The sequence below is a fragment of the Poecilia reticulata genome, chromosome 4 (assembly GCF_904066995.2).
Source record: "Poecilia reticulata chromosome 4, P_reticulata-male-v2, whole genome shotgun sequence".
Classification (NCBI taxonomy): domain Eukaryota; kingdom Metazoa; phylum Chordata; class Actinopteri; order Cyprinodontiformes; family Poeciliidae; genus Poecilia; species Poecilia reticulata.
In genome coordinates, this window is record NC_088833.1 from 7,678,252 (window position 1) to 7,913,199 (window position 234,948).

General features: G+C 37.5%; 12 protein-coding genes across 18 annotated transcripts; 8 read left to right on the forward strand and 4 right to left on the reverse strand.

Moving 5' to 3' along the window:
• The first annotated feature begins 2,601 nt into the window (after nucleotides 1-2,601).
• Nucleotides 2,602-29,934, forward strand: LOC103463360 (complement factor H-like). The gene is made up of 31 exons (XM_081605827.1): nucleotides 2,602-2,813; nucleotides 2,927-3,109; nucleotides 3,213-3,318; nucleotides 3,403-3,479; nucleotides 4,579-4,761; nucleotides 5,612-5,794; nucleotides 5,923-6,117; nucleotides 6,235-6,414; nucleotides 7,130-7,297; nucleotides 8,988-9,155; nucleotides 9,412-9,582; nucleotides 9,673-9,858; nucleotides 11,310-11,480; nucleotides 11,656-11,841; nucleotides 12,270-12,479; nucleotides 13,066-13,251; nucleotides 14,410-14,599; nucleotides 15,352-15,371; nucleotides 16,819-16,929; nucleotides 18,309-18,491; nucleotides 18,596-18,790; nucleotides 18,908-19,087; nucleotides 19,786-19,953; nucleotides 21,645-21,812; nucleotides 22,069-22,239; nucleotides 22,330-22,515; nucleotides 26,387-26,557; nucleotides 26,733-26,918; nucleotides 27,347-27,556; nucleotides 28,147-28,332; nucleotides 29,495-29,934. The coding sequence occupies exons 1-31, from the start codon at nucleotides 2,744-2,746 to the stop codon at nucleotides 29,686-29,688; spliced, it is 5,142 nt and encodes a 1,713-aa protein (XP_081461953.1). The 5' UTR covers nucleotides 2,602-2,743; the 3' UTR covers nucleotides 29,689-29,934.
• A 1,917-nt stretch (nucleotides 29,935-31,851) lies between these two features.
• On the forward strand, nucleotides 31,852-36,097 carry LOC145551411 (complement factor H-related protein 1-like). The gene is made up of 5 exons (XM_081606138.1): nucleotides 31,852-32,012; nucleotides 33,022-33,210; nucleotides 33,415-33,600; nucleotides 34,173-34,358; nucleotides 35,552-36,097. The coding sequence occupies exons 1-5, from the start codon at nucleotides 31,940-31,942 to the stop codon at nucleotides 35,743-35,745; spliced, it is 828 nt and encodes a 275-aa protein (XP_081462264.1). The 5' UTR covers nucleotides 31,852-31,939; the 3' UTR covers nucleotides 35,746-36,097.
• A 3,270-nt stretch (nucleotides 36,098-39,367) lies between these two features.
• On the reverse strand, nucleotides 39,368-48,188 carry r3hdm4 (R3H domain containing 4). The gene is made up of 8 exons (XM_008406660.3): nucleotides 47,992-48,188; nucleotides 45,965-46,119; nucleotides 45,593-45,714; nucleotides 44,637-44,754; nucleotides 44,475-44,560; nucleotides 43,369-43,454; nucleotides 42,501-42,556; nucleotides 39,368-42,403 (listed from the first exon to the last, which is right to left on the reverse strand). The coding sequence occupies exons 1-8, from the start codon at nucleotides 48,027-48,029 to the stop codon at nucleotides 42,300-42,302; spliced, it is 765 nt and encodes a 254-aa protein (XP_008404882.1). The 5' UTR covers nucleotides 48,030-48,188; the 3' UTR covers nucleotides 39,368-42,299.
• Nucleotides 48,189-49,207: 1,019 nt separating this feature from the next.
• Nucleotides 49,208-85,232, reverse strand: abca7 (ATP-binding cassette, sub-family A (ABC1), member 7). Of its 2 annotated transcripts, XM_008406657.2 has the most exons (50): nucleotides 84,944-85,232; nucleotides 83,350-83,448; nucleotides 82,369-82,462; nucleotides 81,295-81,436; nucleotides 80,517-80,641; nucleotides 79,559-79,686; nucleotides 78,677-78,874; nucleotides 77,355-77,447; nucleotides 76,999-77,236; nucleotides 75,692-75,831; nucleotides 75,485-75,601; nucleotides 75,180-75,377; nucleotides 74,807-75,012; nucleotides 73,670-73,846; nucleotides 73,212-73,434; nucleotides 72,915-73,136; nucleotides 72,337-72,541; nucleotides 72,014-72,127; nucleotides 70,847-71,018; nucleotides 70,554-70,685; nucleotides 69,072-69,211; nucleotides 68,817-68,954; nucleotides 67,568-67,812; nucleotides 67,437-67,494; nucleotides 65,857-66,059; nucleotides 64,267-64,399; nucleotides 64,136-64,159; nucleotides 62,988-63,133; nucleotides 62,507-62,631; nucleotides 62,313-62,423; nucleotides 60,519-60,711; nucleotides 60,285-60,379; nucleotides 59,959-59,991; nucleotides 59,420-59,525; nucleotides 58,676-58,750; nucleotides 58,414-58,583; nucleotides 57,571-57,748; nucleotides 56,831-56,946; nucleotides 56,556-56,700; nucleotides 56,242-56,365; nucleotides 55,491-55,620; nucleotides 55,220-55,346; nucleotides 54,834-54,896; nucleotides 53,563-53,669; nucleotides 53,341-53,482; nucleotides 53,061-53,195; nucleotides 52,874-52,977; nucleotides 52,456-52,548; nucleotides 51,308-51,557; nucleotides 49,208-51,010 (listed from the first exon to the last, which is right to left on the reverse strand). In XM_008406657.2, the coding sequence occupies exons 2-50, from the start codon at nucleotides 83,413-83,415 to the stop codon at nucleotides 50,522-50,524; spliced, it is 7,188 nt and encodes a 2,395-aa protein (XP_008404879.2). In that variant the 5' UTR covers nucleotides 83,416-83,448; nucleotides 84,944-85,232; the 3' UTR covers nucleotides 49,208-50,521. The 2 variants fall into 2 exon arrangements, with proteins under 2 accessions (XP_008404879.2, XP_008404880.2); XM_008406658.2 differs by lacking the exon at nucleotides 64,136-64,159.
• A 1,309-nt stretch (nucleotides 85,233-86,541) lies between these two features.
• LOC103463357 (amyloid-beta A4 precursor protein-binding family A member 3) lies at nucleotides 86,542-97,276 on the reverse strand. 2 transcript variants are annotated; one of them, XM_008406656.3, is made up of 11 exons: nucleotides 97,002-97,276; nucleotides 94,873-95,879; nucleotides 94,489-94,519; nucleotides 94,246-94,391; nucleotides 94,043-94,129; nucleotides 92,708-92,881; nucleotides 91,334-91,513; nucleotides 89,989-90,201; nucleotides 87,854-87,973; nucleotides 87,609-87,749; nucleotides 86,542-87,507 (listed from the first exon to the last, which is right to left on the reverse strand). In XM_008406656.3, exons 2-11 carry the CDS (start codon nucleotides 95,797-95,799, stop codon nucleotides 87,436-87,438), a joined length of 2,091 nt encoding a protein of 696 aa, XP_008404878.1. In that variant the 5' UTR covers nucleotides 95,800-95,879; nucleotides 97,002-97,276; the 3' UTR covers nucleotides 86,542-87,435. The 2 variants fall into 2 exon arrangements, with proteins under 2 accessions (XP_008404878.1, XP_017160015.1); XM_017304526.2 differs by having other exon boundaries at nucleotides 94,873-95,894.
• A 310-nt stretch (nucleotides 97,277-97,586) lies between these two features.
• Nucleotides 97,587-102,444, reverse strand: pex11g (peroxisomal biogenesis factor 11 gamma). Of its 3 annotated transcripts, none has more exons than XM_017304530.2 (5): nucleotides 102,346-102,444; nucleotides 100,695-100,892; nucleotides 100,436-100,614; nucleotides 99,118-99,192; nucleotides 97,587-98,889 (listed from the first exon to the last, which is right to left on the reverse strand). In XM_017304530.2, the coding sequence occupies exons 1-5, from the start codon at nucleotides 102,364-102,366 to the stop codon at nucleotides 98,637-98,639; spliced, it is 726 nt and encodes a 241-aa protein (XP_017160019.1). In that variant the 5' UTR covers nucleotides 102,367-102,444; the 3' UTR covers nucleotides 97,587-98,636. The 3 variants fall into 3 exon arrangements, with proteins under 3 accessions (XP_017160019.1, XP_008404875.1, XP_008404876.1); XM_008406653.3 differs by lacking the exon at nucleotides 102,346-102,444 and adding an exon at nucleotides 101,499-101,715; XM_008406654.3 differs by lacking the exon at nucleotides 102,346-102,444 and adding an exon at nucleotides 101,499-101,714 and having other exon boundaries at nucleotides 97,587-98,886.
• A 21-nt stretch (nucleotides 102,445-102,465) lies between these two features.
• On the forward strand, nucleotides 102,466-106,245 carry LOC103463355 (mediator of RNA polymerase II transcription subunit 26). Its single transcript, XM_008406652.3, has 3 exons — nucleotides 102,466-102,780; nucleotides 104,322-104,396; nucleotides 104,471-106,245. The coding sequence occupies exons 1-3, from the start codon at nucleotides 102,709-102,711 to the stop codon at nucleotides 105,836-105,838; spliced, it is 1,515 nt and encodes a 504-aa protein (XP_008404874.1). The 5' UTR covers nucleotides 102,466-102,708; the 3' UTR covers nucleotides 105,839-106,245.
• Nucleotides 106,246-108,071: 1,826 nt separating this feature from the next.
• On the forward strand, nucleotides 108,072-121,135 carry slc35e1 (solute carrier family 35 member E1). The gene is made up of 6 exons (XM_008406647.3): nucleotides 108,072-108,499; nucleotides 111,426-111,496; nucleotides 115,271-115,408; nucleotides 116,122-116,247; nucleotides 116,338-116,583; nucleotides 117,492-121,135. Exons 1-6 carry the CDS (start codon nucleotides 108,172-108,174, stop codon nucleotides 117,714-117,716), a joined length of 1,134 nt encoding a protein of 377 aa, XP_008404869.1. The 5' UTR covers nucleotides 108,072-108,171; the 3' UTR covers nucleotides 117,717-121,135.
• A 7,419-nt stretch (nucleotides 121,136-128,554) lies between these two features.
• arid3a (AT-rich interactive domain 3A) lies at nucleotides 128,555-198,678 on the forward strand. Of its 2 annotated transcripts, none has more exons than XM_008406648.3 (9): nucleotides 128,555-128,884; nucleotides 151,148-151,778; nucleotides 152,777-153,059; nucleotides 183,619-183,691; nucleotides 186,168-186,351; nucleotides 187,512-187,759; nucleotides 189,210-189,500; nucleotides 191,092-191,181; nucleotides 192,484-198,678. In XM_008406648.3, exons 2-9 carry the CDS (start codon nucleotides 151,453-151,455, stop codon nucleotides 192,630-192,632), a joined length of 1,644 nt encoding a protein of 547 aa, XP_008404870.1. In that variant the 5' UTR covers nucleotides 128,555-128,884; nucleotides 151,148-151,452; the 3' UTR covers nucleotides 192,633-198,678. The 2 variants fall into 2 exon arrangements, with proteins under 2 accessions (XP_008404870.1, XP_008404873.1); XM_008406651.3 differs by having other exon boundaries at nucleotides 128,556-128,884; nucleotides 189,213-189,500.
• Nucleotides 198,679-200,020: 1,342 nt separating this feature from the next.
• On the forward strand, nucleotides 200,021-211,065 carry ctdspl3 (CTD (carboxy-terminal domain, RNA polymerase II, polypeptide A) small phosphatase like 3). 2 transcript variants are annotated; one of them, XM_008406645.3, is made up of 12 exons: nucleotides 200,021-200,290; nucleotides 203,400-203,544; nucleotides 203,618-203,758; nucleotides 204,748-204,862; nucleotides 205,028-205,139; nucleotides 206,325-206,411; nucleotides 207,345-207,407; nucleotides 207,486-207,565; nucleotides 207,663-207,789; nucleotides 208,703-208,798; nucleotides 210,606-210,652; nucleotides 210,730-211,065. In XM_008406645.3, exons 1-12 carry the CDS (start codon nucleotides 200,171-200,173, stop codon nucleotides 210,806-210,808), a joined length of 1,212 nt encoding a protein of 403 aa, XP_008404867.1. In that variant the 5' UTR covers nucleotides 200,021-200,170; the 3' UTR covers nucleotides 210,809-211,065. The 2 variants fall into 2 exon arrangements, with proteins under 2 accessions (XP_008404867.1, XP_081462265.1); XM_081606139.1 differs by having other exon boundaries at nucleotides 200,022-200,290; nucleotides 210,606-211,065.
• A 102-nt stretch (nucleotides 211,066-211,167) lies between these two features.
• Nucleotides 211,168-223,620, forward strand: LOC103463350 (uncharacterized). Its single transcript, XM_008406644.3, has 5 exons — nucleotides 211,168-213,009; nucleotides 217,752-218,088; nucleotides 218,958-219,518; nucleotides 221,583-221,796; nucleotides 222,944-223,620. Exons 2-5 carry the CDS (start codon nucleotides 217,812-217,814, stop codon nucleotides 223,197-223,199), a joined length of 1,308 nt encoding a protein of 435 aa, XP_008404866.1. The 5' UTR covers nucleotides 211,168-213,009; nucleotides 217,752-217,811; the 3' UTR covers nucleotides 223,200-223,620.
• A 1,493-nt stretch (nucleotides 223,621-225,113) lies between these two features.
• ndufs7 (NADH:ubiquinone oxidoreductase core subunit S7) lies at nucleotides 225,114-231,909 on the forward strand. Its single transcript, XM_008406643.3, has 8 exons — nucleotides 225,114-225,202; nucleotides 226,602-226,638; nucleotides 227,016-227,090; nucleotides 227,171-227,291; nucleotides 227,597-227,776; nucleotides 229,412-229,458; nucleotides 230,348-230,436; nucleotides 231,487-231,909. Exons 1-8 carry the CDS (start codon nucleotides 225,187-225,189, stop codon nucleotides 231,582-231,584), a joined length of 663 nt encoding a protein of 220 aa, XP_008404865.2. The 5' UTR covers nucleotides 225,114-225,186; the 3' UTR covers nucleotides 231,585-231,909.
• Nucleotides 231,910-234,948: the final 3,039 nt, after the last annotated feature.

Genomic DNA, 234,948 nt, shown 5'->3' on the forward strand with positions numbered 1-234,948 from the left:
AAAGCGATTTCTTTCACAAATCTTGTAAAAAAAAAAAAAAGCACTTTTGTGTTCCTCCATATTGCAATAATTTCACCTTTTTAACAAACCTCCAGTAACAGTTTAAACAGTGGAAGTATTCAAATTCTCTGAGTGAAAATTAATCTCACTCTTGAACCATTTTCTACTATCAGTTATGGTGATAACTATTATAGATTTTTAAAGCATTTCACAAATGCATTCACAAAACCAATCGGCACATGTAATGATCTTTTTAATGACTGTGTCCCAGAAATTATCTTTGTGATTAAGAAAAAGGAAAAATAAAGAAAGTCAATACATTTATTGATCTAAATGCACAGCAGTGATACAGATATCAGTACAAAACAGAATAATATATATAGATTTGTTTTTGATTCTGTGATGTGGTGTAATATTTGTAAACCTCTTCAGAGTGTCACTGTTCATCCAATAAAACCGGAGGTGAGTCTTTATGGATCAGCCATAGTTTCCAAAATGAGTTCGTAGTTTTTGGTGATGACGTAAAACAGTGAAAAACTATGTTTCTTTAACAGATTAAACAAGACATGGACTTCCAGCACTTTACAGACATACTCTATTCAGACATATTCTATTAATTGCTTGTACACATTTGAAGTTAAAATGTACACATAACTACAAATAGAAAAGAAAGTAAGAAAAGAAGGTTTGTAGTGTTCTACCTCGGATCCGTCGTCTCTGGACACCAATAAAACTGATGAAAAGTGTTTTGCTCTCGTCTCTAATCAGCTTATGGTATCACTTCTCTTTGGGAACTGAATTTGGACTTCAGCAGGTGTAGTTTTCGCTCTTCCACCTCTGACAGCCGAGAATGTCCCTCTCAGACCTCTACTGGGACTGAACTCTGAATGTCTTTAGAACCTAAATGTAATTTTAAAAGTGTACATGATGAGCAAGAGCAAAGCTTACAATAAACAAATCAATACAACTAAATCTGTGGGTTAATTAGTCCTAAAAATGATACATCACCTTTGGCACAATGTCTACTCTGGTCTGTCAGTCCATCCTCTGCTGCCTTTCTGAACCAAACTCTCATCATACTCTTTTCATCTGAGTACGATGAGAGTTTGGTTCAGAAAACCTGCACAGAGTTTGTCACAACTCAACATAAAGTAGTCAAAAAAAATGTACTTCAATTAACAAAGCCTGGATTACGTAAGACTGGCTGGAGGCAGAAATGTAACTTAAGGTGACCAGCATGCATGAACATATTCTGACCAAGAAAAGAACAGGAGCACAATTATTTCTAAAGCTTAAACAAGTCAAGTTATTTTAGATGAATGTAATGTAATGATGAAGCCTTTTGTTCTCGTCTTGTTCAGATTGTAGTAGGTGTGGTTTTGTGTGCATCTGGCAACAAATTAGAACAAATGCAACTTTAGCAAGAAAAGTAAAAGGGAGTCGACTCAGCCGGTTTCAAACTCATGACTAATCTGCTCACAACGTGACGCATTTAACATTTTGTAAATATTTTCATGCTGAAATGTAAAACATTTGCTTGATACAACGCAGCCTTTGCAGACCATTGTTAGGCAAGCATGACCCCACATTCCACTTTTTCTTTCTGAATTGTCAGCAGTAACTGAGGAAAGGCCGTTAAAGGCCGTTTGCAAAACACACATCTACTTCCAGTCCACTGTCAAGGAAAACCACTAATTAACTTAACTAATTAACAAAATATGTTGCGAATAAAAGACGAGACCAAACTATGTTGTAGGCAAACGGATGACGGAGGAAAACACTTTCTCTTTATAAGTTAGTTCGGGTTTTTTTCTCAGAAATGATTTCCTGGCTTGCAGAACTCCTTAGAATTTCATGCAATGAGTTTTTTGTTGCAATTCTGAGCCAGGTGTGTTTTAGAAATTTGTTTTTGTGTGAGTAGTTTTTTAAACAAAGTGTTTGTTTAGTTCAAAGAAGTTGTACAAACGGCATCAAGTATTGAGAAAGACAGGTAAATTCTGCATTGCTCAACATGAACATTCAGTTTTATTTGTTTTTAAACTCAGGTCACAGTCAGTCTTATGTTTGTTTGCAAACCCTTTTCTATGGCAGTTCTTAATTTCTCTAAAACACAACTCAGGTGCATTTGAATTTATATTTTAAACTCTGATTATATTGCTTTTTAATATATGAGAAAACTTACTTTCATCTAAATTAAATCTGATTTACTTTGAATGAAATCTATTGAGCTGGTTTGGGAAATGCAGTGAGTTTTGTTTGCTTTATTGATTCCTGCAAATGATTGCCAGAAAAGTAGAAAACAATACAAACAAAACTTTACAGGAATACATGGGTTTCTTTTTTTTTTTACCTCAGATTTATTGATGAAAAAATGACCAAACCGTGGGGTGCAGTTATGTACAATAGGATTTAAATACTGTTTATTTGATGTCCCATTTGCTTAATTATTCCCAGGTTTTTAATCCAAACCTACTTTTGAAAACATATAGATTCTTTTTTTTTGTTTGTTTTTCCGTTTGTGTATTGAGGAGCTGGTGCATGATTTAAGGGGCTGTTTTTGGTCACTTCCCTCTTTTCCCCTATCTGTGATTTAGGGAGAGGAGGCTGAACCCACTTGTGCAATCATTGAGCAATCTTCTTTCCTCTCTCTCTCTCTCTTGTGAAATCCACGGCTCCTTCTCTGTATAACAGTGTAGCCGTCTGTGGTGCCTCGCTGTTTGGTGGTTCAGAGCAGAAGGTTAAAATGCACATGATAACGAGAAGCTGCGTCCTACTGCTGTGGTCGCAGTTATTGACTTCTGTAACATGCCAAGGTAAGTCCTAGTACTTCTGCTCGTATTTTTCAATTTTAAAGTATTTTGCATTTATTGTTTGATGATTTGTTATTGATATAAACCCACTGACATTGTTTGTTGCCGTCACACAGACTGTACACGTGAACAGTTTCTTAACAGCCGTCACTTTGATTCAAATTTTGACATAAGTGGTTTGGATGCCACTTACAGCGGAGGAAAACAAGTGAGAGTTCCCTGCAGTGTTGGCTACACTGGCTTTTTCAAGCTGATCTGTACTGAGGGGAACTGGGAGCCTTCTGGCAGAAAATGTGAACGTAAGTTTAAAACGTTTTTCATTCATTCTGCCACTTTTACCTGACTTTTTTCTCCCGCTACAGAATATTTACCCATGTTTTGTTCTTGTCCCAATATTTTAAGCGAAATCCTGCGGACATCCCGGAGATGCACAATTTGCAGATTTCCGACTTGTGGTCGGAGATGATTATGTGTTTGGATCTCAGATTGTTTACGAGTGCAACCCAGGGTATGATAAGATAAAATAAGGTCCTTTCTCTTTGTGAGTTTTGTTGTGAGTATTCTTACAACTCTCATTAAAAACTTTTTACAGTTATCACATGGTCAGTCGGTCAAGCCGCAGGCGCTGCTTGGCAGATGGCTGGGATGGGACCATCGCAGTGTGTGAAGGTATGAGTTGAATATGAAGTTAATTTTTGGTCAATATAAATAAGGCACCACTTTCATTTAGAAGCAAAGCCTGTAGCAAAGCAGTTTGTGAGTCTTTTCAATTGCCTCTAAGGTTGCAAACTGCTTGTCAAAGAAGAAACACCCTGAATAAATTTATGACGTGAGGAAGTGATCAGTAGCTGCTTCTCCACTGAACATATAATTGCGCAATTTGACATTTCGAGAATAAATAAAATTTAGTTTAATGGAATTTTTCTTTTTTGAAAAAAAAAGTCTTTTTCATTAAAAAAATGTTGGCATTAGAATGAGGAGGTTTTTTTTGGCTATATCAAAATTGGTTTATTTCACAAAACTGCAATGGAAGTACCTTTTTGTCGCATCTCACAAGTTACATTTTCAACAACAGGATATTACCACTGGTACAAACCATGAAGAAGAAGACGACAGGAAGTAGTTGAGGATCTGAGCGCAGCATGTTTTTCTATGGCTTTACTGAACAAACTTATTCAAGTGACTTTAATTTCATTCCTTTGCGCACATTTCTAATGGAAACATAGCTACTGATCAGAACTAAACAAAATGAGGCAGCATTTAAAACCTTTAAATCAGAATGGAATACATTATTGTTTACTTTGTCACACTGTAAAAACACAAAGTCTTACCAACGACTTTTATGTTTTTAGTGCACTGTCAGATTATTTCACTTATAACAAAACATTTGTCCTATATGTGAAATAACCTGCCAGTGGAACTAGTACTTTTTCATCAATGTTATGGAATTACTGGCTTAAACCAAGCTCCAATGTATCGTAATAAAAGGTTGCGTGTAAGTTAGTTTTGTCTTATTTTGAGTATTTAGTAAGATTTTGTGTTTTTGCAGTGTAGAGCCTCACAAAGAAATGGTTTGCCTGATCTCTGATACAATTGATGCATGAATTATAAAATTGCATCATAACATTTTTGTATTTTTATGTAATGCCATTCAAATCAATGTTGGTATTTATATAGCTTTTCTTTTGATTTTATGTATTTATTTACTTTTTTATCGCTATGTGTATAAAGCTTTCCTTGTCTTGTGTTTCAATTTTTGTCATTCCAGCCACGAAATGTCCAGTCGTTCATGCAGACAATAATGTACAGATTTTAGGGGATGCGGAAGAAGCCACTACTGGAAATGTTGTTCGGTTTAGCTGCAAGTCACGTGCTGAAGTCTTGTATGGGTCACAAGAGATTTATTGCAAGGATGATGGAGAGTGGAGTGGCCCGGCTCCGAAATGCAAAGGTATAGCAAGATGTCGAAACTAAAAATCACCAACAATTTTAAAAGCTGTCTTTTGAATATAGCATTATTCAAGATATGTTTTAACTTAGCAGCATAAGTTTAAAACAGATAAAAGCAAAATTCAAGACTCTAATAATGTATGTTAATACTTTGAACTATATTTGATACAATTTACTAAAGGAAGGGAGTATTTTTTCAGGCAAAACGTGCAATTTTATAGTACAATCAACAAACTATGTTACGTTTAGTTGTTATAAAAATGTTATACAAACAAAATTTAAAAGAAATGTAATTTTACAATTTGACGCCTGGAACTTGGCCTCTGCCTCTTTAAGAACCTTCTACTCTTTCTGACATTTCGCCTTCAGCATGTCATCAAAACAATCTTATCCTTTATGGCTTTTATGGCCATTCTTAGGAGCGTTGGACTGAGAAGTAATTCATAATTTGAGCTCAGCAGATTCACAATCCTACTGGGTGTTTGCCAATTGCTGCTGCCGCTAGTCTGGAGGAGCTGAGTAGGGAAGAAGTGAGGGACAGGTGGTCTGTTAGGTGGAAGCTGGAGAGTAAACGTTGAGGCACTCTGGAATGGCTGCCATGGCAGATTCAAGGATTTTTAAAAATGCATTAAAAGAATAAAAGCAACACTTCATGTATGTTTTGTTGACTGAATAACAACATAATACAATAAAACACTCAAAAGAGTTGATTTTATATAGCACCTCCCTACATGCCTCCTTAATATGTTTTAACAACAAGCCAATCAAATCTCAAACTGATTGAAAGGCATAATTATCAGTCTTTCCATTAGAATTGCACTTCTGTTAATGCTTGTGCTTTATATCAACAGCAATAAGATGCTCCGTCCCTCAGATTGAACATGGCCGTGTGGTTGGTACCGCTCAGGAGTACCAAGAAAATGAAATCTTAGATTTTAGATGTGATCCAAGATATAAACGGGCTGATGAGAGAACTCCAAGATGCACAAAATTTGCAGGAAAAGCCGACTGGAGTCCCACACCTGCATGTAAACGTGAGTGTGATCTCAGTAACAACAACAAATGATTTGATTGCAATGAAAAGTAACGTCTGAGGTACACATATGAAGTGTGTCTCCTTCTAACAAACTGACAAATAATGATAAATGTCCAATGATTCCAGCAATTAAATGTGAACTGACTCTGGCATCAATCCCTGGGACGACCTACGACCCTCCATACAAAAACATGTTTTCACCTGAAGAAACGGTGAGAGTCACATGTGGGGAGAAACACTGGATTCTGGACATGCAAACAACGGTGGCTGATGTTACTTGTGGAATCCGTGGAGACTGGAATACGAATCCGATATGCCAAGGTATTAAAACACAGAAGCCATCAATTTATTTAGTTAAAAAAGTCTTTGTGTTGTTTCATTAGTCCTATGTATGATTTCAACTGTTTGAATAAAAAATGTATTTTTCTCCCACTCCAGAGGTTACATGCCCACGATACATACAAGAATCATATTTGTATCGTTCTGTTAATGCTTGGGGCAGAAATAAAATAGGGGACAGAGTATGGTATGACTGTGCCTACAACTACGATGCTGTAAATTCAGACAATATGGCGACGTGCACCAGAGAGGGATGGACACCGAAACCACTTTGTCGTGGTACTGTTCACTTTAAATGCTCTTTTGTTGTTTTACTATAAAACTATGTTTGCATTTCATTTCCCTGGCCACTTTGCACGAAAGACTTCATAATCTTGAAAACAAAATCTTTGTAAATTATCCTCTTTACTTTAAAAAATAAGGCGGTAAAGAGAGGAGTCCCTCTGTGGATTATTTTGTGACAGCTGCAGTGAAGCAGTTATCTGAAGGTGGAGTCAAATTTCAAGAAACAAACAACCTGAACAGAAAGCAATTTGGCAAAACACTTCATTTATTAATTAAAAAATAGATTCTTGTACTAAAATGTGAACAATAAAACACTAACATTGATGGTTGTCCATTTAAACTCAATTTCTTGGCCAAGTAGAAACAAAAAATGTCATTTTTATGAATATTATGATTTGTAATAAAAAAAATATAGATACTGAATATTTTTCAGGACTCACTATTGGATAAACGCGTGATGTTTCTATATACCCAAAATGATTTTGCTAAATCTTTTGATGAAATAAATGTTCAAGGGAGCAACACAAAAATCTCAAACAGCAAAAAAGCAGAAAAATAAACATATCAATTAATAACTACAACAGTGTCAAGTGCTCCTCTAGTAAAATTTATCTTAACATTTTGTTGCATTTAGATTCTTCCTTATTATCTTTTTGTTAGCAAATATCATGCAGCTAAACTCCATGTTTAATGTTATTTTCTTCATCAGGGAGACAGTGTGAAAACCCTAACATTGAAAACTCCAGAATTACCAGAGGTAGAAAAAGCACTTACTACAACGGTGACCGACTCACATACCAATGTGTGGGAGGGAATCAGGAATCTGTTACTATCACCTGTGAACGAGGAGCCTGGGTAGGGATAAAACCATGTGCAGGTAAGAACATTTGTGAGTAATTTAATTGTGTTTTAAGAATTATTGTGAGAACCTTGTCATGGGTTGAAAGGCACTCAGGATTGACCCTTTGCAACTACAAAGCGCCATGTTGGACATCGGAAGTGACAATCGGGAGTATTGAACAAAGCACTTAAGTTGTTTTCCCAAAATGAATAAACTGGAAAGTTGCTTTTGCCAGTTTATTCATGGTTTCTGCTTGTTCAAGTGGAGCTAATTTGTCTGTGAATGTAACACACCTGGTTGGGGCTCATAGACGGCGGTTTTACAGAAGCTAGAAACAACTAGCTTACAAACCAACCAACTGACCCGTTCCTCCTCTCTCCTGACTTGTGGATCAAATTACCTACTTTGCCTGAATTCACACCACAGGATTTATGTCACTATGTCAAACACCCTTAAACCAGAGCAGCCTTAAAAATGTACAAAACACAGGCAGAGCTATAGGAGGGACTGGGGGGGCGACAGCCCTCCAGTCCTGGGCCTGGGGGGGACACCGGATGGGAGGCATAATATGACTTCAGAGATCCAAGTCTGTATCACATCTGATGAGAGCTGGAGAAGCTGGGCCCTCTCCTGTTGAGTATGGTGTATGTAGATTATAAAAAAAAAAGAAGAAAAAAAGTGTCCCCCTGTAGATCATATAGCAGGCTGCCCCAGTCACTGTTGACTCATGGTTGCTAAAAACTTTACAAGACCGACTCATTTTTGAGGCATAGTGGGTGTAAAATATTGAATTCAATGTTGTGCCACATGACTGGCTTTATTTTCATTAACTTTATGACATACAAATTTACAAGTTGATATCGTCTCCAAGTGTATTCTGGGTAAAACACGTCACCAACCATCCGCAACATCATCATCAGTCAGATATTTAGGAACAGATTGTAAACTAGGTAGACTGGAGTATTTTTAAGAGAAATATGAGTGGCTTTTATTGGTATTTTATAAAATTATGTTTTTATGAGCTTTGTTATTTTGGGTACAAAGGGCCCGGTCACCCTGCATCTTTCCTCGTCATAAAATGAAATGACAAGTTTGGTTTTCACCATTGTGCAGCCGACCACACAATTTTTACTACAAGATCAACCGAATAAAAGCAACATAAGGCCGCCTCATGTACGATTTTTCACAGGCTTTACAGGAACGTATAAGTTGTTTTGACGTCCATGACGGAGCGGGCCGAGCTCGAAGAGAGTGACGTCACGTGCAAAGGGTCAATATCTAAAAGCATTTGAATTTGAAGAAAGTTTTAAAAAAACTTATTTTTATTTATTTACTTCAAACATAATAGCAGTGTAAAATAACACACATAAACAAGGAGTGGAAATTACACATTTTTTGTACCACAATAATCTTAACATGCTCGGAAAGGAGTAGGAAGAAGTAAGAAACATTAAAAATACTTTTTCATTACTCCAGCATTTATTAAACATCATTTTAATTTATGACATCAGAACAGTTCATTTAAATATCTGGTAACAGCTGCATAGATTTAATTCAAGTATCCATACATGATGATTTGGGGATATTTAAGATGTTAACAGCCAAATTAGCTTGACTTGAACAAGAAGTAATAAAATCAGGCCTCGAAGGTGGATACATATTAGTTGCATTTATCTTTTGACCCCTGCAACTAGAATATGGCTTCTGTTTTCTGAATCATTAACAGATGTGAGACTTTGCCAAAAACCTGAAATTACAAATGGATTTGCAGTTGAACCCAGTAAAGGCACAATTTACTACGCATGTAATGAAAATTTCAAACTTCCTACCAAAAGCTGGTGGGGTCATGCCAAATGTGAAGACGGTGCGTTTGGCCAACTTCATTCATGTATAGGTAATTCATCTCTATTTTCTCTTGGACATAATTTTACTCCTATGAATTTAACCAAATGCAATGCTTCCAATTAGCTAAACATCAGACTCTTTATAAATTATAAATTAGTCAGAGTTTTTGTATATGTAATGTTTTATTTTCAATGATTCTATAAAGTAAGTTAGCTGGAAACATGTTTTTTTTATTTTGTAGTACATTTAGTGTAACAATCTTGATGCATTATTGACATGCATGTTTGGTCAATGCTGTCTTAAAGCAAAGACATCGTGTGGAGAGGTTTCTGCAATTTCCAATGGAAAAGTAACCATTTCAAGGTCACGTGCTACGATTGAATGCAATGAAGGATACGTTGCAGAGATTGCTGAACTAACTTGTGACAATGGAAGATGGAATTATCATGACTTTACACCAAAAACAATCTGCCGTGGTGAGACATCCAGATCATTTTAAAATACTCACATGATTAAATTTTACAACGATTTTAATTAGAATTTTACATATTTTTTATGTCTTGCAGCAACTGCTGAACACTGTGGCCCACCACCCAAAGTTGAGAATGCAGTTGTCACCATTTCATACCAGAAGGAATACTTGCATGGCTCCTCTGTGACTTATCAGTGCCGTGACAAATATAGGATGGAGGAAGAAGGCTCCATTACATGCAACGCTGGGAAATGGGAAACGAGAAACATCACATGTGTCCGTATGTGCATATTTCATTCAAAATGTTCTTAAAACATTATTAATGGCATTGTTTTAGGCCTGTGAGTAACACACCGTTTAGCCAACTGATTTCCCATTTCTTCCTCATGTGTTAAGATTTCCTCCCTTTCTACGTCTGTTTAATACTTGTAATCAAACCATTTCATTCCATTTCGTGTCTGCATTATTTCTGCAGATAAAATCTGAGAAACATGAAACTTGCAGAAAATTTCACTAAGCCGTAGTTTATTAAAATTACACCAAAATATATGACAGATTATGATCTAATTGGACCAAATGAAGTCTGACTGGATTCCTGCCAGTAGATATTATTAATCATTAAACTTCTATTTTCATTAAACCAATTGTAAAATATACAAATTACTTTAATTTTGTGGTTTACCAATCATATAAAAAACATTTAAGTTGTAGGCATGAACTGAAGCACATCCCATATAAAACATGCCTCATCTGTTTGGATGGCACCATCCAGATATGGCAAACTACCAAAAGGTATGAAATGACAAAGAGGCTGAATTAATATAAAAAAAAATATATATATATATATATATATATTTAAAAGCCAATTTTAGAATAGTTCAGCTTATTTTGAAACCTAAAATGCAAACTTACCTGTTATCTGACTGAATGTTTTTTCATCTTGGCAAAAAAGGCTAAATTATGCCCTCCTTTATGTTACCCATTGTTCATAACATGTAGATTTATTCAACAGAGTATTACTGAAAAGTTTGTTTATTTCAGTATTGAAACTCAATTCACTTATTGAGACAAATTATGTTGTATTCAATTCAGGTGATTTTCCACTTACTCTGAATGGAAACATTACATCGGACAAGCATTTTAATACAGAAACGAGGGTATTTATAATACCTTCTTAAAGATTATTTTGAAAATGTATATTTAATCTGACAAACGAGCTTCATCAGAGAATTTGGCACTCGGACACCGGCGGAAGACGTGCGTGCTGAGAATCACAGCGGGCTTAAATGATCGGCTCGAACGAAGCTCAGGTAGGTCTTCCCCCGGGCCCAGTCACTGGTGGTGGAGCGGAGCTTGGAGAGAGGAGTCTTGAAGGGACCTGGAGGCGTCTGGGAGGCTGGTGGTGGAAACGGGGAGGAGGTGGGTTGAAGCACAACTGAAGAGGGTGGATCTGTGGTTGCTTCGTCTTTTGAAGGAGCTCTTGCCAGGTGATTGGATCGAGGTAGAAACGTGGTGCGTCCTGATTGGCTGGGGTGAAGGCGTGGTGATAAGTGATGCCGGAAGAGTCTTACAGGTTGAATTTCCGCTGAGGGCTTCATGATTTGCAATTAAAATCAGAGCTCTGTGTAAGCAAACCAAAATAAGGCTTTAAAAGTGATTTAGAGGAGTGGCCGTCCTTTGAAATAACCTCTATGATGCAAATTTTAACAAAACTGTCTTGATGTGTTTCAGCTTTATGTGAGAAGCTCAGTGACCAACGACTGATAGTGAGGGCAGACATGATTAAAGAAAGATACTTGGCAGGAGACGTGGTTCAGTATGCGTGCAGTGCACCTGGTGCCAATGAAGGAGGCAACGCAACATGTGAGAATGGCAAGTGGACAACATCCGAAGAATGTCCAAGTAAGAGGAAATGGAGCTAAAAACAGGAAAAATGGAATTTAGTTTTTTATTTTTACATGACTTCAAGAAATTTTGTAGGTTTCTACAAAATTGACAGATGCACTTTTTACTACTTATTTAATAACAGAATTGTTAGTTAAAAATTGTTTCCTCTGGTCTGCTCTGGTTTTCTCAGATGTTCCTTGTAAAGTTGAGCCATTGAGTGTCGGACTGAGACGTGTTGGAAGTGCATCCAAAACTCTAGTGAATCCTGGACAGAAATTACGTTTTTTGTGTGAAGATGAGTACGATATGGAGGGTTCTGATGAAGTTCAGTGTTTAGACACGGGGAAGTGGAATGGCCCGTTTCCAACCTGCTCTGGTGTGTTCACTTCCTATTTGGTTCAGCTTGCAAACACAGAACCAATCCACTTATACAATGCCTTTAACATCAATGAATTTTAAAAATAACTTTCACTTTGACTTTGTCTTATGTTTAAAATTAATCCTTAATGTCACTGCAAAAATATTTCAATTTGCATGCATTGTTGTAAAGCAACATTTACATTTGTGATGGTTAAAATCCTTGATTAACACTTCTATCACGTAGTTGACAATCTCACTCTTTATTGCCATTTTCATAAAAGTGATATGTAATGTAATTATGACTTTATGGGGTAATTGATTAATTTAAATTAACAAATTTATAATTACTGTTTTTAAAAAGAAGATTTTACTGTTAAAATTGGTGTTTGTTTCCCTGAGTTATGACATATTTTGCTTATTTTGTAAACTTCTGTTCTTTGGCAGAGAAATGCAGAATACCAAACCTACCAGAAAATGTTCGCATCACTTCATCTGTACAAGACAATGTTATAAGTAAAGGAGATACATTGTCATTTGCCTGTCGTCAACAAGGACACATCATGCAAGGGAGTTCAACAAGTCGTTGTGTGGGAAATGGAGAGTGGAGCACGCCCGTGCCTCAGTGTTCAGAAGCCCGGAACACTGACCACTCACGTAAATCACTTCTTGTCTTACTCTTTTCTTGAACATGTTTTTATCCTAACTATATTTATTTAAGGTGTCAGCATTTACACTCTGATACATTTAATTAAAATATATTTAACTAAGTGCCACTCTGGTTAACATGTTTAAAAACACTAGACAGCACCAGACAGGAAGGTGAATCACATGGTGTTTATTTCTGATTGTAAGTTCAATTTTGTGATCAACTGCTGGACATTAGTATGTTTAGCTAAGGGAAGCTACAATTTCAGCTTTTTAACAGCACAGACTTTTCTTTTTCAACAAAAATTCCCCACATGGAGCAAAATAAAAAAACATGAAATTTTCAAAGTCTTCAGTTAAAGCAACATTTAAGTATAAACAGTAATATAATGACATAAAAAGAAAACAGATTTTGACTCATTGTACTCTTTGTAGATGTAGAAAAGTCCCTGCAGTGTTCTAGATTAAATGTCATGGGCAGCAATTCATTGTTTATGTTAGGATGCAAATAACTAATAATATATTCCTTAAATAATATAAGCTTAATAAAGCACATTCTGAAACTAATTTTTTCTCATTGTTCACATTCTTTCAGCTGTTATGCATTGTTCAGCACCACCACCTCTTGAAAATGGAGACACCAAGTCAATAATCAGCTCAGATGCAGTTTTTCAAACTCGTGAAAAAGTTGAATATGTCTGTTATAATAAGTACATAATGCAGGGAGACCCATTTCAAACCTGCGACAAAGGCGTATGGAAAGGAAACATGAGATGCCTGAGTAAGTTAAATTTGAACATTTCACTTTGCACACTGTGATATTTCTGCTGTTCTAATTATGTACTTAGAAACCACTGCTGCTTATTAATCTTCCAGCTGCGATCAATAATAATAAAATGTACAAATTAAACCAGAAACCCTATTTTTAAAGAATGGTTTTTACATTGTTTAAAATGATTAAAAATAAATAAAAGGCAAACATTAAGTTATCTGTACATTCGGAGTATCTAGAAATAGTATACATGTTCAGAATTATGATCAAATGTATTGATAAGAAATAAATAACTACTTGAGAACAGTAAAAGGTAAAGAATAACAAAACTAAAAGCATTTTTGTGTCCAAAACAGAGATTATACAATCAGAAGTTCTCAATGAGAAAAAATATAATTCTACAACCTTAAAACATCTATTTTAATTTAGAAAAAAAATCCCAAAGGCTTTACTTCTCAACCCCTGAGAAATCTATAAATTATCATTTAAAACATTTTAAAGATGAAACCTTTCAGTTATTTTGCTTTAAAAGAAAAATGAAAACAATCACCCTTCTCAAAAGCTCAGGAACATTTTGAAGAAATATGTTTTATGCATTTTTTTTTAAATAAAAATTTATAATTTTAAAAAATATATTTATAAAATTATATTTTTATTGGTGTTTATTTTCTAATTTCCGTATTATCCTATTTTACACGTTAACTGGAGATTTGCACCAGCAACCCTGCTGACCCCACTAAGGGACAAGTGTGTAAAGAAAATGGATGGATGGATGGATCCTATTTTATACACTCCTTAAATTTCTGGAAATGTTGTTTATCTGATTGTACAAACAAATGATATAAACTTAAATGTTTTTACTAATAAAAACAAATGTTTTGTTAGTAAAAACGTTTAAAAAAAGAATTCAGCTTGTATGGTTTTAATAACGTGAAAAAGGTTGGAACATTTTGTAGTTATTGTGATTCATGATTAAATAGAAAAGAAGCTAAATGTAAAAAATAAGATGCAGAGGCTTATTTAGCCGTGACTTCAGCTTAGAAACAGAATATGCTCCCCACAACATTTGGTAAATATTTAAAAGCAAATGTACAAATATTGGCAAGTATGTATTTTATTAGTTCATGAAACAAAGTTAATTCTATTTTACCGTTTTTTGTTTTTCAGAACCCTGCACTGTGAACCAAGAAGTATTGCGTAGCCATGGTCTTCTGTTTAGACATGGTAGCGAAACAAAGTTGTATGCACCACATGAAGATCACATTACATTTGCTTGTGAAAGGGGTAAAAGTCATGTTGGCGCTGTGCCGTTGCGTGTTCAGTGTAATGATGGTCAGATGCCCCTGCCCACCTGCCAGTAAATGTTTTCAGGGAGCAAAATATAAACATTTAATCACAAAAATATGTAAACTACTATGGAACATCAAAATGCTCAAAATTAAACAAATAAATACTGCATTGTAAAACAAGAAACTACGTTAATAAATAATGGATAAAAATATGACAATGAAATTGTGAAATAACTGAAAGAATATTAAATTTTATGCTCATTGTGAATTTTTTTTTTTTTTAATAAAACATTCACTGTGATTTTTACCCCAATAGTATCTATTGCTGTTGTGTCAGTTTTCTTTATTTTCTGCAGCTTTATGGAGGACCAAAACTGACATAAGAAATAAAAGCATAAATATATATTTAGTTTTTCTTTGTCCTTACACTTGAGTTTCCGTCAAGAAATGTATATATTTTCTTGTTCATTTCCCCTACACATACGATTTTGTCAAGAAAAGTAGATATTTTGTTTTGTCTTTTCCTTATACAAGCCCTCCTTTTGTCATTGCCTCCTGCTTCGCCTATTTCTGTTTCGCCTTTTGCTGCTTCTCCGTGTGCATCTTTATGTTAATGAGGAGAGCTGCCTTCTCTCCTATTGGCCAGTAGAGCTTTGGAAACAACGTCACAGCTTTAGACGTTGTGGGGCGTTTACGTCTCGCGCAGTCGCTCGGTGCATGATTTATGCACAGACCAAAAGAAACTTTGTCCCGGTGGTTTTATTGTGTTACCGACTGCAGTGAAGTTAGTTTCGAGTTGGATATTCCGATGTCCACCTAGCAAGCGGCACTTAGCTCAAGGTTGATCCGATTTATGAACGATCATTTCGGCCAGCCGTTCTCCCTCCTCCCTCCTCAGCGCTCGGAGGTTCACTTAAGGACAGTCAACAAATTTCCAAACCAAATGTCAAACAAATGTTAATAAATGACCTGTCTTTTCACCAACTGATACAAAAAATGGTAAATCATGCTTTTACATGAGACGCAGTGCCCTCTATTAAAATGTCAAGTCATATTCAATATTTTAAATAATTTTAATATTAAATATGTTTTCTTCAGTAACTTCCATATTGTGTGCCACATTGACTAGAAATTAGTGTGTAATTGTTGTACTAAACTGTAAATATGAGACACATGCATGTTTATTCCATTTTAACTCAATTTTATTTTTGTTACCTTTTTTTTGGTTTAAATTTAGTATTTCTCTTCAATAGCGTCTAGGTCATGTGACCTATTGAGTCAAAATCAGTGTGAAAGTTTGGACTATTCAAGTTTTTACATGACTTTTATCAGCAAAACTTTTAATTTTTGTATATTGTAATACATCCATCAATCCAGTTTCTTACACCATTGTCCCTCAGTGGGGTCGGGAGGGTTGCCGGTGCCGATCTCCAGCTAACGTTCCGGGCGAGAGGCGGGGTTCACCCTGGACAGGTTGCCAGTCTGTCACAGGGCAACACAGAGACAGACAGGACACACAACCATGCACACACACTCACACCTAGGGAGAATTTGGAGAGGCCAATTAACCTGACAGTCATGTTTTTGTACTGTGTGAGGAAGCCGGAGTACCCGGAGAAAACCCACCATGCACAGGGAGAACATGCAAACTCCATGCAGAAAGACCCCAGGTCGAGAATTGAACCCAGAACCTTCTTGCTGCAAGGCAACAGCTCTACCAACTGCTATGCCACTGTGCAACCCTATCGTAATACATTTCTCAGCATTTGCTAGAGAGCTATATGTAAAATTTTGTTTGAGAGAACTACATAAAACAGTGTTCTTTAGACATTGATCATCATCTGACCACTAAACTGCTTTAGTTTCACAATATTGAGTCCGATGTTCCACTGTCCTTCATGAAAACAAGGTAAAGGTGCCAGGGGATTTTAAATAAACATTCGCAAGATAACCAAGCAAACAAAAATGTACATGATTGACTAAGTTCAGACAGAAATGTTGGCTTAATAATAAACAATCCAGTCTGACCTTCAAAAGTTGATAAGCAAAACAAAATCTCAAGATTCTTAGAAATAATCAGTAGCTTAAAGGCAAAGCCTATATTTAAACAGAGAAGATTCACATAACTGTTTTAAAAAAAGAAATTTAATTCTTGATAAATGTGTGAGGTTGTTAGACTAAATGAGTGGTGGGTTCATCGTGGCAGAAGAAAAAACAGTGACGTAAATGTGGGCTGTCCATGTCACCCTTTTGAGCTGCAGCTGAATTAAAAATGGGACAACCTAAGTAAACTTCTCCTCAGAAAACATCAAGTCAGCACAGGCAATGAAGCCTCTGTGGTTTATGTTCCTGGTTCTCCAGGTGTTTCTAAACGTGGAATTTTCCTGGTCCCAGAATGGTAAGAAACTGTTTTATATTAACGTTTTAAAGCCATTGTTATAGAAAACACACATAAAGCTTTAGTTCAGGCAACTTTATTTATATAGCACCTTTCAGACTCAATCTGCTAATTTATATAGAAGTTAGAAAAATGCATCAAACCGACTAAGATTAAAAAGGTAAAAATAAAGAAAACAATTAAGAGTCTTCTATTTTAAAAGAGGTCACAGTCTTAGTACTCCTACAGTGAACAGGAAGCTTATTCCAGATTTGTGGTGCATAAAAAGTCCAATAAAGAAACATTTTATGTAATCTTGAATGTTTTTTATTATTTGTATATTTCTGCATTTTAAATAGCAACTGATAAAATAATAAATATTATTCTTCTTATTGTTCTTTTCTCTTGCACCAACATATTTTAAGACATTGTTTTGCCCTTATTCTAGTAGTGTTTTATTTAACATTTTTGATCCCAACACACCGCTACATTAACTGCATTGAAAGATTAATGCATGTTGAGTGTTAGTCATTACACATTAATATTATTATTATTAACTATGACTTTTGTAGTTAATTTTATGCCAAAGGGGGACGTGGGGGAGTTGGACTTTAAACACAGTTTTGTAACTAGTATGCCTCAAAAACTATAAACTTTTTATAGACGCTAATGTGGAGAAAAAGTAGTTTATAGTTCATTGTTTTAAATTCAGCTTCATAATGTCAGATCTTTTTTAAATCAGCCAGCATAATCTAGATCAGAACCACAGCCAATGGAAACACTCTGCAATATAAATTCTATGTGAAAATTATTTACACATAATTTACTAAAGTAATTATGCAATATCCCCTAAATTTTTATGTATGCACACATTTTTCTCTGTCCTACTTACTGCCTGTTCACTTGTTTTTTAAAACCTGTTTGAAATAAACAAATACAAATACCACAGATACTTCTATTCCAAAAAAAATAAATAACACCAGTAAAATTAAGTACTGGTGCTATTTACTTGTTTACAAGTAGAAACAAAAAAAGTCATTTTTATGAATATTATGATTTGTAATAAAAAAAATATAGATACTGAATATTTTTCAGGACTCACTATTGGATAAACGCGTGATGTTTCTATATACCCAAAATGATTTTGCTAAATCTTTTGATGAAATAAATGTTCAAGGGAGCAACACAAAAATCTCAAACAACAAAAAAGCAGAAAAATAAACATATCAATTAATAACTACAACAGTGTCAAGTGCTCCTCTAGTAAAATTTATTTTAACACACCTCCTTAATATGTTTTAACAACAAGCCAATCAAATCTCAAACTGATTGAAAGGCATAATTATCAGTCTTTCCATTAGAATTGCACTTCTGTTAATGCTTGTGCTTTATATCAACAGCAATAAGATGTTCCGTCCCTCAGATTGAACATGGCCGTGTGGTTGGTACCGCTCAGGAGTACCAAGAAAATGAAATCTTAGATTTTAGATGTGATCCAAGTTATAAACGGGCTGATGAGAGAACTCCAAGATGCACAAAATTTGCAGGAAAAGCCGACTGGAGTCCCACACCTGCATGTAAACGTGAGTATGATCTCAGTAACAACAACAAATGATTTGATTGCAATAAGGAATAAAATCTTCTTCTAACAAACTAAAAAATAATGATATATGTCCAATGATTCCAGCAATTGAATGTGAACTGACTCTGGCATCAATCCCTGGGACGACCTATGACCCTCCATACAAAAACATGTTTTTACCTGAAGAAACGGTGAGAGTCACATGTGGGGAGAAACACTGGATTCTGGACACGCAAACAACGGTGGCTGATGTTACTTGTGGAATCCGTGGAGACTGGAATACGAATCCGATATGCCAAGGTATTAAAACACAGAAGCCATCAATTTATTTAGTTAAAAAAGTCTTTGTGATGTTTCATTAGTCCTATGTATGATTTCAACTGTTTGAATAAAAAATGTATTTTTCTCCCACTCCAGAGGTTACATGCCCACGATACATACAAGAATCATATTTGTATCGTTCTGTTAATGCTTGGGGCAGAAATAAAATAGGGGACAGAGTATGGTATGACTGTGCCTACAACTACGATGCTGTAAATTCAGACAATATGGCGACGTGCACCAGAGAGGGATGGACACCGAAACCACTTTGTCGTGGTACTGTTCACTTTAAATGCTCTTTTGTTGTTTTACTATAAAACTATGTTTGCATTTAATTTCCCTGGTCACTTTGCACGAAATACTTCATAATCTTGAAAACAAAATCTTTGTAAATTATCCTCTTTACTTTAAAAAATAAGGCGGTAAAGAGAGGAGTCCCTCTGTGGATTATTTTGTGACAGCTGCAGTGAAGCAGTTATCTGAAGGTGGAGTCAAATTTCAAGAAACAAACAACCTGAACAGAAAGCAATTTGGCAAAACACTTCATTTATTAATTAAAAAATAGATTCTTGTACTAAAATGTGAACAATAAAACACTAACATTAATGGTTGTCCATTTAAACTCAATTTCTTTGCCAAGTAGAAACAAAAAATGTCATTTTTATGATTATTATGATTTGTAATAAAAAAAATATAGATACTGAATATTTTTCAGGACTCACTATTGGATAAACGCGTGATGTTTCTATATACCCAAAATGATTTTGCTAAATCTTTTGATGAAATAAATGTTCAAGGGAGCAACACAAAAATCTCAAACAGCAAAAAAGCAGAAAAATAAACATAATAATTAATAACTACAACAGTGTCAAGTGCTCCTCTAGTAAAATTGCATTTAGATTCTTCCTTATTATCTTTTTGTTAGCAAATATCATGCAGCTAAACTCCATGTTTAATGTTATTTTCTTCATCAGGGAGACAGTGTGAAAACCCTAACATTGAAAACTCCAGAATTACCAGAGGTAGAAAAAGCACTTACTACAACGGTGACCGACTCACATACCAATGTGTGGGAGGGAATCAGGAATCTGTTACTATCACCTGTGAACGAGGAGCCTGGGTAGGGATAAAACCATGTGCAGGTAAGAACATCTTTGAGTAATTTAATTGTGTTTTAAGAATTATTGTGAGAACCTTGTCATGGGTTGAAAGGCACTCAGGATTGACCCTTTGCAACTACGAAGCGCCATGTTGGACATCGGAAGTGACAATCGGGAGTATTGAACAAAGCACTTAAGTTGTTTTCCCAAAATGAATAAACTGGAAAGTTGCTTTTGCCAGTTTATTCATGGTTTCTGCTTGTTCAAGTGGAGCTAATTTGTCTGTGAATGTAACACACATGGTGGGGGCTGATAGACGGCGGTGTTTACAGAAGCTAGAAACAACTAGCTTACAAACCAACCAACCGACGCGTTCCTCCCCTCTCCTGACTTGTGGATCAAATTACCTACTTTGCCTGAATTCACACCACAGGATTTATGTCACTATGTCAAACACCCTTAAACCAGAGCAGCCTTAAAAATGTACAAAACACAGGCAGAGCTATAGGAGGGACTGGGGGGGCGACAGCCCTCCAGTCCTGGGCCTGAGTGGGGGGGGGCACCGGATGGGAGGCATAATATGACTTCAGAGATCCAAGTCTGTATCCCATCTGATGAGAGCTGGAGAAGCTGGGCCCTCTCCTGTTGAGTATGGTGTATGTAGATTATAAAAAAAAGAAGAAAAAAAGTGTCCCCCTGTAGATCATATAGCAGGCTGCCCCAGTCACTGTTGACTCCTGGTTGCTAAAAACTTTACAAGACCGACTCATTTTTGAGGCATAGTGGGTGTAAAATATTGAATACAATGTTGTGCCACATGACTGGCTTTATTTTCATTAACTTTATGACATACAAATTTACAAGTTGATATCGTCTCCAAGTGTATTCTGGGTAAAACACGTCACCAACTATCCGCAACGTCATCATCACTCAGATATTTAGGAACAGATTGTAAACTAGGTAGACTGGAGTATTTTTAAGACAAATATGAGTGGCTTTTATTGGTATTTTATAAAATTATGTTTTCATGAGCTTTGTTATTTTGGGTACAAAGGGCCCGGTCACCCTGCATCTTTCCTCGTCATAAAATGAAATGACAAGTTTGGTTTTCACCATTGTGCAGCCGACCACACAATTTTTACTACAAGATCAACCGAATAAAAGCAACATAAGGCCGCCTCATGTACGTTTTTTCACAGGCTTTACAGGAACGTATAAGTTGTTTTGACGTCCATGACGGAGTGGGCTGAGCTCGAAGAGAGTGACGTCACGTGCAAAGGGTCAATATCTAAAAGCATTTGAATTTGAAGAAAGTTTTAAAAAAACTTATTTTTATTTATTTACTTCAAACATAATAGCAGTGTAAAATAACACACATAAACAAGGAGTGGAAATTACACATTTTTTGTACCACAATAATCTTAACATCGGAAAGGAGTAGGAAGAAGTAAGAAACATTAAAAATACTTTTTCATTACTCCAGCATTTATTAAACATCATTTTAGTTTATGACATCAGAACAGTTCATTTAAATATCTGGTAACAGCTGCATAGATTTAATTCAAGTATCCATACATGATGATTTGGGGATATTTAAGATGTTAACAGCCAAATTAGCTTGACTTGAACAAGAAGTAATAAAATCAGGCCTCGAAGGTGGATACATATTAGTTGCATTTATCTTTTGACCCCTGCAACTAGAATATGGCTTCTGTTTTCTGAATCATTAACAGATGGGAGACTTTGCCAGAAACCTGAAATTACAAATGGATTTGCAGTTGAACCCAGTAAAGGCACAATTTACTACGCATGTAATGAAAATTTCAAACTTCCTACCAAAAGCTGGTGGGGTCATGCCAAATGTGAAGACGGTGCGTTTGGCCAACTTCATTCATGTATAGGTAATTCATCTCTATTTTCTCTTGGACATAATTTTACTCCTATGAATTTAACGAAATGCAATGCTTCCAATTAGCTAAACATTAGACTTTTTATAAATTATAAATTAGTCAGAGTTTTTGTATATGTAATGTTTTATTTTCAATGATTCTATAAAGTAAATTAGCTGGAAACATGTTTTTTTTATTTTGTAGTACATTTAGTGTAACAATCTTGATGCATTATTGACATGCATGTGTTGTCAATGCTGTCTTAAAGCAAAGACATTGTGTGGAGAGGTTTCTGCAATTTCCAATGGAAAAGTGACCATTTCAAGGTCACGTGCTACGATTGAATGCAATGAAGGATACGTTGCAGAGATTGCTGAACTAACTTGTGACAATGGAAGATGGAATTATCATGACTTTACACCAAAAACAATCTGCCGTGGTGAGACATCCAGATCATTTTAAAATACTCACATGATTAAATTTTACAACGATTTTAAATAGAATTTTACATATTTTTTATGTCTTGCAGCAACTGCTGAACACTGTGGCCCACCACCCAAAGTTGAGAATGCAGTTGTCACCATTTCATACCAGAAGGAATACTTGCATGGCTCCTCTGTGACTTATCAGTGCCGTGACAAATATAGGATGGAGGAAGAAGGCTCCATTACATGCAACGCTGGGAAATGGGAAACGAGAAACATCACATGTGTCCGTATGTGCATATTTTATTCAAAATGTTCTCAAAACATTATTAATGGCATTGTTTTAGGCCTGTGAGTAACACACCGTTTAGCCAACTGATTTCCCATTTCTTCCTCATGTGTTAAGATTTCCTCCCTTTCTACGTCTGTTTAATACTTGTAATCAAACCATTTCATTCCATTTCGTGTCTGCATTATTTCTGCAGATAAAATCTGAGAAACATGAAACTTGCAGAAAATTTCACTAAGCCGTAGTTTATTAAAATTACACCAAAATATATGACAGATTATGATCTAATTGGACCAAATGAAGTCTGACTGGATTCCTGCCAGTAGATATTATTAATCATTAAACTTCTATTTTCATTAAACCAATTGTAAAATATACAAATTACTTTAATTTTGTGGTTTACCAATCATATGAAAAACATTTAAGTTGTAGGCATGAACTGAAGCACATCCCATATAAAACATGCCTCATCTGTTTGGATGGCACCATCCAGATGTGGCAAACTACCAAAAGGTATGAAATGACAAAGAGGCTGAATTAATATAAAAAAAAAAATATATATATATATATATATATATATATATATATATATATATATATATATATATATATATATATATATATATATATATAGAGGCTCAGATCTACCACACCAGACAAGACCCAAGGTGTAGGTTGTGCAAGGAGGCCCCTGAGACAGTCCAGCACATAATAGCAGGGTGCAAGATGCTGGCAGGGAAAGCGTACATGGAACGACATAACCAAGTGGCGGGCATAGTGTACAGGAACATCTGTGCAGAATATGGACTGGAAGCCCCGAGATCAAAGTGGGGAACACCCCCAAAAGTGGTGGAGAATGACCGAGCTAAGATCCTGTGGGACTTCCAGATCCAGACAGACAAGATGGTAATGGCGAACCAACCGGACATTGTGGTGGTGGATAAAGAACAGAGGAAAGCCGTTGTGGTGGATGTAGCAATACCAAGTGACTACAACATCAGGAAAAAGGAGCATGAGAAATTGGAGAAATACCAGGGCCTCAGGGAGGAACTGGAAAAGACCTGGAAGGTGAAGACCACAGTGGTGCCTGTGGTCATTGGGGCCCTCGGGGCAGTCACCCCCAAACTGGAGCAGTGGCTCAAACAGATCCCAGGAACAACATCAGACATCTCAGTCCAGAAATGTGCAGTTCTAGGCACAGCCAAGATACTGCACAGAACCCTCAAGCTCCCAGGCCTCTGGTAGAGGACCCGAGCTCAGAGGATGAAACAGACCACCCGCGGAGGGTGAGAAGGAAATTTTTATATATATATATATTTTTATTTTTTTTTTTTTTTTTTAAAGCCAATTTTAGAATAGTTCAGCTTATTTTGAAACCTAAAATGCAAACTTACCTATTATCTGACTGAATGTTTTTTCATCTTGGCAAAAAAGGCTAAATTATGCCCTCCTTTATGTTACCCCATTGTTCATAACATGCAGGTTTATTCAACAGAGTATTACTGAAAAGTTTGTTTATTTCAGTATTGAAACTCAATTCACTTATTGAGACAAATTATGTTGTATTCAATTCAGGTGATTTTCCACTTACACTGAATGGAAACATTACATGGACAAGCATTTTAATACAGAAACGAGGGTATTTCTAATACCTTCTTAAAGATTATTTTAAAAAGGTATATTTAATCTGACAAACGAGCTTCATCTGAATGCATATTCTAGTTCACTGAATATCACTGTATACGTTTCTTTCCCTCAAATAACATAAAAGAAGCAAATAAAAAAATACGAAGGTTTCATAAAAACTGTCCAGTAAGAACTGCAGTGTGAAAAATTAGTAAAAAGAAATGAGAAATTGGAGTAATGACATTTCAATCTGTAGAGACTCACACAGAGAGAGAAACAGCAGTTAGACCATTTTATTGGACAGAGAATTTGGCGCATGGACACCGGCGGAAGACGTGCGTGCTGAGAATGATCGGCTCGAACGAAGCTCAGGTAGGTCTTCCCCCGGGCCCAGTCACTGGTGGTGGAGCGGAGCTTGGAGAGAGGAGTCTTGAAGGGACCTGGAGGCGTCTGGGAGGCTGGTGGTGGAAACGGGGAGGAGGTGGGTTGAAGCACAACTGAAGCGGCTGGATCTGTGGTTGCTTCGTCTTTTGAAGGAGCTCTTGCCAGGTGATTGGATCGAGGTAGAGAGGTGGTGCGTCCTGATTGGCTGGGGTGAAGGCGTGGTGATATGTGATGCCGGAAGAGTCTTACAGGTTGAATTTCCGCTGAGGGCTTCATGATTTGCAATTAAAATCAGAGCTCTGTGTAAGCAAACCAAAATAAGGCTTTAAAAGTGATTTAGAGGAGTGTTTTTCAACCACTGTTCCGCGGCACACTAGTGTGCCGTGAGTGATCGTCAGGTATGCCGTGGAAATTATTAAATTTCACTACGGTACCGTATTTTTCGGACTAACAGCTGCTACTTTTTTCCTTAACTTTGAACCATGCGGATTGTAGCCCGCTGTGGCTTTTGTGTGGATTTTTCTTCAACCACCAGGGGGCTCTCTAGCAGGAAGTGAATCATTAGAAGTCAAAATTTTAAATCAAAGAAGAACGGCTAATTTTCATTTAGAACAAGCACATGCTAGCAGCAGGCACGACGGAGAAATGTTTTCAAACTCGTATCATGCAGCTTTTAAGTTGAGGGTTGTCGATCTGGCACTACAGGAGGGAAATAGAGCCGCTGCACTTAAGCTCGGTGTGAACGAAACCATGGTTCGGCTTTGGAGACGGAGGGCTGCGTCCAGCAGATTTATTAGGACGCCGCCCTCTGCTGGGTCCTAATGGAAAACCGAGAGCAGCTTCCAGTTTTTATTTTATTTTATTTTTTTAATTGAGGGTGCTAGTATGGTGCGCTCTATAGTCCGAAAAATACGGTAATTGGTTTTAAAAGATTTTTTGAAAATGAATTGTCTGCAAATAATGACATCTTCGAGTATCTGCTGTAGTAGTAGCAGCGGCGTAATCATGTTCTTACCACTAGATGGCAGTAGGTACGGAGCATTTTACATTAAAACAAGAGAATTAGTGATGCATGAATGTTACAGGTAGCGGTGAGAGCACTGAATCTAGAAAGACTGTGATGACAGTGATGGAAAAGACAGTGAAGCTCAGCAGTAGTTAGAAAGAACATGAGTCCATTTCCCACAACATGTCTGTGTGAAGTGAGCTTCTCAAGCCTGGTTACTATAAAAACTAAAACCAGAGACAGACTGGGAGCTGTTGAGGAAGAGCTTTGTCTTTCTTCAATTTCTGCCAGTAAATCAGCTGTTTTCATCCAAACATGCACAGGTTTCACACTAGCTGGGTAAAATATACAGATATTGACATTTTGTACATGCAACTCTTCATATTGTAACAGTGAATATGAAGTGAATTGTTTCCCAAATATTATTGCTTCTTTCAGAATAAGAATTATTTTCTGTATTCTGGCTATAATAATGCTTGTGGATTAGTTTGTAAAACACTTTGACGTTTTCTACAACTTCTTTAAATTTAACACCACAGTGTTGTGGCCGTTCAGGTGTATTTTTGAAGTGGACATGTTAAGTGCAATTTGAAATAAGAAATGTAAAATGTGATAAAAATACATTTTAGTGTTTATTTGATTCCTATTCAGACTTTGATAAGAATGACTATATATAGGCGGCCACAGAGTATCTTTATTTCCATTTTTAGTTGGTGGTGTGCCTCGGGATTTTTTCAATTAAAACAGTGTACCTTGACTCAAAAATGGTTGAAAAACACTGATTTAGAGGAGTGGCCGTCCTTTGAAATAACCTCTATGATGCAAATTTTAACAAAACTGTCTTGATGTGTTTCAGCTTTATGTGAGAAGCTCAGTGACCAACGACTGATAGTGAGGGCAGATATGATTAAAGAAAGATACTTGGCAGGAGACGTGGTTCAGTATGCGTGCAGTGCACCTGGTGCCAATGAAGGAGGCAACGCAACATGTGAGAATGGCAAGTGGACAACATCCGAAGAATGTCCAAGTAAGAGGAAATGGAGCTAAAAACAGGAAAAATGGAATTTAGTTTTTTATTTTTACATGACTTCAAGAAATTTTGTAGGTTTCTACAAAATTGACAGATGCACTTTTTACTACTTATTTAATAACAGAATTGTTAGTTAAAAATTGTTTCCTCTGGTCTGCTCTGGTTTTCTCAGATGTTCCTTGTAAAGTTGAGCCATTGAGTGTCGGACTGAGACGTGTTGGAAGTGGATCCAAAACTCTAGTGAATCCTGGACAGAAATTAAGTTTTTTGTGTGAAGATCAGTACGACATGGAGGGTTCTGATGAAGTTCAGTGTTTAGACACGGGGAAGTGGAATGGCCCGTTTCCAACCTGCTCTGGTGTGTTCACTTCCTATTTGGTTCAGCTTGCAAACACAGAACCAATCCACTTATACAATGCCTTTAACATCAATTAATTTTAAAAATAACTTTCACTTTGACTTTGTCTTATGTTTAAAATTAATCCTTAATGTCACTGCAAAAATATTTCAATTTGCATGCATTGTTGTAAAGCAACATTTACATTTGTGATGGTTAAAATCCTTGATTAACACTTCTATCACGTAGTTGACAATCTCACTCTTTATTGCCATTTTCATAAAAGTGATATGTAATGTAATTATGACTTTATGGGGTAATTGATTAATTTAAATTAACAAATTTATAATTACTGGTTTTAAAAAGAAGATTTTACTGTTAAAATTGGTGTTTGTTTCCCTGAGTTATGACATATTTTGCTTATTTTGTAAACTTCTGTACTTTGGCAGAGAAATGCAGAATACCAAACCTACCAGAAAATGTTCGCATCACTTCATCTGTACAAGACAATGTTATAAGTAAAGGAGATACATTGTCATTTGCCTGTCGTCAACCTGAGCTCATCATGCAAGGGAGTTCAAGAAGTAGGTGTTTGGGAAATGGAGAGTGGAGCACGCCCGTACCTCAGTGTTCAGAAGCCCGGAACACTGACCAATCACGTAAATCACTTCTTGTCTTACTCTTTTCTTGAACATTTTTTATCCTAACTATATTTATTTAAGGTGTCAGCATTTACACTCTGATACATTTAATTAAAATATATTTAACTAAGTGCCACTCTGGTTAACATGTTTGAAAACACTAGACAGCACCAGACAGGAAGGTGAATCACATGGTGTTTATTTCTGATTGTAAGTCCAATTTTGTGATCAACTGCTGGACATTAGTATGTTTGGCTAAGGAAAGCTACAATTTCAGCTTTTTAACAGCACAGACTTTTCTTTTTCAACAAAAATTCCCCACATGGAGCAAAATAAAAAAACATGAAAGTCTTTTTTCAAAGTCTTCAGTTAAAGCAACATTTAAGTATAAACAGTAATATAATGACATAAAAAGAAAACAGATTTTGACTCATTGTACTCTTTGTAGATGTAGAAAAGTCCCTGCAGTGTTCTAGATTAAATGTCATGGGCAGCAATTCATTGTATATGTTAGGATGCAAATAACTAAAAATATATTCCTTAAATAATATAAGCTTAACAAAGCACAATCTCAAACTAATTTTTTCTCACTGTTCACATTCTTTCAGCTGTTATGCATTGTTCAGCACCACCACCTCTTGAAAATGGAGACACCAAGTCAATAATCAGCTCAGATGCAGTTTTTCAAACTCGTGAAAAAGTTGAATATGTCTGTTATAATAAGTACACAATGCAGGGAGACCCATTTCAAACCTGCGACAAAGGCGTATGGAAAGGAAACATGAGATGCCTGAGTAAGTTAAATTTGAACATTTCACTTTGCACACTGTGATATTTCTGCTGTTCTAATTATGTACTTAGAAACCACTGCTGCTTATTCATCTTCCAGCTGCGATCAATAATAATAAAATGTACAAATTAAACCAGAAAACCTTTTTTTTAAGAATGGTTTTTACATTGTTTAAAATGATTAAAAATAAATAAAAGGCAAACATTCAGTTATCTGTACATTTGGAGTATCTAGAAATAGTATACATGTTCAGAATTATGATCAAATGTATTGATAAGAAATAAATAACTACTTGAGAACAGTAAAAGGTAAAGAATAACAAAACTAAAAGCATTTTTGTGTCCAAAACAGAGATTATACAATCAGAAGTTCTCAATGAGAAAAAATATAATTCTACAACCTTAAAACATCTATTTTAATTTAGAAAAAAAAATCCCAAAGGCTTTACTTCTCAACCCCTGAGAAATCTATAAATTATCATTTAAAACATTTTAAAGATGAAACCTTTCAGTTATTTTGCTTTAAAAGAAAAATGAAAACAATCACCCTTCTCAAAAGCTCAGGAACATTTTGAAGAAATATGTTTTATGCATTTTTTTTTAAATAAAAATTTATAATTTTAAAAAATATATTTATAAAATTATATTTTTATTGGTGTTTATTTTCTAATTTCCGTATTATCCTATTTTACCCTTTAACTGGAGATTTGCACCAGCAACCCTGCTGGCCCCACTAAGGGACAAGGGTGTAAAGAAAATGGATGGATGGATGGATCCTATTTTATACACTCCTTAAATTTCTAGAAATGTTGTTTATCTGATGGTACAAACAAATGACATAAACTTAAATGTTTGTTTTTACTAATAAAAACAAATGTTTTGTTAGTAAAAACTTATCAAAAAGAATTCAGCTTGTATGGTTTTAATAACGTGAAAAAGGTTGGAACATTTTGTAGTTATTGTGATTCATGATTGAACAGAAAAGAAGCAAAATGTAAAAAATAAGATGCAGAGGCTTATTTAGCTGTGACTTCAGCTTAGAAACAGAATATGCTCCCCACAACATTTGATAAATATTTAAAAGCAAATGTACAAATATTGGCAAGTATGTATTTTATTAGTTCATGAAACAAAGTTAATTCTATTTTACCGTTTTTTGTTTTTCAGAACCCTGCACTGTGAACGAAGAAGTATTGAGTAGCCATGGTCTTCAGTTTAGATATGGTGGCGAAACAAAGTTGTATGCCCCACATCGGGATTACATTACATTTGCTTGTGAAAGGGGTAAAAGACGTGTTGGCGCTGTGCCGTTGCGTGTTCAGTGTAATGATGGTCAGATGCCCCTGCCCACCTGCCAGTAAATGTTTTCAGGGAGCGAAATATAGACATGTAATCACAAAAATATGTAAACTACTATGGAACATCAAAATGCTCAAAATTAAACAAATAAATACTGCATTGTAAAACAAGAAACTACATTAATAAATAATGGATAAAAATATGACAATGAAATTGTGAAATAACTGAAAGAATATTACATTCTATGCTCATTGTGAAATTTTTTTTTTTTTAATAAAACATTCACTGTGATTTTTACCCCAATAGTATCTATTGCTGTTGTGTCAGTTTTCTTTATTTCCTGCAGCTTTATGGAGGACCAAAACTGACATAAGAAATAAAAGCATAAATATATATTTAGTTTTTCTTTGTCCTTACACATGAGTTTCCGTCAAGAAATGTATATATTTTCTTGTTCATTTCCCCTACACATACGTTTTTGTCAAGAAAAGTAGATATTTTGTTTTGTCTTTGCCTTATACAAGCCCTCCTTTTGTCATTGTCTCCTGCTTCGTCTATTTCTGTTTCGCCTTTTGCTGCTTCTCCGTGTGCATCTTTATGTTAATGAGGAGAGCTACCTTCTCTCCTATTGGCCAGTAGAGCTTTGGAAACAACGTCACAGCTTCGGACGTTGTGGGGCGTTTACGTCTCGCGCAGTCGCTCGGTGCATGATTTATGCACAGACCAAAAGAAACTTTGTCCCGGTGGTTTTATTGTGTTACCGACTGCAGTGAAGTTAGTTTCGAGTTGGATATTCCGATGTCCACCTAGCAAGCGGCACTTAGCTCAAGGTTGATCCGATTTATGAACGATCATTTCGGCCAGCCGTTCTCCCTCCTCCCTCCTCAGCGCTCGGAGGTTCACTTAAGGACAGTCAACAAATTTCCAAACCAAATGTCAAACAAATGTTAATAAATGACCTGTCTTTTCACCAACTGATACAAAAAATGGTAAATCATGCTTTTACATGAGACGCAGTGCCCTCTATTAAAATGTCAAGTCATATTCAATATTTTAAATAATTTTAATATTAAATATGTTTTCTTCAATAACTTCCATATTGTGTGCCACATTGACTAGAAATTAGTGTGTAATTGTACTAAACTGTAAATATGAGACACATGCATGTTTATTCCATTTTAACTCAATTTTATTTTTGTTACCTTTTTTTGGATTAAATTTAGTATTTCTCTTCAATAGCGTCTAGGTCATGTGACCTATTGAGTCAAAATCAGTGTGAAAGTTTGGACTATTCAAGTTTTTACATGACTTTTATCAGCAAAACGTTTTATTTTTTGTATATTGTAATACATCCATCAATCCAGTTTCTTACACCATTGTCCCTCAGTGGGGTCGGGAGGGTTGCCGGTGCCCATCTCCAGCTAACGTTCCGGGCGAGAGGCAGGGTTCACCCTGGACAGGTTGCCAGTCTGTCACAGGGCAACACAGAGACAGACAAGACACACAACCATACACACACACACTCACACCTAGGGAGAATTTGGAGAGGCCAATTAACCTGACAGTCATGTTTTTGTACTGTGTGAGGAAGCCGGAGTACCCAGAGAAAACCCACCATGCACAGGGAGAACATGCGAACTCCATGCAGAAAGACCCCAGGTCGAGAATCGAACCCAGAACCTTCTTGCTGCAAGGCAACAGCTCTACCAACTGCTATGCCACTGTGCAACCCTATCGTAATACATTTCTCAGCATTTGCTAGAGAGCTATGTAAAATTTTGTTTGAGAGAACAACATAAAACAGTGTTCTTTAGACATTGATCATCATCTGACCACTAAACTGCTTTAGTTTCACAATATTGAGTCCGATGTTCCACTGTCCTTCATGAAAACGAGGTAAAGGTGCCAGGGGATTTTAAATAAACATTCGCAAGATAACCAAGCAAACAAAAATGTACATGATTGACTAAGTTCAGACAGAAATGTTGGCTTAATAATAAACAATCCAGTCTGACCTTCAAAAGTTGATAAGCAAAACAAAATCTCAAGATTCTTAGAAATAATCAGTAGCTTAAAGGCAAAGCCTATATTTAAACAGAGAAGATTCACATAACTGTTTTTAAAAAAAGAAATTTAATTCTTGATAAATGTGTGAGGTTGTTAGACTAAATGAGTGGTGGGTTCATCTTGGCAGAAGAAAAAACAGTGACGTAAATGTGGGCTGTCCATGTCACCCTTTTGAGCTGCAGCTGAATTAAAAATGGGACAACCTAAGTAAACTTCTCCTCAGAAAACATCAAGTCAGCACAGGCAATGAAGCCTCTGTGGTTTATGTTCCTGGTTCTCCAGGTGTTTCTAAACGTGGAATTTTCCTGGTCCCAGAATGGTAAGAAACTGTTTTTTATTCACGTTTTAAAGCCATTGTTATAGAAATCACACAAAAAAGCATTAGTTCAGGCAAAGAGGTCACAGTCTTAGTACTCCTACAGTGAACAGGAAGCTTATTCCAGATTTGTGGTGCATAAAAAGTCCAATAAAGAAACATTTTATGTAATCTTGAATGTTTTTTATTATTTGTATATTTCTGCATTTTAAATAGCAACTGATAAAATAATAAATATTATTCTTCTTATTGTTCTTTTCTCTTGCACCAACATATTTTAAAACATTGTTTTGCCCTTATTCTAATAGTTTTATTTAACTTTTTTGATCCAAACCCACCGTTTTTAACTGCATTGAAAGATTAATGCATGTTGTGTGTTAGTCATTACACATTAATATTATTATTATTAATTATGACTTTTGTAGTTAATTTTATGCCAAAGGGGGACGTGGGGAAGTTGGACTTTAAACACAGTTTCGTAACTAGTATGCATCAAAAACCATAAACTTTTTATAGACGCTAATTGTTACATGTGGGGAAAAAGTAGTTTATAGTTCATTGTTTTAAATCCAGCTTCATAATGTCATATCTTTTTAAATCAGCCAGCATAATCTAGATCAGAACCACAGCCAATGGAAACACTCTGCAATATAAATTCTCAGTGAAAATGATCTACAAATAATTTACTAAAGTAATTATGCAATATCCCTTAAATTGTTATGTATGCAAACATTTTTTTCTGTCCTACTTTCTGCCTGTTCACTTGTTTTTTAAAACCTGTTTGAAATAAACAAATGCAAATACAAATACCATAGATACTTCTCTTCCAAAAAAAATAACACCAGTACAGTTAAGTACTTTGGTACAAAAGGGTATGTTAGCGTTTACGTAATGGAAATAGTCTTGGACGATAAGGCAGATCCACATTACCCTGATATTTGGGGTTCTTCTTTTAATCATTTAAATCTCTGACATGTTCTCTTATTTTATTAACTCCCTGTTTTACTTTCAGTGAACACTTGTGAAATTGGTGGACTGGATCCTAATCTGTATGTATCTGGACTAACACCAACTGGTGGAACGATGAAACCTGGACACAAGCTGCGTTTTCTCTGTGGTCCTGGTCATCAGCTGGACGGCTCACAGGAAATTCAATGTTTACCAACCGGCCAATGGAATGCTTCCTTCCCATCATGCCCTGGTACCTTCATCTGAAGTGATGTAAAAAAAGTATTTAATAATGTTTGATAATAATAGATGCTGCTCTCCATAGATTGATTTTTAACTCTAAATTACGGTAACAAATTTATAATTATTCATTTAAAAATTTTTTACTGTTAATATGGGTGTTTATAAATCTTTATAACCTCTTTTGCTGATTTTGTAAACTTCTGTACTTTGGCAGAGAAATGCAGAATACCAAACATACCAGAAAATGTTCGCATCACTTCATCTGTACAAGACAATGTTATAAGTAAAGGAGATACATTGTCATTTGCCTGTCGTCAACCTGAGCTCATCATGCAAGGGAGTTCAACAAGTCGTTGTTTGGGAAATGGAGAGTGGAGCACGCCCGTACCTCAGTGTTCAGGTAAATCACTTCTTGTCTTACTCTTTTCTTGGAACATTTTTTTATCCTAAATATATTTATTTAAGGTGTCAGCATTTACACTCTGATACATTTAATTAAAATATATTTAACTAAGTGCCACTCTGGTTAACATGTTTAAAAACACTAGACAGCACCAGATAGGAAGGTGGATCACATGGTGTTTATTTCTGTTCATAAGTTCAATTTTGTGATCAACTGTTGGATATTAGTATGTTTGGCAAAGGGAAGCTACAATTTCAGCTTTTTAATAAGTTTTTGACCAATAATTCCCAACATAGAGCAAAAAAAACATGAAATTTTCAAAGTCTCTGGTTAAAGCAACATTTAAGTATAAACAGTAATATAATGACATAAAAAGAAAACAGATTTTGACTCATTGTACTCTTTGTAGATGTAGAAAAGTCCCTGCAGTGTTCTAGATTAAATGTCATGGGCAGCAATTCATTGTTTATGTTAGGATGCAAATAACTAATAATATATTCCTTAAATAATATAAGCTTAATAAAGCACAATCTGAAACTAATTTTTTCTCATTGTTCACATTCTTTCAGCTGTTATGCATTGTTCAGCACCACCACCTCTTGAAAATGGAGACACCAAGTCAATAATCAGCTCAGATGCAGTTTTTCAAACTCGTGAAAAAGTTGAATATGTCTGTTATAATAAGTACATTATGCAGGGAGACCCATTTCAAACCTGTGACAAAGGCGTATGGAAAGGAAACATGAGATGCCTGAGTAAGTTAAATTTGAACATTTCACTTTGCACACTGTGATATTTCTGCTGTTCTAATTATGTACTTAGAAACCACTGCTGCTTATTCATCTTCCAGCTGCGATCAATAATAATAAAATGTACAAATTAAACCAGAAAACCTTTTTTTTAAGAATGGTTTTTACATTGTTTAAAATGATTAAAAATAAAAGGCAAATATCATTCAGTTATCTGTACATTCAGAGTATCTAGAAATAGTATACATGTTCAGAATTATGATCAAATGTATTGAGAAGAAATAAATAACTACTTGAGTACAGTAAAAGGTAAAGAATAACAAAACTAAAAGCATTTTTGTGTCCAAAACAGAGATTATACAATCAGAAGTTCTCAATGAGAAAAAATATAATTCTACAACCTTAAAACATCTATTTTAATTTAGAAAAAAAAATCCTAAAGGCTTTACTTCTCAACCCCTGAGAAATCTATAAATTATCATTTAAAACATTTTAAAGATGAAACCTTTCAGTTATTTTGCTTTACAAAAAAAATTTAAATAGAAAAATGAAAACAACTGTTTAGATTCCCATCACCGTTCTCAAAAGCTCAGGAACATTTTGAAGAAATATGTTTTATACTTTTTTAAAATAAAAATTTAATTTATAATTTTATAAAAATATATTTATAAAATGATATTTTATTGGTGTTTATTTTCTCATTTCCGTATTATCCTATTTTACACGTTAACTGGAGATAGACACCAGCAACCCTGCTGACCCCACTAAGGGACAAGGGTGTAAAGAAAATGGATGGATGGATGGATCCTGTTTTATACACTCCTTAAATTTCTGGAAATGTTGTTTATCTGATTGTACAAACAAATGATATAAACTTAAATGTTTGTTTTTACTAATAAAAACAAATGTTTTGTTGGTAAAAACTAAAAAAAAAGGAATTCAGCTTGTATGGTTTTAATAACGTGAAAAAGGTTGGAACATTTTGTAGTTATTGTGATTCATGATTGAACAGAAAAGAAGCAAAATGTAAAAAATAAGATGCAGAGGCTTATTTAGCTGTGACTTCAGCTTAGAAACAGAATATGCTCCCCACAACATTTGGTAAATATTTAAAAGCAAATGTACAAATATTGGCAAGTATGTACTTTATTAGTTCATGAAACAAAGTTAATTCTATTTTACCGTTTTTTGTTTTTCAGAACCCTGCACTGTGAACGAAGAAGTATTGAGTAGCCATGGTCTTCAGTTTAGATATTTTGACGAAACTAAGATCTATGTCCCACATGAAGATCACATTACATTTGCTTGTGAAAGGGGTAAAAGACATGTTGGCACTGTGCCGATGCGTGTTCAGTGTAATGATGGTCAGATGCCCCTGCCCACCTGCCAGTAAATGTTTTCAGGGAGCGAAATATAGACATGTAATCACAAAAATATGTAAACTACTATGGAACATCAAAATGCTCAAAATTAAACAAATAAATACTGCATTGTAAAACAAGAAACTACATTAATAAATAATGGATAAAAATATGACAATGAAATTGTGAAATAACTGAAAGAATATTACATTCTATGCTCATTATTGTGAAATATTATTCTTTTTTTAATATGTGCATATTTAAATAAAACATTCACTGTGATTTTTACCCCAATCGCATCTATTGCTGTTGTGTCAGTTTTCTTTATTTTCTGCAGCTTTATGGAGGACCAAAACTGACATAAGAAATAAAAGCATAAATATATATTTAGTTTTTCTTTGTCCTTACACATGAGTTTCCGTCAAGAAATGTATATATTTTCTTGTTCATTTCCCCTACACATACGTTTTTGTCAAGAAAAGTAGATATTTTGTTTTGTCTTTTCCTTATACAAGCCCTCCTTTTGTCATTGCCTCCTGCTTCGCCTATTTCTGTTTCGCCTTTTGCTGCTTCTCCGTGTGCATCTTTATGTTAATGAGGAGAGCTGCCTTCTCTCCTATTGGCCAGTAGAGCTTTGGAAACAACGTCACAGCTTTAGACGTTGTGGGGCGTTTACGTCTCGCGCAGTCGCTCGGTGCATGATTTATGCACAGACCAAAAGAAACTTTGTCCCGGTGGTTTTATTGTGTTACCGACTGCAGTGAAGTTAGTTTTGAGTTGGATATTGGATATTCCGATGTCCACCTAGCAAGCGGCGTTTACCAAACAATCCTATTTATTTTATAGAGGAACCTTTCAGGAGAACAACTTTATCTGTTGATCAGCGTTGGTGTTTGGGACCAGCACACCCATTGGTTTATCCATAAGCATCAGTTATCTTTTCTGGATAATGCTCTATGTGCAGCTAGCAACACAGCAGGGAGCTAGAAATAACAAGACGGTTACATTCGCACATTTTAAATAAGACAAAACTACCTTAGAAATAACTTGTCAACAATATACAAGTTACAGAATTTAGTTTTTATTTTACCCTGTTGGCCTTTATCTGACAGTGAGTCGATAGGAAACTGGGTTTCGACTTGTTAAAATGATAAAAACAATGTGTCCCTTTCACTACAATTCATAAGTATGCAGTTAAAGTGGAACATCACTACAGATTGTTTTATTTTCTGGTCAAATTATTTAGATCTGTGGTTGCAGCATCACAAAACGTGAAAAAAGTTCACATTTTGTAAATACATTTACAGGAAATTGTGTGGTGTGATTTATGTGGGTGGCTCAGGAGGCAGGACTTGTCTCAGTTGTGGACGTGGGAAAGACACTTGACCTGCCTCGCCAAATGTCTTTTTTGAGCATAAGAAATGCACAGTGTGCTAAATTTCAAGATTACACCATCGGTTGACCCTCAATCTGAACTCAGTTTGCAGAAGAGAAACTGAGCCTAAAAGTGAAAGAGCTGAGTTAGGGAAAACAGAAAGTCTGCAGGGAAAACACACACATCTGTTTGAGAAACGTATGCCAAAAATGTGATATAAACACTCATCTTTAATCATAAACTTCATTTTGGTGTCTTTATGAGAGCAAACAGGAACCAAAGCAGAAACTTCAGCGAATAAAGCTAACTTTGAGGTTAATAAGTTGTAACTTTAAATAATTTTCACATTTTCTGTGATATTTCCTGTTAGTTTTTAGTTTAGTATCACTGAAAATGCTACTTTAATACATTCCAAGAATCAAAAAGGACAGTTCTCATTTCATTTAGAAATCATCTTAAAAAAGTTCTCTTGGAAAGCAAAAATTAAAAAACATTTATCATATTATAAAAAAATCTAAACATATGCAAATATGTTTGGATTTTATGGTTGCTTATATCTTTTTTTAGTAGTATATTTGTTATATATTCTCTTGCATTTGCATGTAAATGTTTATTAATATTCTCTCATTTCTAAAAAAATTAACTTGAGCCGCGAGCTTAACTGAATTACAGAAATAAATATATTTTTGAAGATGCTCTCATTCATGAATGAATCGACGAATTAAACTTTCACATCTTGACATTTAACATTAAAACAGGAGCTCTCTAAGCTTTAAAGCACAGCAATTTAAGATGATGATGATCATAAAAGAGCTTTTTCTGTTTGCTCTCTTTTGATTCAGGAGAAACATAGTTCTTTAAACACTAGATATAAACATTCCTGACAACAGCAGCATTTTTAATTACACAAAACCTCTACAAAAGGCAGTAGAGAATCTTCTTCTCTGTTCCTCAAAGTGTTTGAAGGGTCAACAACTTCATCACGGGCTTCAACGGTTAACCAGGTGCCTCTGCGCCCCCTAATGGTCACTCTGGGACACTGCATTTTGGTGATCCAGGATTAGTTGAACGTGTCGGCCTAAATATGTTGTAATTTTCCTACACAATAGGAAAATAATTAATAATTTTCCTATTGTGATATGGAAAAACTAATAATTACTTCATAATTGTTATATTTTTCACCCATGGAGGTTGCAATTTTTAAAACTGCCGGTTTGATGATAGCTTTGGTTCATTCTGTATTGAGCTATGAGTTGTTTATCATATTGCTTTTGACTGGTGTAATTTTACACTGGGCACTGTTGGCTGTAATTTAAAAAAAATAGACTGTATTATCAAAGGGGACCTACTTCTTGAACAGGTTAGTGTAGATACATGGTCTATACAAAAAAATCATCACATTTTTTGTAGAAAATAATTATTGGATGATATTTTACTCTGTTCAGTTCTGCCTATGAGCTGTTTTAGGGTTTCTGTCACTTTAAATCTAAATAAGATGCTGCTTACACTCCAGCGTTTACACTTGCATGCAAAAATGGCTGCAAACTGATGCGCAATCATACAACCGTACGTGTTTAAAAAGCAGAAGTGGAGCCTCTTGCACAACCAACAAGAATGCAGCAAGTTGTTTCTGAACGGTAAGTCAGCAACAAACAGTTGTCTCTTCCAGCAGCCATTGTACAGCGGTAAAACCAACGTGCTGGAGCAACATTTAGGTTGCTAGGTAACTGTGCATTGTGACTTGTTGGGAGGTTTTTGAAATGGCTCACTCTCCAGACACCAAAAAATATGAACTTATTTCCAAAAAACAGCTGCGTAGGTTTTTTTTTTTTTTAAGTTTATAAAGGTGTTAATAAATGTGCAAAATGTGAATTTTGCTCGTTTTCTTTTTACTCTCCTAATCAGGAAATACAGACAGAAACTCTGAAGCTAAATCTGATGAAAATGCTAAACTGTTTTCCATATTTATGCTATCAAACTAAAAAAAAGATATTTTAATTATGAATAAAACATGTGGACATATTGCACATATAAAAATAATTACTTTTGTCAGTTCTGTTGTGATTTAAGTTAGGTTTATGAAATAAACTCCATGTATTTCTTCCACAGCATTGAAATAGAAGATGTGTACAACTGTAACCTGAACCCGTATCTACTGCTGATTGTTTCAGTAATGTAGACCTTATTAAATATTAAAACCAGGATTCTGACTCACAATCGAGTCAACTTCAGCTGCCTGAAGATGAACAGAAAAACTCAAGGAATAAAACACAAACAAGCACCTTAAATCCCCTTTAATAGCGGCACAGATCATTATAAATATGCACATGAGATATACACAAAAAATCCTCCAGAATCACGTATTCAGCTCTTAGATGCTTAAGCTTTTAAAAACCACATTTTGGCACAAATCAGTTAAATATTTACAGCGTGATTACATGTAGTTAAAAAGACGTCAGCCCTCCAAAGAGCTGCAGAGAACACGAACCAGGTTCATGTGAAGAGAGCAGACGACGTGTGAAACGAGACATTCAGAGAGACGAATTCAGAGCCTGAGAAGTCGGATGTATCCACGCAACAGACACACACGCTTTGGTTGTTGACAAAATGCACCAACAGGTCAAGTTTTGTTACTGCTGCCGTCAACAGCGTAAAAAAGAAGCAGAAACTGGATACATGTTTCCAAGATCTGGTCAAGTAAAAATACAGACATGCATGTACAGACAAGTGATAGAAACTGCAGGTTCATAAGGCAGAAGTGCTTCTCTTCTGGTTTTAAGAGTGGTTTGTTGTCAATCAAAGTATTTGTTAAATTTAAAAAAAAAAGCCCTGATGTGGATCGGAAAAGTGTAAAATGATGCCTCTGCTGTACAAACTGTGAACTACATCATTAATTGATGGCATCAGTTAAAGTAAAGCAGCTGCTAAACCTGTTACTTGTGTGTAAACAAAGAGGCTGGAGGGGAAAAAATCCAGAAATGCATGCAGACATGGAGGCTCCTATTACAGGTTTTAAAATAGAATAAAGTTCCTTATCTTCTACACTAACTGAGACGACCCAGACGCTCCGTCTACACTGGAAACCAGCACCACAACAGCAGCTGCTCCAGGCGTCTAGACTGGATCTGCTGTGTAATCGGAAACCTCGACGGATCAAAGTCCGGACTGCGCTCCAGGTGGCAGTGTCTGCAGCCGAATCGATAAACTCTGAAGGTTTAGTTCATGAGAACATTTCCAGGGTGAACAGAGCGTCAGAAAGCGAACGGAAACCGACACGGATGGATAAATGTTCCCTAAACAACGAGGACGACGTCACTTTGATCTGTGCTTTCAGGAGGATCCCCAACATTCATGCTCTAAAACTCACAGACAGAAATCCAGGAGACAGAAAAGCGTTTGATCTGAGAGCAAAGATAGCACCGGTCATGCTTAAAGCCAGCTGCAGACCTCAGAGTAAACTTTCCATTAGTTCTTAAGGTTTCATTGTTTTCAGCCGGACTCAGTTCATTAAATATTCGTTCATGATGGCGTAGAGGTTTCCAATTTAACGGCTTTACTTCCTCTTTATTGATTGAACTAAACTCGTTAAGTGAGCTTATATTGATTCAGATGTATTCTGTGTGTTTTTCTTATAATCTATGAACATGAATAACTAAAATATCTCTAGTGATGGAAAAGAAGCAGGTTTATATGTTGTATATTTGTAGTCAGAGAACAACTTGTGCTGCTGAATCATTTCAAAACTTTTTCTACCTTTAATTTGACATCTAACCTGAACAATTTAACAAAACAAAGAATAAATCTATTAGAGAGGAAAATGTGGGATAAGTATGCAAATCCCTCAAGACAAATATTTTATGCACCTTTGGATTCAATTTTAACATTTTGTTTTCTTAAATGCATCAAAAAAAAAAAAAAAAAAAAAAAATCGTAAATCTGAGGAACCTGAGTGAAGTTCAGTTCACCTGTATTTTTAGAGAAACTATACACGCGCGCGCTACGGTTTGCACTAACATTTCAAAAATTGATACAAAGATAGATTGGAAAATGATCAGACAGGCTGACATGGTGGTGGCAGTATTATGATCTGGGGTTTCCTTTTCTTAGATGAAACTGTTGCTTTTATTGATGCGGAAGAAACTATGAACAATCCTTAAAGTGTCTGCGAACCAAATCAGAATTTATCGCAGCGTTTATCATGAAAAATATTTAATCGTAAGAATTTAGATTTATGTTTATCCCAATAAGTTAAAATAGTTTTTAAAAAACTGGCTGCATTTTCAGATTTGCCGTTTCTTTTACCGTTTTCTTCATTGTTTATTCCACGAAAGCATCAATAAATATAATTGAACATGATCAAATCGGTTTCAGGACATTTATGCGTCTAAAATCCTAAAGAAATTTATTTCGTTATCACAATAGTGATAACATTTTAAGTCAAGAGTCAAATCAAAGACCAAGAAGATGGAGGCTGTTAGATTAGCATTAAAACACAACAATAAACTAAGTCAATACATTATTTATCAAAGTATTAGCTTAAGGTTGTGCACATATTTATGCAACCAGGTTATGTTTTAGTTGTACAGGATAAATGTCACATTGAAGTTGGAAAAACTTTTACCATATTTTTTATAATTCAAACGTTTCTCACAGTAATAAAGGCCAATGAGAAGAAAAATAACTTTTGTTATCACAATTAATTAATCTTTAAAGCTTAGAGTAAAAATACAGCTTGGTCCATTTTTATTATTCTCTAATGGAAAAGATTAAAATTTATAAATCTCCACTTGGAGAAGAACACGAGCTCATCGTTTTATGACTCCTCGTTTCCGGTCAGACTACAAAACAAGCGCGACAAAAAGCGTTTTTCAGTTTCTGCGTTTGACTAAATCCTACTTTAGAAATGTCCTCAAGTGGCGGCATTAATCAAAACAGAGATTACAAACGTTTTGTAATCATTAGTCGTTTCAAAAGGCGTTCAAAAACATCGTTTTTCGAGTCCGACAACATTAAAAAAAAATGTTATGAGGGTTTTTGCTCCAAACCAGCAACGGGTGAGAAACTGGATGGACTGAAATGGTCTAAAGTTTTGGAAAGAAACGCAAGTTGAAGGTTGACTTAAATGTTTGTTGAAGTTTCTTTGTGGATCGAATTAATGGAAAATTCACCCCACGTCCTATTTACATTTACATTACAGAGGAAGAGGAGGTCTCAGCTCATCTTCTCCAGGTAGGCGGACAGTAAAAGTCCAGGAGGAAGAAACTCGTCTTGTTTGTTCGTCACTTCGGTCTGACGTGAGCCGTTGTAGTCGATGCCTGTTGGGCCAAAACAGTTTCACCGTCCGAACGTCTTAGATTTGTTTGTTTGTTGCAAATAAAAATAAAAAATGTGTATAATAATCTGTCCACTCACTTGCAGAGACGAGGTCCATGTACTGGCAGATGGCATGAAGAAGCAGCCTCTCAAAACTGGTTCACACACAAAAACATTACAATTTACATTCAATTCAGTTTTTTATCACCTAATTTATAATAAAGTATTTTAACATTTCTGACAGCACTGTGCCTCATTAGGATGACAAAAAACATGGAGATTTTTTTTAACATATGTAGGAAAATTCCTTTTTATTTTACTCTGCAGCAAAATATTCAACTTAGTCTCGCTGATTACTGATTATTTTCTTTTACCAATTTTTCCATCTAATATAAACGAAGTACACAAATAAAGTTAAAATACATATTTATGGGTATTTTAGTTGAATTATTTAAGTAGCACTCATGTCCCAAAAGTGGCAAATAAGCTGCAGTTGTCAGGTTTTAATACTTTAAAATCACAAATATTTTCTTTTAAGCCCGGTTTTTTTTTCCTGATGGATTTAATTCGCTATTGATTGGCAAAGCTGTGTTGAAGTTTCTGCGTGGTGCCAGCATATATTTGGACATTTAAGTCGAAGTAGATCATAAGATCAGTGGCAGCTTTACGCCAAGACTTGTCGAAATGTATTTAAAGTAGAAGAAAACTCACAGATGAGAGCAGATAACCGCAGAGTTTTTAAATTTAAACAAGGTAACAGCTGAATGAAGCTCAGTTCTTTCTCAAGCTTTTGCTGAATTTTAATAATTTCTTTAGAATCAGGAAGTGTTGGACCATAGTGCCTCCTAGTAAAATAATTATTGGCCTAATTAGAAGGTATACTATACCAACCATTAAAGACTTACCTTCCCAGCATCCGAACCCAGAAGACCTGCAGATATTGTGACAACAGAAAGAGGATTTCTACCTGCTGCTGAGGATGGTTGTGTAAACTGAGTGAGGTTCGGCGCTGAAGAAGCTGAGGAGGGTTTCTTCGATCACTTCCAGTGTTCCCTGGAGAAAAAGAAGCAAAAGATTTTATTTTATTTAGTGTCATCAAAGCTTCTTCCTTCCAGCATTGAAATATTAGAAATCTTTTTCTTAAAGTGATGGAGACCCTCAAACATGCAAAGGTTAAATCCAACAGTGTTGTTTAGGCCAACGTTTACATTAATACATCATTGAGCAAATAGGAATAATAAATATTCACAAATAAAATACAAATGTTCTGTCATTTATCAAATATAAATAACTTTTGTAATTCTACCTGACCTAAACCAAGAAAAGTTTTGTTTTGTTTAACTCCAACAGTGGGAGTTAAACAAAACTCCCACTGTTTTGTTTAACAAATCCCACAAATGTGGGATTTGTGTTTTACAAATCCCACATTTGTAAAACACCTTGAAACCAGATATATATATATATATATATATATATATATATATATATATATATATATATATATATATATATATTATGAGGTGTATAAAAATATCTGGTTTCAAGGTGTTTTACAAATGTGGGATTTCCATGATTTATTACAAAAAGTGCTTGAATATCCAGGACTTTATAAAGAAATCAAGCACTTTCCAAAACACCTAACTGAAATTCAAGCACTTTCAAGGACTTCAAGAACTCCAAAAAAAGAGATTAAATTGTGTTTTCTGTTTAATAAAGCCATAATGGGAACAAAAACCTATTTTTTTGCATTATAAAATGCAAAAACAAACATGAAGATGTAAAAACCTAAATTTAAAATCAACATTAAATTAAGGACACTCAAGTCCAGTCCAAGAGAGCTACTGAAACTTTTATACGCATCCCTTCTCCAAACTCATGTTTCACAATCCGACTAACAGAAAAATGTGAAAAGTGTCCGATTAAACAAACGGGAAGAAAATAAAACCACTGCAACAAAACAGGAACAAATAAAATGTACCCTAACGTAGAAGCAATTCAAGTCTTAACTAAAGAAACTGTGAACCAACGATAAACTTCTGAGCGCAGGAAACGCGACAGCGAGGCGACGCGCACCATGGGTATCTGCTTCCGTCTCAGAGTCGCTCGGAGCCGCCGATCAATTCTGTGGAAGCACTCCTGAGCAGGAAAGGCAGGATACACTGCAGAGAGGGGAGAGTCAGGCACGCACGAAAACAAAACGCCCCAAAATAAACAAAAACAAGCAGAGAGACTCACCATTCCTGTGGTCTTTGAGAAGTTGATTGGCGTTTTTCCTCTTGGTTCCCTCCTGCTCCAGGAGAGAAAGCAGCCGCTCCTGCTCCTCGCCGGAGCAGTTCATGAAGTCGTTCCACGGCTACGAAACGCAAGCAGATTCAAAACCGAGACGGTGAAATAAGGAGGGAGTCTTTCAAAGGAAATCACATGAACAGCAGATTCAGTTTACTCCACAATAAGGCAAGATGGGGACCTGGTGGGGCTGGTTTGTTTGTGCAGCAAAAATGTTCATTTCTGCCGCTATCACTTTAAAGATATTAACAATTGTTTCCAGAGGTCACGAAAGGTCAACCAGCCCCTCGTACCTTCTTCAAATCAGACAAAACTGGTGTCAATCAACTCGACTACGTTTGTGCTGCTTTGACTTTGGAGATATTAATAAAAGTTTAAAGGCTCAACCAGTTCCCCCCAAAATTACCTTTAAAATTTCATTAATATCTTCAAAGAAAAAGCAGCACAAACAAAACATTTTTGCTCCACAAACGTAGTTGAGTTGATTGACACCAAATTTGTCTGATTTGAATTAGGTGGAGGGGCTGGTTGACCTTTCATGACCTCTGGAAACATTTGTTAATATCATTAAAATGATAGCGGCACAAACGTTTGACACCATTTTTGTCTGATTTGAAGAAGGTGAGTGGTGCAACTTCACTCAGGTAAGCTGAGGTGGATGGAGAATCCAGAAATTTTACTCAAAAAAAGAGTAGAAAATTTCAAAATAAAATTACTCAAATAAAAGTACAGCGTAGTAAAAGTTACTCAAGTAAATTTAATTAGTTACTACCCAACAAATATGTGTAAAAAAGCTTCTTCTCTATTTTTTAAGACATTTAAATCAGACAATTTGATATAAAGATATAAATCTCCCAGCATTAGGTTTTGCCTGCTACCGTAAGAATAAAGCTTCTAAACTGTACCTCTATGTAGTTTCCGTTGGTGCAGGCCTCAGTAAAGATGGACGGCAGGGCCGGGTTGCTGCAAACCTCCAGGTCGTCTTTGGAGCATTCGTCCTTCTCCAGGAGATTGGCAAGAAAACGAGCTGCAGCCAAGAAAGCAGATTATCGATTTTATAAGCTAAAATGTAAATGTGCAACTTAAATGATCAGTATTAAGTTATCTTTTCTTAAATCTGGCTTTTTCTTAAATAATAATAAATTTTAAAAAATCAATGATTCAAAATATGTATATTCTGCACTTCTACATTTATGGATTACCAACTCTAAAATCGTCTTTTTCGACCTTTATCTAACCTAAAGAAATGACCGGATCACACATTCAGTCAGCCTTACTGTTCTCCTGTCGGCGGAGGCTCTTTTTGCCTTTGGCGCGTGGAGTGAGCTCAGAGTTGCGGACGGCTTGATTGATGTAATGCTTCCTTTTGGCTGGAGAAACTCGCTTAGCAGGCGAGCAGGGCAGTGAGACGCATTTACGCTCCTCTATCAGGCTGAAAACCAGAACAAAACGCAACAAATCTGAGTTTCTTTAAGCTGCACAAACGTTTGACGAACGCATTTCCACAAAAATAAATACAAATAAATAAACAATAACAAAAACAATAACACAGTTAAAGCCAATAAAAAACTGGGGAATTCAAAAAGGATAAACATAATTACATCATCACCTACATATGTTTAAAAAGAAGTGAGGAATGCATTCTCTAAAGTTATAAATTTTTGTAGCAATGTAAAGTGCAATTCAAATGTATTTCCATTCCAAACAACTGAATTAGATAAATAATGTTTTCTGACTTATAATGTTTTCAGCCCAACACACGGTTGATTACGGTCAAACATGTAGGATTAAGAAATCACATGAAGAGAGCTAAAAAAGAATGCATAAATAAAATCAAAAACCAACACAATCACAACACATAATTTGTAAAAAATTCGCTAACACATTAGAAACAAAGTCAGTGAGTAAGGAAACAAAACCAGTTAAGGATTTCAGACGCTCACAAACCAGGAAGTTCCTCAAGGCTTGGCAATTATGCAAGCAATTAGTTTGCAATAATAAATCTACTTTTTGTTTAATAATGAACAAAAAGTAGATTTACTTTTTGTTTATTAAAAGTAAATCTACTTTTAATAAACAAAAGTAGATTTGTTTATTAAACAAATAAACAAATCTTTGCAGATTTGTTTACGTTTCTGCAAACATCTTTGCAGATGTTTTCTTCGTCTGCAAAGAAAAAAACAACAGAAATCTGCCAGGAGAGTATTTTAAAATGAAAAGGAACAACATTTAGTTCACTCCAGTAACTGTAAAAATAATATAGCAAATAGTATTAATATTGTTATTTAATGCTTTCTAATGCCTTGCATTTATCTACCCTCGCAGTCCAAAGAACAATTTTTAACCTTTTCAAAACAAGACAACTTCTCGTTTTGATGAATATCTACTGTAGGAAATGTGTTCTATATTACTCAGGTTTTAAAATAAAAGTGCAAGACATGTGGGAAAAGATGAACATATTCTCCTTCAATTGAACGTTAATACTTACAGAAAAAGCACATATTTTCTAACTTAATCAGAAGAAAATACCATGATTTAGCAAATGCAAAACATGCGTTTTAATGTTGTTATTAAATCTATATTTGGAAATATTAGTGTTCTATTAGAGAACTACATTGGAAAGTGTCAGGAGCCGCATTTTGCAGACCCCAGTTGGCTAAAGTGGATCAGGGCAGTGAAATTTAAATCCTCTGCTTCCAGCAGCAGAATCAGATGTAGGTCAGTGGGTTTGAGTGGGGGATCCTCCCACGTCTCTGCCCAGCTTTCTGTCTGCAAGATGCCATTTTTAGCTCCAGCCCTGCATGTTATTAATATCATTATGTTGTGTAATCTCTACCTTGTTCAGTGAGACTCATCTGAATCATTCACATAACATTAAAAGACATAAGCTAGCTTTTTAATCACAGTTACAACAGCATTTTATTCCTTTTGCGCGTATTTCTTATCTTCCGTGACGTTAAATTGGCTTTAGCGATTCGTAAATGCACACAGCTCATGCAGTTTTAGATTTAGATGTAATAATGTTAATTATGATAGTTTTCTACGACAAACATACGTAAGCAATTTAGTTAGAGCGTTAGCTGAAAACGGCTAACGAAGATAGTTAAATAAATCGTTTAAAAACCTTTAAATCTGCACTAAAAACACCGGCTACAGTAAGCTTCAGATAATTATTTGATATTCGGTCAGTTCAAACGCGTTTAAAGACGAAAAAACACTTGAAACTTATTTTATTATAATTTAACAGGAACTATAGTTTCGTCTAATGCAAACCAGCTAATGTAAGAAGGAAATTAGCACTTACATGTAATCCTGTTCTTCATCATTTGTCAAAACGACCATTTTATTCAAGTATATCGAAAGGGGATGACGAGGCCGTAGTATATTTACAAAGAAAAGGGACAGAATATAGAAAACATAAAAAATTAAAGCAGTGAGAGCGGGTGCTAGCTTCTAGCAGCTAGCCAGTGAGGCTGACAGAGCAAAGGCAGAACGGTGTTGGGGCAGAAGGGGGCGCTGTTTATCCCACCTTACAGACATAATACAATAAAGGAAAAAAACTGAAATAAAAGATTGAAGTAGCGGAAATCAATGTTTCCGCTACTCTGAAACGGAAAAACAATTTTTTATAAATATATATCTATTTTTTATTATTTATAAAAATATGTTTGCGAAGGTATAAAATATGTTTATAAATATTCATTTTAATGAGATACCATCTTGTGAGAAAAAAAAAAAATATTTTTTTATGCATAAAAAATACATTTTTACAAAAAAATATATATATGTTTTTAATGTTTACTTATATAAAACAATATTTAAAAAAACAAAAAAAATATCAGTTATATATATATATAATGGCAAAACAGGCTGCCATAAAATAAAGCTACTTTAAAGCAGAACATAGCATATTTTTTCCACTTTACAACATATAAACTAAATCCAGGAATTAAATTAAATTTATTTTATACAATATCCATACCATATATTATAATTTAACCTATTTGGGGCCATGTAATCAATTTTATATGTAATCCATTTTATATTGCATACAATAAGGAACCAAGAAGGAAACAACTGGTGCTCCTTTATATAAGTTAGAACAGCATAGAAAAAATAAAATTTTACTACTTCAAGTTAAAAAGGTGACATATCTGACAAATATTTTTTGAGGTGATTTTGATTATGTTTTACAATGAATCTGAAAATTCAAATAATACATGAGATCAATAAAAAGGATTATTAAAACATATTTCTGCCTTCTTACTGTGTAAAACTATCACAAGGAAGGCTGCTAACTTCCTGTTTATCTTCCTGTTCGCATTTAAACTAAAGAGGAAGAAATGATTCAACAGAACAAAACAGGCTTCTGAAATAAAACCGAACAGAGGAACAAACATAGTTCATTCAGATTATATCAGATATATGCCAAAAATCAACAGTCATGATCTGTAAAGTCTCTTGAAAAACATCAGAAAACAATTTAATTTGTTCTTAGATAAAGCAGAGATACAATAAAGTTGTCAGCAAATCAAATACTTTTATTTTCTTCCAGCAGAAAACATTCGGAGCAAACTTTAGATTTTTTCCACATCATGATACGAGGATATGATTTGCATCTTACAGCAGATAAATATTTCCTTCAAGTAGAAGTTTACATTCAGTGGTGCCAGCCTTCACTGTGAAATTACACATTCAGCTTTATTTGATTTAACATGCAGCAGCAAAGGATAAAACAGGAGGAAAAACTGTAAAAAGAGCAGAAGAAATCAGCTCTGACAGTTTATTTTGTCTTAAATAAAACAGTATTTTTAAAATGCATCACAGTGCTTCAGATATCCAGCAGGGAACTGAGCTTACTCTCCTTCAAAAGTATTTTACTGATCAGGATTTTATCGCTGGATTTGGACACTTTGGCATATTATAATTTATATAAATCATAAAAGGCTGCACAGTGGTGCAGTTGGTAGAGCTGTTGCCTTGCAGCAAGAAGGTTCTGGGTTCGATTCCCGGCCCCGGTCTTTCTGCATAGAGTTTGCATGTTCTCCCTGTGCATGTGTGGGTTTTCTCCAGGTACTCCGGTTTCCTCCCACAGTCCAAAAACATGACTGTCAGGTTAATTGGTCTGTCTAAATTGCCCCTAGGTGTGAGAGTGTGTGTGCATGATTGTTTGTCCTGTGTGTCTCTGTGTTGCCCTGCGACAGACTGGCGACCTGTCCAGGGTGACCCCGCCTCTCGCCCGGAACGTTAGCTGGAGAGGCACCAGCACCTCTTGACCCCACTAAGGGACAAGGGCGTAAAGAAAGTGGATGGATGGATGAATAAATTATAATAAAAGAGATGTTTGTATAACTGGAGCCTTTCTAGACTACATCACTCATAAATGTGTAGCAGACAGAAAGATGATAAAAAGAAAATGTAAATAACCTCTGCTTGATAGTAACTGCAAACCTGATGACTATCTAAATAAATAATACATTTAGAAAACGACAGATGACAAAAATGTAATTATAAAACATTAAAGAGGTAAAATCCGTGTCTTGTAATAACCTCCAACACTCACATCTATAAAATCCCCATAATAAGTAACATTTAATCTGCTACTGTTTGATTCTTTGCAGCATCTTGCATAAAGTGCTCTCTGGGAAAAATACATAAATAAAAGACGAAGTAAAGGAAACCTGAGAAATAAACTCTGTTTCTTCACAGTATTCCTTCAGGACAAGCAGAACAGACCAAACAGTTACTCTCAGGCTTGTTTTTAAACGCGTATAAAGCTACAAATACGTAGCGAGGTGAACAAGGCACCGCAGCCGTTAAAGGAAGAACATCGTTCACTTCTGACTCCGGAGAGTTTGTGTGAACTCTGCACCATTCGGGTGAATGAACACCGAGCCTTCCTGTGGGATGCTGCCGACTATGAAGAGCGCAGCCGGGTCTTTGCTGGAGCTCTCCTCTCTGTGTTTCGACCGGTGAGATTTGCTGGACTCCCCCTGAAGTCCTCTGTTGCTGCTGCCCGCCTCCGGACCCACTTCCTCTCCCTGAGGTGATCTGCTCATGGGCACGCCGCCGCTCGTCTCCCCGTTTGAACTGACCTTTCTGGCCTTGGCCTTTTTCGGCTTGGCTTCCTTCGGATTGCCGTCGGGTGATTTGGCAGGAAGCTGTGGGGATTTCCTCAGCTGAGGTGGTGTTGGGGGCTGTTGGGGTTTGACGGCGAAAGGATTTATTCTGGCGTGAAGGTTTAGCTGCGCCACGCCGTTACCGATGATCACGTCAGTGAGGCAGTCGTCATCAGTCTGCTCCTTCGCAAAGTTGACAAATACCTGCAAAAATGAAGCAGGGAAACAAATTAATGAGTCTAAGGTTGCGTTGTTTTAAATTAATCTAAAAGTTAAAATCTTCTCTCTTCATCCAAGAAAGCAGTTGTTAAAAACTCCATGAAAATGTTGGATTCCTGCTTCACGTTAAGTTAATTTTACCAAACATTGGTTGATATTGGTTGAGTTATGGACTGCATGTTGATCATCATTCGCTACAGCAGCGCTCTCAAACCTTTAGCGACAAAATTTCTGTTTTCAGAGCAGCGAAGGCCTTCACTTCTGCTGCGTCCTCTTCCTCACCTGATCCAGGGTGGTCTGCGAGACGGAGAAGTCCACGACGCCGAGCTCCTCGTAGTTGTTGGCCAGAACGTCAAAGACGCGGGCCAGGCAGCAGGCGTGCGATGGCAGCTGGTATTGTAGGATGCTCTGGTGTCGCTCCTTCAGCTCGATGGCGGGAAACGACGTCCTCATGTAGGCGTCGATGGGACAGGACTCGGCGTCCAGTTTGGTGTCCGCCAGACGGAGAATGATGGTGTATCCGTCTCCGAATCTGGACACAGGATGGAAGAAGATCAAATTTAAATGTCTTCCTCCATGTTTTGTATCTTTCTTTAACACCAAACAAAGATAAATTAGGTTTGCTGCTGCATTCCTTACAAATCACCAAAAGTCTCTCATTCACCTACAAACCTGAACAACATTCTGATCAATAAAATCCTGACAAGACTTTTTTATCCAATACGTTTATGAAACATTTGCCAAAAATAAAATCTCATCTGTTCGCTTTGTCCTCAAATTGCGGTTTAATCTGCGATGTCTAATTTAAATATTGCTGCTTATCAAAACAGGGCAGAGAAGGTTTTGATTGGCTCCAGGTTTTTCCTAATTAAATCTTAAACAGAGATTTAACTTCATTCTGCACAGAAGAGTAAAACTGTATTCAAGAAAGAGCAGCACTGCTTCAAAATGTAACCAAAGTAAAAGTATTCAAGAGTGAAAAAAGTATTTGGTAAAAAGGTTTCACAAGTACTGATTAATCATAAAGTCTGATTTAATATTTTAAAAAGTAATCAGACAGACAAAAATATAAAGTCTTTGGTTCTGGTATTTTAAAAATTCAGACAGATGGAAGTTTTCCAAATCAGCATTTTGCAACATAAAACTTGAACCGATGCTCACAGCTTACTCTTTCTGCTTGATCTAAAACATTTACACAACAGGCTCAGCAGACAGAAAATAACAGAAGAACTACATATGTTGCTTTTGTGCAATTTGCATTATTTTTCTTTTTTGCTTATATAAATACAACCTTTCACTACAAATAGTGAAAGAACAAAAATATTGGAGAAAAAGATATTGAAAAAACAAATGTCTCGGAGAACTTTTATAAACTTAAGATTGTAGTTTAAGTTTATATATATATGTATTGTTGTGTTGTGTGTAGCTACCGGTTCTTGAGGTGCTGCACGGATCCCAGACACTGAAATCTGCCGTTCACCATGATGGCCATCCTGGTGCAAAGAGCCTCACACTCCTCCATGCTAACGACAGGCATACAAATTGTCAATGCAAGTACTGAACATAATATATAGATAGAAATCAGCAACAACAGGAGGCTTCTGGCTCTGCTCTTTATTGTAACTTCTATACTCCCCTAGAAAAAAATGATAATAAAAATAAGACCACAAAGAATATAAACGTTTATTTCAATGAACATGAAGGGAAACTGAAGTTATTCTCCAGCAGTCCGACTCCGTTTCGGTCCGACTCCGTTTTCGTTTCGGTCCGACTCTGTTTCGGTCTGAGTCTGTTTGGTCTGTTTCGGTCCGACTACGTTTCAGTCCGACTCCGTTTTGGGTGTTGTACCTGTGAGACGTGAGGACGACGGCTCTGCCTTCTTTCGTGACACTCAGGATGCAGTTCCACAGAAATCGTTTGGCCTTTGGGTCCATTCCAGTGGTGGGCTCATCCTGCCAGTACATAGAGAGAAATGTAATAAAAAATTTGATAAAACTAAAGCAAAGCCTCTCCTGCGTCTGCTTTGCTTCTGTACCAGGAATATAACAGGAGGCGCTCCGATCAGGGAGATAGCCGTGGAAAGTTTCCTCTTGTTGCCTCCGCTGTATCCTCCAGCCTCCTGCTCGGCATACTGGGTCAACCCCAGCTTCTTCACCCCCCACTGCGCCACCTACAGGCCAGAGAAGAAACGTCAGGAACACAAAACTTCAAACTATTCAACCTGAACTTTAAGGTAAAACTGAATCATTTGATGGAAACTGAAAAGCTAGAAAGATGAAGGAATCAACATGTGGTTTTTTTTCTGGTTCGGTTACTTTGCCAACAGAATCCTCTGGAACCCCCCTGAGCCGAGCGTAGAGCTCCAGATGCTCCCGACCCGTCAGCATGTCACTGATGGCATCAAACTGCGGACAGTAACCCATCAGCTGGTGGACGCGCTCCATCTCTGTCTGCACACTGAGAAATGGACAAACAGCGTCTTAACAAATAAAGGTTCCTCTGATGGTGAAGGCTTCCCAGCCGGGGAGGTTCTGCACCTGTGCTGGTTGAGGAAAGCCTCTCCGTGTGTGATGGGTGTGTCTCCAGTCAGCATGCGAAACGTGGACGTCTTCCCTGCTCCGTTCACGCCAAGCAGGCCGAAACACTGAGGGGCAGACACAAAACGACGTGTTGTTAGATTAATCTAGTCGACCAGCTGGAACCGAGTGTCTAACAAAGAGTGAGGGTCCATAATCTCATGGTTCAGGAACATTATCCAGTAAACAACCGGTTCACATTTCATATTCATACTGCTGCACAGTTTTAACCCAATAACGAGCTTTTCAAATGCATCTACCACAAACAGCATTTGACAAATTGTTGATTTTCTGTCTGCCATTGATTGCAGACTCTCTTACCCGTCTGGTTTTTATCTATAAATTGAGCATCTTCTGACAGATTTATGCATACGTCTGTCTAAAACAGGAGTGTCCAAACTTTTTGTCAAGTGGTTCAAAGCTGAAAGGTCAAAACTATTCATGAGACAAAAAAAAAAAATGCAAAAAATAAAATCAAACAATTAAATTTGTCTGACTTTGTTGTTTTTAATTGTAGATCCAAAAATGTAAATGATTTTCCACATTTGCTGCATTGAAATGAAGGCAACACATTTTCAATTCTGTTGATTTGAGTCACTTTCTCTAAAAACACTTGTTACATTCTGCCAAGTTTAATAAATTAAATAAAAGCTGATTTGGGTGCAGCGAAGTCAGATGTAGTTCTACTTATTATAAAAAATACTTGGCTAAAAAAAGACAAAATACTTTATTTTGTACTTAAAAGGGTTTTTGTAAGAAAATTATGTTGGTAAAAGTTTTATCCTGATTTAAAAATAAATAGTTTGCACCACAAATGGCCGCTGGGTTGCACTTTGCACACCCCTGGTCTTGAACCTTTAACATTATTGGCTGCGCTCTCAGGACGTCACTCTGATGGCTCCAAAGGTCAGAACTGAACCAGGCTAAAAGGCTTTTAAATCTCCTGCCACCTGAAATAATCTGCAGAATTATTTGAAGTTATAATTTCTTTTGCTTTAAAGGACAGACACATCAGATCACTCAGCTTCTTCCCTAATGTTTAGTTACATGATGTCTCCTGGTTATGAATTGTTTGCATCTAGTTTTGTATTTTGGATTTGTTCTGTCTGATGCCGTCTTATTAGAAAAGGTTTTAATCTCAAGTTATTTCATGGTTAAGTAAAAGATACACACATAAATGCACAAACTTCACAAAATGTGGGAAAGCACAAGCGATTTTGTAAGTTTCTCACCTCACTGCGGGGAATCCCGAGGCAAAGTTGATCCACAGCTGGCTTTTTTCCAGCTTTATAAACCTGAACGACAAAATAAAATAAGTTTATATTGTTATATTCCTGTCATAGGGAGCAATATTTAATACATGAGGATTCAGGATACCTAATGGTAAATCCACAGAGCTAGCTGCTAATTTCTAGACAATTTTCACAGTAAACATTTCTACAAATTTTTAAAAATGCATTTGTTTATGTTACAAAGACATTACATAAGGATTTTACATAACACTTAAAAATGCACAAATTTAACTTCCTACACTTGCTGTCGGGTGGTCATATTTCTGACAAACTCCTCTGAAATCATATTTTAGGTTGCTAAAATAAATAGTTTAAGCATTTTGTACCTTGCTCAGATCAATCATGGTGAGGATATCAGACTGGGCTTTGCCACTTTTCACTCGTTCACGTTCTCTCGCTACGTCTTCATCCTCTGGACCAAGAGGAGGAAGCTGAGGATCGTTCCACCACGGCCTGGACAAACATGTTATAGAGTCACTGATTCGATAATAAATCAATAACCGTCTTTACAGCGAAACATCAGGGAAAACAGAAACTAAGTGAAATATGCTCAAGATAAAACTTAAATCGAGCAGGGAATGGAAGAGGGGGGTTTACCTGGAGGGAATTAAAAACTTGTACTGCAGGAGTATGGTGAAGATGAAGAAGATGACGCCTTCAGCTGCCATCGCAAACAGATTCTTCCCAACAAAGTCCCACTGAAGAGGGTGAAGAGACAGTTTGCTTCCTGCAGGGGGACACACAGGAGGAAGATCCTGACTTATGTAAACAAAAAACATTTTGTTTATTCAAACTGTCCCTCTATTATAGCACTACAGTGATAACAGGAGGCAAAACGTAGAGCCGCTGCTTTCTCAGCTAGAGAGTTTGAAGGTTTCCCCCAGAAAACTTGCTGAGCCCGACGGTTGGGCATCAGGGCAGTTATTTTTCTGAGTTAAAAAATGTTTAAAGTTGACAGGAAATTTGAAAATATCACTTAATAATTATGTGTTATTGAAAGATTGGAAAATTTATATCTGAACCTGTAGTTAGTTAACTAACTACCTATCTAACTAGCTGATCCACATAAAGGTTTTAAGTAAACTAACTAGCCAACTAGCTAGCCACATAAAGGCCTTATTTTGCACATTGTTAAACTGATACTTTAGTTTCAGTTACATTAACTCTTTCTTGATGAACCCAAAGAAAATACAAACTCTTCAAACCCAGAAAAAAAAGTCGAGGTGTGATGGCAGAATTATTCCTGATAATTACTTTTTAAACCAAATTAGGTATAGAAAACATGAAAAGCAGACATGTTAGACGTGTTTCCAGATAAAGAGTAAATCTGTGGGTAAAGCATTCGTACCGAGTCTCTGGAAGGCGTCGGCCAGGGCTTGGTTTTTAGCCATGTCGATGAGACCTCGACCCAGGCAGAAATGTGGGAAAATCAAAAACACTTTCTTTAAGATCCTGTTGACCTCATTCAGATGCTGCAAGAACAAAATCCACGCATAAATTAGAAACAATTAATGCTTTTAATGTACAAAGAAAAGCAGAGAAGATAAAGATAAAACTTCAGTAACTTAAAACCTTTATGTGGTTCTGAAGATTTGACCCCTACATGTTCATCCAGTATTAACCTTTTTCCAAATCCATCTCAGTGTATTTGTGTTTTTGCACCTTATCTACAAACAACTCCAGGACGAAGGTGGCGATGCTCCCGTTGATGCCGATGAAGAGGTTGAGGGAAGTCAGAACAACATAAGCCGTGCTTGGAACGGAGAAAACAAAGGATGCTGGGTACATCAGAGGAGTGATGGAAAACCTGTCAAAGAGAAACAAACATTGGATTTAGACAGATTATTAAACAGACATAATAAAACATACAGAACAACAGACACTTTCTTTTCAGAAAGAAATGAGAAGCAAAGTTTCCTGGTAACAACTCGACGTACCCGTAGAAGAGCAGCAGGAGGATCAGAGCCGGCAGGTTGGTGTCGGAGACGTAGGACTGCTGCTGAAAACTGATGAAGATCAGCACAACCATCGTGGCCGGGACAGAATAGTTCAGCTGAGAAAAGGGAGGAAAAAAAGGGACAAACACTTTATTGAAGCTGAGTATTTGTCATTTTAATATCTACACATGCAAGCATAACTTTAAAGTGAATAAAAACTGCAAGGAAAGAGCTGAAAAATCCACGTATGATCACTTCAAACAGCAAAACAGCATTGTTTTTATGTACATCTGAATGTTTTATACACAGAAACAGTGTTGAAAGCTTTAAACTGTTGGTTAAAAATCAAACACGTCATTCAGCGCAAATGTCTGTAATTTTGGGTTTTTAGTCATGAATTTCAATCATTACTTTTCCAGAGTGAAAGGATTATTTTAAAAAGCAAGAATTTGTCCACAGGTTTGAATTTAATAAATAGATAAATAAAATAATTGAAAGTCATGCTTCTAATCCTTAACTGAACTTGTTTTTTTTGTTTTGGTTTTTTTTAAAAGAAAGGGTTAAATGTATCGTAATATGATGTTCATGCTGATAAAGTGTTTATTAGTCACTTTATTCTTATTATATTTGAACACAATGAAACTCCAACTCTCTCTCATAAAGCAGCGTAACTGAATTTTAACTAAACTGTGGTTCCCTTGACGTTGTTGCAGATTTTCTGAAGCGGATCGAACTCTCACCATGTCCCAGGCGAAGTTGGTCAGCCAGTACAGGATTGGCTTCACTCCGCTGACAAACTGCAAATGTTTGGCTTTACTGACTCGCTCCTCAATCAGGAAGAGAATAAAACTGGCCGGCACGAAGGACATGGCAAAGACCACACAGATGGAAACCAGAACGTCCACTGAGGTTGACATCCTGAAACGGGAAGAAGGGGGAAAAAAAAAACTTAAGAATAAAGACCAAACAGATGGAGAACAAAAATTAAACTTAAAGATTCACATTTAGTTTTGTTTCTATGAAAGTTTTGGCAGCACTTTATTTGAAGTGATGTACATAAGACTGACATGACACCGTCATAAACATGAAAGAGTTTTTATAAATGTGTTTGACTGCAGTCATTCGGTAAATAATGACTTTTAATGCAAAGTTGACACTTTTAGTGAACTTATAAATGCAACTTTGCACTAGAAGTGTCATTATTTACCAAAAGACACTTCACGACAAACATTTATGAGGACTCCATGTTTATGACGGCGTCATGTCAGGCTTATGTCCTCGTATAACTACTCCAGTGGAGTTAGTTAGCTTACCAGATGCAAGTATTTTTATTTATTTATTTATATTCAGTCACATTCAGTGACGTACATCACTCTTAGGCATATATATATATATATATATATATATATATATATATATATATATAAAATGAACTTGATCTATTTTGCTTATATTTGTATCATTAATATTTAAAGCCGTAGATGGAGCAGCTTGTCAACAAATAAGCAATTTCCCCTTGAGAATCAATAAAGTCTATTCTATTCTATTCTGCATCACCAGACTTCACGCTGATATTCACTGACATTGCTATTTCAGTAAGCTGCTTCTTGGTGAGGTTGAGCGGGTGATTGTAGACGGTGATGCCGTGTCTCCCCCGCTCCGGTCCGGGCGGCAGACTGGCTCTCAGCAGGCCGTTGTTCATCACGTTCACATACGACACCATGGCGTGATAGCCCTTGTTGTTGTACCACACCTGACATGGAAAATGAAATTAAAACTCTTTAAAAAAAGCGATGTTTTAAGTAGGAAACTATGCGAGAGACGACCTTGAGAGAAACTGTTCACCTTGACGTTGTTCACGGTGTGCATTTCTCCCAAAAACCCCGGCAGCTTCTTCAGCAGTCGATCCAGTGAACTGTTCTGTGTTCAACACAAACACATTTAGGCATGAGATATAAACAAGGTTAAAAAATAAGCAGAACATTTAACAGTAATCAATGTAGTAACACTAAAAAGGACAGGAGGAATGTGTCTGCAGGACATTTTCATGTTTTTGGGAGAGATCTCATCCTACTGGTCAGAGGTGATAATGGAAATCAAAACTATAATGGACTTAAATTTAACTTGTGATTTTACGGTTTTAATTTACCCCAAATACTGAAGTAGTCAGGCAAATATCTTCTATTAGTATAACTAGTTGGCCCAAAGAAAGCTACAACTCACAAGGGGCTCGATGTGGAACCACCACCATCTTTGGACCGGAAGGGAATAATGAAGGAAATGTATGCAGTGGAGAGACTTTTTATTACGACTTGCTGCTGATAAATACAAAAATACAGGAAGAAATGGAACCTAAACTTGCCGTTAAAATGCACAATCAATGCAATTATCTCTTTTTTTATTATTGCGAACGTTCTCACTTTGGGTTTTACTCTTTTTTTAATCATCATTTAATTGCTGTTGTTCAACTAGATGCTCTGTAACTTTTGTTAGTTGAATGTTCAATATTTCTAAAACTGCAAAAAGAAGTAAAAAAAAAAAAAAAAAAGAAGAAGGAGAGGATATTAAAAAAATAAATATATTGTGCACCTGTTCTACTTGATATTGAGACCGGATTGCCATGATGGAGTCCTGGAGATCCTGGACCTGAGAGATATTCTGGGAGATGTTGCCTCCGAGAGAGAAGCCTCCATATCTGGAAAAAAACAGAAAATTATTGCTTTAACCAAACCTAGTAGTTTGATTTTAGCTGGTCAAATTCATGTAATTGTCTAAATGAATTTTTAGTTCAGACAAAAATAAATCATCTTTATGAGTTTACAAGATAGTATTTCTCTATTTTTTGTGGTTTTATATAAAGGACATCTGTAGTTGCACTAGCCTCTCTTTTTAATTAAAATATTCCATAATTAGTTTTGCTATAAACTGTAGTAAACATGAATTTTAAATGTTTCAGATCATTACTTTTTACACCTTGAAAAGGTAATTAATTTTTTTAAGTTAATTGAGGAGTTTTTTAAAATTAGCAGATATTTCCTACTACAATTAAACCTTAAAAAACTTCTTAAAACAAGAGAGTAACATTTGTTTCTTTAGTTGTTTTTAAAAAAGAAAGCTTAAATTCTCACCTGATTTCGTTCACCCACTTCTTGGTTTTAAGGCTGAACGGAAACAAAGTTAAACTCTATTAGCATTCAGACTTCATATAATGATAGAAAAACAAAAATAATAAGTTAAACTCTGCAAAATGTTACAAAAACATTGTAAAATATAAATATTTATAAGAAAATCATTGCCAAAACAAGTGATGAAATAGTCTGCAGTCTTGAAGTGAGCTTTAGATTTTTATTATGAACAAGATCAAATGACAATAACTAAGCAAATTAAACATAAACCCTCAGATGTATCTGCTTTCTGTAAACTGTTCATATTAAATGCTTAGTTTAAAAAGCACCTTTTCTTGAGGATTTGCGGGTAAGTCTTCACCAGGTAATCTGAGATGTTATGCCTCGTCAGATTCTGGAGAACATCCCCAGTGGCTCTCTTCATCTGAAATTAAAACAAGCTATTAAAAAACAGAAGGAGAAACTACTGAAATAAGACGCAGTAAGTTTCATTGTGAAGCAGAAAGGTCAGTGTTTGTGTGGTTCCACTCGAGTAAAACCCGATCAGGAGCCAGCTGACCAACCTGTGGAGGGGGAATCCCACCGGCGCCGTCCGGGCAATCTGGAAGCATCCGGCGGGAGTCCTCCGTGCTGCACTGACATTCTGGGGAAGGTCTGTCTCTGGTCCAGTTGCCTTGGCTCAGCATCTTCCAGGTGGAGAGCGACATCTGGGGCCGCACAAAGCGGACCCTGCTCTCAGGTTCACACTGAGGATTCCTGCAGCGAGGAGAACATTTGGGTTCAAGAATGCCTGCAGAGTGTCGGCTGCATCTTCTTAAAAACAAAATAAAACGGGATCTAATAGAGGAATCATTTGTTTGCATGCACAAGTTCAATGCTTGCAAACGCTCACTGGTTACCATGGTTACCCACATTTACGTTATCTTGCTGTTTTAATGTTGTCTAGCATGTTGTCAGCGTATGATGACTGTTTCACACAGCGTGATGAAATAAACTGACATCAGTGAGTGAGATCCAGCTGCATTTAATGACCATTTTCTCTCTTTGACAAGAGAAAATGTCCCAAACGTCGGACATTACTTACTTACTTACTTACTGGCCATATTAAAGCAACCTGTTCAGTGAGACATGTCGAGTCCCTCTAAATGACACAAAATAAGCATTTTCAAAAGCCTGCAGATTGTTAAGTCACTGCCCCGTTACCTAGCAACCCTACCAGAGCCCTGCCCCGTTACCTAGTGTAACCCCCGGGGTGAAAAAACTGCCCTTAGTCCCGCCTTGCTGCCCCATTGGTTAGAGTGACAGTCAGTCACACAGTGCATGCAGCCAATTGACACACCTGATGTAATTATTTAGGCTTGCTCCAGCTTTCCCAAGTCAGGTGTGAGGGGGAGAGCTGGAGACAAAGGAGCTACAGGTTGGTGTTTCCAAACAATAAGTTCTCTTTGTTTGTTATGCACTTTTTTTTAACCTTACAATATAAAAATGTAGATCTGAAAAGATCCAGTGAGTTTGGAGCCCTGAAGCTGCCATGCTCTCTACTGTTAATGGAATTGGTGAGTAGTGGACACAATGTTGTTTTAGCATGTTGGTGGTAGCCAATGCTAATTGCTGTATGATCTAATGTCTTAAATTTAACATGTTTAAGAGAATGAGATAAATATTACTTTATTTGGTCTGACAAATTAGATCTATTGCATTTATCTCTATGTATAACTGAAAAGAGAGTCTAGTTAACTAGCATGTTGGACATTTACTGGTCCTGTTTATTTTAATACAGGCCAGGTGATCCCTTTGTAGGGTTAAAGGATGGCGAGCTTCTGAAAACTGGCTGGGGCCAGGAGAACCTGAGAATCACTCCATACTGGTCTGGTAGGAGGCTGATGGTCTGTATCATTTCCCCCTCCATCTCACCATTCGGACACACAATCCACTATTCATCTCTTCATCTGAAACGACTTGCGCTAGGACATTGTCATCTCAAATATCTGAACAATTCAACCATGGACTTTTTGAATGTGTGTAGGTCAGACACTGTGCTGACCAGTGGGGAAATTTAAAACAGTTGTGCACAAATGCATGAAAGATCTACTGCAGTACTGTGTATATTTAATTTGGGGTTCTATGTATGTTTGTCTTGTGCTGTTCACTTTAACTTTCTCTTTAAAAATACATGGTATTGAAAGCAGTTCTTTTGCATTGGTTTTATTGATTACTGACAACGGCTCCAGTAGACGAATTCTAGTCTTCTGATTTCTTCCATCCAGTCCTTTTACACTTTAAATAGTGCTACACTAGCAACCCTAGTGGAGCTCCAGCACATTTGGTGTTTCCCATGTTTAGAGAAATCGTCTTACGTTTTGTTGTCGTCCTGCTCTTCTCTCTGCATGCACTTGGTGCCAAAACCCGGCTGGTCCAGCAGAACCTTCTGCAGGTTCTCCATGGCTGGGTTGCCAGGATCGTCGTTGCTGTAATTATTAAATTGGGAGGTGGGTGAAGGTGCCAGCTACTTACTGATGTACCGGGATGGTTGAGGAACATTCAGTCTCACCTGAAGAAGGTGTACTGATCTCCGTACATAAAGGGCTGCAGCTCCAGGGGGGGGTACTTCCCGAACGGAGGAACGATGAGGCTGAAGAGCAGAGCGATCAGCACAAACACAGCCGGCAGAACAATCTGAAAATTAAATCAAACAGGTTAGTATTTCTGTCAACAAGCAAGACGTTAAACATTGTATGCTAACCCTAACCTCAAATCTATGTCTGTGAGAGACTTTAAATGGCCTCGTTCACAGATTTAGTTGTTAACATCCAGTTTGTTCATCCGGTTGGCCCGGCAACGACTGTGCAAGCTTTGAAATCATCCACAAGTAACTATAACTTTAAAAATGTATAGTTTAGTTAGACTGGTGATCATTGTAACACTTGATCATTCTGGGGATTAATTGAATCACTTTCTGCAGGTTTTCCATTCAAGCCTTTTTATATAATATTAGCAACGCATTAAAATAAATAGTTACATTCCTGTCTCACCTGAGCGAAGAGCCCCCGGCGGCTCCGTCGAGCGTACAGCCAGCGTTTGACGAAGAGCGCTCGGAGCTGCTGCCATGTCAGCCACCAGCCGGTCAGCGGCGTCCCGCATCGCCCGTCTTCACTCAGCGGGTCCGTCTCCTTCGGTTCTGCAAGAAAAAACAAGGTATCAAAATTCACTGATGCATATGGAGGATAAAGGAGTGAGCAGAAACGTGATGGATTTGTTTACAAGCTCCGTATTTGGCTTGTCATGATAAATTCTCCCAGAAATTATTGCGATAAATCATCATATTTTTGTTTTAGGATCATTTTCAAGTAATATACTGATGGTGACATAATAATCCAAGTTTGCTCCCTCCAAGACCAATAAAAACACCGTTTGTATAAAACACTTCACCGTCACTGGAAGATATTTTAAAGATCTAAAATAAAACACAACAACCAAAAACAATAAATAAAACCACACACAACTGAATCCATAAATAAAATATTATAATTGGGTTCATTTAAATTTATCATGTAATTAAATGATTAATTCTGAGATGCTTCGTTATCTTGAACCAGACCTGCAATATCTCTTCTTGAACATTAAAACATTTCTCATTCATCTCTTGTACAACATTGCAGCAACTTTCACCACCATAAAACCCAACAATTGACATTATATAAATTATACAGCTGAGTTTTACCTAAAGGACGACATATAACACCTTAATCTGAAGCTCAGACAGCAAACCAAGATCCGACTGGCATTCTGCAAACTGATCTGTTCAACTACTTCACTGATTTCTTAGTTAAGTCCTCAAAGATGCCTTAAAGGGAAATCAGTGATTTCCATCCACACCACACATCCATACACTGATCATAGAAAGTAACAGGATAATCATCAGACAGAAACGAGGCTGGCATTTCACGCCATCAGCAAGGCGGATTGATCGAGAACTGAACCAGCGACACACGGATTGCGGGGAGAACTCTTACCATAGTCGACCCAAATAAATTTTTAATAAAAATTCCTTTAAAATTGCAACAACTTAACGATGCAAGATCAACAAAAGCACATCTTGAACAGGTAGGGAATCTAGTTTTATAAAACAAACCGTTTTTCTTCCTTTTAGGATTGTCTAAAAGTGGTAAACTGCAAGTACCTTTCTTACGAAGTCTTTTCCTTCCTGGCAGCATTTTGGAAACAAACAGTCCAACTTTCAGTCAAACAGAAGAGAAGACCAGTTCGATCTTCACAGTATAAATCTGGACAGAAGTGGCTGTAAGTTCCCACCTGGTTCTGGTTCCTCAGCAGGTGGATCCTGAGCTTTGTGTCCTGATGGCTGCGGGCCACAGGGCTCTTCTTCTGGCTGCTCTGATGCTGGATCAGCATCCACTCCGGTTTCCTCCGCCACTCGAAGAAAAATCTGAAAATCAGCACAATGACTGTGTAAAAATGGAAGTAATGGTGGTATAATACGCTAAAAAAAAACTAAAGCTGATGACGTATTTTTGGTCTAGTTTCCTTAATATTGATTTAAAAAGTTCTAGTTCCTCTGGCAGATTATTTCACTGCTAATAAGACATTTCCCCATGTCATAAGTGAAATCATTTGCCACTGGGACAAGTAGTTTTTCATCTACATTAAGGAATTTTTACTTGAAACAAGATTCTACATCTTGAAATAAGAGAAAATTAACTTTACAAGTAACTTTTTCTCAAGTGTAAAAAGATATTTGCACTAAAAGCTGGACCTAGTGCAATGTAGTCTCCTGTTACAGGCCCAAGATTAAAGCACTGTTCTGACATAAATCATAATCAACATATTTTTAACATCAGGGAAATAATGTAAGATGCATGACACCAGGTGGCGCTAAAACCCACACAGCAGCTTTTTAAAAACACACCAGAAAGCCACGGAGTGTCTAACTCATTCAGAGTAAACCTACTAAGCTCATTAAGACCATAGCCGCTCCATAAATATCCAGCTTTCGTGATAAGACCTTGTTGTGCTTGCTCACACACTCACACACACACGCACACCAAGTGAAGTCAGAGGGCGACTCTTCATAGACACACAAGCTGCACTGCTGCATTATGATGCAACTCTGCTTCTCCTCCTGCTGTTTTGTTGCAACATGGCAGCTTTACTGGTTGCATTTAAAGTCAGCTTCCTCTTTGTTAAACACTTTTCAAAGCTGAATCATCTGTAAATAATCTAGGGCTGCAACTAGCAATTATTTAAGTAATCAATTAATGTATCAATTATTCTGATATTTAATCAGATGAACAGATGAATTGACACATTTTGCAGATTTTTCATTCACCAAATTAAGTCTTTTCTATGCAGCATTAGAAATACATTAAGAGTTGGACATAATTCAATTCCTTTTTAAAAACAAAAATAAAAATAACATTTAATGCCTAAAGTGCAGCAACATAAGATTCCTTTGGTGAATTTTTAAAAAATGCCACTTGTGGAGTTAGATGACATACAAGTCGGATTAAATGCGACATGACCGCTCAGACTGCAGAAAATAATCTGATGCATATGCAATTTAGTACCACAAATAATGAGATAATAAAACTTTATTATCTGCAAGTACCAAGGGGCGTGGAATTTTGTTTGTCACAGCACAGCACACAACAAAACTTAAAAATAAGTAAATAAATAACAAATAAAAGTAAAAATAATAATAATAGATAACAACTAGCAGTGATAGTCCATTAAACATTAAGTGGCTGGATTTTTTGGGGGGATGAAAAAAATAATTTGGTTTCGCTCAGAATACCCTGAAAAAGTCATATAAGTCACAGAAATATCTGAGTTTGGTTGTAAAGGTATCCTGAGTTTCATAGTAACCGGTCGTTTTTCATGACCCACCTCCTCCAGCGTGCTGTCTGACAGGCCGTAGCTGCTGACGCCCAGCTCTGGAAGCCGCTCGTCCAGTTTGGAGAGGAAGAGGCCCAGACTGCCATCCTTGGCGGCTGCTTGCGGCAGGTTGATCACGACTTCTCTTCTAGACTCCTCCACTAACCTCGCGCCTGGAATATGCTGCTGCAGGAGCGCCAGCAGAGCTGCCATGTCTGCCAGAAAGATGGTGAGTCTGACAATAAACTGGTTCTCAAATAAATAAAAAAATTACAACAATTCTGGGTCACTCTGGACGTCAATGGGCCGGTTACTACTGGGTAGATGCAGATTTCTAAAAACCAAATTAAGACCTTTTTTTAAACCTGCTTGAATAAAATTTCAGACCGAAAAAACATAAATATAAGGGATGTTTGGGGAACTTGCAGCATAGCAGAAACTGAACCAAGCTTTGTGTTTTTCACCCTATTTATGCCTTAACCTCCACAGAGCCTGGATTAAAAGCCATCTTGCACGTAGCCTCAAATAAGTCGCAGCAGAAGACAGACAGTGGCGAAAACAAATGCCATCTGCACTTACCCATAATGGAGGCAAAAAAATAAATCTAGCTAGCTAAATTATATTAGCAGCTAGCTCCTGGGATACTGTAAAAACACAATATCTTACCAATCATTTTTAGTCTAGTAGTTTCTAGTGCAAATGTCTTATTAAGCTTGAAATTAGACAAGTAAAATATAGATAAATAATTCCTTCACATTGATGAAACCAAGTCTTAGTTCCACTGCCAGATTATTTCACTGATAGGAAAATATCCTGTTATATGGGAAATAATCTGCCAGTGAACTAGAACTTTATCAATATGAAGGAATTTTTGGTAACACTTTATTTGAAGGGGTGTGCATAAGACTGACATGAGACTGTCATAAACATGAAGGAGTCTTCATGAATGGTTATGACTGGAGTGTCATTCGCTAAATAATGACAATTTTAATGCAAAGTTGGCTCCTTTAATTGACTTTTATTGCAAGTTTTAATGGAACTTTGCATTAAAAGTGTCATTATTTACCAAATGACACTTCAGGACAACAATCGTAATCATTCATGAAGACTCCTTCATGTTCATGTCAGATGTTACGTCATGTTTATGACAGTTTCATATCAGTCTGATGCACATTCCTTTAAATAAAATGTTACTAAATTTCTACTTAAAACAGGGTTATGTATTTCATTGAAAAGTTACTTGTAAGTTAATTTTGTCTTATTTCAAGTTTGGGTGGTTCAGACTGTCAGACCTAAGATATTTGGTAAAATTAATAAATAGTTGATAAGACTTTGTGTTTTTGCAGTGTAGCCTTGAGTCACAGAACACAAAGAAAATGTTTGTGTGCGACTCAAATTTTGCCTGACAGAAAAGTCCCTCAAGAAAAACAAATACATTAAATAATCCTCCCATGACAACATTTAAAACTCGGGATCAATGTATTTAAGGCCAACTTACGATCTTTCAATGAATATAAGATATTTTAATGCCTTATTTCAGACAGACACATTTAAGTCTTTTTAAGGAAGTTCAGACATCCTTGAACACTCACAGGAACTGGTGTCCTCACTTCCCAGCCCGGTGTCTTCACTCAGTGACGACTCACTGTCCTGAAACATGAAGCCGAGTTAGAACCCGTCCTTAAAAACACGCCCACAGACCCAATTCAGATTACAAGCAAACCTTTACTAAAGGAGGTAGCTTGTTGGTGCTGGTGCTGGCACTGGTGCAGATACTGGAATAACTGGGAGTGCTGGTGCTTAGCTCCTCACTCTTCACCAAGGTCAGGTAGTAACCAGATCCCAGCTTGGATTTGAGGAAGAGCGGCGATCCGCAGCAGCAGAGTTTCCCGTTGGAGATGATGGCGATGCGGTCACCAAGCAGCTCCGCCTCGTCCATGTAGTGAGTGGACAGAATGATGGTTCGATCTGACGGTTCGAAACACAAACAAACATGACTAATGTTCAGTCAGTTTATTAATGTTTAGTTAATTAAATTCTGTTTTACAGATTATCTGCTCAGGTTCATTGTTAGAAAACGGTTTCAGCTTAGGACTGGACAAGATGAGTGAAAAATAAAATCTGTAATTTTTCTCGTAACGGATCTGATTTACAATTTCAGTAAGCTTTTATTTTTCTTGCTCTCTTTTCTTGAAAAAAAAATATATTTTCAAAAAGTGGCTTTTATTTCAATCCCTCTTCCTTTGAGTTTTATGGCCAGTTTAATTATGAGAAGATAGTTATAATATTAGTAGAATAAAGTTGCAATATCACCAGAGTAAAGTCTTAAAATTATGAGGAAAAAAAAGTTGTTTTAAATAAAAACAAAAAAGCTTGTATAGTTTTGAGGACCTTCCCTGACCCACTCATCTTCCAAATGGACTCAGTCGTTTGAATAGTCATTTCAAAATCCTGATTCTGACTACAAGTGGATGCTGATGTGTTAAAAGATTAAACATTTCCAACATTCTTCATTTGAAATTTACATTTTTTTATATTTTTCTGTAGAAGTAAAATTACCACTTTATTCTCTTAATTTTACAACTTTATTCTCATATATTACTCCAACAAGGAGACAATAATAAATCTGTTTCCTTGTAATTAAAACTGTAGAGTGTCTAATGTTCTGTTGTAGAGTTGACCTGAGTTCAAAATCCAAATAAATAAAACCTGCAAGACGCATTTGTCAAACAAGATGGCGGCTCTGGACGTGCTGACATCACTCTGAACAATGGAAACCCAAGAAAAAAAACAACAATATATAATGTTAATTAATTTTTTTTTTAATCCAGATTATTTTTCATAAACTAAATCTTCAAAACCAAAAAGTTCAATGACAGGATGTGATCGATTTATCGCCCAGCTGGACTTCAGCTGTTAAAATGCGTCTTCATCTAATCTCGCCTCTCACTACTGGTGACAGTCACTGGTACCTTCGCGATATTTGAGCAGCAGATCCCAGATCCCTCTGCGGGAGTACGGGTCGACGCCAGCTGTGGGCTCATCCAGGACGACCACTTTGGAGCCGCCAACAAAGGCGATCGCCACAGAAAGCTTCCTCTGCATTCCACCTGAGACAAACACAAAACAATTCACTCTTTTAAAAAAAGAAAAACAAACAAATCTAACTCGGATAAGTGCAGACTTGATTCAGTTTTAGATTCTGGGGTTGAAATCGGTGACCCTACCAGAGAGGTTTCTGGTCTGATCATGACGCTTTTGCAAGAGGCCGACGTCCTCCAACAGAGCGTTCATTTCATCCATCACCTTTTCTTCAGGCAAACCCTTCAGGCAGCCGTAAAACCACACATGCTCCTCCACTGTCAGCCTGAGCGACAAACAGAGGGAGGAAAAAGCTAAACTGAAATTAAATTAATTTCTACTTGAAGTTTCAGCTGAACCATTTTTTTTTTACAACCCGTGAATAAGGTCTTAGAAATGGTTCAATACATTTTACAAATTTGACAAAAAACAGCTCGAAGTCTTTAACACAGTATGGAATGAACTTTTTTTTTTTACATATGAATTCAACATTTATTACATGTTGCAAGAAACAAAAAGCAGCCTACACTTTAGGTATATAAAAAAATGAAACTATAAGAACCGTTTGTGGCTTTAAATGAGTTTTTATGGACTGCAAAGGTTGCAGATTTCTGTTTTAGATGTTATCGACACTATTTACATTAGTAAATATGATCTGCACATTAATACACAGGTACTGCATTAATCACTTTAGAAGCAACTTAAAAATATTTAAATTGACATTTAGTTTGAGAAAAATGTGGTAGAAAGACTTGTTTAACGCATTGGAGTGCATTTAGGACAAAAACCAACTCAGTAACTATTTATACTGACAGCTTAGCATCAGATGTTTTTAATTAATATATTGATAATGGCATAATAATGCAAGTTCACCCTCTCAAAGATAAAAAAACTTTAATTTTGTAAAGAGCATTCTAAACTGGAAGAAAAAAAATACATAAATACATTTTAAAAATATATTTTAAAAAAACAACAAAACAGAGATAATAAAAAAAAAACACACAACTGAAACCATAAATAAAACAAATTAGCAAATCTCCGTAACCAAAACAGCTCTTAAAAAAAGTATTGATTTCTTGGTTAATGTCATAATTTACCGAATGACGCTTTATGGCAACAGTCATAAATATTCATGAAGGCTTATTCATGTTCATGACAGATGTTATATCATGTTTATGACAGTGTCATGTCAGTCTTATTCAACCCCCTTCAAATAAAGTGTTACCAAAAAGATTAATCATTAATTAATTAGCGACAGACTAAATGACATGGTGTTTTTGCTAAACCAATAAATTTTCCAGAATACCCAAGTCTGCTATTTATTATCACCCAACTTTATGCACTCAAATACAGTTTTAGACTTTAAAAGTGAATAAAACTTGCCTAATGCCTCTCTGAAGCAGACGATTTATCTTTTATGATTGTTTTGAAAGTAGAAGGCAGTCGACCAATGAGTGGCGTCGAACTCTGCTGATGTTCAGCAGAGTTCGACGCCACCCAGAGGCTCGTCCGCGCACACACAGGAGTTTAAAGATTACCAAGAACTCAACACTGAGGCATTATTGTTGTTGATGTCATGAAATATGCCCCAATCCACAGGTTTTAATGTTTAAAATCTTTATCCTTACATGTCAAAGAGGATGTTGTGCTGCGGACAAACGCCCAGCGTCTTCCGGATGATGTCCATGTCGTAGCGGATGTCCAGGCCCTTCACGTACACGGTCCCAGAGGTGGGAGGGAACAGCCCAGTCAGGACGGATCTGATAAACAGAATAAACGGCCAGACAATAAATTAAATCATAATTTCTGCTGTTAGACACAATGAGACTAAAATAAAGGCTTGCTCTGATCATCCATCCACTACTTTCAGGTCGTTCTGGAGTAAATTTCAAAGAAGTTAAGAAATAAGTTTCAGCCTCACATGGTGGTGGTTTTGCCGGCTCCGTTGTGGCCGAGGAAGGAGGTGATCTGCCCCTCGAAAAACTTCAGATTTAGATGGTTGACAGCAACCGTCCCTCCCTTCTTGTAGATTTTTACCAAATTTCTGATGTTCACACCAAGATTCATATTGTTGGGTTCTGCTTCAATGTGATCTTAAACACAAATATAAACATCCTCAGGGTTGCAGTGAATTTAAAGATGGCATTTTATGATTCCTTGAACAAGATAGAATAAATCTGTTCATTTTTTGCACGAAATAATTCTTAGATAATGAGATTTTAGCTTCAACTCCTTTCAGAATGAGCTGTTTTTAGGGTCTCTGTCACTTTAAATCCAAATATTTCTGGAAAGCAGAAGTAGATCCTCCTGCACAGCCAACAAGAATGCAGAAAGTTGTTTCTGAATTGTAAGTCAACAACAAAACATTTGTCTTTTCCAGCAGCTGTAAAACCAGCTGGCCAAATGTGTAGGAGCTCTGATTGGGTTGCTAGGTAACGGAGAGGGGCTTGGCTGGGGTTGCTAGGTAACGGGTTTGAGCAGGAATTCTAGCTGTCATGGTCAAGACAGTTAAAATTTAAAACCCAGTTTAACTCTCACAGGTCCAATTTAAAACTCTGATCTAAAGAGGTTTAGAGGCAAACAAAGCTGTTGAAACAAACTTTTAAAGTTTTTAATCAAGTGTTTATTTACTTAATCATCGGTTCAGTCACTAACCTGATAACCAAACTGATTAATGCTTGGTAAAAACTTGAGTTGTAAACATAAATCAATTAAATTGTCTTATTTTACAGGTATGTACATAATGCCATAGGAAACTATGTTTGTATATTTCTTTTCATTAATTTTCAGACTTTTCAAGATCATTAAAAACTAGACTAAGAACAAATAAAGATGGAAAAAAAAGTTATATTTTCACAGGAGAAAAAAAATTAACTAAGATGAAAACTCAAATTAAATGTAGCCATCTTGTTTTCCCAGGCCTTAATGCTTAACTGGCTTACACTCTCAGCCTGTTACCACAATTTACTTAATGGCCTTAAGCTTAGGAAACCGCCAGTGCAGTCTTATAAATCACAGAGCTGCAGCTGTGTTTCTCTTGACATTTTAAATTTCACTTTCGTTTCAGAAGTGCAGCCGCTTCTTGTACCTTCATCCTGATCGGTGGGAGCCGGAGGGATCGGCATGCCTGCTTCTAAAGGAATCCCACCCCAGTAGTTGAGCTGAAAGATGAAGTTCCAAGGCCTGGGGATGCCATACTGACCTGAGAATACATTCACACACATGTGTCCTCACACCAAAACGATAATACTGGGTATTTTTTGTTTAATTATTGCAACAATATTCTTAACTATGACACAAACGGTACTGATCTCTTTAATGCTGGGGTGTTCAAAGTGTGGCTCCTGACCACAACTCAAAAATATTAGCAATACGCAAAACATCTACTATAAATACATAAATGTGTCCTACCAGGAAACACTGCTTCAATGTACCAGGCTGCAATGGCATAGATGAAGGCGTCCACGTAAAGCATGGATATGGAGGTGGTGAAGCTGTACGCGTCTCCTTCCACAGGGCTGGTCCGCAGGTTGAACCACTGGATCCCTATGCCTTGCTCCTCGTACTGAGAGAAATACTCACAGCCAAAACCAAAGGCCACAGGAGACAAGAAACTCTGACAGAAACAAGGAAGCACATGCTGTTAATAAAGTATTCACAAGCTTTTAACCTTAACATTTTGTTACGTTAAATACACAAACATTATTATTGAGTCTGTGTACTCCAGTTAACAATTAAATGATTGACGATTATTTAAATAATCACGCTCAATTGTTTTAATCCTATGCAGGAGATTTCCGTCCACTCTTTTTTCCTTCAATTTCACAATCATTAAATACTTTGTGCATGTTAATCTCTCAGCAAAACACATTTAAGTTTGTGACTTTGTTCAATAAGAATCACTAGTTTGAGTTCAATAATGGCAGAATTTGTTCAAAAACAAATAAAACAAAAAAAAAGTGAATATTGAACTTTAGAAGCAGACTCACAGCTAAGACCCTGTGTGTGGTGGTGAGGTGATCTCTCCAGGCGACACACAGCACATAGGGCAGGTAGAGGCTGAAGTAGATGAGCCCTCCACAGGCAGCAGCCAGGTTGGCTTTGGAGAAAAAGGTGCTGATGAGGAAACACTGCATGATGGTGGCGGTGGCAAACGCCATGAGGAAAAAAAAGACCACAGTCGGGTCGCTGTAAGGCAAAATATCCCCCCACTACAAAAGGAGAGAGAAGGGTTTTAGCAGTCACCGTACAGCAACATACTGATGGGAGCAGAAAAGTTGCCAAACCTTAAGGATGCCAATGAGCAGCACAGCAGAAATCAGGAAGGGGACAATGCTGCTGATGAGCCAGCTGAGCCACAGCGTTCCTGTGCTGAGACCCATAATCCTCATGGTTTCCTTCAGCCGGGCCTCCTTCTCATACACCACGCCTTTAATGATCATGGCCACTGAGTAGATCCATGCCAGAGTCATGAAGAGAGGCAGGGAGCGGTTCAGCACTCGGAGGAAGCTGAATGAAAAACGTCAAATGCAGTTAATCCTACTACGAAGGAGGAAGAAGGAAAACATAACTTTTCTGATTTCTTTCTTTCTGGAGAAAATAAATATGTGTGAATAAATTCCCTCTGCTCGAAGCTCTGCAAACGAAACTGCATGCATGTTAAAGATCAGGATGCATTTCTAATTACTTTTATATTTTTATTACATTTTTGGGACCCTGGTGAACGACTAACAGCTTTACTCACACATCGTCCACATAACAGGGATATGGCATCTGCTGGACGTAGATGCCGGTAGTCTGTTTAACTCCAGTTAGAACATAATTCACAGCTCTCTCTACCAGGTCCTGAATGTAGACAAAACCGCCCGAAATGTAGCGCATGTCGGCGAACGGGTCGGCAGCTGGACCCGGATCCCAAAACCTGGGGAAAAAAAAAAAAAAACATTTTTAAAACCAAATCAGATATTTCTTTTTCTTTAAACAAACCATAATGCTGAGTAAAAACTGCTCTGATGCTTGACGCAAATAAAAACCTGAAGAATTTATCGTTTTTGACCAACTACAAAATGTTCTACAGAGTTTCTGCATGTTTCGCAAACTTAAATTTCAGACTTTTTAAGACATTTATGAATTAAATGCAAGACCTGTATCACAACTGCATATTTTATATAGTAGTAGTACCAAGTATTTTTGCACAGAATGAATGTAGCCTCGTACAGGTTGGCAACAGAGGTACAGACATCGTCCAGCAAACTGGCGATACATTTACACTTACCATGATAGCTAGCTAGCAGATAGTTAGCTGTAGCCTCAATCGCCTTTAGTTACAGAATGCAATGAAGATGTCTGTGTGTGACTCAAATGTTTGCCTGACAGAAAAGTCACACCAGTAAAATAAATTACATAGAATATATTTGGTTAAATAGTCCTGGCACCATAAAATTTAAGACCTGTGATTTAAACCTCACTTCTTACTTTCCAATAAAGTTAAGACATTTTAAGACCTTAAATTTAGATATGTAACAGGGTTTAATTTTAACAATATTATCAATTTGAAATTTGTCAAAAAAAAAGATTTATTCTTTGAATTTATTTTGTTTAGTCAACAAGTTGTTTCTTCAGATATTTTAAGGTGTTTCCAGTTTTGTTGTGCTGCTCTTGGCAGCTGGTGGTTACCGTAGTAACCGGTAACTGATAGCTCCTCCCCCTTTTTTCTGTTGCCGTCGGTAACTGTGGTACATCTTACGACCAGCTCTGTGTTTTCTTTAAAGGTATTATATTTTAACATATAATTATAATTCCTTATTATTTCAACAGGAAAAAAGAAAACATCCCAACTCAGAAGCATAAAAGGCTTAAAGGTAAGAAGAATCCTCAGCACCTGTCTTTAATCTTATTGGTCTTGGTCACATCATCGATGTCCATTCGAATCTTGTAGATGACGTGGGGCGGGAGCTGCGATGAGGACGCGTTGGGCAGCAGGAAAACCACACCTGCCCAAAACTGCCTGTCCTCCAGCAGCTCCAGAGCTCTGTTGATCAGCTGACCCTCCGAGTCCAGACCCTCCAGCTTGTCCAAACTGAAACACTGACAAGAAAACGCACAGGAAACAGCAAAGATACTATTTAATATCTTCATAATATTCAATTATATATATATATATATATATATATATATATTCATACATATATGTTTTTTGAAATATTAGATGTGATTCAAAACTTTTGTGCTGTATAGATCAACAATGTGGAAACCTTGGAGACTTGTGAAAGCGTGCCGACGGTGTTTTCAATGTTGTTGTAGACGTCCAGCCAGGTTGGCGGCGCTCCAGGTTTCCTCGGCGTGTCCGGCGACGGCGTGGACAGGAAATGAGCGATCCGCGACACCGTCCACGTTGTGTTTTTCAAACTCCTGTTCACCAAGAACGCAATTTCTGGACGGCTCAGCAAATACTGTTGCAAACACAAAAGAAGCTGGTTTAAACAAAGACTTTCCAGCATGAAATGCGTCGTTACACTCTAATCCCTCATGTCGCATATCAACAGAGGACAAATCCAACCTTCAGAAGCTTAATCTCCACACTGGTCTCCATGTAGTTCTTGATTTCTGGTCCCACCTCCATCCAGGCATCATTCAGATCCTGAAGAATCTGGAGGTCTTCAAATGTTTTGTTCACCTACAGAAAGTCAGATCAAAGATGAATGAAAGCATTATTTTCCTAAACAACAATAATGACTTGTGCAACAGACAAACAAGAGTTTGGTACCTCTTTCATGACTTCTCGAACTACAGGAGTGTCCGGTGTGTACAACAGTTTTCCGATGAACAGAGGTTTAATTCCTCTCCACACGATGCGAGAAAGAGGATTCGACTCCAGTGTTTGAATCAAACCTTTGCAAAAAGGTGCTAAAGAAGTCAAAAAAAAACAGGAGAAACTTTAACCAAGCAAAATGGCACTACTAGAACGAGATTATTGGCTAAAAAAAAAAACGCCACATAATAAATGCAGGAAGTCTTACAAATAGATTTGGTTTTTATCAAAAAAATTATACATTTCAATAATATAACTAAAAAGTGAAACTTTTCTATATATTCAACACCCATTTAAAATTTAGGTCATTGGGATTTTTATTGCTTACATCTAATGAAAACTGAAATCTCCCATTTCAAAATAAATAAAAATTACAAATAAAAAAACGATTTTTAGAAACAGAAAAGCTATGACCTAAATAAACACGGGGGAAACTTCTGACCTGACAGTTCAGCAGTCAGTTACTAGAAATGTAGGTCATTGTTAAATAAACTGACTGTTCACAGAGTTCTGGAGTATATTAGTAGAAGGTTGAGTGGAAGGATAAAATGCAACACATACAAAGTATGCACGCAAAAGTGATAATCAAACTCTTAAGGGATATTCATATACATAGTCTGCAGCTGGACTCCATATTTCAAGACCCACCACACAAAGAAACATCCAGTACATGAGCTACAGCGGTCACATCAAGTCATTTCTGAACCAGGGAGACCAAAAAAAGGGTTAGATTTTTCCCAATGGTGCAAAGTCCAAATTTCAGATGAAAAGTAACTTTTTCATTTCAACCAGAAGTCAAGAAGCCAGAGTCTGGAGGAAGAGTGACGAGGCTCAGGATTCACTGACGGAAGTACAGCATGACGTTTCCACAGCCAGTGATGATTTCATCTCGTCATCTGCTAGTGTGGCTTCCCTGTGTTTTGTCAAGTCCAAAATCAGCTCAGATTCTGTTATTGAAATAGAAACCTGTTTAAAATAATTCTACAAAATGTAATGTTTTATATGCTTCTTAAGTTGATTTGAACAAATAACATCACTAACAATTGCTGGAACTCCTAAAACCTCTTTGTGGCTTAAAAAAAAAAAGCCTGTTAGGTGGTAAAAAGTTTCAAACAAAAAGAAACATGAACGGTAAGAAGATGGATGCATTTGTGATTTTCACCTCGCGAATCATAATCATCAGCAAAAAAATAAAAATAAGTTGGAAGGTTTCCATTTAAGAATAAAGGCACTGAAAACCCCTGATCAGAAAAGCCTCTTACTTGTGTTGTTGTCGATGTCTAGCACCACGTCCTCCGTGTCGTTTCTGCCTAAGAACGACTTGACGCTGTTGTCTTCATACCAGTTGAGTGACGGGACGCGTTCACCACCACCTTCGGGATGGCCGCACACGATCTGTGAAAAAGCTCTGAAGCTTTCTCTGGGCAGAGCTGCATGGTTTTCAGGAGACAGAAGACTAAGAGCTGCGCTCATTTCTGCAAAACTGGAAAGGGAGGACAACTGAGGGAAGAAATAATGAAAGGCAGGAGGGGAAAAGAAGACATTGGAAACGTCAATTTAAGAAAGCAGTGATAAATATGAACAAATTATCGATACACCAAAAGAAAAATGTTCTCACATCATCTATGAGGACAGCGAGCTCCCGGGAACCCGAGCTGATGGTCTGACTGACGATCCTGACCCCATCGGCGCTGCCAATTAGACGGTTTCTCTGTCAAACATTTAAAAAAGTTTTAATTAAGTTTTGGAAGATGAGCTGAGGGAATTCATCACAAAAATACATATTTTTTATTTTAAATTTCCACTTTTATGTCTCTTCTTTCAGCTCACTCATTGCACAGTGTCATAAAGGTGTTTTTATTACACTATTTCACTCAGATCATCAAGTTAATCCTAATAGGAGAGAAAGATCACCTCAGTAAAGTCAAAATTTTAAATGATAATTTGGCTCTTTAAAGCTGCAGTATGTAACTTTTATTAAAAAAAACAATACTTTTTTACATATTTGTTAAAACTCACTATGTTGTAAGTGTTTGGTATGAGACAGATAATCTGTGAATAAAATAAAGCTCCTCTGTCTTCTCCCAGTGCTAACTAGAAACAACCAATCAGAGCCTGGAGGAGGGTCTTAGTGCTGTCAATCAAGCTCATGTACTCATTTATCACATCTTCCCCTCTGCTACACTAAAGCTAGTTTACAACAACAGAGCCTACCAGGAATGCTAAGGCTAGTTAGCATGGAGACCGATGATGGTGGATAAACAGTTTTCCTGTAATGGTAAGTTGTTTCTCCACCATTAGCACAATGAGCAGCATGTACATGAGGTTGATTGAAAGCACTAAAATGCTCCTCCTAGCTCTGATTGGTTGCATTTCTTCAAATGGCAGTAGCAGCTCAGGAAGGAGTTGCTCAATACTTCCACAGATTATCTGTCTCATAATATACTATCAAGACATGGTGGCAGTTTTAACAAATATGAAAAAAACTACCTTTTTTTTTTTTTAAATAAAAGTTACACACTGCAGCTTTAAGATTAAATTGGTGTACTGGGGTTCTAAAGCAGGATAAAAATCTAAAGCCCACCTGCAAATCTAGGAAAACAAATTTAGGATTTGAGAGGAAGTCTGAACTTTAATCCGATTGAGATGGTGAGGCGAGACTTTACACACGGCGTTGATCCTGGGAATGAGGTCAATTAAATGATTTCACAGGGCGCCAACATTCCTCCACAGCAATAAAACACGAAATTAAAGTAACTGCTAACACCTGATGGAGGCTATTAGAGCCACAAGTAGCATGACCAGTCACTAGCTTTAGAGGGGAGTTAGTTTTTCACACAAGGCCATGTTGGTCTGGACCGATTTTTCCTCAATAATTAAATAAAAAAATCATAATTAAAAAGCTGCATTTCGTTTTCCACAGACTTAAATCTCACTTACTGTGAGGAGCTTGGTCAGGTCAAGCTGAGAGAGAAAGAGGCGCTCAGCGTCACGCAGGACATCATCAGGAAGCGCACAAAGCTCCTTCGTAAGAGTCGCCATGTTGGCGGCTCCTCCGTCCACAGACAGCAGCTCTCCCAGCAGGGTTGCATTGCACACCAAGTCTTTCAGCGGCACCTGGACACTATTCAGCAGAGCCTGAGAAGGAGAGAACTTTAGTTGGTTGGGATGATTTTAAAATGTTGTGCTATGAGGATGTGGAGAAAATGTCTGCACATGACTCAATATGCTCTAAAATGTGGGTTATTAATGCAGATATGGCTCAAAAATAAATTTTTTATACCATCTTTTCTTACAAATGATAAATAATATATATTTTCAAAAAATTTCCTTTATTTCAATCATCATTTCTTGATCTAAATAAACACCTACACTGATTCCTGTGATAATGTTCCCTTTATTAGCAAATCACACTGAAATAAAAATGATTATTGAATTTTATTTCACTATTAAATAACTGTACCAAACTTATTCCTATCTTTTATCAGAGGCAGAGGCCGGTTGTTATGGATAGATGGGAAAATATATTTACTCAAAGGACATTTAAAGAACTGCGTACAATTAAAATAAGCAAAAATATCCAGGCAGAGATTTTAAATTGGGTCATAAAGGGTTAATTGACACCTGGCATGTGAAAATCTTGGTCTAGAAATCTTTTTCTATGAATCTTTATTCTTAATTCAGAAGATGTTTCATTCAACCAAGTCAGGCATTCGAGAACAAAATCAGCAGTTAACAATAAAGGCAAAAACAATTGTATTTTCTCAAAACAAATCCAAGATACAAGGTTTATGAGTAGATTTTGATAAATAAGAGTTAAACCTGAATATTAAGGCGAGCGTTCATCAGGTGGTCCACTGATGACCAACCTGAAGACGACAGGTTTCCGTTGCTCAGGAGATATCTGGAGAACGTCTCATTGGGTATCAGGTATTCTTTAAGAGGGAGACCTACAGGCAGCACAAACCATCAGAACTGAAATTCACCAGAAATAAAAAAAATACACAGATCAGAAGAAACTCAAGCTTTCTGCTGGAAGGTTAACACACAAACTAACATTCTTGTTATGTTTTACTGACAGACAATCAAGGTGTAAATAACGAAGGTGGAAATAGTCAAGGTGTAAACAATCCGGCTTTAGGGAATTAAGTGTGCACCAAATGGGAATCTGAAAGCGGGTTTTCATTTAGTGGGAATAATCTGGTTCAATACAGACTGAAAAGAAAGAAATGGTGGCTATTGTTCCTCACACAGAAGCAGTGAAAGCTTCACCCCAACTAGCCATTCAAAATTAATGAGGAGCTTCAGGTCTAGACTGAATAAATGACACTATTTCCATTTAAGTTGAGCTATTTATCCAAGATAACGTTACAAGAATTACAGCAATAAATCTGGTTACTTTAAGGGTTTTTAAAAGTCACGTTTTTGGTTCAAATAAATTATTTCAGCTCCTCTAGAAAAAAAAAAAACACTCAGACAAGTTTAAGGAATTGAATTACTGTCAAACAAAAGAGCAAAACCTGCTTTCATTCACCTGATTTTGTTTCACGGGAAAACTCCGGTAACTTAATCTGACGACGACCAGGAGAAGGCTAACATTATACACTGAAGCTCTTTCATGAAAGCAGACGCAAAACAATCTGCTTTTCATTCATCACCAGTTCACACCAATCACAAAGTGAAGCTGGGATACGAGTATCTGTACAGACCTTACAATCTGGAGTTTTTACCAGAAAAAGGTTGAAGTAGAGTTTTCAAGTATATAAAATGTCACAAGTACTTGGCAGCGATTTAGATCTTTCCCTCAGGAGCCGGACACTTCCCATCAGGTTCAGAAAACTGGAGAAGCTCCGATTTCCTCTGTCGGACAAAACCGTCTGAGCATCCACAAAAAGACGAGACAGTCTGCAGGAGAACAACAAGGAGAGAAAACTTAACTTGGACAGAAGCTTGCTTTACTTTGAGCTGCAAACATCGATATTTTTTAAACTGTTGACGTAGACTTCTCAGATGCAATCAGCTGCAGTTAAAAGAAATAAAGATATTTTCTTGACTGTCTCACGACAATTTTCACAAGACGTTTGTTTTTAAATACTTAGAGGAAGGGATGAAAGAAATGGTTAAAAAAAAGTAGTCAATGTTCTTTTACGCAATATCCTCATCTGCATACAACAAAAGTAAATAATCCACATGTCCATTTCTCTACAATAAGTGACATTTAAGTCCTGTAACATTTTAATCCACAGGACTAAGAACAAGAACAACGCTCCAGTTAACTGCATCATTGCTTCCGAGTCATTTAAGAAGCTAAAATACAGCAGGAATGGACACAAAGTGCCATGATTCCCCACTTCAAACCATATTTTGTGTTTTATAATCTGTTATCAAAGATCAGAACTTCTTTGTCGTCTGTGTTTATGTTATGATCTACCAGCACAGCCTGCTGTCTGTTCCAAAAATCACAAAAACAAAACTAGATAACAATGACCTATATTTAAAAAAAAAAAAAAAACTCTTCTGTGCCAAATATAAACTCTGACTTCCTCTGTTCTACCTACATGGAGTTGTCAAAGTTTCCCACTTGGCCCGGCGTTTCCCCCGGCGTTGGGCTGTGGAAGCAGGGGTTGTTGATGTTGCAGACGATGCTTCGAATCCAGGGAACGGTGCCGACCGACGGCATCGCTTTGTTTGGGAAGTGACCTGCAAGAAATTCAAAGAGAAATGAACGCTTAGGACGCACAGATTAAGATTAAGATATATATTAAGATATACATATTAAGATTGCGTCACGTAAAAAACAAAAATGTTATAGTATATTTATGAAGTTATGAAAAGACAAAAACAAAAATAAAAACATTTTGCAACAATTATTTTTACATTGATTTTATTTGACACAAATAGTAGTATGTAATTATGAAGATAAACGAAAAGGATGCAAAAGAAAATCTAAAAAGTTGCTTTAAGGAAGTCTTAGAGGATTTGTCTTTACTTGTTTTGCATATTTAGGAACTAAAATGTTGGATATTTTTTCAGGACTGGATCAAAAAAACATGGACTGGGACTTTGGGACATGCCAAACCATAAATATGCTTGACCTGAACTACTGTAGCTCTGGTTGGATTTTGCCCTAATCTTTTGCAACTTCAAACAGGTTTTCTTCCCATTTCCCTTTATTATTTATCCTACTAACTGTGTATATGCCAAAGAGTTCAGCTTTAGTCTCACCTGACCAGAGGTTTTCTGCATCCCCCTGCCGAGCTTACAGACAAAAGAACCTCTTAGTGTTTTCCTTCAACACCGACTGTCCTCTTTCATTAAGGAACATTTAAATCCTCTAACAAAATGAATAGTTGCAAGAGTCATATTTTTAAATTTGCCTAAATGAATTTATAGAGACGGCTTGTTGATTGTGCAGTGTTTTCTCATGTGAAACTCCTCATGTGAGCAACCTAATTCTTCTGAGAAAACTTGTCACAGAAGGTCAATAACTCTGCAGGATTGGAAAGCAGACGGGTGCATGGCACAAGCACCACTCTGAGTGAGTTAATCTTGATTAGCTTGCTGGCAGAAGGCCATTTTTCAAACCTTTGAGAGTGAGAGAGAAAACACCTGTACAACAACGAATCACTTACATTGGCCTTGTTTGAAAGGAGGGTGTGAATGACGAACAGAGATGAGGATGACAAAGATGAAGAGAGGCCAGAGGAGCTCGATCAACAGCTGGATCTGCGGGGAATTTGGAAAGGATTATCAATACAACAAACATTTACCGTATTTTTCGGACTATAGCCCGGTGCGGCTTTTGTGTGGATTCTACTTCAGCCACTAGGGGGCTCTTTAGTAGGAGGTGAATCATTGGAAGTCAAAATTGGAAATCAAAGAAGAAAGGGCTAATTTTCATTTAGAGCAAGCACATGCTAGTAAGCAGGCTACGGTGGAGAAATATTTTCAAACTCATACCCCCTCATCATCACACGAAGAAGTTCATATGATGCCGCTTTTAAGTTGAAGGCTATCGATCAGATCAATAAGTTCGGCTCACGCCATAGTTCGGCGTGAGCGGTGGAGACACCAGCGGCTTATAGCCCAGTGCAGCTTATATATGTATGTTTCCAGTTTAAAAAAAAGAAAGAAGAACTTTGTAGGTGTGGCTTAAAGTGAGGTGAGCTCTATAGTCCGGTAATATTGATAATTTACCAGAAACAAGAGCTTGTTACTAGCAACTAGAAACGCACTGAGAAACCAACCAGTATCAGTGCGTTCTGAACTTGAACTAGTGCAATCAGTAAAAAAGTGATTTTTTATTTTCTATTTTTTAGAATGGAGTTAAAAAAAAAAAAACTTTCTTCAAGAATTAACTCAGTTCTGCAGGTTCAGCTGTAAATACTAACCTGTACCTAAACATATGACCAGTGAACATTTTGTTATTTATTGTTAATAAAGTGAAATCAAAATTGACTAAAATTAATTTTGGAGGTCATACCCCAAATTAATATATCTTTGCATTCGCTTTAGAGTAATGGTTTTAAATACCTACTTTAAAATGTATCCCAATTTAAAACTTACCTGCAAAATCAACACACTTTAATATTAAAATATAAAAATGTAATAACCTTATTCCGCCTGCGGTACGTGACATTTTTCCAGAGGAGAAGGTAGAGCTGCCTGAAAAACCCCATCGCTTCCAGCCGTTACCATGCCATGACGTTCTCCTGCAAAACAAAACAAAAACAAAGACTGATTACAAAATGGGTCAAACTCAACAAGAGGTCCAAGTTTCTAGGTTCCTTTCTGCATCCGTGGTGCACAAAGGACTGTTATCACAGATTCTTCCTTCCAGCATTTAGACTACAAACATCACTGCTACCAACCAACTCAGCAAGTGTTCACATTCCTGTTGATATTTGCAGTTTTCGCATTTCAAATAACATTCCAGCCTTTATTTGCAAATATTTTAAGTCAGGTAAACAAGCCTGACTCAAATAACTACTGCCATGCAAAGGACCTTCTTACTGCTTTGAGAAGCTGAACCACTTCAACTGTGAGTCATCTTGATAAAAGGTTTGGGTGTTATTCCTCTTATTTTGTACATTTGCCCTTACTGTACAGTTTCCTATTCAAGTTTTTATATATTTTTTACTTTTGTGTGAATATGCATGTTCCCACTTTACCTTGTTACACCAGAATTCCCCCACTGTTGGAAAATTACAGCCAATTCTATTCAATTGCATTATGAATTTTGTTACATTTATCGTTTTTATTTTAATAATTCACTGTATTGCTTTCTTTTTGCATGATTTGCCATGTACTTTTTGACTGCGTGTTCTGGGAGAGTAAAGGTTGCATTTCATGCCCGCTAAGATCTGCTCGGCCCCGACAATCCCCTGCTTGATCCTGAAATCCTCCTGATCCAAACGGCTTACCTTTCTCACCTGAAGACGCTCACTTTCACCCTACTATTCTTTTCTCCTCTGACCTTTACAGAGGTAGAGGAAACATAAATCGCAGGTGGAGCGATTCTGTCAGGCTATCAAGTCATGCTCAAACTAATTTCCCTTGCAAAACAACCTCAAAGGATGCACATACATTCAACAGCAGCAGAAGAAGTTAAAAATAATAATAATAATAATAATAATAATAATAATAATAATAATAATAATAATAATTCATTTTATTTATAGTCACATTTCTCAACACCCAATGACACATCAAAACATATCAAATCAATTAAAATATACAACAGTAAAATAATAAAATCTTTAAATAAAAAGAGCAGGCAGGTATGTTTAAATTTTAAATTTTTCCCTTGTCAATTACATTCATTCATAATACTTTTAAATTTTTATTTAACCTTCATTTTTCCAGGATAAAAACCCATTGAGATTAAAAACCTCTTTTTTAAGTCCTGGCCAAGAGGCAGCAAAAGTATAACTGAAAATATTAAACGCGACATTAAACTATGTATAAAGTGTAACCCTTAACATTATTAATAATGGATCAATATTGAATTAATGTCAACTGATTAAACAAGCCATCCCCATGACAACATAGATATATTCTCATTTTCAGATTAATCTGTTTAAACCAATCCACATTTAAAATAAACCTGAACTATAAACGCTATTTATTCTGTAATTAAATAATTTACCGGGTTAAACTGTAAAATGGTAAGTAGGCAATAAAAATAATTACCATAAAAATAATTACCTTGGTAAATGAGAAACTCGGAAGCAAAACACTAAATTCCTGATTGGGTAACGCTAGCTTCCTCTTCTTAGCATCTCATAGTGATGCTATTTTAGGGTTTACAGTCTCATTCCGAAAGCGGTTTAAAAAGTCAAAACGGCACGAATTTTCCTCCGAGGAGTAAATCTGAAGTCACAATGACCTTTCTGAAAATATATGATCAATTCATAACTCCTGCAACGGCGTCAAATATACAGACAGCCTCACCGGGTAGCTTGACATTGACTTCCTAATGTTTCTGTCATCAGGTGGAAGCTACTTAGTCCCGCCCACCGGCAAAACTGATTGGACAAAGTTCGTTCCGGGGTGCGGTAGTTGAAGCCGGTTCAGAATCTGATTGGTGAATGTCGTATTTTCGTAATTAAAGGAAAGTTGATCAGCCAATCAGTCCCACGAAGTAGCTTCTTTATGAATATGTTAGGTAATCACAGTTTATAATAATAATAACAGTAATTCATTTTATTTCTAGGATGTGGACACCGTATAAAAACCATTTAAAAAGAATGTATAGTTTCCAGTTGTGCAAAATATACTCAAGTAAGAGTAGCGCCACTTCAACATATTTTAACTCAAGTAAATGTAAAAACTTACAAATTATTCAAGAGCAAAGAGCAAGTAATCGGCAAGAAGGCTACTTAAATACTCAGAAACATCTGATATTTTCAAAATAAATTATGTCATCAGACACAATGACAAGGTTATGTGCAAAATAGATTTTATGAAACACTAATACAAATTATACAAATAAACTAATCTCAAAATAAATTCAGGCTGCGGGATGACTTTGTTTTTCTTTGTTTTGTTTTTTTTTTTAAATAATGGACTTCCAATGACAATATACACTGTTTACTGTGTAGGGAATGTCAGAAACTCAGCCTCAAAGGAGTAGGCTAGAAAAAATATCACAAAATGGTCAGCAGACCCAAACAGGTGAAAATCTTTCTGCGGGGTTGGTGGATGCAGACCTCCAAAGTTTATGTGGCTTTTAGATTATCTCAGGTACAGAGTGTGCAGAGCTTAGAGGGATTTGTTTGTATTGCCAGCGTCCTCTGCCTCTCTGTCTGGTAATTTAATGAACTAGTTTGGGTTAGTAACTGCCATAATGGTATTTTTTGAGTGCACTTTTCCAAAGGGGATTGTAGTTGTCTTTAAGAAGCTGGATTCTTCCTCTTAACTCCACTGAAATGATCTCTTACTGTTACAGAAGACAGACAGTTCCACCAAAACTATGTATAAAGAATGGCCCATTATAATCAGAGTAAATACTACAGACCAGGCCATCTTGTCCATCATCAGTGCGTGACCTCCAAAATGTTTTTTTTTTGTTTTTAATAAATAAAATTGTGCAAAAAAAAAAAAGACCTACTTTTTTAGCATAAGTGCATCAAGCTCAAAGGACATAAAAAAAGTATTCAACTTGATAGGTATTTTCCTAGAACCTACATAAAAGAACCACAGACAACGTATATGAATTTATGACAAACTTCTGCAAGCAAAAGGAGAAGACTCTGTCAACTGCTTCTCAGAGCTGTTCACAGAGCGTTCTGAAAATCTCTGGGTAGAGCTTGTCTTTTATTTTCAAACTTCAAAGAGGGAGGATAGGCGAGATAGACAGCAGAGGAAAAACAGCAAAGGTCGTAAAACAATTTACCTAAACAACTAGCAACCCAGTTCCAGATGCGATATCTGATTTACGGCCTGAGCCCGGTTCAAAACTCGGTCAAACTGTTTCACCTGAAGATGAACAGGCAACTGTGACCCCCAGGTCAGTTAATACATACAGTTTAAAGAGAAGAACACTTTAACCTGAAACAAAATGATAATACCAAAAAATCTCTAACACAACTCTTTATTTGTTCATGCATTAACAGGCTCTCAATACATTACATGAAGATAAATTACTGAACATTTTATTCAGCGTCTATATCAGCATAAAAACATACAAATATATTTATATCTATGAAATAAGGCAGTAATCTTAAATTATGCATATCTCTACCAGGCCAGTAAGACACTGCATGAAGAGCCAGAACGCTCTCTAAGGTTTGTGTTGATATGCATAAAAACATGATGAATAGGAAGTCACTTTGAAACACTCAGACCTCTTATCCTGATTCAGTGAGGTCACTTCAAGTATGTTTATAAACAGACTCACTCTGAAAGCATGTAAGGCTGGAAAACGCCAAATGATTCTCACCAGCATCCAACGTGATGAATTTTAATTTTAAAAAGACTGCTTACTCTTTCTAAAAAATCTAATAAATAAAAAACAATCAAGCCTCCAAATCTTACATTTTAAATAATGCTCTCACATTAAAATATTTAAGATGACTAGTTTGTGGCATACTGGCATTTGTGCGCTACAAATTGCATAATATTTTCTGAGTTTGGCAGAAGCTTATGAAGCTTGGACGCTGTGCAGCGACTACATCAATGCAAAGCAGGAAAAATGCTTAAAGAAACACTGGCTGCTCTTGTCCCGTCAGGAGTCGATACGTCGAGGCGGGCATTGTCTTCAAGTGAATCTGTGAACGAACGAGAAAATTCACCAAATTTTGACAATATCTACCAGATCGGCATCCATTAATTCAGACTTTTACAGCTGCTTATGTTAATAGTTACCGACCTCTCCAATCGCATTCGTCAGGATCTGGATGATTTTGTCGTGGGGAGTTGCAACAACACTCTGCCCGTTGATTTCAATGATGCGGTGACCGACGCGGATTCCTCCTCTTTCTGCAATACCGCCTCTCATCAGACTGCAGATCTGGAAAAAATTAAGAGAAAACGTCAGGTTTTCATACAAAGAAAGGAATCAGTCAATGCTTTATTCGTTCCCAACTGCTTGGACAGTCATCAGAATTGACATACGATGCCGTCCTCGACGCTGAAGCCAAGCTGGAACTTGGGATCTGGTCTCTTTATAATCGCCATGGTGACTGGAGGACAGTGGACAATGCTGAGCTTTACATACTTTTGGCTTTTAAGGTCCTGATTGAGAAATAGACAAATAAAAATGAAAAAAAAAAAAGTTAAATCTCATCCAAGTGCTCTATAATCTTCACAAAAGCAAAAAAAAAAACAAAACAAACTAAATACTGAAAAATAAAAAATAAAACACCAATGTAAAAAAGCAACAAGTTTGTAAAAAAAAAACATAAAAATTCATACATTTAAAATATCTGAAAGTCACAAAGAGTATCGTTTTAAATTAGGGATGCACAATATTAGAAAACCTTGAGACAACGATAATTTTGGTAAATATTGCAGTGTATTATAAGCCTGGCGGGCCACCAGGCTTTACTTGCAACCCACCAGGCTAAACATTGTTTATTTTAATTTTTTTGTATTTTTGCCTTTTCTAACACTTTATAGTTGGTGTTTGGGTTTTGCTAATGTCTTCCAATAACACACTTACAATTACCTAGTCATATTTTCAAATTTCTGGTCAACTTTTAAAAATTTTTTAACTCAAAACCACGACTGCTAGATGCCTGTGCTAGCGCCTCTACCACCTGAGTTAGAAACCACTACATTTAAAGACTTTTGTTTGTTGTGAGAAGCTATGTGATTAAAAAAAAAGATAATTAAACTACAGAGAGTCTGAACATATTTTCCTTGGATGAGTGGAAACTCCTAGTAACAGATATTATTTGGTTAGTCACCGTTATCTTTAACTTGAGCAACATGTTTTAGGATGACCAATAAAAGTTTCCAAGCTTTGGAAACAGTAGAGTCACTGAAACAAAATGATCCCATCACAGTCTGTACTGATAACATTCAATGTAGCACAGATTACTGGAGATGTCCAAACCATGAGAGTACTCACAAAAATACTTAATGAAAAAAAGTTACATTTTTTTATTATCAACAATGCAAAAGTGAATATGTTTCTTCAAATATGCTTTCCGTTTCTTCAAAACCAAGTTTAATGAATAGGTCTGTTTTAGTGTAAAAGTAAGTGAATTTTTGGGGATTCTATTTCTGTTTTTTGTTTTAAAAGAAAAACAAAAAACATGGTTAATAAAATTTAAATAATACTTGTTTCTACATTTTTCCATTTGAAGAATATTTTATTTTGTCAGTAAAAATCTTGTTCTATGGGTGAATGCAGCACAAAATCACTAATAATACGCCTGGTTTGTTTTATTAAAGTATTTATAACTATCTGTTCAATCTAATCCAAGTTGCTAAGTTTCTATTTTACATGACCTTTGAAGCAGCGATACGAAATAATCTACATGTTTGGGGAAAATTACAACTTTGTACAATCATTTGTGCTTAGAAAACTTTCTTTAATGCACAATATATTTAAATAAATGTACATTTTAATGATTTTTTTTATTTTTATTAAATTAAACCTGTGGTTCTAAGATCGGGTCTGATTTAAATGCCAAACTCCTAGTATTTGGATTAAGTGAAGGTAATAAAGCACAAATTGTGATTTAAGGACTTTATTTATAACTCCCAGTGTAACAGATTTTAAGACTAAAGAAAAGAACTCTCTACCACACTGTCCAATTACAAAACAAACACAGCACTGCTCTGTGGAAGATACACACGAAATCCCAACTTAATAGATGTTTTGTAATCAGATATCCAGAAAATTATTAGTAGAGTTAGTAAAGTACTTAATCCTCTTCATTATCTTTCTCCTCTATTACTCAGCTGTTAAAGTTGTAAGCAGAAACAAAGACATTCCATCTCACAAGACTCCACATATTGTTAGCATGCAAAGCAAAAATTAACAACACTTTGACTATATTAACCAAAACATATTACACTTCAAACTGATTTTAGCCGTATTAATGTTTTACAGACGTACACACTTAAACCAACTATCAAATGAAGAATATTGCATCACAGCGCCATCTAGAGCACAATGGAGACAATGACAGATATGAAGAAAGCCAGAAACATTTTTGTTTCTCACTCAATGTTATATAATAAAGTCAAATTATTAGTTTAAGTATCATAACAAGCTTGAGGCCTTTTTCTCTTCTTACCCGGAGGATGTTCTGGCAGGTGGTGATGGGCAGACCCACCAGGCTGGTGCCGTTGACGGACATGATGCGGTCACCAATGCTGAGTTCCCCGCAGCGTTCAGCTGGACCACCATGGAGGAGGTTGGCCACCATCACGGTGGGCAGGATGGACCCCCAACCCGACTCCACCACGGCCAGACCCAGGATCTCCCCGGCAACCTTAGTGATCCCAATCTGAACCACAAACACACACAGATTTCATAAACAACCAGAAGTATTTGCTCCACAGCTGCAGGAGTGTTGGAAAGAGCAAGAGCTTCTTAAGAGACAGAGCCCAATTTCAAGACTTCAAATCGCAAAGTCAAACATACATCATGTTTGATATATATATAACAATTTTTATAACAATTGAAAATAACAGTTACTTGTGATATAAAATGGCTCTACAAGGGGGTACCCAAAAGTTTCCAGAATGACGCTGCTGCACGTGCAGTTTTCGTAGTACACGATTCTGCCGCTAGGTATTTTTTCAACCACGCCTTCTCAATCAGTGTGCCAAGCGGCGTTGATGTGGAAGGTTTCATCTACCCGCAGTGAATTTTCTTGTTAGAGCTGTTTTGTCCAGCCATCGTTTTTCTTCATGGAGAAGTTCTATGAGCAGCGCGACTGAAGCTTTGCTTCCTGCTTGGGAAAAAAGCATTGGAAACCGTTCAAATGTTGAAGTCCGCTTACAAGGATGACGCTATGTGTCAAGCTCAGGTTTTCTCATGGTTTACCCGCTTTAACCGCTTTTTTCCAGCTTTTTTCCGGCTTCACAGCGCGGCTGTGAAGTTTTGCTTTAAGCGGTTGATCATCAATTAACATTTCACCATTTTTAAAGCGGGTAAACCACGAGAAAACTTGAGCTTGACACATAGCGTTATCCTTGTAAGCGGTCTTCAACATTTGAACGGTTTCCGATGCTTTTTTCCCTGAGCAGGAAGCAAAGCTTCAGCCGTGCGCTGCTCATAAAGCTTCTCCGTGAAGAAAAACGACGGCTGGACAAAACAGCTCTAACAAGAAAATTCACGAAACCTTCCACATCAACACCGCTTGGCACACTGATTAAGAAGGCGTGGTTGAACAAATACCTAGCGGCAGAATCGTGTACTACGAAAACTGCGTGTGCAGCAGCGTCATTCTGGAAACTTTTGGATACCCCCTCGGATGTGCCTGGAAAATGCATACCACCACTCCTTTACAGAAATAAAAGTCTAAAGACATCAGTCTGTGTCTATTAATCTCTATATGTTTTAATAACATATTAAATCATTGAATGGGTTTATGAATAAAACACCAGATGATAAAGTTTCAATCATTCGCTTACATCTCGAAGGTTCTGAGAGTCCGAGAAGTGGGCCAAGTCTCCATTGTAAAGCTCCTGACTCTCCAGGTAGTTACTGTATTCGCCCGGTTTCAGATCGCTGGCCTTGATGCCGTTAGCCTGTAGAAACTGCTGGTAAGCCACTCCAAATGCCTGTCCGATGGCCTGAGCGATGACCTGAGCCTGTAAGGAGACACCAGGAGGATGAGGCAAACAAGGTTCAATATTTACACATGCAAGCAGACTGGAGCTGCAACTAATATCAACTAATCAGGTACAATAAATGGTCACATTCTGCAGATTTTTCATTTAACCTCTTAATTTTACATATTAGAAATATGTTTTAAAAAATTCAATTCAATTTTTAAATAAGAAAGAAAACGTTTTATTGCCTAAAATGAAAACATCGCTGTCCTCTAGTCAATACCTGATCATTTGAAGCAAAGAATGAATCTGCAGCTAAATAAATACTTCAACATGTGAAAAATTTGCCCCTTTTTTATTGACTTAACATCAGCACAGTGCACTCATGACCTGCTGATTATTTTTTGATTAACAGATTAATAATTTAATAGCAAAAACTGCTTAAGAAGATATTTTGTTTTAGAACATTTTAACCTAATGAAGTTAAAACTATGACATTTGATGAGTGCTGAGTGATGAGCACATTTATAGACAACTGTTATTTTTTGGTCTAAATTGTATAGTTTTGGCTTAGTAATTGCTCTGAATATGCTGTTCTTCCAGCAACTGGACTTTTCTTAAAACAATTAATCATTTAGTAAACGATTAATCAATTACTAAATTAGTTGGTGATTATTTCAATTATCGATTAATTGTGGTTAATTGTTTCAACTCTAAAGCAGAAGTTAAATTGGAAAAGTAAAAAAAATACATTTTACTTTCATATAAAAAATACAATAGAGAAAATATTTGTCCACCTTAGAACTGAAGCAAATAAAATAAGCTCTGTACTCTGAGAGGATTTGCCATCATTAGAGATGCTGCAAGTATGAGAAGAAGGGGAAACAAATGTCAGAAATTGTTTTTCTGGGGTCTTAAATTTCCCACAGCTAGTTAATTGCTCAAATAAATTAAATGTTGCCATTTATGGGAAAATGGAACAAGTGCCAGACCATTTGATTCTCAGGGGAACTCGCTGGCTGAAACCAGGCCAGACTAAAGCTGAAATAACAGAACATCTGAGACTTTTACAGCTTCACTGTGGAGAGAAGGAGACGCTGGAGCATTACATCATCCTGACCACCTGTTTACCCTGTGCTGCTAACAACTTACAGCAACTTATTGTCACAACTGCTGGATTCCAGGATTCAAAACGATAATAATGTAAAATTTTAAACGATTAAACAGACTCACATCCTCCGAGGAAAAAACATGGCAAATCATTAGGCACTTCTTTTGAGGCTGCGATGAAGAGGAAGCGGCGTCCGCGTCCTGCCCTTTATGTTTCCTTCGCGCCATTAAGACGACAATGTCACCAATGTCTGCTATGTAGGAAATCATCTGCAAAGAGTGATCCATCATGGCTTCCTAAAAGGAAGTGAGGCATGAGGAAGCTTGACGTTATTAAATTATTTCAGCGAGTCTCATCCTGAAACTTAAAATTTTGACGACTTCCCTTATATGGGGAAATTTTTCTGCCATAAGTCAAGAGCACATTTTCAGTTTGAAAGCAAGACTTTATGTCTTTCTTCTCAAAACTTTTAATACTTGTGCTCAAAACTTCTGCTCTCTTTCAAACCTTCACTGTGATTTCTCAAACCTTTGTTCCTGCTCGGAAAAAGCAAACTTGACCCTGCTCACAGCAAATCTCCACTTGCAAATCTCTCTGCTCGCTTGCAAATCATTTTCTGCTTACCTGGAACAAAAAAGTACTGTTGCCTGGCAACCTCTGAGCCAATAGAATGAAAGTGTCATACTGGGTGCGTTTATTTCCTCCTAGTGGTTGTGCCTGTGTGGCTACTGTTGATTGTAGCAACCTGCGCCACCCACTGGATGTAGGGAAAAACATCCAGACCTCAGCTTTCTGCTCCATGTTACACTAAGCATACGCCAGCAGTGTGCTGCTGACATTAGGCAGGAGTTTGTTCATCCAACCAAAGAAAATGGATCCACAGAACCAGCCACAACATGATATCTATCTTAGTTAATCAATTTGATCTAATCTATCAATTAAGTGGATGATACAGGTTGCTACAGTCGATAGCAGGCACACCTACTACAAGGAAAACAACGCACCCAGTGTAACACTTTCATTCTATTGGCTGAGAGGTTGCCAGGCGCGTGTACTTTTTTTGTTTCGGGTGTGAGCAGAAAGAGACAAGTGTTGAGCATATGGAGAAAGGTTTGAGAAAGCTCAGTGAATATTTGAAAGACAGCAGAAGTTTTGAGAACAAAAAACATGAAGTCCCGCTTTTAGACTGAATATGTGTGCTCTTGAATTATGGCAGAAAATTTCCCCAATACGCTTATGATTCAGTTTGTCTATAAGCAATAATCATCATAATAGACAATACGAAACACTTGAAATATATCACTCTCGGTAATAAATATATAGAAGATAAGTTTAACTTTTTCAATTGAATTAGTTCAATAAATTAGCTTTTTTTAATTCACTAAGCTGCACCTTTCTAGAGAGGTGGACACACAGAAAGGAAAGCATAAAGACTTGTTATGATAAATTTTTAGCACCTGTGTGTCGGCTGTAAGCACTTTGATTCGTTTTGTGGAGATGAACAGATCCACTTCGGTCATCGGCTGGGACTCTCCCTCTGGAGCCTACAGTCAAACCCAGCAGCATCAGAACTGGACTGGTTACCACTGGAAACCCATTCATTTCTACAGGCCACACTAAAGTGCTGTCCTTCTGAATCTAATATGTTTTTATCATTCACCTTGATCCTGTCAACGGCCTCCTGAGCCTGGGTCATGCGAGCGTTTGTGGAGGGGTTCCTGTCCGATTTGAGCTGAGTGGAGCCCAAATACTTGGCTCCAAAGATAACGCCGTCCAGCAGGTCTTCAGGGTCACAAGGACCAGGCACTGAAACAGCAACAAATCATATTAGAAAACAACAAAAACTCAGCAGAAGAGGTCATAAAGATCTCATTAAAAGGGGAATACAGGAAATCTAACTCACCATCTTTATATGACGGTTGGTCGTCAGCGCTCTTTGAAAAGCAAATTGAAGACTCAATTAATAAATTAACATCATACGTGTGTGAGAAGATGAAATTAAAAACAAACTGTGAAGCCAAAACCAATAGAAAGAATTTTAAAAATGGAAAAATAAGTAAATTATATTTATTTGTCTGTTGTTTTTAGACGTAAAAATATTGATTGAAATGGTTGGAAATGGAGTTGATAATTAGATATGAACATGTTTCAGGAAGAAATTTGGGATTCTGACAATACTGGATGGCGAAACATCAATTTGACCTGAGACTATTATTATTCCACCTCAGAAATGAACATCCCCGTCGTGTAAATGTCTTGGTTATGTTTTAGTCATTTCCACACAAACCTGTTCTCCGTCGGCACCAGCCTCATCCTCCGGCGGCTCCTCCCCGAGCTTCATCCACACGGGTTCGGGGTACTCGTCATCCGGGAGCGAAGCGACGGAGTCTTCCCTGCGTCGCTGACCGTTTGCGCTCTGCCTCCAGCATCTGCGAGGATCCTCCTGGCTGTAGGAAACGGAGAGAACGGCGTCGACGTCGCCAAAGAGAGGCAGGTGGGACGGATGGGCCGTAGAACCGATCTTCGTGCACTGCAGCAGTCCCAGCAGGTCTCGCTGGTGGCTTTCGGAGAAAAGCAGCCCTGTAGTTTCAGTGCTTTGAGTTAGCATGGAGTGACTGCACACTTCCTGTTCAGCCAGACTGGAGTAGTGATCGTCACGGCGCTCTGTGTCCCTCATCTGAAGCTGGGTGAGCAAGGCGTGGATACGGCTATGATCCTCATCACCTGATCTCCTGTTTGAAAGCTCCGCCTCTTCTTCGCTGGCCGCCTCCTCAGAACCTCCCAACACCTCGCGAGTCGTTTCCTCTGCAGCTGGAACATCTGTATCTTCGACTTGAACTTCTATAGCCTGATCTGACTCTGATGCATTTCCCAGAAGCACCTGCTGGTATGACTGGACCGGAGTCGACGAGTCTTCCCCGATCAGAGGAGGGGATTCTGTCTCTCCGAGGCTGCTCAGATCCAGGAGGTCAGCAGAGGGAGGCAGGCCGGAGTCTTCCAGATCATGAGCAGAACCGGCTTCGCTGGAGGAGTCGGACCTCCAGTCCAGAGGAGGAGGAACAATTAGATTGTAGTTATCAAGGTCTTCTGCCTCTGGCACTGGAAGCGCACTGATTCCCTCCACTGAGGCTCCAATAACAGGGTCAAAGTCAGACAGTGGGCCATCTGCAAGCGTAGATGCAGTCTGATGATCCGGGAAGCAGTCAGAGTCCATTTTGTGTCAAGGATAAGATGGCATTACCGAGCAGAATCCGTACTGCGATCACAATGTGGCAGAATCTCCTGGAAGGATTCCTATAAAGCAAAACACTAAAACCATTATAGGTGGTTATCAATAAATGACAGTATGTAAGACAAGTACTTTTATTTCAGTAATTAAATTAAAAACTGGAAACTTATAAACACAGTGATATATTTCAAGCATCTATTTTTGTTAAGGTTATGACTTAGAGCAGATTATGAATGTCCTCAAAGGGCTAGTAGTGGCAGAATGTGTTTATAAAATCAATTAAACTATTAAAATATTAACAAATAGCTGTCTCTGTTTTACTTTGATTGACAAAAAAACATTTAAGCACACCAATGTTGTTTTAAGGTTCTTTTAATGTGGCCCGCTAGACAATTTTTATGTGTTTAGCGGGCCACATAAAAAAGCTATGGGCCTTGAGTTTGACGCGTGTGACTTACAGTAACTGCAACCACAAACTTCAGCTGCTCAAAGAAATGTTTTATCACATAACTCCAATTAATCTGAAGACTGGGGACCTGTCTGTTGTTCACATGTAAGCATGTCATGACAGTCAAGAGCGACTATCTTCAGTGAGAGGCCTCCTCTGATTCGTTGGAACACTGACTGCTACCAGATTTCCTACCTGCACAGCATCACCTCCATAACTCTTTGAAGATACTTAGATTACATTTTATTTCCTTTTAGGACAATTAAAGTATTTTTGAACTGAGTTGAAAATGAGTAACTTTTTTTATTGAATTAATGCAATAAAGTATTTTACATTTTTTTTCATTTATTAAGATGCACCGGTATATCGTTTGTAACACAAAATTATAATTATCGATGGCGTAACTAATATACCTACTGCACAGCTATAGTTTGTGAAATAAACAGTAAAATGAGACGAGTTTCGCTGTAAAAGCACAACAAGAAGGCTTCAAATAAACACTATGCTTCTGGGGAAATGCACAATTCTTCATATAAGTAAGGGAAAACCAATTTTAAAATAAACTAATAAAAGTAGAACTCCTTTTAAGTCTACAACCAGCCTAACTGAAGTAGCATTATTACTAGCTAGATGCTAACTGCTCCACTTTACAGTATTTACCTTAGTAGACAGGTGCTGTAATGAAAGCTAAAACAATGAACACATAAAACACCATAACTGCTATAAAAATAGTTCTTACCGGATGTCGAAAATCTTTCTCGCCTCCTTTGTGTCCAGATAGACACAACTGTCGCTGCCACGACCGATGAGTCGACGTGTTTAGGAATTTGAACCCTCTCCACAACTTCTGTGCATACTTTTTCCGTCATACTATTGACATCAGTAATTCTGACATAAGTAGCAATTTAACGGAATGCCTCACTATTATAGTTTTTTAGGAGTAAATTGGACTAACTTTTAAAGCTACTGCTGCTGTCGAGTGACTGCTTTTATTTATTGTCCACCACTATCCTGCTGCGGCGTTCAAGTTCCCCCGTAACTCCCCAAATAATCCTTACAAATTCTGTCTCTTTACCCATTTTATATACGTACGTAGTTACATTTATACAGAAATCCAACGAGTTTTTCATTAAGTTGCATCTAACTAGCTTTGGAGAATAGATATGAAGTATAATATCTCTAATGAGAAATAGTTGACCTCAGATTTAAACTTTACTTACGAGCCACATCAAATGCAACAGTGAACTACGTCAACAGCCCTGCGTCCAAGCCCCGATTAATCAAATGTCGATATTTCTATTAAGAGACATATTTTTTATTTTATTTTTTTATTTTTGGTGAATAAAATGTTGCATAAATAGTTACCCTATCATTTTGGTTTGAAAAACTTTTACCACATACTCTGTGCTTCTTTGAATATAAGTATCTTCCTGCTTACAATGTTAGAAAAAAGCATTTTCTGTTTTTTTCTGCATCTATTTCAGATAGAAGTCGACAAGAAAAAATTTTGATCCATTTATCTTGAAAAAGTTTTAAATATCAGTCTTCTTTGGTTAGTAATCCCCAAAACACACAAATAATGAAACAAAACAGAATAATAAGTGATTTTAGCTTTAATTTTTTTTTTTTAAATCATAAATTAATAAACATGAATTAAAGTTCGTCATAAAGACTGAGTCAAAATAACATTACATATCTGCCTGCAATGTTCTTTAATCGTTCTTCCATGCAAAACATCTATTTTTGCAATTAACTGAACTTATAAAGACGACTCAAAGATCTGAAATGCTGTCCACATGAGCTCATTTTGCTTAATATACATTCATCTAAATAAAGCCATTAAGCTGCTCCACATTGTTTGCGGTTTGTTAATGTCTGAAGCATTATTAAAACAGTGCTGTTAGAAATATTTCTCCGTTACATGTTTCTTTCCATTTTCCTCTTTTTCCTAATAAATTTTAATACTTGAAACAACTGACCAAATACAGATTGTGGTTTTCAAAAAAACACCCTCCTTGTAAAATCATAAGTTGTCATTAATCAAATTATTGGGAAACACAGGTTTCCAGTTTTACCAGAAGCCTGCGAGGAATCTAAAATCAACAAATAAACAGAATCGGCCTGACAACATGAAGTAGGCCAAAAGGCTTCCAAGGACAATATGTCATGCTTTGATCTACATAAATTAAAGAACAGAAGAGAAACAAATATACTTAAAACGTAAACTAAGCTCATAATTTCAAAAACATTTCAGGTAGCTAACACAGGTGTTTTATTTATTCACCTACAGAAAGTAGTAATACTGTAGGAGACAGGAGTAGAAATTAATCTAAACAGCTGATCTGATCAAATCAAAAAGCTGTTCATAATCCAGTTAATTAGCATCTCCTCCTGATTGTGAAGACAACGCTATACTGTCTGACAGCTCACTACTGCTGCTGGTATTCATCTGAATCAAACCTATTAGAGAGGAGGTGGAGCCCAGCAAGCCCACCAGCCAGCTGGGGAACCATCCTGCCCACAGGAAGCCTGGTGGCATCCAGTGAACGGCGTTACTGAGGTCCGCCATGCTGCTGAGGATGGAGAGCATCTCCGCTTGCATCTGCCTGTGGAGGTCAGACCGTCTGCAGGGGAAAACAGATTTACTGAGCTTTGGAAAACTGTATATTTCTAATACAGAGCGATGTCTTACCCTGTTAGTTTGAAAGAAAAGAAACATAAATAAGACATGATGACAAACAAAAAACTCTAGATTATATTTGTTAAATGCTTAAATAGACTGAGCGTATAGCTTGCTTTAATAATAAAGCAAATGTCAATGAAATAATGAAAAAATGAATTTGCTAAGTAAACACCTGCTGCTGCCTCCTTCGCCTCTCTGGTGTTTCTTCTTCAGCTTCTTCCTGAGCAACAGCAGAACTCGAAACAATCTGGAGAAATAAAGATTTGCACTAAAACTCTCATTTGAGTCTTTTTGTACTTCAACAACTTTCTTTATTTAGCTCATGCTTTCATGACTGAGTTTCTTATGAAATATAATTTTTATCAGGTTTTCTGCAATGGATAGTTACAAGTTAGTTTCCAGAAACTCGGCAATACTTATAGGCTACAGACCTAAAACCTAAACACTCCCTGGAACTTAATCTGAAATAAAAAGTTACTTTTAAAAAGTTTCAAATTACTTTTCCCGAAAAACAAAGCAAGGGAGAGACATGTCCAGTTCTAGTTGCTGAAAAGACATGCAAAAAAATAAAAATAAATCAGGAAAAGGGTCATCTAAAAATATATAGGGGTAACATTTGTTTTTTTTTTTAAAACCGGTCGGACCTGAAAGTTAAAATGGTAACTGGACTGAACTTGTAGCACTTTTCCAGTCCTTTCGACCAATCAAAGCGCTTTACAGTAGAGCCAAACTCACCTACCTCACAAGTAATTGTTAGGGATGCACCGATTTATCGGTACCGATTTCCCTAATTTTGGGAAATCAGTGATCGGCCGATTTTTTCATGTGAAGCTGATCTTAACCACCGATTTTATCTACCTCAAGCAAAGGTATTTAAATCAACTTCTGTCTTCTTCTGCTCTGCTGTGAGATTGGTTTGACTAGCAGACTGGCCCACCAGATCAGGTCTATGTGTTGCAGTTGACAACAATCATCTCACTGTTGGCAACTCATCAACTTTCTTCCAACATTTAGCAACATTTTAGACAAAAAAAATTGGTATTGGCCAAAATTGGAATCGGCAGGTCAGGATTTTGAATAGATCGGCGATCGGCCAGAAAACTGCAATCGGTGCACCCCTAGTAATTATATACCAATACAAAACTTTGGGTTAAAATACACACCAGCTGGCTGGAATCAAACCTACAACCTTTGATTTGCAAGATACCAAATCTACCTACTGAACCATCACCACACTGTTTGTTGTTTCAACAAATTACAAATCCTTTTTCTACAGAAATCTCATCATTTAGCAAATTTTATTAAAGTAACGTATGCTTAGTTTGTTGCTAAACATATATATATGTATATATGTTCTTCTGCTCTGCTGTGAGAGATATAATTTTTTTGTAATAAAAAAAGAAAACATATTTGGGGTAGTTTTGAAGCAGTTTCAACAGATGCAGTTAACTCAGCTGATGTGTCCCGATATCTGAGTGCAGACGTCTCACCTGAGGATCCCCAGCAACAACGAGGTTCCCCACAGCACTGTGCTGAACAGCCACCACTTATCAGACCTCACTTTGATCAGCTCTGCGTCTGCGGCCCAAGCAATATGTTCACACGGATAGTACAGCTGGTCAGCCACGTTCGTCAGCACCGATATCCAACGGACGCCTGCATCCTCTTCCTGCAGCAAGAATCTAATCAGTATCAACAGGAGAGATGGGACTTGTGCGCATATGTAAGCAACATTTTGTTATGAATCACCGAAGCACCAAGTCCGTAGCTGTGGGAGTACGCCAGCATGGAGAGATCATCAAACAGCCTCAGCACCGTCCTGCAGTGGCTGAGCTGAGCAGAAAACAGAAGCAAACTTTTCCCAAGTCGCTGAGATGATGCATCTGCTGCTGCTTTCCTGGTAAGAGCTCCTCCCACCAGCTGAGAGCCATAACAAAACGTCCTGATCTGCAGCCAAAAGGTAAAACAAATAATAATTAATGGATGAAAGTCACAAAATCAAGATTATATTTATAAAAATAACACCAAATAGAAAAATATTAATAGAATTTTACAACACCAGAGCTGGGTAGTAGTTCACTTGAGTAACATTTTTGAAAAAATGTACCATTACTTTTTTTTTTTTTACTTTTACCCGAGTAATTTTATTTATGAACTACAGAAAAATCTTACTCTTGCTACAATTTCTTAATACTCTCCCGACTGTGTGTAACTTCACTAAATGAAGAGCAAGTTTGTTTGAACCAAAAATTCACCAAACACAGACACACACACCTGCAGTTTTTAATCAAAGTTTCATAAATGTTATATTGAAAGAAACAAACAAACGTTACCATAAGGCACTATCTAATCAAAATCCAATAAAATCGCATGGCCAATTCAATCCGTCATACAGACTGATTCAAAGTAATAGTTTATGCCAATATTACTAGGGTAAAATGCATTAAATTACTCATTTACAAAATAAATAACTAAATTATTCCCTGCAGAAGTATCCGACTCGGTGTTTTCACTGCAGCCTTTTGATTAAAACGAAATTCAGTGAAGACTCACAACTTTATCTCTTCCTCTGTATGTCTCTAGCAGTCGGACCAAAGACTCCACAGACTGCTGCATGTCCGATTACACACACAGAGCCACAGGCACACTGTGATAAATAAATACACTCTAATTTGATTTAGTTTCCGCAGAACATATTAGCTTCTGCTGCACACATACGACAACCTCTGCACCTAAATGCACCAACATTCAGCTGGACTTTGAAACAGGAACTACTTCAAATAGACCAGAGCAAACGATCGTCGATTTCCAATCGCCACTCTGGACGTAGCCAAAGCTAAGTGTGTAAGGCAAGATTTCTGCAACCAGATAGAGGAGGATCAACTGTACAGAGTCTATTATAACAGTCTGGATCAAATCACAGGCACGAACATTAGCAAATGGTTGGTTCAAGTGGGTTTGCAATTTGATTAGAGAAAAACATTTAGTTGACTGTTGGATGGAGGCTATATAACTTTAAATTATAATATTTATTAATTATGGTAATAATTAAAATCATGAAAACTATTATAAAAATACAAACATTAAATAATCACATGTAGTATTAGTAATACTAGCAGGAACACTAATAATAATAATAATAATAATAATAATAATAATAATAATAATAATAATAATAATAATAATAATAATAATACAGCTAAACCAAATGCAGAAAATATTAAATTTACCTCAGCGATTACCAAAATTAGTTCTAAAATAAACATATATTACTGAGAAAACTAAAACTATTCAGTTGATTGCTATCTTTCGTGCTTCTTGCCATTCAGAGTATCAGAGTTGAACAAGCCACTCACAATATGGCGGGATGACTGACATACGCATCAATGGCGTCTCTCACCAGTATGATGTCTGACTCCATTTTTGTCTCGCGAACGACAAGTGTGTTTTACGCAAGCCATCCAGTGGTGGTTACGTAAATAGTTCCCGTCATGCTGTTCGCACGTACCTCACCAAAAGCCAGCTCAGAGGACCGGGGAGGGAGGAGGAGGCGGAGGCGGAGGCAGACAGCTGAGGATCCCTGGCTGACTCCGGTGGTGGATTCACGAAGCAGGTGACGGACGGCGGGGAGTGAACACAAACACAGCAGCGTCATTAGACGTTATGTCCGCTTTCAAACAATATCTTACATCTGGTCCACGAGTATCTTTGGGTTTTCCAAACGCTTTGTTTTGTCGAGAGGGATTCTGGTGTCCACCGGGCGATGTCAGCGGCCACGGCCATTCCGCGGATGATGAGAGACCGGCTGCTGCAGGCCATCGACGGCCAGAACAACGTGAGTATTTTAAAGTTTTACAGCAGAGGAAACAGAATGGGGAAGGAGTAAATAATAGGCTCTGAGACTCAATGTGTCAAAAGTTACTCCAATTAATGAACGTTAAGCTTTATGAAGTGCTGCAGGTCTGTTTTAATTGCTTGTTTTCCTTCAGCAATATGCTCCCCGTCCATTTCTATGTGTAGTCCAGTCTATTTTTAATGTAAAAATAACAATGCAAAAATAACAATGAAGACCAATTTGATTCATTTCAGGTTGAGTTTTCAAAAAATATTCAAAAAAGAAAAGAAAAATGTATGTGGTCCATATAATGTTTAATTATATTCAGATCTTATTAGGTTGACAAGAGATAAAGTCCTCAGGCAATGTTTTGTGTGCTTTGTTTTGTAATGACATTTCAGGGCAATGAATACAAGAACAAACACTAAGAAAACATTTTCTGCATAAGAGCTGCTGTTGCTCTGACCACCATAAATTCATCCAAATCCTGATGATCTTTTTCTTAATATCGCGGTTGTTTCTGTTTGTTTCTATTTTATTATTTATATTTATTTGCATTAAAAATTAAACATTTTACAACCTATGCAAGAAAAGAAAATGAGATGGCTCAAAAATTATGCACAGTCATGTTCATAATTCGTTGATTTCGAAATGATGTTATGAAATGCAAGTGATCATGCATTCAACCAAAACCAAACTTAAGCATTATTCAAGAATTATATTTGTTAAATATACCTGTATTTGTAAAAAGTGATTATGTGCAGGAACACTAAGTGTATATGATGCTGTTATAATTACATAACATGGGGACGTCCTGCTGTTCTTACTTGTGCATTTCACCAGTCTAACTCTAATATTAATAATTCAAACCAGGAAATTACCAGCAAAACCATCAAAAACAGTGCATGTTAAGATACCAATGATTGGTATACTAATCATTGGTATCATACCAATGATTAAGAGACCAATCATTGGTATCTTAACAGCGCATGTTAAGATACCAATGATTGGTATACTAATCATTGATACCTTACATGCACTGTTTTTGATGGTTTTGCTGGTAATTTCCAGGTTGAGATTACCTTAAATCACTATATTTGTTATCAGGAGTAAAATTTTACACCTTTCTAACAACAGTGTTTAGGGTTTTATTTAAATCTTTATGCTTCTCTCTGCTAGTGAGATAATATTTGCATGTTCTTGTCTTTGCTAGTCACATTGAACCTGAAACCAGTATCGGTACATATTTTCATGAATGCAGGTGTACATTTGAGACTCTATGCAAATGAATGCTTGTCCTAATGACCCCTGTTTTCCCTCCGTAGTCCACTGACTTATTGGTGAATGTCAATAAATTAGGATACGATCAAAAACTTTTTTTGTTTTTTCAGTTCAAAAAGTTGGAAAGTGATAAATACACGGTATATATAGTGTTTATTTCTGGTTCAAGTGATCCATCATTTTCAGGTTTTTGAAACTGACGGATCACATTTTCATTAGCTACTCCTTTATTACATTGTAAACCTTTGTCTTCTGAGCAGATACGCAACATGGTGGTGGTTGTGGAAGTGATTTCCAGTTTGGAGAAATACTCTATCACCAAAGAAGAACTAGAGGTATGTTAAAATACAAGTCTGATTAAAGCAACTCTTCTGGAAATCAAATTACATCTGCGATGTTTTGGTTGTAGGAGACGCGCCTTGGGAAGCTGGTTAATGACATCCGGAAAAAAAACAAGAACGAGGATCTTGCAAAAAGAGCCAAGAAGCTCCTTCGTACCTGGCAGAAGCTGATCGACCCGGGTCGGGGTGACTTGGTGCCCAAAGAACTCACTGGTGCATCTTGGCCTTCCAAAGGCAGCATTCAGCCCTGCTCCTTTCCTCCAGCTTTGAGCAAAACTGGCTCAGAGTTAAAGGCCAGAAGTGACTTCAACAACTGCTGTCCAAATCTTGAACCAATAAGCAACAGGAAACGTAGATGTGACAAGAAAGAGGGTCAAACAAAGAAGCCCAAAGTCGCTCAGGATGATGCAAAACAGCAGACATCTAATGGACTTGGTGGGAGTTTTAAAATTCCTGCAAATACTAATGCACACCAACCATCAGACAGGGATACGTTTAAATATCTGGACAATAGTAAGTCAAATAAAGTTCCTATTCACACTGTCAAACCTCATCCAAGTGCCAGCAACCCTCCTAACACGCTTATGCAACGGCAGGTTAGAAGGGATAAGCATCAACCTAGAAGCCCTGGTTGTCCGTTGCAACATCCTGAGAGCCTAAAGCAAGAAGCTGTACTAAAAAAACGACAAAGTAGTGGAAATCCAAGTGTGAAGGTGGAGGAATCTGCTCAGCCGCTTAATGTTCACACAAACCTCTCAGGGTCTGCAAATTTGTTGTTTCAAAGCAGGACTTCAAGTTTGGATGATGAGACTATTATTAATGATGCTGTGAACAAGAAAAGAGAAAAATACAAGGCTAAAGACCATGTTGTGAACCTGAATGGCCCAATTACAGAAGACAAAAGCAAACCAGCGAGGATAAAAGACAGACGAATCACATTTGATCCATCAACAGGACAAATTAAACGCACCTGCCCTAAGGAGTCTTCAGAAGAGCAGGAAGTCTCTGAACTCCAGCTGAAGCTGAGTCAACCCATTCCTCCGTGTCCCTTCCAGCAGACGGACTGGAAAGAACTGTCAAGGAGCGAAATAATCCAGTCCTACCTCACCCAGCAGAGCAACATCCTGTCGTCTGGTGCACACACACCTGGAGCCAACCTTTTCATGTCGGAGGTTTGCAAAAGAGCGGATCACCAGAAGAGGAATACCACAGAAACGTCCATACTGGTATCAGACCATCATGTCAAAGAGTTACCTGGAGTTGGCAGAGAAATCAGCAGTGAAGACCTGAACCGATTACAGAGGCGGCGTTGGTCCGGAGTTAACGGGTGTTACGACACCAAGGGGAACTGGTACGACTGGACGGAGTGCATCTCTGTGGACCCACATGGAGACGAGAGCAGACTGAACATTTTGCCCTACGTCTGTCTGGACTGAAACGCTGTTCAGCTTGGAAGTAAATCAATTGATCAAGTCTACAAAATGAGAAATTTTAGGAAAATTTTACCTTATTTGTGCCGGATGTTTGGTCCATTCAGCTTTTGTTTTTTATTTAAATTTAGTAAAATATTTAGTTTTCTTAGTGGCATTTGATGACCGTCTCATGAGAATTTACAAGACACATTTTCAGAAATCATTAACGACACACAAATACTTTAAAACTTAATTTGTCCAAAATTAATCTCATGCTGTTGTGTTTAGGACTGTTTCATTTGCAACTGTACAGATTTAATTAAGAGCGTTTACCGCATTTTTGACCACCTGAATACAGTTCAAGCAAATTACCAACACTCAGCTGATGTACATTTTCACAAATAAATTACAATATTTTTTAAAACGGAAAACGTTTGATACGACACAAAGTATTTGTCCTTTATTAATCATGTTTTACTTGCTTTCAATTTCTTTTTTATTGTAGGTAGGACCGTAACTATCCACCGAGTTGTGTCAGAAACAAAGTGAGTTCAAGTGTTTTAGAAGAAACAGAGACTCATAAATATAATAAAAAATATGTAATTTCTGCATGCATATAAGTTTGTGAACTGCAGATACTTTCGACTTGACAAGTTCGACCTGTGCAGCATAAAGCCTGGACACCAGCCTAAGTGATCATATCTCAATTGCTTCCACTGCATGCAAATGACCTCAAAACCCTGTCGTTATTATCTGCAGTTGAAATTTGCATGCATTATATACAGTCTACCATTTTTTTCTTCCTTACTGACTTTAAATATACCTTCCATTTTTTCAGGTAAGTTAAGACCCGTGTTTTTTCTATTTCCTGAAAGCAAGAATAATGATTATATTTATTAACATAAGCTTAGATTAATTAAGATTCTTGTGCTTTGAATAAATTTGTAGAAGGCCAGGTGATAATTTCATTGTTTTTTGAAAGTGTGATTAACAAAATCTGAGAGAAATGGAAGCACAACTGGGGCGATATCTTTAGGCACATCTCAAACATGATGCATATTTTTGGAGAGGTCAACAAACCTTACTCCATTACACTTACCCTGTAAGAAGAAATCAGCCAAAATTATAATTATTGTACGAAGAGTTTGTTGACAGATGTCCAAACTTTTCACCCCCAACCACACAGTTTAAAGGTATTTCCATGTAAAACTCGAAAAAATGTAAACATCTGACTTTGAAGAATGAAAAAAAAAAAGTATATAGCTTACAGTATAAAAGGTAAACCTTTGATTTATTGTGTCTGACAGTAAATGTTTGTACAGTGTATAAACATCTGATTTTGGCTGTAGCTTGCCACTTGAGTTCATCCTGGAGGTTTGAAATAACTTTGAAATTCTTGTTTGGACATTTTAAAAACACATCTTTAAATCTGGCCTTGGATGTTCAGCTTGATAAATCTCAGAGCCATCGAGTGTTCTTCCATTGAAACACATGCTTGTCAGAACATCTGTTACTCCCACATGGCACCATGCGGATCAAACACTGATGTTTAGTAGAGAAAGCTAAAACATCAGTCCCAACGAATGTTAGTGTTTATTGCTAAAAAGATTTAAGAGTCAGATTTAGCACAGAGTGAGAGGTTTTAACCTCATACATACATTATTCCTAGATTAGATTACTGTGTTTCTAATTGATTTAATGATTCAATAGTAATAAATCTCACTCGCCCCATTCTTCTAAATACCAATTAAAATTGTCTCTCTCTAATATATATTATACTGTAGGCTTTTCGGTTGGATTTATTAAAAATTAAAACTTATCATGTACCCTTCTTGTAATAAAATAGATAAGAAGGTTTTGTTACTTTTTCCAATTTATTGTCATGAAAACCTGACAAACAAATTGACAAGATGAGTAATGTAACTAACCGCATAATAAAAAGCTTTTTTATTGTAGACGTTGTAATATACAAGTTAAATTGAACATAAAATAACTTATTGACAGACCTTTTAGTGGACATGTAAATTTGTTCAGATGAAAAAACTCTAGAATTGTTCGCCTTTGCTTGTAAATATTAGGATGGAACTATTTTCTATTGATTTTTAGACAATCTCATGATGTAAAGCTGTGTAATTCAATTTTCAGAAAATAAGGTTATTTTAAGAAATAAACGCTTGAAATATTTCACTCTCTGAAGCTGTGTAGTACATTCTTGAAATGCGCTTAAGCTTCTTTTATTTTGAAATCTGTGAGCGGAAGGAGAACGCTTCATTCATTAATGGTCTGACGGAGCTTGCTGCGCTGCGCCCCGGTACAACTACACACACCGGTGGTGACTCGTCACTCCGCGCAGAAAGATGGCTGCGGTGGCGCGGACCCCAGTCGGGGAAGGGATTCGGATAGTTGTCCTGTGTGTGTTTTGGTACACGGTGAGCTCCGGGGGCAACGTAATTAACAAAATAATCCTCAACGGATTCCCGTATCCCGTCACGGTCTCTCTGTTCCACATCATCTCTGTTGTCGTCTTCCTCCCGCCGCTGTTGAGGGCATGGGGAGTCCCCAAAACTGAACTGCCGACCAGGTACTACCGGTGGTACATCCTCCCGTTGGCTTTCGGAAAATACTTCGCGTCCGTTTCGGCTCACTTCAGCATATGGAAGGTGCCCGTTTCGTATGCACACACAGGTGAGTAGAAAATGTTAAATCCGGCCAGCTGGAACCTGTTATCCGGGGCAACTTGATGATGTGTCTGTACCGTCAGCTGATATTAGCTTTGCGGCTAACGGCTGGCCAACTGCCGACAAGGGCATTTAAAGAGTCTGGCAGACCGCAGCGTCACGTAGACACCAAACAGAAAAGCTTTTATTTCACTAATTATTTTTAAAATGCAGCCTTTGACTGTACTTTTGTATTTTTACAGTCATTTTACGTAAAATACAATCTGTTAGCTTGCTAGCCAACTGAATTAAAGCTGAAACACGTCAAGAGGGAGGAGTAGTATTCTTCCTCAGTTTTAAACTCAGGGTAACTGAGTGCGTCTGTTACGGTAGTGATCCCGAAAATGCCCCGATTCATTGGTAAAATGACGCATTAAATTCAGAGGTGGTTTAGTGGCTAACTTAAAAACTTAAACAATAAAGTATTGAAAGACATACTTTTCATCACACTAGCATTTCTGTACTAAAAATTACTTTTTACTGGTGTGATGTAATTGTTTAGCCCTCATTAGCTGTGAACTGTAGATATTTGCAGAAGCAAACACTTGATACATATTAATCTATGTGTAATAGATCTACAACCTGCAAGGTTTCCCTCAGTGTATTACATTAGCTGTGAACTGCAAATTTCTACAGTTCAGGAGGCCTCTGACTGAAGACTGTTGCTCATCACTGTCTTAACATAACAGTTCAGTATCTGAACATCAGAGACAATATTTCATTATCACATGTCCTGGAAGACGCTGTCAGTTTTTGGCATGCACTGCTAATCCACCTCATTTGCTTTTGCAGCTCCTCTGTGTGACCATACAGTTAGAAAGCCAGTGAGTCAAGGGTCAGCATTTTTCTAGTTCACTTTTTCCCTCCACTCAACTTTTCATTTCATGACATTTTACTCCTCATCTTCAGTTTCAGTGGCGATATCATATTCATTTAAGTTGCTTATTAATTTAGTTTTTTGTTTCTACAGTTTTGAAATAATCTGCTGCCATGACGTACAACCACTGCTGCTATTGTCACCTATCTTCTCTGTGATTAACTTGGCCGCAACATTTCCAAATTAAACACCGTTTCTTAATTGCCTTTTGAGATTTTCTGAGTAACTAAAATATTAATCATATTGATAAAATTACAAAATGTCTAATATATATTAATTTAACCTTTTTGATGATATTCTAATTTATTGAGGAGCGTCTGTAGATGGGGTTGGTCCGATTGATGGAGATTGTATTGCATAGAATGGTAATTTAATTATTTAACATGGAGCCATATCCCACACTCGTACTGTGACAAATGTGTGACAGTCTTTTTTCCTGTCTATAGAAAACCCCCTAAGACAAATTATTTAACACTAAAAGTACACAGTTTAAATCTGTCTGTGCAACAAATAATTTATCTGAGAATCTGTTTTAAGATGCATCTTTAGGCAGAAAAACCACAGATAGTTTCCAAGGTTATAAAAGCATTTACGAAGCACTAGCAATAATACATGTATTTGTTAATGAGAGTCGTTTTTATATTTTTGAAGATGCAACCTTCAAATCTATTTTATTATCAGATTTTTTTCAATCCATTCATGATTCATATGCGGTCCGGAGTCTGTTTATTCCCTTCTGTTGTCATTTTGTCTCCATCTATTTCTATCTTCTGAGAAATTTCCTGTGTAATTAACAATTGTTTATCATGACATTCATCTTTTTAAGTAAGTTGATTTATTATGGAGGTTAGCATAACAATGTTAAAATTCTATATTTAATTTCAGTTAGCTGTGTATTTCTGAACACTTTATGTTACAGTGTCTTTCTATTCGAGATTCAGTCTTTTTCTAGCAAATAATCATTTTATTTAAGGTTTTTATTGACGGTTCTGATTTTGGCCATTTTTTAAAACTGGAAAACATAAGAGGGGAAAAAAAACATGATTTATTTTTTCTTTCACTTTGTTTTGAATTCAACGAAATAAGGAAGATGTTGCATGCTGAAGTCCCTATTTTTGCACGACAACATGTCTTTATTCTGATTTTTATTCTATTTTTTATTCTTTAAACCAAATTGTACTAGTTGATTAACGGATAGGGAAAAATCTAGTGTAATTTTTATTTCCGGCTGATTAATTAGTGCATCTCTAATTTCCATTGACTGTTTTCTGATCCCTGTTTCAGCTGGTCGACTCTTATAATATCTGAGATCTTATGACGAATTTTATCACAATATTTTATAGCTCAATTATGATAATAAAATTATGATAAATAACTATTACTTTTTTTACAGTAACTGCATGGCAAAGCATTCATAGCGCCACAAACATCAGATACTTTTAAGAAGTGTTTTATATCACTAACTATAGAGGCTTTATTTAATTAGATTTTTGAATTTATTGATATATCTTTGCTCTCATAGAGAAAACTAGAGAAAATAGCAAAAATATCAATTTAACCTGTTTTTTTTTTTTACATTAACTGTATTTTTTGGGACAATAAATCAAAATTCTTATTATAAAAATTCTTTTTTTTATGATTAACACACTGCCTGCAGATCACAAATTATCCCCTGATGTCTTGTCTGCACCTTATTTTGAATGTTTATTACTTTAATGCATATAGTCCTAATTCCTATTATAGTAACTATGCAGTGGATCTGGTTGCTCAGCATTGTTTAGGATTCGTTTATTCTTCTGTCGGTGTGAACAGGACGCACCGCTGTCGAGGCGTGACTCTGTGAACGACGTTGTGTGTTATTTAACAGAGGTGTGGACCCGGCTCTGACCTGCCATTAACTTTTTACAGCTCAGACGTAATCGGCTCACTCTCTCCTTGCTGCAGGACCACAGTTTTTCATTGCTTTTAAAACTGACACCGTCCCGTTACCCCCCCTCCCCCTTTGTCTCTTTCACAGTCAAAGCCACAATGCCGATATGGGTGGTGCTGCTGTCGAGAATTATAATGAGGGAGAAGCAAACTACAAAGGTTAGTACGTCCAGAGCGTAAGACGCAGCACAAGTCCTGCTCTGTTTCAGGCTGCGACTCGGCAGCGGTGATGTGGCACAGCGAGCCGACTGTGTCTCATGTTGCAGCCGCCTGCCGAAGCGTCTGTCGCTGGCATTCTCCAGGAGGTCAGGGGTCATCCACATCAGCTCCTGCATTCTATATCTGACATTTAAGAGGCTTTATGTAGGTTGATTATCTATGGGAATAAAGCAAGTAAAGACTGAAGAATTTGTGCTGAATGAATCAGTAGTTCAGCTTTACCAACAGACTTCAGGATATCATCCTAAATATCATTAGAAATGTTGTAGATGTGGATAAATCTTTGTAGACGAGGAAAGCCGATGTTAAATCAGGGTAATCTTTGGACTCTCGCTCAACACTGCATTTAAACCTGGAGGGATTTTTCTGTTTTTTTGTCAAGAAGATTGTTGCCTTTTCTTTTTTAAAAACTGTTCAGTGACCACAAGTTGTTGCAGCAGCATCCAAACTGGTGGTTAAAACAGACCACAGAGCGAAAATAACACAACATACAGAAAACCCCTAACTCTCTACATCCTGTATGGAGTTAATGAACTTTGATTTATTCATTTTTTTATGCTGGAACTACTAAAGGTGGATAAATAAAGTTTTATCCATAAAGGATAAAAGTCCATAAAGAAAATAAGCTTATTTTCCCCATCCTCTGTGCCCCATCTTGTGTTTTTACTTATTATAGAAAACGCTAACACATAAACTAAATCCATTATAACATATATAACGTATAAATAAAACCATAAAGAGTTGGTTATTTCAGGATTTCAACTTCAGACTCATATTCACATGAAAAGTGACTTTTAATTGGATCATATGAAACAATCCAAAAGTTTTAAAGTTGCTTCTCTGGCACAATGTAATGGAATCAATATTATTTAAAATATGTGTGTTTTTATGCACATTTACATCCATCAGTTATGGATGTAAATGTGCAGACAAAGCTAAGAATCATATAAAATCAATAGTTTATCGATTACCAAACTGTAATTCACTGACTTTTGACTTAGAAGAAACTTATATGCTGACATTTGGTTTATTTTTAAACCAAAATGCTTGTAAAAAAAAATCCCTAAGCTCTAAAAACAAAAAAACTGTGATATATAACTCTTCCCTCCAATGTACACATAAAACTAAAGCACTCAGATTTTCAAAATATTCAAACGTAATCAGTATCTCACTCATGATCCAGATGGGAAATGAGTGATTTCTGTGAAACTGTTTTGTCGTTCCAGTTCCAGATCACTTGTTACTGGAACGTTTTTACACTGCTGACTAAAATCAGGCTCTTATGTCTCATCATTACCAGCCGTTCTTGCATTGCTTTGGTGTGCAGTGCTTTAGATCATATCTTTGTTTACTCATTTTTCTCACATGGCACAACAAAAAGCCATTCAAATATGTGTTTGAGTCATTTCCTGGTTCTCTGTACTGTGGTAGCATGCTGGCTAATGTTAAAACAGCGGGTAACCATGGCAACCAGTCACAGTTTAAAGGCCGGCCGGCTCTTTTTGCAGTCAAGTTGCATGAGCATCAAATACATTTAGAAACAAATAATCCCGTTTTACTCCTGATCTCCAAATAAACTTAGTTTTTTGCTGCAGAAACACAAAATCTTACCAAGTATTTTTGGTGTAAATACTTGAAATAAGACAAAACAAACATTCAAGTAACTTTTCAGTGAGATATAGCATCTTGTTATAAGTCAATAATTCCTCAGTGTTGATGAAAAAGTGCTTTTTCATTATTTCACTTACATTTTTCATGTGTTATAAGTGAAATAATCTGCCAGAGGAACTAATACGTTTCCATCAATATTAATAAATTGTTTTCTAAAAGCAACCGCCTGTATCTTGCTGAAATAGTACTTTAAAGTTAGTTTTGTCTTATTTTAAGTGTACTGACATATTTGCAGTAGAAACTTGACCAAAAATACTTGGTAAGATTTCGTGTTTTTCCATTGCTATTGTATTTCTTTTACTTGTACTTTACACACAAAACATCTTTACGCAGTTTTTTAACAAAGTCAGCCGTTTTCCTCTGATTTCTGGCTCTGCAGTTGAAATGAAGCCGATATTTGTCAGCTCTGAGATGCTCCTCAGCTTCCCGTTCTGATGAAGGAACGTTTCTGCGTGTTAAACAGGAAATAGATTTATGTGTCTGGCATCAGGGTGTTACGTTTACTTTGCAGTTCAGTGCTGAGACAAAGTGGAGTTTACTTTTCTTTACATTTCTGTTCATGTGAAAGAATCTCAACAGTCAGAGGCGGCCGCATTCAGATTTGAACCTTTTTCTTTTTTTGTGCCAAATGTTTACAAAATTAATCTGTGAATTTGTTGGCAACATTAAATAAGACACACCTATCTGCCTTCATCAAACCAGACTTTACAACTGCATAAAGACACTGGTGCTGGCTGTTAAATCAGTAAATAATAGTGCTATATTTAGCTTTTCTTTTTTATTAAATTAGTGTTTTCTCAGTTTCAGGCTGAGTTTAGTGACGGGTGTCATGAAAACCAAAGCTCGTCTCTCATTCTCAGGACCATGCAAATGATCTGGTGCCTGTAATGACGGTTTCCACCGGTGAGGTGTCGTCCCTGGTGGATGGAAACATTTGTTTGGGTTTCTGATTCTCTAACATTCATCACAAGCATTGAATGGATTATGAAAAATTGTTTAAAAGAAATGTTGGTTTTCATTTCCCGATTACAGTCGTCGTATAAAAATGCCTCTTCATTTTCTGACTTGTTTCAGTGGCGATACAGTTGTTGTTTTGATTTACTGTCTCTTGAAGGTAATAAACAGTCTTTAATTAATTAATTTTAGTTCTAAGTCTAAATTATCTTGAAAAATAAGACCTGATGATGAAACATCTGCACGTATTTAGGATTTAGTCATTTTATTTCTTTTTCCACTCACATTTTTAATAAAAAATTTTTTATTTCATTCCTTTTTTATGTGGCAGCAATCATTTGTCCCACATGTTCTGCAAAAGGAGTTGGTGTGTAATAAAATAAAATATGTTGTGAGCAAATTATAAAGCTAACTGAAGTTGTTTTTGTCTTAAATTTAAATTTTAATGATCTTGAAAATATCCTAATCTTTAAAGTCTAACCCACTAAGAAATATTTTCTTGGGTTTTTCCAGCATTTCATGGACGTGAATAATAAGCAATTGGTAATAAATTAATTTATATCCTGATTAATATTTTTTGAAAGAAAATTTTGTTTATGGTTGTGTGGGGTTTTTTCTGTTTTATTTAGTTTTTTTTTTTAAATGTTGGATATTTAAAATATCTTACAGTTCCAGTGTGAAGTATTCTTTACAAAAATAAAGTTTTTATAGAAAAACTTTTTTTTGGTCTTTGAGAGGGAAAATTTGCATTATTATGCCATTACCAGTACATTACTTGAAGATGGTCTCAAAACAACTATTATTGTTTATCGCAATAATTGTGGGAACAATTCATCGTTCAGCAAAATTTATCATGACAAGCACAAGCACTTCACAATATTCAGATGTTCATTTAACTGTGGCGCAGATCATTAGAAATTAAACTGTCCAGTTGTAAAAAAAACAAACTAACTAATCTGAACCATTTTGTTTAAGCAGCATTTATTGGAGTAACTTGAGAAATCCTGAACATCTGTGTTAGCACAGGAAGATGTTGTTGATTTATGTTTGGATCTTGACTCTTTCCTCCGACCCGATCTGGTTTTGCAGGTCTACGTGTCGCTGATCCCGATCATCGGCGGCGTGCTGCTGGCCACCGTCACCGAGCTTTCCTTTGACGTTTCAGGATTAATCAGCGCCCTCGCCGCCACGCTCTGCTTCTCCCTGCAGAACATCTTCTCCAAAAAGGTGAGGCGGATTCACAATCGGCATAAAGATTAAATCAGGTTCAGCTGAAACGGAAAGAATCTGTGTTTAAACTCTTTTTGGTAATATTTTGACATTTGGTTGCTTTCATAAGTTCACAGTTAAAATGTGAGAGAGTTTTATTCTCATTTAAAGGGATGATATGAGCTTTTCAACTAGTCCTGTTTGTAACTGCAAATTTAATTGATTTAATTTCCCATTGGGATTAATGAAGGAATAATAAAGTATGTTTGAATTGAAAGCACAATTTGATTTATTTTTGTCTATTATGCAAATATCTTCAACCACTTGAAATAAAACTAACCTAAAAGTAACTTTTCAGCAAAACACGGGAGGTTGGTTTAGGTCAGTAAATCCTTCATGATGAAAAAGAAATGGTTGCACTGGTGGATTTTTTTACGTTTAAGATGGGAAAATGTTATAAGTGAAATAATTAGCTTTTTCATCACTATTAAGCTAACAAGCTCCTTTGTCTTGCTGAAAAGTTATTTATAAGTCAGTTTTGTTTTTCTAGTAGTAATAACTGGACAAAATATTTTGTACAGTTTTGTGCTTTTACACTGTAAAATATGGAGGATTTCAGATGGAACGTCATCACCGCCACATGCTGTTTACTAGAGCAGTTTTGGGTTTTATTAATTTTTTAATTCTTTTTAGAGAGATTTTAAATTTTTTTTCCCTCGTCTCTGTTGAAGGTGCTGCGTGACACAGGTGTGCATCACCTGAGGCTCCTGAACGTCCTGGGCTTCAACGCCATGTTCTTCATGGTTCCCACCTGGGTTCTGGTGGATTTCTCTGTGTTTCTTGTGAACGGGGATCTGGTGAGTAAACGATACTAGATTTGTTTTTTTGGAGTTGATCACAAGATGGAGCTAAAACAGAGCGTAACTGGGTCTCTGCCTCCCTTTCAGTCGGATATTTCGGAACGGACCGGCACCCTCTTCCTCCTCCTCATCAGCGGCTTCTGTAATTTTGCCCAGAACGTCATCGCTTTCAGTATTCTGAACCTCGTCAGCCCTCTCAGCTACGCCGTCGCCAACGCCACCAAGAGGATTATGGTCATCAGTATATCTTTGCTGATGTTGCGCAACCCGGTCACGCTCACCAACGTGCTGGGAATGATGACGGCCATTCTCGGGGTCTTCCTCTACAACAAGGTGAGTCTTTCCCACAGTAGAATCTCATTCAGGTGCCTCTCAATGAGTCATTCAATAACAACATAGTCAATAATCTACCTCTACATCATGTACAATCAATATAATATTTAAAGTGTCACACGTCCGGCCTGTTTAGCGGACATTTAGCTTCCTTAGAGTCTACATTAAGAGTATTTCTTTAGTTTCTGAGATGCTAAAGTTCATAATAGTGGTGGAGACATTTTGTAATGTTTAAGAAAACTAAAACATTTAAAGGAACAACTTTCAAAAGCAAAGATTAAACTCCAATATAAAGATTTCATCCTAACTCAATACTTCCCAGCAGGGTGGTGCAATAAATTGATCTTAAATTGGTTAATCAGAATTTTGTCATTTGAAGATTTAATATGTTTTTCCATCAATGAAATTCCTTGTATTTCCATATTCAGAGTGATTCATCTTGTTTCACTTTTAAAGCTTCTGTTTATTTGGGCTTTGAATATTAGAGCCAGACCTTTTTTATTTATGTTACCAAGCAACCGAAAACAATAAATAAAACAGAAAAAACCCACACACAACCATAACCATAAAAAATAGATTATGATGTCTCTGTAAACAAAATGTTCCTTCAAAAAATATGAATCAGAATGGAAATTAACTTGTCAATTGCTTATTAGTCATGTAATGCTTAATGTCCAAGTAAGGGTGGAAATTTTTTTTAATGTGTAGAAAGGAAAAAAAATGGACTAAAATTGGATCTGTTTAGAAAAATCTGAAATGTTATTTTTTTAAACCGCATCGCTCAGCCCTCCTTTGATGTCATTTATTCTTCCATGATTCTCCCAGGTTGTTTAGTTTCAGTTTAGCACAGACTGGCTTTATAAGAGATGATTTCATTTAAACTTTCCCATGTTCTCCTTCGTCGTCAGGCTAAGTACGACGCCAACAAGCAGAAGAAGAAGCTGCCCACCAGCACGCAGGACCTGCTGTCCTTTGACAACCCGGTGCTGGAGAAGACGCAGGCGAACGGGTCGGGGCCTTTCTACGGCTCCGAACAGCAGCAGAACTGGAACAACGTTCTGACCGACCATTTCCAGTACAGCCGGCAGGCCTACACGGCAAACCACAGCAGCAACCACCAGTTCGTGGTGTAACGGAGGCGCTCGGGCCTCGCAGCAGCGGGTTCCCTCTCCCGCTCCGGACTGAGACTGAAGGCAAGTGCTCTTTGTCCAGGATTTAAAAAAAAAAAAAAAAAAAGAGAGAGAGAGAGACGAGCCGATTGTGACGTGCCAGAGGCCAGAGAAGTTTCCTCTCCCGCGCCCCTCCATGTCTGGACGGCATGTTTTTTTTACAGCCTTGCTGCTCGTTTTTATTTATTAAAATGCTGAAACAAAATCAGCAGCTTCAGACATTTTGACGAGAGATCGAGCCGCAATATTCAGACACAACAATGTGCCGCAGTTTGAAAACGTCTAGTTTGTCTTCCACAAGTAGCCGCTGGTTGTCGTTAGAAAGAGAGATGCAGCGATCCGTCTCTAAAAAAATGACAATTATTCCCAACAGATGAGTCAGATGAGTTTCTAACTCATCTGATTTCTACTAAACTCAAAAAAGTGCATAATAACATATATACAGTTGGGAGTTCATAGTTTTGATTCATTTTCTCAGAGCTGATGAAGGAAAATAGACGTAGCTAATCCCTGTCAGATTGATCATCTCTAATCTGGAAAACTTTCACCCAACACCTGAAATCCGTCATGTTGCATCTCTAACCAACTTGGATTTTTATCTTTAGGGTTGTCGTTTTTCTTCTTGAGGCATTTGTTTTATGAGGAGAAACAAACCGTCTTCAGTGAATATTCCTTAAAAAATGGAGGCAGATTATATTTTAGCGTTGACTCTTGTTATGATTTAAGCTAAGCTACGTTTACGTTGCTGAAATGAGCCGTGTACAGTCCAGTTTGGATTCACACGTTTCCAAACGTACAGGAACATTTAAGGTGTTTTTGGTCTAAAGGTGGGTTTTAGTTTCCTGGTTTAAAGTCTTGTTTTCAACAGATGATGCTTTTCTCTTCTCTCCCCTAATTCCTGGCTCAGCTGTTTACCTGTTCAGGTCAAAAAGAAAGAAGCCAGGTGTGAATTTCAGTTCATCTGTTGTTTAGAAACAGACGTTTTAGTTTCTGATCATTTTTGTGGGGTATTTTTTGTTCTTTATAAACATGCCTTTAGGAAAATACTAAAGTGTGGTCAAAAAATATTTTCTAAATAATGTGGAGCGTTTAGAGGAAAGCGTATCTTTAACAAACTTTAGTTTCTGAAAGGCTGAAGGTACGAGACGTAAACTCCATTTGATTTATGCCTCCAGCGTCATTCATGCAAGTGCCTGATGAAGAAAAATAACTAAAAATAAAACAAGGTGTTCTGTTTGTTTTTCATTGTCTCTGGGCAAACGTTGATGCTTGTAAATATTCCCACAACCAGAATAGTTTGAGCTGCATTTTAAATAAGAATCAAAACCCTGCTGATCGATCACAAAGGGATGCTTGGGAACGCAGCGCGTTTACAGCTTTAAGTGGAGAGTGAGGCCAAAGGTCAGTGACCTCTCACCCATCTGTCCTGTCCCCCTGTTGAGCAAAGATGTCACAACTTGTTGTCCAGATGTGTCGTCGTAAAACGTAGATCACCGGTTTCTAGAAAGGCCCTGTGATGTGCCTTTTGGTTTAGCAAACGTAAAGAATGAAAACAAAATTTTAACGGTTATGGATGCAGAAAATAATTTAAAGTATTACCGCGTTTCTTTTTTATATTTTATTGGAGTTTGTTAACACCAGTTGGACTTATTTTTCTTTAAACCCTGAACTAAAGCTGCTTTGGGATGTCTTATGTTACTTAATCTTTTTTTTTCCTACAGTAATCTGCGTCAATTTTGCACATTTCAAAACAACAATGTGATTTTTGTTTATTGAAATTAGTGCAGATATTAGTCACCAAAAGGACTCGCCATCCATAAAAAATGAAAATGAATTGCTTTCTAAATTAATCTGTGCAGGTGGATCTTAATAAATTAAACTATTATAAAACGTTTCTGAATTGAGTTTTTAATTGGTCTAATTTTCTAAAATATTGAATTTTGGGTTTTAGTGGAAAACCAAAATCTACTCAATTAGCCAAAATGATTCTGCATGTAATGAATCTTTACCTAGGTCGAGCTTTGTTTGTTAAAATGAAATATTGTTTTATATTTTTAATTTATTGACATTCACCTGTAATATCGATCATTCTTAAGGACTGCAGTGTCAGGACAGCTGATGTTTCATAAAAGGTGCAGACATTTTTTATTTTAGATTTTTGCAGATTTTTCTGTATTGTTTCCTCAGATATTTGTTTTCATTTATTCTTCAGGTTTGTTACATGAATGGCATTTAACAGACTGAAGTGGAAAGAAGCATTCAGTAAGGATTTATGGGTAATGTAGTTCTTACAAGCTGTTTAGAAAAACTAAATATTGGCACAGAAACGCCAGGAGGGGAAAAAATCTATCTGTAATGGCATTTCTGTTTATGTTTCACATTTGAGCCAATGTTTTGTTCAATTTACTAAAATCCTAATTGTTTAAAATTAAAGCATAGACTTTCAGAGCATCAAAAAACATGTCTGAATTGATTCGTAATCTGACCAAATTAGCATTTATGACTTCAAAGAATTGAACCAGGAAATAATTAAATATTCACCTCATCAAGCTGTTGTACTTCAGTGTCCTACATGTTTTGATTTGCCAGATTTCCTCTTTATTGAAAATTTACTTTTAGCTCCTCAACACAAAATACCTCCAGCTTTCTGTCTTTGCAACAATTTCACCTTTTTCAGGATCAGTAATAAATCAGTTCTACAATGCAGAACACATAATCTAGTCATAAAGATGTGGTTAATTATGTCCAGAGAGAGCTAGAATGTAAGTTTCACAAAATATTATTATACAACAGTTTAATAATGTCAAAATTGGGTGATTAGTCTGACCAAACTCAACAAAACCTAAGAGTGTTCATCATTTACCAAATTGTAAATGTTTATCCAAAATGTTTGGATGTGAAGAAGGTATTGGATTCATTTGAAAGAAACGACTCTGAATACGACGGCAAAATGCTGATTAGTTTATTTTCTTCATGTTTCTTTGTGTTTTTAACATTTTGTGTTGGTGCATCACAGAATGAAGGCCTTGATTGCAGGTTGCTGAGATGTAAAAAGACTGTATTGTTATTTTCTTCATGTATATAAACCTACATGGAAAATGTAAAAGCATTTTTTGGTGCGCTGTAAAGCTTTTTTCACTGGGCTGTAAAGGATAAAGAGTAATAAGGGGATATCTCTTTGTAAAAGTTGTATACTGATTATTTTTGTTGTCTTTAATGGATCTCGAAATAGCATTTGTATGTAAACTATGTTTATAGATTTTTATTTATGGTGTCATGGTACAAACTGTACAGACGTGCAGCAATGCACAGTCTTGTCTGCTTATGTTTGGTAAATATTTTTAAATGTTGGGGAGAATAAATCAATTCTGAAATACTAAAAAGGCCTACTGTCTTGCATACATACACAATACATAACTGCACAGGACATAAAGACAATGATAAATTCAATGTTTTAAAAATAAAAGTGAGATATTTCTTCCATATGCGGTCAAACTTTGATTTGAGAATTAGCATAGCTAGCTAACAATTGACGACGTCATCCAGTAAAATATGATGTAAAATATGATTTAAATTAAGCAGAAAAACTTTTTAAAATGATGAGGTATAAAACAATAATAAATTACATGTGACCAGATTCTAAGCACGCTACGTAAAAGAGTTTATTTTACTTTAAGGAGTTACGCATTTTAACCTAATAGCCGTTAAGACATTTTTCTGACAATTTAGCTTACTGGCGCCATCTAGTGGGAATTTTGGGGCATCGTAATATCGCCTCAGAAAATCTTTATCAGAGATTATATATTTAAACTAATTATATATCCTCCTGACTACCAGTAGCTCATTTTTGTCCTCTGCAGAGGACATTTCTAAGCTTGAATATCTCCCACCTCCTGCATTCTACTGAATTAATTCCTTTTGATATCTGGAGAGGACATTCAGGGAGGACAATGAAGGGGTGGGACTTTTGTACGTACCTTTTTCTAATTCATGAAAATGGCATTTATCAGTAATAACACATTTTTTGGGAAGAGAAAAAGAAAGTGCATAAAACCTTTATTACCTTACAAAGACTGGGATTTTTAAAAAAAAATGGTTTACATGATATTCAGTTTACATGATGTCATGTAAACTGATGTCAGTTTACATGACATCAGTTTACATAAATATAATTTTGCACATTCCTTAATATCATTGATCACAATTTCATAAATATTACAGTTGATGTAAAATGTAAAGCCACTGCAAATACTAGTTGCAAAATATAAGTGAAGTCGAAAGGAGATAAAGAAGTGTATTTTGGACTTATCTTAAAGCCCTAAAGATAAATTAAAAGACTTTTTTTAACTTATGTTAAATGTTATTTTTAAATGAATGTTTTGTAGTAAACAAACGAGTGATACTTTTGTTCTTAAAAAGTTTTTCTATCAAAGTTAAAAGTTGTAGTTGAAGTGAACATCTTCTTTTGTATGTGCTTAAATTTCATCAATAAAATACATCCGCTCCACCACCAGACCCAGGACCGGTGGCTGAGTATCCAAAATAAACAACTTAACTTTCAACGTTTTTAAAAAATGTCGTTCCCCAACATTCCCGCTAGATGGCGTCAGTGTACTAAAAAGACTTCTTCCAGTTTTCAGCCTTTATTTTAGTGCCACACTGAAATAGTATTATTTTTTCATGTTAACACCAATGTTTTAAAAGACGGATGAGACAAAAACTGCATCGTTGTTGATCAATTATTTAAATTCCAGTTGGATTAGTGTGCAGGTAGCAGCCTTTGTTTCCCACTAGAGACTTTGGAAGATCAGCAACTTCATAAAAACTGTAGTAACAATAATAACAAAAGGGCAAAAATTATGATACCAAAACACCAATAACAAACTGTTTTGCTGACACAGCAAGGTGGCTCTCCAAATAAACATGTTTATGACTGCGGAGTGATGACATGACCTGACAAAAACAGGACATAAACGGCAGAAATTTGTTTCCTTTTTTCAAAATTTAATAGTGTTTTGTGTGATTGGCTCATTTCGTGAGCTCAACAGCAACTTTAATAAAAGCAGAATTTAGAAATAAGTGGATTATTTGCTTCATGTGTAACAAATATCACTATCTGTGGATGAAAAAAAAAACGGAAGCAGTTATACAGTCTGTCCTTGTGTTTATGACTTATTAGATAAGGCCTTTTTTTATCAATATGCACCTAATTTAAGCAGATTAGCTTGATTCTGCTGAGTTGTGCAACTGCTAAAAATGAAAGGTCATGCCTGGTGTGTTTTATGTTGCCACCTGGGCTCATTTTAATAGCCGTGTCATCGTGCGTGTGTCACTTTTCAGCCACGGCCACACCCTGGGCTTTGAGCTGAAAAGCATCCGTCATCTTTAATTATTTTGGTATCAAGTGTGAAATTGCAGTTGTCATCACCACAGAGCCACATTTGATTTTTAATTTCATCTGTCACTGAGAGCTGGGAAACGAACATGGATCCCGTTTCATCCCATGGATTGGTTTTCTGCTTGAGAATATCTTCAGCTCTTCATTTGAGTCGACAGCTGCAGGGGGGCAAACACAACAGTCAGCACCCACAGCCCCCGATTAATTTTTATTTTTTTTTTATTAATGAATAAAATAAGTTGTTGGGAAGGTAGAAGAGCTTTACTTGGATCCACATCTCACCAACATCTTCATAAAGGCCGCCACTGTCTTGCTATCTTGCACTAAAACAGTAGAATTGGGTTTAAGGGGGGAACAAAACAAACATTTGTAACCTTTCGTTGTTCGTCTCGGATCCAGACACATTCAGGTTCGCTGTATTTATTCTAACGAGAGATAAAATCAAGTTGGTGGTCACATCAGTCCAGCAGTTTCTGCCCCACAGTTACAAACGGCAACAGAAAATGGGGGGGGTGAGGCTGTCAGTTACTGGTTGCTACGGCAACCGCCAACTGTCAAAAGCAGCGCAGCTTGTTATATACCAGGAGAAATCACTTTTTGACTAAACCAAATGCATCTGAAGAACGAAGAAACTAATTTTAGCAAACTTAACATCTATAATATTGTTAAAATTCATTTGATATGAATTAAACACGTCTATTCAATCCATTTTCAGTCAAAAGCTTAACTTATAAAACAAAAAAAAAACAAAAAATCAAAACAACAGCACTGCTTGCAATTTCCCTCCTATTTCTCCTGCCGAGTCTTCCTCGTCTCTGTCAAATCTTCCTCGTCTCTGTCAAATACCGACAGAAATTGACAGCAGTCGATCAATATCAAACAATCTTCTGCTTAGTGTTAATGATAGATCGATCTCGCTCTGACTCATCCACTCAGAGCGCCGCTTCTGAAACCAAAAGGTCAGATAAAGCGAGAGCTTAGGTGAGTTCCCCACACCGCCCTCGTATTCGCAAAATGACAGATGTGAAGATCTGTAAATTAAAACAAAACCCTGAACGATCGAGATGAATTCAACGAATCTGACCAGTGAAATATCAAATGCATTAAAATTGTGTATTGTTTTGTAAATGAACATTACGCAAATGGTAAACAGAGTGCACATCCAAGCTAAAAAATGAAAGGTAAATGCACCATAACTAACTTTAAGTTGCAAATATTAAACCTTTTCCTTGGAGGAGATTCCTAAATTTACTTTAAAACTGCGTTTTCTGCTTCTTCTTTTTTTGTAAAGAAAGTGAATGAAATCGTATATATTTTCTATTCAAAATTGAATCAAAATAGTTTCTGGATGACAACATGTAGAAAACATTTTTTAAATTACTTAACATTTGAGTCTGTAATGTAACGGGTAAATTATCAAATATTTCACGTGGGAATTTTATAACACCAAAAAAAACCTTTTGTCTCTCAAATGACAGCAGAATATTTCTGTTCATGCTAATTATTTTTAACTTTGCGTCTGTTTATTTCTGAAGTCTTGATGAGCTAGAAATACTTTTTTGGGAAGTGAGTTTCGAACTGCTTTAAAGTTCTCACATGTTTATGCTGAGACCCTGTTTCTGCTTCTTCTATTCTATATTTATCTTCAGTCATGATGGCCATTAATGTCATATTTATCACAGGATTTTAAGGATTTGCTGTGACTCTTCTTTTCCAGGACGCGATAGTGACACAAAATACAGCAATCGTCATTTTTCAAGACAAGAATGGACTTCAGATTCATACAGGGTCAACTGGTTGGTTGCTTTGACCACTCTTTCTTGGCAGAATTGGTTGAGTCCTTTATTAAAATAGTTGGTTTCTGGGGCAGATTCAGTTTTTAAGATAATCAATTTTCAACCACTTTGCAGTCATAGATTAGGAAGGCAATCAGGAAGCTTAATATGTGTCCATATTTTTGATGCTACCTGGGAAGTGGCAGCGAATCGACATGTAGACGTAAGGAAATTGGCTGAGATGTTCAAAAAACCGCCAAACCTGTTGTTAAATGGAAGACCTGTCCCCAGTCAAAACTTATTTTAAACGCCCAATGAAGAAGACGATGCCTGCTCCATAGTCAACACCTTCTTGCACAACCAAAGTTTGAAGATACCAAAACAGATAAATGAAGAAAAGTTGAACCGTTGGTTGAGACAAAAAGTTTATCCGTTTGGCCGCGATGACAAGAATTATGTTTTGGAGGAGTCAGAGACGGCTTTAGAAAACCTAAGAACATCGTGCCAGTGCCAATCATAGTGGCGGCACTATCTTTCCTTCTTGCAAAATTTAAGATACCAAAACAGATAAATACAGGAAGAAAAACTTGACCATTGGGTGAGATAGGAAGTTTATCTGTTTGGCCACAATGACAAGATTTATATTTGGGAAAGGCAGAGAAGGCTTTGAAACCAACATCGTACCAACTGCCAATCATAGTGATGGCAGCATCTTGCTTTCTTGCACAACAAAAAATTTGAGATAACCATACAGATAAAAACATGAAGACAAGCTTGACCATTTGATGAGAAAGGAAGTTTATCTGTTTGACCACAATGACAAGAATTACATGTGAAAATGTTTTGAAAACTCCTTGCTGAGGGGTTGTTTTGCACAAATTGGAAGACAAAGGACTATCTTCAAATTCTTCATCTAAAGCACACAACAATTATGAATTGAGCTTCTAAAAATCACAACCTTAATTCTATATATATTAGTCATTTGAAATTTCCAGCTGCTTGTGTGGTCACAATTAATTGCCTCTAAGTGATATGTTTAATGTCAGAAGAGATATGGATTGAGACATTTAGGCAGAATGACAAGAATTATGTTTAGAAAAGTGAAGCTTTGAAACCTAAGAACATCATACCAACCGTAAAGCACGGTGATGGCAGCATTGTGCTGTAGCACCTGTTTGTTGCCAGTTGTACCTGCACATTGTATGACACATGTATGCAGGGGCGCCGCCAAGAATCTGACAATCTGCTGTTACAACTTTTTGAGTCTATTTGACCCATAAAAAGCGTCACAATTGGCTTGCATCTGCCTTATTTTCTTTGGTTCGATACTGATAATTAGCACAATATTTACTGCTCATGAATTTAACATCCAACAGTCCAGTATGCAAGTTGGTTGCTTAAATATTTTCTATTAGTTTTATATTGCCAAAATCTCTCCCCACAAGTCAAAGCAACATGCAACTACACATAAAACAATCCAGACTTCTCAAAAATGCTAGTAGTTGGATTTTATTCAAGCTGCAGTACATAACTTTAATAAAAAAATATGTTTTCTCCATATTTGTTAAAGCTGTCACCATGTCGTAGCAGTTTGTTATGAGACAGATAATCTGTGAAAACCATCAATCTCCTCCTTCTCCTTCCTGAATTACTATTGCAGTAATGCAACGTTCCGACCAAAACAACCGATCAGAACCAGTAGGATGCTCTTAGCGCTGTCAGTTAGCCTCATTCACTCACTGCTAAATGTGCTAATGGTGGAGAAACAACTTATCATTACAAGAAACCTTTTATCTGCCGTCATTGGTACCTATGCTAACTAAACTGAGCATTCACAGTTTGAATCTGCACAGCTCTGTGCTATGCTAGCTGCAGCACGGCACAAATCGAGGAGGAAGAAGGATGAGCAGCACCACATGAGATTGCGATTGACAGCACTAAAACTCTCCTGTCACTGACTGGTTGTTTCTAGCACTGGGAGAAAGCAGAGGAAATAGATTTTTCACAGATTACCTCTCATACCAGACGGTCACAACATTTATATAAAAGTTACATACTGCAGCTTTAATTTCACTCAGGAGGGACGTGAGTTATAAGTGCTGCTGACTGACTCACTTGTTAAGTGGTAAAATGTACAAGGGATAAGTTAAATATATGAATATGTTGATAATTTCTTTCCTTAATTCATTAAATGCTGGTGAAATTGAGGCAAACAGTAGTTCCTAGCTAAGCTAACTATGCTAAATGGTTGATAATCTCAGTCTACTCACCTCTCTTGGTGAAAAACTGGGTTATAAATTAACACTCTTGCCTTTCTCTCTCTCTCTCTATTTATTTTATTTATTTTTTTTGAAAACCTGATTTTCTAACTTTTCTTAGCAGCATAGTAACTGCCACAATCATTCTTGTTTCCTACTGACTGCTGCTGAACAGCGTCAATCTCAAGCGCTCCAAACAGGAACGAACCATTTAACGCAGATAGGGGGGTTTCAGGGCAAATATGGATGTGTGTTTTTTGATCTGAATATAACATTTTTACTGCTAAAAACAATCTTCAAAAAATACAATATGATTAATTTTGTAATTGACAGGGCCCCGATTTTTTTTAAACATTTTATTTCTATGAAAAACAAAAAATTTAATTATGGAGGGGCCCCTGTTGGTCAGGACCCCTAGAATTGTCATCACTTTCCCCCCATGTACCGCATGTATGTGTCATGCTATATCAGCTATAACATCAGTAGTGGTCGATAGACTTTTTTTAATATCAGTTTCGGTCAGATAAATAAAACCAGGCAGATGTTAACAATCAAAATTTTATTTCATCTTGTTGTCATTTGTTTCTGGTAGTTTGTCTTCCAAAGTTTTCAAAACGGTAGAGAAATATATGATATTGGTATATCGGTTATTAGCCAAAACAGAAATATTAAAATCGGATATTGATATTGGCCCTAATTTTCATATGGGTGCATCCATTATTTTTTTCAATGTTGCTAAAACTGGAATGAAAAATTAATAATAATAATAATAATAATAATAATAATAATAATAATAATAAAAAGTGTTTTGCGCATAAAAACTAGTGAATTGTTCCAACCAGTTGTGGTTTTTGAAATATCTCTGCTTTTGTAAGTTGTTAAAAAACAGACAAACAAACAAACACGTGATTTAGTTTCAATTTCATACATATAAGACACACACTTAAATAGAATTGGGATTTTTATGATCGAAAGCCTCAAATTTATTTGGCATGCATGCATTTATGAGGTGCAAAATTATAACCACAATGTTCCTCTCTCTGGTTTGCAGCAGCATTATAAAGCCACCAGAGTTTGTTGCCAAAAGCATGCAACTTATATTATATAATTTTTTTTAATAACAGTTCTAGTTCCATTTTTGATTTAAGCATTGATATGCATGTGTGAAATCCAGCAGGTATAGGTAAGACGTACGTTGGTGCATCATACAACGCCAGCTCTCTCCGGGCCCGTTTTACAGTTCACACCCTCGCTTTTACCGTCATGCTCCGCTGCAGGGGGTGGGGGTACACCGGGGGGGGCCGGCCCCTGCTGATTCAGAGGTTAGGAATTTGCATCTGATTGCTGTTTGTCAACCAATGATGTGACTGTGCAGGCTGGGAGAGTGTCTCCACGCCTCTCTCACTCATGCTCTGTCTCAGTCAGAGCCAGGCTCCGAAACTCTGAAAACACGACTCAGAGCCGAATGCGTGGATATCATGCAGCCAGTCACATGAAACCACTTGATTTTTAGCCGATATACACACACACACACGAACCACCTCTCATTTTACACCGAGTTTGGTGCCTTCTTTTTTTTTTATTATTATTATCCACTTCCTCTGATCTGAAGAGGAGACCACGAATCAAGACAGACGGGGGGAAAACAGGAATGTTTCTTCCGCTTCCAAACAGTGAGCAAATCGAACGGAAGCCGATGTGGTAAGGTTGCATTTGTATTCCTTCTGCTTTATTTATTCTCGTGCATACTGTGTTATGTCTACACCTTTAAATTATTCTCTGTTTTCAACTTATTTACTTTGCTTGAGTAATCAATTAAAGAAAGCTATTATTTTTCTTGTTTAATAAAATCGATGCATTATCAAATGACTGATCAATAACCTATAGCGAATGCGGCGGATGGATTTGGGTGCTATGAGTCATCGAACGTATAGACGTTAACCTACGCTGAGTGGACGGGCACTATTTTTTTATTATACATTTTCAAAAAAGTATATATGATGTATGATTATTATATTCAAAGTTTGGAGGGCTTTGATTTATTTACTTATATTGAAATTATAGGCAACAAAAAATTAATGAAACTATTTAGGTTGATGTTCTGAAGTTCTGCTTTTAACCGGTAACTAACGTTCGAAAACTGACCGTTTTGTTTGCTAGCTAATTTAGTAAATATTTCATGATTGTTTACAATATCAGGCTGTCTTTTTCACAGCAGGTCAACAACAAATAAACAGGTATAAATTTCTGACCAACAGTAGACACCAAAACTACTTATTAGAGTTATTCTATTTGAATTATTCACTCTAATTTTTGTTTAGCTAATGGGGGTGACGCATCCGTTCCAGAAGGAAGGTTGAATTTCAGAACGCCATTAAACATCCGCTTCAGGATTGCATACCATAAGCACGTTCAACTGCCCTTTCACTGACATAAAGAAGTCAGTGTATGACTGCACCCACCACCATGCATTTAAATAGAGCCGTGTCATACTGTGGGTCACATTTGAGGTCTGGAGGTAGGCCAACAAGTGTTGTTTGCCATAACAAACAAATCTGAAAGAGTATCAAAATAACTTTTAAATAGTACCTAAAGCATGTGTGTGTGTTTAAAAAGCAAGATTGTTATGGCATTTCAAAAACAAGAAAATATTTAAAAACTCATTTTACATACTATAAAAAACGAAACAAATGATTCTTGGTTCATTTTCTGCAGTCTCAGCATTCAGTTCAGTGACATGCAAGTCATTTAATTCACCCAAAAATTCTTGCTATCTGTTATTATTTTAATTAAATAAAACATTGAAGTCAACTCCTGAAATTAAAATCTTCATCTGTGTCATTAATAGTCTCGATAATGAATAATAGAGTGGGTATGTTTGTTTTACTTTATTGTTTCAGATTCCTGAAACTGCAACCCACAAGAGTAAAGAAGCTATTATTGAATTGACAGTACAGTCAGTTGTTTAAATGGCATTAAAAAAATGAATGAAAGAAAATGGCCACCACTGACTCCCTGAGATCAACATGCCTATTATTAATGCAGGAACTGGCGATTTAAATAGAGAGCAAAGAAACTGTCAGCTTAATGTTATTTACCATATTCATTATATTATGATTTGGGAGATGCTTGACTGCTGTTTCAGTTCCCCACAGTTATGGTTATAATAGGCCCTGGAATAATTTCCACCTTCACTACTCCATACCCACCTTTGGTACCTGCGCTGTGCCATTTTATTTTGGTTCTAATTCCCAGTATACAGTACTTATTTTTACTTATTTATGGTTTATATCCCAAGGGATCTCCTTCAAGTACATCCTATTTAATGGAGTCACATAGCCACATTTTCTAACATATTCAGAGAGTAGTTTGTACAAAATTCCTTTAAATTGTTGGTTGTCAAAGCGAGTGCTTAACATAACTCTTGATGGGTGTGGCTAGACATATGGTCGCTATGAAACTCTGAACTATCGAAGCATTAAGTGGCAAAGGGGTGAAACTAATTTAGATTATCTGTCAGAGCAGTTTGTCATCAACATATGATCTGTCTTCGGATCGGTGTAACTGGTGTTACAACTTTCCAAACCCAGCTAAGTGGCTGAAACAGTAAATACCATTAGCAGTTCAGACCATGTTTACTGTTAGTGGATGATATAGAAATTAGGATATACCTCTCAAACATGATGAGAGGTCAGAAATATACCATGATAGAAACGATATTACATTCCAGGTGTTAGATATTGCAAGCTTTTTCATCTGGCTATAAAAGCCAGCATATATTGGCTGCACCCATCGACGTAAACAAAGCCCGCCCTGCCTATAGAGTAAATATCATACTGAGGGTCATTGCTAGAAACTAAGAGTGCCTATAAGGGATGAATGCTAAAGCTAGCTTATGTTTGGGGTAACAGTTGACAGAGTGATAGAGACTAGATAAATGAGAGTTCAGATAAAAATTAAAGTCAAATTGTAAAGTTCTGGTTTCTAAAAGTTTTGGTTGTAACAACCACTAAACTCTCTAATTTGTCAGTAGTACATTTATACGGCTGAGAAATCAAAACATTTGGGAATGACAGACTCTTCCCTCTGAGCCACAACAGTATAGTAGTGGAAATATCCGCTGCGTATAATAACTGAGTATTCCCCTGTGTGGCGTCAGCCAACATAAACTAGGTCAGCAGACTTCTCATTCCAAAAAAAAAAAAAGAAAAGTTCAAGAGGTCCTTCTAATGTATTTTTTCTTCTTTTTTTCACTGGAGAATTGGCTCGGGTACACAAAGCTGTCAAACCTCACAGCCACATCCAAAACTGGCTGGCGTTCTGGCATTTGGTTTGTGGCCAGTGTTAAAGTTTCTCACCAAGAGGCTGGGGGTGGGAGAGTGCAGCCACAGGAAGCAGGTTTTGTTTTAAAGGCATGTTTAGTTCTTTGTCTTAATGACCTTCAGCATGCACATTCAGAAAGGAATTACAGCTGCTTTCAGTGGAGATTTTCTGGTTTGGTCTAAAGAATGACGTCAACTGGTCCCCCCGCCCCCTTGTCCTGTTAAAAGGTTTGGTCAAATAATAGCCCTGTTTGAGAATTTCCTATTACTGAAGTTCTTCATGAACTGCGTTACTGTGACATCACTAGTAGAAAGTTATAAAAAGGCTCATTCAATAGAAGTGTTGCCACAGACTGGAGGTAAATGTGGAAGTTGAAAACAAGGAAAGGGATGAAGAAAGAGAGGTGCCATTTCTTATTTTGTAACAGAAGTAGTCTTCCAGTCTGTGGCTTGTTGTTGGTAGATAAAAGAAAGTGTCAGCTGCTGAATTGCAGAACGTGGAAGAGTCTCGGGAGAGATTTCTTTGCCCTTATCACACCCGCCACCCCACTGTGGGCCAATCACCTTAGCAAAAAAAATGCCTTGCTAATCTCTTTGGTCCAATCTGGCATATGGTATCCTTCCTCTGACCGGTACTGCCCCTTCGCACCAGTGTTTCCAGTGGAGAGAAATGCTGCTGCAGCAAGCAGGTGGGGGTGGGGTAACCAGGGGCATTTCCGCTGTGATTGGCCCTGTGTGGATTAGAAACGTATGAGAGGTGATCAGGTTCAGCTATTAAAAGGCCTCCTTTCGCTATTGTGCGCACGCCTTGTTACTAAACTTAAAGACCTGTATGCTGCTCTATATTTGAAAAACTTTTGCCTAGGTTGTAGTTTTGTGGAGACTTCTCTTCCTTTCAACTTGAAGTGTTGAAGTAGGAGCAGACGTTGACCTGATGGCCTTGGGACTGCACACATTGCAGGATTTTGGAGGTTAATAATAATCAGAAGCTCTATGGGGTATAGAGTGTTGGTGTCTGAAAGAAATCTCACATTTTCATCACTGTTATGGTTTACAATGCCAGTATTGGCTGGAAAGATGTCTTACTCCAGGAAGAAAAGGTGAAACGATATATAATGGGAAATGTATGCAAAATAAGGAGTCTTCATAAAATGTTAGTGGTATGTGACAACCCCTCCAAAACGGTTAAAAGGGGGTTGGGATCGGTTTAATGGAGCAAGCACCTTCAGATGGAAAAAATCTAGGTTTTCAAAACGTTTTTCATGCCTAGACGAAGACAAGAACCAGCCAATTTTAATTGACTCTAAAAAATATTTAAGGATGTCCATTTCAGAGAGAAGATTTTGAAAAGTTATGGTATCAAAACTACTAATGGGTTCTATGCTGAAAGTGTCTTTTTCCCCCCAGTCTGTTCTACAGTAGACCAATTCGTGGTTCAGTGTTCACGGATTCAGCTGTTTGATGACTGATCTGTGGAATGCATCTCTAAATTATTAGCAGATTATTTTCACAGAACGAAACACAAAGACTCAAAAGAAAAGGCAGAAATGCCTACATTCAGAGCGAAGAGAAGGAAGACCGTAGATATTAGACTCTAGTGTGCTAATACGGTTTCCACTGTACGTTTTAATCCATAGCAAGTTATATTTGGTGTTTAAACTATTTAAAATAGGCAGTTTTAAGAGTTTTAGAGGGAGTCTCAAGCATTTTGATATTTCGGCTACTGCACTTTGCCAATTAATGCTAATAATATGCATCCAAAGCTTTACAGCTAAATGTCAAGTTAATGTTTTCTTTGACTGTATTGACAATAGAGTGACACTGTTCTGTCCCTCCCCCTCTTGTTGCTTAGCACAACTACTTTGCTGTGTAAAGAAGTTCTTTTTCTCTCACTCCTGTAAAAGGCAAATTCAGCTGCTTGGAAAAATTTCCTGTTGTGAAAAACATTGGTAGTCATGGAAACTGAAAGGGGGGCCACAAATTACTCTTATAAAATTTAATTTGTTTTAAAACTGCAGTTGGCATGTTACGAGCGACGTGTCTATTAAGCAGCCGTTGGGAGCTTGGCTACCAAAGCACATAGTCTGACTAATAAAAAAGCTTATTTCACTGTGATACTCAGCAAAAAACATAGTACTCTGTTGAAAATTAAATGGTAAAATAAACTTAGTGGGTGGTTGTTTAATATTTTTGTTTAAGTAGGTGTATGAAAACATAATGTAAAGCTTTTAGGTACCATTATAATTGTGATCATCAATCAGTAACGTTAGCAGCAGTAGAAACTTTGTGTAAATAACGTGATAACATGAAACTAGACATGGGGCCCGCAAGTTATTTCCATGGTATAATAAAACCACAGGTCTGCTGTAACAGTATGAACACTAAGATTTAAAAGTAAATTATGCGCCTTGGACTACTCTTTTTTTGTGTGTTGTTGTTTTTTTAAGATTTCCAAACAGCTCATGGTTTAGCAACTGGTGTTTTTAAAACTTTCTCAAGTGTTTTGTGTTTTTCTTTTAATTATTTTATTGGTCAGAAAAAAAAGAGGAAGAGGAGTAGATTTTGCCAACACTGCTTTACGGAGCAGTGTTGGCTTTCTTGTGTGTTGTCACAGGAAAAAACATTCACACATCACTAATTACCTTAACCGTTGCAGCCCAGAATGTGATCTTCATTTGGTGCCGTTTCTTTTCCGGGCTTTTTTTAGTTACCAGGTGACACATGAGGTGCTGCTTGACCACATCTGTTTTCTAGTTCCTGGTGATTCGTCCTCTAGTTCTTCTTGTCGATACTGTGTTGTTGTCTCTCTTGACCTAGTCTTTTCTTAGAAGATGTCAAATCTAATTCCTTTTCACGGAGACACATTGTGTAATAGTCCTGTTTATCAAAACAAGTCAAAGTTCTTCCTGGTGTCTTAAGTATGTGTTGATGTTTGTTAAATTCACGCCTCTGTTTGCACAATAAAATGTCGTTTTATGGGGTGAAATCCACCCGGCTTCCTGTCACAACAGACGCAGGCTGATCTCGACCGAAAAGGATGTTTGAAAAACGTTTGGAAGCAGAAAGTGTAGCATGCAAATAGAGCGCCGAGTTTGCCTCCGGGCACCATGGCTGAGTGAGCTGCAGTCAGTGGCAGTTTGCCACTAAACTGGTTAGTGGCTATGAATTAATGGCAGGCAAACATGCAGGGACAAGACAGGCAGGTCTGTTTGTTTTCTTATGATCAAACTACACAATAATCCTTTACGGGGTTATAGAGGTTGTTTTCTTTTAGGTTGTCACTGTTTAAGTTGCTTTCCAAAGCCTCTGGGTGTGGTAGGATTAGAAAATTTCAATACAAACCCACCTGCAGATATCAGCTTGCATTGTGTTGCATTCAATGTGCACATACTTTTAGCACCAAAGCTGTCCTGCTAATGGAGAAAGTCGAGGCCCAGCGGTTTGGCTGCCTGTCAGTTGTTCTCGTGCCAAAACCTACTTCTTTACTGCATGACACATACTGCTGGATTTCTACTATTCATTCAGAAATAAGCATGAAGAAACCGTAAGCTGTTTTATTCGAGGGGGAATCCCATCGAGGCTGACTGTGACGCAGGTGAGAGGAAGGCTGCAGAAGTTTCGGGATGCCCTGCAGTTCCTGAACCAGACTTGCTACGGTGTGGGCTTTCCATACGCGGCCCGCGGCTGCTCTGGGTGCAGCGGCAGTCTGCCCGGATACCAGCACGCAGCTGCAGCATGCTGACACGTCCGTCAAACGTGGAACATTTGTGTTTTATATTTGTGTCAGCAGGCAGTGACAGCCGTCCTCCGGTAATCAAAGCTAATTTAATCAGATCCATTTCCCCCGTCAGCAGATAAAGATTTTTTTATAGACGCCAGAGTGCCCGCACATAAAACTTTAACCCGTATTTTGCCCTTCAGCAGCAACCTTTATCCAAGATGTCTCCGAGTGTGACACGTACAGCTCTTTTATTTACGATTTCCACTCGTTCATCTTATCTGTAAAGACAAAAACAACACGATTGTTGAAGATCACAATGCAGTGACGCAATTGCAAAGCCGTATAAACTAACAAGTTGATCCAGTTTTTATGGCATTCAGTCAAGTGTTCAAACCCCCTACTCCACCTCTCCCTCGCAAGATGAATCATCTTCATACCGACAGTCTGGAGTGTCAGCAGCAGCGCGTCCGACGCTGCAAGCCGCAACATGCAAGTTCTGCGTCCAGAGCCGTAGTTTTTCACCACAAATTAGCTTTTATTACTGAAATTCACCGTAAAATCTCACACCACCACATTAAGCACAGATGCAGCAAGAAGTAGCTCAATTAAGTACTTAGAGTTTTATCAAAAAACAAACTTTTATAACTTTGTATTGTCTTTTTGAGACTATTTTCAACTAATATAATTGTAGTTGCATAATGATACAAATTAGCCCTCACAAATACAGAACACTCCACACTGGAACTGGAAGATACTTTAAATATATAAAATAAAACACAAAAGCCAAGGAAAATAAAAAAATTACTTAACTAAATAATAACGGCACACAACCAAAATCTTAATAAAATGGATTACAAGGTTTCTGTAAACATGATTACTCTTAAAAAATATTAATAATCAGAAATTCAATAATTATTTATCATCATTTTAATTTATCATGCAATTAGTTGATTAATCTCTTATTACAATATTTGCATTAAGATCATAAACTATTTTTAGAAAGGTTTCTTGTTTAAACAGGAAAAAAAACAGAAGCCGAATCGAACAGGGAATGTACTTAATGTTCAAAACGAATGCAATCTGGTTTCCATAATTTGGTTATTTATTATTTTCTTGATTCTTTTGAATATATTCTGTCTTTCCATACTGAGATTGAAAAACATACAGATTTTTACTATTTCTGCTTTCTTCTTGCTCTTAAACTTAAATACATTTTAATATCATAGAAAGACGACCTCACTTTACAAATTATGATCTTTTTCAATAAGGGAAAAAAAATCTATCCGAACTAAGGCCTTAAATAGAACCTGTCTGACAACATGAAGTAGGCTAAAGGGGTTGAGGGGGGGGGGGAAAGCAAAGATCTAATCTGAATCAGGTAATCACAAACCCGAAACCGCTGTGAACTGTAAGGTGTGACGCTGGATTACGTGGTGATGATCTACAAAGAGGAGACGGTTTCAGAAGCAGCAGGAGTTCATGTGAGCAGACGCACCACATGATTTGCAAAATCCGTCTGATCTGAGAAATACGTTGCTCACCAACGTCTGATCAGATGCTAGCATGTTGAGGACGATGATTTGCTTGTATTTACAGCAACGCGTGGATTTGAACAGCCTGAATGAGGATCACAACATGAGCTCAGCTCGTCTTATACGTGATTGCTGTGAGTTGTAAACCACCGGGGTTCCCTAATCACAGAATATGCTGTGTAAGGACACACAGCGCCTGATCACAGCGGATCAACTTTATGATGTAGACGAACAAAGTAATCCGCAATGGGAGGCTCGTGGATGAATGTTTGTTGTAGGCTAAAGTCACTGACATCTGTCAGTCTGGTAATGCCTACAGGGACATTTCCAAGGCAAACATCTGTGAGAATCACCCCACAAATGGGGAATACATGAAAAAGTGGTAAAATTACAGTTTGATATGGTTATGGGATGGTCTGCGGTTGCTTTGCTGCTTCAGGTTGTGGACAACTTGCTAGAAGAGATGGAAAGTCAATCAACTGGAGTGCACTCGGGTTATGCAGTAAAGCACAGCTCCATGTACACCCAACATGTGACCTAGTCAAAGTCAGAACTTAAATTTAGGGATGCACCAATACAGATATCTGAGGTTTAGTAGCGGCCGACTCTGATCCAATACAGAAAAACGGCTTAAAATACATTGAATTACAAATGTATTAGGTAACTCTACACCACAGTTCAGTACACCAATGGCTTCATAAGCTTGGTCAAACATGTAAAACAACTTTAATTTGTTCACACAGTGAGTCAGCACAATTAAGATTATAACAGCCATTGTAAAATAAACAATAAAGGAACTGAAACAAAAACTATAGGCTGACTACTTCGGTCAAACATGTAAAAATAAACTTTCTTTCAAACGGTTCAGATGGTCAATTAGTAATTCTTCATTTAATGTAAAATAAATAATAAATCATCACTCAAAGGACAAAGCATAGAATTAGACTGAATAGATCTGTCCTTATAGATTGGAGACATACCACAGCAAGAGGTTTTTTTTCAATATGGGAACTGATACAGATATTAATATTGGATTGGTGCATTCCTACTTAAATACACATACAATTCTGTAGCATTGGGATTAACCAGACCTTTCATGCTTAAAAAAAACTCAAATTTGGTTGAATTAAAACTGTTCTATGAGAAGATCAGGTCAAAATTCCCCCAAGAAAATGCAAATGACTCATTGCCAGTTATTGTGACCACTTGAGTGCGGTTGATGCTGCCACGGTTGCCTTATGCTGAGAGGCATTTACTGCATCACATCAAACCACTTTGGTATAATTTGTTTTTTTCTTTACAAACTTAAACATTTTGAAACTTTAGTCTGGTCATCTTTGATAATATTTTTATCTTCATGACCTCAAACACATTTGACTAAAACAAGAGAAAAATTTATTAGTAGTAAAGCTGGACGACATGGGCAAAAAACGTATCACCATACAAGGGTTTTAGTCGATATTGATCATTATTCAATCGGTTTTTTGTTTTAAAATTTTTAAATACTATCAAACTGGTGACGTAGCAAGTCCTGTTTTGTCCACGTGTTTTTTATTTTTAAGCAATTATAAGACATGGTGGTGAAACCTTGAACTGCTACTGGACCAGTTACTCAACAGGTTGTTGCTAGGTAACCAAAAAATGGGTGAGTTGCTGGGTAACCAAAGAATGGGTGAGTTGCTAGGTAACCAAAGAGTGAGTGAGTTATTGTCACTCCCTGATCTGTTCCGGAAACTCAATCAGGATTTATTTTTAAAACATCAACTAAGTGTAACATATTTATCTATATAAAGTGAAATACTACTTATTATAAGAGGATCTATTTTCCAAGAGAATGCTATAATTTTCTGAATGAATAATAAAATTTTGTTCAAAGATTTTAAGTAGAAAATTGTGTATTGGACTCACGGGACTGTTAGCTAATAGCTACCGTAAACGTGCCCCGTGGTGAACTCCAATAATATCTTTATTTTGATAATAATCACATCTTTGATGAGATTAACTAAATATGTTATCAGACTGTACAAGATTATACTGCACATGTTCATGTGAAACACAAATGTATTATTCTCTTTCCTCACGTTTGATTATTGTACAGAGGTTATTCATTTACTTGATTTTTTTTCAGAAGCAGTCTTGCAAAACGTGGTTAAACTGTTTTTGTCTATTTCTTGAAATTATTTTCTCTTTTTAGAACTACAATGACATATAAAAAGAAAAGGGAAATAAAAATACCCTCCCTAGAAGTATTTATTTTACCATAGGCGTAATTAGCCGCAGTTAGCCATGAGACGTTGAGTGGCTAAAGCCTTTCCTCTGCCTACATCCCCCAGAATGCTGTGCGGTTCTGGATCAGAGTTGAGAGAAATTATTGAATATTCTGTCAGACATATTTTCTGTTGATATTGATCACACGTCTATCATAATATATATTGTTATTGATTTATTGTCCAACTCTAGTTAAGGAGGCAAATCATTTTTCACATTTTTCTAATCAAAGATGGAAGGCAGGACAACAATTCGACGTCAGCAGGAGTGAATCTTTGTTTGCTCACGCTGAGCCGAGTCGAACCTCAGAATAATGACAGCAGCGATTTGCACTGGTGACTCGTATCGGTCTCTCTAAGAATGGGCTGTGAGCTGCCGTCACATGAGATTTATGTTTGCTCCCATAATGCTTGTGTCTCCATGTCAAGCCTCTATGTGCATTTGTAACATGGCAAGGTCAATATCCACCAGCAAGCTGGCCTACATAATTGTTCTCCTTTCAGCTGAATCAGCAGAGATTTTTTGTTTCTATATGAACATCCAGACAATGGCTGAAGAAGTGCTTTCATGTCCAGAAGACAAACTAGCTTTCTGTTGATCAGTTTTTCTTCGTCAATAGATGTCCAGTTGTGCCTAGATCTCCAAACTTTTAATTGTGGACACTTCTGGGATCAGTCTTGCCAATATCTTACTCGGAGTTAATTTCTCTGAATTGGATTAGACAACAATGTGTAGCTCATTTTCATTTTGGGCCAAATCAAGATTGTGAATGCTCTTACAGGGCCAGTCGTGCCAGAATATGCTGATAAAACCCATTAACAAATTGTTAAAATACTGATAAATACCCATCTCTGCATTTTATAAGTCTTTTAAATTCAACGTATTTTCACTTTGTTCAGTTCCTTCAGGATTTTGAGATTGATTTTGTGATTTTTTTGCAGTTAGAATCGCTAATATAGAAATAGTTTCAGGGATTTATGCATAACATTAATTGTGACTTTGCTAATTGTCGATCACGGACGAACTAATCACTTGACATCAAACAAGGCTGAGGCAGCAGTGTCGTAAAAGTACAAAATACTGCCAGCTTATAGGTGGGTGTTAGCGGTCAGTAAATCCAATGTTTTTGATCATTTTTGCGTAAAATTTGCAAAAAGCTTACAGTTGTGCATTAGCGTGAACAAATGTGAGAATCTGAATCAATCACAGAAAACTGGATGGACTGATTGGTGAAATTTAGCCTCTGGAGTCTTGAGTTTGACACATGTGGATTAGAGAATCCAGCATATCTTTCCAACAATATGAAAACTCTTAAATCTGGCGCTCTCTGTATTTCTGTGTAGAGTTGGAGCATTCAGCCCATTCATGTGGTCAGCAGCGGCGGCACAAATCACTGTTTGGTCCCTGTTGCTCAGGTGGTGTGAGTCGGCCGCTTGATATATGGCTGCTGGGAAGCGGATCGCTGGATTATTTTTGTTATATGCCTCCTTAATTTATAGCATGGCTGGGGCTAATCAGACTTGGTTTGCTGTATTGCCTCGCCTGGCTGGAGGAGGTCAGTGGAAAATGCGTGACCAGCCTGTGCGACACTTCCTCAATGATCTTGTTGTTGGTGTAGTGGGGCTCAATGGAGCCTGTGTTACTGCCTTACTTGGTAATACTGCAAGGAATGTGAGAGAGGGATTCATAATCAAGACCAGCACCACTGAGCAACGATTTGCTTCTATGATCTTTGAGCCGATTTTTATACCAAACGCAGGAATTGATCATAAAAATCTTCTTTTGTTCCTAATTCTTGTCACTTTGGACACTAATGGGTGAAACCTACAAATTGAAGCAAAAAATTTACATGTTTACGAGAATTCTTTCATTTTTTATAAGTAACTACCTTTAGTGTTTGTGAAGGAAGATAATTATTTTCCTTCCTCACACTCTGAAGTTTTACAACAAATCATCTGAAGCAATTTTTTCTGTCTGTGACAAAAAATTAATAAATAAAAACAAATGATTTCAAACTAGAATTTTTTTTTAGTTTAAAGCTTCCCTTCAGTTGTTTGATGGTAAATAAACATTTTTGCACTCATGTTCTTCAGCCAGATTTTCCTTTCTAAGATAAAAATATAAAGAAATAAGTCTTATAGATAATCTGTCATTTTCTCTTGAGTTTCTTCCAGCTGCTACAGTTAAACCACTGTTCCTTTAAAAAGCCAAAAAATAATTGATTTAGTAAATTAAAAGTTGGTATTTCATATTTTCCAGGCAAATAGTTTCATTTTACAGCAAAACAAGTAATTATGTTATGTACAGTTGTTATGAAAATGCTGCATATACTAAAAATAAGAAGAAATTTGTCTTTCCATCACACCTTAAAATTAGCCTCCGTCTCTTTAAGGACCTTCAGTCCGTCATCACAACGCTTCTCCATGATGCCGTTTGCCATCGTTCTTTGGAGAGTTTCACTCAAGTTTCAAGGATTTTCTTACACAAGCTTGAATTCAAATTCAAAACTACTTTATTAATCCCAAAGGGAAACTAGATGTTGAAACTCATTACAATGAGTCAAAACACTGAAGGTTTGCTGTCAATGAGGGAATGACATCGTAACATGATGAAAGCTCAAAAAAGTTAATTTCCCTTCATACTGCCCCTTTAATCAAATGTTTAATAAAATGTTCTTCAAGCTCAGTGTAAATAGTGTTTTACAGAGAGAAACGGTAAAACATTCCTTAGAGTGAAACAATAACAATCGAGTAACAACAAAATGAGAAAACACAAGTAAAATGTAAAAACTACTACAAAATAACAGGCATTTCAAAACCTCAAAGTGTTAATAAATCTGGTGGAAACAAGAAGCTAAATGTAGGCATTGAACATTTCAGTTCCAAAAGGAGAAGATGAGTTTGTTGATAGCACTGGCCTGGTACCAGTATAAAGGCGTACCAGTTGTTTCAAAACACAAAACGTTTTCTTCCATGTTTTTCTTTTGTTCATCATCAACAGTTATTTCAAAAAGGGAAGCATATTCGGGTTTTCACACAAGCTTTTGGATACGGTAATTAACAAACTTTAAAGCCCACCTTAGACTCAACTGCTTCCTTATGTGACGCAGCAAAAAAAAAGAACAATTCCCACCAAGCTGCCTATTAGAAAGAAGTACTGACCTCCACTCAACTTGTTCAAGCAAAGGAAATATAAACAACACGGTTCTGAAAGAGAGAACATCTTCTGGTGCAACCACAAGAACGAATGTTGTGAAGATCCTGGATGGATTTGGTAAAAAAATAAAATAAAATTGCAAATTACAGTGAAATTTATCCTGAACATCAACTGAAAGGCCAGTCAATGAAGAGGAAGCCCTCAGGCTCGTAGAAAAGCTGAAACCTGACTCGGTTCCACTGGTTCTGCTTGGAGAAATGGGCCAAAGCTCCAACAAACTACTGCAAGAAGATTTTTAACTCTTCCAGACCGAACGGATTGGCGACAATCCATCCACATTTGCAGTACCGTAATTCCGCCACACGTTGCGCTATCTGAAAAATTCCAACGGTTTCTGAAAGGGGAGACGTTGCACTGTCCAGTGAATATCGGGTTATTACGGTAATTTCACTCCCTCCACAGCAGGGAGTGAAATTAATCTGAGAGGGACTCTTTTACTAGACGATAAATTGCGAAAATAACTTTCTAGATATTGAAAGTTCCCATTGTTATGGATAAATGGGCAAATATATTTACTCACAGGACATTTAAAGAACTGTGTACAATTAAAATAAGCAAAAACATCCAGGTCTCTGGTACATAGAAATAATTTTGCCCATCCAATCTCCACTTTGGTTACATTCTTTATAAATAGAGTTTTTGTGTGGATTAGATGCCTAAACGCATTAAAATTTTGTTTCCCAGATATCTGGCTACGTATGGACTTAGCTTCAGACTATGCAACAGAAACAGTCTTTTTTTATTTATTGCATGTAAATATTTGGTTTCAAGTTTCCATGAAAGGTCTACTGCACTTAACTGAATGATAAAAATGATCTTAATCACCCAGATTTACATTGGTGCAAATAATGACAAGTCCATTTTCGCTAAGGGGTAGTATAGTCATTATTACGACAACTTACTTTAAAGAATGACAGCCAGTACCGCCCACAGAAACTCATAATGAACCTGCTGAAATCCAGGGGAAAGCGTTACAGTGTCACCCACATTGATCTACATGAACAGCCGAGGCGCCAGAGATGAAGCTGAACACTGGATTACCTCTGTAAGAATCAGACTCTGTGATTTTCAGTCAACCAGAACAGACGTTTCATTTTAATGCATAGTTTCAGGTCTCTCCCAGACCTCACCCAGCTTCTCCCAGACCGCACGGCTCGATCAGGCAACGAGACGGGTTCTTCTCTCAGTGCATGAAAAAGCACCAAGCTGCTTTTTTTATCCTCCTCAAGCTGAATCGCTAAATAATAGCTGCAATGAAAACAGTGAAGCCAGCGGCAGCAATGCATGACTTTCTCCTTTAGCGTTTTCGGTTTTGTATTGCTTAGAGTAACAAAGCATGTGGAAAAATCAAGACACTGAGGATTATGACGTCCACAGTCTTTGCATGCAGCCGATCTTATATGCAGCTATATGTGTGTATGGCGGTGTGTGTCTCTTTATCTCATTGGAATTAGACCCTTAGCTCTCGCTCTTATCACTCTCCCCTGTTTGCTCAGACCTCGCAATCTTCCACTTCTCAAATGTGGGTTTAGAAAAAAAGAGGATTAACCCATTAGCTCTTGTCGTTTCTACTTCATCCTTGATTCGACCAACTGCTGAAGTTTCTTTGCCAGTTCCTCCGCCTGCCACCTTCTCCGACAGGTGGCCTCCCGTTAGCCACTTAATGAGGTCTTTAAACGAGCCCTGAGGTCTGATTAATACTCACTGCTGTTAGTTGAGGTATTGCTCCTCTTTTTGTGTTGCTTAAAAACAAGACGTGACGTGAACTTCTTGAATCGATGACAGGTAAGGAGCTTGTGCACTGATTGGTAATTAGGGCAAACTGGGAGGTCTCTAACTTAAGGAGATGTCGTTAATACCTCTGTGTGCAGGTAGGCTGCTGGAGGTGAAAGTGTAAGCAACAAAATGTGGCTCGAAATGGAAAAATTCAATTTTGATGTGATGATTTAATTAGAAAACTGCATCTGGATGAAGTCTCACTGGCTGGAGGCCAATAAACAGCCGACTTTAGTGTCTGAATCAGAGAAATGAGAAGAAAATGTGGGATATTTACAAAATTATTAAAATGTTATTATTTAAATTATTCTATAATATATTTACTGCTGTTCTCATTATATAATATTGCATTCATATGCCTTTTTTTTAGCATTGTGCAGCAATATTACCTTGGATACAACAACAGGTGAAAGGTTTGAGCAGAACATTAGGCTGATCAATGAACCAAAATTAAATAATATAATAAATATTATTGATAAAAAATATTATTTTTAATGTAACTTACAGCATGTTGTCGTTTTGCGGCAGTGTTGGGAATAATTTCTGCTTTAAAGCTGAAGTATGTAGCTTTTATAAAAATGTTTTTTAAAATATTTGTTAAAAGTTGTGACAGTATAACATGAGACAGATAATCTGTGAAAAGATCGATTTCTTCCCTGTGCTGCTATCGCCGTTTGTGGAAATGCACCGCATCAAAAGCAACCAATCAGAGCAAGGAGGAGGAGGGTCTTGGCGCTGTCAATCAACATTGTGTCCGCAATGCTAAGTGTGTTAATGGCAGAGAAACAATTCACAATTACAGGAAAACCATTTATCCAACGTCGTCTGTGGTCATGCTAACCAGCCTTAGCATTCAAAACAAGGTGGAGAAGGAAGAATAAGTGGTGAGCACGATTGACAGCACTAAGACCCTCCTGCCTCTAATTGGTTGTTTCTAATTAGCGCCATTAGAAGGCAGAGGAGCTTGATTTTTTTTTTTTTAAGATTATCTGTCTTAACCCAAACTGTCATGACATAGTGACAATTTCAGCAAATATTTAAAAAAAATTTTTTTTTTTAGAAATGTACATGCTGTAGCTTTAAATTAAAACATTTTTTGTGCATATACCATATTATCATCTAATATTATGAAACTCTAAGTTTTGTTATATTGTGAGAAGATCATCAATTTCTTGTTTTTATTTTTTATTATTATTTTTCTTTAAGGTTAAGGTTTGCACGAGACAGGAAAGAAAGCATCTGTGTTGATCTGACGCAGCAGTCCGACGGGGGACTCTCTCTCTCTCTCTCTCTCTCTCAAACTGGGTTTTCGTTTTTTGCTGCTGTGTTGTTTTGCACGGAGGGTGCTCCTCACAGTCACTAAAGCAGATGGCTGGCTATAAAAAAACAGCCATATGTCAGCAAACAGAAAAGGAGCTCAATTTGTTCCTTGTTCCTTTGGTCAAAGAAAAATTACGTCTGCATTTGGAGGCGGCCTTGTCCAGCTGAGAGCTTTTAACAGAGGCAGCGTTTCCCACATTTCTATGGTTAGAATGCCTTCACAAAGTGGAAACAAAACCATGGAGGAAGTCGTCTTTTATCTCCATATCCTCTCATTATTTTCTGAGATCAAAGAAGGCCTCACAATGTATAACCCCACTTTTCTGCTTTGCTCTGGGTATTAAAAGCCTTATCATTTCAGCCAAAACCTGGGTATAAATGTGCAAGAAGGACGGAAACTTTCATCCGTTTAGCTGCCATATAAAAGAACATGTAAAAGTTTGATAGGTTCTCTTATCCGCCATTAACTCCCTAAATCCTGTTGCTAATCATCACCTGGTTTTATAGTAAAAGAATAAACAAGTGGGCTTTTATTTGAAACGTGGCGCTAGATGAATCGTAAAAAAAAAAAAAAAAAAGATGGTATTGCATTTAAAGCATCAGGAAATGTTGTGGGCAACATGTGCAATTTAAAAACCTTTGTTCTTGTTGACAGAGACAGAGTTTTCCGCAAGCAATGTTCATCAAGTTTATATGTAGGAAACTCGCATTAGGCTTCTCACGCTACCACATCGCCAGAGCAAAGAGGAAGCAGCCAATTATGTTTAAGTCGAGATGCAGACTGAATGTGTTTTAGCTTTTTTTTATATGTATATATAAAACTGCCTCGGAGTTTTTTATCCGACGGTGTCAAGTCAGTCAGAGCCTCACTTGTTTTGTGTGAATTAAAAACGATGACGACAGCGGCAGCAGCGTTCTGGTCAGTCACATCAAAAATATACATTTCAGAAAACATCTGAGCATAAATTCAGGAAGCTTGCAGAACGTGTGTGGTGGCGCAATGGAATTTGCACCATCTTGCATGTAGGAAATCATGATGCTTATGATGAGCAGTGGCATGAAACAAAGAGACCACTTCTGCTTCCCCCTGCACCGGAGAAGGCTCAACACAACAGCTTTGTTGTAATCACTTCTGTCTTTGAAATCACATTCATGAAACATGGAGGGGGAGTGAGGGCTTAAGTGGCGGGCGGCACTACTCTGGGCGCAAACATGGATTGCGTGACAAATCTCTTGAGTGACTAATTCAAGATATGAGTGATGTGTAATGTATATAGAGATGTTCCTGCATGATTCTCCCTCCCTTTTTTTGTTTTCTGGAAAGTTAGGAGTAATTATTGGGTGTCTTTGCTTGGCTTTGCAGCTGCAGAGAGCAGTGCAGTTGTTTTGAGTCAAACCAGATCCAGTTAGGTAAGATGCTTTAATCCCGCTTACACTGGCGCTATTCTTCGTCCTGACAGCTGCTGATGTCCGCTTGGGCCTCCGCCGCCCGTGAAAGAATCCAGTGAATCAAAATTGAGTATCTGTCGGCTGGCTCACGGCGTTTTCTCTGTCGGTTGTCACTTCCTTCACCCTCTGAGGAAACGTACAAGTTTCACAGCTCTTCTTTCCTTGCGCAAGATTCCTCTAACATGTACGGCTATACCGTTTGGCGCCTTGAGGTTTTTTTTTTTGTCTGCTTTGAGCAGCTATTGTTTGTTGCTCAACTGGGCCAGACAGGCGTCTATAACACATGTCTTAATGCAACATCTGAAGGGTTTAGTAGCTGTTATCAGTGTCTGCTTTTAAGGAGGAGCAGAGCAGACCCCGGGATGTCAGGATAAGGGTGAGCTCCAGGTATGCAGACCGCTTCTTATTCATTGAGCTACCAAGAAACCCAGCAGTTTGACTTGCATGTTTTGCAATATTTGATACATTTTCTTTTGAGCTGCTGCACTCAAAAGTTGCTTGACTTCTGTAAAAAATTTTCAGCATAAAGGAAGAAGAAGCATTCAGTAATGTGGCGTGCCAGTGCGGTCTGTCACTTGTGATATGCTAAATTCCTTACGAAACACACGATCACTGATACTGTGCAAATATATAAGTCGATCTTCCAGTTCGGTCAGGGCGGTTTAATGTTACACTATCAGTTATTTTCCATTTGGCACACGCAAGCGACTTTATTAAAAGAAAAACGCCCGCATCGCAGTGGCGTCTGCTCAGAGAGCAACACCAGGATGTCTGTGAGGTGTTGCCTTTCATTATGTATCCACGACTATGTAAACATTAGATATGGAAAATAGATGATTTTCATGTGAATGGATGCATAACGTCGCTAGAATTTTATTTGCAAGAAGGCAAGACCTTGAACTGGAGGCTGTTTATCCTCCTCTTCGACGTCTAGTCGTGAAGATTTTCTGAGTATCTCCAGTAAAAGCTGCTCACTACTTGGAGAGGTGGGGGAAATCACCCCCCTTCCTCTCATGAGACAAAATAATACCCTCATTGTAATGACGGGGTTTATTGTGTGCAAAGAGTGCTGCGGTGGTCACTTTTTAGGTAAGCTCAGCACGGTTTAATGTGGTGGTACTTTGAAGGCTGGTATTACCTTGACGCTGTGCTGACTCCCAAGTATGTTTTATTCAAGGCCTGTCATGAATGTGGTCAGCTGTAAGAAGTGCAAGCATCAGCTCTCAAAAGAGGACAAAAACATCGAAGACAAGAAGCCACATTTTGTCACATTAACCGGAATCTAATGAGTCAAAGAGGCGCATCAGTGAGAAAGATAAATGCGAGCATTTATTACAAATAAATCGAAACGTGTGAAATGCAGGACTGCAGCTAATTCTCTAATTATTTTACTAATAATGATTATTCTGATGATTCATTTGTTTTAAAAAAGAATGGAGATTTTTTATTTAACCACTTAAACCTCTTTTATACAATGTTAGAAGTGAATAAATTTAATTCATAAAAAAAAGAACATTTTATTGCCTAAAATGCGATGACATAGGATTACTTTAGCGTACGTCTGATCACCTGCAGCAGAGAAGAAAAAAAGAAAAACCCCTAACATAAACATGTGAAAAGCGCAGCGCTTTCTGCTCGATTTAACATCAATAAGGCGTAGGGCTGATCTGGTGATTTATTATTTGGATTAACCAGCTTATAACTGGACAACAAATGGTGCTTAACGTGAGATTTTCTTTTGTAGAAGCAGGTGAAGCTTCTAAACCTAAGTAAATAATTAAATATGTTCTGGGCAGAACGTATTTATAGATGTTTATTTTACATGCTTAAATGCAAAATGTATAATTGTTATTTTTACAGTTTTGGCTTAATTACTGCTCTGAGTATGTCGTTTTTTCAGTAAATGTTCGTTTTTTTAGAGCCTGTATATTCCAGTTAACGATTAATCGATTGCTAAATTAGTTGATTGTTTCAATACTTGATTGATCACGATTAATTGTTTCAGCGCTAGTGACATACACTAAGTAGGCTAACTTAGCCTAAGCCTAAGTATGCACTAAGGCCTTTTTAATGGCCTTTATGGTGTTTCTCCGTCCTCTTAGTGTTAATTTTACACCAAGAAAACCCAGAAATCCCAGTTTAGTTTTCATCTCAGAAGGCTTTCAGCATCATGTAAATGGGACTTCTTATGACTTCCTATAAATGTTGTCATTTCCCTATAAATGGGTTTCTTTAGACTGCAAAACAAAGGGTGCATTCACACCAGCTCTACTTAATCTGCTTTAATTAAACTCCAATTCATTTGCCTGGAAAGTTCAGTTTTGGGACGTCTGAATGAGGACTTGAACTCTGGCTCTGTCTCTGTTCGGTTTAAGTGAACTCTTGTTTAATTTAGGATGCATATGTGAACGCCAACTGGACCTGCAACCGCTCCAATACCAGGAAGTGAATAATAGCGCAGGACATTCTGGGTAAATTCAACCTAAACAAACTTGCAATTTAGCACTAGAAGGAGAAATGACTTGTTGTCTTTTGCCACTTAAGCGTCTCCTTCCGTGGTATTTAGGTGCAGCGCCCCCACAGGTGAGGAGGGGAACAGGTTTTTCAACTGGATCATTTGACACAGTACAGTGTGAAAGTGAACTGCGGCAGATAAAAATGTAACGAATGTTGCAGTTTTGGTCCCCAGTAGAACTGAATCTACTACACTAATGTCCTCTAAGGCCACACTTTTATGATTTTAATTTGTAAAATCTGTTTCACTTTACATTTATTTGACTGATCACATCTAGTAAAATGCCTTAAGGTTTGTGGTTCTGATGTGACGACGTGGAAACATATGAATACTTTTGATCCTAGGTACAAATTTCAAACATTGGCTTCAGAACTGCTTATAACAACACAACAATACCTTTATAATATCCTCTCAAATCCAGGGTGCGCTCAGAAAAACGGTAAATCCTGATCGCTCTCTGTGTAAAATCGCTGCCTGTGAAAGTCTGCGTCTACCTTTATTAGTCAGCAGGGCTGAACGAGCGGTGCCGCACAGTCACAGTCAGCTCCAGTCATGACTGGTACTCCTGCACGTCCAGCACCTGCGCTCAAATCTAATTTCCCCGCGTGCTGTTGACTTTTGAGTGCAGTCCTTATCTGTATCCGACTGATCTAGCCGCAGACTGGTTGTGCTGCAAGCGCTTAGCAATAGGGATTTTTTAAAAAGGAATATTCCTTGAAGATTGGAACAGAGGCTGTTTTGCATACCTGGACCTTTTCTGAAGCAGGTGTGCTGGCGACTGTTGCCACCTACACATGTTGCAGAAAAACTCCCCACTGTGTGTCACTCGCAGGCGAAAACAGGGGTAGGGGGAAACACGGCAGTTAAAAATGAGTGAGTTTCACCTGCGGGGCCTTTGAGGAAACTTGAGACAATATTGCCCAGATGCGGTTGTAGTTTTGTGTCTGCGTTGACTGGAAGCTTATCTAAAATTCAATCCAACCAGGTGAGAAAAACGACAGTTCTTCCTGTGATTTCACTTCCTCTCGTTCTTTTTTTTTTTAATCGTTCGGCCCTCTGTGAGCGACTCGGTTTCTGGTGTGAGTAATCCTGCACACGCTGCATGACAGATGTTATCTCTGGGCCTCTGCGTATGCGTCACAGGGACTTTGCTTTGAAACCTGGGTTTTGTGTGTGAAATTAAGCGTTTTCTCCTCAGTCACATTGTCTTAACTTGTGATTGAACTTCATTGAGACACAGTACTTTCTTGGCTGCTGCAGGTTGGAGCTTTAAAAATGATTAATCAAGCAGCTTGGAAATGTGCTGGACTTTTTCCTTGCAGTGTCACCTATTAACTTCATTTCCCTGTAATGGTTTATACGATGTGCTGGTTGCAAAACAAGGAGCAAGCGCAATAAAAGTCCTCAATTTTTCCATTATGCTTGCAACTGATTATTATTTTAGTAATTGATTATTATATTGTTTATTCTGATACAAAAAAATCTGATTCTGCAGTTCATAATTGGGTAGTAATATGAGATTTTCTTAACCAGAATTTGAAGCTAAATTCTTTTAATCTTTTTTGTGTAGTTTTGGTTGAATTACTGCTCTGAGTCGCTGACTGGATTATAATCCAGTTAACAATTAATCGATTAATATACTAAATGAGTTGACAATTATTACAACAATCGCCTCATAAATCAATAAAAACACAAAACCCGTTCACCTGTAAGCTGGAGGACGGAGAAAGAGGTTTAGTTTCTGAACTGAAGGTGTCATCGTGCGTCTTTCCCCTCGTGCTGCTGATGTAAACAGAAAGTAGTGCAGGAACATTTTGACACTTTGCCCTTCTTTCTGCCCCTCAGGTAACCGAGTTCGTCTGCGGAGATTTGTACCCCCGCCTCCAGTGCCACTGCTTGTGCCTCGACAGCTCAGCTCTGCCCCCGGCTTTGAAACAAGCGAGAGGCTTCAGAGACCTCCGACTGCATGTCTCAGACCTCCTTCCTGTTCATCCCCGACGTCTTAAAGGTGCCTTGTCACCGGCACGCTTCGTAGTCGCTCTTTCTTCTGGGACAGAGGTGTGACGCTCGTCGCTTGACTGGAAGCGAAGTTGTTGCTCGTTCAGAGGGGGGGAGGAAGGCCGCTGAACACAGTGCCGCTTTCCCCGGAGATGAAGCTGCAGGCCGTCATGGAGAACCTGCACAGGCAGCAGAGGGCCAAGCTTCTGATGGAGCAGCAGCTACAGCAGCAGGCCATCGCCCAGCACGCGCAGGTCCGCGCCGGTGACGACCCTATGGGGAGCGCCGCCCCCGAGAGCGAGCAGGCGCAGATAGCGGCGCTGGCGGCCATGCGAGCCGCCGCCGCCGGGCTGCAGAGGGTGTCGGACAGCCCCATGTCGAAGCGCAGCAGCGGCGGCGAGGAGGAGCGAGACGACGACAACGACGAAGGGGAGGAGCATTACAAGGACATGATGGGCTCCGACGAGGAGGAGCAGATGTAAGTCCATCGATTTTATCAATCGATTCGAAAATCTGGATCGTTTTCCCCCAGGGATTCCCTGGAGGCTGTGTTTGCCCCTGACCATAAAATTTTGCAAATTGGATTTATAATAAATGTCCTTAATGGAAACACATCAATTCTGAAAAAACTCTGGTTTTAATATAGTATTGGAAACACTTTTTTCACATCACACAAGTAATGAGATGAACAAGTGGATGTTACTACTGGCGGAAAAGACGAAGACAACAGGAAGACGATTTATCACGAGAATAAACTTATTCACGATTTTAATTGTGTTAACTATTTAACCGAAACACAGCAATTGCAAAATGCAGATTTTTTTTTTACATTAGTGGAATATCAAAGTTTTCTACACATTTGTCAGTGATGACATCACGCTCACAGCCGCCATCTTGTTTTTTTCACAAGCGTGTTTTACATCTTCTGTTTAGTGAATAAACTTATTAGGACCAGGCTAAGAGGTTTTTTTTTTATTATTAAAAGAATAAAGTCATAATATTACCAGAATAACATTGTAATATTAGGAGAATAAAGTGGAAATGTTATTTGAAAACCAAAATATATATGAAAAAAACTAAGATGAGGAATGTTTTTGTTTTTTTTACACAAATATAGCAGGACTTTGAAAGGTTTGAGCAATAAATGTTTCTATTTAGAAGAAAAGAATCAAACTGAGCTACTCATGTTAGATATTAGTAACTAACCTTTTTTCTGGTCAAATAAATATTTTCTTTCTAGTTAAATTGCATTCCTATCCATTATTCTTCTTATTCTTATTAATCACCATCTTCAATAACTCTGAGGAATCTAAATTAATGAGTTACAACTAAATTTACTTTCCCTTTGGGATTAATAAAGTATTTTTGAATTTATTCTGATAATATAACGCACATACATTTCTGAGATTTTATTTTTAGCCCGTTTCGCCCAGCTCCTAAAAATCTGACTCTACCTTTTCATTCCTCACATGTCAGCAAACGGAAGTGGGACGAGGGAGACTTTGAAAGCGACATGGACGAAGACTTTGAGGACGACCTGGCAGAGGAGGGGCTGCCGACCGGGCACGACGCCGTGGCTCCCGGGAAGGGCATCCTGCTGCTGCCCCACCGCCAGCTGCACCCGCACTCCCAGCTGCTGAAGGTCCGGCCCAGCGTGGAGCAGGAGCCCCGCGTCGCCATCATGCCTCCCCACGCTCCGCACAGCCACCTGGGCGCGCAGGACCACGGAGAATGGACCTACGAGGAGCAGTTCAGACAGGTGAGACTGTTTTTTACAGATAAATCTTTAATTCTCACAACACCAGAGGGAAGAAACACGCTGCCTCCACCATCAAATGTTTTTTGTTGTCGTCGTTTACAGAGATTGAGCTTTAACTCATCCGTTATTTGACTATCAAGCACACAAATCTATATGCAGAAGGAGATTTTAATTAGTTTAAGTTATATTTAACATTACATGAGGTCCAATAAAAATAATTGACGAAACTAGCAATTAGCAATCATCCAGCAATATTTATTATTTTGCTGGACGATAAATTGTCTCAGAAATTATTGCAATAAACAATAATGTTCTTTTGACACCATTTAGAAATAATATAGTGGTTATGACATGATAATGCAAGTACTCCCAGTCAAAGGTGATTAAACTTTAATTTCTAACAAACATTTAACGCTAAAACTGGAAGAAATATTGAAAATAAATACAAAAAAACAAACCAAAAAAAGCAAATAAAATGAATTATAAAGTCTCTGCAAACAAAATTGTCCTTTTTATAAGGAGGCTAATTGAGACTAAAGCATTAGACTGAAGAGTTTAGTCGTGCAGTTTTTGGTAAAACGAGAAAAAGACAGGAGAAATTGATTTTAATTTATCACACAATTAATTAATTTATTGCAAAGGATTAGCTGAAGCAAACAAAACAACCCCACTAATTAACAAAATACAGACAATCTGAAGTTTCTCTAGTGAGAAATCAGAGGATTATTCTTTTCCTCTTCCGTTGGTGGAGATTGCCTGTTTCTCCCTGGTCTGGATACCACCTCGATCCGTTGCTTTGTCTCCCGTCTGTCTCGTCTTCTCAGCTCTCAACAGACCGTTGCGTCTGAGAGGCCCGTCAACACTTTTCCAGCCCATTCACCGCATTCGGTTGGTTTCAGGTTTCTCAGTGAGATAAACCTGCAGATGTTATTTAAAATGATCAGTAAAGCCGTGGATGAAGAGACCGGTTTCGTTCGGGAGTAGATTGGAGGTTGAATTAGGAAGTTTGACGCCATCTTGGAGTATTTTTGTGTTCATTTTTGATCAGAGTGAAGGTGAAAGTCTTTATTTAGTCACCAGGGATGTGCAGATGTGCCTCGCATCTCCTCGCATTGAACCTGCTGGGACTCTCAGCTGCACATGATGTAATCTGAACAGGCTGGGAAATCAACAGCTAAAAACCACATGTCATCACCAAGGTTACTATAGCTAACTAAAACTAGCAAAATCTGAAACTGACTAAGAGTTTTCCTTAACTGAGATAAATAAAAACAGTAATTAATGGGGGAAAACTATAACTAACTCGAACTATATTGTGTGTTTGTAAAACTAACTAAAACATACTGAAATTATAGATACGATATCCTTTGTTTTCATGTTTATTAGTCTATTTATTAGCATTTTGAGCTAATATTGATTTGTCACAAGCAGTTTACGTCAGCTGTTGGTAATTAACGGCACTTTGTATGCCTCCCATCTTTAATCTGAAAAAATGGCGACGACAAAACTTGGGATAAAACTCCAAAAAAACTTAGTTGGTTGTTCAGAAATAACTGAGAACATTCTTTGAAAAAGGTTTCTTCTGTATCATATTCATGACTCAGTCTACATAATCACAATTCATTGATCAAAAAACTGAAACTTCTTCTATGATTAATGAAACCAAACTAAATCTAATCAATATTTAACTGATAAACACTAGCAAATGCACTCTAAAAACTAATTTAAACTAACTGGATTATATAAACACACCGTCAAAACTAAATAAAACTAAACTGTAGTGAAAAGCCCAAAACTAATCTAACACTAGTTAACATCTGACCCTGCGTTAAAGGTCCTGGTCTAAACAAATTACTTTTTTTCCAACATATTTACTCTAGGCCTCGATTTAGCTTTAACTAAACCGATACTGACTAACGCTACTATTTCCCTGAAAATTTTTATACATTTTTTCATTTTGCTTTATTGCTGAAAACAGAATAAAACATATTGATTAAGCATTAAAATTAAGATAAATAGCTTCTTTCTTTCACTGTGATACTAAATCCAGGCTTAGATGTGGCTTTAACTAACCTAATGCTGACTAACACGATTATTCCCCTCAAAATGTAATCAATTTTTTCAATTTTTGATTTAACAAAACTGTATTCACTTCAAAAACAAACTGAAAAAAATAACAAAATAGATTGAACAAGCGTTAAAAAAGATACATTTCTACTGAGTTGCACCAGGAGTGGAGTCTAAACGTTATTCCTGACTGAGTTGAGCAGATTCAGGCGAGAGTGGAAGTGGGGGAGGGTCGGTCAGGGAGCATTTTAACAGCTTTAGCGTGCAGGAGTTTACTGTAAACATGCCAGTGGGCGGCTGGATATTATGAGGGAGGCCTGAGTGAAACAAGACAGGCTGTTTACATGGGAAGACCAAAGTCTGTCAGCGGCTGGGTTCAGATCGGAGACTGCATGCTGTCAGTTAAAACAGAAGTCTAACCACAGTTCAGATACAAAAAAAACTTCCACTGTTTATAAATATGATATGAACTGGAACGGAATAAATTTTTTTCCCTCTGGAAACTGTATAAAGTCTTATCAGGAGGCTGACCTTTGCAGTGTAAAGCAATCATTGGAGTTATAGATGTACTTTTTAGTGTCCTTGGTTATAGTTTATAAAACAGATCTAGTAAACATACCTCCACTTAAGAGCTGAAGCCAGTTTTTTATCGCTTATATACATACATAGGTACGTATTGACACTTTGCAATTGCGTCACGTAATCATTCGAGACGCCATGATGGACGTGGGAAGGGGAGGGACGGGAGTATTGAACAGAGCGACGGAAATTGTTTTCCCCAAGTTGCTTTTACCTGTTTATTCATGGCCTTCTACTTGTTCAAGTCGAGCTAATTTGTCGGTGAACGTAACACACCTGGTTGGGGCTCACAGATGGCGATATTTACAGAAGCTAGAAACAGCTAGCTTACAAACCGACCCTGACCTTGTCCCTCCTGACATGTTAATCGAATTACGGCTTTGCCTGAATTCACACCACATGATTTATATCACTACGTCATAAACAGTGTTTCCTCTTACACCGAAGCACTATTTAAAAAGTACAAAAAACTAATGCTAACAGGTTTTTCCGTACATGCTAGGCTACATGACAATGCGCCATTGTCTCCATGGTTACTGACGTTACACACTTCTCCATAAAGCGAATTTTGATATCTTTCTAATCATACTTACTTATAAAGTATATGAACGTTAATCTTACCTTGTAAAAAGTGTTTGCTGCTAATCCGCGGTTACACCGAGGGCTGACAGTCATTATGATTGACGGCTGCTATCCATCGCCGCATCTTTCCTCGTTAAAAGTTATACAGTAAAATGACACGTTTGGTTTGCATCCTTGTCTGTTTGTGCAGCCGATACCGCAGCATCCTCATACCATTTTTAAAGTAAAATCGGCTAACTAAAAGTGATATTAGTCAGTCTGTTTTAGACTAGCTGTAAAGGAGCGCATTGGTTGTTTTAACGTCCGTCATGGCGGAGTGGGCGGAGCTCTGGAGAGCGTGACGTCACGTGCAAAGGGTCACTATAACTGTATGCTTATACAGCTCTGGAAAAAATTAGGAGACCACTTAAAATTCTGTACTTTGTATAGGTATATGATTTAGTAAAATTAACATTGTATTTTCATTCTATGAACTACTGAACTCTTCCAGTGTTAAAACATTAGTATAGTTGTTTATAAATGAATATAAACTTGATTTCTTTGCATTATTTGAGGTCTGAAAGCACTGCCTCGTTTTTATTACTTTGACTATATCTCATTTTCTGCAAATAAATACAACATTTTTGCTTGGAATATCAGAGACCTGTTGTCAGTACTTCATAGAATAGAAGAACAATGTTCAGTTTACTCAAACATATACATAAAAAGTAAATTCAGAGAAACTGATCATTTTAGGTGGTCTCTTAATTTCTTCCAGAGCTATACATGTATAAATGTGTTTGTGTGGCACCGACTGAGCCACCATTTTACGCAGCAGCTTATTACATAATGGAAGCCACCACTGAAATGCAAACACAATCATGGCCTGTTGCAATATTTCCAACCATAAAACACACTCATCAGTGTGAGAAACAAGCCAGTCTCGTCTCCGACGTTTCTCAACTCTTTTCAGCGCTGACACGGTCCGCGTGTCGCAGGCGGATTATCTCGGCCACGTTGCACGCAGCCTTCATTATCAAGCCCTAACTATAGATTCTGTAATTTAAGGCCTATTTTTTTGTAATTACAGGCTGTGGAATATAACTCCCCTAAAACCTATACTCTGCTTCTGAAAATAAGCCACCCCTCCCTGTGTGAGTGCCCTGACAGGGCATTCTCAGATTTCATGTGGCAGGTACGACATACTGGGCAATTTTATTGTCAGGCGTCACTCGGCTGTGGATTAGATTTGCATTTAATGCATCTGACTCCTAATCATGTTGGTTGTTTATTAATCTATAGATTATGAAAGCCTGCATTGTATTTATCTTACCATAGATGTAGAGAAAATTGATCATGAAAGAAAAACAATCCAGTATTTTAGAAAGACATTGCTATTTCTGGCCTTGGATGATTATAGCAATAAGCTGTAATTGCAGTTATAGCCTGTTATAATAACTGTCTCCTGATAATTCAAACTGTCTTGCTTTGCATACTCTAGATTGCATATTTATTTAGCTTCTTCTTTTTCTTCTCAACCTTACATTTGTGGTTTCTTCATTGCCTTTTATTGGTAGATATTTAAACCATCATCTGGCAGTTTTTTTTTTTATTATTATTATTATATCTCACGGCCCTGCCTGGTCTTGGTTGTTGTGAAATATCAAAAGTGATGAAGCAGAAAATTTGTAGCTGCTGTTATGTGTGAAGCAACGAACACACGGTAATCGTCTGCACCAGAAAAACAGCGCAATAAAAGTAATTATATAACAGCTATCATCTAAAAAGGTTCTGCCTTCAGTTTTCAAATGACTGATGCAGACGTGGAAAAGTGCTGAGTGGGCAGCGTTACTTTTATCATTAATAAAAAGAAGTGCATTTTTGTATCTTTGTGGCTCAGGAGTTTTACCCGTTATTCAGAAGTTAGTCGACTGCTCAACCTTTCGCTCTGGTAATCCTTTACCTTCACAAACGAGTGTTTTAGTCCAAACATATCCAATAATATAGAAAGTGAACGTTATCTCATTTGTTCAGGTTACAGCCTTTTTCCTGGGATTTTATGCTTCACTGTACCTGCTGCAGAGAGAAAACATCCAGTGGGTGGTGCAAGTTGTTACAATCAATAGTAGCTACACAGGCACACCCACTAAAAGGAAACAAACGCACCCAGTGGAACACTTTCATTCTATTGGCTGAGAGGTTGCCAGGCAACGGTGCTTTTTTTGTTCCAAGCACGAACAGAAAGTGATTCTCATCTAGCAGACAGGTTTGCTAGCGGGGATTTGATCGGAGCAGGGACACGTTTTGAGCGTGAGGAGAAAGGTTTGAGAAATCACAGTGAATATTTGAAAGAGAGCAGAAGTTTTGAGTACAACCATTGCAAGTTTTGAGAAGAAAGACGTGAAGTCCTGCTTTCAAACTGAAAATGTGTGGTCTCCAAAAAGTCCCCCATAAATAAAGGGCAATTTTTTTAGAATAAATGTCTAATAGTGAGCAGGTTCTCCCATTTGAGATGTTAGTTTGCTTCTTTTAAATAATCCTCTGCTTGGTCATTTTTGGTGGATGTCCATTTTGGTAGGTTCTCTCTTTCTAAAGTTGGATTAAGCGTTGAAAAATGCTCCATCATTACGTGGATTAACGTCAACATCGACACTTTTTTCTTTGTAAAAAAAAAAAAGTTAAAAAGAATCTACAAAAGCACCTGAGAGTCCATAATGCTCCATAGTTATGGACTAGGACTGAACTGATTAATTAGATTAGTAGTAATTAATCAATTGTTGAAATGATCGTCAACGAAGTAAATAGTCAGTTGATAGTTAACTGGAGTGTACAGACTCAAAAAAAATACCATTTGCTGAAAGAACAACACAGACAGAGCAGTAATTAAGCCAAAACTGTACCAAAACTTAAACATTTTGCACTTAAGATGAAATAACCCATTTTGTTTGTGAATATGTTCTATCTAGAACTCAAGTGTCTTAGTTTTAGGTTCACCAAGTTCAAATTCTGCAAAAGCGTAAAAAATCCCTCCTATATATCCAGTCATTAATCCATTATATATCCAGTCATTAATCAGTTAGTGTGAAAAATAATCAATTAATCTACAAATGACCAAGTATACATCAAAGAAAAGCTATGTTATTGCATTTTAAGTAATACATTGTTTATTTTCTAAATTAATTGTTCGTTGCAGGACTAGTTTGGACTTTATTTTGTAAGTAAACTGTACCTAAGTCTTCCCAAAGCTGTGTTCTTGTGTTTTTGGTCTTTCTGATGCTAATCTATGAAAACCTCTGAAGTCTTCAGAGAACTGCTGCTTGTGTGAGGAGATTAAGTTGTAGACAGGTGAACTCTGCGTCTGCAGGCAAATATTTGTGCTTGATTTAATTTTGCTCAGATCAGAGTAGAGAGGTTCAACACAAATACATGCAACACTTTCTGTTAATTTTTAAAGCTGATTTCGCAAGTCAAACGGTTATGCCTACGCTCGTCTTTCACATGAAATTCCAATAAATAAAAAAACAGAAGTTTGTGGTTCTAACGAGACAAAACATGAAAAGTTGATGTCTGATCTGTTAAATTGCGCTATGCTTTGATAGTAGAAACACAAATGTTAGCTTTTCATCAGCGATTTTTTTCCCAAACTGTACTTGACAATGCACCTGGTAGCTTAAAGACATGAGTCTGCTGGTCTTCTGAGTCGGGTTTGTGCCTGTAAAACTTGACAGTGTTGCTTCACAGTGTTTATGTCTGTCTCTCTTGTTTGCGTAACACAGTTTCAGGTCACATTTCTGAATGCAAAGTCATACTTTTTTGGGAAAAACGTCAAATCAATTTGGTTTATTGCATGCAGCAACACTGGATTATTCCAGTCCTGGACTTTACAAACTTCAGATTTGTTGTTAAATAGTTTTTTTATCAGTTCTTTTTACAATATTTTCTTTGAAAACCTGGGATTCTCTTTTGTTGATTAGTACAAAATTTAAATCTGCAACCGATTCCTAATTGAAAATTGATAAACTAGGCTTCATTGTGACATTAATGCGATGAGCAGGAAGGATCTCCAGTAGCAGTCAATCTTGCATTGAATCTGAAAACACCTCTGACTGAAATTGCTGTCTCAGCATCAGGACATGCTAGCCGCTCAAAATCCAGGCAGCACAGATGACGTTCGACTGCTAATCCACTTCATTTGCTTTTGACGCTCCTCTTTTGTTTTGAAAGTAAAAAGGAAAGAATTATCCTTCCAGCTGAACAGTTTCCAAAACTAAAAGAAAATAATTGTCCTTATCATAACCAAAATTTATAAAAAGAGGAAATGAGTACTAAAGTAATTGAGCTAATCATAAAAAGACCTTTGAAAAGTTACAAAATACATTTCTTTTGTAATATTTCCAGTCATTTTTTAAACAAAAGATGTAGAGTTTTTATTTATGGTTTCTGAGATTTGAATAAAAACATAATTACTCTTTCGTTTTGCGAAAACTCAAAGATCAAAGCCAGTCCATCATGTTCACAGCTATTTATAAGTCTTTTGGGTTTCTGTTCAAATCTGAGAAATGTTAACATGAACTGAAAACGCCATAACTCCCTCGCTCACATCCACGGGTCAGTTTCTTTGTCTGATCGGATTTCATTATCTCACCGTCGCCTGAAGGTGCAAGTCAACAAAAAGCTACTCGCATTGTTTGAAACTTAATCTGTTGACATGTTTTAGTCACAAGTAAGTTGTTTTTTTTTATTATTTATAAACACAGTGGCTTTTTCTGCTCTCATTTTATTTCCACAAAGCAAACATTTTAATGTTTTTTACCAATAATTTGCAGAGTAATCATGTTGCTAAGTAGTTTTCCGGATGTCTGGGGAGGAAGGGGTTAAGGCGGTACAGTTTATTTTGAGCAGGTGGGTGGAGGCTGCAGGAATGTGCTTGATGGAGGGTGATAATGTGGCCACTAGGAACCTCAGATCCTCAGCAGAAACTTTGCATGCCTCTATCAGTCCTGAGCAGCCATGGCTTCTCCAAACTGTAAACTGACGTGTGCAGATCGCTTGTGACTTATGAAGAGCCCATAAAGTCTGAATTATGCTGCAGACTGAGTGAGACGAAGTAAAACCCAAATAATATACGACATTCTTAATTTACAAGTTGTTAAAAAATGTCTTTCTCTTTCTTTCTACATGCACGGTGCGCTGCAGGGGAAAAAAAATCCTAACAAATTTGTAGTTGACATTTCGCCTCCAGGCAGTGTGCTGCAAAGACATATTGGCAAATCCCAACCTGCATTCCTGGAGGATCATCCAGACACCTTCCTCCGCTCTCCGCTGACATGTCAGACTAAATTAAGCCAAGAGGTGCCGACTGCTCCAAGTCTGATTACGCTGTGGCTTTAAGTGAATTAATCAAAAATATTCAAGGCCCTTTGCCAGCGCCGTCATATCAGGCCAGGGCAGGAAGCAGAGAGAATTAAATAAAGGGCAGAGCTTTATACAGATATCAAATTATGTCACGCTGTTGGATTAATCTGTAAATGAAACTGATTTGAGTGTCTGGTGGCGTTTATTTCCGTGATACCAGCTTGATACCACTTATAGCCCTTCTTGGTATTTGAACTCTCTATAGACATGTGGCTCTGCGATATCTATAGAAATTTTCATGCATATTAGATTTGCACAAAGCCAACAACTTTATAAACTTCATTAATAATTTTCATTATTCTTGCATCCATTTTTTCTCAGTCTGTCACCAATATGAAGCCTATTAAGGTTTTAAAAGTTTCAAAACTTTCTTAGTTTTAGTTTGTTTGTTGTATCAAAATTGTAAGATTCAATCTCTTCTTTCTGTCTTAATCTTAAACAAAAACAAAGAGGAAAACTATTTAAAAAAAAAACTTTTATGTTTTTAAACTAGATACTGAATTTGTCTCAATAAGTAAATTTCAAATTTTTCCCGGCATAAAAATCACCGTCCAAGTAACTCTCACACATACAGCTGAAGACAAACAAAAATAAGCGAATAATTGAAATAATTTGTTGTAAAACCATTTTACTGAAACGTTATTTGTAATTTAGTTTTGTCTTACTTCAAGTGTACTTGGACATTTGCACTTTAAACTAGACCTAAAGTAAACGGTAAGATTTTGCAGTGGTAGTTTTATTGCAATAAAAATATTTTTAATGGGAAAGCGTTGACATGATTGATGCATATTTTGCCTGCTGTCTCTTTAAATTAGAGATGCACTAATTTGATATTAATATCTGACCCACAGTGGCCGATCTATTCAGTCTAACTCTATGTTTTGTACTCTGGGTGACCTCATGCTTTATTTTTTTATTTTATATCATTTGATGGGTTTGTTGCAGCTTCAGTTTCTTTATTATTTATTTTACACTGGCTGTTTCACTGACTGAACAAATTAAAGTTGTTTTTACAGGTTTGACCAGGTTTGTTGGTGTATTTAATTGTGCTGTAGGTGCAGAGCTGCCAAATAAATGTGTAACTATGTCTATGTTTTAATAACAGAAGCTGCAGTTCAGCAGTTTTTTCTGTATTGGATCTATACTAAACCTCAGATATCTGTATCGGTATCAAAAGTGAAAAAAGTGGATTGTTGCATCTCTAATTTAAATTAGAGAAAGAATACAGTAATCAAAACCTATATCACAAGGCTTCTCACTTTAACTTTACCAACATCAGCGCTTCAAATGCTCGATTCATTTCGCCTCTAAACGCTCTGAACGTTTCTAGATGTGCAGGTTTGATAATCCTGCTCAGTGCTGCTGTGTCTCCATGGCTAAATACCTCACCCTGCTCCCCTGTATAAACAATATCTTCTTCAGGCCAGAAGCCATCCAGGGGCCACGCAGAGCCTTTGAAGTCTCCGCGTCTCTGTCTGCTTTAAACACCAGCAGCTGGACAGATGGAGCCCAGATGGACAGTAAAGTAGGGATGTCTTTAAAAATTCATGGCACTCACCATGATCAGTTGAAATGGAGGGAGGGGGTTGGCATTAAACATTAAATTGCTCCGACCCTCCCACCCACACACACACGCACACACACACACACACACACACACACACGCACACACACACACCTACACACACACACACACAGGGAGCCGGGGGAGGGGGCTGTTAGGGACTACAGGAAGTGCAGCAGAAATAAGAGCCAATTGGGAGCGACACTTACTGGGATTGCCCATCAGGTTTCCGCTGATACAGCTGTCTGATAAGTGCATGTTGAGTTTATAATCCACTATAGGGGAGCCTTTTGATCCATGTTTATGAGTTCTTTTTATTTTGCTGGGTTTTCTTTGGTCTTTTAGGAGCAATTCTCATTTTATAACGTTATTACAACCCAAAAAGAGACTTAAATATCCTGAGAGTATGCTGTGCTTTGCTAGCATGCTGCAAAAATGTATTTTATTGGGATAAATTAGCACAATATCACCTCCTTTCCACATATTAATGCCCACTGCTTGTCAGCTGGCTGAAAAAGTAGATCAAATTTACAATTTTTTAAAAATTATGATTCAGGTCATACTTGAGACAGTAATTTGGAGAATAAACACAAACCAATAAATGACGAAACAAAAACCAAACAATTAAACAAACACCAGCAATTATTTCCATAAGTAGGTGTTTATGTTTTAAACAACTAAAAAGAAAATACATAAAATATAAACAGAAATTAAACAAAATGTATAACTTTGTTTATTTGTTAGTATTGTCAAAAATGGGCTATTAAAGTAAACATTTATATTTTATTATATTTAGCTTATTTAGTTATTTAAATTTTGCAATTTAGTTAGTTTTTTAAGTTTGAAAATATTTTGGATTTACAATTTATCTAATTGTTGAAGTACATACGCTTTTTAAAACATAATTTTAAGACTTTTTTAGTCTTAAAATAAAATTTTTGCATCTTTTTGCAAAGCTTGCAATAAAATGAAATAATTGTAATAAAAATAAATATATGTAGACATAAAATTCTACCTGCAAGAATAAGATCATCACAATGTTGACAAATCCACCAGTAACTGAGTAAAATGTCATATTTGTGATTAAATCTTCAACAATTTTGCTAATAGGATAAAGTATAAAAGTATAAAAGGATAAAAAATAAAACCAAATATTAAAATAAAATTACACATAACATTAAAATGTTAAAGATTGTAAGATAATAAAGAGAAACTGATATTTCACTAGTTTATATATGATTTTAGTTTATGTTCAAGGAACCAGAACCAATAAAACCCAAAAATAAAAACGGTATCAGTGCATCCTGAAACCCAGAGATGGTGCTAAAATGGCCAAACTAAATTTGATCTAATGTGTGAAATAAAAAAAATATATTTTCCAATGTAGAATGTATATTGTATCCAAATTCTCCAACATTTTTTGTTAATTTTTCTTGTTTGCGATTATAACCAACGTGCATTTATCTCTCTTAGTGTCATATGTTTCATCTCTGCTTCAAGGTTTTAAATTAACTTCTTTATAACTTCAGTGGGTTGGGTTTGAATTAAGATTACAATTTAGAGAGATAATCTACATAATCTGTTGTTTTAGTAATGGTAAGTCTCTCCCCAACTGTTAAAGTTGTCAGATTTGCTATGGAAAGTAGTACAATGAGCATAACGTGAAAACATCTTATTATTAAACCAACCAAAACATGTAGTCATTTTTTTAATTCCAGCGTTTAGTTTTTTCTTTTCCACATATACCTTAGTTTTTTCTCCTCAACTCCAAAGCCGTTTATAAAGCGCATCATCTGGAGCCCTGGTGGCTCATATCAGTCTGCATTATTCAGCAGTGAGGGGTTTTTTCATTAGATTTCTGGAGGAACTTGAGTTTAATTAAAAGACAGGACATGGTTTTATAGGTCCTGCCTGAGAGAGGGTTAAAAACCGGAGCGAGTTATCATGGAGAGACCTCTGAAAGTCTTCCTGTTTTAAAGGGAAAGGAGCGGAGGGAAAACACGAGGTGCGACTGAGGCAACAGGAAAAAGTCCCTCACTTGGCACAGCGCTTTGACTCGCAGCCAAGTAGAGCGTGTAGTAAACGCTCATTTCAACTGTGAAGCACCGCAGAGCATTTGAAACGAGTCCAAGCCCGAGCATGCTGCATGGGCCTGATGTCAGAAACTGTACAGCCATGGGGATTCTGGAAATTGGCAGGCACTCAATACGGACCAGGAGAGGGGGGCTGGGGAAGGAATGTAAACAAAGATTGTGTAAAGGCCAGAGTTGGCGCCTTTATCCTGTCTCTTTCTTTCTCTCTCTGTTGAGCGGTGAGGCTTTTTCTCAGGCTTCCTCTTATGCTCAAAGCTTCAGGAAACGATAAGAAGTTATCAGATTGTGAGGACGTCTCTTGTCCACATCCCTCTACGAGTGACGCCAAAGATTGATTTGGTCAGATTCAGCCCAATTACAGAACAATCTCATTGTGAAACGAGATTACACTATATTTGATACTGATACCTCATGATTGGGGTCAAAACGTACTGATATTTAAAACTGTTCAGGATTTTATCTCGACAAAATATCTAGTTCAGTTTCCCATATTGTCGTTTTCAGGGTACTCTGCCCTTTATGTCATCAGACTTTCTCAAAGTTTTTTAGTGATCTGCTTTCATTCTTTGTAATGAAATGATCTATATCTTTCTGTATTTTATATTCTATATTTTTACGCTACTGAAAAATACAATAGTTTTGACAGGTGCAGAACACAACCAACAACTAAAAATGGCGCTTCTGGATTGGCTTTGGTAACACTAACCAATAGTCAAGTTGCGTTGCGCCTTCACCTGGACATTGCAATCCCGCTCAATTCTCATCGCCCCATTTCTCCCATTGAGCACGATTTCTCCAGTAGAATTTAAGTCTGTAGTTTCAATCAGTGTTAGCCACACTTCCAAATATTAAATTAACAGCCATCTTGTTTGGCGCAGCTCTTCTCTCTTTGTAGTGCTGTGGTTGTTTACGATAATCTTCACATTGTTGAATTAAATTTGGTAAAATTTAAAACGTCAACAGAGTCCACACCTCCAGCTGCCTATTGTTTCTCAATTCGAAGAAAAGCATTGAGCAAGAATTTATTTCAACTTCCCAAGCTCATTAACTTTTGAATTTTTTACACACACTTTATAAAAGATAGTGAATAAATCAGTTACTTTCCACTGAAGTGTGGCTAGGTGGGACTCCACTGCATTATGGTTTCTGGTCTTATCAATGCAGATGAAGTTGCATATTTTCTGTAATTATTATTTCTTTAAATCTTGTGGTTCTGGTTGCGCAATCTCTGCTCTACCCACGAATTCGACGTTCTAACCAACAGATGAACTGTGACTGTCTCGCTTGGTGAGGCTACCGCTATGTAGCAAAACATGTTGAGCTGTTTTATGTTTTTAGGGTTTAAAAACCTTTTAAAATCAATTATAGTAGTCTGTCACTTTAAACAGGATGTGTAGATTTTCTGTCTCTCTGCAGCAAATATTTGACTTCTTTCTTCATCTTTCTTTTTTTACCGTGTTTTAAATTTCTAAATGAGTCCTTTGTGTGTTACTCAGACACAGACGAGAAAGAGACAGTTCAAGTTATCGATAAACAAATCCCTAAGTGACATCCCCTCTCACAAAGACCCAGTGGTAACCATTTATGTGAACAAAAGCTGTTCTTTTTGTGCTTTTACATTCATATTCCCCTGAAAAGGTAGCAAGCGTTGAAAGCTTTCTTTCTCGAAGGAATCAATTAAGAAATAGGTCAAAGATTGATAAAGGGATTCGGCGACACATTTTCAAGGTCTGAGTTGCTCTTTGTCCAAGTGTGAAGAGCAGTTGAAAAATAGATATACGTGTTTTGAAATGCGTCTGTAATAGTCCGAGGAGTCAATAGGTCGCCTCGAAGCAGGGCACCTTTTTGTGTCGTAAAAGCTTCGGTTAGTGCCTTGATCAATAATTGTCACATTTGGCCCCGGTGACATCACTCCGGCTCCTCTGTCTTGTCTCTATGATAATAACAAACCTTTCATGATTGTGTGGATGTAGCAGGAAGTCGGGCTGTTGGACTTTGCTAATGGCTCGGATACAAATAGTCTCTCCTGATATCTCACCAGTAAGAACTGATAATAGGCGCTTCTCCCTGAAGATAATTCATGAAGGTTACCTTAATAAAACCTGTTTTCCAGATCTAATTATACATGTTGTCCAAGGCTGTTTTCCATCTGATAGTGCGGTAGACTGGGTTCGATTTTGGACCAAAATTGCAATATTTTGTACATTTTCAGCTGGTGCACTGTGTCAAACAAACCAAACACTTTGAAAACTTTTTTCCCTCTTCACCTGTGGTGGCGCCATCACTACAGCACCAAAAACCTCTGAAGAAGAGTGAGGGCATCTTCCATCTTCATGAAATGTCAACAAAAATAGAGTGGCAGCAGTTGTAGAATTTCACTTTTGTTGTCGGTAAAAGACTGAGCCATTTCACACGCTTGTTTTAGTTGCATTTACCCAGAATGCTTTGCGCTACGATACACTTCCTGCTTTTTGTGCAGTCGCCAGTCTGCTTGCCATTTACAAGTTCATTCAAACCGCGCCAGAATTCGCTTTAATCGAACCGAGACTGAGGTTTTTAGTTCACACTTCCCCAAACAAACCAGACTTTCTAGGAAAGCAAACTATAGAGTTTGATTAAAGCGGACTAGACCGAGGTGGTGAGACTGAACCAGATCCTTTGAAAAACGTGTTCCCCTCCTCGCCTGTGGTGGCGCTGCACCAAGAACTACTGAAGTAAACAACACAAAAACCTCCAGAAAAAACATAGAGCAGAACTTCTGCCTTCACCAAATGTAAACAAATAGAGTGACATCAGATGTTAGCGGTTGTAGGATTTCACTTTTGTCGTCATTAAAAACCACAAGTCATTTCTCTGGCTCCAGAATCATGCGTTTATTTTGGTTGTATTTTACTATTTACCCAGAATGTCTTGCGTTATAGTTTCTGTTTTGGCGCGATCTCCAGTCAAAACACAACAGAGTTCACTTCGATTCTTAGGTTTTCAGGCCAGAGTTTGATTGCACATGACAGATGAACTAGAATTCAGTTAAAGTGGAGAAACAGTGAATGCACCCCATGAATTACCTGCAGGGACACAAATGCATGTTTGCAGTGAATAAGATCCACCACGCTTAAGGGACATGTAAACACAGTGGAAGTCCCTGAGCCATTGTACAAACAGGATCAGGCTTGCTTACAAACACGGACGCACTGTGTACGTTTCAAACTCCGCTAAAAGTCAGATGCATAAATGTTTAAACAGGAAGATGGATTCCTCTGCCGTGTGGAAAAGAAAAACCCAGAGGTTGGTGTAGGTCATATTTCTGTCTGCATGTAGTCTGGAGGCCCTGCAGTTCCCTCTCTGCTGGGGCCCACGGACGGCTATCTGCCCTGCGCGACGCTGGGTGGGCCAGATATGTTTTTAAGGTCGCCGGTAGACCCGCTGGCCTCTCCGTCCGTCATCCCTCAACACTAAAACTTTCTCCTACCATTGTTTGCATCCAAATGTCATTTAAAACAACTTGTGAAACTTCATCTGCTTTATCTTTGTCTCCATCTGTCTGCATTCAGACAAAGTTATCACATCATCTGCGGTGGCGCTGAATAAATACTTTCAGCTTCGCTCAGTCTCATTAGATCATTATCTGGATCAGAACATTTCAGTCATTTTAGGGGAAGAACAGGCTCATAAGATCAACGTTTTTTATATGAAGTACTTCCATTTTAGCCCCTATCCATCACAGAGTGACTGTTGCTGTGTGTGGTATCACACGTCGCTCTGTGATCTTAAATTGGTGCTACGCCCACTTCCCCTCCTTCTGCTGAGCCTCGCCTCGCTCAGTTTGGGCATCCATCATTGTGATCCTTCTCATTAGCAGCGCGGTTAGAAACATACATCAGACTTTCAGGGTTCTGGGAAAACTGGCTGCTTTTCCTGATTCCTGTCCAATGAATGGACTGTCTATAATCATTTAGAGGCGCCTGTTCTGGTTCAGAGTCGCGTGATCCTCTGTTCATTTTTACAATTTTCTCCTCCACATTTATTAGCACGAGTGGTACTGAAATGTTCAGAAAAGTACATTAAGCAGATTGATTTTTAAAAGCAAGTAAAAGTAGATGAAGTTAATGGAGACTGCAAACCTGCAACATACAAAACATAACTTAATAAATGTTGTTTCTCATTCAGAAATCTTCATATCTGGAACATTTTACCATCAGAAATAAAGATGGTTTTTAATTCCCAGGTGAAAATGGCTAAAATAATAACAAATATGTGAACACTGATGTACATTGGCATGCTTTGTTGTGGAGAACTAGCTTTCTGTAACATGTTTTATGTTTCTCTTGTTTATAGTCACAGAAATTCAGCGTATGTTTGTTTCTGTGTGTGACAGGAATCTAATTTTGCTGTGTTTCAATAAAGGTCCAAACAAAGACAAGGTTGTTTTTAGCATGTAACACTGTTTACATAAATTTGAACTGAAATAGAATGTATTAAGCATTTTATTTTTAGATGTTTTAAAGAAGAGGTCTTCAACATGGGGCTCACAAGCGCAAAGATGGTCGCAGATTTACTGCAAGGGAGTCGTAAATTTCTGATTAATTTGTCATTTTTTTGTAATTCAGAAGTTGTCTTCATATACACATTAACGTGAATAAAACATGTAACACATTGATGAAAGAAGGGTTAAAATTTATTTAACTCACACATCCGTTGAACAAAAATCTGTTCATTATGTTAAAGTTCTGCATTTTATGCAAAATGATGGTTTGTGCATGGCAGTGGCATATATCAACCCATCACTTTTGTATTCAAACTTATATTTAAATTAAAAACATTAAATAAGGAAGTTGTGTGTTACTTGCACAGAACACACAATAATGAGGCACCTTTTATGCATCACTGAGCCCAGATTATTGTACATATATAGAGCTCTGGTAAAAACTAAGAGCTCACTGCACTGAACCCATTGAAAACCTCCTGGTTATTACACCAAATACTGATTTCTGAACTCTTCCTGAGTTAATAAAACATTAGTGTTGCTGTTTATAAATTAATATGAACTTGTTTTCTCTGCATTATTTGAGGTCTGAAAGTGCTGCATCTTTTTCATTATTTTGATCATTTCTCACTTTCTGCTTGTAATTTCAGAGACATGTTGTTAGTAGTTCGTAGAATAAAAGAACAATGTTCATTTTACTCAGACATATAGCTATAAAAAGATAAATCAGAGAAACTGAAGTGGCCTCTTAATTTTTCCGTATGTTTAGCTGAGTGTGAGAGAGGCTACAGCCTACATCCCCCAGAATGCTGTGCGGTTCTGGATATCAGTGAAATTATTGGGTGAATTTCTACTGATATTGATCACATTTCTGTCTCTATATTCAGGGCCATAAGTTTCCACACATAGAAGAAATAAACATTTTATAGTGGACAACCGTTTTTGTTTTTGTGGGACTCTGTAACCACTGCATGTCTTGGAAAACTTCATGGTTGATCTGCAACATTGCCAGTTTTCTGAAACTTGAAAATAAGTTTTGCCGCTGTTTGGTGTGTGACGCTCGTTCCATGTTTTCAGTTAAAGTTTCATCCAGCCATCAGTGTAATTTCAATTCTTTGCTCTTTTGTCAAACGCATCTTCTTGGGTATCTGAAATATGAAAGAAATGTACATTGCACATTCTCCTGTGTATGGAAACTTATGGCCCATCCTGTATATTCGTATTAATTTATTTCCTTACATACAAGTGCTCTTGAAGAAATGTAGCTTTTTGGTTTTTAGTTTTAGCCAAACAGCCTGACTAAAATGTGTTGATATGTTGCTACAACGTGCAGTTCACACAGTCTTGTCTCTGAAAATAACCACCGCCGCTACGCTTTTGAACGCAACTCTGAAATCCCGGCCTGGAAATCTTTGGGCTGTGTTAGAAGAAACTGAGGTGTGACCTACAACATCTCACTTTGCAAAGAAAGAGGTGTTTTCACACCTATTTCACTTCCGTTTGTGTCTTCTTCTTTTTTTCAAAATAACACATTTTTACCATTTATGTTTCACTCTAATTAAAGTGAAAGAGAAGCTGTGAAATTTAATGGAAAAACACGGCACCGTGTTTATTATCAAGCTGGAGGAAATGTTTGCCCGGAGCTATTTCTGAATCTGTTGGTTTGGTTTGGTGTTGTGCCATCATTTCCACATTCCAACCTGTGGTTTTAATCAAGCGCTATAACTGTTTCATTCTTGCTCTTCTCTTCCTACTTGCTTATCTTTTCTGCCATTTTTGTGGGCAAACGTGTTGGTCGCTGATAACGCGGCATCAGTTAAAGTCAGTCGCAAGCGGAGTCTGCTTGTGTTGACAAAGCTGCTGGCTCTTCTTCCTCTGTCGATGGAGTTTAATTCACGGGGTCAGCCGGTCACTTGTGATTATGATGTCTTCGGTCCTGCCTGGTCGATAAAGCAATATTCAGAGCCCCAGAAGTGTGGCAGCTCTCGTTTTCCTGTTAATTGTGTTTCTGTTTGGGGGGGATGCTACCCTGGCAACGGGCTTGAAGAAGATGAAGACAGATTCGTTAAAAGTGGTGGTTTACGGAAGCCATTTACATTGTTTTTAGCTACTTTTCACAGCTATAATGCAATAAATTTGCTTAAAATTTGATTTATTTCAGTAATTCTGTGCTAAAAGTAAAACTCACATATTTCATAAAACGATTACACAGAGAGAGATATACATTTTTCTGTTAATTATTGTGGATTTCAGCTTTTTGTTAAGAAGGTGATCCATCATCAGACATCAACCAACCAAAACACACAAATGTAATTTTTACAATTATTTGAATTAGTTTATCACTGAAATAATTGCCAATTAATTTGGTAATTAATTAATCATTAACTGAAACATACAGACTCAAAAACATCAATTTGCTGAAGAACAACACACTTAGAGCAGTAATTAAACCAAAACTGTGCAAAAATACATGCAATTTGTGTTTAAGTAGATTAAAAAACTTATTTTTTGAAAATATGTGTTACCTAGAAATCCTTAAGTGGCAGCTTTAGCTTCAAATTTTGTTTTAAAAAAATCTATTAAGCACTTTTGGTATTAAATTATTAATTGGTTAATCAAAAAAAATTAATTGATTATTGATAAGTTGAGCAGAAAGAACTGAACTTTTCACATGTTGGTGTCAGAAGTTTGATGTTTCCTTTGCTATAAACTATCAAGCATAGAATAAATGAACTCCACACTATTGCATTTTAGGCACTAAAATGTTTATTTTCTTATTTATAAAAGGAACTGAATAATTTATTTGCATCTTTTAATGTATTTATAATATTGGATTTTTAAAAAAATCTGCAGAATTTTCCCATTTTTTAAATCCAATTAATCAATTAATCATCAGAATAAAATAATAAATTATTCAACTTTCCATTAATATTCTTGAACACAGCACAGTAACTTCCTTAACTACGACATTTTGTGGCTTAACCTTCTTGTGAAGGGTGTCGGTCATCATCTGCTGGGAAACTGTGAATGTGCAACATTTCTTTTAATTCGGTCTTATGTGTTATTAAAGTTGTTCTGTGAAAGTAAATTCCCCGTATTATAATTGCTGTAAAATATCAATTTGACGTAGTCTGTTGAAATAAATCGACCAAGAAACTTTTAAACATTTATATCAAATGTTAATTTTGTTTCTCTAAAAGAAGAATCAGGGCTTTTCAGGTCTCCTTAAACCTGTCAGCTGACATTTTATACACATTTTAGACTCGTAACATTTGAAATATCTCTTATCCATACTTGCCGCATGGCTCAGACATCTTTTGCGTTTAGATTTATTCCTATTTGAAGTATCTAAGGAGCCATCTGGTTGAGAAATATTTATTTATATGTGTATTTAGTATTTATCTTTAAACTCTGCTGCCTAAAAAACTGTTCAGACTGCTCAGTCGCAGTTCTTCTTATTTTGTTTAACATTGATTGAAAAATGTGTTGCATGCAAAGTCCTGAACAATGAAGAAAATGGGGGGAAAAGAGGAAGGCCTTGAGAAATGTATTTGTTTTCAGAGCAAACAATAAACTTTGTAGGCTCTTACTAATCTGTGAGGTTGGATCAAAATAAGAATGTTAATTTCCAGAGCAGGAAATGCCGAATATTTGTTGAAGAACTTTATTTTTCAAACTAGTATTTTACCAAAAAAGGAATAGACTGAAGACGGGAGTCTAAGCAGTCTACAAAAAGAAGCATATCTACTGTCCACATACATGCATACACATTTACAGTAAATATACATAAAACGTTTATTAGTTAGTTCATAATATCACACAACTGGCTATAGCAGAAAAAAGTCAAACTGATCCATATGAATATGAAAATATTTGTCAGTGTGAATGCATTAAAATAATCTTTCCCTGTTGGGCAGAAATGGTGGAAACTGAAGCATTAAAAAAACCTAAAGGACATTTTGTAATAAAGAACTAACTTAATGTGTTCCTCATTCATTTACATTTATTTTATGTGAAGCACCTGTCTGTTCACTGTATGGAGAAGCACACAGAGTCTGCATGTTGCTTTGGGTCGTAAACATCTCCACACAATCTTGTAAAAAAAAAAAAGATTATTATGGTGAAGCGATCCTGTCTGACCAGTTGTGTTTGCTCTGTACATTAATGACAGTTGCAAAGGGGCTTCAGCCTGGAACAATGCAGCGTTTGAATACGGCTGATCATGTGTTCACCTCACCCCCGTCGTTCTCATTTCTCCACTGTCAGAGTTATCTGCTCAGTGAGACACACCCATCTATCATCATCATCATCATCATCTACTTTTATGTTTTATTCTTTTTCCTTTTAACCTGACCGGTTAGTGAACTTAATCTGATTTAGTCACGCCTAAACACAACCTATGGCGACAGGCAGCGGCATTTTTTCCATTCCACTCAGGCGGGGCCGAATGAAGAAAACAAGTTCATACTGAGCTCTTTCCTAAGAATCACCTGAAGGACGTGGATTAATAGGATGTTATGAAACTGCTCTCAGTGTATTGGGTGAAAGGTGATCTGATCGCTGCGTTTTAAGCGTCTCCTTTCAGGTAGAGGACGAGCGCAGACGGTGGACGGTAAAAACACACCCAGGGGTTATCGCCGTGCCATTACTGAATCAGATACTGCTGCTTCTGTTGTTTTTCTGCAGTCGGTCAATAAAATAAGCTACAAATATAACGCCGTTCAACTGCAAAATCACCAAATCTTACCAAAATTTTTTTGTCTAGTTTCTAGTGCAAACATCTTAGTATACTTGTAGGATACAGGAGCTTGTATTGCGTAATTTCTGAATATAGATTCAAAAGTACTATTTTGCACTGGCAGATTTTCCCCATGTTACAAGTGAAATAACCTCGTACTTGTAATTTACCGTATTTTCCGCACTATAAGGCGCACCGGATTATAAGGCGCACCTTCAATGAATGGCCTATTTTTAAACTTTTTTCATATATAAGGCGCACTGCATTATAAGGCGCATAGAATAGCTGCTAGAGTAGAGGCTGGAGTTACGTTATGCATCCACTAGATGGAGCTGCTCTAAACGGAATGTCAACAAAACAGTCCGACTCGGATCGGCGAGGAGAGCCTTCCGTGACTGGGCCGGGGCGTGGCCGGATAATGGTGACCCTTATCCGTTTGCGCACAGCATGTTGGTGGAGAACGTGGCGCTAAATGACCTGCAGACGACCTGATTCTAGACGGTCGGTAGGTAGATAGGTCAGTCAAACTTTATTAATAGATTACAAACCAGCATTCTGACCACTATCCCAGCATGCACCGTGCGCTGCTTCTTCTACGGGCGAAAATGAAGTCGGCGGCTGCTTACCGTAGTTGCTAGACCTGTTGTGGCTCAATATTGGACCATATATAAGGCGCACTGTCGGCTTTTGAGGAAATTGAAGGTTTTTAGGTGCCCCTTATCGTGCGGAAAATACGGTATATTTATATTTATATATATGAAAAGTTAGTAATTAGTTAGGTAATTCAAACTGGCATTATTAAAAACCTTAAAAAACAACATCCTCATGAGGACAAGATTAAAAACTAAAAATAGAATAAAGTAAAATGATATTTAAACTATGCTAAATTTAATTTTGGAAGTTTGTGGCAACAGGAACCAACCTGTTGGGGATAAAATATCTGCGTCCAGATGGAAAAACAAACACAAACACAATCAATACACAACATTATAAGATTAAGAATAATCATTCAGGATAGTTATAGTTTATTATAAATACCTTCTTAAAGCTGTTTGAAATTCAATCTTCTGATGTGTCTCCTATATTTTATTTGGTAGAGTGAACATAGCTCCACATAAGGCCGACTTCTTTATAACTCCGCCTTTAATTGCATTTCTACTTTGGTAATCATTAGCACTGCTGGTACAACTCTTTAAACCTTTTTAGCTGCTGGAAAACTACAAAGATTTATCCCCTTTTCAAAGCAGCAGAATGTAGGTCAGACTTGTAAATGAGCAATGAGAAACCTAAACAGACTCATGACTGTGGATGTGGGCCTTTCTGAGAGCCAGGTGTGAGGGAGCATGTAGGTGACACCGGGGTCTTCTCTCTCGGCTTTGGTTTTCAGCTGCAGAGGCTCCATTGTGTGCTACGTGACACTACCGCCAGCACCACTGACAGCCATTTGCATTAATGGGCTGACTGACCCTCCCCCAAACTCCCTCGCTCTCACACACACACACACACACACACAAACATTTTGTTACCTACTGCTGCTGCCTTTGAGGCCGTAAAGGCTGCTCTTTGGTTACTGATTGTTTGCAGAATAAGGCCTGTTTATAATTTATCTGCAGACGTTCAGTCGCTGACCTACATACGCTCCCAAACTATCAGACAACAGACACCAAATGATTATTTATCAGAAGTTGTGAAATCTGAAGTCTGGCTGGATTAACTTTGCTCTGTCATCATAACACGTATCTGCTGTTGGTGGTAATTTTGAGTTGATCTATTTAACTTCTCACCAGATCATATGATTTAGAGTCTTTATCTTTGTTTTTGTGAAGTAAAGGTTAAAAGCGCAGAGCTGTTGTTTTCTTCTTTTCATTCTGATTAAGGTGTGTGGACCGTGCGTTACCAGTCGGCCCAGTTTCTTGTCGTTTATCTAGTTTCTTATTGTTTATCTGACAAGTAGAGCTTAAATCCCCCCCGTCTCAGCTCACTTACTACAGAGACATGGAAAACCTACAGCAGCCACACCCGCGTCCGCCTGATAAAAGTTGTGTTGGTGGGTGGTAACTGTGGTGGTACTGGTGGGGTTGTAATGTACACAGGGATTATATACCTGGGACTGAGAGAGGGCCGGAGACAAAGAGAGCGAAGCTGATAGGAGATGGAGGACAAATAGAGACACGGCAAGGAGTGAAAAAGGAAAGCAGATACAGATAGACAGATATATGCTGTGTATGTGGGAAGCTAACAATGCTACACAGCGAGGGGTGTGGTGGAATCGTGATAGCAGCCCTGCCAGTTTGACAGAATCCCGACTGGCCGCTTTACGCTCCTGTTCTGTCAGTGTCACATTGGGTTCATCTAGTTTACTCCACAACGATCTCAAAATCTGAAGCTTCTCGACGGCTTTTAAAGGGAACCTGTCTAGCAAAATTCTAATTTTTATGCTTTTATGTAGGTCTCAAAAACACCCAGATGTTTTCTTTTTGTTTTGTTTTGGAAATAAGTTAACATATCTTGGTGTCTGGAAAACGAGTCGTTTCAAAAACCTCCTGATTGTTCAGTCACATTCGATGGGCACTGTGTTGTTACAGAGCAACCTCAGCCTAAGCCGAGCTCAGTCTGTTACCTAGCAACTCAAACTGAGTTCTGGCACATTTGGTTAGCTGGTTTTACGCTGTACAATGGCTGCTGGAAAACACAAGTGTTTTGTTGTTGGCTTACGATGCATAAATCACTTGCTGCATTGTTGTCGGTTATGCAAGAGGCTCAACTAAAGCTTTTCAAAGATGTACAGTTGTATAATTCCTATCTGTTTGCTGCCATTTTCACATGCAAGTGTAAACGCTGATTTGGAGGGGCGTGGCCAACAGCAGCTTATTTGCATCTAAAGTGTCTTCCCTAAAACAGATCATTGTCCAAAAATGTGATCAACATGTTTTTAATCACCCACAGATCTAATCCCAACCTGTTAAAGGAACATTATAGGCCACCTCTAATAGGACTTGTGCAGCTGTCGGCACTCCTCTCTTTATTACATTTAAAAAGGCTGCTTGATTTATATCTTCTAATAATAATACTTCCTCATACCTGTCGCTGAGCGCAGCCTTGCATCCCTTCATAGTTCTGCTTTGACTTATTTTAAGAATATGAACTCAGTCGCCCTCTCTCCCATGATAGAGTTGTATCGTGAGCGAGTCCGGTGCCTCTGGAGGTTATTTTTACAGGCATTGATATGGGCGGCCCGAGTCGTTTAGATTATCTTGATCTGATTAAAACAGCACGTCCCATAAATTCAGTTATTACTCTGTGGAAATGTTTAAAAAAAGAAGTGTTTCTTTGTTTCATAAAATTACCAGCAGAGCAGTTATTGGCTCCCAATAGGCGTTACATCAAGGGACGGTGATGACAGCTTTCTAAAGGACGATTTTAGAGTCTTTATATTGTTTGAAGACTCAGTGATGACCAATTTTCAGGTTGTTCTTGCATTTAAAACAGGTTCCTGGAGTTTTTTGAGGAGAAATAATCACATGGCATCACAAATCCGCTGCTGAACTTGCAACATATTTGTCAAGCGAAGTCCTAGTGGAAGTTTGGAAACTCCAGAAAACTGACCGTTCAGACTGCAGAAACTTTGAAAACTCTTGCATACGTTTCCAAATTAGTACCACATATAGAAGAAACACAAGTTGCATATTTTTGGTGGGAGGAAAAGATCAGTCAGCTCATTCAGACTGCTGTGAAAGTGGAAAGACATGGATAAATTCAACATATTTTTACTCAAGAAGTCCCTCAAGAGTAAAAAAGTATATCAAAACGTCAATTACTGAGCAACTGATCAAAACATCAGTCTTTAATATTTAAAAATTACATCATCAGACAGACCAAAATATAAAGTTATGTGCAAATTTTGGTATTTAAAGATCAAAATTAGAACAACTTATATAAATAGCATAATTATGAAATGAAATCAGACAAAAGAGACATTTTTATAAATCAATTTCTTTCAATATATGCAACGTTAACAAACTGCAGGTGTGTGTCTGCCTGGTGTATTTTTGGTTAAAACATGTTTGTTGTTCATTCAGTGAAGTAAAAGTTTCGATATTTCAAAATAAAATTATTCGAGCTAAAGTAAAAAGTGCAGCATAGTAAATAAAAATACTCCTAAAAGTAAAACTTCTCCAAATAGTCGCTCATGTAATGTAATTAGTGACAACACAACTGTGCACCTGTGCTAACACACAATTAATGCCTGAGAAAAACTCACTAAATATCCTAACAGTCATGTTTTTGGGATGTGGGAGGAAGTCAAAGTAACATGCAAACATCATGCAGAAAGAAGCAGGCTGGGATTCAAACTCAGAACCTTCTTGTTGCAAGGCAACAGTGCAGCCCACTGCACCACTGTGCAAACTCTATATTTGTGATTTTTCACTGGAATAAATGCTATAATGGTTTTCTTCTGGTATTACACCCAGACATGCAGCTTTTCAGTTCTCCAGCAGTGATTTATGGGGATATTTTTAATTTTATTTTGACATCTTCCTCTCCGCGTGGCAGCAAGACAAACCTGGGCCGTCATCCAGTTTAGTGGCAAGTAAATAAAATAAATAGCCGTCTGTTTCATGTTATATTTATAACTCAATGAAGAAAAATGTAATGGGTCACTAATTTGGATCACTCATAGCAGCATTTTTAAAAATATCCTTTGTTAGATTTGGCTCCACACTTGATTAAAATAAATTATATCTTATTTATGGGATTTTCTTTGCTGCTGAATCATTGGCCCATAATTAAAGTTTTAACTCTTCCACGTTGTAAAAATGATCCCGCTATAAAAACGATGGCGCTATAAAAGATAATTTATTTCCTCAGATTCGCTACATGAGCCAACATTTTCTTTCCTTGCTTGTATGTGATGTTTCTGCTGCACTGAGTTATTCATTTATTTGGTCCTTCTGCGAAGCACAGAATTTATTCCTACCGTCATATGATATGCGTACCTCATCCCATCTTGTAATTATAATATTTTTTAGACAATTACGTGATGCTGCTAACCTCAACAACACAATAGCGCCGCAGATTGGGTCATAATAATTACTGTTTTTCCTCAACAACTCCTATTTTTTTCTCATAAAAATAACGTCAATTTAAAACTTCTGCACTGCGAAAACACAAAATTTTCCCACATATTTTTGGTTTAGTTTCTAGTGCAAATATACTAACTCACTTGAAATGACAAAACTAACCTACAAGTAACTTTTCAGCAAAATATAGAAGCTTATTTTAAGTTGACAACTCCTTAATATTGATGAAAAATACCAGTTGCAAAAATGTCTTGTTATAAATAAAGTATTTTGCCAGTAGGACTAGCACGTTTTCATCAATATTAAGGAATTATTGACTTAAGACAAGCTCCTATATCTTGCTGAAAAGCTACTTGTAAGTTACTTTGTCTTATTCCAAGTGTCTTCTAGAAACTAGACCAACAATACTTTATAAGATTTTGTGTTTTTGCAGTGTAGGTAAAGTGTGTCAACTCCGAGACACACTTTCAATTTGAAATGTTGGAAAAATGTCAATGAGCCAAATGTGGAGGAAGTAACTGCAGGCATTCAGATGAAGGAGGGTGCTGTGCCCGAGCCTGTTAACCCTGAATGAGACCTGAAACCGGATATGCTTGAGTAAGAATGGTGTCAACACAGTTCACACTTTACAAAATGAAGCAGCCTTGTTGAGTGGACGAGGAAACGCTGACGCAAATCAACACGCTGCCGTTCAGCTATAGGTTTCTCATGTCTTCCCAAATAGCTGCGAACGACAACCGTCACATGGGAATCACACCTTTTACTGTTAACAATAACCGGATTGTTTTTAGGCATTATGGTCTCTGGGATATTAGAGCTGTTTGTATTTCTTATCCTCTTGTCACTACGTCCCGTGGATTAGAGGGAGTGGGCTGCAGCAACACCACAAGGCAAATATTTATTGGTGTGATTAAGAGAGAGAGCGAGAGAGAGACTAAAAAAGGGACAGGGAGCAAATAAAGTAACATGAGGGGGATGGGAACTGGGTAAGGGGTAATTTCTAAGATTTATGGTGCGGCACTTCACGAAATGCATGCATCCTGTAATTAAACCCCCTCTCTGCAGGCTTGTACATTAGGTGGCATCCCCCCACCGCAGCATCCACCTCAGCCTCACAGCCCCCACTCTTCCCAGTCTTGACCACCAGCTAATAAGATCCTACACCAGCCTGGCGTCACTAATGAGGGCTGAACGCGACTTTCAGGGACGAGCTCAGCGGTGACAAACCACCGCTGTCGCCATCGTATCACAACCGTTTCATTTTCATTTTCTCCGAGACAGCCTTTCAAGAAAATGATCGTCCTCCCCTCCCCGCTAATTACATTTGCACAGAGAATTGTAACTATTGTTGCATAAGGGGAAATTAAATAATTGAATATAGTTCTGAACTTAACTGAGCATAATGAGATTTTTTTGCGTTTCGTCACTGGAGATGCTCTAATCTGATATTAATATCTGAAATTGAACAAAAAAAAAAAATCTAGATCTGGCATCAGTGGTAATGTGACCCGATCCATAAGAGCAAATTTATTCAATCTATTTCTACGCTGTGAGCTCTGAGAAACTTTATGGTTTATTTTTTATTTTACATTATATTTATGGGTCTGAATCACACTTTCTGGACCATTTATAAGAAGATTTATTGCAGTTTATTTTACATGTCAACTTATTGTTTTCGTCTCAGTTTCTTTTATATTAATTTTTCGTTGCCTAATTATAATCCTAGTTGCATTGACAGAACAATTTAAAGTTGTTTTGTTTTTTCATGTTTGACCAAGCTTATGATGCCAAAAGTTAAGACATAAATTTATAACTCAGTACTTTTATGTCTGTCTTTAAAAATAGAGATGTTTTTCGATATTAAAGCTCAGATGTATCGGTATCGTAGCACGGATCGGTGCATCGCTATTCATTTCTCCAACATGCAGTTTTAAAATTATTTACCTTCAATTGAACTGAAAAAGTTGAAGATTTTCCAGGTCTCTATCCAATATAATCTATTTTATGCATGCTTAGTTCTTATTTTTATTCAGTTAAAATCATTCTAGAGCTATTGTACCGTCATGCACAACAGAAGGCTTCTGTCCTTTTCGTGTGTTTGTGTCGGCACCGAGCTGAGGTGAGTGATTTCCTGAAGTGATATCAAACGCTCTTGGTTGGAAAGTGCATCATGAGGCTTTGCTGCAGGCTGTGGGCTGTGCTGATGCCTGTCTAGTAATAATACGCTCGGGTTTTATTTTCTGTGGTTTTGTTCGGCAGCGCTCACTAGCACATTGTGTTTCGCAGCCGGTTACTTCCAATACAACATTATGAAACTCTGTGACCTTGCTCAGACACTCGTGTGATCTTGTTGGTACTAAACATTTGGCGCAGACTCGTCGCTGCGAACCTTTGGTGAAGTGTGAAGAGAGTCACGCTTTCACAGAACCTAAATGTTTGCATTGACTGTGTGCATGTGGCATAAATAGAAAACGCTCTAAGAAGATATTTCACTATCAGTGCGAGCGGAAAAAAACAACAACCACAGGCTGAATGGGCCCACTGTACTCCCCCCAGTGTGGGTGCCTCACTTTTACTGCTCACTTTCGCTGAACTTTCCGGAGCCCGGGGCCCTGCCAGCAGCTGGACCCACATCAGGATTTCATCAAGTCACACTGGTCCGCAGCGTTTCTTCACTTTCCATCTGGGACGTCCCCCTTGTCTTCCACGTTTTTTTAAATTCATTTTCTTCTTAACCTCACAATATATGCGTTCACTTTCATGATTAAAGTTGACAAACATTTTTAAAAGCATAAAAGAAGTCGCCGATGGGTGATGAGTCTGGATGGCTGAACTCAAGCATAACACAACCACAGAACCAAAGTAGAGACAGCAAAGCTTAAATATGAGATCATAAAGTAAATATTTAAATGGCAGATAAACCAACGAGGAGGAGGATAAGGAGAAGAGAGTCAGAACAAATGTCAGTCTGAAGAACCTTAGAGACTTAAAAAACCAGCACCAAACAAAGATTTAAAAGCTCTCCATTCTGAATCATCACAGTGCAGTGCTATATCACACATAAACACTTGTGATATTAAATAAAGACTTGTGCTCTAAACTAAAAGTTGCGAATTATGTCTGCATTTTAGGCACCTTGGTATTTGTGACCAGCATTGTGATGGTTAACCAAAGCAACTTTTTACATTTTTACACAAGAACTCCAGCGTTTGCTGGCTTTGGACTGAATTTGTTTGCCCCAATAATAATGATTAAAGAATAAATTAGGACAAAACCATGTTTTTGCAAGTCAATTAAAATTGACTTGCAAAAATGTTAGATGCATCACAAAGTGATCATCTTTTCAAAACTTCCTGGTTTTCTTAACTGGAAACCTTTGACTTATACTCTAAAGTTCACCTTGGTGCTTTTAATTGCTGTATTAAAACTTGGTTAAAAGTCTAGATCCCGTTTGAATTGTTTTTTGAAGTTTTGGATCTACGATCCCATTCCTAGAAAAGAAAATCTGATTTCTTTGTTTAATTTAAATATTTCATGGTTGGTTTACTTTTGAGTAAGAAAAATGCAACATTTTAGTGAATTTTAAGAATAATATTTTTTTGCCAGTGAGTATTTTTGAGCTGACAATTTTGCACCACAAAAAGTTTGTACACCTCTGATCTAGAGTTAAAGTTAGTAGCAGGCCTCCAGATGGAGTCACTACGGTGCCATCTTCCATATATTTTAGTGGTTGTAGCTTTAATTTGTGTTTTTGTTTTAATATAGCTTATTTTCGTTGAAAAATTATGACAAAACTTGGTCAAATGTTTCATACTTTTAATAATATTTACTTTAACATGAACAGTATCTGACTGTCATAAAGTTATGCTCCTGATGGTTGTAGGAAAAGAGCTGCCATCTTTAATTGAATGTTTTATGACATCTAACATAAAAAATAAAACTTTTCTCTTCATTTTTCTCCCCTTTCTGATCCCACAGCTCTACGAACTCGACGGGGACTCAAAAAGAAAAGAGTTTCTCGACGACCTCTTCAGTTTCATGCAGAAGCGAGGTGAGTGTCCGTGTGTCTGCTCTGCGTATCCATTACAACCATTACATTTCTTCATCAAAATCTCCCGGCTTTATTACAAGCCGGTGTCACAGGCAGCTTCTAATTATTTTATAGAGAGGACGACGATCACCCTCCCCCGTCTTCTCGGCTTTCACTGGGCTGGGTGGGGTCGCCATTCATTTCAGAGATGATTGCTTCACGGTCACACTGCAGCTTGTAGCCGTATAAAAGCCTGGAGGTGAATTAGCTGTTTTATCCAGTCCTGAGCACTTCTCCAACAGTTTGCACTTCAGTTCTCCCAGTTTGGACAGTTCGTTCATTATTTGTGAGTAGCTAAAAGCTGCAGCCGTTTGACTTTGCTCTGCAGAGCCGCTGCTGGAGTCACAGGTGGGCTCAGGGCGTGTTATCACATTGGAGTGGGGGGAGAAATGGCTGACATGGGAGACAACAGACATGTGGTCACAACTGAACAACCAGAACAAGCTATTTACAGTGTCACCCACAGACTGTGGGTGGGTCTGCCAAGTACCCTCTTGGAATCTGTGAGCGCCATCTGTAGGCCACTCTGATAACTGAGGCATTACTTTTCATGTTCAAGTTAAATTGTGTTGCAAAGATGACTGTTTTATATTTTCACCTGTTTGTTTTTAGTTCTGGTTATGACTTGAGATAATATAAACAAACACAGGTGACTGGTTAAGTTTGTCTGTGTAGCATATTTCAGCAACAAGGCAGCTCAAAGTGCTTTACATGTTGAAAACACAACACAAAACTTCACATTGCTGTGGAAAAATGAATCCAGACTCAAACAAATGAGGATCCAGTTACTATTAATCAAAGGAAGAGCTAAACAAATTCGATTTTAGGTCGGATTTAAAGGCAGTGTTTCAGCTGTTTTGTAGTTTTATGGAAATTTGTTCCAGATTTGTGGTGCATAGACGCTGAATGCTGCTTCTCCATGTTTGGTTCTGATTCTGGGGATTCAGACCAGACCAGAACCAGAAGACCTGAGAGGTCTGGACACAACAGCAATAATAGATATTTAATGTATTTTAGTGCTAAGATGTTCAGTGGTTTATAACCTAACAGTATTTGAGAGTCTAAGGTAAAGACTTTTATTTAAATGTTCTGTTTTACTCTATTGGTGCGTCTTATCTTTGCCCACAAACACTAATCCAGCTCAACGCTCAGTGGAAACGAGGCGTTAGAAAATATTAGCTTAATTTCAATAAATGGTTCATGTTGACGTTCTGCAACAAATGGTAATTGTTTGGACCCGATTCATATAAAAATACTTTCTTCTAGGGCTGCAACTAACAATTAGTTTAGTAATAGTTTATTCTGTTTATTATTTTGATGATTAATCAGATATAAAATGACATATTCTGCACATTTTTCATTTAAACCTTTCTTATGCAATATTAGAAATAGTCGCATTGAAAATGCAAATAAACACATAATTTATTTCCTTTTTACAAAAAAAATAAACATGTTATTGCTTAAAATGTAGGACTATGGCTTTCCTTTTGTGAACGTTTGATAATTTTTTGCAAAGATTGAGGAGCTAAATCTTTAGCTAAAAGAGCTTTTATAACATCAGCATGTGACAAAGCTCAACACTTTCTGCTTGATTTAACATCAATACATATAGAGCTGATCCTACTGTCTCTTTTTTGGATTATCCGATTAATAATTGCTGTTGTAAATAAAAAAGTTGCTTTATTTTACTTTTTTTTTCTTTTTTTTATTTGAGCCAGGTGGAGCTAAAACTTTGCCACATGAGGAATTTTTAACACTTTTACAGACATCACAAATCCATCCATCCATTTTCTTGCACCCTTTTTCCCTCAGTGGGGTCGGGAGGGGTGCTGGTGCCCATCTCCAGCCAACGTTTCGGGCGAGAGGCGGGTTACACCCTGGACAGGTCGCCAGTCTGTCGCAGGGCAACACAGAGACACAAAGGACACACAACCATGCACACACACACTCATACCTAGGGGCAATTTGGAGAGGCCAATTAACCTGACAGTCATGTTTTTGGACTGTGGGAGGAAACCGGAGTACCCGGAGAGAGCCCACGCATGCACAGGGAGAACATGCAAACTCCATGCAGAAAGACCCCAGGCCGGGAATCGAACCCAGAACCTTCTTGCTGCAAGGCAACAGCTCTACCAACTGCGCCACTGTGCAGCCCATCACAAATCCAAAATGTACATATTATTTGCAGAGTTTTTGCTTAATTACTGGAAATGTTGTTCTTTCAATAAAGAGACTTTTTGAGTCTCTACATTCCAGTTAGCAATTAATCAATTACTAAATTAGTTGGCAAATAATCATGATTAATCATTTCAGCCCTACTTTTTTGAAGCAAACTACAGGCATCTCCAACGCACAACTCGAATATAATTCACACGACATTAATTGGCTGTGCAACCTTGTAACCTGTTGACATTTCTCTGGTGTATGTGTGAACCAGGAACCCCTGTGAACCGTATTCCCATCATGGCCAAGCAGGTCCTGGACCTCTACATGCTCTACAAGCTGGTGACGGAGAAAGGCGGCTTGGTGGAGGTCATCAACAAGAAACTGTGGAGGGAGATTACCAAGGGACTTAACCTGCCTACCTCAATCACCAGTGCAGCCTTCACCCTCCGCACACAGTCAGTGCACGTTTCTGTTTCCTCTCACTGTGCTGTTGTTGTGTTTGGCATATTTGGATTCACCCTTCCAGTGGTGACAGATGCAGCTAAGTCAGCTTTTCTTCATGACTGAACAGTGCCTTAACTGTCGCAGCTTTAATCCCTTAATCCCTGCTCTGTTCGGTGCTTCACAGCGTCAGAGATGGCACAGATCAAATGTCAACAGCCGCTTTGTTTTTCAAATTAACTCCTGTGTGTTGAAGTAATTTCCTGTAGTTGGTTCTGGTTGTTGGAGCTCCTCGCTCCCAGCTAGCAAAAGATCATCCTGGTCTGCTCTTCCAGGAAGGAGGCTCGTGTTGTATTTACGGTTTTTAATTCCTCTTGATGTTGATTTTAGCTCAACCTGAAACTTTAATGTGCTTCATTGGGATTTTATGTGGTAGAACAACACAAACTGGAGCGTAGTGTTGAATTGGAAGGGAAATAATGCATGTTTTTTCATTTTGGTTTATAGATAAAGGTCAGAAAAATGAGGAGTTTCTTTACATTCTGATGATTAACATAAAAGACGATTTTAGTTTAGACTTCATCATTCATTTTATTGATAGTTTCAGTTTTTATTTTTGTCTTATTTTTTGTTTTTGGATTTTTTTTGGGGGGGGGGATATTTATTGTTCAGTACAAAATTAAAGTTTATTAGTTTTTCAGAGGACAAACTTACATTGTTATCCCATTATCCATTTATTAATTGAAAATTCTATCAAAACAACAATATTATCGTTTATCTCATTAATTTCTGGGACAATTTGTCAGATAGCAAAATTTGTTATTGTGACAAGAATAGTTATAAGGTAATTCAAAGAAATAAATAATGACTTTAGAGGGAAAAATATAATAAGCAAATTAATTGTAAAAGCTCATGGAATTAGTTGCTGAGATAAAAAGTCGTTGAATTAAAAAAATAGGGACGATTATTCTGCTTTTTTAACATCTGGGCCTTCTTAGATCTGGTATAAATCTAAGAATATTTAAAAAATAGTTTAAAAAATCAACAACCTGAGCTTCATTCCACTACTTTATGTTGCTCTTTGACACAAAATCCCCCAAGATGTACATTGAATTTTGAAGTAAAGCATCACTTAAATGTTCATAAAAGAATCATTTACATCCATTAATTCCAGATACATGAAGTACCTGTACCCATATGAATGTGATAAGAGAGGTCTGAGCAACCCCAACGAGCTGCAGGCGGCCATCGACAGCAATCGGCGGGAAGGACGTCGGCAGAGCTTCGGGAGCTCGCTCTTCACCTACTCCCCCAACGGGACGCCAACAATGCTGTCCTCGCCTAAAGTCTCTACGCCGAACATGGGCTTGACCGTGGGAACCAACGGCGCCTCGCTCGCCCCCATGCAGAAGATTAAGAAAGGTGGGAACTGTTGTTGATGGGAGGTAAAACTTAAATGACTTGTTTTTATAATCCTTGCAGGTGTTTGATTTTTGTAAGAAAGTGCAATTCAACATTTGATTAAAAATCTAAATTTGGAAAGCATTTTTTACCTAATAAAAATACTTTTTTTTTCTCACTGACTGAAGTCAAATCAGACTAACCTTTTTTTAATTTCATGTCATTTAGATTCAACAAAATTATTTCTTTTTTCTAAATGTCAAAAAATTTAGCAATAATTTTTTTTACATATTTTTCCCTAACGTCATATATTTAATCTGAGCAGGAAGGTCATTTATCTCAACACCATATGTTTGAATTAATTTAATGTTTCAATATAATAAGTATGTTATTCTTAATGACTCAATGGCTTATTTATCTGTTTAATTAAAGTACAGGTTTAAACCGTTAATGTTATTGAAAGTGGAGGATTTTTTTTTTTTTTTTTGTTAAATTAGTGTTTTATTTTCGGACCAGTCAGTTGGATCGTTATTCACATTATACCAGCTGCAGAATGTAAGAGCAGCACTGTACCTTAATATCATTTTACTCAATTAAAAGTAAAAATGTATTTGGTTAAAAAATGGCCACTCGAGTGATGAGTAACTAATCAAAACATCACCATTTAATATTTAAAAATTACACCATCAGATGGACCGAAATATAAAGTTATGTGGAAATGTTGATATTTTAAAGACTAAATGAAATGAAAATGATTTATATAAGCAACATAATTGCAAAATAAAATCATAATTTTTTTTTTATTTAAATATATATATAATGTTAGAAAAAACTGCACTCTGTGTCTGGTGAATTTTTGGTTGAAACAATCTTGTTCATTCGGTGAAGTTATTCTCAGTAGGTAGAATACAAACATTTTACTCAAGTAAAAGTAGCAATACTTCATAATAAAATTACTACCCAACTCACGTAGAATACTATCATAAGACATTATTAATAACGGTACTAAATCAGATTATATATTAATTTGTATTGTTTTATAAATAAAAAAAAACTATATGTTGGCCTGCGAGCAGAGTCATAAAACGTTCTCACCGACTGAGACTCATTAAAAAGAATCGAATCGCTCGTAAGCGATTCAAATCAAACTTTCAGCAGGTATGACTTCACTTCCTCTGATCATATAAGTAATCCTGGCTTTGTTTCCTTTCCATCGGTATCTTTAGTTCTTCTTTTTCAGTGACCCGTTTTTAAGCCACTTATTCGCTGTTATTTTTAGCCACGATCGTTTGGTAAGCTAGCTGTAGCGTCGCACTTCGAGCTGACGTCACGGCAAACAAACGGTCGTTTACATGCAGTACCTTGTGGACCTCTAGGGGGAGCCTGCGGACTCACAGCTTGATAAAGACTGATTTCAATGTACAGTAGTATTTGATTTTATCTGACGCTGATTTTCTCCTTGTCGGACCAGAAGAGGAGGGAGGCCAGCCGCTGCCGGGGGTCGGCATTCCTCGTCTGCCGGTGGGTCACATGCCCGGCCACTCGGTGGCCGCCGTGCAGGCGGCGGCGGCCCAGGCGGCCATGGCGGCTCAGGTGGCGGCTTTGGAGCAGCTGAGGGACAAACTGGAGGCGGGTGAGCCTCCGGAGAAGAAGATGGCTCTGCCTGGGGAGGAGCACCACCGGCTGCTGCAGAGAGCTCTGCAGCACAACCTGCTGGCCATGACGGCTCAGATACCCATGAACATCCGCATCAACAATCAAGGTACCGAACGCAGCAGGCAGACCTTCTGCAGCGTTTCCTCACAACCACAAATGTTTTTTTGTTGTTATTATTATTATGTAAATGTGTGCTACCAAAATAATTTACTAAATGACGGAATAATAATGGGAGAAATATTTGTTTTTATCAGTTTCTGGAAATTCAGATGTTTACACAAACTCATAACAAACCCACTACTACAGTTTATTAAACAATATGTATAAACATTTTTGTTGATATTGTTATATTCTGATTGCTTACATTTTTAGTTAAATATAGGCACAACAAGCATTTTACAAAATTAACATTTTGCATGTTTTTGTACTTCAATTTGGATCTCAACTGCTTCTAAAAACAGCCAAAAAAACATCCAGGAGTTTTCTGGCAATATTATAATGTTTTTAAAATGAGCTGTTTCAAAAACCTCCCGAAGGGTTAGGTCATATTAAACGGGCTCTGTGCCCGTTACCTAGCAACCCCATCCGAGCTCCAGCTTGTTTGGTCAGCTGGTTTTATTGTTGTATTCGCTGTACAAAGACGAGTGTTTTGTTGTTGACTTGCCATCGAGAAACCACTTGTTATGTTCTTGTTGATTGTGCAGGAGGCTCTACTAATATTTTTCAAAAAATGTAGGGCTGCATAATTGCACATATGTTTACAGCCATTTTCATGTGTGAATGTGAACGTTGAGTTGGGGGCGTGGCCAGCAGCAGCTAATTTGGATTTAAAGTGACAATACACCCTAAAACAGATCATTCTGAAAATTCAAAATAAACAGAACTGAGCAGAAAATCTGAATCATTTCGTGCCAATAAAATGTAATGAACATGTTTTGCATTGCTTATAGACTATACTAACCTGTTGAAGGAAGTATAACAGGTCACATTTTTTTACAATATTGTAAAAAAAAAAAAAAAGAAAAATCTGTATGATATGTAATTTTCGATTGTCAGAATAATTGATAGATTATCATTAGTCATAAGTTGCAGCCCTTGTTAAAATAACTTTATTGACGTAAATGGTCATCTTGGAAAGCGTTTTATGTCAAGCATAGATGTAGATACACATCAGGTTGCCGTTTTGTTTTTACTGCAGCACACCTTTGGCATTTTTTCCCTCCCTTTCATTGTGCATGATTTCTAGATTTCACCCATCTTCCCTTTGTGCTTCAGTTGTCATCTCAATATATTCTTGTCACCACAAACCGCAGCAGTAAGGAAAGCGCTAACAGCAGGCCTATATGTTGACCTGTTTAGCTTATAGGAGCGGCACACATGCATACATGCCTTACATGTGTGTTTGTCTTTGTTATGTGCAAGCGGCATCTTTGATCTTATAGCGAAGGTTCGTCTCGGTTTCTGACTATCTGATGGAACACGCAAACTGTTTCTCAGTAAGCGATAAAACTTCACAGAAATGTTCTTATAGAGGTGATTTAAAAACAGAAGAAAAAAAGACAGATCGCACAAAATGTGTGTGTTTGCCAAGATAAATACTTGTGCACTCCACTCTATCTCTGCCTTTTGGGTGAGATTTTTAACACTGTTTGGACAAAAGATTATTATAAAAAAATAAGCTATTGTCTTCCTGGCAGATGGCAGGCAAGAGTCGGCTCTGAACCTCACCACAAACGGCACAAACAGCATCAGCATGTCAGTGGAGCTCAATGGAGTGGTATACACTGGTGAGTACCTCTGTGATGTCGTACAGGAAGTACAGTGCATCACTTCCTTCCTCTGTCATTACCCCCCCTCTTAATTTGATATTCACTTGGGAGAAAATGTATATGTTGTCTTCTTCTCTTTGCAAGCCTTTACCTTCCAGGTATTCAGATTGATGGATGTTAAGAGACTCAATCCGGTTTTGATTTCAAGAACGGCATTAAAATAGTAAATTTTTCCAGACCTCATTGGTATAAAACATGTTTATTTTTGGCAACCTCTACTAATGTAGCAGATAAACCTCTTTGAAGAAACATTTTTAAATTGTTAGCATCCCCTAAATCCTGAGGATCTCTCAAAAAAATTTTGTTTTATCTCAAGTTCAATTAATGGAGAAATTTTATTTTTTTTAAAAAAACTGACAGAATATTTGTTTCATTATTTAGAAACAGAATGCCTCCTTTTCTGCCTGCATTCCACTTTGCAGACAAGACATCAGGCGGCCACTCCTCTTTCCTCTTTTCTTTGCATGAAGTTAAGGTCTAGTACTCTTGATGCAAATGTGTACCATCAAGCAAATACTCCCAACTGATTAAACAAAGATGCAACCTAAACTTTTAAGATGAGATCGAGCAACTCAAAGCTTTGTTTGCTGCTTTTATTTATCACAGTATTAGAAATATTTAAACAAATTGCTGTCAAGACAACTACATTTTATAAAAATGTCTACATATGTTTGTTTAAGGCCAGCTACCTTAGTTAGTTTTGTATGTTTTATAAATAACTAATTAACTAAAGACTGCATATCTCTGGAGATATAATACTACAAACTAAAATCATCATCAATTTATGTGCCTCAGAACTGAAGAAAACTATCAAAACTGCTAATATGATATTAGTAACTAAGAAGGCTGACGTTTGCTTGAAAATATTGTTTAAAGTTGAGATTAACTGATCTGAATTTGTGATTTAAGTCTCTTAACACAGAGTCCCAAAATTATTTCAAACAATCCTTAACAAATTTAGAAATACAAAGAAATTGTTTATTGAGTTTAAATAATGCTCTATACGTAAATAATCTTTTCTTCCGATCTTTTCAGTGCATGTTGGTAACCTCCATCAAATACATCTAGACTGATCTTATGGATTTATATCTTTAAAAACATATAAAGTTTTATAAGGTGCAAATGAAGCACCTGGTTTCCTGCTTTTAGTGAAATATTACTATTTTCTTCACTCATAAGTCTTGAATTTGGATTTAAATTGATGTGCTGTGGATTTTAACAGTGATTGATGGTTTTCCTTTTGCCCCTTTTCCTGTCCAGGTGTCCTTTTCGCTCAGGCAGCAGCAGGGTCAGCTTCGTCCGGTGCGTCTGTGTCGTCCCTCTCCAACAAGCCTGTCAGCAGTCGTATTGCTCCACAGCAGCAGCAGCAAAACACACCTACCTCAGCCTCCAGCAACCCGCTGTCTTAACAAACTTCCCCCCATTTTTTTTTTATTATCACCACGCTAAGAAAAGCCAAAAAGCAACCTAATTTTCTACATCATCTATGCCAAAAAGAAAAGAAGAGAAGAACCATCATCAGTACAGAAAGACAAACTGAAACTCTGCTCACTTGAAGTACACTATCTCAGGTTTCCTCTCACAAACTCACCTCTTTTGTTCTTCATCGCCAAAAGGATTTTGAAAAGAAATAATCCCAACTGAGAGCCAGTATATGCTAAAACTTGTGCACAACCTGTGAATTATTTATTTCTGCATAAATGTACAGATTATTGGAGAACAACAGAGAAGATAATAACTAGGAAGGCTAACGCATTGTTTACACACACAAACACAGCTACTGACTGACAATGATATTATATCTTCTAGAGGAGAGATTTTTTATTATTTTAACTTTTCATTGTCATTATTATCATTATTGTTATTCTCTTTATTGTGTTTTGTTGTTTAAACCTTTAAGAATCTTCTCATTGCAGGAAAAGTAATCTATATATTAAGAATTCTATGAAAAAAGAAGTATGAAAATCCTCTATTTTGAATCAGAAAAGCTTTAAAAGGTATGTTTTCTTTCACTTCAGGGCATAAAGCATTGTGTGGCTGTGACCTCATGTTGTTGTAAAACCAGATAACCTTATTAACGTGGCAGCCCTGTGGGAGAACAAGTGCAGGTTTGGTCCTGATCTCAGTCTTAAGTGAAGCAGAAGAACCTGCAGGGATCTTCTGCTCCCCTGCAGGACTGTCGGTGTATTATCGCTCTTATCCAGACTCCGGCTGGCATGCTTTCTGCACGTTTGTCTGTCTGTGCGCTCGTTCTTCCAGAGGCGGCTGCGACTCGTCCTGTATGTTTTCACCTGGCCAGTCTCAGACGTGTGTTCGAACGGCTCTCTGGAGCAGAACGACACTCGGTTTAAGGTTCGTCGTTAGCTAAAATATCACGTTATGATTTTTCTCAGGTGTCTCTTAGCTTTGTGTGATTTTTGGCTGTCTTCTAGTACACTGGACAGAGCAATGCTTTCTACATTTTACCCTCTTGCCTCTTCAGGTCGGTGTCATGCTTCAGCCCCTTCAATCAGAAACGTGGCAGTTTTCTGATCCAAGAGTCAACTCAATCCTTTTGCTTTCTTTGAAACTCACACGGACAATCATGTGGGCCTCAGGAGAAACCCGACAGGCATCTTAAGCTCTTCGTATTCTTGATTCTTCTGTTTTTCATTTTTCCTGTTCGGCCTTGTTTTCCGCATGTCTTTGTGCTTCTTCTGATCCAAGTGCTTCTTATCCTGCGCTGTGACATGGACGCCGCCTTCTCCGTTGACCTTACAGCAGCGAATGTTTCGTGATCCTCAAACTGTGCAGCTGCTGCGGTTCGATCTGGACCTTTCTACGGCGTTTGCTTGTGTCTTATCATCGGTGACGAACCCGGTCGGCTTTATGACAGAAGAGGCACGCCGTAGCATCCAGCAGAGTCTCCGCGTCTTGAAATAGTTCAATCGTTTAGCTTTTTGAACTTGAACCTGCGTTTCCTCTCTGGACTGTTGGAGATTGTTACTCAGCCCTAAATCGGGCTTTGTGCGCTGGTTCTGTTCGGAGGCCTTAACGCAGCGTGAGGTGACCAGAGAGTGAGCAGCTCCTTCGCCTAATCACTTTTTACTGTTCAGTCAAATATCACCAGATGGCTGTCAGGGCTTTGAGTCCTGGACTCGCTTCTCTGTGGGAAATCACCACCAGCTGCTAAACAAACACTGGTCACTTTTCAAAAGCACTCTTCTAGCTGAATAAAGAACCCCTTTCATAAGAAACTTAAGTAAAAAAGAATTTAAACTTCACATTTTTATTGTATTTAAAATAGCCTGATTTAAACAAGATGTTTAAACTTAAGTCAGTTCTTTTTTTAGTTTAACATTCGACGATTGCAACTTTCAGTCAGTTTAGACAATCCTCAAGAGCATTTATCATAATTTTTAAGACGTTTTGGCTCTCAGCAGGGTTCTGATCGAACCCTTCTGACCCAGTCGTTCAGAATGGGTCCAAAGTTGAGAACCATGACAAAAGCAAACACTGAGCAGGCAGGAATGCATCACAAAATTTGTCTTCATTATTGGAAAACCCAACGTCCTCCATATACAAAACGGGTACGGCAAAACTTACAGTTTGACTTTGGGTTCATAAAGTTAATATTGAAACAGAGATTCATCCAGTGAGGTGGAGTAAGTTTGGAAAAACGTCGTCTGGTTGCTTTAAATGTAGAGCCACGTCTGCCTGCAAGTCACCAAAACGATAAACAAAAACTAACATTTTGACAACATAGCGTTTGATTTTTTTGTTCCAATTCTGACGTGCGTTGTTACCCTGCACTGCCGTTCCTCCAAGCAGCTCAGTCACCAAGATGCTTTACATTCACAGGCCAAGCAAGCCTCACTTTTCTCCACATAACGGAGCTGAATACTCGACAGTCATGCAGCTTTCAGCACATTAATATCTGAGGACTCACTGTAATAGTCCGTCTTCAGTTAGTTTATTTTATATATCCCCTTTAAATACAGATAGAAAGGGCAAAAGTCACTCAAGTTTTATAATTTTAAGATTTTTAGGGTGTTTGGCTTTAAAATATGATAATATATGTAATTTAAAGGAAATGTTCCCCTATATAAAACACTTACTATATGTCTTTAACTCTGTTGTTCCTCTGGTAAAATGTCTAAAGTTTATTAAAAGTAGTACTTAGTCAAATATTCGTAACATTTTAATGAATTGTAAAAGGCGCAGGCCCTTTTGGTGTCACTTATGGCGATTTTGTGACTCCAAGTTGCCACTTTTTTCTGCAGTTAAATATTAATTGTATAAATGGGGATTTTTAGATAATGAGATGACATTTTGTCATTTTTAAAAGGAGTTCAGACCCACATTTAAACCCAAAGGAAGCAGAAATATGTGGATTTACTAAATAACCATCTGCTCCCTTACACCCTTTTTAAAAAAATTAAATACTGTCGTTAAAAAAAATGCTCCACTGTTATTTATTTTATATAAATTGTTCTGGGTTTGATTATCTGTACCCGTTTTTTTTAAAGATGGCACAAATTTGGCTTTCCAGCAGAAGCGGTTGTTGCAAATGGACTCTTTTTGTATTTTTAAGGCTCCGACAAATTAAATTATCTTTTTATAAAGGAGCCTGAGGTCAAACAGAAACTATTCGTCTTCTATTGATCACGTTTCCTAATTTGATTTGAATCTCCACAAACATCCAAGGACCCATTCATTAAAGCCGGCGTAAACATTTTAGAAAAACATCTACGCTTGCAGAAAAAATACAAAATAAAATCTCAACCAAGGAGGTAAAAATAATCATCAAAAAGTAGCTTTTTAATGAAAAATACTTTTAACTAGTCTATTTAGATCAGTGCAAAAAGTATTTATTCGATGGGCATATTTTGCCCTCCTGTTTCTGCTGTGATAAATAAATACGATGCATCCGTCTGAATCCTCACAGAAAGCAAAGTTTTTTTCGCAGATGCCACGTTGCTGACAATCAAAAAAAAAAAGAGCCAAGGCTTCGGCTGAATGTTTGCGAGGGGGGAAGGAAAACTAAATTCAATCAATCTGGATCTAAAGGATCAACATTGCCTTTTTAGTTTTCACCCTTTGACCTTTCAGCTCCCAGGGCAGCAGTAAAGCAGCTGCCCCCCCAGCCAGTCGATCCATGTTTATTGCATATCTATTGACTTGCTTCTGAGGGATATTTGCATTTGAACAGTGGAGGCTCTGCAGCTCCTTTCTCTTTCGGCGCATGGCAGTATTTTCAGGGAGGGTTGGCGTTTTTATTCAGTTTTTACTTTGTTTTTATTGCGTTGTTGCGACAATCAGGAGACAACTTTAAGGCAACGCTGTACACCTCTAAAGGAAAAAAACAAAACAAAAAAGCTCTCGTACATCCCTTCAACCGCAAGCCGAGCCCCGTTTCTACCTCAAGGACCTCAGCTTTCGCAGAGCCTCATCAACGATTCCTGTCGTTCAAGCAGAAAAAACCTCATCAAAATGTTTTTTTCTTGCTTCACAAAGACCATTAAAGAGATTGTAATAACCACAGACAATCAGATATCTGCTTAAATGTGACTCTCTCCTTTAATCAATAACCATTTTTAGTCATGCAAGGAGAGCAGGAGATTTACTTTCAAGCCTTATAGCCTTTGTGGCAAGAGCGCCCCCCAGTGGAAGGTTTTATTACGACGCACAGCTTTCTAAATGGAAATATCGCATTTACCTCAACAACGACACGAACTCTGAGCATATCCTCATATCTTCCAAGTGTTTCAAGTGTGTTTATGTAGAAATGTGTGAAGGAGCATTATGAAACACTACCACTGAAAAATCTCAAACTCTTACACAGGCAGTTGCTCTTCTTCCAGCTCTGTCTGGGTGTTTTTACAGGAACCAGGCGTCCTGTTTTAGTGTAGCTGTGATCAAACTGGAGTCTGATACTTAAAGTCAAATTGTAGCAAAAATAAATAAATGAACACGTTGGTTTTAAATGAGTAGCACACAAAACAAAACTGGTATTTTGTTTGTTTTTTATTTTCCACTCGGGGAAACTTTCAGGCAGTTCCTGTCGTCTTTACTCCGTCGTCTCAAGTTACGCTCTGGTAGTTTGTTGGTGTCGCTGCTTAATTCTGCTTTTTTTGATGCTGTTGCACAAACTGGAACGTCCTTCTCAGCAAATCCACTTTAATAAATCTAAGATCCTGGCCTCTTGCTCACAGATGTTAGTGAAATAGAGCCGCTTTTCATCCAACCAAAGCTGTAGATTGTTAAAAAAATAAATCAAACTATATATCCTCAGCGTCTTGTTTGGAAATGGCGTCCTGTTGCCACTCGTCGCCGCCGAGCTGGAACATTTTACGGGTTGAGATGGGTTCAGGGCCTTTTGACTGGACTCCATCACTGATTTGACCTCCATCAGGTTGAACTGTGGGCAGGGAAAACCATCACGAGAAAATAACAAACAACAAGATGCCTTCTGCTGTGACAATTATATGAATTAATCTGTATTTCTAAGATTTGTTAAATAGATTATTTCTAATAGATGGCTTACTTAGGGCTATGGATTATATCATGTTTATATTGTTTGTTTGCTGTTTCTTTTCTCTTTTTTTGACATGCTTTTAGAAACCGAGGCACACAGAGATTACTTCTAGAGCAGTTTTATGAATCCAGCGGTGATTATGTTGATAATAATGTGATTATTGTAGAGAAGAGTGTGCGTGAGTGAGTGAAAGAGTGAGTGGTCTTCGGGTGTCTTTGAGTATCTTCAGTACGGAAACAAGGCGTGTCTGTTGTGTCTTACAACTTCTCAGGAAAATCTACCTCTACCTCCAGTTTGATGCATTTTTTTTTACCGTTTGGACTCATGTTACTGATCAGCGGGAGGAGAGCGCGAGGACGAACATCAGGGTCTGAAATTACCTCCAACACATCAGATTAACCATGAGCTGCTGGTAATCCTCAGCTCTCTCCCCTTACTCCCAGGTTCATTTGGACGTCCCCCTTCCTTCTTTTGTTTTTTTTTTTTTTACTGTTACACGTTCGTAACTCTTCTGCTGTTCAGTCTAATTGAGCTCCAACAACAGGAAACCTCCAGATGAACAGCTAACTACTACGAGTACTACAACAAGTACCACTTCCTGTACCACTGTTAGTATGGCGAGTCCGTTTGTGGATCTTCCTGTCCGCTCTCATGATGTGTGCTTTTCCCCCCACACACACACACACACTTCCCCCCTCCTCTTTTGTTTTTCTATAAATGATTACCGTCTTTTGATGAATGGGATGTTTCCCGGTAACCACGGCAACAGTGGAGTGGCTGCAGGGAGTGCAACTGTTTTATTTTGTTGTTGTTTTTTTTCATTATTTTTCTGAAATGGTGAAGAGCAATCCTTGCCTATTTAGTCAATATGTGTTTGTGTGAATACTTTTATTTGAATCTGAAATTAATAAAATATCACAATTCTTAAATGTTACAAAGTTGTGGGTGTTTTTTCTTTATTGTCCTGATTTTCAACAGAAGCTTGATTCTTAGACTTTATGTCAACGACAAACTCCTGCGCAGTTTCTAAAGTAATTGCATTTTTGAACTTTTTTAATTACAATTTTAATGTATTGGGGGATTTTCTATGATAAACCAACACAAAGTAGCAGGTTGGAAGAAAAATGGCAGCAAACACGGTTTTAATTTTGCTGGTAGTAAAGATCATTTTTCCATATATCATCATCAACATTAAATGTCCCTTTGGGATCAAAATAGTATTTTTTAAATTGAATTGAATTATCCAGCCTGTCAGGTACAGGAAAATAAATTACAGTTTAGGTGTTTTTAATGATCTTGCCAAACATGGAGAACCAACATCTAGTTTTATCAGAACAAGTATCCAGAAAAACCCACAGAATTAGTTTTTATTTTGTGAATTTGCTATTCTAGCAGCTTTTACAGATAGTTGGTAAATTAAAAATCAAAAGTACACATAGTCTGGCTTAATGAGTTGAAGCTGAACTTTTCACTGATTTGCAGCGATGCTTTCCAAACCAATAAAACTCCTGCAGCAATGCAGAGCCACCTGATCCCTGAGGGTCAAGAGTTCAGCTGTTTTGTCTCCTTTACTGAGTGTAAGCATATCTAAGGTGGTATTTTACATAATTAATGTATTAAACGGCTATTTTAAATAGAAATCTGCTATTTTTTCTAAGATTATTTGTCAACATTTTCACTGAAATACAAGAATACTTAACCTCTTTTATTAATATAAAATAGTCGTAAAATGACAAAGAGATTAATCACAAAGCAAAACACCATGAGTGTAATATAGCTTTTTTTTTACTGCCTATTGTGTTCTTTGGACAATAATTTTTGAAATGGCTTCCTTAAGGTACCGTATGTTTAGATTTTTTTTCTTTAAAATGACATGCCTGATAATAAAGCAGAACAATGAGTGAAGATACAAGACAACGGGTCAAAACTGGAACATTTTCAGAATGGCTGAATGTTTATGTCTAATAGAAAACCCACTTCTATCCTTTCAATATTTATGTTATTACAGAATACTACAATAAAGGTTTAGATAAGAAAAATTATGTCTGAAGTTTTATCAAAAATTGTAAGGAGTCTATAAAAACCACCTAGAAACAAAATCATTTTAAAGAATAGATTTCTGACCATATACTCGATAAAATAGCACACGTAAACAGAGAACACGTGACTTGTTTCACAGTAGTTTGTTCTATTGTTGAAGCACCGCCCTCAAGCGCTGTCCAGAACAGGGAATCGAACGCACCGCTGCAGTTTTAAACGCACTCCTCTTTGATTCGAGAAGACGCGGGGATGAGCGGGGCGGGGTTAGACCAAGTAAACGTCCAGTGGTGGGCGGGGAGAAGGAAAACTGAAACGCTTGCCCAAAGGGAACACAGTGCAGCGGCAGAGTTTCAGTTTAGATGCTTTACAAGTCTTACATGAAAAGGAAAAATGAGACTTAGGTCTCAAAGGACGATTACCGCTGCTTCGGAGACGCCGAGGAGGACACGTCAACGGTCGAGACAAACGCGCCTTTCGACGACGGAGACGGAAAGTCCCTTACCAAACAAGGTAGCTCATCGATGTAAAAACGGCTGTTTCATTTTAGTAACACTGAGCACATTTGTGGCGACAGTGAACAGTTTGCAGGAGAAATATCCAGCTATCACTCAATGTTCTGGTGTTTTGTTAGTTACAACACAGCAGACGACGCTAATGCTAACGACTGTTAGCATCTGGTGTTTAAACAGCATCTGAACGGTAGGTGGCCTAAGCGAATGACAACCCATCGCCATTCATGGCAGTTAATCTAAAGTAGAGATATTGGGTCACCGATCAGATTTTTAAAGGTTTTGTAGTAAATATTTATCCACGAAGCTCATAAAATCAGCTTTTATTGTGGGTAGAACTCTGTCATTTTCAAAGCTCCGGTAGGAGGCGCTGTTTCAGAGTAATGCTGAGGTTAGCTTCCGATTGACAAACATCTGTTCTTCAGATCCTCTTTAGCTCAAAATGAAACTCTTAAACTAATCAGGGCGGAAGTTTCCCACAACTAACCAGAACACAGCATAAAATAATATTGTGTGTAAAAAAAAAAAAAAAGAAGAAATTGTCAAACCATTTTGATGTTTTTATATTGCTCTTTCAGCTTCCTAAGATTAGATCTAGTTGGTCACGTCGGTATCACAATGTGTATGGATCAGAATAATTCTTGGACAAAAACTAGATGTTTTTCCTATACAACATATTTTTATAAAAAACAAAAAAGTCATTACACACCTCTTACCGGAACAAAATCAAAAGCAAGATTCAGAAATTTCTTGTGAAATTTGCTTCCCCCCCACCACCCAAGTGCTTGTGACCTAAATTATATTCTTACTGTTTTTTTAAACAAGTATAACAATCTGTAAGTCGATCTGTCTGCTCTGGTGGCCTCCTATTTAACACACATGCTTGCCGTAACTGTGTTTTTATCTAAAAATCTTATTTAACTTTATGGTTTTTAGCTTATATTTTCTCTATTCTGTGACAATTGCAGTAGAATCTCCCAGTTCCCTGCCTTTCTTTTAGTCAAGACACTTTTTTTTTGTTCGTTCCTTTCTTATAGAGCCACATCTTACTTGCATCAACATCTAATGTCACAATGATGATTTAGATCTATGCCAATAAATGCATTGTGTATAACTGCACAGAGGCAGATTGAATACTATTTTCTACACAATGAGAAGTAAAATGGTATGTGTATTTTACTCAACCATAGATTGAAGCTCCTAAATGTGCTTAGAAGTAATCATTGAGGGGTCAGAGGTCAAATACTGAGCAACCGATTAGGTGACACTATAAGAGTGCTGTTTGTCTTTCTGGAACTGCAGAAAGACAAACAGACTTTAATCTGGATTATAGATAAATAAATTGATAACACTTAGATGTGGTAGCAGTGGCTCAGGAGATGGATTTATTTGTAATCGGTGGTTGCTGGTTCAAACCCCTAAACTAGTCCTTATGTCCTTCTTTAGGTCAAAGAAAAGGGACAAGTTAAGATCAATACTAGTAGTAATAGAGATTTTATTTTTGAAATGTTTTAATAAACAAAACACAGACTTCTCCTAAGCACTGTGGGTCTTTATGAATTGCATCCATATGTTGATGTTGTGGTTTTGAGTAAAAACCCCTTTGATTAATAACTGGAACATCATAAAGTGCAATCTGTTTTTCAGCCTCATCATTTTCTCGATACTTTGCAATGTAATGTTTTTTTTTCCTCCTAGTCACGTGAAGCACTTTGATTTAGTTTGATGCTAAAAAACATGCCTTACAAACAAAACTATGAAAATCGACAAAACAAGCTCTCCCTGTTGTAAAAATGTCGAAATAATGATGGCTGCTTGGAGGACGGATGCACTGAGTCTGTGCTGGATTAACGCAGAGTCGGTCGCATGTGAGAAGTGGTCTGGAGAAAGTAGGTCACCAGAACACACGTGTTTCACGCTGCGAACACAAATGAGGGTTGAGCCGCTGCCAGGAGTTTACTGTGGTTTGATGGTTGAGAGCAGAAATGTCTGATCAGACCTCGGCGTTTAGTGTCTTTTGCTCATTAAAAGCCCAAATGAGGCGTTCTTGATCCACCAGCTGATGTTTTAATGCTCGAGTTTCATCAAATGTGCTTTTTATGAGCACATTTGAAACAAATGCCTTTTGTCATAAGCTATTGTTCACTATGTGGAGTGGAAGTTGCTTTGGTGCTATTAAGAAAGTGTTGGTTTCATCAAGTAAACATTAGTGTTTGAGGCTCTGTGCTCAGGACATTTGGTCTTAAAACAAATCATGGAATAAATATTGGTTTGATAAAGACACATCCTTGTCTCTAATGATTTGGACACTTAAAGCTCATAGATTAATCAGAACAACGCTGTTTATAATTTAAATTAATCTGTAGATATGCATGAAGGTACAAAATTACTTTTGAAAGGATTAAAAAAGCCCATTTTACTACGCTAGTATGTATATATTTTTTACTTTCTGCATTCACAAGGAAGCAAATAATACAAAACGTATAATCACAATATTATGATGCCAATTCCAATACTAAAGAAAAAAAAGAAAAGTCGATTTGTGCATCATGATGAATAAAACAATCATTACAGCCCTATTTCCTAGGAAAAGATTACAACGTTCAAAATGCAAAATAGAATAAATTGTAAAAAAAATACAAAGAATTAAAAGTACACAAACTAAAAACATAATATTAAATAATGATAGTGTAGATAGAGGGCAGTAGGGTAGTCATTCATGCAGCGGCCTGTCATGTTTTTGAGTTAAAAAATGTTTAAAGTTGACAGGAAATTTGAAAATATCACTTGATAATTATGTATTACTGAAAGATTGGAGGATTAATACCTGAACAACTATAAAGTCTTAAAAAATGCAAACATTTAAAAAAAGACTTAAATAAATAAGCAGTGCTTAGCCTGGTGGGGGCACAAGTAAAGCCAGGAGGCCCGCCAGGCTTATGATACACTGAGGGAAACCCTGACAGTGGATCATCAAGGTGGCTTTTTCTGTGAAAATAAAGTCAGATCTTCTCACATCTACCAATTTTTGCAACCGCAGACTAAATTGTTCGGTCTCATGATTGAATGAGACAAATTTTCATAACTGCTTTTATTTCACCTGTGACTAGGTTGAGGAGGAGTCTGTGGTTCACCAACCAGAGGATGAGGTTCCTATGGTGAAGAGGCGGCCGCTGCCTCGTGGCCGGGCGAGGAAGCGGCCGAGGGCCATCGCTGTTGAGGACAGAGAGTCGGGTGTTTTATCTCCATCAGCAGGTTGCACTCTTTACGTTTTGTATTTTCCTTAATCTACAAATCCTCTTTCCTAACCGATCCTCTTGTCGTCCAGATTTGGCTTTTAAGACCCCACTCAAGCCCATAATGCACCACGAGCGCATTCTGTCGGAGATCGACGTGGCGTCCCCTCGTAACTCCACGGCCAGAAACATCTATCCGCCCATCGTGCGGTTCCTCACGCCCAGCAAGGAGAGTAGGTGTCTCAGCTTCCGGCCTGAAATCGTGAAGAGCGTCAGAGACTTCTTTTGTCTCCATATCGTTTCCATCAGTCTCATGGTCTCTGCTGCTTTCAGCAAATCTTTTGGATTCAGTTTTTAACTTTTCCCAGTGCGTGGTGATGCCATGCAATCACACAAGATGAACAGTCATCAATAAACATTGATTTATTGAGTTAAAAGGAATGTAGACGGAGCAGATGGTTCAGACCGCTGTGTGTTGATGATTGCATCATTAAGAGTTTTTCTGGTGATCAGCAGCAGTTCCTCACCTGGACCGGACGGCGTCGTGTCAGCGGTTTTTAGAAAAGATGGAACGCTAACAGCTAGTCAGGAAACCCACCTGTGTTGGCTAAAGCAGAAAACCACATTTATCAGAGTTTTAAATGAAATATCAACATGTCTGACCAGTTTGTGTGAATAATTACGTCATCATTTGGATAGTGAGAAACGTGTTACGGTGAGAAATGTGCAAAAAAAAAAAAAGTCCTACCAATCCGTGGTGAAGGTTTTTATTTTTTTTATTTTATTACATTTTTAGTTGGATTTGTTCTAAGTTAGTCGGCCTGTTTTTGGAGGAGCTCTTAGCCTTCCAGTGTTTAAAGGATTTATTCACTTTTCCACCTTTGAAACATCTTTACATATTTTACAGACAAATAGTGTGATTACATGGTTTAATTTTTAAACCATCCATAATATCTTGGATTAGCGACTAGCCCAGTTGGCGTTCTCCAACATAAACAGCGGTCTCTGTGTGTAATCCTCAGTAAACTTAACATCTTAGCTCTGCTTTCTAAATCTGACATTAAAGATTAATAAATGATGGGGAGAGTATAAAATATAATTTGTTTTTAAATAGAAAATAAAAACCCGTCATGCCTGTTGAGCTTCCTCTGCCAGTCCTGCTGTAGTGACTCTCTGCTCCTGCAGGTCGTCTCAGGCTGTTTCTCTCTGTTTTTCTGCTCAGATATGAAATGTTCTGAAACTGCCAACAGCGTTCTGCTGAGCCCAGAACAAGGAGTGTTTGGTTACGGTTCCATCGACCTGTTGGCTGGAGATGAGGACGACGACGTCTTTGATCCGTACGTTCTTCTTCTTCCTCTTTCTGGATTTTTTTATAATTATTTTTTTTTACCTCTGGCAGGGGAAACGTCTCATTTTAACAAAAGCTGGATTTTCGGCTCCCTCATTAATGTACATGTGTTTTCCTGTTTTTATACGTTACGTTTTTATTGTTGTGTTCTCAGGTTCACCTTTATCAAGAACATCCCGTCCCAGTCTCAGCATTCCCGGCCGTGTCTCCGAGACATCCCGCCAAAGACCCGGAGCACGCCGGAGGCCACGCTGGTGGTCGACCTGGTACGCTCAGTCAACTCTGACGCACTAATGTTCATCCCAGAACCAAACTGGGATAAATACTGGAACTGGAAAACAATCCTAGTACAATGTAGAGCTGAAACTAACGAATAATTTAGTAACTGATTATCCGATCACTTTATTGTGATGATTAATTGGCTAATCAGTTTTTTTTAATTGCCACATTCTGCAGATATTTTTTAAACATTAAAATACATGAAAAAAATGCAAATAAGCAATTCAATTCCTTTTATTTAACAAGAAAATAAACATTTTATTGCCCAAAATGCAACAGCTTAGAACTCCGTTAGTGTCTTTTTGATCTGAATTGTCGAAAAGATGCATCTGGAGATGAGAAATACTTAATAGCAAACTGAAAAGATCTGCAAAAGGTGCCTAATGACAGATTCTTTTCTTAGAGAAACTGTGAAGCTAAAACTTTTACAAATGTTTTCATTTTGAAATAAAAATGTATTTTATTTTTTTCTACAGTTTTGGCTCATTTACTGGCTTGTTCTTTCAGCAAATGAGTCTGTAACTCCAGTTAACAAATAATCGATTACTAACTTAGTTGCCCATTATTTTAATAATCATTTCATCACGGTTAATCCAATTAATTGTTTAATTGGTTCCTAGTCCCAAAGACTGAGAAGGATTTAATTTGTTCATCACACAGTGAATGTTTATCTAGATGTGAGTTTTATGCTGCGTTTAGAAGCTATCTGAGCCAAAGCAGCTGTTCATTATCCCGTCTGCAGCTAATTATCCCCGACTTTAAAGAGAAGGGAGGCTGCAGCTCGGCTCCCTAATTATTAACTAAACCTGTGAACCGCTGAAGCAGCTGCTGGATCAGCGAGTCGATCATCGATCGAGACGTTTTAGTGCGATGGAGCAAACCGGAGGTGAAATCAACCTGATTTAAAGACAACTCTGCTGCCAACACGATATCCATTCAGTGCCATTTGGTTTGGTTCGCTGACAGCATTAAAGGTCATGAGGTTCTGGGAAAAGAGCAAAATATTAGTACAGACTTAACAACGAACATGGACACCAATTAGTCCTAACCATTTATGTTATGGCAGGAGCTGGATTTAAAAGAAGACCAGCACTTTGTACTGCCCTGTTGCTGAAAATGTGCTGTATACATAAAATCACCTTTTATCGATTCACCTTTTTGTTTCTCTGCAGGAGGAGACGCTCATGTTCAGCTCTCTGAATGTGATCGAAGAAGCAGATTATACTTTCTATACCACATTCCAGGATCATCAATACAAGGTAAATAATCTCTGCTTTTAGTTGATGCTTTAAATGTTGCTGCTCCGACAAACGGCTCGATGATTTTCTCAGCTCGGCTCCAGGTTCTGTTTTAGCTTCCTGTTGGTTAGATTCAGGTGAGCTGAACCAGGAAAACATCGATAAAATCCCACATGTGGCTCATAACGGACGGTTTTATGGAATATGTCAGGTTAGCGAATCTGAAATTTGCTGGTTAGTAAACAAACATTTTCTAGAAAAGTTGCATTATTTTTTTATATTGTAATCATAACATTTTGGTCTGTTAATCACCAGACAGCAGCTGCTGCTGTTGCACAAACTAAAACAATACAAGGAGCTTCGAGATGGAAATCGAAACTGTATAATTTTCTCTCCTCCGGTTCATTAAATGTGTAAAACTAAAACTCCCAACATTTATTGTCTACAAATATTTTATAATTTGTGATGTCAGTTTATTTTTAAAGGGCATCAGCTGTGGGCATGTTTTGATGCAGAAATTGGGTTAATTTTGCTGTAATTCATAAATGTTTGGGTGGATTCATAAAACCACTTTTATTAGAGAATCTAGAAGTTTTTTTTTACTTTTGTGTTTTTATATTATCTGGTTGAATAAAATTTAATCAGCTTGCAGGAAAAACATAACAGAAGTCTGTGTTGGCATAAAACTAGACTGAAAACGACAAATTTAAGATTTCTTTGCCTTTTCTTGATCAGTAATGCTTTACACCCACACTGCATGCACCCCCAAACATTCCCAGAATTCCCTTGTGTAATCCAAACATTAAAATGCCACAGAGGAATCCTGGGAATGATTCAGAGCTACTAGAAAGTTTAAAATAAAAGCTTTTGCATAAAGTAACATGCAATTCATGCAACACCAGTCGTTTTCATGGTTTTTTTTTTTAAATAAAGAAGTGATTGTTCTTTCAACAGGTGTACATGATCCTGCGTCCACATGTGAGAGAGTTTCTTCAAGCCATGGCAAAAATCTACGAGGTCTGAGAGATTCACAGTTTCTGTTTCTCTTTGTAAATCATTTCCAAACTTCTAACCGCAGCTTCCTGCGATTTCCAGCTTTTTGTTTACACCTGTGCCAAGAAGGAATACGCCGAGAAGATCCTGGAGATCCTCGACCCTCAGAAGAAACTCTTCCGGTACGTCGCCTTCAGAGCTGCTGCTGATATTTTATTTCTTTTCCTCCGTTTTGTTGGTACAAGTTGACATTGAGCTGCTTCTGGTTTTTGTTTTCAGACACCGCCTGTATCAGGACGACTGCGCCTGCGTCCTCGGTCACTACATCAAGGACCTCAGTATCCTCGGGAGAGACCTGACGAAAACCGTTGTTCTGGATAACGCACCACACACCTACCCATACCACGTGAGAAACTTTACTACACAGAAAACTGTTTAGCTTTATAATATTTAAAAATATATATATTTAATTACACAGAAGACTGCATAGGTTAAGTGATGTATTTAATTGTCAGAGAGTAGAACTGCACAATATGGATGAACTCAATATTTCCACTGCAGAGGATTGTTTGAATGTTTGGGAAGTTGCTGTGTGTTAATGCCATGCATGCAAATAATATCTAAAGAAGTGTAACTCTTATCTAAACAAATAGATGTCTGGTGAGTCATCAGTGGGAGTAAAAATCTATAAGTACTTTATTCTTATTTTTAATAACTCAGCAGATAAAAACAACTGAGATAAATCAAGAGTCAGAAAAATCTGGAATAATAATTATTATCACACTCTTTAGCATTGGCATTGCAATAAAATGTTTTTTTTCTCAACGTGCAGCAAATTTTTTTTTATTATTTTAATAGAGCTGCACTCTTGAGCTTTGGTTTTAGCAAATCTGTTTCTCTTTAAGAACTAATTCATGTTTAGAAAACACCCCTGCTCACTTTAACTCTTAGATTTCCAAAACGCTGCCAACATTTCCACATTCAACATGTTGGATAACAGCTCAGTGTTGAAACCTCAGAAGCAAATGAAAGAGCAACTTTGCCGCAGGATATTCAGCCTTTCTGTTGGCTGCCGATGTCTTGCTCTCGCTCGCTCTCATACAGCCTTATTGAGCTGTAAAAACATTGTGTTTTAAAAAGCAGCAACTTGGTTATTAAATATTGACGCATCGGTGAGGATGAAGCCACATTTTGTCCTCTGGCTTTGTTTTAAACTCTCCAGGATTAACGAGATGTTTTAACCCTGTGCAGGTTTACTTGTTCCCCACTGGCTTAGTGTTTTCTTTGTTTCTCATCTTTTTTTTTTTTCCTTTCTCCAGCTGATGAACACGATTCCCATTAAGAGCTGGTCTGGAGGATCAGAAGACAAAGAGCTGCAGAAACTCGTCCCCTACATGGAGAGACTGGCTCCAGCGGTAAGTCTGCTTCTAAATGCTTTTCCTTTCCTAGATTTCTCCCAAAGAAGCGCACTCTGCCACAGGAGAAAATAAGCATAAAACATTTAACAGCCCTTGTGGTTCATCTTTAGTCACCTAATATTAAAACATATATGTTAAGTTAGATTCCTGGGCTTTTATTCCTCCAGAAGTTACACTTAAAGGAAAGCTATTGTTGTTTATTAAAGAGTTTTAATACAGGAGGTTCTGCTGCCCTCATGTGGACACATTGAGGCATTGCAGATTAAGTAGTTAGTTTGTCTGTCTCATTTAAAATTAATAATTTGTGTGTCTAAATCTATTCTTAGTGGCTTGTTTACAACACAGTAGCTATTTAACTTGACAGGAATTAATATTGACCTTTTAGAGAGGTGCAGCTGAATCCTGACTTGAATCTGATGGAGAAAATATGGAAGGAATTAAAGATTAGGGTGATGGCCGTTAGGCCTTCCACCTTAAAACACTTATAGATCATCAGCAAGACTAATAGTCAAAATATCAAGAGAAACGTGCAATTATGACAAGTTTTCTGACTGCTGTATTGGCAGTTGCTTTTATTTATCCTCCTTTTACACTGAAAGAAGGTCAAAAATACTCTTACTAGATGTTAAATAAGCCACATTATCATTGAAGGTTAAAATAATGTAACCCACAAACGATAAGTAAAATACAACCCACATTTGTACAAGAAAAAGGAGTTGAAGAGAACCAAGTAAAGATGTTTTTCCTAACGAGGGGTGTTTTGTAGCGCCTCCCAGAGGAGAGCAGTTGGTTAAACAAAAAATGGTGACGGGAATGCGAGTGGTCCTGACTGCATTGATGGCCCATAGTTACCTTATAGCATCCATATGACTACAGGTAAAGTTACACACCTGGTACAAGCAACAGAATCTCTCCTGGAGTCAACTTCATTTTTTTTTTAAATTACTGCAACATCTGTCACTGCTTGGATCTGTTTCCTGATGTTTGTAAAACGATGCTGAAAGAAAAGAATATTCCTGGCTGCTGCTGCTGCATACGGAGGCTGTGTTGTTTATCTGTGATGGAGGTTAAAAACTGGTTTGTTTTTGTTCTTTTCCAAACTCTTGGCCAGAGCTAACAGAACAATTATGTGACAACATTTCCAATCGAGAAACACTGGAGGAAATAAAAGATAACTAAGTGTGCGTAAGGGTGTTTTCACTCTTAACATTTCGGTAAACTTAGTTGGATTGGGGCTTAAACATTTGTTACATTTTCAGCGGTGAGGTTCAGCTAAATGAAAAACCTGTTCCTCTCCTCACCACTGGTGGCGCTGCACTAAGAACTACTGAAGGAAATGACACAAAAACCTCTGAGTGAGACACTGAGCAGAACTTCCTTTCTTCACTAAATGTAAACAAAAATGGATTAGCATCAGATGTTAGCGGTTGCAGGATTTAACAATGAGCCATTTCTCCCACTAGCGTTTAGACTCACATTTGTTTTGGTTGTATTTACCCAGAATCCTCTGCGCTATAGTCCGCTTCCTGTCATCCATACATTCAGTCAAACTGAGGTTAAGGTTATTAGTTTGACCAGAGTTTGCTGTCGTATTACACGTTCACATCTCCCCCAAACAAACCGGACCTACTAGACAAACAACAGAGTTTGATTAAACCAGACTTAAACTCTTCAGGAAAAGGCTTATGGGTATATTTCTGTCTTTTTGATGAAATTATTGATCTCTTCATCCTCCCACCTGTTATGATCTGAACATCTGCCTTTGTTGCCGTGGCTACAGATCGGATTCTTCTTGTCTCTCCAGGAGGATTTCCAGGAGGTTCTGAAGAAGAGGAAGGACCACTTCCACAGGTTGCTGTCCGAGGACTGACAGACCCTCCCCGCCTCACCAGCTGACTGTTGTAGCTCATGTTTAGGTTGAATTGCAGATTCCAGATCGGACCGCCTGACCGGAAGGCGGTATGTCCGTGTCGGGAACCGGGCCGGTTCTCCTGCAGTTCTCCTTAAAGGATGGCACATTTCAGACGCTGCTGACCGATCGTCACTTGAACGCGGCTTCTTTCCAGAACCGATTCCTCAAGCAGCAAACTGCTAACACGTGTAAATATTTCCCAAACAAAACTTTAATTATTTTTGTTTATATTTCTAACTTTCTATTTATTGGTCATATTGCTAATCAACAGCTTTTGTCTGTATGTTTTAGATGCTTTTTTTTTTTTTGTTAAATTGTATACATTTACTCCAACAATAAATGACTAATAGAGCTTTGCTGTGTTGCTTTAGCTCATTGTTTCAGCATTTAATTTGACTGATTGTTGTGATAACGTCAGGTGTGGTTCTGATGCAAATCATTCAGGAAGGGGGCGTGGCCTGATAACTTTTATTGAGAAAATGGAAATGGTATTTATGGGAAGGTTGGGTACTTTTATCCTTAACTGGTTTCCTTTTATTAGAAATTCAGATTTTTATTTTCTATCTTGTTTTCAGTAGAAATTGATCGTACATCTGTTTTCAGGCAAACGGGGAATAAAACGTTTTTTGGTGTATTTTGATTTAAACGTGGAAAAAAAAACCCTAAATGCAATTTTTGCCTTTGAATTTGCCATGAACAACATGCTAATCCTGTTTTCCACTGGTCTGTCTTATACTCCACTATCTTTCTCAGGTAAATGTCTGAGTGGCAGCTTGATGACATGGCAAACCGGCACCTTACCCAGGGACTTAAAAGAGCTGAATTAATTTGTTTTAACCATGGTGGTAAATTGTAGCAAAAAACTTGCCAAGTTGTCATTTCTGCTCCGGTTCTCTTCAACATTCCTTCATTTTTAGTGTTTTAAAATCCAGTCTTCAGCAACAAGGGACTTTTAGACGTTGCTCGACCAGATATGGGTGTCTTGTTCTGGTTTTAATGGATGTGGCAGAGTTCTCTTTTTGTTTTAGAAAATCCATCCATCTTCTTTACACCCTTGTCCCCTTAGTGGGGTCGGGAGGGCTGCTGGTGCCCATCTCCAGCTATAACGTTCCAGGCGAGAGGCGGGGTCACCCTGGACAGGTCGCCAGGCAACACAAAGACACACAGGACAAACAACCATGCACACACACACTCACTCCTAGGGGCAATTTGGAGAGGCCAAACGGAGACAGTCATGTTTTTGGACTGTGGGAGGAAACTGGAGTACCCAGAGAAAATCCACACATGCACAGGGAGAACATGCAAAAACTCCATGCTGCAAGACTGGGGCCGGGAATCGAGCCCAGAACCTTCTTGCTGCAAGGCAACAGCTCTACCAACTGCACCACTGTGCAGCCCTCTTGTTAGAAAAGTAGTTTTTAAATGATTTTTTTAAAGCAATTTGACCATACTTCCTGGATCTTTCATTGCTGTTTCCTCCAGCTTCATCATCCTCAGCAGCATCCATCATGGCGTCAGAGTCGAGCTCTAAGCCTCAAACATCACGCCTTGCAACTTAATTATTTAAAATTTATGATGAAATCTGTATAAACTAACTTTTCTGCCATTTTTACTGATGTGCTTAACTCTTTTGCCTCTTGTGATGTCATCGACACAAAGGAGAATCCTGTTTTTTGGGGGGAGGGGGAAGGGGAGGGTTTCCCTCCTGTGGGTTTTTTAGAACCTCACATTTCCAGAAATCGTGAAGTTGAAATCCAAAGCTGCGCTACGCAGCTGTGTTTTCACTTTGTGTGAATTTATTAGGGATTACTGAAATCCTCCCTGAATTGCATCTTTAAAAGGTCTGAAAAGCGCGCAGGGAAGCTGAGATGTTTGCGTTAATCAAGTTCCTCCGCGGGACAAACACTCATCCCGAGTATGAATATTAGATGGAAGCGGGAGTTTAGTTTGAGAGTAAATGTTTACCGTCCTGTTTGGACAAACTTGTTTGTGTGATGGCTGGGATTGCTAATGTTGAATTTGAAGGTAAACTGAGAGTAAGTGCCTCCTCCTCCTCCTCCTCCTCCTCCTGTGGATCCTCTCCGGCTTTATTTGCTCCATATGGTCTTTGACATGGTACCCGGGAAGAAGGGAGGAAAAAAAAAAAGGAAAAACCGCGTGTGGGCGGAGGAAAAGCCTAGTATTTTGTCCGTCCTGAAATTTGATTCAGAAGTTCAGGATCCTGGAAGACAAAAAGCAAACCGAGGGGGAGGGAAGGACGGAGGAGTAAATCCACACTCTACGATCTCTGACTCAAGTAAGTTCGTTTTAAAACCTTTTCTGTTCAGAGGAACTCGTTCATTTGGAGCTTAAACTGAGGCTTGCGTTTACAATGTAAACAATCAGCTCCTGTATGTGACGGATTTGTGAATGACTTTGCATTTTACGCACCACTTCGTGCGCTTTATTTGATGTATTTAATAATAAATGTGAAAATCCCTGCATACCTGCAGTTTGCGGAACGATTGAGCCATTAAAAAAAAAAAAAATCAGAAACTACTTGAGAGTTGCTCAGCTCAGCGGTAAGGGACAAAGTGGTTTTTTTCTTTTTACCCCCCTCATGCGCCATCTCCAACAAATCGCGCTGATTTGCTCCCCTCCGACCTGCAGGCCTCCTAATTGTGATCTATATACATGCTAAGGTACTCTTTTGTTTAGAAAATGGTCGTTCACAGAGAGGTTTGCGTGCTGACTCCATCACCGCCGCAGTTGGATGTGCGCCAAAAAAAAAAAAAAAAAGTGCAGGAGAAAAAAGCTCTAAACGCAATCTGCAGATGTGATTGAAATGGCTCAAGCGGTGCCAGACCCACAAAAGGCGCCTTATTGGAGCTATTGTGCTTTCAGCTGAATCCATCATAAACTTGGACTATTCTTTGGATTTAAAAAAAAAGTGGACTAAAAAGAAAAAATTAACAGATTTTATTTTATTTTACTTACATTAACCTAAGTTGGCCCGAGGATAAATTTGGTGTTTTAGCACACCAGCCACCACAGCACCACCCTTTTTTTTTAATTTGTACATTGTGCATTTTACTGTTGAAATAACTTGGTTACAAATGTTTTTTTTATGCTGTTCAATATTTCTTCACCAATGTGTATCCATTTCCTTTTTGTCATTGTTTTGCTCATATTTAATGTGGTATAAGTTCATTTAAAATGTTTTTTTTCCCTCTGTTTCTTATTTTCTCACATTTAAAAGTTTGAGCATCAACCAACAAATATTAACGTCAAAAGTAAATAAAAAGTGGTTTTCAAATGATCTGATTTACTAACAGAACAAAAAAACACACACATCCAAATCAGTTAGAACTTGTCTGCACTAAAAAAGAAAACAGGTGATTTAATGTAAAAAAAAAGAAAAGTAATGAGATTAAGTTTAAGTTGACATGTTAAACAAATGTAAATAAAGTAAGTTTGACAAACTTGATTCAATTTCAGTTATTTTTGTCTTTGAGTTGGAGCTCCATTTTTTTATTTTTTTTTTCCCCCACTGTGACGACATGAAGTTGGCTGCAAAAACCTCAAAACAACAGTAAGGAAATTACAGAACAGATGTGGAAAAATCCACAAATCAATCAGAATTACATTTGTTCCATTGCATCTGGGCAAAATTAACACAGAATATTATTAAAAAGTGTTTTATACCAGCAGTAAGACATGGTAGTGGCAGTGTGATGCTCTGGGGTTGCTTTGCTGCATCATGATTTATTAATTCTGCCCTGCAAGAAAAAAATCTTGTAGATTAACATCCAGCCATCAGTTTGTGACTCTGAATGACTTTAAAAACATAAAATAAAAGTTTAGGAGCGGCCTAATCAAAGCACAGATTTAAATCTTAAAATTAAAAGCTTAAAATGTGCTTGATGATCTGAAACATTTAGATAAGACTTGAATTGTACAGAGTTATCTGAAAATGTACTTTTATGATCCATTCCCCTTCATTTTGGTTCTGATTTGGACAGCTTGACCCGTATGAACTGGCTCCAGGTCCGAACTGATCTCAGCTCTGTTTGTTGTGGGCGCAGACGAACGGACTGGTTCTCAGTCAAATTTGTTTTCAGTAAAACACGCAATTTGCAAAAGAGAGGGAAGGAGCGGCGTTGCTGTGCAAGCCCTGAAATTAGCTGCAGACAAACAGGCTGCAATCAGTGGGCGAGTAGCAGCGCTTCGGTACCGGGATCCAAACCCAGTTCATCCCCAAGACATTTAATTAGGACTCCAGGAAAATGAGTCTGCTTTAATTATCGTCCTGGTTCAATGTGACATGATTCTGTTTCAGATCAGTGACTCCTTCTGTCGGTAAATCAAACTGACAGCGTAAAAGTTAGTTAGTTATTTATCGTACTTCTCTGATTCCTGCCTCACAGCGTTAGACATTTCATCAATCTATCTATGCCTGCAACTAATAATTATTTCAGTAATTTATACAGATGATTAATCGATTGAGTTTTTTCCCCCCACATTTTGCCTATTTTTCATTTAACCACTGAAGTCTTTTCAGGCAATATTAGGAATACATTTAAGATGCAAATAGTTCCTTTTTTAAAATGTGAAAACAAGCATTTTATTGCCTAAAATGCAACAACATAGCATTACTTTAGTAAACATTTGATTATTTGTGGCAAAAGATGGATCTGCGGCTAAAAAATCCTGAAAGCTTCAACATGTGAAAAGCTTCTGTCTGATTTAACATCATAGTGTAGACATGATCTGTTTTTTGGGCTAATCGATTAATAACTGGACAGAAAACTGTGCTGAACAAGATTTCTTTTATATAAATTTGAGGCAGGTGAAGCTAAAACTTCTCCACTAGAGGATTTCTGTGTAGAACAGATTTACAGACTAAAGTTTAATCTGATTCAGTCCTATATCCATCAATGCCCTATAGATACAGAAGTCCAAAAAAAATCTCCTACAGAACCAAATGAAACACTTTATCCAAAAATAAACAATTTTTATCCTTCTAGGCTACAGATAACATACTGAAAATATGAGGGATTACATTCATTTTAAGATCTTTAGTCATATCTGAGTGCATGCCTTACTGCCAGCGAATGCTCTTCAAAATAAACAGTTGGTGCCACTCAATAATAACAGAGAACAGAGATGCAAACAGTGGAAAAGCACACAGAAGAGGCGATGAAAGTGTTACAATCCAGCTGTTTTCAAATGAAAAAAAATGAAATACTTTCACAAAAAAAACCAATTTAATATTGGTGTATCAAATAAAATTATTTTCCTAATGAATTAAAATGAACAAAATCCAGACAAAAACCCCAAATTAATACAAAAACTGGAGAGATGTTGTTTTGCCCTGGATCTAAGGACTCTGTTCCTGAAAGAGTTTCTGTTTCGTGGCAGCTTTCCATCACAGTCACTTGCCTGAAGAAACGGTAGAAAGCTAACAATTAGTAAAGCTAAATTCATATTTTGCCTCAACTGCTTCTGAAACAGGCTGCACAGTGGCGCAGTTGGTAGAGCTGTTGCCTTGCAGCAAGAAGGTTCTGGGTTCGATTCCCGGCCCCGGTCTTTCTGCATGTTTTGCATGTTCTCCCTGTGCATGCGTGGGTTTTCTCCGGGTACTCCGGCTTCCTCCCACAGTCCAAAAACATGACTGTCAGGTTAATTGGCCTCTCCAACTTGCCCCTAGGTGTGAGTGTGTGTGTGCATGGTTGTTTGTCCTGTGTGTCTCTGTGTTGCCCTGCGACAGACTGGCGACCTGTCCAGGGTGACCCCGCCTCTCGCCCGGAACGCTAGCTGGAGATGGGCACCAGCAACCCTCCCGACCTCACTAAGGGACAAGGGTGCAGGAAAATGGATGGATGCTTCTGAAACACATCCATCTGTAATAGGTTAATGCTTAATGGTGTCTGGAAAAACAAATCGTTTCAAAAATCCTCTCAATTGTTAAGTCACTTTCAACAGGCACTGCGCGTTACCAACCCAAGCAAATGCTGCAACTTTATTCTCCTATTATTTCGACTTTATTGTTGAAATTTTATGACTTACTGAACTTAATTGTCTTTTGTATGACCTTAATACTTTATCATTAAAATCTCATTGTTTAAGGCTACGTTCACACTACAGCCCTATTCGGGCTTTCAGAGCTTTCAGAAAATAAGGGTCGCCCACTAATGCGCGTCGTCCACTTGGATGTCCGACACGTATCCGATTCAAATGTGACCTGAATCCGAACGGTCAGGTCGCGTTCAGATACATTCAGATACATTCGTCACTATTCTGCGCCCTCATACGCGCAAGTGGAAAGAAACATAACAATCATTATAGTCCGCTATAATGAGGATTAGGTTGTTACTGAGCTGGCTCCGGTAGGACAACAACTTTAAATCGCAAGCCATTCTCCGCCGTTACCATCCATCTTCTTTTTTATGAAGTTTGGCAAAACACTGAGCACGCGCTCTGTGTGTGACGTTATTGCGCCCTCTACTGCGCATGCGGGACACGTATTCATGTCTACAGTTTGCAGTTAGCATTGGAGAACACGTAGAGGCAGTGGCGCAACTACACATTATTCAGGTTGATGCGAAAACATAGATTGCCCCCGCCCCCGAAGCGACGATACGCGAAGGGTAAAACTCGCTACATTTACCTCGTTATGTGCGCGAGGTGAAGGAGCGTAAGGCGCCTGAAGTGTATGGGAAAACATAATCGGCGCGCCGCCCCCTGCAGACGGGGTTTTGGCGCACCTATGCGTTGCATACCCTGCAGACCCACTTTTTGCGCCACTGCGTAGCGGTCGCATATATTTGGAACGCAAAAAAAATAAATAAATAAAAAAAAAATCCAATTTGACAAAACATCGGAATTGGGTCACGTCAGGCTGCAGTGTGAACGCAGCCTAAGAATAATATTGTTCAAAATTGAAAAAAATAATGAACGAGTACGGTATAGCCCATAGATATCCTAACCTGTTCAAAAAAGCATAATAGGTGACCTTCAAACGACAGACGACTTTAATGTCTGTCCTCCCTGTTCCAGGTTGGACGCTTTCCTGGTTTTCGTCTGGACCTCAGCTCGCTCCTCTCAGCCTGCGTGACTATGAGCACCTCGGGGCTTCAGGCCACTGACAGGCAGAACGTGAAGGAGCTCGACACCGTGAAGGAGTCCATCAGTGACATCATCAACCAGCTGCAGGACATCGACCCCGCCCGGCTCTCCTTCTCGCCCTTCCTGGACCTGGACACCCAGATCTCCCTGGCGCCGGTGTCGGACAGCCCGGAGTCGTCTGTGGAGGAGCTCCGCTCGGCCTCCCATTCGGCCTCCGGCTCCCAGCGCTCCCTGGAGCCGCCGCCAGCAGCAATGGCGCAGTCGAGGAGTGAGTCACTGACTCTGCCTTTAGTTTGGAACAAATGGAGAAAAAGTCAAAGCCAAGCTGGAACCAAATGGAGTTAAAATAGATTTGAGGCTAAGCAACAGCATATAAACAACACACTCTTTGGGGTTACATCATTATTCTGCTTGGAAGTTAACACTGTTTCCTGAGGTTTTGATCAAATTTTTGCCATCCTTTGGTAACGAAACAACAGGATTACAGAATCTATTCTTTGCTTCATTTTAGATATTGCAGGTGGAGCTGAATCTAGCAACATGTTTTAACTTTTAGCTAAATAAGTACATTCCTTTGGTTGTTTTTGGTGAATGTTTATGTAATATTTACAGGGGCGGAGCTAAAGTGAGGGTCGAGGGAGGCACTGGCCCACCTACGTGCCCCACCAAATGATTGGCAATCCACCCAAAAGAAGAAAAATAATGATAATAAATACAATAAATTCAATAAATACTAAATTTTTGCTTGGAGTTTCAGACATGCTGTCAGTAGTTCATAGAAAAAGAGAACGTTTATTTTACTCAAACATATACCTAGTCAAAGTAAAATCAGAGAAAATTATCATTTTAAGTTGTCTCTTAATTTTTTCCAGAGCTCTATATAAAATCTTTTTAAATTTCTGTGACACTGAACCATTTTGATTAGTTGATTGATTTATCACGATTAATCTGATTAAAAATTTCACAATACAATTTAAAGGCTATCCAACAATTTCTCTCAAATTATTATTGTCAGAAACCTAAAGTTTATGTCCGATTTAACAGCAGGTCTTTCAGGTCAGACTAGATGCTCCAATGCCTCCGATTGTCTCCTTTCAGATTTGGATTGCGTACTAAACTGTGTTTTGATCCTGACAGGCTCTGCTCGGTGCCACCAGCAGCCCACCGCCACCCCCACACCACACAGTGGAGCAAATCAGACAGAGCAGCAGGAGGAGCCGGATCAAACTCTTTCCAGTCCCATCATCACTTCGCACAGTTTGGACACAGCCACGGAAAACTGCATGAGCCCCCCTCCGCCGGCCTCTCAGGGCGACATTCCCAACGGCACAAACACGCCAAGATGGAGCCCAGAATCCACCACTGTGGAGAGCCCGGCGGACGAGGGCCGACCCCTGATAGGGCCGCCACGGGAGAGCGTGGAGTTGGCCCTGTGGAGCGCAGAGGGGCTCGGAGAGACTGACGGGGACGGAGGGGAGGCGTCGGATCAGGGGAGGTGCTGCTGCCGGTGTAAATGCAGCCAGAGCGGCCGTCTCCCCGCCATCCTTTCCGTCCTGGCCTCGCTTCTGTGTGCAGCCGGGATGCTCTATGCACTCTATTTCTATGTCCCTATCAGACCCCCAGACTGCCCGGACGTAAGCTGCCGCATCATTTTCACCTTCTGCTGCTGCGCGGTGGCAGCGCTCCCCATGGTGCTCGGTACGACTCAGACACCTGCACGATCACAAACACAAATTAAACGTAAAGATTAGACGTAAAGGCAGCCAGACGAACAGGATGGGGTTCATCTGGCTGCCTCGTCTGGGAATGTTTTAGTTTTTCTATGTAATTTAATGACCTTTTAACTTGAGGTGCACCAATTGCAGTTTTATGGCCAATTACTGATCTTTAAAAAGCCTGACCTGCCAATTCCGACTTTGGCCGATGCCAATTTTTTTGTCTGAAATGTTACTAAATATAGCAAGAAAGTCACTGACTTGGCAGCACTGGGGTGACTACTGTTAACTACAAATGTTCTCACGAGAGAGCAAAAGAGGAGAGTGACTGATTTTTAGACCTTTGCTGAGGATGATAAGATCGGTGGATAAGGTCGGCTTCACGTGTCAGAATCGGCCGATCACTGATCTCCCAAAATGAAGGAAATCAACTGGCCAATAAATTGGTGCGCCCCTACTTGTAACCCAGACATCTCCTCAGGTCTTTAAGCAAATATGTTCAGTTTCACTTTTTGCAATATTGCCACCAAAACGTCCATTAAGTTTATTTTTTAGACATTATAAAACCTCAGAGGTTTGTAAGAAAACATAAGCACACAATAGGGGTGCAAAAATTTATTGACTTACAATTATTAGATGAAATTTAGTTCCACTGGTTAGACCTTCTTTTAGTGTTGCAGTTTGCCCACCATCCAGAAGAGGGCACTGCTATTCATACTAACGCAGAGCCAGTTGATACAGAAACAAAGGTGGTGGAGGAAAGAGAGAGGGAAATGGTTCAAATGGAGTCATTTTCCATTTGAGCCATGGAAAGTGGCTCAAATGGGATGTAAGATGTAATTGAAATATAATTTATTTTTATTTTTTCACATGTTTCTCTGAATATGTTATTTAAGCAAAATGACATTTTTTTGAGTCTGTATTATCCAGTTAATGATTAATCAATTACTAAATTAGATGAATAATCACAACTAATCTTATTTACTGTTTCAGTCCTAGTCAAATCAGACCAAAGTTGAACTGGCGCTGGCAGCATCATGCAAGTCAAAGATCCAAATGAATATTGAAACTGTTTTTAGGAATTCTCTCCTTCTAAACTTAATGCCAAATACCCAAATAAATATTTACAGCTGCAGCAAAAAGTGCTTCTCTAAAGTATTAACTCAGGAATATAAAGACTTGTGCTGCCACACTTTTCAGATTTTTACTATTTAAAACATATTTACGTTAGTTTTTCACATAAAGCCTAAATAAAATCGGTTCAGTTCAAAATTACTTTATTAATCCCAGAAGGAAAATAAATGTCATTCTATCTCAGAGTTGCTGGCCAGAAGGATCTCCTGCAGCAATCAGTGTTACAGCGACTCTGAAGAAGCCTCTGACTTAAAGTTTAATGAAGAAAAACACACTGAAAAACACAAGTCTAAGGTTGTTAAGTGAGGAAAAGTTCAATCTATGCTATTTTTATTTCAAACAAATCAATAAAAAACAAAACAAGGCTACATATACATATAGAAAACAATGCTTTGTCATTTTAGCTCCCATACTTACACTTTTTAAAAATTATAACCCTTTTACATTATTTTTCTATATCAAAATACATGTAGCAGTATATATTATATTTATATATTTAGATACATTTTAAATTTTGTCCTCCTCCTTTTTCTACTAAATATTCTTGAATATTTTTGGGAGGCTGTTTTGACTCCAACCAAATCCAGAAAACTCAGCACACCTGATTTGATAAAAGTGAAAAGTCTAATGGTCTCAGTGGTCTCTGGTTCAGAATGAGAGAGCAGGTGGCTGAACCAACCCGACCAAATCCATCCCAGAGGAGTTACCTCTGACCCAGATTTCAAGCAGATGACAGAGTGGGGAGTATTTGCATGTTGGCCTTCCTGCCTGCAGTAGCTGCATTCAAATGAGGGAAAAATGTGAAAACACAAAGTTGCTGTCAGATCAGTTTGCAGTGACTTTGGCGCTGCTTGTGGAAAGATGGCCCAGATTCAAGATGGATTCTGACTTATTGCTCCTCTCTGCCTTGCAGCCATGTTGGTTGGTGCGGCGTGCCAGTTATGCTCCGGGTCCCTGCATCTGCAAGATCCGACTGATCGAAGACACGCTGTGCAGCAGCTGTTTGTCTCATCGTCCCTGGAGCAGCTGCTGCTCTACGTGCTCAACCTGGTGGTGATGGCCGCCCTGCTGCCGCAGGAGCAGCTGAAGCTGGTGCCCATTCTGGTGGTCATGTTCATCATTGGCAGGTGAGGGTCAGAGCAGGTCGAAGGATTTAATGGTGACCTTTGACCTGAAGCAGTCATCACCAAACACAAAAACACTCAAAGGCTCAAATATGTTCATAGAGCCCGGCTGCACATCAATGAGCTTCTGGCACTCTGAGTGGAGGTTTGACCCAAATTCACTGCAGAACCAGAGAAGTTCATTAAACATTTAGGAAGACAACAAAGGCCACCGAAAAAATACAATAAAATTCTGACTGTAATTTCAGAATTCTGACTTTAATTTCAGAATTTTGACTTTAATTTCAGAATTCTGACTTTTTTCTAAGAATTTTGACTTTTTCTCAGAATTTTGTCTTTTTTCTCAGAATTTTGACTTTTTTTCTCAGACTTGATTTTTTTCTCAGTATTTTGAAGTTTTTCTCAGAATTTTGACTTTAATTTCAGAATTCTGACTTCCACAGAATTTTGACTTTTTCACAGAATTTTGACTTTTTTCTCAGAATCTTGACTGTTTTCTCAAAGTTTTGACTTTTTTCACAGAATTCTCACTTTAATTTAAAACTCAAATCAACCTATCAAATCTGAGACTGTGGATATAATGCAGGTTTTCAAAAGCCCATATACAATGAGGAGGAAACTGTTTTTTGACTATTTTCATATACGAACCACACAGCTGACATACACCTAAGACTGTTTGGTCATTTGTTTGGATTTTGACTTAGACTGACACAGAATTAAAATTCAGAGTTTAAAGTCGTAACTCTGTTGAAAGTTGAAATTCTGAGATTGAAATCAGAATTCTTCTCTTTAATTGTTTTATTTTGTTAAGTGATCCTGATCCTGATCCATTGATGGATCCTAGCATGGTTTACTAGCATGGACCAAATATTTTTTATGTTTCATCTTACTTTTAGGCAAGCTTAAAATTTTAGTCACTGATGAAAAGCTGCTGCAGACAAAGTGAGATGATATTGATCAATGCAACACGGCTTATATCTTACTAGTAAAAGTCAAAGCTCAGATATGTTTATGTGTGAGTAATGCAGGTTTGTTGTTGGAAATACTTCATCTTGTAAGCGTGGCTGACGAGCGAGACGTTGAGTGTTTATCATAAATATCTGAACGTCCTCTGATTTCCTGTTTGGGGTTGTTTTCTCGTCCTTCTCAGGCTTGTTTTCTGGTTCAGCCTGAACACGTGCGGCTCCTGGAGAGGCTTCGGTTCTGGTCTGACCTCCTTCCCGCTCCTCGCCGTGGTCGCTCTCAATCTGTTCCTCATGTACAATCTCAATCTCAAACAGCCCCTTTTTGGCCCTCAGGACGCCCTGTATAATCAGGTCACCCCGTCCTCCTGGTCGGGGGAGACATCACAGAGCCCGAGCGGCAAACCAGACGTCCTGCCCACAGACATCCTGGACGCTCAGTGAGAGGGAGAGCTGCGCTTTCTTCTCCGAGAGGAGGCCATCCTCCCAGAAATAGGCCATTCCTGTGGTCTGCTGCTCAGCAGAGCTACACCCGCCGCCGCTGTAACCTCCAACTATGTGACGGCTTTTACTTGTTGCTCCTCCTGTGTGCAGCCCTTTTTCATGTGGTTTTGTGCTTTATTATCTGAAATGCAAGCGCTCTGCCTGGCTGTGGCCGAGGATGCCTTTGAACAATGCTGTACACGTAAAACTTTTGTCTTTTTAAGCTGTTCCAATGCCTATATTTAAGCAGAAGCTCTGCCCTGTGCGCGGCTGGATTTGTTTCACCGCAAAGCAGCTGCAGTTGTCAGATTTTACTACTTTGACTTTACAGAGGGTTTGTACAGGACAGAATAAAAACCATTTGTAAGAAAAAAACCCCACAGACCTGTCTTTTTCTGGTGCTTTTCTTCCTTGGACTGAGCGGTTATTCCTGGTGAAGTGCAGGGACTGTCATTATGTGATAACATGTTGCTCTCCGTGTGTCTCCACCCTGCTGGCATCCTCTCTTCTGATGAACTTCTTGGGTTTGTGGCTCCCAAATGAGACCAGAAACCAGAAGAGAATAAGATTCAGTCAGTTTGGTTTCTCAGTCAACTGGAGATTAATGAGCTCTTCAGAGGGCAATAATTAGAGGTCAGACACCGAAGACGCTCGTTAAGTTAAAAACTGTTTGAGTTTTTTCAAGATCAGATGATAAAATCTATTTGCAGTCAGGCTGGTTGGAGAAATTAACCCTAAATGTTTTAAAGTTATGATTAAAATTATCTGAGGATGTAAAAAGACAAAAGAAGAATGTTGCTTTCTTCAGCTGGATCAGATCTGACAGACAGTTCATGTTTTAAATCTAAAATCCATCCATCCATCCATCCATCCATCCATCCATCCATCCATCCATCCATCCATCCATCCATCCATCCATCCATCCATCCATCCATCCATCCATCCATCCATCCATCCATCCATCCATCCATCCATCCATCCATCATGTTGTACATTTGGGCCTGGAACCTAAATTAATCTATTTATCTCTTCCTTCCACACAAAGCTGCTCTTTCATTCTGCTGATCAATCTGCAGAAAACATGGGACAAAAACTAAATTCAGCTAAAAGTTTTAATCTTTTCACAGTGGCACCATGAATACTTCAAAGATTTACACAGCACAAATGAAAGGTTAGTAAATGTGAGGATGAATTTCTGTACAACACCTGAAAGCAGCCGAACCAGTAGAGCCAGTCAGAAGCTCACCTGTAAATATCTGGGTTACTCAAAACCAAGCCCTAGCCACAGGGTAAAATACTGTTAAACACATAACACTCCACTGCTGAGTTTTATACAAATTGTATAAAACGTTGTATAGAAAGATTTCGGACAGGCCTGGCACACTGAATACATTCACATTAGTGCTCCATTAGTGTTTACTTTATTTCTTGGCATTTCATTCAATTTAAATTTGGAAGGTTATTCTTATTCTAATAACTGTTTCATGCCTTAATAATTTCTTATTTTTGTGTGTATTTAAAGGAGTTCTTTGATATACACCTATGTTGTCTTAAATGCTTTTTATAAATTATGTATATAACGTATTCCTTGAACTAAGGATCCCCCACAATCAGCTGGAGAGTGTTTCTAGAAGGAAATATGCATGTATAAGTTTACCTTGTGATCTGACAACGTAGATTTTTAATTTCCCCCAGAATGAACTGACTTTAATTTAATTCCTGCATAAATCCTACTTCTACATCCTCAAATCTCTAAACCCCAGCCTCCATTTTTTTCACTAAATAAAAGCTGACTGGAGGTTTTTTTTTATCGTGCCTTTGGATGCGGTGCTTTGTTATAAGTATTTTTCTGAATCATTACTCACGTATTGTGAGGCAGCAGCGCCATCCACTGGTTGGAGTCGCACATTCACCGGAAGAGACCGTTGGTGTAACCAGACCATCAAAGATGGCGGCGCTGGTTGGTAGGTAATGTTTTGATTAAACCCTTTCACGTTTATTTTTAACATTATTGACGTCTCTGAATTGATGTCGTCTTTGATATTTAAAATTAAGTTCAGAAATGGACAATATCTGGGTTTGTGACAATGCAGGAGGTTGTATTTGTAACTTTTAGAGACGTGGTACGCTGACCTTGCTCCGTCTGCTTTAGCCAAGCGGCTAACACAGGTTAGCTGGGACAGACAGTTACGTGATGAGTCCCAGCCGAAAACCCAACATTACAGCTACAATTTTACACGATGTTACTGTTTTAAATAAGCTAACGTGATTTTTGATGCAATAATTTAAAACTTTAGAGCTGGTTTGTGTAAATGTGGCGTAAATAAAGATTTTTCACCCGTTTTGCTTATATTATTGGAACCAAACTTATCGGGAAAACGCTTCTAGTTTACATGTTTCGTCTGCAGTTGTAATTAAAAAAATGCAAATAATAGCAATTGAAAGCTTAGATAAAATCCGCCAGATATGGTGAACATTTCGGCATCCATATAAGACCCTCAAATAAATCAGTTACATAGTTTGGCATCTTTAGCTTATGCAAAAGTATCAGCTGTGATTGGCTGTCATATGCTAATACTGAAATGCAGTATGAGAGTTTTACATTTTCACGTTTAAACAGAATAGTGTTACTTTATGAAGGTATGAGACAGCAAAATGTTAATGTGTTAAGTAATTCTAAAACTATTTATTGTGAAATTTGGACGCATTTATTACTTTCTTACAATTATTATTTTCTTATCCTGAGTATTGAAACACATCATTACTGACCAGTAAGAATGATCGATGATGTTGTTCAATAAGTTGTAAAAATAGTCTGGTTTTATTTGTAATTTTGAATACCTTTGAATAAGCTGTATAGATTTGATCAATTCCTCAGACAAAAGGGAGTAGACAAAATTAAATATTAAGTTTATATTTTTATTTATTTTTCCATCTCGTACATAAACTAACTGAATAAAAATCTTTATTCATTGTGATATGTAGTAATTAAATTAATTATGCCAGGAAATACCTCAACTTAACTGCCTCGTTTGGATAGTGCAAAAAAAAAAGCAATTTAAGTTTTCATTTCACCTCACTGTAAAACTTATTGGTCATTTGTGACCAATTTTGAGAATATTTTATTATGAATTACATCAAGTAAATTATCATAATTTACTGACGGTAAAGTATTATGTAAGAGACATTAAGAATATATTCACATTTTATTAATGTAAGAAGTGTCACAAGCAACCTTGGTTTACAGTTGTCAGCTCCAGATTACACATTTTACTATATATTATATTGCATAACAACACTTGGATGTGAATTTGTTGAGTTTTTTATTTATCTTTTTGTTTATAAAATGCCTTTATTTTGCAGCACCTCGCCTGGCTCTGTTTGGCTCGTTTTCAACCAGGTAAAAAGCCTCTAATCTTGTTACCTGTTGGCTGACTCTGCGCCTCCTGCTGTTTTGTGCCTCGCAACATAAGAGCTCGTTTTAGGAAACGACATTGTATTTTTGGGAGTGGGGTCAGATGGTCTTCAGTCATAGAAAATGATCCGTGGTGAAAAGCAAATACAGAAACATTTGCTGTTTTCTGCTGACAGCTGCAGTGTTCAGCTCGTCTGCCTTCCAGAGGAATCGCCAAGTTAAGCTCGAATGCATCACGAAGTTTAGAGACTCAGAAGAAATAAGTCCTTCCATCTGTCCCTCTCACACACTCCCTTATAGCGAAAGTGTCCTTCTATTTCTCATTTATATGCTCAAGTAATTTCTTTCTCTTTTTCCATCAGGCCAATTTCAGTTTTTGCTATTCAGCAGAAATGTCTCCACAGCAGCGCTAAAGGTGATAATACCACCAGCAGCAGGTGAGTTTAACCAGAAGACTGACGTAACACAGACCGGGTCACCATGAGGCATGTGTTAACTGGCTCCTCTGTGTTTGCAGTGTTGTGCCTGTCAGAGAGAAAAGCACAGCTGTGGCTGCAGCCAAGCCAGCAGCAGTGGCCAGCAGCAAGGCGGACTTTGTGGTGGCGAAGCTCGATGATCTGGTCAACTGGGCCCGCAGAGTCAGTATCTGAGAAGACGCTGGTTTGGATTAGATTTACAGTGTTGATTGTTGCATTCCTGACATCCACTATATTGGCAAAATGCATAGACACACTGCATGTTTATATTTACATCTCAAAATGATATATTTTTTAGTCTGTAGCTGTGTTTCCAGCGCAAATGTTTGCATATATTTGTCTTTAATACACTCTTAAAATAAAAATAAAGCTGTAAAATGAGGTCTCACTTCTCTTTTTCAGTTTTGTTTTATCAAGGTGTTGATTAAATAAATATTGGTTTATTCTCTGTTTCGTTCTCCCATCAGAGCTCTCTGTGGCCCATGACCTTTGGCTTGGCGTGCTGCGCTGTGGAGATGATGCACATGGCGGCCCCTCGTTACGACATGGACCGCTTCGGAGTCGTGTTCAGAGCGAGTCCTCGACAGGCTGATGTCATGATTGTTGCAGGAACTCTGACCAATAAGATGGCTCCAGCTCTGCGGAAGGTGAGAGGATGGAAAGTCTCATAAATAAATGTTGAATTTTATGTTGTTTTCACTCCTGATAGTCCATGGTTGAATTCAGGACCAAAATTACAACATTTGTTACATTTTCAGCTGGTGCAGTTTGTTTTCGCACTGCAATGTATCAAATGATCCAAATGCTTCGAAAAACCTCCTCATCCGTTTGGGCGCTGCAGCAAGAACCACTGAAAAAAACAAAACAAAAACCTCTGAATAAGACACTGAGGGCAACTTCCTTCTTTACGAAATGTAATAAAAATGGAGTTGATTTTAGCAGTTGTAGGATTTCACTTTTGTCTTTGGTAAAAGACCAAGAGCCGTTCCTCCTGGCGTTAGACTCTCGCCTTTGTTTTTGTTGTATTTACCCAGAATTCCCTACATTATAGCCCACTTCCTGCTTTTGGGGCAAACTCTGGTCCTCTTGGTGTTCATATACCCAGACTTCACTTCAACTGAAATGAGGGGAGAGATTTTTAGGCGGACCAGAGTTCACATTTTTAGTCCCCAAACAAAGCAGACTTTCTATTCAAACTAAATTGATCATAAATCCTGTTATGCAAAATTAACTTTTTGTATGTTTCTTTTTTACTTCCATTTGTTTCTCAACTGCTTCTAAAGTAATGCGAAGCATTTAAGAAAACACCCTGCTGTTTTTGGCAATAAATTGCTTTTTGGTGTCTTGAAAACAAGCAGTTTCAAAAACTTACCACATTCGACGAGCATTCCGCCGTTACCTAGCAACCCCAGCTAAGGCCAGCCCTGTTACCTAGCAACCCAAACTGAGGCCTGCACTTTTGGTGATATGGTTTTACCGTTGGCTGCTGGAAAAGACGAATGTTTTGTAGTTGTGACTTACCACAGGCAATGACAGGGACAGATTTTTCAAAGAGTTTGGATCATTTGACACATTGCAGTGTGAAAGCAAACCACACCAATGAAAATGAAACAAATGTTGCAATTTTGGTCACCAACTGAACAACGTCTCCTGGACTATCAGGGGTGAAAACAGCCTAAAATTAGACTTTCCAACTTGTTGGTTGTTCTGCTTCTGAAAGATGGACAGTTGCATAATTGTGCATCTGTTAGCAGCCATTTTCATATTTTATATATGAAAATAGTGTAAACGTTGAGTTGAGGGGCTTGGCCAGCAGCTAATTGGATTTAAAGTGACAAGAGGCCCTAAAACAGATCGTTCTGAAAGGAGCTCAATATACTGACCAGACTAAAATCTAATTATGAGTTTGTGCAGAAAAATGTCATGAACATGTTTTGTTTATCCTATAAACATATCTCAAGGAAGCAGAACTTGCCACCTTTAAATAGTATTTTAAGAATTGGCCAAACATTGACAGATTGACGCATGAAATGCAGATCAATAATAATCCTCATCTGAGATTATGCAACCTCTTCTTTTAGAGGTCTAATAGAAAAGCGTGGTTTTGTTTTCAGCCTGTAAACACAGACAGACCGAATCAGAGCGATGGGAACAGTATAGCTGAGTTAAAGCTGCCTGGATTAAGAGCAGCCTGGCATGGAGCATCACTCCAGCTGAATATACAGATTAGTTCTGACTCAGACTTGTGTAACTACAGCTAAAAGACTCCTTCCATCCAACAGGTGTACGACCAGATGCCTGAGCCCCGATACGTCATTTCCATGGGAAGGTGAGTTATTCCTTCACGTTGTTGAATCAGAAGTCGTAGTCGAGATATTTTGATCCACTCTAAGGGTTGACGACGTGGGCTTTGACATTTATCACAATGTTTTGTGGTACTATAGTGACAATGACAAAAATTATGATTAAAACATTTTATTTATTACTTCTTTTTTAGGTAGATGTATTGCTAAATCCTTCTCTTGAAAACCATTCTTCTTCAGGACGCTTCTTACTTAAAGAAGTGTGATTTATATCACTAACCTGCACACAGTAACTACATTTAATCATAGTTTTTAATTTACTGACAGTGGTGAAAATAGTAAAAAAAAAATAACATTCCCTATAATGCTGTCAGTTTGCTTTGGTTTTCAACATCATTAATTGGAATGTAAAGATTTTTAAAGTGGAATTTGGTAAAAAAAAAAAAATAAAAAAAATAAAACAGATTTCATATGGTTTTACATACTTTAACTGACAACTCTGAATTGCATTTAGGCCCAGATTGTGTAAATTGTTTTTAAATCTTATTTATTCACTTCAGGATGACATGGCTCAAAGTAGTATGAAAAAAATCACAGCTTAAAAAGCTATTGGAACCCAAAATGCTCAATTTATTACCTATTAAAGTAAAGTAATAGGCAATAAATTGTTTTCTTTAAAAAATATTAAAGATGTAGCATTCAGAGACCTGCATACAGTCTGCAAACTAAATGTGAATTATAGTTACTATAGTTACGAGTATTTGTCACATGGTGGCAGTATTGGTCTTCATATCAGGATTAAAGCTGAAGTTAAACTTCAAACCCATCTGTCTGATTCACTCTTTGGGTTTTGCATATCTTTTGTCTCTAGACAGACTAAAAATGTTTAACGTTTTTCTGATTTCGTTCCTGTAGTTGTGCTAACGGAGGAGGTTACTACCACTACTCCTACGCTGTGGTCCGAGGCTGTGACCGGATCGTACCGGTGGACATTTATGTTCCAGGTAAGCTTGAAATTTATGTCCAGTGACATTTAAAAAGTGGTTTTTGCATAGTTTAAATCTAATTACATAAACCAGAATTTATGTGAGTCATAATAAACAAAAAACATGCATGTGCAGTGAGTTTCGCTTTTTGAGCTGAAATAAAGTTTTATTTAAATTCTAATTTATTGATATGCATAATTTAATTCTTAAAAGCTAAATTCTTCAATCTTCTCGTTAACTACGTCTGCAGCTAACAGTTATTTTAGTAATCTATTATTCTGTCGATTATTCTGATCAATAATCAAGCAATTTGGGGGAAAAATTAACAAACTTTCCCCCCCAAAATGAATTTTTTTCATTTAACATCTTAAACCTTTTTATATAGTATTAAGAATACAAATTAAAATAAGAAACTAAAAATTTTACTGCCTAAAATGCAATATTATAGCATTCCTTCAGTGTACGTTTGATAATTTTAGCATCTCCAGCAAAACAAATACTTAATAAATAAATACTTATATTCAGAAAGCTGTATCTAAATACTTATTCAAAATCCAACCAGCAATTTTTGGTTATAACTTCATGTGTTTTGGAGTTTGTAAAATGAGCCGTTTCTTATGAATGGACCTACCAAACCCAGCGAAACCCAGGCCGTTACTTAGCAGCCCCATCAGAGCTCCACCCGTCACCTAGCAACTCAGGCTGAGCTCCAGATCTGTTTGATCAGCTGGTTTTACCGCTGTATTTGCTGTACAATGGCTGCTGGAAAAGACAAGTGTTTTGTTGTTGACTTCCCATCCAGAAACTACTAGCTGCATTCTTCTTGGTTGTGCAGGAGGCTCTACTTCTGCTTTTCAAAGATGTACAGTTGTATAATAGTCCATATATTTGCAGCCATTTTTATGTGTGAGTGTAAATGTTGAGTTGGAGGTGTGACCACCAGACAAAAATCTCATTATTTAAGAATGATTTTGTGCAAAAAATGTAACGAGTATATGTTTTGTATCGCTCATAACCTGTTCTAGGTAGCATACTAGGTCACCTTCAGTGGCTTCTTTTCGTTCCCAGGTTGTCCTCCCACAGCAGAAGCTCTCCTGTACGGCTGTCTACAGCTGCAAAAGAAAATCAAACGAGAGAAGAAGATGAGTATCTGGTTCAGGAAGTGAGCGTGTAGTATATCTGTAAATCTGTGTGTAAATGTTGTATTTCTGGTTTCATTTGGGGCATTGCTCCTCTTCCACGTAGAGCAGCAGAAACTTCAGTAAATGAAATATTGTAATTTATGCAAAGCTGCTTTTCATGAGACTCACCAGCTTCTGCTCTGTTTAGGTTTCTGGGTCTTTAAATCAGTGTTACTGTTTTAAAACACAGTTTAAAGGCAAATCAGTTTAAGCAGCATTTATGACTCTACACACGGCTGTAAACAAAACAAGTGATGCACCACAATATAATAAATGTTATTTCCAATAAATTTTGGTTCATAAAAATCAAGGATTGTCGCTTTTGTCATTTTTGCAACTGTTAATTTTTGGTTGATACAAAATAATGAAGAATTGTTAGTTTTATTAAGTAATAAAAAACAAATAAATTGTTTGCAGATATCTTGACACATTAATTAAATACATAAGTAGATTGTTATATATATGGAAATTATTCAAAGTTGTGTTAAACTGCATAAATTTGATGGTTTTTGCTAGAATTTTGACCCATGCCTCCTGACAGAAAACTGACCTAAAACAGGAATTTTAAGTCAGTGAAAAATAAATGTATTTTTGTACTTTGACTCATCTGGTTTTAACTTAGTTTTAATTCATCACTGACACAATTGTTGAATTTTCTGTGTCCACATCATTCAATGCCTTAAAATGTTCATTAGAAAAAAGTAAGTTAGCCTTAAATATGTTAATCACATGTCTTAAGTTTGGTCTTAGTAGATCTGTTTATAATCTAATATATTGAATGTATTTTTCTCTCATGGGACTTTTATGTCAGGCAAAGGTTTGAGTCACACAGACATCTTCATTGTATTCTGTGACTTGCTGCTAATATACCATGCTAGCTAGCTGGTATTTCTGAAGCTATCATGGGTGCAAATTTACCCAGTTAAAGTTCTTAGAAAGTCTTACATGATTTGAATCTGTAAAACATGCAGAAACCCTGATTATCATTTTTTTTAGAGTCTTGCACTTTTTAACTTCCATAAAAGAAAAGTTAACGATGAAAATCATTTTCTAGAATCTTCGGCCACAGCTGCTTCACTGCATGCTTAATCATTGTAAAGATAGAAGATTTATTTATGCAACACGCATTTGAACCTACAAATATTCACTTACATTTGTTGTTGGGAGAGTTTATGAGTCATGTATTCACTTTGTGTTATTGCTCCTGGCTGCTCTTTTTAGCTGCGAACATATCAGACATTGTACTCTTTATGGTTTTAACAAAACCGCATTTGGTTACTCAATGCCGTTTTAATGCATCATCACTGAATCAGCCACGAGTTTACATTGAAGCACTTTCAAACAGACGAACATTTGTTATATCCAACAGGCAAGGTTGCTCATATGCAGACATTTTCTTTATTTTTGAAATGATCTGCCTGATGTTAGATAAAAAGCATGGTTGATAAAACCTGGTAAAAACCAGCTCCACTTCCTACGCCATTTGCTTCTCACTAAACTCTCGGCTGTTGAGAAGAGATTGCTTGGACTCCGCTTAAGTTTTTAATTTTACCCAATCGCTAACGTTTGCCCGTGACGTATGTAATGCGTCAGTTCGACGCTAAGAAGCTTATCGGAAATTGCCTGCTCTGTAAGCAACCGTTTCTCCACTGCCGATCCGAATAAGGCGGCTCTTAAAGTTGATTCAACATTTGGACTCGAACTGAACGGCTTCGTTCACCTTCTGACTAAAAACTAGGGGTAGACTACAATTCTAGAACAGCACAGAACATTTACGTCATCGTTAACAACTTTGCTGATTGGCCCAATCCAAAAAAAAAATCTACCGGAGGGAATCGAAGCGAAGGAGAGAAATCCCAAACTGTGAACAGGAAGCTAATGACCAGGCTAACACTGTACTCTTTCAATAATACTTCATTTTTACTGTGAAAATAGAAAAATAAGATGTGGAATTTTTGTTCTCTCTGGTCAAACGCAGACATTTTCTCTACAGTTCCCTCCCCTGCCCTGTTACATATCACTGTAAATGAACACGTAGGGCTGGTCGGTGAAGTCCTGATTCAGATCTGTGAGCCGCCGGCAGCTGTGGTTTCCCACCAGAGAGCAGTCTGTTGTTACATCATCCATCCGTCTAATGATTAATGGCTCCGCGCCAGGTGGTTACTTGTTCCTACGTGTTCACTCTTTAATCTCACCTTACACTTACTCCAACCATAAATCCAGACATCCGTCCTATACTCAGCTGTTACAGACAGTTTAAGAGATTATATTTAAATACAAGACTATTCATACACGTCCATTTCATTTCTTTTTCATGCTGCAGCCAAACTTCAATGTTTTGTTAGGATTTTACGTGGCAGGTGACTAGCATTTTTTTAATCCCATTTCTCCATTAATCGTCAGAATAATCGACTACTAAAACAATCCTTAGCTGCAGCTCTAAACCTATTTAAAAACAATTGTTTTCAGCTAAAGTTGGTAAGAGCCATTGTGAGGTCAGAAGAATCACTTCACTGTAAACCTACATTTTCTGCAGTCTTAATGGGCATTTAGTTATTTTTATTTTAGCCCTTTACATCACCACTCATATTTACGTAGATATATATGCATCGTATTTCCTAATCTATCTCGCTTTTATCTTCAGAAATATTCAGTTATAGGTGTGCAGATTTATAGATAGAACCTCATTTATGTGTTTAAGATTTTTATTTTAGAAACTTCCCGTTCAAACTCTGTTTTCTTTTTAAAACCACATTTGAAATCTCCACCCTGGGAAGGTTTTTACTGAGCCAGCATTGTTGTTTTCAGGTTTATAAATAACAAACACAACACAACATAAATAACACGAGTACTGCAGACGGGGGAACATCTTGCACTATAACTGCAACAAAGCATGTTTTTGTCCCGATCCATCAGTAATCATTTCACAGCGTAGACTTGGAATGGGTGCATCCATGACAGGAGGCGTGCTGGGTGATGTAAGACCTGGAAACAGGTGAGTTTGATGTTGGAAGTATTTCTAGTAGACGGGAAATTAAAACCAGTTCAAGAATTTCGTGACAGGACGAAAATCTAATATCAGCTACGATAAATATAGGACTGAAATGATTAATCGTGATTAATCGATTATTGAACGTCAGCTAATTTAGTAATGATTAATCATTAAGTAGAATCATTAAACCAAAAATATATATTTTGCATTTAAGAAAATAATTATTTGTACTATTTTCTATATAGAACTCCTAAAGTGACACAAATAACTTCACCTTGTTCAAATTCCATTAAAAAAATAAGCACCTTTCCTAATCGTTAATCATTTACTCAAAAAAAAAACAGATCAGCCTTACAG

Coding starts and splice junctions, on each gene's coding strand:
- slc35e1 (XM_008406647.3), top strand. CDS start 108,172: ATGGCTGCGGTGGCGCGGACCCCAGTCGGGGAAGGGATTCGGATAGTT. Junction 108,500..111,425: donor CGTTTCGTATGCACACACAG/GTGAGTAGAAAA, acceptor TCTCTTTCACAG/TCAAAGCCACAATGCCGATA. Junction 116,248..116,337: donor TTCTTGTGAACGGGGATCTG/GTGAGTAAACGA, acceptor CCTCCCTTTCAG/TCGGATATTTCGGAACGGAC.
- LOC103463357 (XM_008406656.3), bottom strand. CDS start 95,799: ATGGACTCTGACTGCTTCCCGGATCATCAGACTGCATCTACGCTTGCA. Junction 92,882..94,042: donor TGCTTACAGCCGACACACAG/GTGCTAAAAATT, acceptor ACTTCCTTTTAG/GAAGCCATGATGGATCACTC. Junction 87,974..89,988: donor CCTGCCAGAACATCCTCCGG/GTAAGAAGAGAA, acceptor TTTCTCAATCAG/GACCTTAAAAGCCAAAAGTA.
- LOC145551411 (XM_081606138.1), top strand. CDS start 31,940: ATGAAGCCTCTGTGGTTTATGTTCCTGGTTCTCCAGGTGTTTCTAAAC. Junction 33,211..33,414: donor TTCCTTCCCATCATGCCCTG/GTACCTTCATCT, acceptor GTACTTTGGCAG/AGAAATGCAGAATACCAAAC. Junction 33,601..34,172: donor GCCCGTACCTCAGTGTTCAG/GTAAATCACTTC, acceptor ACATTCTTTCAG/CTGTTATGCATTGTTCAGCA.
- ctdspl3 (XM_008406645.3), top strand. CDS start 200,171: ATGAGACTTAGGTCTCAAAGGACGATTACCGCTGCTTCGGAGACGCCG. Junction 203,759..204,747: donor CCTCACGCCCAGCAAGGAGA/GTAGGTGTCTCA, acceptor TTTTCTGCTCAG/ATATGAAATGTTCTGAAACT. Junction 204,863..205,027: donor GACGACGACGTCTTTGATCC/GTACGTTCTTCT, acceptor TTGTGTTCTCAG/GTTCACCTTTATCAAGAACA.
- LOC103463350 (XM_008406644.3), top strand. CDS start 217,812: ATGAGCACCTCGGGGCTTCAGGCCACTGACAGGCAGAACGTGAAGGAG. Junction 218,089..218,957: donor AGCAATGGCGCAGTCGAGGA/GTGAGTCACTGA, acceptor TGATCCTGACAG/GCTCTGCTCGGTGCCACCAG. Junction 219,519..221,582: donor AGCGCTCCCCATGGTGCTCG/GTACGACTCAGA, acceptor TCTGCCTTGCAG/CCATGTTGGTTGGTGCGGCG.
- arid3a (XM_008406648.3), top strand. CDS start 151,453: ATGAAGCTGCAGGCCGTCATGGAGAACCTGCACAGGCAGCAGAGGGCC. Junction 153,060..183,618: donor ACGAGGAGCAGTTCAGACAG/GTGAGACTGTTT, acceptor CTGATCCCACAG/CTCTACGAACTCGACGGGGA. Junction 187,760..189,209: donor CATGCAGAAGATTAAGAAAG/GTGGGAACTGTT, acceptor TTGTCGGACCAG/AAGAGGAGGGAGGCCAGCCG.
- LOC103463360 (XM_081605827.1), top strand. CDS start 2,744: ATGCACATGATAACGAGAAGCTGCGTCCTACTGCTGTGGTCGCAGTTA. Junction 4,762..5,611: donor CCCGGCTCCGAAATGCAAAG/GTATAGCAAGAT, acceptor TTATATCAACAG/CAATAAGATGCTCCGTCCCT. Junction 14,600..15,351: donor ATGCCCCTGCCCACCTGCCA/GTAAATGTTTTC, acceptor ATGTCCACCTAG/CAAGCGGCACTTAGCTCAAG.
- pex11g (XM_008406653.3), bottom strand. CDS start 101,561: ATGCAGCAGTCTGTGGAGTCTTTGGTCCGACTGCTAGAGACATACAGA. Junction 100,615..100,694: donor GCTACGGACTTGGTGCTTCG/GTGATTCATAAC, acceptor TTCTTGCTGCAG/GAAGAGGATGCAGGCGTCCG. Junction 98,890..99,117: donor GGCGAAGGAGGCAGCAGCAG/GTGTTTACTTAG, acceptor TGTTTTCCCCTG/CAGACGGTCTGACCTCCACA.
- ndufs7 (XM_008406643.3), top strand. Junction 226,639..227,015: donor TTTGGCTCGTTTTCAACCAG/GTAAAAAGCCTC, acceptor TTTTTCCATCAG/GCCAATTTCAGTTTTTGCTA. Junction 227,091..227,170: donor GATAATACCACCAGCAGCAG/GTGAGTTTAACC, acceptor CTGTGTTTGCAG/TGTTGTGCCTGTCAGAGAGA.
- r3hdm4 (XM_008406660.3), bottom strand. CDS start 48,029: ATGGTCGTTTTGACAAATGATGAAGAACAGGATTACAT. Junction 46,120..47,991: donor GATGAAGAACAGGATTACAT/GTAAGTGCTAAT, acceptor TCTGGTTTTCAG/CCTGATAGAGGAGCGTAAAT. Junction 45,715..45,964: donor CCTCCGCCGACAGGAGAACA/GTAAGGCTGACT, acceptor TCTTGGCTGCAG/CTCGTTTTCTTGCCAATCTC.
- LOC103463355 (XM_008406652.3), top strand. CDS start 102,709: ATGTCAGCGGCCACGGCCATTCCGCGGATGATGAGAGACCGGCTGCTG. Junction 102,781..104,321: donor CCATCGACGGCCAGAACAAC/GTGAGTATTTTA, acceptor TCTTCTGAGCAG/ATACGCAACATGGTGGTGGT. Junction 104,397..104,470: donor TCACCAAAGAAGAACTAGAG/GTATGTTAAAAT, acceptor TTTTGGTTGTAG/GAGACGCGCCTTGGGAAGCT.
- abca7 (XM_008406657.2), bottom strand. CDS start 83,415: ATGGGGTTTTTCAGGCAGCTCTACCTTCTCCTCTGGAAAAATGTCACG. Junction 80,642..81,294: donor GGAAACTTTGACAACTCCAT/GTAGGTAGAACA, acceptor GTTCTCCTGCAG/ACTGTCTCGTCTTTTTGTGG. Junction 75,378..75,484: donor TGGAGATTAAGCTTCTGAAG/GTTGGATTTGTC, acceptor TGTTTGCAACAG/TATTTGCTGAGCCGTCCAGA.